This window comes from Strix uralensis, chromosome 9, assembly GCF_047716275.1.
Source record: "Strix uralensis isolate ZFMK-TIS-50842 chromosome 9, bStrUra1, whole genome shotgun sequence".
Lineage (NCBI taxonomy): Eukaryota > Metazoa > Chordata > Aves > Strigiformes > Strigidae > Strix > Strix uralensis.
In genome coordinates, this window is record NC_133980.1 from 20,056,299 (window position 1) to 20,344,656 (window position 288,358).

The 288,358-nt window shown below is 39.8% G+C and overlaps 1 protein-coding gene across 5 annotated transcripts; it reads right to left on the reverse strand.

Annotated features, from left to right (window-relative positions):
- Positions 1–92,796: 92,796 nt before the first annotated feature.
- Positions 92,797–237,621, reverse strand: NYAP2 (neuronal tyrosine-phosphorylated phosphoinositide-3-kinase adaptor 2). 5 transcript variants are annotated; one of them, XM_074877682.1, is made up of 8 exons: positions 236,838–237,620; positions 229,937–230,179; positions 172,455–172,753; positions 149,829–150,926; positions 130,833–131,045; positions 122,138–122,241; positions 96,601–96,874; positions 92,797–94,561 (listed from the first exon to the last, which is right to left on the reverse strand). In XM_074877682.1, exons 2-7 carry the CDS (start codon positions 230,140–230,142, stop codon positions 96,647–96,649), a joined length of 2,148 nt encoding a protein of 715 aa, XP_074733783.1. In that variant the 5' UTR covers positions 230,143–230,179; positions 236,838–237,620; the 3' UTR covers positions 92,797–94,561; positions 96,601–96,646. The 5 variants fall into 5 exon arrangements, with proteins under 5 accessions (XP_074733783.1, XP_074733782.1, XP_074733785.1 ...); XM_074877681.1 differs by having other exon boundaries at positions 92,797–96,874; XM_074877684.1 differs by having other exon boundaries at positions 92,797–96,874; positions 172,455–172,748; positions 236,838–236,857.
- Between the last annotated feature and the right edge of the window lie 50,737 nt (positions 237,622–288,358).

Genomic DNA, 288,358 nt, shown 5'->3' on the forward strand with positions numbered 1-288,358 from the left:
TCAGAGTGAGCAGCCAAAGCAAGGGCCAGCTCACAGCTGCCAGACATATGCCAAAATTGGACCCTGAGCCCTTGGGATGGGCACCCGCCTGTCTTGCCCTGCCTGCTGCATGTGCCCTAGTCGAGCACATGTACTCCAGGCAGGTGCATCAGCCTTTCCTTTTTTAAAACACAGGGCCTAGCTCAAAATTATTTTCTGTCACTAGGAAGTATTCAGCTCAGTTCTTACCATTAGTTACAAGTATTCATAAGGGCATCACTCAGCAAGCCAGAGGGGACATTTAAAGGACATATGGCTATCCTAGTTATGTATATCACTATTCCATTGCCTATTTTCATTGCTCTGTGGATGATTTGTATTTATTTGTTCAGGCTTCTACAGGCTGCAAAGGTGAAGGTAATGAGCTTGCCATAGGTAGGCACCACCTCTGTACACTGAACAATTCATGACCTGTCTCCCAGTTTTCTAGTATGTGATCTCACAGCCCCATCCACCAGATTTGATGCCTCCACATCTATCTAAGAGTTCATTAGGACAAGGCCAGTTCGATTCTTAAAAAAGGTACAGTGGATGGGGTCTCTGCTAGGGATCTGTACTTCTTGCATACACTGGGTTCACACTCTAGAGGGGTGAATCCTGAGAACATGCAGGCATCTCCCCTGGCAGAGCTCTCCCTGGCACAGGCCAGAGCCAGATCAGAGCCAACCACTATGGATTTAGGTTTCCATCTGAAAACATCTTATCTTCTCATTAACAGAGGCCAGAACAGCTCTTCAACCCACAGCATGGTCATTTTATTACTTCATTCCCTGTACATGTTAAAACATACTTTTATTCTTCCTAAAACACAGACTGGCTCACCATGAATATCCGCCCCTGGAGGATGAGTGGTCTCTGGGAGGATTGCCTGCCTTTCAGCTCAGGTTAGTCCCTGCCCTGCCTGTGTGCATCAGGCAGCTTGGAGACAGCGCTTACCAGCCAAATGGCAGCTGAGAGCAGAGGGGCAGCTTAGCAAGTGGCATGTGGCCAGTGCGTAGGAACCAAGATGGGCTTGAATGCAGAGGGAGAAGGAATTGTGGGCTCTCTATAGCAGTACAGGTACCATATGCTCAGGGTCAGCTCTGAATGGCATGGACAGTTAGATCCTTTATCACAGCCAATATTCTGTACTATTTACACCAAACAGATCTTGTTCTCCTGCAGCTCCTTTAGAAGGAAGCCCTGTCCTGACCCTCTTTATGTCAGGCACAAGATGATGCCCTTAAAGTAGGATGAGCATCTGCACAAATTATCTTCACCTTGATCTTGATGCTGTGAAGAACCTTTGGCAACAATGGGAGTGACCCAGCAAAGGGCATGATGAGGAATCCTATGATTCAGAGTTCTTGGTTATCATCTTCTGGGATCAGGGATCTGTAAGTACTACGGTCTTTCCACCAGCTTTCAGGCATGTCGGAGTGCAAAGACTTAGGTAAAACTTCTTGATAATCCTGTAGACATGAGGAGTAAACTGCACTAAATGACCATGAGGAAAACCACACTTGTTTATGCCATGCTTACACCTGGTGAAACTTCTTGGAGAAAATACTTTTTTTTCTTTTTGTTGCTTAAGAGTACAGTTTTTCTGCATAAAAGTAATTCTAGGCACAGTTTGTACCTTGGCAAGATAGAGTTTGATGTAATAGATTATTTTTTTTTTCTATTTGGTTGTTAATTTATTATTTGGGCAATACTGAAAACATGCTAAATGCTGTACCCATGCCCAAGGAAAAAAAAAAGGTAAATTGAATCATTTACAGAGAACAGGCTGGTGCAGAGTTTCTGCTGGGGTAATCAGGCAGGGGAGAAAGGATTAATGTCTCTGCATTATTAAGCTTTGGTGTGCTCGTCATAACCTTCCATCAGCTTTTGCGTTCACTCACTAAAACCTGGCTACCAGATGGCATTATTTGGCTTTGCCTGTGCTTCTGAGACACCCTAGTATCATCCTGTATTCCATCCAGAACCCCTTGGTGTGTTGTTATACAGCAAGAAGAGTGAGTCTGGCACCTTTCATTAGCAAACCATGCAATAAATAGCATGAGATCCCTAGGAACAAGCTGGTGCTGTTTTAATGCTCATTTAAGTCTAGCATTTTTCTGGCCAATCTTCTCTGGATTTTAATTTATATAATAATTTCATATTTCTATTTTCATTTCTGAAAACTTGTTTTCCTTTTACCTTCCTGCATCAGAAAAAGCAGGCATAAAAGCTTCAATCAATTCATTTCTCTCCCTTTAGTTTTCTGTCTTTATAATTCTAATGCCAGTATTGATTGGAGTTAACCCCTAAATTTGCTGGTATAAACAAAAAGCAAATTGGCCCAAATATATTTCCCATTATCTTCCAAGTATTTATTTGCTGCAGTGTTTTTTGGTACTCTGGCTCACCCCAGTGATGCCTCTCAATATTTTTGGCTTTTAACACACATTGTATGAAAGTATTCAGCAAAACTAATTTCTGAAAACAGAATTTTCCCCCCATTAAGTATTTATGAAGCAACTCGTGAGGTTAAGAAGTTATGGCATTTCATAATCAGTTGAGCAATCATCCTACCATACTACTGACAGCTAAATTTTAGTTCTATTTATATTCTTCTTATATTTTCTATTCTGTTAAGTTTGGGGCAGCTCTTTGTAGCACTGACTGCTGCTGTGAGCTATGTCTTTCATCTCCCAGCTAGCTGAAGTTCCTGTGGTGGCTACCTCCAGCCTTAGGCAACGCGGAACTGTGTTTTGTAGTCTACAGAGTTGTTTTTAACAGTTCTGGGGAACAATCACATTTATCAAAAGTTCCAGAAACTCTTTTAAAACAGGCAGCTAGTAAGCCCTTAACTATGAGGTTTTATCTGTCAAGATTGGGATAAAAAACCCTAGGTGAAAAAAGAAGTTTGGCCCTTCAGCCTCAGTTCTCTTAAGGAAACTGCTACAGACTGCCAGATATGTGGCTCAGTGTAAGATTAACTGAAGGACACCTTTAGACCTGATGTTCCCCAAGTGCTCAGACTAGGCAGGGAATCCTGAGCTGCTTTTGGCTGTGGCCATGTAGCCAGGCCCTGGGCTCCCATTGCCTCTCCCGTTCTTCTCCACAAAGGTCGCTTCTTTGGAGTCAGACCAGGACTTTTGCAAATATTGGCTGCACTGACAAAGCGTGTGCATAGGGCATGGACTCTGCATTAGGAAAATCCCTCAGTAGGATCTATTTAAGATTATTTCATGACTGCTTGTTATTACCTAATATTAAAGGTATAAAAGGAAAATTTGTAGTCGTTTGCCTGTATATGCGAGGGAGAATCTTGACACCTTGCTGCTATGAGTTGTGTTGTCTCTTGCAGTAGACCCCCTCAGACAGGGCTTGGTGCAAACTGCAGAGCCTATGCACTTCCACATAGATTTGCCTCTGAGCTGAATTCCATTTTCTGTAGCTAAAGCTCGAGGACCTCAAAGTATGTTTGCAAAACTTTAGGACTTCACAGTTCCCTTTGGCAATGCCTCCTAGTAATGGCTTTTGTTCTGTCAAGCTTGAAAAGGTCTTGCAGTTAAATTACATATAGATATCTGAACATGAAGCAGTATCTGTAGCCATTGAGCTACAGTATTTCCATAATGCAATTGCTTTTCCATTTAATTAATAATGTATCTAAGCAAAAATACATCTCTGCAGCAGTAACATATTCTACATATTAAACCATATTTGTCACCTACTTTTGAATTCTTTTAGTGATATTAGAGAAACTCCAGTGACATGAAGAGTAGGAATAAACATTTTTAACTTGATCACATGTTCCCAGTATTTCTATAAGACTAGGTTCTGGCACAAAGGCATCATCTCTGCTTGAACATTTGCTTACTTTTCCTCTCTTTGTAATCCAAAGTGGAACATAGGACAAAGGTAAATACCCTCCTGAAATATACCACACTACAAAGCCATTTCTTGTAAGGAGGAATCACAGATGTTGTAATCTATTTTCTCTCTCATCAGACAATTCAGTGCCATCTTTTCTTTTTTTCCCAGCGTTTATGTAATTTAGACCAACTTCTTATTTATACCATGTAGGGATAGCCCAATAATAAATAAGAAAGATGTCAGATATTTATGTTGATGCACTAGCCATATGAGAGGCTTCCTGCAACTTTTGTTTGTTAGCTTCTTCTCAAGTCTGCAAGGTAGGATCTGCAGTTACAGACCTGTTTACCACAGGTACCTTTGCTTAATCCCTTGTCTTACTTGCAGGGCTGTGTGTTTTAGGCAACAACAGGGCCTGGTGGGAAGACCAGTGTTTGCAGCTGAAACCAGAAGATGTATTTGTGGCATCTGAAGATCCTGCACTAGATAAGTGGCTTCTGGTTTGCACTATTCTCTGGGCAGCAGAGGAGAGGTTTACATTTGTTTACAGGGATTGTGCATTTGCACAATTAATATTGATCAGTAAATCTGCCATGTAGGATCTCTCAGGAAACCATCAGTGTTGCATTAACTTCATTCTCTGAAATCAGTGACCTTCGCAAAGACCAGCTAAGACACTCTGCTGTTGATGAACATCATTCACACAAATGGGGAGGAAGCTGTATGGTCAGGCCCTGGGCTGAACCCCATATGTGCTACAAACTTTAGCACAAAGACCTCATGCTTTGCCTCTCTTTAGAAGCTTATGTGCTATCACCTTTTAGTCCCCTTATATAATTTACAGTGGGTAGCATCTCTCATTGTGCTGTCTTTGCAACACAGCTCTCTTTAGAGATGCAAAAGCCTGCTTTGCTGAAAACACATATACAAACCTCTCATTTAGAGCTATATAAAGGGGCTAAGAAAATCTTCTCTTGGTGAATTTAATGGGGGTTTTGCCATTGACGTCAACGAGGCCAATTTCCCACCCCTTTTTCAAGCAAGACTAAAACACTGAGGTCAGGTGACTGGCAGAATTTATGCAAGAATTACAACCACCAAGACAGAAACACAGGAGGCTGCCGTGTAAATCTGTGGTGTAACAGGATCAATGAGCGTCAGTGCAGTTTTATGAGTATACATTTATTTATATGTTATGCGTATACATTTATTTATATGTCACCATTTTGAGGCAGAACTTATGTGTCCTAGGGAAGTGTTGCAAAGCTCCCACACCTCATTATATAGATGTATGTAAATTTGGCATACATAGTAAATGCAGTCAGAAAGATTTATTTTAAATGGTGCCATTCCAACCTCTTCTAATGCTAGCTCTAAGCAAACATGTAAACAAGAGCCTCACAACCACACGTGGAGAAACAAGTTGTGAGTAACATTTAAACCACCTGTCCAGGGAGCTACTTTGGGCCCCATGAGATGTGCCAGCAATGGAAAGGTCAGCATGAAGATGCTGGCAAATGGAAAGGCAGTGTCATATCTTAGCACGGAGTACAACTGTGCTAATATGTCGACCCTTTGGCTCCTGTCAGTCTGAGTCCTGGGAATGCTGCTTGGGTTGGGAATTGCAGACAGCAGCAGTACAGGTCCCTTCTGCAAGCTGACTTGTGTATGAGGGTCTGATTAGCCATTTGTGCTGCTGGGGGTGATTGGGGGGTGTCTGATGAAGGGGAAGAAGCAAGGTGTGCTCAGCTTTTGGAGCAGAAAACATGGGGGCAGAAATATCTGGTGGAGGACACCTACTCCAACAGATCTGGTGATATCACAAAGCCAGCAGCACTCAGATGCCCTCGGGGAGCGCACAGACCCCACACAGAGCCAGGAGTCTGCACAAGCAAGACGACCAAGTACGTGGCCTGGAGAGCTCACATTCAGGCAGCAAGCAGCAGAGAAATCACAGAATATTGTGAGTTCTGAGAAAGTTCTAATCTCATTTCTCATTTCTAATCTCATGAGGGGTGGTACATGCTAGCATACACCAGGACGAATAAACATAGACTAGTGCTTTCCCAGTTAACTTCTAGGGGAATGCTCTTCCTGAAGAGTCCTGGACTGCCTTAAATGGCACGATGACTGCAGTAAAAATTGATGAGTAAATCAGAGAGAGATATCACACTTGGCAGATGCATCAGCAAATATCAGAAGTCTTTCCCTAATGTTGCAACAAAATAAATGGCCAGAAGATTCTGGCTAAATATATTTCCGTGGATTAGTCTGCATTGTCAAAGCATAAACATTTCTGAAGAAGTACAGATTCAACAAGTTCTGAATGTGAATATTCCTTTGGTGCAGATCACTTCAAAGAGAGAAAAGAAGAAAACAGTGACTCAAAAAATGTGATTTTTTTTTTCAATTTAAAATAGACAAATGCAACTGTTCCTTTTTGTGGTATTTTCCAAATACCATATTTTGTGTGTTCCAGGATGGAATAAAAAGAGTTTGAGACCTTTAAAGTTATCATAGAATGGAACTGTTGTTCTCTGGCCAATTATATTAAGCAGGCTTGAAGTTACAAGACATTCCCTCAGAAATGAGAGATGTAAAGAAAAAAGGGGGGGGGGGGGATAGGGAGCTGAGAAACATTACTGTCTAATAGAGGAAAGCAGTGGTCTGCTGTCATCTCTCTGATTCCAGGACAGTAGTATCTTAAGGACAATACATAAGATCTTTGGAATGGAATAACCTTAGACAAGTGAGAACCCACCCACAGAGCATCTAATAATATCATAGCAGAGAGATAGGGCGTTTTTTTAAAAGTTGCCTTTATCTCTCTCCAAATAGCTGTGCAGATGCATAGCTCAACCTAGCAACTTTGCAAACATTGACACTTGTGAATAGTTGATAAATTCTGCAAAAGCCAATGTCTCTCCTAGCTCTGTGCTAAATGGAGACTGGAATTTATCAGATTAATAGTTACAGTTTGACTGTCTAATGCTTAAAGTCAGAGACTTTTTTTTAAATGGAAAAAATTGTAAGACGGTCCATTTTACACATTTTCATATATCTGAAAAGAACTTTCATGCTGTTTCTGCAGCTCATGAAATCATTATTTCTGGAGGAGTTATCATCACCTAGTTCACCAGCTGGCCAGTCCTTCAGTACTGGCTTGCCTTTAAAAGAAGGCATCAAAATCAGTGAAGAAAGTGGCAATGATTGTTAGTAGAATTTCCCAATTTAAATAGAAGGAATGAATCAGAATACAAAGTTCAAAAAAAACAGTGGTGATCAGGATAGATGACAGGCTGGCTGCCTTTCTTTTGATGCTTATCCTGAAGCTCCTATATCAGCTAGTGAAGCTGAAAGTCCTTTGGGACCCAGGATGCATCTTGGTAATGTCTGTAAAGTCCTTGCCACATTTTCAGCTCTGTGTTACTATTAAAGCCAAGTTGCAGATTCCAATGCTGTACAAAAAAATGAAATGCTTATTAAAAGGAACAGTACTGTGAAGCTCAAACAGAGTGCCTATCTGCTTCATCCCATTTAGACAGCGTGTCCTTGTGCCTTGTTTGTACAGTGTAAAGAATCCCTGATCTGCAGGTGAACAGTCCTTGCCGTTGCCCACACTGCAAATGAAAGCATTTTACTGCATATTCTTTGAAGCAAACAAGCAGGGAGGCCCTATAAATGTGTTATACTGTACTGAGAGATAGACAAAGATATGCAGTATGAATTTATTTTTGTTAACAGTCAGAGAAATAATGCTAGTTATTTTAACTCACCCTTGGAGTTACTGCTCTGAAGGAATGTGCTAAATGCTATGCATTTCTCATGTGTCTATTTGAATATGAAGATTCAACAGCATGAGGCTACATCTGTTCTAAAAAAAAAGATCAGTGCCTGGCATCTTGGTGTACGCTGTGCTACAATTCATCAAATTCCTTGCAATGTAGCTAAGATCTACATTTTTAATATTGGCTAGCAGTGCCTCCATTTTTGGGTTGTTAGCCTAAATTGCCTTACAGATGTTGGTTGTTCTAGGAGTGAGTACTCTGTGCTGCTTTGAAAAGCCTTAAATGAAAAATCCAATATTATTTTGGGAGGCACTCCAGAATTATCAATTGCCTAAATGCATGAATATTTCAAGTGCTCCTGAAGATAATAGTGCTTGAAAACCTCATGCAATAATATCCTGAGATGCTGCAGAGCTTACTTCACATTATATCTCTTTCAACATTGATTAAATATTATTCGCTATTCCTTCCAGAGCTCATGACAGGCTCTGTGAGACTTTAAAATATCTTGAATTTGGAGTTGCTCAGTCAAGTCAGAAGGCCTGTTGCTCAGTTTGAATATACAACAACTTCAGGTTTTTTTCAAAGGCAAAAAAAGCAGCACACTATATTTTCTGTGGGTTTAAATTTTGCAAGTCATTCCAGAACTTTTAGATAACGAGGCTGGCATAGTCTGAACAAGTGCAGTAAGCAGTGTTTAGCACCACACAGAATTAAATTAGAGAATACACAGAAATGGCTTCGTTTGAACTTGAAAACCTCAGTTAATAAATAAACTCCCTAAGAGCTCCAATTTAACACAAAAAAACAGAGCACCAGGTGCTGATAATTATATCTATGTCAAGCAATACTTTTCCTAACTGGCTTTACTTCTGGGTTGCAAGGGACGCAACAACCAGCCAGTGCAACATCTGAGACTTGCACTGTCCAGCCACATTCATTTCACCCAGCATTAGCTATCTAAAAATGGCATGTCTAAGCTGGTTGTCTGTGCTGCCTCACTACTCTGCAAAGAGACTGATACATCCAGAGATGTCTAAGAGAAGGTGCAATGAATAGCCCTTTGGAGGTGCTACAGTTATCTGGGATACATCTCTCCCTAGATTTGCTAAACAACGATATAATTCAGCTTCTAAACACAAGCAGCCACTTCGCAAGATATGCATTTCTATTAGTCTTGCTGTTTTATTAGGTCAGTCCTGCACATGGAAGTTTGCATCTGGTAGAATGTGTGTTGCTGAATTCACCCCCAAATGCACAATTCCTATCACTTTTAGAAATCATTTATGTTCAACTATTTTCAAAACAGAAGTTTCAAAGCTGCATCACAGAGAATTTGTGGAAGCAAAATTTTAAACCGGCACATGTGAGGATCTGCTTCATAAATGCTTGAATATGTAAAAAGTACTGTGTGGCTTCTCTGATGAGTAACAACTGAGCAGCACAGCTTGACTTTCAAATATTCATAATCAATTCATTAAATAAGGAATGAATGGAAGAAAATTATGATCACAGATATTCCACAAACAGAAGGGAAAGCTAAATGACAATTTTGATGTGTCCTCTGAATATTTTCATGAGAAAACTATATTAATATTTAATGCATGTATTACCTTTTTCAGTCAGCTCTAATTTAAGTGAATTTCATTCTCTGTGAAATGTCTGCTAATAGAATACTAATGGTTGCTTGCCATATTTGGGAAGGCAGGAGTTAATATTACTAACCTCTGCACCTAAAGATATTATTCTTAACACTGAATTAGAGAATGTTGTAACCATGTAAATTTATAAACTAGCACAATAGGAATGGAAGCAGCGTGTCAGAGTGAGCTATTTAATCTATCTACATAAATACGTAATCTCACAGATGGCAAACAGCCCCAGATTTGAGAAACAGACTGTGAGCAATACTGATACTAGAGAAAAGCATGTCCCTAAAATGGCAAAAGCTGGGGTGTCTAACAGCAAAGTCAGTACACCACGTTTCTAATTAGCCTGACTTGCCAAAGACCTGCCTTGAACTGCTAGCTAATTTTCCCAGGTCTGTGACCCACCCTGTGATGGAAGCGCTGTTCCCTCCCTTTGTGCACCCAAGGGGGTTTTCTCTGTGGGCTACTGAGTGATCCCTGCTGGGTCTCCAGCCGGGTGAGCAGGGGAATCTTCCCCAACATGGGCAGTTCCTGAAGACACTCGGCCTTCCAGGGCTGGCGCTCCTGAGCCTTTCTGACTTCCAGCCTTCTAGGACTGATAACAGAACTGCCCTTCAGGAGCTTCATTGCCTTCAGCCGTATGATTCAAGAGCAGATATTTGCCACCTTGAATTGTTTTAGCTCAATCCGATTCAACCCTACCTAATACTTAGGGAACACCCTAATAACTACACCTTTGGAAAACTAAAAGCAAACTACATGGAGGATTCAATGCAATCCCTTGATGTGAGGAGACATTTTGTTCTATTTAATACAGCTTCTCTGCAGATTACTATTTTCCTTCCAAGAGAAATGAGGAAATAAAAAACATTTACAGAGTTACCAAAAAGTTCATGAAGAAATGAAGGGCAAAGCCACACACTGACGTGCTAATATAATATATACAATTAAAGGAACTAAAGGCTTAATGAGTGCACTAAAGAAAGGTTATTTTAAGTGCCTGATGCTAATGGTTTCTCAGTCAGCTTTCTGATATCTGTGGAAATTACTGACTTTAAAAACCAGTGCTTCTATGCAAGTTTGTTTAAAGACATTTAAAAATAAACTTCTATACAATGTTATGAGTGATGGTCCTAGGACAATAAATCTATCAAGATATATCTAACTGAAGGAAGAAATGCCAGCCAAAAGGGAAAAAGAAAATAAAGAAACATACAACCAGGCTTGCTGCACCAGTGTACTCAAGACTTCATTGAACTGAAAGTGTTACGTTTTAGCCAAGTCTTTGCAAAATTTCTTTGCTAAATCTGGTTTACCAAACATGATAAACTGAACAAATTTCATGTAGATTAAAAAAAAAAAAAAGAATGGGATCTACTTTCTATTGGGGTTGAGATGAACCACCTCAATTAATTCCTTACTCATGGCGCCTCTGACTGATGCCAGCCAAGCCTTAGAGGGAGACAGGCCAATGTTTTAGCAGACAACAAAACCTCTTTTCTTAAGACATTTCTTCTCACACTAGCAAAAATGCTGCTAGTTTTTCTTTCATTGTATATTTAAAATCAACCTTTTGTGTTTTCTAGGACAACTCCTGCTTCCAAAGCTGTCTCCCTGGGAGTGAGATCAGGTGTTACTGCTGTGCGAGGGCAAGAAGGAAAGGCAGGCACCCTGGGAGCCAGGCAGGGCTCTGGCACAGGGCTCAGCAACGCCTGTCACAGGTGGCATGTGGCAAGGCTGGGAGCTGGGCATCCCCAGATGGGCACCCTGAGCCCGTGAGGGTGGGCAACTCCCTCCTTGTGGCAGCAGTGAGTGCCCACAAACCCACTGAGGAGCAGCATCTCCTAGCTCCCACTGGCAGGTTCAGTTCCTGAACTGGAAAGGAAAATCAGTCTGGCCAACCAGCACTGAAAACTCGCCAGAATCTGCTCTAAAGCACAGAAAGAAGGTTTTACTCTATGTGATCTACCATTCTCCAATCCTCATGCATTTCAGGGGATACGTGGATGCAGGATGGCGCTAAATTTGGACTCTTCCTGGGGGAGGATGTTCTGGGAAAGCAATAACCCCATCTCAGAGGCAGGCAGAAATGTTGCCTACAACCTGAATACTGGAGGATCTGGGCATTTTCTTACTTTTTACCTCTAATGCTATTCAAGCATAAGAGTGTAATAAACAATGAATGCAGCGAGGCTTAATCCTGGTGTCTGACTGACGGATTGACAGTGCTAAGCTTTCTTTTTAGCTCCTGTGTGCAACTGATCTTAAATCTGAAGAACTACTGAGTTATGGACTGAGCCACTTTTGTTTACATCAGGTTAGGTTTACAGGAGACACATGTACCAATTCTAGAGAATTTTAGGAGATCCTCAAGGTCTTCCCTCTCTTTGTCAACCTAAATGCCAGCAAATTCCTCTAGAATTGAGAGGCATTTTCATAGTGATGCCCTGTTTAAGTACACTCACCTTACCTAGATCAGGTCATATCCAGATATGAATAATGTACTGAGAAAATAGGTTGCTAAACAGGTGTTTTATTGTACCAAGATTTCGTATGGAACCATAACCTTTCCGCATGTCATACTGCTTGTGAGGGATTGATGGTAATGGCTGCCGTGAGATCTGAGGGCTTGTCATATTCATAGGTGTAGAAAAGGAGACTTTCTGCACAATGGTTTGGTGGATGACACTGAGCACTTTATTCATAGTGCTAGGACATTGCCCATAAGAGCTAAGCCTTTTTCTCCCCTCTTTCTAGAGCACATGAAGTACTCTGCTGAGAGCAAGAAAACAAATTAGGTCATTGACCTTTCCCATTACCTTGACACAAATTCCAGTTTGCATCAACCAGCAGAGCGCGTACTTGAATGGGACCTGTCCTGTCCTCTTTCTCACCATACCTCACCCATTTCAAAGTAACAGAAACAGAATTGAAAACCAAAGTTCAGATAAAAAGGAGAATGTTTTTAATAACAAAACCCTCTTGGGGCCTCCCTGCCTTCATAATTTAAGGAAACTAAATTATTTCTTTCTAATTCTGATATTTAGAAATGTTGACAGCTCTAATACATTGTAAATACTTCAGATCATATTGTTAAACCAAGTCACTTTTACAAATTAAGCTGAAAAAAGACAGATGCCATAACTTGTGAGGCTGATATGTAATGATAATAGTGCTTGCATTTAAACACAAAGTGCATTTCATTCCTTCTTGTGATGCATTCTCTAGTCAAAGTGCACCCAAACATTTTCACAAGAATTGTATCTTAAAGTTTGTTTTATGGGTCACCTTGTGTCATGGGAGACCAACACAGATCACTTCTCCCTGTTGGTTAACTACCAGTACTACAGAAACTATAGTTGTTTATATCAAGTTCCTTATAATCAAAAAAGTATTTAGGTGTATGTCTTCTAAAGTATATTGCTGTGTGTGTAAGCAAGAGTTCAATTATGGCCAGAGCTTTGTAATCATTTAGACTGGGGCGTGCGAGATCCAGGGCTTAGGCAGCTATGCAGGCAGCAGAAGGATTTGCTTTCCCTAGCTCTTTACAAACTGTAAGACTTCTGCAACTGGGAAATCTCCTACGTACTCCCTGACTAGCTCTAGTTGTAGGCTCAGAGTAAATAAATGTGTAGAGGGGTTTTCCCAGGAGTAGGTATTACACCAGTGCTAATGAGGGGACAAAACCCATTTAGCTCCACTTCTCCGCTACTGAATCCATGCTTTTGTAGGTTTGCCCAGACTTCATGCCAGTGATTTCTCCTTCACCAGGAAGGAAGCTTGAAAGGAACTGTGAGTGTGGTGTAGGGTCACTAACTGATGAGAAGAAAAATTTTGTAGCTAATCATAATGCAGTTTAATTGGCAGAACTGAAGAGGATGGTCCAGACCCATGTGTATAGCCACATCTTTCAACACACTTTAGGCTACTAGTTGGTTTTGGATCACAATTTGAATGTGTGTGATGACCAAGAAAAAAAAATGTTTTCCAAAGTATTCATCACAAGCCTAATTTGGTCTCCTGTAAGTCAATAACGAATTCTTGGATTTCTGTCAACTGAAGCAAAGTTAAGCCAATGCTAAACAGTTTTGAAAAACTCACCCAAAAAATCTTATCCAGCAATTCAATTCCCATTAAGGATCTGCCTGTATAAATTCACAAGCAATGCAGATACGCACTTCCAACATGCAATTGCTTTCTCCGCAAAAGACAGTGGTTTACATGCAGTTAGCAAAATGGACACATCCCTGATCCTTTTACAAATAGGCATTTGATTTCTTTGCACGAGGAATTCAAGTGCATGCTCAGCACATACATAAGCCGTTGCCCACGTATTTTTGCAGAGAGGAAGAGGGATATAATAAAGCATTTTCTGTTGTTAGGTGACTTTTCTTGTTTATGAAGACATCTTTCTTCTTCAGCTATGCAACCTTAAATATGAAAGAAGACTCTAGTCCACAGAAAAACTTTATGCTTTGTTTAAGATTATCTTGAAAGTTACTCAGTATTTTGTTGCTCTAAATAATTACACCAGCTGCAAAGCATAAAGATTAAATATATGATCCTAGCCTGAGCAGAAGGCTAATCTCCCACAAAGGGAGATGAGCCAAAGACTACATCAACTGAAGCAGGGATTTCACTATTGCTCCTCAATTTTATAAGGAAGGTATTCATATACAGTCCTGGCAGACAGACAGACAGACGAGGAAGGATGATACATGCATGCTCTGTCATGGGAATTTTGGGTGAACTGTATGATTTATCTTTTTTTTTTTTTTAAATAACAGGAAGAGAAAACCTGATTAGGAGGATGTTGGAAATCAGACAAGCAACTTTTTACAGAAGGTGTTGATGACTTTTTCAAATTACTCCAATAGAAATCATCACAGCTATTAATATTCAATAGCTAAGTAAGAGCTCTTTAGAAATAAATAGAGAAAACAGGAGGCAATTGTGTATTCAAAGTAGAAATTACTTATCTGTCTGTAAGGTGTCCCTGGACACCTGTGCACATCTCCTTGTTGACCAACATTCAATTTCTCATCTGTGAGTTTACCCTAACATTTTCACACCAGAGGGGAACTGCACTTCTTGCTCTGTGTTTGAGCGTCTGCTTCCTCCTCAGCCCCGAGCTGGGGCTGCTTCTCAGGAGAGCTCTACAAGCCAGCTGTGTCTCAGTGGCTCTCCGGACACACCAGGAGGAGAGCTCTGGTTTTCAGGTCCCAACCCATTTTTCAATATGCAGCAGGAGTTTGCTGCCATTCAACTACAGCACTTTCCTCAGCTTTCTTTGACTGCCACCCCTGTACCATGCATGCTTTGTAAACATTTTCAATCATCATAGCTATAAAAAAGTGAAGCTTTATAGTAACAAAATACTTATTTGTCTCCTTAAGTGCTTGTCTGTAATTCAGTTTAATGATGCTGCACTTTCTCGTAGTCTCTCATTGCCTAGCGGGCACTTTGTATTGATTAAGTCATTGTGTAGGTCTCGGTAACAAACAACCACATAAGACGTAGACTGGAAGAGGAAAAACCTTCCTCAGGTGGAAGAATGCATTTATCAGAGTAATGAACCTTTTGATTCAGGGAATCATTAAGAAGAAATACAAAAAGAAAGAAATTCAGTGCTTAAATAGAAATCTTCATGGAGAAGATAGGAAAATACTCAGTTTGTTATTCTCTGTCCTTTCCTAAACAAACTGACCAGTACCTTCACAGAATATGAAAAATTGCTCTATATGTACCGTGTCAACTCCCAGTGAGTATAATATATACAACACTTACCTAAATTCCAAAATCATGTTTTTGTCCCAGTTGTACTTATTAACAAATGTTTACTCAATTCATTTATTTTCAGAGAAATTTATAGGTAATTAATAATCAAATGTTATGTGATAAATGGCAAAAAGTGATCCAATCAAACTCAAACTGATATGTGTACATATTTAATCAGTGATCTGAGAAATAGGACCTATCATTTATATTGCCATGACTGAAAAGTAAAATAATCAGACACACCTTTGAATACTTTAAATGGGCAAGCATTAAGAAATTTCTTCCATTCCAGCTCCAATATAAAGAAAACTCTTAATCCTGTAGAATTTTTTTCCCAGAGAACAAATTTTCTAATGTGCTTAGGTCAGTCATGTAAGAAAAAGGTAATGAAGAAAATGTGTAAGGAGCCTCAGCAAAATATGTGGACACCATCACCAAAGAACCCTTCAAGGTTCCCTCCTCGCCACAGGGACCAAACCCCATGCCTGACTGCTGGGCTCCCCACAGCAAGCGTGGGAGCACTGGCATCTCTGACGGGATGCAGGATGCCAGGCAGGGAGCCGCCTTGCACAACCAGAAGGAAGCAGTATAGACAAAAAGCCTGGGGAAAAGTCTTATGTTACTGCCTTTTATGTACAAGTTTACAAGCCGGTGCACTCCACTAAAAAGTGGTGGCAATTTCAGCTTTGCCTTCTTTGATGACAATTTCTTGAAACCAGCTGTGACTGACAAATACAAATATTCCTTAGATCACATTGGTGTCCTCTTCTAGTATCATTGTCACCCTGTAAATTTCCAACTTTTGCAACTTAGTATAAAATATAAGCCAACAGACAATATTTTGAGTTCTTTTCACCCATGAGAGAAGATTATGACTGCCTTTTACTTGACAACATTAGCTTCTATGTATCTTTATTTTTTGCCCTTCAGAAGTAGAAATTGTGCTGGAAGACACTAAGCACTATGTAGACATTCAGGAACTGTGCAAATGTTCTGCTAAGAACTTCATCATGCATAATGGCACCATGTAGGTCTTAAACACACATTTAGTTTAGACCCAAATGTAAACCCCACTTTGGGGTCTCTTGATTGGAACCCCAATATAGAGCAACTCCCAACTGAGTGCTGACTCTCAAGAGAGAAGTAAAGCCTCCTTTTTTATTCTGTCTCCTTTTAGTTTGCCAGTGTTAGCACTCACTGGCGAGTAGCTCAAAGCAGTCATAACCAAGGGACTTTCTAAGTATTTCTCACTGGAAATAACGTTTTGTGCTGATTTCCAGCTCTCACACGATTAACCTCCTGATCAGCACAAACTGAAAAGTGGTATTTAGAATTACTTTTGGACGATGTCTAAGTTACCGATTTCTTATGCACTAATGAGATGGATGTGGGTTTTGTGCAGCACGGATCTACAGACAATCAAAGCTAATTTTTATGGCCATGCCATTTTCTTACTGACATTTATGTGCAACACTCTTATCATATGGTAATATTCATGAAGGACCACAGAACAAGCAAAATAAGACCTAAAATGTGAATGATGTTGGAAATAACTCTATAGATGGTTTCCCCAGAACAGCAATCTAGCACTAATTGCCTCATCCATACAAGAGGAAATATAGTCTTGATTTAAGGCCTGGAATTCTCTTTTTCAGAAGATGCATGGGCCTGGAAACATATTTGTGTTCCTAACTGTAAGCATGTGAATAATCCCATTACAGAGATTTTATGACTGGTTTTATGCTTTAAGTTAAAATCACAGTAAGTATTTAGAGGATCTGTGCCTAAGGCAGACGTCAATATTGAAAGAAAAAAGCAGGTTAACACACATAATTTATTTTTTTTTTAAGAATGATACCATTTTCTATCTTATCTTTAGCTGGAAATTGCAGGAACTGAAAATTCAATTTTGTTTTTAATAAATAATTCATTGCTCATCTGATGTTCTATTATACTTTTTCTGTGAAATCACTAGAACTGGGAATTTCTCCCCATGCATTTTATGTCTTTTTTTTTTTTTTCCACAGAGGCCTGATGAGGAGGAATAAATGCTGTAAAAAAAAAATTTGTTACTGGCCACTGCATTTAAAAATTGAATTTGTTAGCAGACATTGCCTTTTTGTTACTCATTTACAGACATCTAACTCATACTTAAATATATCTATAGGAAACACTTTAAATGAATCAGTTAAACAGATTCCTGAAATAAAAGCTACCTTTGTAAGAGTTCCAGAATTTTCGAATGCATTGCTTCTGTTCAAGCTGCTAGAAGTAAATATAATATCTATACAAAAATATTACATAGAACATTAATACTACAGTACTAAAGTGCTTGAAATAATTTATGGCAGATAAACAGCACTTCAGGCGTTTTCTTTGGCAATCTTTAATAAACCATGAACACCAGGATCACTACAAGTCCTCACAGCTGATGTACAATACTACATAGTGTTGTAGCTCATCCACAAGAGAATAAGAAGGTTTCCCCGTTCCATGTCTCTTGGGCTGAACATTTTACCACAGATGAGAGAGGAACAGTTTAAGTAAACAACTTTCAACTTACAGCTGTTCAGCAGTGCAATCCAGGGCATGTGGGTATGAATCATTGATGCTGACCCACATGGGTGCTATCTGGTGTAGGTTCAGTCTGGAGTCAACAGCCAGCAGCTTGCCTGTGACCATACATTCAATGTGTTTTCCAGATTTTAAGAATATAAACTCTATAATTTGAGGCTAAAAATCATAACCAAGATTAACACTTCACTCCAAATGATGTAGCATGGGTACATAAATTCAAGACACGCGCAGCTTCTCTGGTGATGTCTTCTGTTCGTACTTAAAATCTGGATACTGTGTAGTACAAGAAATGGCAGTGTCTTCACAGTATCTGAATTCTATCCTATGCAGGATTCACAGACTAGGTAATTACATTTTTCTACGCTGTTTCCTAAAGCCCAGAAGTATCTACATGTAGTGTCATTTGGAAAATTTTCTTCATTCAAATCTTTCAAAAGAGATAATCAGTGTGGTAGGTATAAAAGGAGGGTACTAACTTAGGTAACTTTGTAGTTTCAACAACCCTAGGAAAAGAAGCAACAATCCTATTGTAAATAAACGCCAAAAGAAGCTGCAAATTTGCATCTTTATCATGTAAAACCATGACCTTCCTGGGTTCTAGTTCTAAACAATCAAGGTTTCATTGCAAACAACCATTTCTCTCACGTCCACATAAAATAAGTCCAGCCTCTAGAATAAAATTACAAAGGAACACTGAGAATAATGTGATCAAAAGTCCCAGAGTGACTATGTTATATTGTGTGGTCTGTCTACATTACAAAACCTTACTTTCTGTCATGAATAAAATGCTACCAGTATCTGTTAAATACTCAGACCTCTCCCTTATGTTCACAGGCACTGATGAAAACTGGAAGTCAACCTACTCACAGAAATTAGTCTCTTTAGTCCTTGCAAAAGGATTTTGAAAGCTTCTATCAATTGCTGTATTGCCATCTGGGAATGACACAGCCCCGCCTCCTCAGCCTATATCCTACAGACTGTACTCATTTTTAAAGCAAGTTCTCCTGAACTGGCTGTAACTTGTGCAGGGGTGGGGTTGTAGCAGGTTGCAGCAGCACTGTGCCTACAGCCTGTTAATGATGTTTCCACTATAAGATGGCTTCTTACTTTTAATCAGTAGGAATAGCTGTGCTTTTTTCCTGCCAAGAGTAAGTCAAATGTGGGCTTCTGACACCGAGGAGCCATGGCTATTGGGGATGGTACCCCTGACCTTAGGCTGCTGCTCAGAGGCATTGTTTGGATGAGTCTCCTTTTCTCTACTGGGTGCATAGAAGTCCTCGAAGGACACCTTAATTTGAGGTGTTGCAAATCTCTCCACACCAGTCATGCTGGATGATTCCAACTTGCCTTTGACTGAGGGGAAAGCTGTCAAGAAAGGAAGGCCTAAAGCAGAAGACAGCTGATGGCACAGGACTGGGAGATACCATCCCTCCATTAACTGGGAACAACACTACTTAACTTTTACCAAGGCCCATTCAATAGTTTTATTGAGATCCACTAATTTTCAGAGAGATGTGCTCAGCTCTGGGCAGCGTGCCTGCCCCATTACAGCCATCCCAGCCCATTTCAGGATGCTGCTTCTATGCTGTGAACCATAACAACTTGTTGTCGCTACTCCCCAAGGGAAAGAGAAGAAGGGCAGCTCTTCTGCAGGAGCACTGGAAGCTCCTCCTGCCCAAGACCTTTGTGAACTACAGGCAAGATTTGCTCCTAGGCCAGGCATAGAGGAGAATACCGTTTGAGGATGCCTCCCTTCGAGACTAAAACTGCTCAACATCTTAAGAATGTGTCCTGGCACTTAATTTTGTAACCAGCTGTCTTTTATATATTTTCTTGTCTAGGTAGAGGCGATTGATTATGGTCAAAAGGCTGGGTTTACAGTGGTTATTCACAAGGAATCCTGCTGAAGAGACTCATCAGAGGCTGTAAGACTGACAAACAATATTAAAACACCTCTAGGAAGAGGTAGTTGCTGCTTATCCCCAGTTTCTCTGAGGTTTTCTAAGTTGTGAAACAGATGACAGCACCAATAACTTACTCTTTCATAAATAAGAAGTGCCCTAGTTTTACTTTAAGACATTTGTCTCCAGAATTTCTGGGGTGGATAAGTCCAAGAAAGAATTGCATTTGCTTCTCTTCAAGAATTTCCTAGGTAAATCTTTTCTTCCTTGGTACATACTATGCTTGCATCTGGTAAGCATTTCTAGAGGCCAGTATAATAGGAGACATGTGGGAAGGAAGACGAGCATGGCTGCTGAAGATACAGATGTGATTTTAAAAACCATGCGGAAGATGTCACAACTCCAATCATCCTCTAGTCTGAAGGGAACCCAATCCACGTGTGAAAAATTAGTATCTGCTTAAATGATCTTCACCACATAACTCCAGGAGAGTTAGTAGAGGAACCTGTGAATCTTGACATGCCTTCTGAGAGAGAGACAGGTCATCTTTTGCCTACTCAGAACACCAAAGCAGGTTCTTCAAACAATGGGTAATACCAGATACTTAAAGTTTAGAAGGATTCCGGTATAAGAACAATCCATCAGGGGCTGTAAAATGCGTTGGTGGTGCTTGTGGCTCAGAAAGTTCCTGATCTGCTTGTTTCTGGAGGCTGGAAGAGCGCATCATTGAAGTGTGCCTGCCCTGCTCTGTCTCAGTGAAGTTATTGACCACTGTCAGAAATAGAAAATGGGCTAGAGAGACTTTAGATCTGATTCAGTACAGGTATTCTGATGTCCTTATTAAAAACAAAAAGTTGGTCTGAACATGATTTTTAGAGCCACCAACAATCAAAACTGTCTGAAGTCAGTGGCAATTTTGGATGTTCAAATCAGACTTTAAATATTTTATTTATTGATACTAACAACCAATTTTGAAATGAACCACCAGTCTGAATATTACCACTGTAAATGGCACAGTATTCTGGCACAGTTCTCCTTTCCAGGAAAACCTTAGGAACATCCTGTCATTTGTGTTCATAGGAAAGCTGAGAAAATGTCGGCTTAAGCAGCACTGCCAACTCTTGTGATTTTATCATAAACCTGACAATATTTCATGTTTTCTTTAAAGTCTAAAATCCTGGATTTATGATGAAAATCTCAGATTACACATTTGAAAAGGTAAGCCTCTGGTTCTCATGGCTGCAGAGAAAGCTTGAAAATCTGAATTTTAGACTCCATAATCAGAACACAACCACCTCTACAATCTTTATGTTAAAAAAAAAAAAAGACTGTAAGCCAATCTCACACTTTTTGGTAACTTGACTCAGAATTTCAATGCTTTGATTTGGCATTAATACTTCAGCCTTGCAAAACAGTCTTCTTGTTAATGTCTAAGTCTTCACATTTTCCATATGATATTGGCAGCCTTACACATTTTTTAGGGGTGTAATTTTATGACTGGTCAATATGAGTTTGTGAAGACCATGAACACAAATCCTTTCTAATTATTATGAACAATTCCTTTTTCTCACACTATTTCGGGATCATGACCCACTTGTTGGATTTCCACATCTAAAGTGAAGGAGACAAATATTTATATTTAGAGCACATTCATATTCAAGGCATGTTGAAATTGATGAGCCTTTATCAGCACTGCTGGACTTTGGTATGAGCACTGTGCTGATTGTTCTTACATTGGGTTCAGAGCAACGTGCATCTTCAGCTTCTCTGACTCCCACCCAAGAGCAAATGTTTAGTTTCTTCCAGATTTAAACATAAACTGTATTTGATTCTTGCTGCTGGCAGAAGAAAAACAGTTTTGGAAAGGAGAATACAGATTTAAACCTCGCTGGGTAATGGCCATCTCAGGTCTTTTTGCAGCTGCTCTGACGTTTGCTGTCAGCTCTCACTACATGGCTCCCTTCTCAGCTGCCTGTGTACAAACATCCTCACAGTGCATCCCCCTTCCTGACAGCTCTCTGGCCTGGCTAGGAGGACAGGCAGAGCTGTGCGTTGGACACATCATGAGGCCCTGTCCCAGAGCAGGCTTGCCCAGTCCCCTGTGTTGGATTCACTCAGTCCTCCCTAAGTGTGCCTTCCTTGGCAGGTATAAAGAGACAAGTACTACCGTATCTGTCAAGATACCCACGTGAGTTCAGAGTTCGGTTGTTAGGACTGCAGCTAATAGATAGTTTGTTGGATCCCTTTATGATGATCTGCAAAGGGTTTCTCCTGCTTCTCCATCTGCAGAGCTTCTGCAGAAGCTTACTGTCCCCAGAGCTCCCCAGGTACACCCTGCTTTCTAGAGGATTTCTATGATGTTCATGATACTCATATTGCTGGGAGAGAAAGAGAGAAAGTTTCTGTACTGCTCCCTGCTCTCTTAAGATAGGAAATAAGTATAACCAAGCACTTTTTCTCTGACATTTGCTAAGGCTACATCAGAAGGGATGTCATGAACACAATCCTCTGAGGACAGGAGTGGAAGTGGAGCCTGGCGACCCTCAGGTACCTCACTTACCTGAAGAATTGTCTAGTAGAAACTGTGTGTTGCTATCTGTCTGATGAAAGCAAGTGACTTAGCAAGGTTGTATTGCAAGGTGAGTTGGTTGTAAAGAGTTCAACCAACTACATCCCTACCCTTTGCAAGTAACAGAAAGACAACCTCCAAAGAAAATAGAGGACTGAAAATAAGCCTGAGGGTTGCTTTGTGTTTCACAGCTTGCTTTGTGACCAGAAAGAGATACCTAGGCTTGGTGTTTCTCTTGGAAGCTTAGTAACAAGAGGCAGTCCCTGATCATCAGAATCTGCCATCCCCCTGTAGCACTGAGCCAAGAGAAGCTCCCCTGGAAGCCAGCCAGGCAGAGCTGGGACCTTGCTGCCCTTCCCTGTGTGCCCATGGGAGCACTGTCATGGCCACTAATATAGATCCTGGATATTTTTCATCCCAAATACAGATTCATTAAATAAACACCATACAAAATTATTCTCTCACCAACATGCAATTTTCTTCTGCCTTCTACCTCCATACGGGAAGATTTCAATAAGTACTGATGATGTTTTATGTCAGATTAAAAAAAGAGGAAACAATGCCAATCATATTGAAACTCATCTCCAGCATGACTGAATTTTAGAATATTTAGCTTTTGATAAATGCTTATTGGTACATAAAGAGTAGTTTTCATCTAAAATATAGCCCTGTGTTATCCCCAGTAGAAAGTTAATATCTCATTTGATATTTGCTTTTTTTTTCACAGAGCAAATGAATACTCTGTACTAAACTGTCCTGTTTTAGGGAAACTATAAGGTAAAAGAGTGAAGTCCACAACAAATATTTTTGGTGTTTGGTCACCAGAAATTTGAGGGGGTGGAGGAAAAGGAAAAGGGTGGAGGGACCTCCTGATCCCTGAGCACTCCTAGATATCCGTAGTTCCTGACAAAGCCTAAATGGATCTTGGTAGGGAAGAACACAAGTAGCCCTCTGTAAATAGATTAATTTAAATGTAATTCATATTAAAAAAAAAAAAAAATCAATCTAGTAACTTTAGAGTCATCTGTGCATAACACATAGTAACCAAAAGGTTGTATCTTTCCTGCACTCTAAGTAGCTAGAACTAAAATGAAGTGGTTCTGAAAAGAAAGATTATATAATAAAATAATTGAGAAATACCATTATAAACACCATGTGGCATTTGCATGCATTCAAGAACCTTTGATTTACCAGTCCCAGCTGTTAATGGTGAAGTAGGAATTTGCTCTGTCCTTAATCAATCTAAAGTTAATAAGGCCCCAATACTACTTCATGCCTGCCCATTCTTGAGTCTACATGGGGTTTACTTGTCTTTGGGATGAGGGGAGAAATTGCACAGCCTAACATGCAACTCTGCCAAAACCGTGTGATGAGCCCATTGCTATGAACCAGTTAATAAGGTAATTCTAGAAGCCCAAGTTTGTTTCCTAGCTACATAACATTACACAAACATTTTAGTTGTAATTTTGTGGCAATGGTTTCACAGTTATTTGATTAAAATGCAGTGCCATGCTGCTTGGAGCCTGGGAGTGTCTGATATCAGTGAAAGCTCTTTAGAAGTGCTACAATTTAAAATTACAGCTTACCCTGTTTGAAGGGATATTTTTAGGCTATTTATTCAGAGTATAAATATAGTTCTATACATCACTGGTTTAACGTCTCTCTTGAGCTGGTCAGAAAAACACTTTACCCAGCACCAGACAAAGGTCAACAAATGGGTATCTTTTATTTCTTTTTTTTTTTTTTCCTTTTTTTTTTTTTTTTGTAAAGCAGCATTAAGTGCTTTAGAAAGCAAAGTATCTTGTCAGCAAAGGCTGCACATCTAACCCCTTTACTGCAGTGACCTACTTATAGGAAATACTCCTGTTGAAAAGGGCTTTTTCCAAGATCTAGCATTTCAAACAAAAACGTATCTAAAATTAGGTGGAAAGTGTTTAAGGGATCCCCGAGCAAAGATAATCTAAAGAATAAAAGGCGAGAGAAGGGAAACGATGACAAATCACCATGCAGTCAGGAGGAGTGATGTAGTGCATATTTCTATGAATGACCATTCTCTGGCTTTAGTATCAACAGCTTCATGAGTTATTTATTTCTGATTATTTGTTTGGGTGTCAGAGGGATGTTTGTGCCTGCAAACCCCTGGAAACCAAAGTTTTATGTACATACAAAAGGCACAGTAGTGACAATGCAGGCAACCACATCTCTGCTCAGCTGTTGCCCTTGACCTAAAGAGACTCTCCCTTCCACATTACAACCTGACGGCACGTATTTGGTTTCTGTGTTAATGTAGCTCTGGGTTTTTCTTGAGCTGGGTTGGCTAGTTGTGCTGAACTGTGACAAATTCTTCAAGGAGCAATAGGATTGGGTTGATTTCAGGTATGATGTGTCCTGGGAGAATGGAGGAAGAGGTAGAATTTCTAATAAATAGCCTCTCTTAAACATGTTGCCCTTCTAGTTGGAGCCTATCTCAGTCCTACTGTAACTTACAGACCTGAGCAAGTAGAAAAGACCACAAATATTAAGTGGGCTCTGCAGTTCACATCTCAGTGGAGTTCCCACCAGAGCCACTTCTAGGTAGTGTTTCTCAGTATCTCATTTGGGAGGCACAAAAAATCTAGCATCTTTCATATCATGGACTGTGGACTAAAATGTGTGCATGGGAGGAAATGCATGCAATGTCCCTTTGAGATAGAGATGACACTTAAGTTTGAGGTGAATGTCAGTGGGTAGAGGAGCTTGGCAGTCCAGATTCTGGGGAAAGAAGGTGAGATTTCTACACGTGTGGAAAGAGGCTTGTGACCAGGAGGTACAACACAGGCACGCAGATATACATAATGGGACCACCCTGAGAAATTCATGTTGTTTCTAAGGACACACATTTATCAAAGTTCATAATAGCTATCCAGGCACAACCTCTGTTTAACATCTTTTTAAGACTTAATTTTGGAGATGATCTTTTTATTACTAGCCTACAACAGATAAGCAATTTGGCTGAGATGGAGGTTTCAGTGACAAATATTGTCCTGATTTTTTTCTCAGTTTTTACTATATATTAACAAAATTGTCCCCAAAAATCATGCACCAGAGAGGCAGAAGAGACTTTGCAAGACATTTCAGTCCTGTTCCCAGTTTGCTGTATGTCTGGGCATGTGTCATGATCTTTGTATGTCCCAGTTCTTCACTTAAAGTGTCTGGTGAATCTGTCTCATCTTTGCAATCTGAGGCTACGATCTTAACATTTAATGTATCACTCAAATGCTGGTCTGACTAAATAGTAGAATTGCAAAAAAAAAAAAAGATCAAATTAGTTTAATCCTTACTTCAATACCTGATCCTTCTTTTATTCCTTTATTTACCCTCTTCATTTCAGAAAATGGAGATTTCTAATTTCTCAGGACTATTAAAATGCAAGGAACTATCTGGAGAAATATTCTTCTCCTGAGGCTGCAACGCAGAAGCTGTCGATTGCCAGCTCTGCACTCGCCTGGTGTGTGGAATACATATCGACGTCAAGGGGAGTTCCTCCTGCAGAACAAAGGTGGAATGCGCAAGTGGGAATGGCGCGGGGCACCACCAAAAAAAAGGGGGCTGCTCCTGTTTGACAGATGAAGGGTAAATACAGTCTCCATTGCAATCAGAAGAATGGTGTGACATAAGCAGTTTTCCTGTTGATTTTTATCTCACCCTAAAGAAACCATTGAAAAAAAACCCCAAAATGCATAGCATAAAAAAAATATTGGCGAAGTTGTTTCACACTCCCATGAGGTACACAGGAGCCCCAATAACAGGACACTTATTTCTGTGTTGCTTGTATAGTTTTGTGTCCCCTGAGCACTCTAAATGGAATTCACAGTATCTGCAGACTGTGATGGGACTCCCTGAAACACTGCAGTTCTCACAACACAAAACCTGTGAGCTTCAGTGCACAGACAGCCCTTTCTGAATTCTGCTCATGGAATCTGAGTGGGTTTTATTGTGTTCTCAGCCTCCAGCTGTCCTTTTTCATTTCTCTGTAAATTATTACAGACATAAGAAATATATACTTTAACCTGGACTTTTACAAATCTGTGTGAACCATATTGCTTAGTGAGTAAAGTAGAACTTTTTAGCTCTTTTGTTAAGTACTTCTGTATTTTTTAATTGCTACTAGGTTAAACACAGATTATTTGTGATTATCTTTATATAATTGGAAGTTTTAGGATTACATACAGTAGTCTGCATCCTACTCCCCCAGAGTAGGCAGAATATAATAGACTGTAGGCAGAGGGCAGAAATATAATAGACAATGTGATCACTGCCTAAGATACCACCTACCCTACAGCAAGGATTGCACCTGGAGAGTGTTTATTACAACCAGAAAGACAGCTCTCCCTAAGATATTTTAGGATGTGACTCATGATAATAGAAAGTTACTTTACTCATAAATCTGCTCTGTCCCTAATCCATCTGTTATTCTTGTTCTTACAAAAGGCAAAACAATTTGGCAGAATGTTTTTACACAGTTATAATACATTTACATGATTGACTCTCCATTGCTGCTGGAAAAGCAAGCCATTATAACATCAGAATATACTGTAGGAATTCCTTTTTGGATAACATTTTTGCAATGGCAGTTCCAGGTGAGCCATCTAGAGGCAAAAATAAGATTTTCTCCACAGCAAGAATACTCCACACTAGTAGTGTAATGAATTCCTCTCAAATAAATGTCCTAAAAAACTTGTAGCATCATATGTACCAAGAGATGAGAGATTGCCATCTGTTAAATTCATAAACCTCTTACAAGCTTTAATTTCCTGTATGCTCACACTATGAGTTTGAATTTCCTCTGCTTTTAAAAATGATTTCTGAGTGGTTTGAATTGCTTTATGCTAATGTAGTATCAAGAAAAGCCTATATTAATTATAATAAATAATATGCCAATTAAAGGAGGGAGTGTAGAGTTAAAAAAGCTTGGAATCTCTTCCTGCTCTTGACTCTGTGTGACACTAGGAAATTCTTTTAACCAGAGTCAGTTTTACCACCCATAAAGTACACCTCATAATTTTACCATCTTTGTAAAGCACTTTATGATCTTTGGATGAAATACCAAAACATTACAATAAAGATACACACACAGTAAATACAGCGAATGGCCACATTTTGCCTTTACTTCCCCCTCTTGCTTAATCCTATTAAAACCAGAACTACACAGTGCATAAATCAGAGCAGAGCAAGCAGCCTTCTTTGCACTTAGCAGTAGCAGCATCACAACACAGTTTATGAAAGGAGGATAAAAGTCCCCAATCTAAAACACAGCTGGGGCCATCTTAGAACAAGGGTCCACCTGGTGCACCCTGTGGGAGAGTTTAGCAGGTAGTCATCAAATACTTTTTTACTATTAAAATTGCTCAATTCCTTTGAAAACATTTCTATTCACACAAAATTTCCCTGTGCCATCTAACCAAACCCTACTGAAATACAAAATTTTCTTCTCAACATGCTGACTAAAGTAATGCAGCCAAAATCCTGACCTCTATTGCAGGCCCAGCACTTGCAGCTGATTATAGGGTGCAATGTCAGCAGGGCTGCCTAGGCTGTGAAGTGGGAGGTGTAGCTTCAGCCCTGGGGACTCAGAGTCCCAAATCCAGCTGAGACTACCCTGATTTAGAAATTGCTGGTATCCAGTGCAGCCACAGCTACACCAGCTACTAAAAGTAGACACAGATGCTCTGCCTTCATACCAATTAGAGCAATTACAATGGGAAACAGAAGTGAAAAACCTCACTTAGCAGCATTGTTCCAAGCCCACACGTGGGCATCTTTGCTACACACAGTCACCCTTGGGAGCTAGAAGAGCCCTTCCAGGACTACCAACAAGGCCTGAATGACCATTTTAAAAAATATGTATGAAGCCTGGGCTGTAATCTGTCTGCCATTTAACTTTTCCCTGTACTATAAAACATGAAACCTACATCAGCATATGTCAGGCTGGACACACACTGTGTGTGAGTACTGATGTGCAATGCTGGTCTGCTGAGGGCAGAGGTTTGTCCACATGGAGGTCATCACGGTGGGGAGCTTTAGAAAGCAAGGAAGGATGGGGATAAAGAACAGGCTGGTGATCTTCTCTTCCTTCCCCAAGTTCACAGGGCATTTTGGGATAGCCACTTTGGGAAAACATTGTGTTCTTGTCAAAAAAATAAATTAAATGGACAAGAGCAAGGAGCCAACAGGGCAATGATTCCCACTGGGAGCTGATATGAATCAGAAAATGTCTTCTAGCCTGGAAACACAGGCTTTTCATGTGGCATGACACTGTACACAGAAGGGGGTGGTGAGGATGCATGGACAAAGGTGAAAGATGGGGGGCTGCCTGTATATCAGCCCATGAGTGGGTCACTACCCTGTGCTGTACAGTGCTAACAAAGCTGGGCTACAAGAGCACGTGGACTTCTGCTTCATCCCTTCCTGCAAGAGCTAGCATTTTACTGGGGCTCCTAGGGACAGGACTGACCGAGTTCACAAACTCGGTGTCTTGGCTACTGGGGTGTGATTTAGACAAGGAGATTTGACCCCACGTCTGTTCCTCTGTACCTCCAGCTTTGGTGAGCTGTGGGCAGCCCTCCGCCTGGCTCACAGCATGCTCCAGATGCACGCTGCTATCTTCTGTGGAAGGAGCCAGTTGGATTCCAGTCCCTATTTGCTTCAGACAGCTGTGGTCTCCTGTGGCTTCTCTCTCTGACCCAACATCATAAGTGTTTGATAATATATTTGAACCATTCTTTTACCCTTCTCTTCTGAGAATTACAGAGGATTTTTGTTAACCATTTAAATAGTGCCAGTAATTGCCCTCATGTGGTTAGAGATACCTGGTATCAACCTAATAAGAGCATTCACTGATTTTCCAGAGACACAAGCAGGATAAGCCTCATGTATATATCACAGACACTTATTCAGACAGTCTAGAATTCTGTCCTACAGCTGTTTCCTAGGTAACTGAACCAGGACCACAGAAACAGACTGTATGCAGCTTAAAAGAGTTGAAACAACAAAACTGCAGCATTTCTGTCTCCAAACTTTTGATTTTGTGGGGCTGCAAATATGATAGAAATGTTTCAAGAATGAAACAGGCAACTGAAAAACATGCACCTATTCTAACGTAGCCAAAACATGTGATCCTAAGAGTCCTGTGATTTGTCACTTCTACAAGCCACTCAGAACAACCTTGCCTATGCTTGATTTCTGCCAGTGCCCAAACCCCTGGAAAGCTGCAGAGAGCAGTCACCAAAAATTGTGTGCTTGCAGGTGTTTCTCAAATGTGAAATCTAGCCACCTTAGGCAAATAGACTTCATGTGTAAGCTGAGATGAAGTCAGCCCTGTACAAAGGACTGGTGAATTTCTGGTCTCTTCAGGCAATGCAAGGGCTCCCTATCATTAACAAGCTGGAAGGTCCCAGTGGATGGTACCACCTTGCATCAGCAAGGTGCAAACAAAATTCTTTCTTAGTGAAACTCTCTGCACCCACAATTCAGACACGCTGCAGAAAAAGGCAAGCAGATCCTTTAAAGCCCTGTTCTGCCTTATTTTGCCCATGACATAAACTGCTTGTCTAATTCCTTTCAGTTGTATAGTTCTTAACAGTGGATGTGACTATCCATGCTTTCAGCAAACTTCGGAGTCTGTTTCTGTGGGACATAACACCTTTTTACATATTTTTACATATTTGCATATGCATTGGATTAACTACACTTGCTGATGGCTGATTTTCTTGTGGGTCACTTCTTTTTGCCACCCAGAACAGCCTGGGCACCTTGCCACACTGGAACAGTTCCTGGGTCTGTGTGCTGACTGCCAATCTGAGGAGCTAGCAGCACCACCTGCCTTCCTTGGGGATGGAGGGAGATCCTTCAGCTGAGCACTCCCTTCCTATGCCCACCAAGAAGGGGCAACAGTTAGTGCAAAGGCTCTGCTACAGCACTGGTGAGTTAGAGGGGAAAAAAACCAACCCCCCCTACTCTTTGGCAGGGAAGTAGGCAGGTGCAACTTTGCACCTGCAACAACAACAAAGGAAGAGCAGTTGTGGAAAATCTATGTAGCTAGACAAAGATAAAATTATTTGGCTTCCTACAGTGCAGACGTCTGAAGTACTTTCTGTTAGGACCATGCATGCAGCTAGGTGAATTATAGAAAATAGATTAGATTATGATCCGTATACCCTCATTTAATCTATGGAAAGAGTAATATGCATGTAATCAGTTGCTAAGTGATGTTTGTTTGTGACATTGTAGTAATTGCTTCCAAATATATATTGTGCTGGTTGAAATAAATGTATTTGTTTTGTTGTGCAGAGCTATGGAACAGTATTTCTGCCTTATGAAGTAGCACCTTTTTGTGGATTAGAATCACTATAGATGTGTTACATTAATGACAAAAGCCTGATAAATAAATATTTAACTAAACTGATTTTTTAGCTGTAGGGCCATGGAAGGGAAAATATATTTGATCATCATTAGGACTGAGGTCATCTAGTTTTTATCTCCTAAGTATCAAACACACTCAAGAATCAACAAGCTTAATAATTTTAGTAACAAAAAAAGAATGCCTTTTTCAGTTGTGCTAATATATCTAGCTATTTTTTTAAAAGACGCAAAACATGCATACCAGTGTGAAGGAAAGTTTTTACGTAGTGACACTAATGCAAACTCATATTCCTATGTAAAAGGGTAAGAGGATCATAAATACTAATGGGGAAAAGAGGTCTTCTGTTTTCATGATGAATTACATGCAATTTTTAGAAAAGGAATTAGGATATGTGCCTATCCACCCAGAAACTAGAGTTCACAGACTGAATTTCAGGAAACGTGGTGCCAGTTTTTCATTGAGTAACATTTGTGTGGTCCTAGTGAGGGTAATGGGGTTCTATGAGGTGAAAGTCCATGCGAAAATGGGCTCAGGCTTTCTAGAGGTATGTAGAAACCATAGGGCCCAAGTCTGATATCTTTGGCAGTGATTTGAATTTAAATTATATTAAAGTCTATTGATTTCAGTGGATGAACCGTGAATGTATACCTATGTAAATGTAGCTAGAGTCAGATCACCCACAGCTACATCCAGCCCTGCAGCTGTGAAAGAGTCAAATTCTGATAATATGGGTTCAGTGCTTTTGGTCTGTTTCATTTCTATATGCAAATGCTCAGTCTGCAGGGAAACAAGCTCCCATCTTGTCTGCTTCCCGTTTCAACTCAACAACTCTTTGCAAATTGCTTATTCTGCCCTTTTGCAGTTCATCATCAAATGGGACACAATAGTAACTGTTCATGATCCCAGTAAAACAAGGAAAACAAGTCTTCACCTGAACTTCAACCAGAACAGACTTAGATGACTGGAAAAAAGCTTAGTTCTCCTATTAGTTGGCTGGTCAGAAGCAACAATTAAAACCAAAGAGCAAGAACGCTTTGTCACTGAAATTCAAAGCCACACACATTTGTCAAGCAAGAAAGCATTTAGTTGCTGTAGGCACTTGCCTGAACATACCCATTTTAAAATTTGATCACCTACATAAAATAAGAATAGGATCACATCATTTCATTGGCTGCAAGTCATAACCTTTCTTTAAAACTGTGCACTACCTTAAAGTCTTCTGAATACAGCAGGCAGTAAAATCCTGATGTTATTCATATATCACCTAGCTAGGAACAACAGACAGTCTCCTGGGGTGAAGCTCTTTGGTTAGCATGGCAGATCCAGGATTTTGCAGCCCAGCCAGTTCAATTTTCCCCTGGGTAACAGGGAAGTGCTTGAGGGCCAGGCTGGGCACCCAAATCACAGAAGTACACTGCCTTCTCTTCTGACATAGCTGGCTGGCACCTGTGGCTCTGGCATTTTAGATGCAAGGGTGCCTAAATTAGTCTGACTTGTTAAAAGGCTAGGGATGTTTCTCTCCTGAAGACAACATCCTATATCACAGAAAACATCTAACATGAACAGAAAGCTGCAGTCTGCCAGGGGAGTGCAGCTGATCTGCAGGTTGACTGCCTCACATGGGAAGCTGCCTCTGACTGCCATTTTGCTGTATGCTTCTTCCTACTGGATAGGCTTATTCCTTACAAACGCAATTCAAAAGCAACCTGCAGAATTACTAAACCAATGAATCACTAAGACTAGATGGTCTGAATGTGAAAATACAGAAGAGAATTTAAAAACAGGCAGGAAAGCCCTGAGGGGTCAGACTCAATGCCATGCTGATGATGGACTCCAGGAGAAGAATCTATTAATACTGCCTGATAAGCTTGCTCATCCAGTTTATTGTAACATACAGGTAAACATACAAGAAAACTGTACTACAGTAAGTTTTAGAACAGAGATAAGGCCACAATTATGAGTAAACCTATGCACACCCACTTAATTCTGTAATACAAGCTGTGTACAATTTACAGGGTATAAAATGAAGCATATCCATGACTTGGCTTATATTTTCCATTCAACCTTATTTCTTCCACACCTGTAATTAATGTTACACTGAAGCACAACCAACTGCCTCCAACATCTACCAGACTGCTCCTATCTCAGGATTCATACCAGGAGCTCCACTTGTTTGAAATATCCAAAACCAAAGAAGTTTGCTACTGTCCCAAAGAGCCAATGGAAAGATCATAGGGCAGCTTGAACCAACCTCTCCCTTTAACTAATAGACTATGGGGAAAAGAAGATTGTCCCATATTATAGATACTACTGGTTTGAGTACATCAGGATGTATTACCACATCAGGCTTAGTGCAGATTCTAAAGGACAGCATATAAGGAATTAAGGTTCATCCATCTTTTCTCTTCATCAGCTCTGTGAACCTGGCAGGATTTTTATCCTCTTGCTTTTTGTTGCTTGTTAATTTGTTTCAGTCATTCTCTTCTGGCTCTCTTCTAGCCTAGCAGACTTTTTAAAATACAAGTCTGAGAATGAATTAAAAATATAAATCAGAAGGAAGGAGTTTAGCTTTGTTAAGTTCACAAGCTGCACCATTTATGCACATACTGAGAGACTACAAAATGTATACCATTTGAAAGGAAGCAAGCCCCAAGTAATTAACCTCAAATACTGTAATTATCAGTGTTTTTTTCCCCAGACTATTAAGAAATCATTTCAATGACCATTTTGTTATTATGGAAACCCCTTAATATGAAACACTACAGGTTAGCAATGTTAATAGCAGATGAGCTTATGTGGTCACAGAAGGTCTTATAGTGATGGATCAATGGATCAGTGGTGTAACTGGCACACAGCCATCAGTTCAGGGCTTTTTTTAATTTTAGAGACATTTCTTGCAGAATCTGGCAAAGTTTTAAATTTCATTTTCATATAAAATTAAATGGAAAAACAGTGGTATGCTTTCCTTAGGTTTACTCAGTGCAGTATTTCCTGACTGAAGCAACAGTTGGTCTTGGTCACAAATACAGAAAGGCTCATAATTTCCCACTGCACAGCTGAAAATAAAGGTGCCCTCATTTCTCACTCCAGCATACACTTTAACTTTGTAAGAATGACAGGCAGTCTGTACACACCACTTAGGTTCGGTGACTGTGGTTCTCCTCTGCTCCTTTCCTCCTTTTCCTTGACCCCCTTCAGATCTCATTTTTAAGAAAACAAAGTTAAATTTAGTTTAAGTGACCAGTGATATTACCCAAATTGCCCTTACTTTGTTGAAAGGCCAGTGGACCATTCTGCTGGACTAGTCTTTCAAGTCTCTAAAGAAAACTAACGGGATTTAAATGCTACGAGCCCAGTGCCAACATTTTGCATGTACGTAACTATGAGACACTGTTCTCTGGCTCCATTTCCACATCAAGCCTTTTTGGCATTGATAGCTGAATGCACTGAGCTACATCAGTGCTTCAGGGACCACTTCAGAGCAGGTACTCTGCTTGACCTGCTGGTGTGTAGGCTTTCAAAGATAACAAATAGATGAAATGAAAAATTAGAAATAAATGTTGGAGTCTGCTAGAAATTCAGTTAGCTGATAACATGGAAGATTATGCAGATAGGACATGGTTGCTATACTCACATGAAAGTATAAACTCTTGTATCCTCATTTTAACTTTAAAGCATGAAAATAAGACAAAATGCACTCAGTGTTTGCCTCAAAATGATAAACCACACGTTTGTAGGACATGTATGATTTTTCCTAGGCCAAATTGTTTTTTATTATATTCACAAGTATTTGGAGGTTCTCAGTAAGAAGAGCAAATGTCCAGTACACCCTATAAGGTTGCCAAAACCTAATGGTCCCCCTTAATATTTGAAGATGGAGCAGAAGAGAATGTGTTGGCTCCATCTTACCATAACAGAGTCTTCAGCTACCACACCAGAACCACCTGTGTCCCTAGCTGTCTGTGCCCCAGGCTAAGAAATGCCTTTTTCCTTTGCATTATATAATCATTAATAGCAATAATTTAACTGATTTATTGTAATGACAAACCCGTCAGGGAACTACACAAGCAATTAAAAATACAATCCTGCAGAAGGCATCATGAAACTGATAACATAAAATGAACTAAGTTATTAAGTTTCCACTTTGAAGTCTTATGAACCTATAAATATATAGTGGTGAAATATATGAAGTTATTTTTCCCAAATGTAGATAGCTAGTGCTGGAATATGTTGAAAAATAAGGTATATATTGAGAAACAAGGGACACAGGCTTCACTCCATAGGTCTGAATAACGCTTTGCAAAATGGATTATGCAAAAATGTCTCTCATGCTAATAATAAGAAATTCTTTGCTCTCAGGGATGGTGTATTCCTGGGATTGAGGTCATGTGTCCATACTTGGATTTTTCCGGAACCAGAGAATTGCATTGTAGTTGCTGATTCTGCAATAAAAATGCTAGCAATATTGTTAACCGACTTCCTCTCCCAATTTCTGTTGGTAATACAGCAATTTTTCTACCTCCAGGATTATATTACCTGCCAACACAACCACAAATGGCCTGGAAAAGAAGGGAATTTTATTGCACTGCTTTAGGCCATGTCTACATTGGGTTTTGAACCACTTTAACTGTGGTTAGCTTGCATTAAAGTAGCTGGTGCGTACATCAGACTGGTTTTCAAAGTGATGTAGTACCTCAGGCTACACTAAGCATCCCTCCTTAGAGCAGACATTAATCCATTTTGCAGGGAGCCTGTTCCCTGTGGAGTTCATGTGGCCCTAGCTGCTCTGCTGCCACAAGCCCTTTACTCAGTAACTCACTCTGTACTAAGCTGCCTTGATATTTCTATGTCTCCAGTGTGTTGAGATTGCCTTGGCTAGATGCACTTTCTGTTTAATTTTCAGTAGCCCTACAGACATCAACATATCAAGTTTATATATCTGCTCTAGGACACATGTATCTCTCTGGGTTTCTTCATGGATCCATGCATAGTTAAACCTGACTGTGCTTGCCAGAGACACATATTCAGCCTCGCCACAGTAAGATATCCCACAGCGTAGATGCTTTCAGGGAATTGCTAGAGCAGAAGGGCAAAAGGCTGACCAAAGCTTGACTCAAGGCTGATTCAAAGCAAAGGACTCTGGCAAAAGTGCTGTAATACAAAAGGCCACAATGGAAACACAAGCAAAGATCCTAGACATGAGACGATGACTGTATTTTTGTACCCAAGACACAGAGAAAGCCAAAACTAACATGGTGCATATTGTCTGCAGCAGCACTGTGATAAGTACCCACAATGGAACTGGCAGGCTCTGGGAAACCACTGAGAGCACCAAGCACACCATGCATACATGAGTTCTGACCTGGAAGAGAATTACAGGGTGGCTGAGACTCTGCAGATGTGGTGGAGACACACAGAGCCCCAGAAGGACAGCCACACTGAAACATGAACTCAACAGCCAGCTAAAAACCACCACTGGGACTTGCCAACAAGTATGATGTGCTATATTGTTACACAAGTGCCCATGGGGATTTCAAAAAGTTTGTTTTTTTTGTTACAAGCTACATTGCAGGAGATAGCCTTTTCTACCTGCCTTTTAAGCCCACTCGCACAGACACCACCTTTGTCATTTTGTACATGATATTCATAGCTTTCTTCTCACTGTCTCTCCCCTGCTCCAAAGACTGGGTCCTTCCTCTACCTGAATCCTATCCCCACTTTTTATTTCTGATTTAGGGTACATTTTGCATTTAGGGCTTCTAAATGCTCTGAGAGGAGTGCAGCTGTGCAGAAACAAGAAGAGGGGGCAGGACTCAGCCCTTGAATCACAGCACCCTCATTCTGAGGAGCTGCTGGTGAAGCCCTTGCTCCTCACAGCAGCTATGGGGTGAGTGGCCACCCAGGGATGCTGCTGGATCAGGAGCAGCAAAGTATCCTGCCACAGAGGATGTTGGTTTGGGACAGGAGGGGGAAGAAAGGAGAACAAAGACAGAATCCTCCCTGCCCTCCTCCACACAGCAGAGTGAGGGTACAGAGGGGACATGCACCACACCAAATCCTGTCCTGAGGCCAACCACTTTGCTGTGGCCTCTGGCCACCAGATGAGGAACAACATAGTTCCCAAGAGATGCTGTCCTCACTACCTTAGAGCTCTTCAGAACTGGAAGAGTTTTTCAAGCTCTGAGGGTTTACTTCCTCTTTGCCACAGTACATTTTCACTGTGTCTTAATGATTCAGTTATGAAGCATTCTTTCTTACTCTTCACTGGGGACAAACAGGCCAAGCATAACAAGGGAGTTTTTGCACTTATAGCTGGAGTAAAGCACTGCCAAAGTTCCGACTGATGTTAAGTCTGCTGACACGCAACAGCTACATCCAGTTCTGCCTTCATTAAAATCAACTACAGGACCTGTTCTGCAAGCCCCTATATGTAAAGCCAGTGTGAGGGGTGTTCATCGCTTCCACGCAGTGACCCTGCAAGCTTGAATGGAAGACCAGGACCCCCCCACCCACCCCGTGTGTGTTTCTATGGCAGAGATTGAAGTTAGACAGGAAAATGGCCTGCAAAGCCAGGTGAGCTATCAGTAGCCCTTGATTAAAACTCTTGAATTTAGACTGCCTGGATATTCAAATTTCAGATAAAGAGGAGAGCTCTTGATTCTCACTCCAGTTCTTTTTCAAGAGAGAATACTCTTTTCCTTTCAAAATGCAACAAAAGATAGTAAATTTTATTTGTTCCAACCTTTTGTATGAATAAATGAGGGCTATAATTCCTGGGCAAATGAAAATAATATATCACAATGTTGCCTTTGTGTTTGTCTTTTATGCTGCAAGTTCTTTCCTTTACTCTTGAATTGGCTATGAGCAAAGGGAGTGAGGAGAGCTGCAAAGACAATCTTCAGGCCTCTGTATGCATAAGTATGAATCATTAGTAGTTACTGGTTTATTTGCCTGACAACAAGCATCTAGTGCCAGGTAGGTACCCAGAGTTGTCTGCCTGGGCTCCACGCCGCTGTTCCAGAAAGCTACCCGAGTAGTCTGCCTGAAGTCCTCCACTGCATCTCCTCTCTAACCCTCATTCTTGATACCCAAATATCTCAAACTGCACTGGGTGTTTTCCTTTGTTCAAGGTACCTAAATCCACTATTTTTAGTTTCTAAGCAACAATATATATCAGTATGCAACACGGTTTCACAGTTGAAAAACTTGTCCTGAATAAAGCCATTAGGTACATATAAATACAAAAATCCCTCTTAGTCCTAGAGGCTCCATCTTCTGCTATAGATTGTGGTCCCTGTTGTGAGGCAGCAGCAAACAATTCAGTCTCTGACCGCCCATCTCTAATACTGTCTTTGTGGACCTAAGAAAAGGCCAAGCACTGATTTTACATAAGAAATTAATTAAACTTTGAGCCAGCTAGTGTCGTGGTATTAAATATCTTGCACATCTTTCAATACCAAAGCACAGAACCATTCCAACTAAATATAGAGTTCTGCAACCAAATCTGGATCCCACTGAAACCAAATGGTAGGACTCCCACCAGACTTCAGTGGACCTGGGGCTTGCCCTATACAGATTGTTAGGAATGCAGTTTTTTATGGTTTGGTTTCCTAGGGGAATGGGATTTATGCAATCATGCTGTGTGTTTAAGCATGTCAGTCTACCCCAGTAACTTTGTACCCACTGGACAATTTCAAAAGAGAGCCCAAAGACATTGAATTTCTACGAATTCAGTAGAAACAAGAAGATGGGTGGCAGAGAGAGACCCTATCAGTGCCCGGTGAAGGCCATGTGGCAAACTGAGCTCACTCCTCATTACACATCAGATAATCCATGTGGGAGATGCAGGACACCAGATTTCTTTAGACCTGGAGCAGCTCGATTTTGTTGCTTTTTTGCTATTCTACACTTAAGATTCAAGAATAAAATCATCTTACCTGAAACAATTAAAGTGATTTGAAATAACATCTTGACTAGTAAGGTACTGCAAAAGCTGAATGATCCTCCCTCTTCTCATCTCTGATTCTTGGGCAGTCATTGATACACTCTATTAAATTATTCTTACACTTGCATCTCAGTGACTTTAACAGTTAAATCAAGAGGAATTTAGTTCCTAAATATTAATTTTTATTTTTTTTTATATAAACTTAGGAGCCAGTTTCAGCTTTGATCCAGTGATAAAGACATATTCCTAGGGGAAGATCTGAAATTTATAGCCATGACTGTACATTTTCTGAGCTTTTATATTGGACTAACACTGAGGTAAGTATGGGGCCTCTCTTGGTCTCCTTGGACAAAACTCACATTGGCTAGAAATGCCACATAATTTATGAATTCAGTGTCCAGAAAAATTTCAGCCTATTAGTTTTTAGATAGAGTAGAACTGTGTAAGACCCATATGAATTACAACTACTCTACAGCAAAGCCTGTTGCTTTTATTTTATTTTCTGCTATGCATCCTTCACACTTGAAGAGCCAATAACCTGTGGTCAGGCAAATGGCCTCTTTTGGGCTACACTTACAATTTTATTAGGAAAACACAATTATAAAAGTGTCCATTTAAATTCATAGACACAGGTCACTAAAAAGCCTATTTTACACTGGAAAATTACACTGCATATATTCTTCTGAATAAAGCAGATGATACTCTACAGACAAATGAATAATTTATTCTGAATTGTACCCCGACAGTAGTGCTTTCACAGCCATTTCTTTCTTTGTGTCAAAATTGTTGGCTATTTTTTTGGAACATACTATAGTTCTAGGACATCTGCATTCACAGAACCATCCTTTCTTACTGTGCACAATCCAATATGAGGAATATTCCTAAGATATAGCTCAGTGACAATTAAAGAATTAAAATCTTTAGTAATACTAAACAATTTTACAGATTTTTTTTGTACTTGCTATGACACACAGTTTGAGGACACTACCTAGTGTTGACAACTTCCACTGATTTTAGATGAATTTATGCATAAATTAACATAGACACACATGCATGTTTGTGTGCACACATGCACCCACACAACCTTGAAGTCTTTACTGCATTGCAATCTGCAGACAGTTTTGCATTATCTGCAGTTGCATCAAGATGTCTTTTTTAATGATTCACTTTTAAAACTAAAGGCATTTTCTTCATATTTATTTCTTCTAGGATTCAGTGCTCTGCTTCTGACAAAAATAAATCAGTTGCCAGTCTCAACAAGAGCTATATCCTTAATAACTATAAAGGTGCCTTCCCTATATTATAAAATGCTATCTGTTATTGTGAAGCAATCAGTTTTCTTAGTAGATTATACACAGTAATCTGGTACTTTGAAGTAATATTCTTTATAAAGTGGAACAGCTGTTTCCTGACAGATGTCAGGAAAAGCAAAACAAAAAGTGTTAAAGATTTATAAACAGAGTTTATCATAAAAAGATTTAAAATTAGAGTTTATCTTACTCTAGGAAGAACAATTGTGATTACAGCAATTATACAGTAACTGCAAACCATGTTATTTTAAAATTGTTATTGCCTGCCTTCAAGTGAGCTGCTGCTGACACCATGACATGATCAACGAGGCTTGTTAGGGAAAATTCTATATAACAAGTCACAATTTTACTCACAGAGCATCACTGTTTCACAGTGTTCCAGACACTATTTATACCACTTGCAACTACCAGTCCTTAAACACCTTCCATATTCACTGTGAGGAATAACCTTGAAACAGGAAAGATATGGGTGATTTGACAGCTGTAGCAAGACACAATGTGATCAAGATTCCCCAACAGTGAAGTTAAAATATTTTAATGGAACTACAATAGTTGATCAAGGAGACATGCAGTACTCATGGGTACAGAAAGAGGATATTCAGGGTCCTTATATCTGCCATAACACACTAACAGGGACCCATGAGTACACTACAGCCAATTTACCTCAGTTTAAGTGAATTACAGAACTTTAAATTATTAGAGACAACCAAGTTTCTTGCATCACCTAATGTCTTTCTTACCCTGATGGTTCTCCACTGTCACTTTTTTTATGAACTATGCAATTACTACTTGGTTTGGGCTCTATCTAGGGCTTTGTATCATATAGAACAGAAACGATAGAGAGATTTTCTTAGGAAAGCATGAGAAAAGTTGCAGCTTTCCTGCATGATGTCTTGGCACCATGATTCTGGGAGGATGACCCAAGCATAGTACGGCAGATGATCAGTACTTCCAAACCCTTATATTCAGTGAAAGAATCTGACAGTTGAGGGCTCCAACATGAGCTTATAAAAATATAAAATGCATCTTGTTTTTTTTTTCTATTGGAAAATAAGGTAATTTTTTTTTTTTTACAGGAAAATTACTATAGGAACTATTACATAAATGACATAATCATGTATATCCCACATGAGACTGGAAGATTAAAGTTTCAAAGAGCCAGAAGCCTTCAATGTCTAACTGTTACCGAGTTCCCTACGCCTCACTAAAAAAGCTCTGCCTTTATGAAGGCAGAGACTGTAATGTTATTTCTAAAGACTTGAGCAGGGTCAGGGTTCCACACTGGCTATTACTCTACAATAAATATGTAGTCTCAACCACAGGCGAGAAGAGTTGCAGCGATTTCTGTGAAGTTGTGTCACGTCTTATGTAAGAGGCTGGCCTAGATAGAGTGGACCCTTGTGGCCTTATGAAACAATCAAACTTCACATGCCAAAAATATTATCATTTGAAGAAAACAAAACTTTTGCAAAATCAAACCTTTTGGATTTATCCACATACCTATACATTCTGCCAAATCCAGCTTTTTTGCGTTATTATTTTAAAATCAGATATTTGTTGGCTAAAGTGCCTAGTAATTGTGGTTGTTTGCTTTATTACAGAAGTATATGACAGCTAACAATCAGGCATGTAACTTGAAGAACTCACTGTGCCAGTTATAAGAAGCATCCAAGTATTATTAAACTCTGCACAAGGGGATACTGGGACATCCCAAGGCTGCAGATTGTGAAGAGGGTCTCTCCTACCAATCTCTCACCCTCTTTTTTTTGTTTTTTATTCTTTTGCCTGATTTCATCTCACCACAGGCCAGGCCCTGTCCCAAGGGAGCATGACAAGCTGACAGGAGCTGTGACACAAAAGGGAGCTGGATCCTACTCCCTCACCCAAGGCCTCTGTGGCAGCAGAGCCCTGGGCTAGCTCTGTGGAGCTGTGATGTTGGAGATGCTTGTGTAGGAAGAAGACTTATAATAGAAATTGACTCAAAATGAGCTTTTAACTGTTCACGTCCATTGGCCAACAACAATTTTTTCCACCCCTTTATCAGCCAGCCATGAAGCAAGATATTTTGCAGAAAGGAGGTGACAGTACATTTCTGAAACTGCTCCAGCTGCCTCCCTGTTTCCCACCCTCAGATACCAGCTATGTAATGGGTCTTCAGCTCTGCCCTGCTTCTTGCATAGGTTTTTTTCTGCTGTAAACACAGCTCCTTGCTTAGAACAACTGGAGCTCTCTATCCATGGTAGGATTGAGAGCTATGGTCTCAGACATATAAATGTTATGATGAATGCTAATATGTTAAAAATTCAAAGGCAAAGTCTGCCATGTAACTGTATTGCACACAGTTAACTACTTGTGACTACATACAGAAGTCTCTAAGCTCCCCCCAACACCTTCACACATAATGTTTGCATCATGTGCCCAGGGAAACTTTGGCAATGGACAAATTGTGGTTGTGAGATGCCTGTTTAACTTTATTCTCTTAAGTAAATTTTTTATCAGTTTTCAGACCTTTGCCATTATTGCACAGTGCATTTGACATGGAAACATATGGCCATACTTCTGGGGATTTGAATTTGCATTACTCCAATTAAAAACCAGAACTCTTGCCTTGAGCATCACTCATGGTATGTTTTGGGCACTCTATCTTCATTGAGGAACACAAAACCATGTTCTGCTTTTCCTGCTGAAACACATGGGATTTGTACTTGCACAGCTAAAACACTGTTTAACTGGGAGCTTGCTGATTTGTGCAAATGATCTTGTCCCCACTTGCATCGCTCCACACTATTTTGTTTAATTCAGAGTTTTCTTTGCACACTGTGCTATAGGTAAGATGAATCTATGAATTTTAGATGAAATTATACTTCCAGTTATAAGGGAGGAAGGGGGCTCCCAGGCAATTTGTGATTTTCTAGTATAAAATTAGCCTTCAATCATGCAACTATTTGTAAGTGAAAGAGACCTAAGTATCATCCAGGTAGCATAGGATATTGTATGTGGGAGTGTGATTCAGACTGAAGTAAAATCTTTCACTTGTCATCAGAAGGGGAGAAAATAATCCTAATACAGCCACCATAAAAAAGGTTAATATTTTACCACAGTATAGTTTCTGCCCAGATACTCTATGATAGCTTGTTCACTCTCTTAGCCTCATACTATTTCCTGTGGGTGCCATCCCAAGAACTTGTAACATTTAAGAGCAGACCTAGCAGACAACTTTCTTATGCTAAGTGCTACTTTCAAAGCAATAGTTGCTGCTTTGAACTTGTAGATGATGTCTACAAAGAGCTAGAGACTTCATTCAGAAGAGCAGGGGGATAAGGTTGTGTATATATGAACAGCATGCAAGTATTTTACATCTCTGTGTACGTAAGAAATTTCCATTTGAATGACATTGCATGTCTTCAGCATGGCCATTTATATCTCAATACATTTCCTAATTAATTGGTTCTATTAAATATTAGAAATTGGAGCTTTATCTTAAGAAACAGAATGAAATGAATCTTTAAAAATCTCTGTTGTAGGTAGTTCGTGCATGTTCTGATGATTTAGTTCACAAGTTGCAAGTTAAAGTAAGTGGAGCTCAGCAAAAATCCCACTGGATCAAGTTGTACCTTCAACTGCACCCAATTAATTCAAAAGAGTGTGTTTATAGATTCTAGGTGGTCCAAGCAGTATCTCATGTTGACACCAAGACCACAAATGGAGTTTATCCCAAATAATTGATATATAAACATATATTAAGCAGTACAACTAAGCTCTGATTTATAAGACTGAAGAAGACAATGCTCCAAAATATTTCTTTTTTTCTGAGATAGAATGGATTTAGAAAGTAATGACCTAGGTGGCAGAGGTTAATTCTTCTATTTAGAGGCAGTATTTTCATCTTAGCATCTAAAAACTCACTTTGAACTTGCATAAGTTACAACCAACCGCTGACTGAGAATTGTACATATGTAAACATGGGCTGAACTGGAACAAATTTTTAAACACAGGTTGTTTGATAGTCAAATGGCAGTAATATGGCCAAAACGGACTATGGACTGAAAATATTGCTGCTGATTAGCTATAGGGTTTTTTTCTGAAATACTGTTCCCAATTGTTATTTGTGAAACATGCCTGATTAAAAAAAAAGAGAGGAAAAGGTACTTTGTTTATAATGTAGTTACCTAACAGTCTGCATACTAAAGAGCACTTTGGTTTTCCCAGCATCCTAGGCAGGAATTTTCACTTAACATCTGCTTGAACTTTTGCAACTTACATAAACAAAATTTTTTTTAAAAGTGAAATGCAAAATTCTCTCAGTTGCAGAAGTATAAAGCAAGAGTAGGGATTCTGGCTACACTGCATGAAGGTAGGTGTTTCCAAGTACATTAAAGGAAACATTATGCCTGATAAGCTTTGATTTTACCTTTGAATTCATTATGGGACCAAGTACAGCTCATAGAAGCTTAAGTGTTCAGGAGTGGAACTGCTAGAACTGAAGTGCCTTATTTCTGTAAAGAGCAGGCTTTCCCCTGGGACCTCGAGAAGGGGGTGTAAGGAAAATACCAACAGCTTTATGTTCTCTACTCTCACTACTTCAGAGTTTGAGGATAGAAGGGCAAGAGAAGGGCACTGTGTACCTTCTCTCCAGTTGAACGCTCAACTATAGACCTCAGCTGAGAAAGCTGGCTCAAACTTTTTTATTGAAAATAATTTAGTTCCCAAGTATCAACACATCAACCTTACAGGACAGGTTTCAGCTGGTACCTTATATATTTGAGCTATCATACTACCTTTTATTATTAACTATCAAAGCTTATCACATTGTCTTCCAGTTAGTTCTTCCATTATTTTAATTTCTAGAGAGGAGGGCTCATTTTTTGTATGCTTTATATTTACAGCTCCTCAAGTAGGTTTTTTTTTGGTTGTTTTTTTTTTGTTTTTTTTGTTTTTTTTGTTTTTTTTTACACACAAAACCCAACTATTAGCTATTCCTGTGAATATATACACCTTTGGCTAAGTATGCTGTATACATACCATGACATCATTTCTGCTCCTTCTTTGGATTACTCAAAACTTCTGAAGTGAGCAGCATCACTAGTACCAGTCAACAAGAACTGCTACAAACACTGTTTTCTAGTATTTGCATAGCTGTACAGATAAAAATCTAGTTTGGTTACTAGGTTAAGTATCTTGCTGAAGGATCTGGTGCAATACCATGAACATCCACAGAAGTTGCAGCAAAACAGACTTCACAGGTAATTAAGCAAGAGACAGTGCCAGTCTCAGCACCTTTGGAGCTGGGCAATCAGGAAGTTAAAGTTAACATAAGGCAACTGGGGTTTTTCAGCTTTTCTGAAAGGTTGGATCCACCATGTCTATGTGTTTCTTAAGCAAGTCTTCCAGAAGAGCTGCAGGCATTGTCACAGCTCCCCTCTCTGTTAAACATTATTTTTATTTTCCTAAATCTGAAGTCACTTGTAGCCATTTTGATGACCAAATTCAAGTAGATCAACCTACTCCCTTAAAGCAATATGCAAAAAGTCTCCTGGCCCATAGATTTTTCTTCCAACAGGGCTATGCTAGTAGGAAAAAACAAAGCAGGGAAGGTATCTCCCCCTTCATTTCTCAACTATATGTCTTTAAAAGCACATTCAGATTTAATAAGCCAAGAAAGAATTAAAGTCTATTATTAAAAGAAACTTACTTTCCTCTTCTTTTTTTTCCCCACCTAAAAAAGTGATTTCCTTCCACTTCTTAATATCTCTAAGTGGATTTTCCACAGAAACCCAATAATCAAATTTCCACTCTATACCATGGACTCTCACTAGGCATTCAGTGCCATGGCCTTTTGATTTTTACAGTGCACAGATCTTCACTGAGAGGTGAGAATTTAGCTGGGTGCCAGGGACATCCCAAAGGCACCCAGGGCTGGGTTTTTTCACAAGACATTTCATGCTCTGCATAAAAGCTTCCTCACATGGAGGCTAGCATGTGCCCAGGCACTGTTGTGGCTCACTTCTTTGGAGAGGCTAGCTGCTGCATCTCTCCTTGCTGCAACTCAGTAGACTGTGTGCCACCAGCCTTTGACCTCCTGACAAGTGCTAGTAGCTGAGAAAACAGAGATCAGCAAAGAAGGGAGGGTGTCTTTGGATAATACGTGTCAGGAGTTGCTGTCTGCAACCAGTCCTACAGCACTCCCGTGCCAGCCTGACAGCAAAGAGACATTGACTAATCTGAATTTGCAAATGCAACGATTTTCCTCCTGAGTTTAATTAGATTGAGTTACATCTGTTTTAGGGAGGCATCCTCCCCTGCCAAAAGCCGTAACTCAAAGCATGTTTTTCTCACTGCAAAATCTAGGATTAATACCAGATGCTGCTGAGTTTCCAGCTTCACGAATCATATTAAGACGATTGGTCTTTTTTTTCCTTCACTACCAAATGCCGTAAGATAGTTAGGAGAAAACACTAACACAGGTAAGACTTTTATTACTTGCTGATTAGTTTAACTGGTTGCATGTAGAAACCATGGAAAATTGACATTGGTCAATACAATGCAGATATTTATGCTGACAAATTAAAGAAGTTATACCTTTATAAAGGTGATGACTTTCTAATTTCAATTTTCATGGAGGTAACAAATATTAATGTTGCTCTATCTGCTGAAAATTCACTTACTCCTCAAGAGCAACAACTCAATGCTCACAGGCAAGGTATTATTCTGCTACTGGACATTTAACATAGTGGTAGAATGCAGCGATCTTTTTGGTGATCCTTTTTACTGTGCTTTGAAGCGACATCTGAGTTTGTCTGTAAGACTTCAACATTTGAAAACTTGTGTCAAGAAAGAAATAAAGCAGAGATATTTCTTAGCAAACCAGAGGAAGGGTTACTTAAAGGGTGAGCACAAGCAACTTTGAATGTGAAAGTGCTAAAAAAATCCAAGAACAACATAAATCATGTTCCCATGATTTACAAAAAAATGCGTGTGACCTATGCTTTAAGTTCTATAAGCAAGAAACTATAAATACATGTGCTGTCTGAAAGCATGAAAATTCATATTCAGGTGACTTATAGAAATAACCTTTCCCATACAAATAAAGTCAGCACTAGACTCCATGTCTCCATCCTTCCGATTTGTTCCTACTCTGAATATCAAGGCCTGCTGAGGCACTGCTTGTCTCTGTTGTCTGCACAGTATACTGGTTCTCAGACAGCCAGTGTCCTCCTGTATGGCTTGGAGGGGAGCCTTCAAAGTAGCAAAGCCCACCAGTGAATGGAGAGGGGCAACAAAAATAAGGTAAGAAGGCTAGAAATCCCAAAAGACTCTTAGTTTTCCCCCATTGCATTCTATCATGCAAAAGAAGCTTAAGTACCAATTCCTTTATGCTGAATTACTGAGGCAAGATCTAATGCTTAACTAATGTCAATGGTACATCGTCAATACCCTGTTGTTCCTCACCTAAATCCACACTACAACCAGAAACAATAGCCGGAGATCAGTTTTCAGGAAGCCTTCAGGCAGGATCCAGAAATATACAGAACAGGAAATCTAATGTTTTGCAAGTGTCCAAGTGGTTGAAACAATAATAAAGAATAAAATAGTTAACACGCTAATGTCATGGGTAAGAGCTGAGAATGCTTTTTACAAAGGGATACCATACTGCCCAAATCTAAGAAAGTTACCCGAAGATAGTATTGAGCAAGTGATATATCAAGGCATCATCTCACAGTACTCTTGAAACTGCAAGAAGCATCAAGGGCTCTAAAGGAAACTGAACTGCCAGAGGATCTATGCAAAATCCTCCCAGGTAAAAAACTGTTCAAGACTGAGAAAAGTTACTCTGCAAAATACTTGAGCAGGTATCAGAATGACTGAAAAATTGCAGAGGATTTCATATCAAACCAGCAATAGTCACAACTGAAATTCAAAGTAGAATTGCATATGTAAGGAAAATAACCCTAAATACATTAGAATTCATCACTGCTTAATTAGCTATAACATGGAAATTACATTGGATTCTATGTAGATAGTTGTGTGGAAAATGCATCTTGATGCTCAGCAGCACTTAAGAAGGCAAAAGGATGTGAAAGCATGATTAGAACTATAATGAACCTAGAGAAAATGCCATTGCATTGATATGCTAATCTATGGCACAGCCACTCCTTGATACTTTCGTAGTTATGGTCACCTCGCCACAGAAGCGGGAAGACTAGAAAAAAAGTGATGAGGATAATCCGAGAAATCCATAACAGCTTCCACATGAAGAGAGATTAAACAATTTAGAACTCTGGTGGAACAGCTGGAAGAGAGTGCCATGGATATAATGGGACTTTCAAATATCAAAGGGGTGGATAAGGTTAACACCTGACTACCAGGAGTTAACCATGCAAATACTGAGTGGTAAACTCAGAAATAAAAACAAAGGAAGCACCTTTTCCATATAATGCAGCTAAAGTTGCAAAACACCACTATCAGAAGCACTGAATGCCAACAGAGAAACAAACAAACATTACCTTCTACATCATTTATACAAGTTCATAGAAAAAAGTTTCAAAGTGCTATTAAAAACATTGGTGCAAATGAAGTCTTAGTCTTAAGACGACTACAGATGCCCAAAATTAGTAGTCTACACCAAGGATCATTATATGTTTGCGCTATTTTTATATTCCTTGCCTCAGCATGTGTTGCTGGCTGGTTGCTATCAAAGGTAAGATATTAGTTCAGAGGGACCATTAACCTAATTCAGTAGGACTGTTCTGGATTCAACCAGGTCAAAAAGACATATGAAGTAGGTACTGTAAGTTTTGAACATCCACACTTTATTTAAAATTATTCAAAATGCAATAAAGCAGATTCATGGAATATTTCTCTTGGTTTTAACCTTCAGTAATTTGAATTTCCTTCTCATTCAGGCAAATCCCTTAACCTCTTCAATTACACCTTCACTTTATGGAAAAGTTTCAGAACTCTGTGTCCCATAATGAAAAGATTATCATACAGTATTTAAAACACAAACAAACAAAACAACAAAAAAACCAACACAAACACATACCTACTGCATATTAATTTGTCCCTTTCTCTTTGATCCAGTCATTTTAATGGTTAGACACCTTTCCTCCATGAAATTGTCCAGCTAAACTGTTGCATATTAAAAAAAAACTAGCACCATCCCAGCCTCAAACAATAATTTTAGAAAATACATAATAGCTTTGAGAAGATTATAAGAAAACAGTTTGCAAAGGAGAGGCTTTTTGAATATTACTGAGTTTCTCCCAAGAGGCTGTGGGAGGCAGGTTCTTGGGGGGAAGCACAGGAACCTCTAAAGGTCTGTTATATGCCTCCATGTGACAAGAGGAATCTAAATTCAGGCTTTCAACTTCGTGTGTCCCTAAGCACAAGCATATTGTTTTTTCCCTAGACCAACCAGAGGTTGGTCCCCTGTGCTTACCAACAGCAAGGAGTTGAGTGTCACATGTGTCCTTCATGATGCACAAACGAATTTCCTGGTTAAGCAGCAAAGTAGTGGAATGCCTCGAAGTGCTCCATTTTCCCAAGGAACTGACTTTGAAGATAGCGAAGGGATAAACACTACTAGGACAAGGAATAGCTTTAACAGGTAGCAGACAAAATACAAATACAGGGACACAATAGCATGTTTTATTCCTGAGTAGTCAATGACTGTCAGAAAAAGGCAGGAGTTTGATACATGATCAGATATTGTCTAGACTTTCTTGGGATGCACTTCATCCCTGGCATAAGCCACATGGACACCAGCACAAGTTATCTGTGAAAATGTGTCTCTAGCACTCATTGTGTCAAAGCAGGAAAATAAAGTACGAAAATGTAACAAGGCAGGCAAGCAGAATTTCTTTTTACTTAAAGTTGCTGCTAGGCTTTAGGACAGATTTGTTGTGATATGTCCAAGTCCACTGGATGTGAGTGCAGCAGACCAACAGAATGCTTGCAAATTGCTCAAAATAAGACATTCCTGTATACTGAATAAGTTGGTCTAATAAGAGATGCTACTGCTCTGCACAAACCTTGCTTTGTACTGAATCAATGATAGTCAAGCTCTTCATATTTCCTTGTGGCTATTTTGCCTTCTTGGTTAAAAGCACAGAAAGAACAATCAAAACATATCTACCCTGATTTTCAGAAGGTTTTTGAACACAAGGAAGCCAATCAACAGTAAAAATCTTCCTTTTTGTCCTAAAGCACTGGCTACTACATTGTCTATGAAGGTGACCAAAAATAAGTTATTTGTGTGGCCCCATCGGTTGACAAAAATAGGGCATCTTCACACTAATCCTTTTCACTCCTGGGCTGCTCTTCCCTTTTTAGTATTGTCAGAATAATTAACCTCTCCTACAATCACTGTTCAAACCATTTTATATATACACTACCATCAGCCCACTGACTTCCTTTTCATCCTGCCCTCAAAATGTATAACAATTTGTAACAACACTCCTGTATTTTATTGCTGTTAAGCAATGAATGTCTGCTATTATGTCTGTGTAAGCCATTTACATATCAGACTTCTGTTTTCCATTTCCAATTTCTTCTTGGCTTCTTTCTCTCCTGTAGGCCTATTCTCACAGTGCACTTTACATCCTGGAATCTTGATATTTGAATCAGCTATACTGAATTGTAATAATGACATCACCCTCCTCCTGAAAATGTTTAAGGGTATATTATTTTTCCCCTGTGCTCACATTTCCTTTAAAAAACAGACTCAAGAAATAAATGCAAGAATTCAGGTTTTTTGTTCAAGCGCATTGTCTTCAACTTCATTCTCAATTTGTTTTACAGAATGTATTTGCCAGCTGTTTTTTTGTTATTTTCATATCTCTCTATATCCAATTTTCTAGTTAAATACTTACTATTTGGCCCAAATTCTGCTCCCTAATGTGCATGATCGGAAGTCACAAGCATATCCAAGGATTGGAATTCGCTCTAGTTATTCACCCACAGCCTGTCATATCTTTGGTTTTTTTGGACTACATCCGTTTCATTTTTCTTAAATTATCTAAGCCATTTTACTGAGGCAGGATTTAACAGACACGTGTATATAACTAGCAGCATCTTTACTGCATTTAACATTCCTCAGATTTGATGTTTTTAAACAGTGTGAAGCAGGTTATTTGGTAAAATTTTCTCGGTAGCTCAACAGAATCTAGTTCTTGCACACATCAGTGCAATTTTTAATATCACTTCAATTAGGAAGCCAAATTACATGAGTTATATAAGCTTTCTAGCAAATTTAATCCATAATACAATACCTGTTTGCCAAGTATAGGAGCATTTAGATGGCGTTATTGGATTCCCCTCCTCTTACAGCTCTGTAATATATTTCCAGGCACTTCTATCTCCTCACTGTGTATAAACCCATGGAAATCTTTTAGACAGGCATACAGAGTCAGCCTGTCTTTATATAACATAAGCTACAACTGTTAGTTTGTGGAATTCAATATTTTAAATCTAATAAAGTACGTTAACATGCGATACAACATTTATACTCTGCCTTCAATTCTTGCTGTTGTTTTCTCATTCAGAAAAAGCCTTTTATCTTGTGTTTTAGCATACTGGACTATTTTCTCTAAACTAAAAGTTAGGGGAGAAGAAAGCCCTAAAGAAACAGTCTTAGATCAGATTGTTTACTTGTGCAATTAAAAATTTGCAGTAGGCATTAGCAAAGCCTACTGTGCTGTAAATGGCTTTTACTGACACATTAAACTATTGCTGAAGTTTTTCTTCACACCTCCTAGTTGTAGCTAGTACCTGCAGCTTCAGAGGAAGGTTGAACTCTCCTCTTGGTGCCAGTAAGTTCAGGCCCTTGCATAAAGTTATACATGTGAAGTGGCTGTAAGGACTGCTTTGTCCTTAAGACTGTAGGGACTTTGCTTTTCTCTTAGTCTAGAGAAGAGGAGGCTGAGGGGAGATCTCATCGCCCTCTACAACTACCTGAAAGGAGGTTACAGAGAGGCAGGGATGAGTCTCTTTAACCAAGTAATAAACAATAGGACAAGAGGTAATGGCCTCAAGTTGCGCCAGGGAAGGTTTAGACAGGATATTAGGAAGTACTTCTTTACAGGGAAGTGGTGGAGTCCCCATCCCTGGAGGTGTTTGTCACATTGACATAGGACTTAGGGATATGGTGTAGTTGAGAACAGTCAGTGTTAGGTTAATGGTTGGACTAGATGATCTTCAAGGTGTTTTCCAACCTAGATGATTCTATGATTCTGTCCTTACAATGGAGACTAACTGTAAGTCAGTCAAGGAAGTGAATGCTGCTGTCAAAGACATCCATCACCATGTCTAAAGATTCATATCATGAGCTGTAAAACTTCTAGATACTTTCTAAAATGAATGCTTTTGCAACTGTACTCTGTTATATCAACAGATGTTTTAACAGAGACAGGATGCTGAAAGAAAATACACTAGCTTGCTTAACCTTCAATATCCAGCAAAATACTCAGACACTTTAGAAATACTTTAGAAGATAACATGGCAATTGACACATCCACATTGGACATAACCCTGTAATGGAATGAAACTGGATTGATTTGACATGATTTGTTTTAGATAACAGGTGCTATGGACAGAGGAGAAGCAGTAGATGTCATACCCTGAATTTAGTAAGGATTTTGAAGGTGGTTGGAAAATCATATCCAGAGAGCTGTCAGTTGTTCACTGTGAGGAAAGAAGGTATATCAAAGCAGAGTTCTGCAAGAATCCACACTGGCTCTGGTACTGCTCACTGCATTGGAAGTTGGATGGTCAAAATTAATTTGAATTTTAAACACACAAAAAAGTAAAACCATAGATGCAAGTCAATAGGTGAACAGACTGAGTATTCTTCTGAAGCAAAAAGAAATAACAATATAGGATTACACAAGCAGCCGATCTATAGAAAAGAATCAGGGAGTCATAACAGATTGCAAGCATGAATTGCATAAAATAGTCCCTTTGCTCTATTTATCATGCAGGTGCCACTAGCTCCACTGTGGCCACCAGACTATACAAGTTATCTAGGCCAAATAGAAGGAGCAGGGGGAAGCAATGAGAAATAATCAAGGCCTAGAAAAAACAGCATATGAGGAAAGAATGAGTGAACTGGAATTGTTTACTTAAAAGAAGATGCTGAAGGACAGACATGGTGAACTGTGGCAAGAAAAGAAATCTTTCCATTCCCATAGTAGATAGGTTTAGGGGCTAAAAGTCTTCAGCTGATGGAAATGACACCAAAGAACACAAGGAAAAGCTGTCCAAAGGCAGAGTTCAGAAGTGCAGGAGTGGGCAGACAGGAAGGACTGAAGTGGCCTTCACTGCAAGGTTTTATAGCAAAGAAACATGGGCAGAAACAGTGGAGACACAGCTAAGCCCACCTTGGGAAAGGACAGTGAACCTTATAGATCAGTAAACACGTGTGCTATAGAGAAGGTAAGTTTTTAATACTAGTCCTCTTGTGTTTCTGCTGTTGTTCTGAAAATTAGACCTCAGATAGATATTTACTGATATTTCCTCTCCAACCCTTTTGAAGACTTTCATTCCTTTACTGCTTGAACCCCAATTCCTTACATTTTCTACTTCACCTTACAGAATACACTGCGCAATTGCTCATTACTGGCCTGAAAACAACAGTATGTTTAGCTACAAGCTATTGATGTGGAGGATTACAAATAGTGACAAGCCACGAGAGAGATTTCTCTCTCCTCATGTCGACTTCTGTTTGGTCTAATTATACAAAACACTTCAGCTGTTGCCTTTTGAGCTATGTCAGAAGGAAAAGAACATAAATTCTGCCCTTCAGACCCGGAAAGTGGTTATAAAGTGATGAGAAACTCTGGCATGCATTGTTTTAATGGTTCTACCAGAACAGGTAATTTCATAGTAAATATTACCATATTAGACCATTCTAACAAATCAGACATAAAAGCTTTAAAATTAATCTTCAATAGATAAGCATGTAATGGAAGATAAATGCTGTTGTTTATACCTGATAAAGTATGCAGAATTTTTATAGTAATTTGTACTATAATTTGCTTACGTTCAGCAAAATAAATTTTAAAAAATTTTGATGGAATACTGGTATTCGCTTGCCTTTTTTTGTGTGAAACAAACCTGCACTCCACAAAGTATTTTGTATCCATTGACAGTATCCAGATTTCAGCCAAAGATTTTAAAATTATTTTTAAATGGCTGCAGTGTAATCTGGTTTATAGGATGGATCCCACTTGCCTCCATTTTGCAGGGAAATTACATCCCACATCACAGTAAGCCCAGAAAAGGGAACTTGAGAAGCCCATGTGACACCTCCCAGATGATCAATTCCTGGTTTTCAGGAAAGATTTACACCCCACCCCAAATAGTCAAAAGTTTTCCTTGGAAATTACCTCCATTACCCCCTTCACCTCTTTTCCCTTAGAACTTTCCATGGCAATTGTTTTTTTATTCATAGTGTATATTCCTGCAACCCTCAAATTTATCTGAAGAATAATTAGGAGACTAAGACTGCCAGGAGGTATTCTGGTAGAAATTATCTTTATATGAAAATTACTAACTATTAAGTAGAGGGATATCAGAGCTGGAAGACATGATTTATGGGACATATACACACATGATGTCCTGTCTGGACAAAGGAAGAAACCAACACTCCCCATATGTTAAAAAACTTAGTTTTAAAGATAACAATCATGCAAAGAATAATAAAAAAAACATTGTCTTTTAAGTGTCACAAGTAGAATTTGTAAATAATTCCCACATCATACCTATATCCTATTTTCAAACAGGACTTTAGCATTTAGAAGACAAAACCTAAGGAAACCAAATCATCCAAGCAAGACTTCAGTATTTTGAAGCATAAAGATGCACGTGTCTAGATGAAACAGCTTTTGAAAGTCCCTAATCAGATTACATAACTATTTGAGTTCAGAAACAAAATTCTCACTTGTGTATTTCTTTAAATGTGTATTTTTCATTTATAGAAAAAGACTATGTTCCTTGCTCTTATCACCCCTTTCTGAAAGTGCTAACCTGCAGTCTGGTGAAGTCCTTTAAAGAGAGACTTTCTTTGTCCTTACCACCACTCTAAAAGCTGTATAAGCAATTATCTTCTGCCCCAGTTACAGCCATACCACGTTCTGATTACACAATGCAGCCCAATTACTCAGGCTGTATAGGAACACCACAAGCTTCACTCTTGATGGCAAGAAAGTTTGAAGTGAAATAAAAGTAGATGTGGGTAATACTTCTTTTCTTCCTACTGCCCAGTTATGCAACACTGTGACTGAACATCAAAACATTTACTAAATAAGATACTTTTTTAATCATGACTTTTAGCTTAATTTACACTGAAGTTTTCAAATGAGAATATTCCTCCAAACATTAATCTAGAAATAAATTTTACACATGGGTATGGATGCTAAGTGGGAACTCTACTTCTCAGTCATCAGTGTTGAACTATTTAAAAAAGTTGTAAATAAAGTAACAATGACATCTTTTGGATATCTGCTCTGTTTAAGTTGGCAGCTTACTTTTAACTTATTCTCACCAAATTTCTACATAACCACAGTAATGCAAAATTAATCTTCTGCATCTAAAGACTAGCTGCCTGATCTTCCTTCTGCAGAGATAAAACCAATATGCTGCCCTTGGCTTCAGTGGCTATAAGTGTGTTTCTACAGATTGTTTCTAAACTAGATTGCATTACATTTCATTTCAGTCCTTATTTTGTCAAGGACTTTGTCTTTCAAGATGGTAAACTAACCCATGCATCTGGTTTGTTTCTTTAAAGTGGGCACTGAGCCCCATTACAGCAGAAGTTTGACAGTGGCAAGAGGCAGTATGATTATCTGCTCAACAACCACTTTGGAAGAGAAAATGTAACTGTTCCTCCCCTCCATCTCTCTGTAAAACAGGTAAGGAAGTGATCATGAACATAATTAAGCGTAGTACCGAGGATCATATACTCACTGATCAAGTAATTTTTTCTTTAATAATGTCTTTCACCTTCATTCACTTTAACATTGCAAACTTGCCCTGTCTTGCTGCACTAGATGTCGTAGAAACTCATTACAAAGGACCATTTGTCCTTCAAAAGTGTAATGCAATAATAAGCATTATTAAATACACTTGTAATATAATCTCTTCTGAGAATGATTATATGCTACGCAAAGATTTTTTGATCTATGAGTTTAATAAAAAGTTATTAGAAAAAGAGAGGCTGAATAATCACTTTTTTCTAGAAATAGCTCATTTATGCCAAATGTCATTCTGTTTACCTCAAATTCCACAATGATGCTTTGATTGCCTCAATCTGGTTTGCATGTCTGAACACTTAACACTATCTGCAGGTAACTATTTTAGTTACATGAAAAGATATCAAATCCACATTAGCCAGCTTTCCAAATACAATTTCAATCCTTTGTTACAATCCTTACAATGCTTAACCAGGATTTTTAAAAAATAAAAAAAGAGACTGTGTGTTGTTGAAAAAGTTTTCATTGAAAATTTCGAGAGTGCCATGACAGTGCTTTAAATACACTGGTTTTATTGACTTGAGACTTACTGATCATTTCCTTCCTACAGCAAAGGGGCTCATCCACAGTAAAACTAATTTTCGGACTGTTCCTATAGACAACTTTAGCATGCCAAAACTACACATTAGAGTGCTGCCACAAGCCATGACTAGGATCCTACTATAGGGTTCAGAGATGAGAGTTAATTAGGAAACCTGTCTTTTGCAGCACTGGTCTCCATTCTCAAGTGCCACGTTCCATCATGAAATAAATGAGCATGCCACAGTCCAGTCCAAGAACACACTGTGTTTTTCATTGGCCCTGGCCAACATTCTAACATCGCTGCAGGAACTAGTCTCTGTTCCTAAGGTTTTCAAGAACATTTGAACGCCATCTAGCAATGCAGTTATTGCTTTTAAATTAGTTACAGAAATTTTCACAATGGTTCTTGAATGAAGTGAAAGGTGTGCTAGGAATGCACTCAGAACTGGCCTTAAATAGATATAAATTGGTCTCAGCTTTGATTGAGTTGAGCTCCAGATTGCGTATCAGCCTGAAGAACCAGGATTTATTTAGGACTGAATAATTTTACCCTTGTTGATATAACCAAGTAGCAATGGGAACCATGTTAGAGGCTACTCACACCTGCACAGTCAAGACTGGCTCAAATGCACCCTTGAGTACCCATAGGCATGATGCAACACCCAGGCACTATCATACCTCATCCCACCTGTGATGTTACTGACACTGCCAAGGCAGTCCTTGAACACAAAGCAAGCCCTGCCCACCTCTGAATCTTGTTTCTCCCCAGCCATGCCCTGAGGTACCAAGGGGTACCAGAAGGGCTCCCAACGTGCCCTTGGGAATGGCAAATGTTGCCATCTCTGCTTTTGCAGGTGAGCATGGTAACCCCATTCATGCCTCCTCCACTGCCCAATGCAGGGTTCTGTCTTGCAGGCACCACAGAGAAAAGGGGGCAAACCCTGCAAGAGTCCACAGCACTCACTAACATCACCCTGCAGAGGAGGGACAGCTGGGACCACACCAGCTTTCTTAGGAAAGTTTGTTTAAATCCACCCTTAAAGAAACATACTCAACTAAGACTCTCCTGCAGCCTGTATGACCATCCTACATGTAGCTATCAAATACAGTTAAGTTAGTCACAAATTAAACCAGAGCATACTACTGCTGCTGGATAGACTATAATCATTTTAGAGAAATAAATACCTATTCTAAGTGGAATTTGACAATCAGGATGTGTTGGATTACTAGGATTTAATGGGTTTTCAGTGGGATCTAATAAGTTTTGAAATATGCTCTTAGATTTTGCTATAGAGACATTTCAACCTTGACAGATCCCAAGATAATGATCTTTTAAGGGCATTATGTACTTAGCTGACACAAATAACATTTTAATTAAAGCTAATAAGAGTCAGATTTTGTTTATAATTCCATGATGTCAAACCTGGCATGCTCCTTTAAGGAGTCTGTACAGAGAGCACAATAGGTTTTTTTCTGTAACTTATCTGGACATTTTTGCTCATGTCAGTTTGACCTTGAAGAGAACATGATGTCCTTTGAGATCCTTTTTTTAAAGAAGCCACACTCAAGGCCAACAATTCTTTCACTAGAGAGACCTCTGTATCTTTAGCTGAAATCTGTTGCTCTATCATGCATTAAGAGGCAGTATTCCTTATACTCCTCATTTACAATAGAACATACATACAATTGAGCTCTGATTTCAGAAGCATCACCACTAGTACTGGAAGTTTTTTTTTTTTTACCAGTGTTGGGAGTCTAATGAGATAGGCTGTTAAACATATGGCAAGGGGGCACAAATCTGTACAAGCTTATATAAGGTCTGACCTTTTAGTTATTTAGATAGGATAAGAAACAAGGCTCCTGGAAGTTACTAGGCAATGTGAATAGCCCAACTGATTTCAGTAAGGATATTTATGCATTACCCATTATTAAAGTATCTGCAAATTGGGACTATTACACTAACCATCAATTGTAACTGATGTCAGTTAATTCATTACATTTGCCTGCATATAACATCTGGTGTTTTTACCGATATCATAAACTGTCCTTCAGATTCCATCATCCTGCAATAGTTTAGCAGATAGCTGTAAATATGCCAGCAACCTCACTAGGATTTCACTAGATAGTTCAGTGGAATTAAACAAACAAGGCTGATAATAACAGAGATTTTCCTACTATTACTGTTCTAAGGAATTGGGGTTGACTACAGGAGGGGTTTAGAAAATCCACAAGACTAAGATTTTTCCTACATGCAGTGCTGGTCAAGTGCTTATGGACACTATTCTTTTTGCCTGATTCATAAAGCTTATATACAAAATTCATCAAGCTCAATAGGGATAGACATCTAAGACAGATTTATACCTCCACATAATCATGCCGGCAGCTATTTAGTCATAGATAGTAAGGCCAAAAGGGACCAGTCTGACCTCCTGCATAACACTGGCCAATGAACCTCACCCAATAATTTATGTTTCAAAACCATAATTTGTGTTTGAGTTATAGCATCTCTTTTAGAAAGATCTTCAGTCATACCTTAAATACACTAAGTGGAGGTGAAACCATTGCATGTCTAGGTAAATTATTCCAGTGATGAATAACCCATACTGATAAGACTGCCTTATCTCTAGTCTGAATTTACATAGCTTCACTTTTTCCCATTGGATTTCTCTATGCCTTTTCTAGCTGAATGTAGGAGCTACCTATTATTTTCCCTACAAAGACACTTGACTACTTTGTCACATCTTAATCTTCACTTGGAGAATTTAACAGACCAAGTAGACATCTTCTGACATACAGCATGTCCTTGTTACTCTAAATAATTTTGTATTTATCTGCACATGTTCTTATTTTTACAGCATCCTTTCTGTAATTTCATAACAAAAGGGGCCACATCAATTCTACACCTCCAAGACAACTGTTCCTTACTACATGGATGCTCATGCTTAGGGAACAAACCCTCACAACCCTGTGTCTTTGTAAAACTAGGGTTACTTAAATGTTACTTGAATAGCTTTATAACATTAGAGTAACAAAAAACATAAGCAATTAAAGGTGCGTATAGATATCCTGGTGCGCAGCGCCCACTGACAGGATGAAAAATACCTGATCCTGAGTTTAAAAACATTAGACATTAATAGTGCTTAACCTACTGCTTTCATCTATGGTGAAGCCTGATTTTTTTTTTTCAGTATCAATATAATCTTCTTTCTTTCACAACTCAGTACAGAAAAGTCTGCTGCATTTTTACTTTATCAGGATTAAGTGATGTTGCCCCCCATCTAATACTGGACACAACTGAAGGATTCAGTTTGTTATCAAACACAAGAATTTCTTGTAATTACCCTTTACTTAACAGAAGCGAGACCAGCTTCAAGTATTTTTAGAATGTCTGATTTTATCTAAACTTCATATTTGGGTGTGTCATTTTTAGCTTTAGGCTGCATTTCAGTTCCCAGAACCCTAAGAAAATCCCCCTAACAAAAAAACCACAAACTTTTGACATTTTTTACCCATGCTTACAAAGTCAGTTTTGAGAGGAAAGAAGTTGTTTGCCAGTGAGGCCTGTATTGTTGGAAAATAAATAAATAAACACAAGTAATTAGTTCTACTTGATGCTGTTTAGAAGTGGCAGACAGTTAAATAAGCCCCAAAACTTCTGAAAGTTTATGCGTGGGAACAAGCACTCCAAGCAGCACCCACTAACCCATTCCTTAGCTTGAGCCAGGATCTTTTCTGTTTCTATGTCAAGATGTCTCCCAGGAAACTGAAGAAAGCAGTTACTTCTCAACTCCCCACAGATTTTTGTACCCTACTTTCCACTTTTTCTTCTCTCTGGTTCTACTGGGGACCTCACTGATTTCTTCTGAACTAATTATGCTTTATGTGTGCATATACATGCATTTATTTATGTACACACATATGCATGTGTAAATCTATTCCAGATAAATTGGCTTTTTTTTTTTTAAATGGGGAGAACTGAATATGCACAAAGCCTTCCTTTGGCCTGTACACCAATTCTCTGCCTAGGCCAAGCCAATTACTATACAGCTACAGTGTGTGAGGCTCAATGACTGCTTCTGAAAAATTAGTTGTATGCATACGTCATGGACACAGGAGGCACTAGTCTTATACAAGCAGAGAGAAAAATTCAACTCAAAATTTATAAAACATTCATGCTACCTGATTAACAACAACTGTTTGATAAGTTTTTCTTCGTAGCTTAGACTTCAGGATCCAAGGCAACTGTATTGCATTTAGGAAAAAAAAAAAAAAAAAAAACCACACACACACACACTAGAGAATCACTAGGACAAACCAAATTTGACAGAGATGTCAAATACCACATTCCGGATTCATGGCCACCCAACATGGTTGCTGCTTTTATCAATAAGGTGACTAGTAGAACAAATGGGGTTAGGGGATTTCTGTTCTAAGACTGAAACAAACTAGATCAAGGTCCAGGACAACTAAGTTCAAGGCTCTCATTGAAAATCAGCGGACAATTACTAACATTAACAATTAGAAGCTAGGCACACTGTGAAGATGATATGTTTAAGAAATCCCATGCCTCAGGCACCAGAGTTGGCAAAGCATTTCTTCATATTTAATGCATTGCATAACTATCACAGATTTTGACTTTCTGCTAAAGAGTATTCCTGTGTCCAGGGAGGGTACTGGGAAACATAGGGCTAAGACTTGCTCTAGCAGGTGCCTCTGCCTTTCTGAAATACAGTTTCAGCAGTGCTACTGGCAGCCCGTTAGATATCTAGGTGAGACTGTAAGGGACCAGTACAAAAGAGACCTAGTCTTCCTGCCCTTCTCTGGCCCTCTCTGCTCCATGTGAAGAAACATAAGCATAAAGTTAATGTGGAGTTCAGCATAGCACTAGGAACTGTATTTACCAGCCAATGATTTAGCTGTTAGAGATCTCATTTGTATTATCTTTCTGCTATATGATTCATTTCTCTGCTGTAGTTTTCAGCTTGGCTTAACTGTCAAATTTCCTATTCTATTATTCATTCATGAACCAAAAATAACGTGGCCATGTCAAGCACAACATTTGGCAATCTTCATCTATATTTTAAAATAAAAGGGCCAAACATCAGTACAATCTTGGTTTTGTGACTGGAGGTAGCCTGCATTCATTAGCAAGAGCAAATTTGTTATCCAAGTACTTCCTTCAAAATGACCTAATAGAGTTCTCCATCCTACCTATTTGTTCTATTAATCTCTTTCAAGTCAGTTACTTTGTGCTCATAATATCTATCTTTGTCAATTCTGCAGCTCTAGGCTTCTTTCTTTTACTGTGGGGATCTCAATGAACTTGTGTCTTTTCCAGAATTACTGAGTTTTGAAATCGAAGATAATTTAGTCATCACTTCTTCAAAGTTGTGCAGAAGTTTTACCAGGTGACAGTAAAACATAAGAGCATGACTCTTGAATTTCCATATATTAACATCCTACATAATTCAGCTATTTTTACTACTAGTGGCTTGTTCTTATGCATATACATATGAAGCATTAGAACGTAATTTCAGCTCTTACAGAGACTTGCATTCAGATATCTGACAATATTTTACAAAGCAGGGCAAAGTGTCATTCTTACTGTTTTATTACACATGAGAAATTGAGAAGCAGAGGCAGCAGAGTGAGTCACTGGTGGAGACAGCAGGTGGGTTCATTTTTCCTGCCTGTTAGACTGAGATGCAGTCCCAGAACATAAACAAAGAGACTGAACCATGTCTTTATCTGAAAGTCTTTTAGTGCAACTTGCACTGATACTTATAGCATGAAAACTGCTAGATGCTCTGCCTTTGCAATGAGGACTTTTGTAAAGTTTAGTTACTTTAACATAAAGTTTAAAATGAGACCCATAGAAGTTACACCAGTGGTGATATGGAAAAAATACTTAAGTTCCATAACATTTAAATTTTTTAGACAAATTTAGACAAAACTTACAAAAGATTAAGGCCTTCTATAAAGCTAGAACAACAAAAAAATTTAATATAAAGCCTGACATGACAAAAAGATTCTTTCAAATTTCTGTATATTTTTTTTTTAACAAAAGAGTTTGCCTCATTAATACATACTGTGAGAAGTACATGGAAGCAACTAGATAGGCCCAGTCCTATACTAAACTGGATAAAATTATTAAGTCACTTTTAGGATTTACTAATGCTGTAAATAACTAAAGTTTTAGCTCACAAAACAATACTTCCTCCAGATGCGATCTGGAAACCACCAAAAGTCTGACTCATTACTATGAGCTATAAATCACAGATTAAGTCTTGATGAAAGGAGCCATGGAAGAACCCACACAGTTGAGAGATCACTGATGGTATAAAGCAGCTGTAAGATTAGTAATTCACTTCAACTACATAAAATTAATAAGAACACCAGTTTTCTGAATTATCATGTTATACTCACATGGTTAGACAATGAAGGTCCAATGAGAGACCTTACCTTTCAGAGCTTATTTCTGTTAATAACACATAAGCTTAAGGTTTAGAGATACTCTTATTTTTGAAGGACTATCAGTATGTTCCACAGAACAAATTTGGTTTTCACCACAACTTTTTCTTTTTTTTTTTCCCCCTTCTTTCAAGCACAGGAATTTCCAGAATTTTCTGTTAAATTTGTGATATGTATTGTATCACACCTGAACTGAAAACATATGGCCTCAGAGACCTTCACATTCTGAACCAAGTACAGAAGGGCCTAAGCCAAAATAAACCAGAAGCAACCAGAAAGGTGCAAGAAAAATAAAAATAGGCTGAGTCCTTCTGAGAAACACAGGCAATAATGATAAAAACTGTTTCCCTGTGAGATTTCAGATATATCACTGATATTCAGAGAAAAAGACATCAAGAGGATGATCACATATGGCCCCCAATGAACACCAAATCCAAAGTAAATTTATATATAATACTGGCTTTTGAGATAGGAATCTTGAGTGTCTGAAGTGAACCACTTTAAAAGATCTCTGACTTACCTTCACTCTCAGTTTCACAGGTAATCTGTGGCAAATCTCCCTTGCTCTGGAAAAAATTGCTTGATTCTCAGTCCACATTTGCTGCCTTCCCTAAAAGTGGAAGGAAAGCTGTTTTAGCAATGCAGCAGAAGATTTTTAGCTTACCACATTAAAGAGAAGCACCTCTGTAATATCACTCTGCCATTATACCGCAAACCTTTCCCAGACCTCCTCACCTCCAAGGCACCCACATTGGCTGTACTCTCATACCAAGCCAACAGCAGCCTCATGCACCCCACAGCTTCTTTGCACACATGACTGGGTGAGGGCAACACCCCCAGAACAGCTGAGCCTCATTGCCCTTAATGAGACTAGCTCCAAGTCTCAGAGGGAGACCCAGGTGCTGAGATTGGCACTTTTATCACACCTGGCTGTGGTTAATTGAGTGACAAGATGTGGATGCACTTAAATAAATGTTGCATATGATGTAAAGCTTTTCACCCCATCACAGACAAAGCTGAATTTGACACTGATACATTCAGTTATACTTGAGAGAATCTATCTTATCTAGCAGAACATTTTACAGGTGCATATACTGTAATTCAACAGAATTGCGTGACTCATTTGATAATTAGTGAAAGGCCTTTTAACAGACACAGACAAGAACCCAGGAAACTAGTACCTTCCATGAAACTACTTTCTCACCTCCTAAGGGTTATATACCAGAATGAGGAGTGGCTGACCATGCTGACTATGAGTAGAAACACCTGGCAACTGCCACGACAACGTTGCTGCAGAGCCAAACTGAAACATTAGCAATATAAGTTAACTTCATTATATTTTCTTGTTCAGAAAAAAAATCATATGGCAAAAAAAATTTAGAGTAAGAACAGGCAATAAAAATTATACCATCTGCACTTGCCAAGTATACTTTGGTTTTGATATTCATATACAGAAGTTAAGAAGTCATGGTAATATGCATATTATTGTTTCTAGTAGGTGTTGATTAAACTATTAGGACCTTTAAGAGAAGGATGCTCAAGTCTTTACTCCTGTAACACTCTTCATCATTGTTCAGCTACACTATGATTGAGCAAGGAATTGACTAAGGGAACTACTGTAAAACAATGCCCAGTGTCAAGGGGAAAAAATTGTGTAAAAATTATGCAGGCAGTTAAGGACTGTGTTAACAAACCTCTCTATGTTCATATTGCCTAATGACCTTGTTCTTTGAATTTCAGGTTCTGTTGCTCTGTAGGCTCATTGTCACAGGCAGAGCATACAGTGAGAAATAAATCCTGGACTTACTCAGGTGGGTAGAAACACACACTCACACCCATTGCAGTATGGGCCACCTCTGACTTGTTCCACCTCAGGTTTGTGATGAAGTTATCCAGACTGGCTTAGCTTCTGCCACCTGCTGAAGGCTCAACATTGTCTGATAATCAGGTCAACATTTGTAGAAAGAGGTAATAGCCTTGATTAGAAGAACAGAAAAAAAGCTGGAAAAAAGCAGAGTTGCTTTGCAGGCACTCAGCCCATCAGCCCGTGGCAGGCTGTGCAGAACACAATTTCAGACATGAAGGTGGGCTGAGTGCCTGAAAGCCTGTCTTTTTCCAAGAATATTGATCTAATAAAAAACATTAAATGTGCCCGCAGATTTTGCCTCCCTTATACTCTTAGGCTATCATGGCCTCAGAAATGATCTTACAAACATGTGGGAGCCACCGCTGGCGGCGACAGGAGAGTTCCAGCAATGCTGCTCCCTGCCAGGCCATCCCTCTCATTTCCCAGCCAGAAATAAAAAGATGTGCTCCCTGTAAGAGTACTTTGAAGGAAGGGTGGCCATCATCTTCACCACAATTAGAGAGAAGACTTGTAAAAAGTATGCTCTGGAATTATAAAAGAACAACCTTGCTACTTTTTATGTCTCTAGTTCAAAGACGCCAATCCTGCCTCTGTATGTTGGGATAAGGCTGATTTAGACCACAAGATACAGATTGTTACAGATAAATTGCCAACTTCAGGCCAAAGTAGTGACAAAATATAGCTTTTAAAGAGGCAGGTAGAGCTCAGAGAGAAATGAATCAACCTTTCCCATTCATCCCTGACCTCTTACAGTATGTGAAAACTCAGTCAATTAAAGAAAACAAAAACTAAAAAAACCAAACCAAAAACCCCAAACCAACCCCAAACCTCTTTTTTTTGCTAGACACCACAGCTGGATTTACTAAAATTATAGTTGAGACCACTGGAAAATTGCTAGGGTGATAAAACAGCTTGTATCATAACCACCACTTTCATTCTGCTATGTGGTTTAAAAACTCATCTGATTTACTCTCTAGCATTTTTCTTGTCTGAAAAAATGTTGCTACACAATCTTTAGTGGTTAAAACTATGGCTGAGTCATTCTACTTTGTCACAGTTGACTTATTCTTCAGAAAGCCTGCTCCCACCACACTGTTTGGAGAATGATTTCACATGCTTTGGCTTCTGCAGAGCCATGCCATGGAAGGAGACCGTGTATATCCCCACAGCTTGAAACAGGAATTTCTTTGGAAGCTAGGGACTAGCCAAGAAAATGCATGCGAGAAGAAGGGGCATCTAAACACAGTAGCAGTGAATGCAGTAAAGTATATTTCAGCAGTTGTTAGCCTCTTTCACATCTTGACCAGAGGGTATTCTGGACAATAGGTTGCTTCCTACACATCTCAGCTTCCCATTTCTAGGCTCTCATTTAGAGTTTGTGATCTGTCTACAGCAGATTATCCATTGGGATAATTGACTGATTATTCATATGGGAAGAAAGAATGGATGCAAGAGACCCAAGACTGGGAGAAATGAGAGACTAAGACAATGTTGAGGGAGAGTGGGAAATGGGTTGGAGAAAGGTGGAGAGGGAGAAAGTTTGCCAAATAAACTCACTGTAACAAGATCACTTTTCATTGTCTTCCACTTCTGCTCACCAATACTGCATGGACATCTGTAAGGAACTGAAGGAATTAATGCCTCAAACATTCATCAACATGAAAAGCCTCAAGGACAGATTGTAGCCTTTGTGATTAGTCTAAGGAAGGAATTATCTGCCTAGGGAAGCACAGAGTGTATCAAAGGGTGCAAGGCTCTGCTCCCTTGCAGTTGTATAGCCAAATTCCTTAGATAAGCCTTGAAGGGAGGAGACCTAGACTGAGTAAAACCATATGTTTGTGTTAATGCCTACACCTTACTTTCCAACTATAGCCTCGAAGAAGAGCTAAAAGATTGGTAAGAGAGATAAACAACTGACACCAGATGAAGCTAATGACTGGATAATTGCCCAAGAAACAAAAACTGAGGAAAAGGTAAAGGTGGTAAGGGGAGATTGTGATCACTGACTCAATTGGGCAAAAGGGTTAATGTATCCCATTTCTGCTCGATGCACATGCAGAACACATGCTCCACCTTTTCTCCATCTCTCATGGAAATGAGTTCATAGAGTACCTGCCTCTCTCTGTCTAGTATGCTAATTAGCAAATAAGATGAACTTAAAAGGCAAAAGAAAATTTTGCTGTGTGTGCACCCACCACCCAAGATTACCAGATCCAAGACAATGCTGGATCCAGGGGTGGTGACCGGATTTCTTTGACTCTCCTTCCCTTCTCTTCTCTTCTCTTCTCTTCTCTTCTCTTCTCTTCTCTTCTCTTCTCTTCTCTTCTCTTCTCTTCTCTTCTCTTCTCTTCTCTTCTCTTCTCTTCTCTTCTCTTCTCTTCTCTTCTCTTCTCTTCTCTTCTCTTCTCTTCTCTTCTCTTCTCTTCTCTTCTCTTCTCTTCTCTTCTCTTCTCTTCTCTTCTCTTCTCTTCTCTTCTCTTCTCTTCTCTTCTCTTCTCTCTTATAGATTTATAAGACACCACCTTGCTTATTATCTTTTTCCAAGTTTAAGCCGTTTCTACCACAAGTAAAATATTTTCACCGGTCATTTGGTGTCACTTCACCTTAATTTAACCCAAGGGGATCACAGAACTTTTACGATTTACTGGGTCATGACAAAAGCCCATACTGCTTGCAAATCCAGTAGACCCTGTTACTCCCCCTACTTCTGTCATCACATCCTATAAATATGCCTGCTCTGAACATCAGGGATGTGGCAAGCATGCACCTGTAGACTGGCCAGGTTTTCATTGCATGTGCCACCCATGAATTAAGACCCTGATTTTCTCATGAATGGCAATTTCTCCCTCCCCAGCAATAAATTTTTTAGCAGTCATTGACTGTGTTCTGTCCCAAAACAGCTTCCCCCTCATTTACTATTTGGCTCCAATTGGTTTACCATGGGAGAAGATGCTAAACTGTTGGTGAGATTAGTCAGGCAAAAGAAAACAGACACATCAAAACAATATTTATTTAAAACAACCCTACGATAAAAATTAGTCTTTGGCTCTCACATCCCTGGAGTAATAAAAGCAGATTTTACTGGAAGTGAAAGTTCAGGTATGATACAGTCTTAAATGATCAGAGACAAAAGCCCAGCAGACTGTGCTCTCAGTTCAAAAACACCACATTAAATTTCACATATTTACTGCAGCCCCCAAGGGTGCATAGTAAAAAGGTGTATTTTGTCCTGTGCAAGACGTATCCCAAGCCTATTTCATTTCACTTGGGAGTCTTGTTTTCACTGGTTTTAAGTGACTTCTGATCTGCACTCAGTAAGAGAGGGAGTTTGATACAGCCTATGTAAAAAAACAAGCTGGATTTATTTATTTAGTAGCTTGTTCTCACTGCATAGTGAGATTTTACTGTGAATATGGGTAGACTTTTTGTGGTTAAGTAAAGCTGCTCCAAGCAGGTAGATGTAGGTGCTTTCCAAGGGACTCCTGGCAGCTAACATACATGTAGCCACAGGAGAGGAAAGAAGCCCATGACTCTGTTCTGGAAGAGCAGTGTGGCAGCATTAATGGCCAGAGTTTAAATGTAATTTAAACACAGCATCTTTTCCTGGACCAAAATGGGGCAGGAGTGACTTAAAGAAATTTTTCACTCTATGGCTGCCCCTTGAAAGATATAAGAGAAAGAAAATATGACCACAAAGATCTGGCCCAGAATACTGATGATGACTTAAACATCTGTCATCTCTGAACACACAAAGCCCAAGCTTTATCACAACATAACTCTACAGATAGCATAAGAAACAGAAGATGAAGTAAAATTTATCATATATAAACTGTTACCAACCATTTATCACAGGTATCTTCATTTCCAAGTGCAGGCAGAAACCACAGTTATGACAGACATTTTGTGGCTAGCCTTGGCAAATACTGTAGTTATAATGGCAGATACCATATACAACACTGACAATTCTGAAAGATCATTCCTGAATATTTTTCTAACAGCACTTTTTTATTATCCTGAATTGCACAGGTGATTGCAACAATACTTTGTCTGAGATTTTTTAAGACCATGATGTGTTATCAACAGCTGAGATCTAAGGTGCCAGGGGATGCCCTCACTGCCAGATAACCAACCTTGCCAGGGAAGGGCTATTCTGTCACACTCATGTTTTTCATGTTTTCAAGATTTTTAAAATTCTCAGACTATTCAAGATGAAACATGAAAGTGACAGATTTTTTTTAAAAAAAAGATAGAATTGTTGTTTTCTGATTTAGATGTGTTTTATGCTGTCCATAAGGTATAACAACAGTACTAAATGCAGTCTGTTATTACAATCCAAAGATTGTATTGTCATGACAATACAAAGGTAGCACATTTAAAGTTAGACACAAAACCTTAATGCTATCATTTCCTGATTTTTGAGTGCATAACAATGCAGTGAAGTTGTCTTAATGAAGCATTTTTAGTTAGCATCTTTTTAATCCCAAGTATTCTGTGAATGTAAACCCATTCAAAACCTGAAACTGCCAATATTTTGATTCTATACATTTAGAAATATTTAGGCTTACATAGGGAAAAAAAAATAATACTAGGTCTGCACCTTCTTCTCTTCCCTCCAGTACCCCTCAAAACGATTTATTAACAACACATATAAGAATGGTAGTTTATAATAGAAAAAAACCCCAAGCTTGATAAAAGTATAGCACTCGAGGAAACATTCACTTAGTCCCTAAGGAACTGAATAGTTTTATCTATAATAAAGATTTGTTGAGGAAAAACCTAACTATATTTTCTTTGTTGTGCTTCATATTGAGTCTCATTCTTGTGAGCCAGGTGGTATATAAAGATGCAAAAATTAAGCCACAAAGCAATAGAAATTAAGGCTGTGGCAGATGGATTATCTCAAACTCAGGAAAAAGACTACTAAGAAAAAAATATAAAGAACTGAAGTGTTGATTATTTTTCTGATGTGATGCCAGAATGATATTGGTATGCAACTAACCCCTAGAGCTCAGGAATCCATCTGTACTGGGATCAGTTGGTTCTAATACAATGAAAAGCAAACTGTGGAAGACATCTGAGACAGACATCAGTTGCTATAGAGTTTGCTTTGACTATATTTCAGTAGTGTATCCATTGTCTTTACCCAGCTTCTATGAAAATTTGACTATGAGATCAAATCTATCCTAATATTTAATCTATGTGAAATGAGTTAATCCAAAAGCTGAAGCAAAGATATACAATGACACCATTTCCTAGAAATTGAGATGTTGGCTTTGTAACTCCGCTTTTGTAGAGCATGTTTAGCAAAACTGCTAAGAGGAAGGGTAAACAAAGGCAGTTCTTCACCATCTTTAAAAAGAAACCTACCTATCACAATCATATATACACCATCTTTAAAAAGAAACCTACCTATCACAATCATATATACATATATATATTGTCCTGGTTTAGCCAGGATAGGGTTAAGTTTCCCCATCAGTGCGGGGGGAGCTCTAGCCGGGTTATTCAGATACCATGCTGACTTCACATCCACGCCTAAGCGGACAGTCGGTCACCGCATGTACTGTGGGATTGGCTCTGTTCTCACTGCTGTATTGGTAGAGATTTTGCTCTGTTCATTGTTATTACTCTGTTATTGTTATTGTTGTGTTTGCTGCGTTGCTGTTGCACTTCTGTATTAAACCTCTCCTTATCTCAGTCTCGGGTCTTTGTATTTCACTCCCTTTGTGAGGGAGGGGCAGCGGCCGCGTGGTCTCAGACCCCGGCAGGGGCTAAACCACCACAATATATACAACTTTACGTCTGAGTCTGGGATCAGTTAAGAGCGCTTTAGCCTCTGAAATAAAGTTATTTTGCTGGTGGTGGTGATAGTTGTGCCCTAGCCATCCATAAATAGCAATGCAAAGTGTAGCATGGAAGTTGTCACACTGGTTTTAGCCTGCCTGGAAAAGCTTCTGGATTAGAGAACCCTTCCCTGCCCTCCTAAGGCACTTTTTCAATCATTCTTGAATTGCTGGGGTCAAGGCACTGATTCTGTTTCACCAACTAAGTCAATTTCTGTTGGTCAGGCTACCTATAGCTGAAGACTGAAATTAAAATAAGTTGTTCCCTAGTTTTTTCTGTTAACCACAACAAAATTTCACTAACATAGTTATCAGAAAGAAATTAACTTGACACCTATCTCATTTTCATCACTTCCATTAGTAGTTTTGACATTCCTGGTTATATCCCATTTTAATGGGTGTTAGACTTACAGTGATCTGGAAGACTTTGAGGAAACAAATTCTCCTATGGCCCATCAAGCACCTTGCATGATCAGGCCTGAGCAAAACCAAAACAGAATTTAAAATTTAGTTTTATACTCTATAAACATAGTCCAAATGGCAACATGTCTTGCATTTTCTTTCACTGGTCAGTACTAAACTTAAGCAGTAAACAATAGCATGGTGTCAAATTTCCAAACATGAACACTAAAAATATAATCTTGTTATTGGTACAGGATAGAGAAAAGCAGAGCTCTAAGGCAAATTAAGCTAAGCCTTTTTCACTTAGGCCCAGATCCAGAACTTCTCAATAGACACTTAACTCCCATTTGTTTCAATTTCCCTCAGAGAATTGGGCAAGTATGAGTTCTGTCTTTAAATACCCTTGTGAACCTGGGACTTAATTTACCAAGTGCTTAATGGAGGTTAAGGGTAATTTATTTATGAATATTCTCTTGTGTTTCCATTCCAGAAATTGAGGCTGGCATTAACTACTGGAAATTGCTTTGACAAGACATGGTCTCGTGAACTAGCAACAGTCAGATGCTTACAAAAAGTTTTTGAGCACATTTGAACTAGAAAAGGAGAAATACTTTTTATGTATAGCTGTGGTTTGATTTTAATGTTGGGGCTTCTGACAATTATTTAGAAAATCTTTTTTCTCAAAACTATTACTTTGTCACTTTTTCTTTTTTGTTTTTTTAATGAAGAAGTAAATATACTCCAAAATTGACTGGTTGATTATAAGTTCAATAACCTACAGAAAACTGGAATAAGTAGCAGTCAGACAGAAAATAATAAATCCGATTAATTGCTAATAATGGCTCCTTTACTCTAAATCACCCAAATGCCCATGTTTGCCTCTGACAAGCAAGATGAGATCTCCTGAAACAGGATGATTAAATCTTTGGAGTGAGGCCTATTCCCTCTGGCCATTCCCTTCTTTGAGCTTCTGTTCCCTGAGATGAGAGGCTCCTTAGTCAGACCTAACTCAGGTTTTTCAATAGTCAACCTAAAACTGGAAATTCTGCTTGTTACTCCAAAAGGCAGAAAGGCATTTCCACATGTCTATGGCACATAGCAGGTGCGCACACAGCCAGCATACTTCCTACTTCCTCATTAAAAAAGAAAATCAAAGCACAATAGCAATCACCAAAATAAGGTATGTGCATAAATGACAGCAAATCTGTCAAAACTGTTGTAATTCATGCCTATTTACAAATGTTCTTAACACATCAATGGCCTTCACCCATGAAACCTGGGACAGTCTGGAATTACAGAACCACAAAAAACAAGCAAAGAGCATGCTCTAGTGAGTTGATATGCATTTTCCCATTAAGATTGGAAGGAAAAAAAGAAGTGCAATCACACCTTTTCAGTCATAGACTAGGAGCTGCAGAAGTGGTGGGACCTGGATGGGACTGCATACATGAGCAAGAACTTGCTTTTTGGAAACAAAGGTGATATAGGCTGTCTTCTGATGTCACAGCCCAATCAATGCAGGAGATTGTTTCTTGCTAATTGTCAAGGTCTCCTGCACCCATTTAAGTTGTTTTCCTGACTGTGCTTAAGACCAGGTCTGATATGGGGTAGCTGTCACCCATATCAGACAGGTGACAAAAGACCTATGTGACAGCCAAGATGCTTTGCTGGGGGCCTTTTCCCCATTGCTCAAGCAGCTGCTTTTAATCTCAAACCCTCTCCTTTGTACCTGCCCGAGCTGCTTTGCATCTGTGCCTGGCCATTTACCTCTCTGATCTGGACCTCAACTTGCTGACTTGACTTACTGGCCCTGGTAGTAGTGAAAAAGGTGTTAAAATGCTTTGAATCTCTTTTTTTTTTTTTTTTTTAAGCTAATATTGCTCAACCAGTACCAGTAGTTGCAACAGGTCACACTGCAGTGCATTGGGACTGTTTAGATTCATGCTTGCTCTACTTCCCTCTGAAAGTTGCTTTATGACACCCACACTCACGGTAAATTTCACTGTATATAATTTTTCTTTTTTAAGTATTATGTTCCTCTTTAATAGACCAATAATGATACTCAAAGACTACCTATCCACTTTGAGAAGGCAGACAAAACTGATTACAAGTTTTAAAATCATTATGTGGCTATGCATTTTTCTTAAAATGTTTCTTCATTGAGTAATACCATCTATCTTGTAACCTTAAATTATTTTGGTGCTGATATATAACACATTTGGTATAAAAACATTGTTGTAACTACAGCCTTATATAGTTTCTGTAAAACTCAATGACCTTAAGGAAAGGGATTAATAGATTAATTTTTGCTTTTTTTTTTTTTTATTAAGCTGTTAAACTTTTTTCTTTTTACTGAGGACACACATAGTTCATCCAGCTTGCCTTAGTTTATGTCCATGCATGTCCTGGCATTTGCTCTGTTGCACAGAAAGAAGAATATATATATATATTTGTGTTGTTTAAAGTCCACAGAGAGAACACATTAATTTTGGCTGATTCTTGAATTTGGTCAGAGTAGTGTAATACTTTATTGCCTATTTGTATATTAGATGCTAAAAATCCATTATAAGATACAGAAAGAGCTATTATGCAATAGCGAATGAAATTTCCTCACCTTTTTCCTAAATAACTAACAGCTTGTAAAAAGTAGCAGAAAACTTTATATAAGCCATGCCTTAATTTGCAATTTTTCTTTAATTATATTTTTTATTATTTTATACTTCAGTATCTTAAGACTCAGTTCCTAGTCATTCAGAGGAGAATGTCCATTAGATCCAGTGCTGCATGAAAATTTTAAACCACAGTAGTATAGGTAAAATGAAATAATTTGGTGGCTGAACTGGTGTTTAAAACAGATTCATTCATTATTCTTTTTAATTGGAGATGAAAGTACTCCGCATTATAGAAATCAAATCCACTCTTGAAATCTCTGTCTCAGGAATTCAACTACTACCCCTCCTTTTCCCTTAGTATGTGGGAAAGAGAGAGGGGAGGTAAAATAACAAGTCTGAAAATAGGATAAAAAGGAAAAAATACCTATATGCTGAGGGAAGCATAAAAAAAGTGGGGGGAACACTTCTAGTCATGAATATTTCTCACTGCAGGGATTTAAAACCCCCTAACTGAATGAGAGAAGAACATGAAAGAAGGTTAATGCTGACGAGGAAAAGGTAGTGGTATTGTACCACATATTTTCTCCTTTCTGAAATACTGCCTTCAACAAATATTTTCAGAGAAGGCATTGATTGGTCATAGACTTAATCCAAGGTGAAGTTTTCCAGTTTCTGCAAGAACACTTGGAAATCATTTCTAATAAATACATAACCATGATTTATAGAAATTTGCTTCAGGCAGATTTTACTGTTTTCAGAGAAAATTGATACAAAATGCACTGTAAAATAACTGCTTGGCAGGAACCCCCAATCCAACTTCCACTCAACAAAAAAAAATCAAAACAAAACCAAGAGGGTTATTTTCTCATAAGTCCCTATGAAGTAAATAAGAGCTAGCTTTTGAGATCATTAATCATGACAGCTAATCCTTGCCTGTACAAAGAGGCTCACCAGCTTCAGCATGGCTTCTTACGTCCTTGCAGTGCTCCCCAGGGTGAAGAGCTCGATTGGCAGATAAGAGATAGAGACAAGAACAATATCTAGTTGCACCTTAGTCTCCATGAAATCAGGGAGACTTGTGTACCTATTGTAATTTCTGTTTTGAAGCATCAGCCCAAGTGTTGCTAATGAGAGAGTTTCAGAAGTGTTTTATCAGAACATACTCCCCATTACTCAAGCACAGGCTGTCCTGTAACCAGGCATGGACAACATGGTAACCAAGAGGATAGCAGAACTGTGTTGTTGTTGCATGTTTGTCTGCATGTGAAACATTTCAGAAAGAAAGACAAATTATATTATTAATATTATATTGATATTAATAATATATTAATATTATATACTAATATTATATTATTACTTGTGTGTATATATATATTATTATATATTGAAAGAAAGTTTTCCAGGTGCTGAATGAAAAAGTAGAATGTCATCTTGTTATATCTTTGTGACCAATGGATTGGACAAAACATTCTTCTAAATACTGTATTGTGATTTGACAGCAAGTATAAAGGGAGTAGAAGAGTTTTGATTTCAAACAATAGAGAGAATTTAAGCAAGCCCAAGCTTAAATGCCTCGCTGTTAATATTTGAAATTACTCAACCCGAAGTAATTTTAAATTTAGCAGATGGAACTCTTGCTCTAATGGCAAAAAACAACATGATTAATCTTGGATTTAAATACTATTTAACTCCAAAGTGTTCAAAAAGCTGAATCCAAATATTGTAACCATAGCTAATCTCAAAACAAATGAGAACATTGCAACACAATTCAAACCAAAAGATGGAAGCTGAATGCTAGACAACATCTGGGAGAAGAACAGTCATATAAACTGCCATTATTCTAGAAAAATTTGAAATGGACATAAAAAGCAATTTTGCTTCAGAGGACTAGTTAGAAAAGATAAACAAACACATTCTCCTGTAATAAAATAACTGAGTTCTACACAGTACCTGAAGTGTCAGCGTAACTGAGGGGAAGATACAAAAGCTCTTTCAGAATCGTGATCGATGCTCACACACAAGTGTTGCAATGAGAATTAATATTTCTTTGAAGCCCTTGAAGTCATTTTAGTGCATCATGGGCTACAGAAAACTGCAACTCTCTCACACTAGAAGTATCTGAAAGCAGAAGAAAGGATTGCCAAGTACACTAAATTTTTATTTATTTTCTCACACAGCCTGGTTGGAAATAGATGTGGTTACTTTTTTCTGATGGAAAAAAGTTACTATTACACAATACTAAGAAATTCTGCTGAAACAGAAATACTGCTCAGGAAATCATTATTTTACAGGCAATCACCAAAAATTTTCATTTAAAATTGCAGGCAGACTTAAAGCAAATGCATACCTGCTGAGCAAGAGTGCAGGCAGGCTTAGACAAATGTGTATGTGACATAATTCTTTCTGAATTTCTCAAGCGAAGTCTGATCTAGTCTGATCTAGTCTCATTTGAGGCCCAAGAACTTGTTAGTCATTTCAAAACTATTGGTTAGATATCAGTTAAAGGAATCAACACCGTTAATTCCAGAATAGTGAGCAAGTCAACAAGAACAAAAAGCACCAAGGCCCTTAAACCACAATATTTTAGATAAAGAAAAAAATACACATTTCACAGAATTGTGAAAAGAGAGGAGAATATTATTATTTAAACAGTGCATGCTGTTGTTATAATTATCCTTGGCATAAACATTCAGGTTGTGCCATTTCATTTCATTTTTTTAACTGTGCCAGAAGGACTAGTGGTGTCACTGCCTAGTTCTTTTCTTCTGTCATACCTTGAAAGTATCTTTAGATATCATGAAGGTTAATAATACGGTTATCAGGAGGAAACAGGATTGAATGCAACAGATTCCTTGTCCCGCACCCCCCAAGAAAATTGGGGGTGATACATAATGAGAAAGGTGACAGAAAGAAAGGAAAGATAAACTGGAGGAAAAGATAAGCAGGGGAGAACAGGTGGGGGAAAAAAAGGGGGAGAGGGGATTGGCTAGTAAAAGGAATTTTACCAGATAGCTTTCAAAATTTAACACAATACTGTTTGTGAAGCTCCACTGGAGATTACAGCCCTGGTAGACAGCCTCCTTCATTCTGAAATATCTTCAATCCTGTGGCCAGGACCACTGAAATGTCAGTGTCTCACCTGCACTAGACACAATGCTCCTCCTTCTTACCACATAGCACTCCCCGCATGTTGCCTATGTTAGACAAACATCCAGTGAATGTCTCAAGTGGACTAGTTGGGAAAGTCATATGCATTCCTTCAAAAGGTGATAAGAGTTTTGAAAGCTTTCTCCTAGGAGGTGGCAAAAACTTAGAAACTTTTTCTGCTCTATGGAAAGGGAATTTTAGGAAAAAAGTAACTGTTTTGGAAGAACCATAATGAATTTTCTCTTCCTGGTTTCTGCTGGAAAGGATCTTGGTAATTTCACAGGAATATAATTGACATGAACAGCCTAGGCTGATGGAGAGAAGCCAGGCTCCCAGATATTGCCTCCCTTGGCTGGCTGCTGAAGGGGCAGTGAGACTGCAGGGTGCTTAGCATCTTCATCTCCCAGTAAGATATTCAGAGGAAAAAAGCTTCTCAGTTTTATTTTCTCTCTTCAGGCAAAACTTCGCTGAGGGGAAAATATTTTCTTTCCTGTAAAATCATCATTTTCCCATGGAAAAAAAAAAGTTATTTCACCAAAAAGGCCATTTAATTTCAGAGAATATGCATGATGGAAGAGACCCATTTGATTTTATCATCTGATAAAATCGATTTCATAGTAATTTAGTTTTTTAAAATATTTGTTAAGAACAGATTATTAGCTCTTGAGAAATCACTCCACTGCCTTTCTATTTAGATCTTCATACTTTACATTTTTAATAAAAATGAACTGCTTCCAAAAGAATAACTCTTGAAAATAAGCTTTCTTTCTGACTGTTGGACTTACTGTTATTTCCCTGTCTCTGTTGCTCTTTCCAATACTCCGAGCCATTGGGATCTTCAAGAAGTTGTCAACCTTGTATGGTGAAATGCTCTCAGTGTCTTAAAGTATAGAGATGTTTAGACTGTCTGTTGTGCTTCCTGGGAAAGGTTCAAGTAATCAGCTGGGAGATTCAGTTACTGAGCATACAGAGTCAGTAAAATCTCACATCTCAGGCATGACACAAGGACTGGGAAGGACAAAGTAACTAAAGATTAAATAGGACCTCCACTCTTCAGAGGTTCATACTGTACAACAGCATAACCACATAATCCCCTTGTGCCCTCGCCTCATCACGTGGTGAATCAAGTTCAAGATCCTTTTAACTTTAATAACTCTGTATTCTTGCTCCATCTTACCAAACTGATCCTTTAATCTCCATGTGCCAAACCAAACGCTTTGTTCTCACACAGCACATCTCTTCCCAAAGCCTGGCTGGAACCTCAAGGGGCCCATACTCTTTGCTGAGACTCCCTGGTACTTACTGCAGTGATTTGCCTGGCACATTCAAGAACTATAAGGTCATAACCATTAACACCTAAACCAAACTTTGCATCAGTTTCAGTTTGGGCCATTATTATTCTTCCTTCATTCTCCCTTAGATCTGTCTTATTTCAGTATATTTTTTAAGAACGGTATTGAAAATGTTCCATAAAAGCCATGACATACAAACCAATCAGCTTCACCTCTCTATACAAATGTGCTTTTAAAGATGCAGTTGGAAAAATATTTGTGATTAGTTACAAGTATTCATTATGGGTCATCATTTTCTAGGTAAAGAACACAAAAATGCAAAATGTCTTTATTTCCCTTATTCCACAGTATATTACTATGTAATAGACACCCCTTTGTCCACTGCATCATTTGAAAACTCACCTGTCCTGGCTTTACCATATAGTTAATGCATAATAAATACTAGCAAGTCTATGTGAATTTAATTTGGCTAAGTAATGACAAAAAAACAAACAGATCAACCCCCGTAAAAAGTCTACCCTGCACCCAGTTTGCTATGTGCTTTGCTTGGAAATTATGGCTATCTTGTCTCATAAACACCTCTGGAAAGACTGCCCTAACAAGGAAGCTTTGCAGAAGTGCAAATGAGTTTATGAATTAGACTCAAACTAAGACATGGTACCACCTAGTCAATATGATATTTCATGGATCTGTGATCTTTTGAGAGCATTGTACACACTATTGCTTGTAGGAAATTTTTGCCATTCCTGTAGGAATCAATGAGAGCTACTAAAATCTGTTCTTGAAAAGGAAAAAGATGACCAAAGGAAGCACAATCCTGCCTTGTAAGAATTCTGGCAGAGACATCTGATGAGTTGGTCTTGATGATGTACTGGCAGCTAGAAACTCTCAGACCTACAATCATCCTCAGGGTACTTAATAGGCTTAACTAATAATGCCTTTAAGTATTGGCTTCATACAAACCATTAGTCGAATCATAGATCTTTGTATAAATGAGTACCTGGGATGTTTGAACAACTCTTGTATGACACATTCTGAAAGCTGAAATGTGCTTTATGGAGGATACTTCATTCCCTAATGTAAAAGATATTGCAGACCCATATCAGGTACTGCAGGCAGTACCAATTCAGCCTCTTGAAGTCAAAAAGAATTGCTCACGCAGTATGCTCAGGAATGATCTGAAATAGTCACCCAATAAACAGGGTGACCATGAATGTAGATCATCGAAATGTGATGCCAAGTGACTGTTGCTAGCTCTGGGACAATTTATGACCCACTTAAGCTGTTTGAGAACAGGAGACCTGCAAACTCTCTATGGTGCTGGTTTCGGCACAGCTCAGAGCTGCGTGTCTTTTTGTAATAGCACAGTAGATGACATGTATTTGTTTGTGCTTAGGGAGGGAGCTGCACCTCACTTCTTTCTCACATAGCACTTGGGCTAAACATACAGCATTCAACCTTGTATTCAAATACAGAGTTTTCCAGACTTAAGAACCAACAAATGAGTAAAGCATAAATAAACCAGGTAAGTGAATTTTGTTTCATTACAGACTTTACCACCTTTCAAATTTCAATTGCACTTGTTATTTCATTATTTTTTCTTGCCTTGAAACACCATTTTTTATGGTATTGATTTTTGGAGATACTGTCTGTATCTTTTAATTGCAGTTTCAAGGTACTTGTTAATCTACAATTAGCACAGTGTGAAGCTGAAGGAGAGCATCATTTGGGCCCAGAATAACCTTGTAATTTTCTCCTTATTCTCAGCTTTCTAAGCTCTAAAACTCCAGATTGTTTGATTTCCATTTGGATTTTTAGCCCATCGTGAACTTGACACAGTTGCTAAGATACGTATCAGTCTGCACCATGTTGATACAATATTATTTAAACACTTTAAAGGGCAGCCTAACAGTTCTCTGTAAACACACAACTCCGCCGTAAACTGTTCTCAGCAGAAACAAGCAGTCTGACACCAAAATTAAATCCAGGGTATTTCAAAGATTACTATGGAATGCTTCATGAGCATCCACCCACCACCAGCAAAGCACCTCACAGTTGTGTCGCCGCCCTGATCTAACCTCACTGTACACATACATCCTCTGGCTCAATGCCTGCAGCAGACCCTCTGCCTGCAGCTTCATATTGAGTGGGACTCCTTTCCTGCTATCACTGTCACAATTATGCAGGGAATTAGATTGGATGCTAGTAGCCCAGGGACAACAGTTGTTTCCAGGCCTGCTTCAGTGACCTGCCCAAAGCCTGTCTGACCAGGAGTCCTGCTCATGACCCAAGGTCTTGCTCCACTGCACACTGTTGAAATAAAAAAATTAAAAGTTCACCGGAGATAACACAGGCCAAGCTCAGGAGGCTTTTTGTGTAGTTGACGTTTGTCTTCCATGATACTTTGTTAGTTTGGACAACTTTATGGAAGAAGGTTTAAAGACTTGCTCAGATGATGCTAAGCAGTCATCACTGAAATACAAAGAAACTCTCACAGAGATAAGACTTCATGATAATGTTTTCTCAGTGGTCTCTGCTGCTCAGCCTTAGTCCATGGACTGGTGGGCCATACGTCACCTGATGCAATGACCACTGCTTCTAATGTGGTTTCTCTCCAACATGTGCACATGAAGGAAGTGTCTGACAGTGCCTTGCAAACAATTGATAAACCAGAGCAGCTCACTTACCACAGGACAACCTTACAACAACATTGTGATTTTAATAGCCAATACAAAAAAAACCCCAAACAACTCCCATGACCATTTACAACTTTCTGAAGCTAGCGAGGAACATCTTAAGGGCAAAAGATCCATAGCTGGGACCCAAGATCCAGGGATCGTGTCTCATGCTGGGTACTGACAGCATTGCCCTGGTGCACTCATCTCCTGTGCCAAACCAAACATTGACAATAATGAACCAAGTTTTCAAAAACAGAAAAAATTATCCCAAAACCATATATTGTTTTCAGAGTAAAAATATTTGCATCACAACATACCTTGATGAGTCCAGTATATCATAATATTAAGAGCTGTTTCACAAGGCCCAGGCATCAGTATAGGTGATGCAGGTGCTCAAAACACCTGAAAATCCTTCCCCATCTACTCAGTTAATGCCTGCAGGGTTTGTTTTTTTACTAATTATGCTAAATTTCATTGTGTCAGCCTTAAATTATAACAGTATCTTTGGCTGTTTTCCTGGTGTTATTTAACTGCATTAATTATGACATTGGTAAATGTTTGTTTTCTCCCTTTTAATTTTACTTCCTCCACTAGAGCACATTCAGTTTATTCTTCAACATTTCACATTTTTAGGTCAGGCTACAAATTTTTCAGTGTGTTATCTTCTGCCTTCTGTGGTTATTCAAATACTGTATTAACTTTTCTTCCACATGATTTTGTCTTTTTTCTATATAATCCTGATCATCCTTTGAAATAATCCTGTTCCAAATGATGAGATAAATGAAAGCAGGGCAGGCTGGGGTGCAGCCAACAACTCAGATTACCAGGCAAGTCCATAGCAGCAAGACAGGTCCAAGGCCCAGCCAGACAGGACATCAACCTCAAGGCTGAGGTCCAGATCAGCAGAACAGGACTGTAGCAGAGCTGAAGACCACTGCTACCATGTTGCTCAGGAAGGGACCAGTGCCCTTGGGCTGAGCTTAAATGGGGCTCCTGGACCCATGGGCAGGGGTGTGTGTGGAGCCTCCAGGTGAAGCTGATCAAGGCTAGTAAGGAAAATGTGTCCATAGGTCTCTGACACCACACACATATGTACAAACAAAACCATGGATGTTGTAATAGGCCAGGAATATTAGCAAAGGGCCATTGCCAGCCAGGATGCGCTGACAGCTATTTAGGAAAGGACAGCAATGTGGTCTACAGGTGTATGGCTTTTAAATTAATATGCTCACTTGGGTGATTCCTCTCCATGCATTTACGAGAATCCTCTCCAGAATGAACCCAACAAAATACTCTCAGTATCTATGACATATGAGGAACTTTTTTCCATGCAGATATTTTCAGCCTTCCTAACACATGGAAATAATTATGTATAGATTTCTTTTGGGTGCATTATCTAATCTACAGAGATCTCAGTTACTATATGGGCAAAGACTTTAATCAAACTCTTCCAATAACTGTCACAGCATGATGTCTGGATTAGTCATGTATCTGTAGCAACCACCTGCCTTCAAGATACCGTTAGATCAGAGTCAGAAATGCATCCTGAGTCAAAAGGTGGAAATAATACAGTGAAAGGAGCTAACTGAAATCAGCTCTCTGACAAAGATGGCCTCTGTCCTGTGTAAAAAGACTTTCTATCTTACAGAACAGGCCATGACACATGTTTTTGTTTCTGCATTGGTTTATAGAGTCACATCACTTTGTGTGCTTGCAGAGACAACTGCTTTTCATGAGTCTGAGGGTTTGTTTTAGGGTTTTCTTAATATTCATGTTGTCCATTGACACTATGTCCACAGCCAGCTCTTCTGAAAGACCACACTGTGGCCACTGACCTGGTGTTTATGTGTCAGTATGTCATGTTCTGATGATCTGAATTCTTATCTTACTTATTTGAATTACTTATTTTACTTATGTAAAAGCATACAATCCTTTTGAAACTTGTTTCCAAAAGGAAAAAGGTTTCTAGTTTTTCCTGCTCCCAAGTCCTAAACTTCAGGAACAGCACAAAAATACTGATTTTTACTTAAGTTTTTTATTAATATATAAAACCTACTTAATGTTAAAAATGTGTTTCAGAATGGAAAAAACATTCCACTTGCAAAATAAATCATAGGACACATCAGCATTCAAGAATTGATTCACATTTCTAAAAAAACACAGAATTTTATCATGCTTTGACATCAACCAAAAAAGGTTTCTAGACAAAAGTCTTCTGGCAAGAATTTTCTAATCAATTGTATTTTCTATTCTTTACATATATCTTCCTGATATATCCTAACATTTATAATATGCAAAGAAGTTTTTCTTGACCACATGGTATTTCATTCTGTAGTTAAAATTGTCCCTCTTTCCCCAATGAAAATGGAAAGCAATCCAATGAATACTTTCCTTAAAGCCAGGGCTGAGTGGTACAGTAATATCAGACCACAAAAGGCGTAAGCAATAAGCCTGACATTTGTCATTCTACTGCTAATGCTACCGGTGTGGAGCAGATGTGACTCTCCTTTCCTGCACAGCCACCAGTGATTACTCTACAAGCCTGACAGTCACCTCCAAGCACAAGGTGAGTGCTCTGGGCCATCAGAGGTGCAAGACATGGTATCGATTCCCTATCCACTGTACACACTTAGCTGGCTGTTTCTTCAAAACTGTTGTGAGCACCTCTCTGCTTGTAATCCGACTGTATTTTCAAAAGATCCTTTGCTTCAGTAAGTATGGCAGGAATAATCATCAGACATTAATTAACTATGTAGGCATTCTCTATCTTCGTTTCACTATGTAAGCTGCACGGTTAGGGAGATATGGAATACCTTAGTTTTTACAAAGTGCTAAAATGACATAGATATAATAATTTTTTGATGGTCACAAGGCATTTTTTATAATAGCAGGCTTTGGTGGCTGTGAGGCCTCTTGTTTCAGACATAGATGACCATGGAAAAGCCAGGAAAGATGATGGAGAGCATGACAGAGGCACATGGTCCCAACAGAGATAAGACCTGTGAGTATGAGGGCTTTTTTACAGGAGAAAGGAGAACATAAATTATTCTCTAGTCCTCTCTGATCCCATGAAACTGTGGAAATTCAGTAAATGAGAGGCTTGTGGAGACCCAAGATATTCCAGTTAGCACATTCTAGGATCTGTGTCACACTATTTCATATTTGTGAGTAAATATTTTCACCATTTCTTAAAGAAAATACACCCGGTTTAAGGTAGAATCATAGAATTGACTGTTTTAACATCCTGATGCTTGGATGAATATTGCACTAAATATACATTTTTCATTGTAAATTCAGCACTGATAAGTGTCCCGACATGTTTTTAGGCCACAATGACACTCTCTAGTTAGGAGTTATGAGGAGGGCTATAATGTAAGAAAAATCGATACTGTTATTTTAAAATGTTCAGCCATGAAAGAACAATCAACGGCTGAAAAGACCAGAAACAATCAATTTCAATGAGCAGTTAACATTAGGTAACAAGGCAGCACAGAGATAGATAAAGATTAAACTGATAAGAAAGAATATTTAAAGCATTAATTAGACACACTAGAGCTTAATGCCCCTCAGAAGAGTTTTTAAAAGAAGGCACTATCTTCAAGTTTCACATTCCATTGCAGAATTACATTAATCAAATAGCACGTGACAAATGTGACACTGAAAACTATTTTCTTTTAAAACAGTAATAATTTGTTAAACTAAAGCATATACTGCTGCCTGAATTCTGCGAGACCATGTAATGACATTTCTTTCCATCTCTGAAGGTAATGTTCTACTCTCCAGAGGAAAGTTACTCACATGCCTAAGTAAATAAGTGCCTAAATCTATGGCAAAGTAAATGACATCTTCAAATTAGGTTTTCAAGCTGGAACTGTCATAACATAGTATGAGACCTTCTTAATGTGAAGGACCTGAACACCAAAAAGGCAAATGACCCCATTTTCCTGTTCTTGCTCAGGAGCACTTGGAATCGGGTATCCATTTTGTTTTTAAGTTATACATACATACATGAATATGTGTTATGTATGTGATATATGTGATATGTCCATTCCTTGTCATGGCAAACTAATTTATTCCTTATTTCAAAGGTTTACAGGAGAGTATACAGGAGAAATAAAAACATATCACAAGACTTAAACCCACAAAACCCAAACCAAAAAACCCAGAGCAAACTAGCTCATAGCAGCCATCTGGAAAGCATCTGTAAGGCGCACATTGTGAAAATGGGACTAGATTTAGAAAGGGGGAGGATAGGTAAAAGGGAGTACTTGAGGCTAAACTTTTAAAATGTTCTCTGAAATACAGTGGGACAGGTTGACACGGGGCCCTCATTAAGACTTTGATTTACCTTTGACAGTATCAGACAGCCAATAACAGTCTACCCAAAGATAAATCAAAGGTGTATAAAATATTCTCAGTCCAGGATAAATCTAAAAGGGTATTTCTCTATGCTAGCACAGCAGTAAATGTACCATTAATTATACTTCTTGGTTGTATTATCTAGTGCTCTCCAGTGGAGATACAGTTTGAAGGACACAGGATACTTTGTCACAAACAAAAATCCCAAGTCAGCATTTTGTCTGATTTTCTATTAGTTTGTCATAGAAACAGTATAAAACTTTCTTAAGGCATGCCTTGAACTAGCAGAATATGTACATTAAGTGCTATATTTCACCACGCCAAGACACTAAACAATCCTTCCTTCCCCTAAACCCACTAACCTCACTTGACAGAGCATTCATTTATCTTGTGGACATACAGAGAAAGAAGAACCTGAGCAAAAAGCACTACATATTCATTCTTTCTTGGAGAGAGAAGGACAGAAAGGTGATTTATGTATGGTAAAAGTCTGTTAATATAAGCGATAGTATCTCTGTGGAAATGAAATAGGCAGTAAGAAAGCTTTTTTATGGAAGTACAGAAAGCCTGAGCTCACATTTGATTTCCTATGTTTCTGAAGGGGAGATTATGCTTAGATTATGTTCACTTGGATTAAAACCTGTCAAAATTTGAAATTTCTTTTTGGTACCAAGTCTCAAAATATCACGTGTGTTTGAATTCCCGAACCATATGGAAAGTAAAGGAATCTGAAACTTTTTGCAAAAAAAAAAAAAGAAATTCTGAAGTGTTACTTAGTTCATTTCAAAAAATGTTATTATGAAGGATTTTCAGCATTTCTCAGACATACGTTCAGAGTATTAATTCAGACAGTGTACTGGAGATTTGTACTTCTGTCTATGTCTACAAAAATAGACATAAGTGATGAAACAGAGAGGAGCTTCCTAGGATAAATGAAATACCAGCAAAAGTACAAGGAAAAACATGATAATTGGTCAAATTCACAGTCTGAGTCAGTCTATAGCACTAAATCCTTGGCACAACTGACGGCAAGATCATTCCAGCATTGACTGTGGTAACTACATGCATTACCTGCTTCTGAAGGGCTTACAGCAGTGTTCTGGTCACACATGAAGACACACACACACTCACAGGAGTGTGTACAGTGGCAGGGCAACCCCTGACCTGGTGTTTGGTTGAGATGCCTGTCTGGGCTTTCCCTCCCAGGACACCACCTTTCTGTTTCTCACAGTAATGCTGCAAACCCAAGAGTGCTGCAAGATGATCTACGTGGGGTATTCAGGGGCTTAGGTAAACTTAAATTACCCTGCTAGGTGTTGATTTTCAATCCTTTGATCCTGTGTACAGTACTGCAGGTTTTCCCTTGCTGACTGCTGCTGCCCAAGGAGTAGAAGAATAGTTTTTGTTGAGGCTCATGACATTGCTTGCAACCTTGAGTACCCTGAACAGGTTATATCTATTAGTTTGGAAATTTCCTCTCTTATTCTGTGGTACCACCAGATTAGATACCTTTTAGGAAGTGATACAGAGAAATGATTACTTGTTTTTAAGACTTATTTACTTATAGAAAACTGCTTAGCAACCTATTTCCTTACTTATAGCAAGTTATAGTATTATAGTAATTTTTAATATTGCTAAGAATCCTGCTTTCCCAGACTGTTCTGTGGAATTTTACCAAGGACTACTGTGTCCATCAAAACAAAGCAGTTTACTGTGAAAATCTACCAAGAACTGCAGTGTTCAGCAAAATAATCATGTTTTTGTCCTTGAAGAACAGGTGTAGTCTAACTAGTTGGGCCTCAGTAATGAGTAAAGATAGCCATATACGGATTGTAGAAGTTTCATTGGTTCCATTAAATAAGATAGGATGAGTAAACCGGCTGAAAAATATTTTTTGTTGTTCAAGAGATTGGTTTAAGAGAATCTGCGCATGCTCCGAGGGAAAAACAAGGTGAGAAAGACTATGAGCCTTCCTCCCAAAGACGCCCCCCAGGAGGCAATGCGCAGGTGCAAAGATAACATAAACTACTGACACCAGCCTTTCGAACTAACCCAGCCTTACTCATGCATATGTATGTTTGTGTTATGTAATCCAATGAATATGTATATCCACACTCTATTTATAGTTTTTGGTAAAAAGTGCTGTTGGTGTGCAAGCTTGGTGGAGAAATCCCCTTGCACCCCGGCGCCGGAGTAAACATACCTGCTTTATAACTCTATTCGAGTTGTAGAGTCTGTTTTCCGCAAATCAGAAGCTAGGCCAGATGTTCTGTCACCATGATTGGGGAGAGAGATGGCCAAAGCACGGCAAGGAAGTCTTACTGATGGTGAATGTGAAAATTGCAACTGAAACAGTTCAGAGGATGAAGCAACACTCCTGCATTTTAAGTGGTTATAACAGCTCAGCAACAATATATACTGGGAGGACCAAATGTTTTCCTCTGGTGCACTACTTATTCTTCTGAGTTTATTCCTGCTTTGACTTGCTTAAACTGCTTGGAAAATACACAAGAGAGGATTCATGTCTATACTGTTCTGAAAGCTCTTATCTTCATGTCAGTCTAGAACAGATCTGCTCCTGCCTGCCCCTGAAACCAGCATCCAGGGGGTGATGGCACAGACCTGGGCAGACAAAACCTTGCCATTAATTAATTGTGACAAAGTTTTGCATGGAGAGATCATCATGGCTTCACTACCCAATCCCATTGTTCCTAACAACACAGCATGTACCAGCACACTCCAGATTGCCACAGCCACCTGCAGTGGACACTAGGGTGCCACCATCCCTCCTGAAGATCACTACTGTACTACTCAACAAGCCAGGCAGTGCCCAGCCAGTCAAACACATACCACAGGGAGTAACTCATCCTGTCAGCTTATTCCACATACAACTTGTGTCACCACATCTCACACACAGGGTAAGAGCCAGGAAAAGAAAATACTGTTTCAGACTTCTAGGATAGGCCACATACTTCAGCAGAAATTGTGACAAAATTCTCAAACACCGATGGACCTAAAAGCCAGGCAGAAAGTGAATGCCTCCACCTGCTCAGACAAGGACATCTCAGCCTCTTTAAACTGGAAAAAATAAACACACTAGAGATTCAGTTGTTGTGTTTACAAGAACAGTAAAAAAAAAAACCCTGAAGAACTTGGGAAAGAAAAGAGCTCTTTGATGGGAGCCGGATTCCACAGGAGTTATTTTGAATTTCTCCAGCCAGCTGGAGCCAGGGAAAGGCTGTTTTTCCACTGCCCTGCACCTTGTAGAATCATTTATACTCCTCAAGTGGATGTAAAAACGTTAAGGACACTAACAGCACCATTTAACACCCACTTTGCAGAGGTGTTAATGTCTAAACAAAGTATAAGGTCATAGAGAGCAGACCCAGAGACATTCAATTAAGAGTGATTGCTGAGGAAGTGCAGGCTCCTCTCCTCCAGGGCACTGACAGCCCCAGTGCTTCCCACTGCTTTCCCAAACAGGAGCCTTTATGTGGGGACACGCTGTGATGGTTACCAAAAAACTGTTCAGAGGAGATTACCTTTTGGTGGGTGTGACTAGTGCTGCAGAGCTATGTCCCCACACCCTCCCCTCGTCCTGACAGTGCCTCTGAGATGACCCACAGTGCTCTGCCTGCTGCTGCCCTGGCCAGCCGTGGGCTCCATCCCCACAGGGCACCGCCATGTTGCTGTGCTGCTCTGAAATGAGAGAATGGGAGGGAGGTTACAGCAGGCATGGCACCCAACATGGAGCCTGCCAGCCCAAAGCCCACCAAGTGCACCTGAGCAAGAGGTGGCTCTGAAGCAGCCCAAGGAGCTCAGCCCGTGCCAAGCACTGGACTGGCCAAGCCAAGACCTGGCAAAGTACTGGTCTCACTAGCTGGAAGACCAGAGGTCTGGCTGCAGCCTCAGTGAGCTCCAGCAGTTTCTGGCCACCCCCACCATGCCAGAACACTCTCCAAAGGAATGGGGTGGCCCCTCAGATGCCAAACCCTGAGGGAGGCTCCCCCATGGTGGCTGGCCAGCGCAGCCATGCTCGATACACCTCCCTCAGGGGAGAGCCAGTTACTGAGGGGCACAGGGCGTCGGCTGCAAAAGTGGCGGGAAAGCCCAAGAGCGAGCAGGGGCCAGTGCAGCCAAGCTGCCACCACGCCTCGTTTGGGAAACCCCACCTGGAAAACGCAGAAATGACCTAGCACACTGCAGGGGCACTGCGGCCTGGCCTTGCTGCCTCAGGGGCTCCCTTGTACTGGAGACTGAAGTTTAGCATTTACCGCCAAGTTTCCAGTCATTTCTCTTTCCCCAACCCCGCTGCCATTCTCTCTTACCCCTGGGGCACGCAGCCCAACCCTCACCATGCAAGGTGGCACAGGGACCTGGGCCTGTGAGCTGCCCTTCCTCCTTTCTCCTGGTATGAAGGTCTAGTCAGGTATTGCTGGATTTTGATCAAGTGAGGCTGCTGAATTAAAGGCCCGGTCATGCGAGAAGCAGATGCAATGTTGCTGGCCTCCAAAAATGAAAAGCAATCCAGCTCCCTCAGCCATCAGGAGCCTGTCCTCTCCCCAAAACTTGGTCCATGATACTGCACTTTCAGCCTGTCTCTGGAGTCCTTCTCCCCCTGCTCCCTTTGCTCCCAGCTGAGACAGGGACATCACCTACTTTTCCATGCATGCTCAGGAAGGCTGGCTTGGCCCTTGGGTGTGACAGGAGTTTTCCGCTCCTCACATCAGCCCACTCCCTTCTGACAAGCTGCTTTCTCCCTCAGCAGCACAGTCAGACATTTTTCTGGATGATTTGCCCTCCACACCCTCCTCCCAGTGCCCCAGCACCCACGTGCCCCAGCTCCTTGGAGGCTGCTGTGAGCTCCCAACAGTTTTGCCACCACCATTCCCTCTCTCTGTTTCACTGCCCCAGCCTAGGGCCAAGGCAGGTTGCAGGAAGGGGGCAGGTTCGCACCAGTACCTTGCTGGGTGAAGCTCCTGGTCTCCTCCACCAGCTTCCTCAGGGGTTTGGGATGTAGGCAGAGCTTCTCCTGAGCTATTGTTGTGGGCTGCTTATAGTGCAGGAGATATGCAAGACAGATGTGAAAGCTGAGGGAGAAGATTTATGGAAGAATTTGTCCTTAGTTTTATTTAATTTCCTCCTGGTCCATACTGATGTTATCAGCTGCAGTCAGAGAACCTCTGCCCTAGTGCCACTCTTTCTATTCCTCCACTCAAAGCTGGTTTTGGGATGAGGAAGTTTGGGCCCAGGAGAAACGTGGGCATCAGCCCTGGCTTTGCTGCCCACCAACTGTAGCCATGGTCGGGCCTGCAGCTTCTCAGCGCCTCTGTGTTTTATCAACTCTTTTTTAGCCACTTCTGAATCCCTCCATGAAACTTGCTACGTATACACTGAGAACAGCATTGATAAATGCTGTTCTCTAAAATAAAATTGGGGGTGGTTCCTGCTCTCTTTGTATGTTTTTGTGAGGGTTAGGGAGCATAGAGCCAGGGGAGGGAGAGCACAACATTAACAGGAACAAAAGACGACGGGAGAACTCTCATTGTACCTACAAATATATTTCCCAAAGCACATCATGAAAGAAAGGATTGAGACAAAAGGAGAGAAGGGGACAGAGGGAGATGAAAATATGCCACAGGTGTGGAGAACACTAAAACCACCACCCACCCCAGTGCCAAAAATCTCAATTAAAAGGTGACAGGTGTGTAATTTTGTTTTAAAGGCAAAACCACACCATAAAAGAGATGTTGGCAGGTTTAGAAAATAAATGCCAAATGTGTTCAGTCTTGCCTTTGAGCAGTGTTTCTTTTCAGTTGTCTTTCGTTTTTGTAAATTTTATTTAGTTTCCTGCGGTTCCCTTGCCAGCTCTGTCAGCTCTGGCCATAGATCTGAGAGATGTTGGCCCATCTCTCCTCTAATGGCTGCTCAACTTCTCTGCTTTGCTCAGGGCAGGTTACTTGTTCCCAAGCAAGCCAGGCCCCTGTGTGCTTTAATTGCTTCGCAGCCACTCTGGCACCAGCTAAGGTCACTCTGAGTGACTGCAACAGAGAAACAGCAGTAACTCCAGCCAGTGTTATTGTGACGGTTTTTAAAATGCAAAAGAAGCAGAGACCCAAGATAAAGCACTTCAGGCACCTTTCCACTTTTAAATAAACAGAGCAAATACAAGAGTAAAACTCAACCATTGCTTTTTATGGTCTTGTCTCCTTTTCATTTAAACCTCTCCTGCTTAAGAAACAATGACACATAGAAAGTGTTTCTGCAGTGGCAAAGAAAGTGAATACATGTATTTCAAATAGGGAAAAATCTGAATTTGTCCCAAATTTATGCTCCCTGCTGCATTTGGCAATCCTCTCCTTTTGTTCTTTCTCTGGTTCAGGTGCTGCTGTCTCCATCAGCGGTCAGGCATGGCCTGGAGAGTGAAGTGGATGTTGGAAGTCATCCTGGAAAGTCTTTAGAAATGAGCTAGGACACAGGAACTTCATGAACTGTCCCACCGGAATACAGACAACAATCTGACTCTTAAACTGACAGAATCTCTTTCCTCTTTTAGGTCTGGAGGAATCCCTTTAAAACCTTGTTCGGTTCATTTCTAGTCTTCCGTATAGGTTTTCCCTATGAAACACGGAGCCTGGGACAAAAGGCTGAAGTTTGCTTTGAAAGACAACGAGCCACTCTGAACATCCATGCCAGGGGCTGGGGAGGAAGAGGAGCATAAAGAGGTAGTGAAGCTCTTCAGCCATTATATGGGCCCTGGCAATGGGCTTGCTGCTGAGGAGAGAGAGGCTGGGCCTTGTGGAAACCATGTGGCTCCTGGGGCAGAGAAGCACTTGGAAAGTGCTTTTTGGATCATCTACAACCTGGCCCAGAACCAGCTCCTGCAGAAGACAACCAAAAGATTCCTACTGGTTCGCTTCTGCATACAGATCTATACAAACATGGATAGTATCTTTTTTGAATATTAAAGGCAGCTTTTTCCATGAAGGGAGAGAAATCTGGTCTCAGAGCTACAGCAAGAACATTACTGTTTCTTACTGGGTTCTTTATTAACTACTTGCTTACTTGCTCTTGGAAAGCTTTTTAAATTACAAAATGTCTTCTTAAAAAAATATGAGTGGAGTTTCTCTCAGTCACACAATCCAGGCTACAAAAATTCAACAAAAAACAAGAAGTATTAAAAATTGAGAACTGGAAGATCAGTATTATTTGCAAGGTCGTACAGGTCCTTTTCTTCCCCCACAGCCCCTCTCCTATTCCCCTCCTCCCACTCTGGAATTCCTCTGTAAGGACTGGGGTTTACATCCTGATGGGAGTAAAGCTTCTGTCTGGAAACACCAAAGATTATACTGACTTTTAAGTAGATGTTTTTAGAGCTTTATGGAGAGCATGATGGGTCCCTCTCCCCTTCATGGATATTCTGCAAATGGAGATCTTTGAAGGGGTGTTTTTGAAGTGAGCATCTTCCATCCCAAACTGTGAAAGGTGCTTATAGAAAAATTTCTGTCTGCTCTTCGGAGAACTCTTATCCTAAGGATTTAGTTGAGGATGGCACTGATGGCATTAGATGCAACCAGGCATGACTTGCAAATATTAACCTATTAAAGCAATTCATTAATTTCCTCCAACAAATGATGTGATTAAAAATGTGCCTAGGGAATGTTATATATATACATCTATGACTTGAGTTTTCTTCCCAGGAATCTCTGGCTAATCCTTAGTGAATAACCCACCTCTAAGCTGAAACCATCAAATGAAAATGAATAGCCAAATATTTTAAACTATTGCTTTTTATTATAATTACACTGGAGCACAAATAAATAAGCACTAAATTATTGTAAAATATTGTCAATGCACTAAAGAAAGCAGAATTGATCTTCAAACAACATCTTATTACTTCAAAAGTATCAAAGTACATTTAATTACATCTTACCTAAAAAAATCAAGTACAAAAATGAAAAGAAAATTAATATGTATTTATACTGTGTATATAGAAACGGCTAATAATATATGATTACAGTTAGCCTCTAGCTACTCCTTACTCCTACACAATCTCAGGCACATACCTGACAATTTCTAATGAAATATGAAAAAAAGCAACATGACATTCAATTTCAAGATATTGGTAAATGTATTACATTGGAATGAACACAGAATGATTTAATTTTATTTAAAAACCCTGTCATTTAAAAACATAGTGCCATTGTCCACTTAAAAATAAACAACCCAAACCAAAAAACCCCATACCATTTTATACCATTTGCTTTAATTTGTCAAAAGGAGCAATAAAGTAGACATACATTGGCTAATATACGTAAACACATTTTTAGTGCAAGAATAACAAGACCTGTGACTTGACTGTGCTTTCTTGAAATCACAGTGCACTTTACACAAATTGCTACACTATAATGTTTAACTTTAGGAGTTTAAAGCAAAATAAGTGCATACCAAACAATTTCATATATACAGTCTTCGTAAGTGTGTGTATATATGTGATCTGTATGTATATACAGATTGCATATTTATACAGACTACAGCTTTAATGACCGTGTGTAACTAAGCACTGCCATTCACCCTGTGACACAGAAACTGCTGAGACAATAGGTATGTAGAAAATGTTTAACAGCGTTTTGATGGCACGCTCTCGGCAGGCAGTACCATGCGCCTTTTACTCGAGCGATGGGGTGGGCCAGCAGTCACAGGACAGGACAGTGGCATATGTCTTGCTCTGGCCCTGCCCATGACCTTTGGAAACTACTCCACCTGAGCCTCACTTCCCTCCTCTGTGAAATGATTCTTGCAAGTGTGAGGTTTAGTTCACATTTCTAAAGTGCTTTGAAGGTAAGTGCTAAGTTATATTTTACTTTTTCATGTACTGTCGCACTTTAAAACAAAAAGCCATTGTTTCCATGGGATACAATGGAGGTCTGGAAGCACATGGGCAGTTACTTAGGAAGGACAACATAAACAGTGTTGAGCAATAAAAGGAAAACAAGGAGTGGTTTTACGGTGGGCTAAGTGTACAAGCAAGTCTGCTTAGGACAAGAATGCTTCAATTCCCTGATCATTATTCCTATTATGTATCGATATGAAAAGGACACAATATGAACAAACACTATTAAACACGTAACTGTTTACATTAATGTTTGCCTTCCCCCAAAGGGTCTGGCACTGCAGCGCCCGTGTGTACCCACAGGTCTGGACTGCAAAATCGATGCTTCGGTAGTAGGGTTTTTAAAGTAATTGCTCCAGGAAGAGACCAGTGCAGAGCAGGAGTATCAAGACTGACTGAATGTCGGTTTTCATTTTGTCACCAGAGACTTGGTGCAGTTGGGGGAAAGGGTTGAGCTAAGTATTTCACACATGGTTATGAAAACTTCTTCTCTTGTCACATAACAAGGAAGACAAAGCATAAACATCTTCTGAATAATGAACCTGTTATCTCAACAGATTTCTCACAACCAACAAGTCGTCTTCTTTCCAGCAGATTCTGGAACTTTGCGAGATCCCTGGAGTTTTTCTTCTGCCATTTTCTTTCTTTAAAAAAAAGAGAATAAGCAGAATATACAGTTGGTGTCTTTTGGATGTAACATGTACTCAAAGATTCCTTCACAGCCTCTGGGTTTTTTCATGTCTTCTGTCATTTCGGCTGTGAGGGGCTCTTTAAATCTGCATTTCAATTGCGTACTCATTCCAGCCACTGTATATTCATAACACATATCAATATTTAATGTATGTGGGTATATACGTATGCACACATCTATGAGTAAGTATATAGAGATACATGCATATATACATATATATGTGTGTACACATATGCATATATACATATACAGTAATGCTAATATACATACACACATATAAACACACACTTTATCTTTTACAGAAATCTCAGTTTGGACATCAAAATATACATTAGTTAATTAGTTATAAAATATTTTAAAACTTTATTTCAGAGGCTGAAAAGAAACTACTACTGATAAAGCATTACTCAAACTCAAACTTTAGCAATATAGATTACAAAAACCTTCTAAAATTTGTTATTTTTGGTTTTTTTGATCAGCAATTACAGCTGTGGCAATGCTGTCAATATGATTTCAAAGAAAAGCCAATATAACAAGAAGTTTCAAACAACACACCTTTTCCTCTCGGTGAATATAATATTAAAATGATTGTTTTAAAGAGGGACTTTTGTGTTACGAAACTTCAGACACGTAGATAGAAATTTAAATATACAAAATATATGCCATAGATCTTTTTTTCCCTACTCCACAGCAGTACAAGTTTCCCTCGTTCTCAACAGATCCTTTTGGAAGATATTTCACCGCATGGATTTCACCCTCATAATCAGTATAAGCCATCTCTTTCTCCTGTTAAAACCAGGAGGTCATAATTCTTTGGTCATGACATAATATTCTGTTAAAATGGGTGTAATATAATACAGGATTGCAAGCCAATTACAGAAGCAGCCGGGAAGAAGAAACAGCATACCCGGGAGAACGTGTTACGTGGGCCTCTGCTTCAAAACTGCATGAAATCAAGAGGGATTTCCCTACTGGCTTTCAAGGGGTCTGAATTCCAACCTTTCTAAATAACACAAGGAAATCTAACACAGAGTAAAGTAAGGATGTGTTGCTGGATTTAAAAATAATAAACATGTAAACAGATTTTGTCGCCTTTAATTTCTGGACCAAAGACAAATGTGGACAGGAACCGCGGCTGCAGTGCCACTGCCTTAACCTGCTAAGTGACCGGGTCTCTCCATCACGGGCTGTACAATGCTTAGTCACAGTGAACCATGGTCTCTGCTAGTCAGCTGAATATAATGAAAGAAGAGTTTCTATTGCAGACTTTTCTGCAGAAAATTTAGTTTCTTGGCCAAATAATTTTAGTAACTGATTTGTAGAAAGCCAAGGGCAATGTATCTGATTAACTTTATGGGAAAACTGATGCAGAACAATTCATACTTTAAATGCAACTTGGGCATCCACATTAAGCACTTTTCTGTGCACTACTTGCAGTTTTGCTGTTTTCCACCAGAACTCTCTCCTTTGTCCAGCCCCCCTGCCCCCCCAAAGCTAAGGACATCTAATGAGTACAACTCTCGGTAACTTCTACAGCCCTAGCACCGAGTTGTTTTGTACGTTGTCCCGTTCAACAAAACGTACAACCACATGCTTTCGTACAGAGGCCAAATCTAGGCAGGTAAGAGAAATAAAATGGTCACGGCGGTGTGGGGAAACATTAGAATGCCACATAGAAAATAGGTAATAAAACAGTATAACAGTAACATTATATAGTAAAATTCTTCATAAATTTTTGAATTTTTATATATATATTTAAACAGTGTATCAGTTTGGGTGTTTTCAATATATTGGTGGAATATTTACATTTTGATATCTTCTGGATCCAAAAAAATCCTGGATAAATATGTATGCGTTAATCCAGTCGCAAACTTAAATCTCTCTCTTGATTGACAGGTGAGCACTGTATCAGTGTGGTTTTCTCCTAGGAAGTTCACCACCTGCAGGTAAGTCTTATGTTAGAGCCTTTGCCTTATTAAGAAAGCAGGCTACCTGTGCATGGTGCAACACAGTGGAGAGGGCATCCTCCACACGCCTGTCAAATTGCAGTGTCCCAGAAAACAGTTTGTTGTTTGGAATAAGGAGGAGGGCTGTATTTCTTGGTCCCGGTATTCTTCTTCCAACTCGGCAAAATAGGCATGCTGTCCTGTTTGCAGAGTCCTTTTTCTGATTTCTGTCGAGCTTTTATTTCTTTGCAGAGGCAACGCTTTTTCTCAATCATATCAAGCATTGTATGGTCCCCTTGCAACCACTGCATACATGTCACCTATGGCAGGGGGAAAGAAAGAAAAGAAGGAAAAAGAAAAGAAGAAAAAAAATGTACAAATAACTATTTGGTCATAGACTGAATATGTTGTTTCTTCGCAAGATTAACATTACTCTTATTTGAAACACTCTAATTTGTTTGATAAGCAAAAAAATCTCTATGCCAACAACAGAAACAGTCAGTCTTTACTTCTAACTACTACTTTAAGAAAAAAAATGGTAACAAACTGTCTCCTTTTCAATGTCTCCAGAGCACTGAAAGCTAATAAAGATAAATGTTTTTGTCAAACTAGCACTGGTTGGATTTTAAATGATGGAATAGATCTTAAAAAGGCACATGGATCTTAACAACGTCCTTAAGTTGTGGAAATAAAAAATTCTATACACTGAAACCCATGTTTTATATTGCTTTCCAAATGCAATCTGTCTCATTAAAAGCATGTTGTTAACACATCTGAGTATCAAGCTAAATATAACTCTGTGTTTAATTTTTTTTAAATGATTTAATGAACTCCATGCAAATTATATGGATTAACCTATCTTATTCTGTGACGATATTTCATTAACTGGAAGGCACTAAGAGTTTAGAAACTCCATGTTTTCATGAATGTAGGATATTTGAAAACACGATCCTGATCCAAAAAATGAGGTTAGCATATGTTTAGTTGTAAGTACATGCCACAGCCCCTCTGAAGCCTGAGAATGTGGCTTCATTTGAGTTCAGTAGGGTGCTCACATGATTGAAAATGTGTGTGTCTTCAAAGGCTTTTGATTGGAACCAAAATCGCTAATACTAAAATATCCTGGAAGGGCTCATTGTATTTGGATGACACACTGTATACCTGCAATTCAGAAAACTTCCTCTCAACACTTACTTTGCAAATTTGAAGTGATGTCTTGAGTCTCCCAACATTTATTTTCCACACTGGTCATATATTAAGGATTTGTGTGTGAGTAAACGCACGCCATACATTTGCAGGGGCTGTCCAAGTACATCTCTGATCTTGTCATGAAAATGCACATGTAGAATACTTTGGCAGTGTTTTATGGTTCATGAAGGATATCTATGTTTATTAAGACTATTTCAGTACATTTAATAATGCATATGCCTTTCGTTCACAAATCTTAGAGTGCCAAGTGTGGGCATACACCAGGTTCCTAGAACTGGGGACTGGTCTTCTTACAAGCCAGTATAGAAACTTTCATTTATCTCGGTAGTTTTTGTGGTCAGCTTGAAGCATATTTAGAATTTATTGATAAATAGATAGAGAAAATGTTCAGATTCATAGCAGAAAACAAAGCAAAAGGAATAAATGTGAGCAAGCCTACCAGAGAAAGTAATAATAAACTATGTACTCAAACAGAAAAATAAAGAGAATACAGAAATGTACATATTTTTTCAAATATCTTTGTAAAAAAAGTTAAGGAGTGACACAAGATAAAAGAATTTCAGATAGAATTACCTTACTTTATACTGAAACAAAACCACGCTTACCTTATACATTAGATAGCACTTTGAGTAGAACAAGTTTAAACCACAAGATGAATTTTTTTCTTGAATATTCTTATGAATTTAGAATGACGCAGGTAACATATCTGCAATGTGTCCTCCTGAATGACTGAGCTAAAAATCTTCTGGAAGCCTGCTGCACCTGCTCTTCCTAATTGAATACTTATTTTTCATTTCAGGTCCAAAACTCACCGACTGAACTGGAGATACTCCTTCCCGCCCCCCGGCTCGACTTCACAGGTCTTTGGACGAGGCTCTACCTGAGTCAGATTTCCTGCCACTCTACTCATCAGTGACGGGTTAGTACTTACGCAGTAGTCTTCATTTTGGCTGGGTCCTCCTATGTGGGGCAGGACAGGGGCACAGTCTGCACACAATTCATTACACAAAATATTCACAACACATAGCTGCACACCAGCTTCTGGGCTGGATTTGACAAGAACGGTGCTTGAGTGCAGATTTCCTCTTCTAGGCATCGGGAAATACCTTCTCTTTTATAACCCATCATGTAAGTAAATGGAGCACATGCTGATACCAAATCCTTATGGTATGCTTGTGCTCCAGTCACCAGGCACCACAAGCACCATCCGCAGCACGTACGACAGTCACTGTGAGGGTGTTACATCCACGTCACCCCCACTCTTGCCACAGTACTACACACAGTGCCGTTTCCAACACAGTCTCTTCTGGTAGCTGATCTCCTTCACGGGTTTCAAGAGGACTGAAGCAGGATTTTGACATGCTAAGCTCTAAAGTACCAGTTGCAACTTCCCAAAGATAGAAATGGTGTTGCAGAATGTATCAGTTACACAGACACTCTGCCACCCCCTGCAAAACAGCCCCTAAAATAAACCCGAGTGTAGGCAGCTCCAAAATCCTTTTTTATACTGGCCACCATATTGTGTTGCAGTTAGTGAATCATTTATTATGAAGAATTTGAGTTTTTCTGCTTTCCCAGACACAGATTTTCAAGACTACTTGTGATTTTTTTAATGTTATTTTTGTTTGATGGCTAAGTCCTTTACACCAGCATCTTCTCAGATATACTGTCCACATGGTACATTCCTCTCCTGTAACTGCATTCAGGTAATGGTATGTGCAGCATGAACGTGCAGAACTGATATGTGCAAAGTCATTTGCTAAAATAGACTAAGTGAACACATATGATGTTGAAAGACTTGGGAAAAAAAGCTTAGAAGTGAGAACAAATGTTGAAGGGTTTTATCTGATAGTTTTGCCCAGTTCTAGTGTTAATGTGCAACAAAATAAAAATGTACTGAACAAGGGTGCATGTCTCTTGAAGTTGCAAGACAGAGATAAGAGGAAATAACCAGTTTGTAGATCAATGAATTACAGGTATGTCAACAACCATGTTGCTAATACAAAATCCCAAAGAGCATTAACTAAACTTTCAGTGTGTCCTAGACAAACTACAGGTGCTAAATCTCACAAGCCAGCACAAGCCAGCACTCAACCCAGCTGTTTAATCATAGCAGTAGGGCTACTGAGGTGCTTAAAGCTAATGTGTTTAGCACTGCGGACTTAGGCCTAATCCTTCCTGTGATTGAACTGACAGCGCTCACGCTTAGTTCCAGTACTAATTTTTTTCATATCGTCCCTCCTTTCTGGCTTCAGCCTGCTCCTCTGGTCATGCACCAGGTTGTTAATACCCCTGATATAGCATAACAAGGGATTTTTTCAGTGTAAGAGGCACAAAAAGAATGTTACAACTTAAGTTATGGAAAAAAGAAGAGCATTCATAACATTATACAGCCATACAGCTCTCCTGTTCCTGAAAGATCCCATAGCACATGAGGAACAGTACATATCCTGCAGCATGTCAGAGCTTGGCTGCAGATGTGGGTGTAGGCAGACAGGCACAAAACACATAAGCACTGGAGGTAACAGCCAATGAGACACAGCGCAGGAGAAGCAAAGTTGGTTTTGACCAAGCAGTCTTGGCCCAAAGACTGTTCTTACTGAAAAGGGAAGAGTGAGCCAGCAGCTAATGTTAGGACTGTATGAAGGGATCTCCTGGAGACTCCAGGATGTGTATCAAGTACTATGTCACCATAATCTCCCTTGAATTATGAAATCTGCTGATTGTACATCAATTCTTGTTTTGATGGAATTTTTACTCATTAAATTATCCGGGGTCTAAGACACAATTTTTTTTCAAAATCAGACAGAGCAAGAGAGTGAAGGAAGACACAAAAGGCCTGGAAGTTTGAACATTTACCTAGGAGTTGTTGGAGGTAGGCTCAAATCCTTGCTCCTAAGCAGACTGTAAAAGCTGCATGATAACCTGGTATGTAGGAACCATACAGGAATGTAGAGTGGTGGCATAAATGCTCTCACCTGGATGTGACTGAGCGCAAGTGCAAATGAGGATGTCTCACGAGTTCTTGGGAAACACACTAAACCTTTGATTATTCATTATTCTCTAGTTTTTTTCAAAAATCTTCTTTAAAGCAAATGCTTGTTCCAGACTTGAACATCAACAACAAAAAGTAAGAAACTTCTTCCACTGAACAAAACTGAATTCTTCTATATAGTTTTAATCACCAGCTTTCTTGAAGGCCTTAGGAGAAACCAGTCTACATTGCCACCTTACTTTTACCATCTATCTGCCCTTATTTTTTCTGATATTTTTGTTCCCAAAACATTGGAAGTGAATTTTATTAAGATCTGTTACATAACCTCAGCTTTTATATTGGCAGTGCCATGGAACAAGAAGTAATATTATAAAACCATCTTTCAGCTAAGGAAAAAACAACAACTTTACACATCCTCAAAACAATACAAAATGTTTTGTCTAAGAAAACCTTTCTAAGTAAAAAAAGATCACTTCTGGTGAGTGTTTTAATGCTTTACAAAGATCTGAGAACCAAACTAGTTCCCTTTTCTGCAAAATGCAACCAGTATATTTTTGTGTGTAGGTGCCTCCACTAGCAGTGGGCCTGTCTTCATTTCTTCTTACCTCACAGGAATGAAATTTTTAATTATTCCAGAAAGATAAGTATCAGTCACAATGGTTTACAAATATATGTAGTGCTTAAATTAGATAGCCCTGAGCTAGATCACAGAACTGTCTTGGAGCAGAGGTTTGATGGCCAGAACATCTACAGTTCAATCACTTTTAGAGGACAGGACCTGGAGCCAGAGGTCAGTACATGCCGTAGCTCTCTGCCACATCAGAATTTACTGAGAAAATCTCATAATCCCAGGGAAAACTCAAAGCAGGCTTTGGGGAACAGACAATGACTCATGCTGCCAGGAACTCCCTGGTGTCACAGCAGACTATTTCTGTTTTCTATTGCCCTGGCATGGGCTCTGCCCTGGCCCCAGGCACCCCCACCGCTGCCTGCAGAATGATGCTGGCGCAGCTCTGCTGTGGCAGCCAGCACCAGCAGATTCACAAAAGTGCTCAAAATATGGGTGTTTAAATCAAGAAAAAGAAATGTAAATGAACATAGTTATTTCCCTGGTTTTAACTAAGCAGGATAGCTTGGTTTGGCAAAGAGAATAATAGTTACAGATGGAAAAAAATAGAAGAAAAAATTCTCCAATAATACAATCAAGCAGCTACCGATGGATACAACTTTGCACACTTGCTAGCTGTGTAGCAAACATCTTGTATCTTTTTGTTGGTGACTGTTCACAATATGAGGCAAGACTTTCTGGCCCTTCAGGAACTGGACTTTCACCCTAAGGAGCACCAGGCGAAGTGCATCAGTACAGTGCACAAGCACGTCTCTGTAAGTTACTGAACACATGTATGCTACTGAAAAAAATATGGCAGTACCTATAAGTTATATACAAACCAAATGATACCATGTAGCATAGTCTTTCCAAATGGAAAACATGAGGGGTGTGAAAAGAAAAATCTGGGAGCAGGACTTAAAATATAGAGTGAAAAATCCCCAGCACCAGGCCTGGGACTCTCTTTCTTAGGTGTGATAAATTTTACTTGCTCATGTGTGACATAAATAGCTACATAAACAGATAGATAATGCTCTCTCAGTAAAAAGACATATGTGCTACATAAGTCCCACTCACATCTTGTCTCAAATCGAGCCCCATGTAACTTTAATCATGAGCCCCGTACACTGGGCAGGCAGGCGCCCTGCACTCCTGCCTGCGCCTGGGCAAGTGCTGGGAGCGATTCTGCTCCTCCGAAGTCAGGCCACAGGATAAAGTCATGCTAATTCCCAGAGCTGAGAGGCATTTCAGGAAACCTAACACTGAAAGGTGCACTATGATTTTTCACATGAGTGCCTGTGAAAAAATGTGCTGCTAAAAATGCCATAGGGGAGAAGAAATATTTGAAATATTGTAGGCAGCTCTATTACACAAAGTTAGAAAATGCTGCCAGTTTTCATTCATTTTTGAGGAAGCTTTTCTAACATGCAAATTGACCACCTGATATTTCATGCTCTGGACACTTATATAAGTGTGGGGGTTTTTTTTGTGCTGTATGAACTTCTAATGATCTAAAAAAATATTTTTCACTATAGTTTACCTGAGGGCTTTAGATAAAACCATATCCCATTCAGTTGTTTCTCCTCATGACATCTTGGCTGGCAAGTTCTTGCTTTGCCTATTTTTAATGCTGCTGGTTTGTTTGAGGTGAAATCAGAAGCTCTGGGCAATAAGATCGCCCCATCATTCAGTGGTACTTCCATAATTTTTCCCTAGTATAATAGCTTCCCACTTACTGTGCTGAAATTGCAAAGGTTATGGAGCTGAGGAAGATGCTGTTCTCTTCTGGCCCTTGTGAGTGTCTCCCTGTCCTGCTGGATGGGCAGAGGGGCTGACTCTTCATTTACAGGAAGGATGAGGAAAACCACATCACACGTATGTGATCGTGTACACATACCCTTTTCTTTGTGACAACTGCATATCACAGATAAAATGAAAGCCCAAGAACTGATGAGAGGCTATAGCAAAGGGATCTTAAACCAACAAAAATTATAATGAAATAAAAAATATCAGCAACATTTGGAGGAGATTATTAGAAATATCTCCTGGATCTGTAAACAAAGCAATCTCTAACAGTGCAATCTGTGTGCAGTGCTACACATCATTCAGCAGAGCCAAGCATGCTGGTTTATTTCGGCAGGCTACAGTAACTGAAGAAAGGCTTTCTGAAAGCCACTTACCATCCTCCAGGAGGAAAAGGTACTCCCTCCCTCTTGCCTGTTCTCAGACAGGAGTTTCCAAACTCTCTTTCCCACCAAAACTCTTGACGGCACTTTCTCTGGTGCAGGTGAGGCCCAGCCATCTGGCTGGGTAAGGTATTTCCACTCGGGAGGGTGTGAAATCCCACTCCTAGAAGGCAGTCGTGTGCCATGGGTGCAAGTGGTGGAGGGCTATGTTGAGTAGCAGCAGTTACTTCACAAACTGCTATCTGATACTCTTAGCTTGACGTGGAGGTCCTCTTAGCACATGTTCGCAAAAGGGGAGTTGTCTGAGGCAGGAGTTCAGCCCGAACCAGGTTTCAGAAAAATCTGAGCAGTGAGATCCTCACCCACTTGAAGCCAACAGGAATGTACTGGCTGACTCCATGGGTCTAACAATTTGACTATAGTTTGTTCAAACAAATAGTAAAAAACCCTCAAATGATTAAAAAAGCCTTCAGAAGAGCTCTTGGAATATTATGTTGGACAAGATTTCTTTTGCTAACTGTTAGCTATAACCATTTCACTGCAGTTGAAGGTTGTTACTTCCAATGACTGCAAAAGTCAGTGAGAGTAGAGCTACAGGCTAAACCTGCAGCCAGTTCTTTCGCTCTGACAGAGGTACTCTGGAATGATATTGTCATGAAAGACAGTGTAATTTGGCTCAGGATAGGTAGTCATTCATATAGCTCTGCACTGCTAACCTGTTATCCTGTTACTGTTAAATTCAAAACAACAGTTGATTATCAACACAAAGGTGATTAAAGTAACAGCATGTTCAGGAATACACAGGATGTGCAAGGTGAGCTGTGAAAGCAGACACTCCATGCAATTTGTAGTGCATGGTAACACTCCCCAGGGACCCTGGACAATGTAACTGCAAATTCTTCTCTAGAAGTGTCTGAAGTGTTTTCTAGAAGGTGTCCTATGATGCCAGCAACCACATTAGAATAATCCCGTGCATTCACGTACTCGCAGCACAAGCACAAGCACACACGCGGTGCTAAGCGCTACACAAACTACCCTTTCCGGCCTTTCACAAATTCTTCTTTTTAAGGGACACAAGTAACATCACTATTTTCCCTCTAAGCACTTGGGAAAGAATTCCCCCAGCACACTAGTCTTAATTTTGACAAAATAGTTGGGCGAGAAGGAGCACTTTGTAACCTGCCCCTGTATGAATTCACTGACAACTGCTATTTCAACTTATGAAACTGTATGAAAGCCCCCACATTTTAGGACTATTGTAACATTTGAATTGCTGTGCTTAATGTTTTGATTTACATTATTCTAAATTTCTAAACTTCTGGAAATATGTTTTCTTACAAATGATACTACTACAGAAAAAATGAAAACTAGAGTCCCTGTAAAAACTGTTCTACCACTTAATGTAATTGTATGATGCAGTATCATAAGAAAACTCTGGACACCTTTTTTCAAACACAGGACTCACTAAAGGACTTATTATATTGTCTTGCGTTCTACAGCCTGACTAATTCACCACTTAAAAACAAATGACAAGAATCTTTGGAACTCCAGGAACCCCAGAAGATTCAAGATTATGAGCAGTTAATACTTATCCTAAAATTAAATTAGCAAATGGTTAGTAAACCTTCAGCACCTCTGATTCCAGACCTCCAGTTTCATGATTCATTGCTTCCAATTACTAAATGTCACAGTTACTTTATACAGAACCAGCCCTGCGCATACTCCTATGCCTCAAGTTTTCCGGTAACCCTTGGATTATTGCTGAGGCTATCAATAAAGCAAACTTTAAATGATAAATTCACCATCCTGCTTTCCATTTTTATACTGGCAATCAGTCTAGCTATAGATCTTCCTGACCTTGCATTATTATCTTATTTGGAAACATGTATTCTTCTCATCTAAGCTTTTTTTTTTCTTTTTAACCCTGAACAACTGTCTGAAATGTACTTCTTGATCTACTGTTAGTTAACACATCCTGTAAATGCTAGTATGTATAAAATAAGAGCCTGTAAAGTAACTCAGGGATATTGTGTAAAGCTGTCTCATGCATCTCATTTATGCAGTGGATCATCACAAAGTGCATTCCTATTGAGATCACTCATTAAAAATCAAAGCTTAGTCTATGCCTTTGTTAAGCAATAAATGCAGAACTCAAGCAACCCACTATGATACATCCTGTCGTTCACTGTAAAATAGAAAGGAAAATTCAATATTGTATTAGGTCAATCACAGGAGGGACAGAGGACAGAATACTTTGCTAGAGTTCAGTGATACTGAGATCTCATGTTAACTGCATTTTGCAGTACAGCACCTGCAGGTTAACAGTCTGATGTCCTAGATTTCCTTGAGAGGTTACTAACCCTGTCTCCCCATCTCTTCCTCTCACTGGAGGTTGCTGCTCCGTTGCATGTGTGCCTGAACTGCTCATGAACCAGCCTTAAAACAGCAGGATAATTTGAGCCAGAGACCTCAATGAGCATTACAGCTGGCCCTGCCTATGACTGAGTTGGGAATATAGAGGATCTGAAGCCCACTATACTCCAACTGAAAAAGAGATATTGGCAGCATATGAAGGAGCTTGAGCAGCTTCGTAAGTACTGAAGCACAGCTCCTCCTGGCACCTCGACTGCCAGTGCTGGGCTGGATGTACAAAGGAAGAGTCGTCCCCTCCACCATGCAACTGATGCCATGTGGAGTAAGTGGGTTGCACTGATCACGCAATGGGCTGTAATTAGTGTTTCTTACTCTAAACCATGGTAGTTTTGAAAAACTGCCAGACTGTAAATCTCATAGAGATGAACAGGACGTTCCTCTTTGCATTAAGAGGTGGCATAGAGCAGTGAGAGCTACTGGTGGGCAAAATCCTTTCCTCCTCCAGATCCTCCTCCAGATTGAGGCCAATCCTAAAGTTACAAAAATGTAACGTGTGGGGAAACCACAAATTCCATTAGTTTCCCCACTTTATTGGACCTCAGTTTTTCCAAGCTAAAAACATGTACATAAGCTTCAGCACTCTTCCTGTTGAAGTCAGTATGAGAACTCAACATTTAACTAACTTTTATTGCTGTGATAGCTGAAGAACATCACCACACCAGTTGGCCAGCAAAGCCCCGGAGTCTTTATATTTATCTAGCATTTTTAAGAAAATGGCCACAAGAATAATTTTAAAATTAAAAAAATATAAAATTATTAAAATAATATTCTGTAGTATGAGATACCACATCTGCTCTACCCTCACAGCAACTTCATGAAATTTCATTTGTATCAGAATTTGCTAAGCAATATAGTACCCAAATCTAATATAGACATGATTTCCTGACACACAAAATAGCTGAGATACCTGCAAGAAATGAAGACTGGCATCCTCATGCTTTAGAAAATGGGATTCATCGGGTGCAGCAGTTCCCTGTACTTTGTTTCTATTTTCCTGTTTAAAGCAGTCTCCAAAAAGATGGCACTGGCTGATACAGCGTGTGACACTGAGTCAGCACTAACTCACTGAGGAGACAACACACTACACCACGAGCACCGGTCTGCTGAACCAGGGCTTTGCTCGCAGGCTTCCACGCATGGAGTGACCAGGCAAACCAGACCTAGCCTACAACAGCAGCATAGGTTGAATTTGAGTTCAGATCTCCAGAACACAGAGGAAATTTAAATATCCCTCTTAAAAGGAATGGCTAACAACAGTGCATGGCAAACAAAACATTCAGCTTCATGTTAACCTATACACACGTATCAGCTGTAACATAAGCAAAGAAATTGTCAACCAGCAAAAATGTGGTTTTCTCTGATTGTGTTTTAAAGTTTGGTGCAGAAATCAAGCAAGAGCCATGATCTGACCAATATTAATTTTAAAAATGCATATTGCTGTTGGCTTTTCTCATTTTTATTCTCTTCTATTGTGAATTATACAATTGTGATTATAAACCCCAGATAGTAAACGGGTTTTTACAGACTCTAAAAAAAGAGATGGGCCAACCAAACCCGAGTCCACTAATTACCACTGACTTGTAGAGGCCACTGGCCCATAAACACTGAGCTCCATTAGTGGAATGTGTCCGTTCCCCAGCCTATTTTTTGTTGAGGAAAAGGATTCCTTGGACATCCAGTTATAGCTTACGAGTGCAATGGGAATTTGCTGTTGACGTGAGTGAGGTTGGAATTTAACCCTATAACTTTAAATTAAAAAATGAAAAGGATTTTCTATTACAAAATTTTACTTGGGGTGAAGGCTCTTCCTAGCAGTGGCTCTGTCATCCTACAAGTTCCTTAGGACTTCCTGCATAAAGATCTGTCTTCTGAGATTTTTCTAAGTAGCTGCTGCCACTCTGCTGCAGTAACTTACTATGCACTGAGATGGGTCCAGCTGGACAAGCTAATACAATGACAAAATTAACTGTAAAGGAAGCAAATTTATGACTCCTAGGTCTCACAGAGAAACACATGTGATTATCACTGAAGCTCCAATTCAGTGTATAACTTAAAAACATGCTCAACAGGAAAATATGTATCAGTCATCCCCTTGAGTTACAGGGATATTTTGCTATTTAAGATAAGCCAGTGCTTTGCTGCCTCAAGGCCAGATAACTGAGCCTACATACAGCTGTGTGGTGATTAAGAATAATTTTACAAAGGGCTAATAAGTGATTGTTAGCTGGTTTAATAAATGCCTAATCAATTGGCAATTATATGTTACTGTGGGCTGCAAAGACTAAGAGGTCTGACAAATACTGTCTGTAATGCTCTCATAAAATTGATTCATAAAGTATGGTATTTTTACCCATTTCCAAGGCTCACCTGCACTGGAAACTTTTCTTTCCAGCCTAAGGCCCTTCTATATCCAGCATTTATATGTGCAAGATGTTATAGACAGGGGTCACCCCCTAGATTTATTGCAAGTCCCTCATGTGAATAGAGTTGGGATTTGCAGCACAGGAGTCCAGATGGTTAAGGACATTTCTAAACCTAGGAGTACTTGACCAGCATAAGATACTGAGAACCAAAACTACACAGTATGGGCTGTTACCAAATATTTTTCAACCAGAGAAAACTGTCAAGAGAAACACAGATATCTTTGCAACTTTGGATCTGTTCAAATAGTTTTTCTGAACAAGTGGAAACCTTAAAATTAGTAAAAATAATAATCTTTTAAAGTTCTCATTTAAAATACATGACATTTTTATTTTCATTGTTTAACATGACAAAATGAGAATAAAAGTAGGTTATCAAAAGTGGGTGCTGGCATTCATACTTCTTTATAATTGGCACACACATAATGTATATGAATAGCCACGCATTTCTAGTGAAAGACTATGAACAAACACACATACATATACAGAGATAAATAAACATACTATACATACATACATGAGTGAATATACATATTTATGTGCATACAGTATACAGACAAGATACTATACAGGTACAGTAAGTGCAATATACTGTATAAGGCTATACAAACACCGAAAGATTCTGGTGAAAGGGTGACAACCATGAGAACAGAGCTTGGGTGATTTGTGACTTAATGCAGACGGTGGGGAAAACCTTGCTGCTCTGTGTTGTGTTTTATGCATCAGGCACACACAGTTCGAACAGAAACATGGTACAATACATTCAGTTCATATACAAAGAAGGTAAGACAAGTGGGAGTGCATGGCGGCAACTGAAATGCATATGAGCAGACAAATAAGGTTGTTCTACCTAGAATACAGAATGTTTGGTTCATTTACAGAGAATGCATATATATAAACCCATGCTTTCATGAATTCATGCCATTTTTATTTCTATTTTTTCCTTTAAGAATATTATAAAATTCTTGCCCTGAGTTAAACATAAATACACACAGAAAAGGGGGGGAAAAAAGGAAATTGCATGCTTCTGGGGTTTTTTAAAATATTTTTTTAACCAAGGCACAATGTCTTCAATAGTGGTTGCAAGACCATTTGAAATAAACTTAGCAATTGTTATTGTTCTGGTACTGCATCCTTCTTAATGTGACTAAACTAATTGTTTGCACACAAAAGTCTCAGAACAAGTTTTGAAGTGAATTTACAAGTTTTGGAAGATAATAAGTAAATTTATGAGAAACGCCTTAAAGAGAGACTCCCTGAAGAGGAAGGAATGCTACCAAATTAAATTCCTTCATAGGCAACTTACTGATGTTCAGACTGAAATGTTTTCACTTAAATTATGTTATATATTTGTTTGGTATTACTGTAAGTTGTTACTTATTTTTAGTAGAACCATGTACAATTCTGCAAAAGCAGCTGAAAATGAGATGAAAAACTTCCAAATAATATTTATTTTCTTGTTGTAGGCAGGACAGGAGTGATCTCACTGATTCAGTGTCTTATAAGCTGCAAGAGTTACAGCTTAGAAACATCTGTTCAATGACACTGTAAGACTTTCAAGGCGTGTATCTCCCCACCTCACTGACCTGCATAAATCTTTTATTGGAAATATTAGTTATTAGTTTCTATGTATGTCATATTACATTCTACATCCCTGTGTACAAGTCTGACTCTCAAAAGAAAGGTCTGGGTGCAAAGGCCATGCTTGGCTGTCTGAGCCCTCAGGTCCCAGAGGCACAGTCCTCACCAATTTCTCACCAACTTCCAGGGGCAGGAGGGTATATCACCTTCCAGGGAACAACCACCTACATTGTGCTGCATCAGCTGTAGCATCTGTCCCCATAAATTTCTCTGTTGAGATAAGACTATTTTTCTAACTACTGAAACACACCATACCAACTCTATCAAAAACATAACAACCCCCTGAAACCACAGGCCACACAGATGAGATCTTCCCATGCCTGTCCTATGCCTTTTAAAGAAATTGTAACTCCCAATCTGAGAAACAACTAGGTAAAACCAGTAAAAGAGTCTTGAGCAGGAAGTGAAAACCCTCATAAATGCTGTATTTCATTCTTTGTCAGAATACTGCTGTGTTTGAAAAGTTTCAACAACTTCTGTGAGGGAACAAGCCTCTTTCTGTACTCTGCTGGCAAGCTTACAAAGCCCATGCAAGAACAAGAAGAGATCAGAGTAAGGGAATAGAATATTCTTCCTCCCACTCTCTTCCATCACAGCTGAAATAGCGGCAGCCAAGCCAGCACTTGAGGGTGAGGAAAGGTATGGAGACAGACTCTAGGTCTGGTGCTCAGAGCCTGGTCACTCTGTTCCCACCTCTGATACCCTGTTTCTGTGGCACTACTGCTACAGCTGACCTGCTTTCACCCATCACTGCTTCTCCCCAACATGTCCTCTCTGTGCCTAAATCCCACGCTACTGAGCAGTACAGAGAAGGAGAGCCACCAGAGCCACGCTTGGGCCTTGGGACCTACCGCCACAGCAGTGTGTGCTCAGATCCACCTCTGCCTAGCTTCCCCCGCGCCGTTTGGCGGTGTGAGGGCCACCGAGCACGCACTCTCCCAGGCTCTGAGATCAGAGAGTCCTGGCAAAGCAGGGCCCAGCAATGCAGTGACCTGCTTCTGCTGCATGACCAGCCCAGCTGAATGCTGAAGAAAAGATGTTGGGACAGCAACAGCAGGGCTGTCTGCCAACAGAAGACAGCTTTGACACACTTGCTTCTAATGCCAGTCAGTCAGGCGTGCCTTGGAGGTGAGGGATGATGGATGTGGCAATTCCTCCATTTCAAGGTTTGAATTTTCTTTTCTTTCTTTCTTTTTTAATAAGCATTCTTTATTTGCAGTTTGTATATTTAGAAACAATTTGCACTGCTCTGGACCCATGCACTGATTATGTAAGACCAGATTCAAGCTAAAACTCAACACAATGCAATGTGGAGCCTTCCCTAAAGCATTAACATTCTTGTTGTTACTCTCATCCAAAATGTTGACAGCATATTTAGCTGGACTGAGGACAGCAGAATTTTGCCTTCGTGTGTGCAAGATACTCGTCCCTGCAGGGGAAAAAAAAAAAAAAAAAAAAAAAAGAACTGTGTAAAGTAATCCAAACGCTCCCTCTTGTGGGCACGGGGCTCTGCTGCACTTCGGAAAGGCACAAAAGCGTACTTGGAAACCCAAATTCTCACAGATTTTTAGCAGTGCAAATTCCCTAGAAGACTGTGTGACACTGCAGGGCACAGCTCATGCCCCCGCACTTCTTTGTAGGTGGTGGCAGGCAGTGGGATAACTCATCCCTGACAAGATCTTGTGAACATTCACCCTGAACAAGGCGGCAAAATTCTATGGCTCTGGAAGATTCAGATTTTCAAATAAACTCAGGCCACATGCTGGCCAAATCCATACGTCATCTTAGGTAAAAGTTGGCCTATGTCCCATCAGTGAAGTGCCTGTGCCAGGGATTTCTCTCTGTACCCTACCATGGGTTCTTCCATCCCTGTCCGTCCTCCCAGGTGGGACCTAGAGAAGTTTCCTCCTCCCAGCTATTTGCAAAACCAGCATTGACAAGACTCAGTCTATGTCTGCATTCATTTGTTTTCACCTACACAGACACTAAAGATTTCTCCACTGGAGGAGCAGGACTTCTCTATGAGAGGGACATTTGAGAGAGAGACATCATTTGTAAAATGTTCCTAGCAAAATTTACCTGCTTTTCTGGTTTTAGACATTCAAATGCATTTAATTGTATTGGTGGCATATAAAACTAATTAAAATCACTGTCAAAGATACAGTAGATTGCACCTCAAATAGTCTTTGCATTTTCTAATTTCACATAAATTGAAGCTTAGGCAATTCCTGACAGTCACATACTTCCCAGTCTACTCCCATCTGCAACTGCCTACTTTCTCATCTATTACATTGAGCTTACAAATCCTTGGGATAAGGACAGTCTTTGTTCTACACACATTGTCTACCAAACAAGGACCTTATTTATGACTATGACTCTTAGACACCACTGCAAATGTTATTGTGGTAGATCCTAGTGGCCAACATTAAGCAGGTTTTGGATCCAGCGACTATCCCAAGCCTTACTAAAGGTGATGGTTAAACATAAGGAGTAATTAAGTCCCTTTAAGGGAATAACTTCACAGGCAAAAATAGAAGCTACCATCCAAAGCAATAAATAGTGTATAGAAAGTCCAGACCAAAACCCCATGGGACTCTGATTACAGAGCAAGAGGGATGGGGCTGTTTCCACACTGTGGACATACATTTGAATGAAGAAAAAGATCAAGTATCAAAAAGGAACAACCATAATCTTGGCTCCAGGAGCACAGAGGCAGAGATCTCAGAGGCATTGCACTGGCTGAAGGGGAACACTTGGCATTTGCACTCAGGGAGAAGAAAAGATTGCCACCATCCCATGAATTGTTTCATATGTTTTGCTATTCTACATCCAAAATACACAATAGACTTTCAAAACTTTTGAAAATTAAAGGAAAAAAGAGGGACAGAGAAAGTCATACCAGAGTGGCAATTAGCACAGTAGGTAGATATCCCTTTTGAACAGGAATTCAGGACTGCATCTCCCCTGAGATCTTTAACCAGCAGCCCAGGGGGATCTTTTTTTCCCTTTGGCCCAGAGAAAGCAAGTATGGCAGAAGTTGGTTCTTTCACTGCAAATCCTTCTGCATTACTGAAACTACAAAAGCAGAATCACTAGAGTTTGATCCTAGTTTCAGATTGTGATTCATCAAGGAGTGCATCTAGCAAAGATTTACAGTACTGAGCGATGACAGGGGTTTATGCTATGTAGCAGATACAAATTCTCTTACCAGCACACTTTTTGGTGTTACCATTTCCCTAGTATCCAAATTGGATGAAAGAGTACTTCAGTCTACAGAGTTCTCCATCTACCTGCAATGGCTGTATTTCTTTCATGTGATGGAAGTTAAAGAAAGACTGCTGTGGTCAGACACAGAACAGCGGATCTTGATTTGTAGGTGCTCATTTTTTAGCAGCAGAATTCATTAAATGCAGCAGTCAGGAACTCAGACCTGCTACAACGCCCAACAACTGCAGGGTGTTTACTGACTGCTTTGAACTCTTGTACACTATTGCTGGGGAAAATGGCAACTTTAAACTGAGAATAACAGAAGAGCACAGATGCTTTGTTTATGCTCACAGAATAGCATAGAGCCATACGCTTTCAATGCACATTTGCCAACTAAAGCATGATAATGTCAATTCATTGGGGAAGTACTTTGTCTAGGTGCCTTCAAAAATAATTATAGCCGTAACAGTAACAATTCACCCTTCTTGTATTCATTAATTACAGGGAAAACACAATGCTTACAAGGCACACAAGGACTACAATATGCTTTGTATGCACAAGTAAGGCTGGAGATATTAAGAGCCGGGCTTGTGGTATTTAGTTGACACACTTTGGAGCAGGGTGAGACTCCCCATGAGTTATGAAATTAGGCATGAGACAAATACTTATCTGCATTGCTGAAGAGTACTCAGTACTTGTCAAAGTTCAGCTCTAAATTATTTCTCTAATGTTCTGTAAATTTCTTACAATAGGCTTATACTGCACTTGAAATATAGGGTATTGTTCTAAGAATGCCTGTGGAGAGCAGCTAAATGTATATTCAGCTTTTTCTTTGTTGTATTTCCCTTCCATCACTTTTTTGTTTTAAAATGAAACAATTAGAATATCTGTTTGGGATTTTTCGGCTAGAGTACAAAATTAAATAATAATTGCCCTGAAAATAAGGTCTTGCATCAGTTTTAATGCTAGAAATTTTTTTCACGATAAAACGTGCGTGTTTAGTTGCATTTTGGTTAGCACCGAAATATCGAGTCTTAAGCAAAACGTTACCTAAGGCGCTGTGTGGAAGACCCGGGGGTTAAGAGGTGCGGCTGGTGCAAGCCCCACGCCGCGGTGCGGTGCCGAGGTGGCGGCCGCGGGAGCGCCGAGCCCTCCTGCGGGCATGCAGGCACCGGCGAGGGACAGGGCTGACAGCGATTTCGGCACAAGGTTCTGGCGATTGTCTGATGCAACGCTTACGATTCCAGCCATCAGGGAAAGGAAAAGCCTGAGGGCGGGAAACACCCAACCATCGCAACCACTCCGCTTGAAATCAATAACTGATGGCCTAGAAAATTCGGGTGAAGACCCTCTAGGACCTGAGCAGGCTGTACCTTTGCCTCAGGTGCGCAGGGCTTTGTCACCGGCAGAAGGGCAGCGCCCCCGCTGCCGGGGAAACCCCCCGTTTCATTCCGTTCCGCCCCGCCGCGCCGCCCGGACACCCGCAGGCGGCCGCCAGGGGGCGCCATGGGCCGCGCCGTGAGCGGGGCCGCGCCGTGAGCGGGGCCGCGCCGTGGGCGGGGCCGCGCCGTGGGCGGGGCCTGGGACGGGGCGGGGCCCGGCCGCCTCCCGGCAGCGCTGTGACCCACCAGCGCGGGGCGGCGCCCGGTACGGGCCGCTCACAGCCCCCATTTTTCACGCAGAACCGAGCTGGCCGCGGGCTCCCGCCGCCTTCCCCACCTCGGCCCAGTCCCGCCGGTCACCGGGGCGGCTGCCAGCCCGCCGGAACGGCAGCGCTGCCCCTTGCGGGCACCCTGCTTCACGTGCCCAGCTGTGGGAAAAAGAAAGCTTTTCCTGTGCTTTTGGATTTTCCAAACTGTTCATTTTGAACTGTTATTAAAGTGCATTTTTATCCAGGACTTCTCCGGCACAAACCCAAACAACAAAGGGTATTTTCTTATGTTCTTGCTGAACATAAACCAGTGTGCATTATACCTATCTCAGACCCAACTGGAAATAAATACAACAACAAAACCCCTTCCAGTTGCATATTTAAAGTAGAAAAGCTGCTTTCTACTTCCCTACTTACATCAATACATGTATGGGGTTTGCGTGGCAAGGTTTTGGTGGCAGGGGGCTACAGGGGTGGCTTCTGTGAGAAGCTGCTGGAAGCTTCCCCCATGTCCCACAGAGCCAATGCCAGCCAGCTCCAGGACGGACCCGCCGCTGGCCCAGGCCGAGCCCATCAGCCACCATGGTAGTGCCTCTGGGATAATGTATTTGAGAGAAAAAAAACAACTGAGCAATTGCAGCCAGGAGAGAGGAGTCAGAATATGTGAGAAACAACTCTGCAGACCCCAAGGTCAGTGCAGCAGGAGGGGCAGGAGGTGCTCCAGGCGCCGGAGCAGAGATTCCCCCGCAGCCCGTGGTGCAGCCCATGGTGAGGCAGCTGTGCCCTGCACCCAGGGAGGTCCACGGGGGAGCAGAGACCCACCTGCAGCCCCTGGGGGACCCCACATCAGAGCAGGTGGGTGCCCAAAGGAGGCTGTGACCCTGTGGGAAGCCCACGTGGAGCAGGCTCCTGGCAGGACCTGTGGCCCCGTGGAGAGAGAAGCCCACGCTGGATCAGGTTTGCTGGCAGGACTGGTGACCCCAGGGGGGACCCACGCTGGAGCAGTCTGTGCCTGAAGGGCTGCACCCCATGGGAGGGACCCACGCTGGAGCAGTTCGTGGAGGACTGCAGCCCATGGGAAGGACTCACATTTGAGAAATTCCTGGAGAACTGTCTCCTGTGGGAGGGACCCCACACTGGAACAGGGGAAGGGTGTGAGGAGTCCTCCCCCTGAGGAGGAAGGAGCAGCAGAGACAACGTGTGATGAGCTGACCACAACCCCCATTCCCTGTCCCCCTGCGCCACTAAGTGGGAGGAGGTAGAGAAAATCATGAGTGAAGTTAAGCCTGAGAAGAAGGGAGGGATGGGGAGAAAGTGTTTTAAGATAATAGTTTTATTTCTTATTATCCTTCTCTGATTAGATCAGTAATAAATTAAACTGATTTCCCCAAATTGAGTCTATTTTGCCCATCACGGTAATTGGTGAGTGATCTCTCCCTGTCCTTATCTTGACCCACAAACCTGTTGTTATATTTTCTCTCCCCTGTCCAGCTGAGGAGGGGAGTGACAGAGCGGCTTTGGTGGGCACCTGACGTCCAGCTAGGATCAACCCACCACAATAGAAAACTATGCTGGAAAAATCCTGGTCTCTTGCTTTCAGGACTCTGCAAAGCTTGACTTTCCATTTCCTTAAAACAGCTCCCTTAGTGAGGTCAAACACAAGAGCAAGAGCCCGCCCACCCACCCCAACACCACTTCACGTTGCTGCTCTCCCCTGGGCACTGCTGTTGACTACAAAGCCCAGCAGGAGGGAAGATGCCAAAAGTGCGTCATTTTAAAGATTAACTGTAGGTAGGACCCAGCCGTATAATCCATATAGCTTCTCCCTAACACTCAGCACACGTGGATTAAGTCTAAAAAGGTATAAATGTCTATTAGCTAGCAATGGAAATTTTGATGACTGTTATCTGTTCAGTGGTAAATGTCCAGGAGCCTCTAACATGCACAGAGCAGGAATGATCCCAGCTAGCTTTCCACAACCGACAGAGGTGGTTAAATTAGGAGGATAAATTACCAGGTTATCCGAGGTAACAGCCATGCAGCTCTCCATGGTCACTGAGGGTTTAGCTAGGTGAATCCCCTCTGCAGGTGCCTCTCTTCACATAACCCATGGGGAATCTGCATTATACCCCTGATTTAGACATCTCAGGGGTAGGTAGGATAGATCTCAGCTAAAGAGTACACTCTTTACTCCTTCTACATGCATGTTTTATTATTTAGCTACCTAAATACGAATTTAAGGAGCCGACTTGTATCTAAAATTCTTGCCTATCAGATACATACTCAGATAAACTATTGATGGATTCACTTCATTTGGTGGAAGGCAATAATTACATGGTCAAGTTCATTCTGTGAATGGCAGGCCTTTCCACTTTGCTATATTATATTCAGATAAAACATAAAGTAAGTGAAAGCTCTCCTCAATTTTGGAAGGTAATGGTTAGTTTGTCCATCATGTGGGCATTCTGCATCATGTTCACTGATGGGGTTATATGGGGGAAGAAAAATGCCATCTCAACTTGCTGGGGGCTCAGGCAGATACCAGGCAAGCAATGAACTGAGCTACATTTTTTTTTGAAAAAATAAGCCACAAAAAATTTCAGTGTTGATTCTGATATATTTTCTAGCTATTTCTTCATGCCTTCAATGCAAGTTGAAACTCCTTCTTAATTCATAGCAGTTCACATATCTTCATTCCCTCCTCTGAGTTATTCCTTCTAATCTCAGCATGGCTTCTGGATTTTACTTTGATCACCACTGTAAAGTTTAAATCTTCTTTCCTTGCTTAAATTGGAGCTAGATATTACTGCCTGGCCCTCCCCACAAGAAGACACCAGACCTTAAGAGGCATGCAAACCTTCAGAATTAAGATAGCATACCTCAAGGAGGCAAGAGTAAAGGACAGTGCTGTCTTCCCACTGAAAAGTAACTAACAGGCAGCATGAAGAGAGGCTGCACATTTGCAGATAAGGTACTCAGTTTTGTGGATATCTGTCTGAAAATAGGCTCTGCTTTGCAGAAAAGCTGAAATACCACATCGTAACTATCAGGAGGTTTGTTTTCAAAGGGTGAATTTTCCTTCAGATCGTGGATCTTCGTTATAAACCTGCACTGCTGTGCTGCTATGCAGCTTAATACATGTGATTTTCCAATATCTGGCTACATCTTAATGAAAACAAACTTCAGTTTGCAAAACTCACTTGCAGCAAAAAAAAATCTAGAGATAGTTATATTGGCTCCTTTTTCTTAAAATGGAAATCAGTGGTTTTTTGGTGTGCCAAGACTGTTTCGGAGAAGCCTGGCAGTGACCTAGAGATGATTTTACGTACGTTAAAAATCTGGATGCAAGATTCTCTGCTCTCCAGCAGAGGGACTTCCACAGTGTAGGCTGCTTGAAATGTTTTCGTCTTTTGTGACAGCCATGCTCAGTGCACATGTATCCTGTATTCAGGGATTTTTGAGTCCATCAATGGAGCATAATCCTTTGTTACCCTGAGGTGAAGATGTGGAGAATGACAGGATGCAGGGAAGCATCCCTGTATCACAGTGACACCTGTGACTCCAAATCCTGCTTGCTTTACACAAATGAACAAGCTTGTTCAGTATGGGGTCCCCCTGATATGACTGAGAATTTACCACTGCAGGGTGAAGCACCTGACCATGCCTGCTACAGAAGTCTCAGGCACTAGCACAGAGGCTCCAGCAATATGGGTGATGAGTTACTTACTGGGGCAACCTTGGACCATGTTTATTCCACTTTATAAACCTCACATGGTGGTTAACTTCTACTGTTCTCTGTCCACTTGGATGGCTACAAACAGCTGGTACTTGCTTTAATTTCATATAAAGACTAAACTCCGATGGACTTTCACTATTTCTATTTTTATTCACACATTTCTTATCTCTAAGATATAATTTACTGTACTTTCTAGAACATTTTTCCATTCCCTGTAAGCTCTCTGCTAACATCAGAGAACCTTTACAAGGCATTGTGTTCTGTGACATCTAGAACACTTCTCTGCTACTTACACTCCTCTAGGACATTTATATAAAGATACGTATTTAGGAACTATAGCTATATGCCACTTCTGTAGCCCAAATATATTCCATGCTTTTGCCATATTACGGTTCCGAGCTCTCTCCTTGACTTCCTCTGCTACTTCCTTAATTTCTTAAACTTTGTCCTTACACAATCAATAACTTCAGTTCCAAGATAAACCTATGTTTATCTTTCAGTTTAAATTGAGTCAATTCACACCTTCATCCAAGGTTACTTCCTGCAACCAGCTCTTTCAATATGCCCTCACCATTTACCAGAACTAAGTACAGAACAGCATGCTCTCTGTCTGCCTCAGTGTGTTGGTAACTGCTGGCTGCTGCTGCACTACAGAATTTTAAAGTGTTCTCTGTCAGAGACCAGCCACATAATTCATCTCTGCTTGTAAGCTCTTTCTTTTTATTTGTAAGTGATCACCATAATGCTTACCATCAATACACCATAAATATGTTCTGTGAATATTACCTGGTTAATCCTCACAAGTCCTACACCAATAAACAAACAAGAAAATAAGGCATAGCGAAGTTAAATGTCAATAGGTACATCATTAGCCAATATTTGATTGGAATTATAATTTAAGTTTCCTTAGATCAGACCTATTTTTAATTACTAAGCATCCTCACCGCTTCCTTGAATGATTCTGTATTAAAAATGATGGGTCTTGAGAGCTCAGTTGCAAATCTGATTTTTTTTTGCCAAGTTAAACATTTTGAAAAACATCAGTTTGGGATCCATGAAGATTTGAGAAAACCGATTAACAGTAATCTGTCCTTTCCCAGATACTGTATCCCTGTATGAATGTTAGCTGTACCCATCTCATCAACAAAGAAGATGCGTCCTTGTAATCTTCTGGAAAGTCTAACTGCTGATTACGATGTGGTTAAGGAAACCAGTATCAATACAATCAATAGCCACAGCACATGAAAATAAATACCCTGTATGCCACAATCTGTCAGATTCAGAATGGGCTAACAACCCAGCCATTTCCAAACACATTTCACCTGCCATAGATTATTTGGACATTAAGATAGAATAGGTATATAAAGAACACAATCAAAGTAATGTTTGTATCTGCCATGGAGATAATAAGACTTTTGTCATTCCATTGCAGTCAGGGTCAAATCCACACCTTTAAAAAACTATGCCATCATAATAAATGACAACTTAATAGACAGACAGCTTGAAGGGAAGACTTACGGGGAGAGAAAGCTTTTACTACTTTTTCTTGTTATTCATGAAGCCATGTCCATACCATACATTATTCAATTAACAAGATCACCCTGTACAGTCACTTGAAAATTCCTCTTATCATCTTTGTTCCTTTCTTCTCTATGAAGTGAGGTGGATTTTTCCTCCACAGTTTCAGTGAACCCTGGCTGCAGCTTCTAAGATGCTCATTATCTCTTCTATCACATCAGCTTCTGCTTTCAAGGCTTATTGTTTAGTTCTTAATATAAATCGAGAGACTCAAATCCCTTCAAAACACTCAAGGTGCCTTTTCCACTGAATAACCAGCAAAGCATCATGTCTGCTGTAAGACCCATTTAATAAAAAAATCATATACTACATAATCACTGGGACACTTAAAACCTTTGGAAGTACAATTACCCTAATTTCTTCCTTAGATGAAGACACACTCCATGCGGTATTTAAATGGGCTATCATTTTGAATCTCTGTTATGGATTGGATTTTCTTATGTAAAATATGCTTTAGAAACGTTCAAGGTTCTGTTAGTCATTGTGTCCAGCAGGGCTCAGAAGTAATACGATAGCATCAGTTTTGCAGGTTAAAGAATTCTAACCTGTATGGACTAGGCGACCCAAATATAACCTTCCTAACAAGTTGTTGGCTGTCTGGATTGAGTAAATCAACCTTACTCTTCTGGAATTTACTTTGGTCAAGGCCTTCTAGAAGCAACTCACCAGGCTACAAACAACTGCATTATTGCAAAGCAGTCCTCAGGGAGTTTTCCACTCAAATCTCATTGAAATTCAAGAGGATTGTGGGGACTAATTGCCTGAAAGCCAACCAAAAATTCACCATCCAAATAAGGGTGTTTGTGTGGGTGTGTACATATATGTATGTGCACATATATACATATATGTTTATGTCTCTTTGTGCATATATGTGCCCACACACATACACAGCAATGTGTAAGCCCATACACATACACACAAGTGATACAATACTGGAGTGCTCTGAGCTTGACAGAAGGCATTCACGTTATGTTTAAGTGAAACCTCTTCTCTCAATTGCTACTCTCAGCAGTTAGCTCTGTCAAACTAATAATACAGGTCTGCGCAGCAAAATGATACAATATCAGCATTAGCATATAAAATAAAGGTAAGTATAGGTTTCCCATGTCTTTATTTCTTTTCCATTTTCTTGCTGTTGGAGAAATTTGCCAAACCCAAAGACTTTCATTTCTTTCTCAAGGGTGTATGTAGCATTTTGGTTTTGATGAAAAAAAATCTTTGTTTAAGATACAAGGAGATATTACCCCTTTGATTTGGTTTTTGATTCCTAATATACAATAAGTATAACTACAGCGGACTATTTAACAGTCCTGTAAGCATTACATGGCCTATAGCTGAAGAGAGTGTAGCTGCCTTAACTAAACAAAATAACTTGCTGTAAGAGCAGTTTTCAGGACAGTGATAAATCACAGTGTAATACAATCATGCATTAAGCTCAAAACAAATGTGAGACTGGCACAAATATTAAAGTACAACTGGGCAGAAGTCAGGTATGTACAAGTCATTGATAAACATTGGTGCAAGTGCTTTAGACAAGACATTTAAAAGAAATTTACATAAAAACATAGATTAAATTTATCAAAGCTTGATAAATTTTAAAGACAGTAAAAAAGTACAGAAAACATGAAAAAATAAAAAACCCAGTCAATTCATACAGTACAGTTTTACTACATTTATATTACAGAATGAAGACAGAAAAGGATACAAGGAATTAAGAGCAAAGAAAATTCTACTGGATGTGGCCAGTGGAATTTCATTGCCAATGAGAGATGTGCACACACAGATGCACGCACAGACACACAGAAAATAAAGACAAAAACCAAAAAAATCATTTACTGTAACAAATGACAGACACAGAGGTGAGAAACATTTGGCATGTTGCAGCACATGAAGTCATTCACGATTGGCTAACGATGGTACCTGGCTCGGCTGAAGATCACTGGCTTGCCTGAGCGGAGTAACGGATGGAGGAGGCACACCTGATGTGGACGCAGACCGACCTAACCTGCAACTTGCTTTAGGCTCTGCGAAGGAAGAGAGAAGAAAATACACCAGTGAACAGGAAGCGGGTTACTGCTGCAGTAAACTGAAACATGGTGGTCCCAGGATTCCCTTGAAATGGAGACTCCAGGCTTGGTTTCTAGTTAAAGTCTTGGGCTTCTGGCTGAATCATGAACAGAAATTGAGATCAGAAGGGGGATTAAGAAAGAACCCATCCCATGTCCTGGCCTCTTTCCTCTCCTCTAACATCTCTGAAGCTGAAGTATAGAGCGTGAAACAGCAGAAAGACAGGAAGCATATAAAGGAAACCTTCTTGTTGCCCCCCTGCCCTGGCACCTTTTTCTACTCCTCATAAAATACAGCTATGATTAAGGGAGTTACAGCAGCTTCTGGTTTCATCTCTCCATCCCAGAGCTGAGGGAGATGGTAGCCCAAAGACTGTGCTGAGGGAAAGCACGAAATGCCAGAAAACGGAGGGAGTGTATAAAAGTGATGAGGATACTGTTGCACTCGGGAATTTGTAATGATACTAAAAATACTTGGAAAACTGATGTTAATGGCAGTGAATTGAGAGACAGAAAGTAGGAAGAAAGGAGAAAAATCAGAACATTAACAGTGGCAAATTCTGAAGTCAGTTCCCCAGAATCAAGGCAATTACAGAAGCAAAGGTTGCCTTGAGAGAAAGCTCTATTCCAGAGAATAGCACAGAAATGACACCGTTATTTCATTTTCCTTCAGCTGTTGTACATGGATGCATTTTTTGGAAGGCTCCCCACTAATTTCTAGCGCAGGTTACTACTGTTAATGTACTGACACAAAGGTTCCCATGCAGCTCAGGAGTCCTGGATGAAGGTTTTTGTGTCTGAGCCATGCTGACACCAGTGTGCTACCCCAGTGTCCAACACCCCACATCTGGTCTAGAAGAAACTGTCTTTTCCTGAGAAAAGGGTCTGCTGTTTCTGCCCCCCAAAAATATTTGTTCCTACATTTCCTGTTTATGGCTAAGGAAACATCTCTCACCCCATGACTTTTGACTCAGATGAATGTGTTCATTCTCTTCATGTTTTATAAGCCTTCCTCCCAATCCTGCACCTATCTTTTTTATTTAGTGGGTAAACACTGAGACCAAGGACATGTGCACTCAGCAGACACACTTTGTACAATAATAGACTCTTAATTTTAGCACTGATAGTACTGCTTTACCATGAATAACAAGTGATTATAATAATACCATGCCTCCTTACAATGGGTTTAAAGAATTCCTTCTACTCAATCTCATGTTTTCAAGAAGAGAGGAAGGACCTATGCCTTGTGCAATCCTGGTTTAGCAAATTTGCCTTTGAAGCACATTTGCTCACATATCTTTGGCTTGTGTCTCTCTGAAATGTATTTTCTCATGCCTCATCTACACTGCTGCTTTGTCTGTGTTTGTTTTATACTAATATCTCTATTTCCTACATGTATCTCTGGTATCATCATTAGCCACTGGTTGGCCCATTGTTTGAAAGGAATAAGATGTCCATCACTAGCATGTCCTTAAGGTCGCTTGGCACATCTTAGAAACTTGAGGACAGCTGGCACATTACACCACCTACCAGCAACACGCTGAAATGTGTTCTTCCAATCTCACTGATGCTTTTTCATTGTCACCTTAAATGCTTATTTTCCTCAGATGTTTCAGAATTCAACAGGGTATGGAGAAGAGCTATCCACTTAAGCTGGAGCACTTAAACCAATGAAAGCATCTGTATGGGCGAATATTCATCAACTAAATATTAATAGGTTGGTTAACATCCAGCTGGCTGAGCAGCAAAAATATTTATGCTGTTTGACAAATGCATTATTCAATGCACTCATTCCTAGTCAGTCTGTAAACATACCACGAGTCAACACGGCAATAAGTATGCAGAAAGGAGCAGACTGATCTCCCCCATAACCTTGCATTTTGTATATAATCTGGTGTTTTGCTTTTTTTGGACTTGGGCAGTTATTCTGAAGGTTTGATTAGATTTGGTTTTGTTCTGATGTCACACTGTCTGTGTGCCAGATTTCTGACTGTTTCTTTCAATAATATAGATATAATAATGGAACTCATGTCTGTTCCCTCCTGGAATTTTGCTGGGGTTTCAGAAAGAACAAGAATTGGGTTTTCTTTTGTTGTTTTTCCCTACTGCTAAGTAGAGACTCTGTTTTTGCTGTGACAAGCAGAATCAGACACCCAACATGTAAAAAACTCCAAGGCACTGTCTGCCATTGCTTCTGAATTATTTTCTTTGCTTTGGGAAAGCAGAGAGAAGTGTCATAATTTCCAATTTGGATATATGTGCAACAACATGAGATTACCATTTCCTTGCCAAAGAGACTCCTTTCATCTGGCATCAAAGAAATAAAACCTATCACACACAGATGAAGTATTAGTTCCTTTATCACCCTGTAATATATGTTACAGTATTAAGGAAACTACTGCAATTTTCATGGTGATCCTCACCAAAAGAGGTTTTAGAGACAGCTCCATCTAGCTTTTTTTTAAGTTCAGGAAGTTGGGTTATGCAGTGAAAGGGAAATGGGTTTTTTTAATAGCCATTCCATTGGTCTCAGTGGGAATATTTTTAGACCAAATAAATACTCTATTCTACTGTAATTAGTGCTCTGAGTAACATCTTCACACTGCACACTACTGTGGGGAAAAAAAAAAAAATCCATAAATGGTCTGTTGCATAAGTGATGCCCAACTGACTGCTCTGTATTCTGCAGCATGTTATTTTTCAGCTGTGTACAGCTTATTCACTGTACTGAGGCAAAGTGGATTTTGATCACTTCAAAATAATAATGATCCCCTCAAATAATAACTTCTGCTTTGGGCTATCTAAAAAGGAGTAAGAGGTCTTCTTGCATAATTATGTCCACCATCCAGTCACTTTCAGGATCTTTAACTCTTGGTTTTTTAAATGGTCATTTCAGCTTGTCTGCAAGCCCTGCATATTGATATTGATTCCTGTTCTGGAATGAAAATGGGTTTTCATATTTACTGATGAGAATCTTGAAGGAAGAACAACAGCAAATCTCAGGGATGCTTTCTAGTCTTTAATTCATGTTTATCTCACGTGGACGATACTGAGACAGCTCAGTATTAACATCTGCAATGAGTAGTCTTGAGACTTCTTGAGATGTTCCCTTTGTGCAGTAATGCATGGTGTGGTGCAGAGTTTTATCAGCCAGCCTGATAAGCATATAGGTAAGGCTCTGTAGCTATCTGTCCTCTGAGAAGGACCCATTTTCTCAGGGTCCACGAAAACACAAGCTAAAATCCATCTAGCTCCATACTGATAAAGTTACCATGGCACCCCATATCTGCACTTTCACTTCACTGTGTGGGTGGGTGGGTTCTAAATCACACCTGCCTGAAAGAGGGTTCCAGAGACACGGCTCCAAACACAGGACCCTCTCTGCATCCACAGCTAGGGGCCTTCTGACACTGCTGTAAGCCACTCAACTGCTGACAAGGGCTAACAGCCTACTGCCAAGCTAGGGAACCCATATGTCTAAGTGCTTTACTGGACTGGGGCCAGGGGATGCAGTGCACTTGAGTAGCCATTAGAGATGCCCGGTGCAATCAATGGGCAGCATGAGGTTTGAATTCACCAGATTGTTTGGGATAGCTAGAGAGCTGCATAACAAATTTAGTTATGTTATGCACAAAAAATGTTCATAAAATTCAGTTGCTACATTTAACTGATGAAACTTTGGTGGTATCATTTTGCACAGCTTCAAATGACGTATCCCTCACACTGTGCCATATTATGAAAAACGCACTGCTCACTAAGTGCCTGAACCACCTCCAGGAGCAACGTGCTGATGCAGTCTAATGACAGTAGGGGATGGCGGGTCAGCTGTGTCTCCCTGTTATGTCACCCACAGCAACCACAACATTTCCAACAATGCTAGTGTCTGGGACCACAGCCACCTCATCCTGAAGTAAACCCACACACGTAGCCAGCTGCAATGAGACCAGCATTACTGGACTCTCAGGTTTAAGCTGAGTCCTGACAAGGCCAGTAGGATTACTCATGGACATAAGCAAGTGGACAGCCCCAAGGACAGCATTAAGGATGAGAATTTTAGGAGAGACTATCCAACACAGAAACACAGGCTTTCCAATCATGGATAGGATTGCCTTAAAATTGTGTACTTCATTATGTATTCAAGCACTCACATAAATGACCTGTTTTCCAAAAGTGCAAGTGCTGTCATTGTAACTAAACATGTAGAGGAGAGGCTTGGCTGGTTGCATTTGGGACAAGGGGTGTTGTTGGATTTTTCTCAGTAAAGCAGAGTGCTGAAATGTGACAAGATTTTATGGAAATATTTTTGATCAGTTTTATACCAATGTGCTATGGTTTTCTATATTCTCCAGAAATACAACAGTTCTGCATGTTTTTTTTTTATTTTTGGATCTTAACGGGAAGAGTTCTTTTATTCATCCAAGGAAGCCTGCATTCTGCCTATCCTAATCTTAATTCAAAAAAATACCCTGGCTGTCACTTACATTGGAGAAGCTTCTTATCCTGTCACAGTCTCTTCTTTGCACATGAAAAGAGAAATATTGCTTATTTGCTACAGCTGCCAAGAAGCACGTTTTGAATTAAACAAGGCAATGTGACAGGCTGAGAGCAATCACATGCAAAAAAGAGAAAAAAGAAGAAAAAGAAAACATGCATACTGGAAAAATGAATCACACCTATTACCATCATACTGGCCTGGCCATGTTGGTCTCCTAAAAAGAGATAAGTAAGCTGAAACATAACTTGAAATTATGAAACCTTAAGATGGAATAAACTCTATAGTATTCTGTCACTTAAAGTATTTAGGACTTCACCTGCAGAAGCCACTTAGTGCTGAAATAACACAGCAGCCTGTCAAACAACTGTTTCCACAAAGGGAGTACTGAACCTGTGGAACTCAGTGTTCCAAGATACCCATAGGTCAAAAGCAAGTCAGGTGATGAGAAAAACCATGTCTGTGTTAGATGGGGTATGTTTTAAACTAAGATTTGTTCTGAACTGTCATGTCTCAGGTCTGTGTCAATGGCTGAAGCAATGAGGTAAGGAATCATGTCCTACCAGCAGTGTCTTTTCCATAAAATTTCTTGCTATTTTTCTCTGAAGCTTCTGGCATGGGCTACTGTCAGTCTTGGGGCTCTAGATCAAAAGGACAATTGTGCATTGTTCCAAATAGCTGTAAATGCCACTGCTGCAGAGAGTGTGCACTTCTACAGCCAGGCTCTGTGACTGTGATCCTACACCCTGGAGATCACACACCTGGCTCACGGTGCACTGGCTTGATGCCCTTAGCATACAGCTCCCAGTACTACTCATTTTACTTTAGGTGACAGGCGCTGCTAGGGGACAGCTGTGCAGACAACATGGATGACTAGTGTAGGCAAGGTCTGGAAGCATTGCATCCTGGGCTGGACCTCACTGGGCAGGCTGCCCAGTAACATATACCTCCAGCATTAAATTGTCTTCACTTGAAGAATCTTCGAGGATTTAGTAGCACAGTGATATTCTGATACTGCCTGTGAGGAGAAAATTCAGAAGCTGGTGGGAGTACTCAGTCATCTTTGGGTGAAGCAGCCCTAGCTAGCATGAATTGGTAGTTTGCCATTACTTCCTTCTTGTACCAATGAACGCGTCTTGCACCTTGGAGTTTGCAGGCATCGCTCCATTCCCAAAGAGCTTGAACTTAACTATTCATTATTTTTGAAAATCCACAATGCTAGCCAGTAATTCCAATGAAGGGTGGGCTTTACTGCCTTCCTGATTATCTACAACGTTTTCAGCTAGAATACTAATGGGCTGGCTGAGTGACAAGCTGATGGTGATTCAAACACAGAGTATCTGAGATTTAAAAGGCAGCGCAGTGCCTGTCTCTAGCAGCAGGTGGCAATGCAAAATGCTTCATGGGTGCAGTTAGGAAAAAAGCAGCAACATTCCAGAAAATACTCTTCAAAGCTCCTGGAGTGATGTTATCACAGCCTTCTGTTTCACAGATCTCGTTTGGCTGTTCACTACAATTGCACTGACTTTCCTAAATGCCAGCATGCCCCCAAACCACTTAAACCGCTTTCCATAAGAAGTGATAGGATGCCAAGAAACAGAAAGTGGCCTTGAGAAATTACGTGACAGATGAGAGAACAATCAGGCATTAGAGACAGTGATACCCATGTGCACCTGACAGCCCGGGCTCATTTGAACAATGTAACCAGAAAGCTCAAGATTCTGTTTGGAGGTGGCTCATTCCCCCTCTGATCTTACTAGCAGGTGCAGAGATTGGGAGAACTCACAAAAAATCAGTACTCTCACTCAGGTATTTGCTCAGACCACTCCAGTTCCTAGTTAATCTGTGCCTCAGCAGAGCTGCCTGTTGAGCACACATGAGAAGCCCTTTCAGATCCTTTCTGTTTTCTAGCAGAGCAATTCTACTCCATTTTCTTTAAACTATTCCAACGCTGCCCTAATAAATGCCTGTACCAGTGTGAACTAGGAGGTAGGCAACAAACTGTGGTGTTTCAAGGACATGTCTGCACAAAAAAGTACCCTTTTTTCTCTTATCTATGATGTTGGAAAGAGAGCAACAGCAACGATGACTGTACTGGGGACTGCCCTGATTCTATTTGGTCCTGTGATAAATCTAAGTTCTCAATTCCTAGCACAAAATTACTTTATCTCCTTGACTCCAGAAAGCATTTGTATCCATACAGATTTATTAAATCCCTCTTCTTGCATTTTGTTACAGTTCTAATTTAATTGTGAAGAATGAACTGATACAGTTCATGTACAAGTTCATTGAGGAGAACTGTGTACAGCATTTTGAATGCAATGCCCCACCGATTAAAGGTAAAACACGTTGCTCAGGCAACAGCTAGAGACACAGGGGAAAAATATTCATGGCAGATGAGAGGCAATATTCATCAAATGAAATGTCATAAAAACTGTGGGGAAAGGAAAATCATAATCAGCTCTCAAATTTTAATCATAAAAAAGGAGTAAAAATTCAGCCAGTAAAATATTTCCATAATTTTTCTTTGACAGTCCTAGCTATGTAAGACAAAGTCACAGTTAACTAAATCAAGGCATGATTCAACAACTATTACAGATTGCTGATGCCAAATGAAGATTGAGGCCAACATGTTTTGTCTGCTTTTGGAGATCAACCAACTCTTTAAAATAAAACTGATGCAGGAAGGTTGGACAGAAGTGCTATATTTTGCTAAGAATTTATTCTTTAATTTTCATTTCTCTTCCATTCTGCTCTGTACTGTCATCTCACAGAACTGAAAATGTTGGTATACACCTCTGGTCTAATTATCAGATGTCCCAATACTTTGATGTGGTACCTTTAAACCCACCCTTTTACCTGCATTAGCACAGATGACACTAATACACTGGGAACAGAATTTTTAACAAAGCTGTGAGTTAATCTGGAAAATTCCTACCTACCAGGATGCTTTGTGAGAACAGACAGTAAGCAAAAGGCAGTAACGCCCAAATAACCTGTGCTAGAGTCACGAGATTTGCAGAGAAGTCGCTTATGCTGCCTCAGGAAGGACTATTTGGGGGGGTCTGTAGGAAGAAAAGCTGTACTACACGATTGCTGCAAATGATGTGTCACATCAGCAAAGCCTATTCAAGTTATGTACTGAGTTTCAGGTGTCATTTCCAGCAATGCAGGGAAAATGTGAGTCCCATTATCACACAGGGAGATGATGCCCTGGGTGAGGGGCAAGTGTCTCTGATAGCTTGGCACTGTAAAGACTCCTCTCTGCCACTGACTGCCCAGCAGATTTCTCATGCAGGAATAATTTATTGTTTGAGTAGCTCATTCATGGTCTTATGCTTACTGAACATTGACCATGAGGCTCCAGTACTATATATGCCAACTGTTTTTAAAGTGGGTATTTTTCACAATCCAACCAATAAGCAACTGAAGAGAACTGTGAAATCTCAAAAAGTAACAATGCAGTGCTTATGCTGGACCTATACATATCTGTTTACAGATGTTCATTCATGTATCAGTTCTGTTTGTCTTAATTTATAAACAAGGCTGCATTATTTTTCATGGTTTATGGCAATTCACTCTTTTTATATATATATATAATTTGATTAATAAAATGGATAGGTATGAACTTGAGACTTCTGAAATCCATAGTCACTTTTCTAGAAATTTATGTACAAACATAAAGCAAAGGCTGCCCATGTCCACTCACTGCGCATATCAATAAGACAGCCTTGTTTATGAACTTCTTCCTGAGGTGCCATCCTGGGGGTGCCTTTGCTATAGTGTCCCTTTTCAGTGTTAAGTGGAATTCCTTACTTCTTTTAAAACAGATGAACACCATGTTTACATGCTTATATTGCCTGCCACCATTCCAGTCCTGTTCCAGTCCAGAGCACAAGCAGACAGCACAATGCTTATTACTGTAGCAGTCAATGGGCAGGGCAGATTCTAGAAGATATTTGGAAGCCTAAAGAATCCAGATGCCTGCCTACATCTGTATATCATTCAGCTCACAAGGAGATTCATGAGATACTCCCTGCTCTGCTATTTGACGTACCTGAGCTGTTGCTTCCAGCCAACATGGTTGGACTGACAGAGGATCTCCCCAGCCTGCTAGACACCACAGGCGGGCCTGGCGTTCCATCCCATTCCTGAGCTTTCCCTGGCTCCCTGGAGGAAGCTGTTCCATGATGGCCTCCCCTCTCTTTGTTTTCCAGCTTTGGTAGTGGTTCAGTGCTGTGACTTCTGATCTTCAGTTCATCTAGTGGTTCTAAAAAATACACAAGTGCACATTTCGTTATAGAGTGTCTGCTAATTACCCACATCATATAACAATCTTTTGCTCAATATTCCATATATACCAATCATAAATCCTTTAAGGGCAGATTATATCATGGTTTTAGCATCTAGGCTTAAAACCTATAGTTTATGTAGGTTTCAATACACTTTTTAATTATTAAAACTATACACAGTGCAGCAGATGGATAAAACGTAACTTTTCTGTTACAACTTTTATATGCCAGGAAAATATTTTTGAAAATTATATCCTACTGAATTATGTTTTTATTAACAATTTATGGAAATACTTGAATTCTTTTCATCTATCATTTCATTGGGAACAAGTTCTTCTTCAGGCACTTTCTAAGGAAGCACTCTCCTAAGGCAATATTGTGCAAGCAACATATCTGTAACTCCTCATATGTTCCAATAAAAAGCACACCATCCACAAAACTGTCCAATGTTAATATTTTGGGTGTGCCCTGCACCATAATCTAGGGAATAAAATTTCACTTGGTTGGAAAATCCTTGGAGTCAGAAAATGGCTTTCTGCTTGCAACACCATGACTTAATATAAGGAGGAGAAATTTAAAAAAACAATTGAATGATTTTTCAAGTGAAGCAGGGATGTCTGCTTTCTTCATGGCTGGTGATTTTTTGTTCTTTTCTTGAGACCCTCATTTCTTTTCTTGCAGGTTGAGCAATGCATGGAGAAACAATTCATTCCTGATCTTTTCCATCTGTAGCTGTGAAAAATTCACATGAAAAACTAGATACAGAAGAAACATTAGATTGCTTTTAGTTGTAACAGCTAATTACTGTGCTAGTCAAGTTATTCAAAGTTTGCTGAACTGTTTGACTCATTTTAGAAAAAAAAAAAAATCCTTCTGACTGCAGAATTTTATACCTCATATTTAAGCCCAAAGACATCCCTATGTGATACCTTCAGTTCTAGTCATTCAGATTTATAAATCAAATGTCCGATGTACCTTAAATTTTGTAAGTATCTACAGTCTTGGAATTCACATTTGATAGAGAAGGGCAATCTTTCCTTGAGCCCTATCTCATAATCTTTTTGTGGCTACAAGGGATATTACAAGATTTGGGAGAGCCAAGCAAAGGGAAAATGCCAGGAGCCATTCGCAGGCAGGAGATGACAACAGTTTCCCAGGGGACCCATGCAGAATGGCAGTGGCCTGGCTGTGCAGGACTGCCAGAGATGCAACAGCAAAATTTGTCTCAGCAGCCACTTCCTCTCCCAATTATCCCCATGGACAGGAACTGGGACTACCCAACAGGAATTGCCACTCAGATGATACAGTCTCAGAAAAAGAACCACATTCAAACCACTTTAGTCCATCTGTGGCTCAAAACCCACACACTGTTTACCCTTGCTACAGCAAACAGCAGAAGATGCAATATTAGATATCTATATGGTATGGTAGAGACCCCACCTATGCCCAACTGGAACAAAATCTCATGTTGTTTTGAGTTCTTTGACATTCTAGTCTGCAAATGAACTTGATAAGCAATAACACAGTCAGCCTGAAGTTTTCTCAGTGAAATGTCATATAGGAAACATGTAAAAATATCTAACTGGATATGTAGTGCAATATGTAATCATTAGTGTATTTCATGAATTACTATCAGTTAATAGTAAAAATCAATGTTAAAGATATCATACTACAACCTTCAAGATTTTTTTTAATTACTCACAGTAGTAACACTCCATGAGAAAATGATAAAACTACCCCAGTTTAGCAGGTTTCATAAATAGGATTCAGTGACATTTTATGTGACAAAGACCTTAAAAAATCAAACTTTTTCCTTGAACATTTAGGTCACTTACCTACTTTAATGTATGCAAAAAGGCACTGCAATGAAAATCCAAACTGTTTGTTTTTCCTAGTTGGTAACCCCAGCAGGGTACAAGGTTGAATTCTGTATCAATATAACATGACATCTGCCTTTCAGGGACCTTTGCTACAAAATGTCGGTAACACAGCTCTGTCTGTGACTGCATAGAGAGACTTGCTAATACAAAGAGCTGTGCGAAGAGATGCAGAGCCCAAATTATAACTAGAGTTGAAACGCTTCGGTTATCAACAAAAATGCTCTTATATTTTTCTGAGAATTGATGTATCAAAAATAATGATGTACTTTTTCACATAACAGATACATGCAATCATATCTGAATTTTTCCTTTATACCAATACCATTCACTTCAAGATACTACTTATCTGGGAAAAGGAAAGATATGAACAAAGTTTCAAAATTCTTTGGAAATGCACACAATCCTCTTTCCCACAATACAGGATGCTGTCTAGATTGCAGCTCTTCCTTTCCAGCAAAATGAAGAGAAAGCCAAAGGAATAGAATATGCTTTAAAAAAGTCAGAATCTGGCTCTGCAAGTGCCCCACCAACTTAATGCATCGTTCAATAGATTTAATTTACGATGCCATTCAGCTGTTACTGGAAGTGCTATGATTATCTTAGTGAAAACCTTCGTTGTGTGTGCCTCATTGACACTACTTGAACACCACCCCTTAAAATTTCACACGGTCATGCAGTCAGCCCTTAGTTGTGGTGGAAACACCCTGGTTGAGTGTGGAGCTAAGGATTTATCCACTTCAGTTTACTTAACAGAGAAGCATTTGTACTTGTTGCCTGATAAAAATGATTTGTGCATTCTTAGTTTTATTATCAGCTGAATCAAAGCACAGCAGTTCTCTGTAACCAGCTGGAAACTATGGAAATATTCAGACTAAATAAAGATTTGGCTTATAGTCTACTTCTTTATAAGGTGTAGAAAATCTGTTTTCAGCTGGCTGTCTAGACTTCGTAAATTTACATTCCACTATCCTTTCTTAGGGATTTGCAGTTCTCAGTTTATCTGAAAAGTAATATATCCTAAAAATGAAAAGCAGATTGAATCAGATTATAATGTCATGCAACCCATCACAGAGGCTGAATCATTATTATTTGGTGATCACTATCAGTAACATTGATACACAGTCAGAAAAACAACACGTCAGTGTTTTATATAGTTTTCTGTAATATTACTTTCCTGCTCACTTGTAAATACATTAAAAAATGAAAAAAAAATTATTTAATGCATCACTTTTGCTCAGATATTTTAGGGAGGATTTTAGAATAATTTCAGCTTTCTTAATAAATGTCAATGAGAATCATACTTGAATTCAATTAATAAAAAATCACTGTGCTAGTTCTTGCTTGACTGAAAAAGTATCTCAGTTCTAACATGCCGTGACAGCTCCAGAAATGCAGAATGCTCCCCTCCCAGGTCATGCTGCATTACTGGGACCTTTTGTCGACTGTCTCAGTCACTTCGATGTTTTTATACTGTCAACTACTCCCTGCTGCAAATGCCGCTCCATGGAGTAAACTCAGTGGCACAAATTATTGCGTCTCATAAAAGCACGTTCATTGCTCCGCATTTTCGCTCCCACAGTCGGGCACGAGGCATTGGCAGAAAGCAGAACATGCGTGTAGCTGCTGGCTATGGTTACCTATGGGGTGGTGACCTTATCATCCACTGAAAATCAAACCAGTGTATTTTAAACAGGATAACCCTTTATAAAAGCTACAGCAGGATTTAAATGGCCACTTTATCCACACTGATCCCATACTGAAAGCATGAACTCTAACCAGTCATATATATATTCTGCTGAAAGGAAACAGTAACTGCTGCACAGCTTTTTTTTTTTATTATTTTTTATTTGAGAAGTGCAGAAACACAGATGGAATCTATGTTACCTCATGCTGTTAGAAACCTTAATTTGGAGTTAGGAGATATTGAAGCTCAGTATTACGCTGGGAGCTCACTCAATCATATGATGGCCACAGGCAAATCTTTTCACAGTCAAGTGCTGTATTTTGAAAGCTGAAATTATCATGGAAAGTACCTTTATTGTTCAATAATTCGTAAGTCAAAATAGTACATAAAAATGTAAATTTCAAGAAATAATTCACTGCTTTAAATATTTATGGATACAGTTGGTTGAACTGCCATAAAGGTGTTCAGATGTTTCAAGCACTTCCAGGTGTCATTGTATTTCAATATTTAAAGATATGCATTTTTCTTATTTATTTCACCTGAATCTCAGGCTTTTCCATTTCAAGAATAAGATGGCAGCTAAAATCTCTTAGAACATATTTTACAAATAATTGACATGTACAATTTCCCCTTTATGAAAGGCCCCTTAATATCTGCACACTAGGCAAGGCTGGCATGTGAGCTGTGGTACTGGAACACTCGTAAATGCTAAAGGAAGTGAGAAACAAACTGAGTTAGTAGGCTGTAACTTGGACCAAAGCAAACTGAAAAATACAGCTATGGAGAACATCTTACCTGAAAAACTGTCATTCAAATGAATCTATGGCCAGTCTGCCACTCTGCTGTTAAGCACAAATTAATTTCAGGTCCTGTTGGCTTCTTAGTGTAAATGCTAAGTGATGAACAGCAGAACCTTTATTACAGCTTGGGGGTTTGGGGGGAAGAAAGAAAAGCAATTGTCTTAAGGAACTTAAAATGAGGGTTGCTCTCTGTCATTTCTCTCAGCTGTGAGCTGAAATGTGTAAGTTAATCATCCATGAATTATTCATTTACTCTTTTTTTTTCTGTGTGTTTGTTATAAACCTAAATAAATAATACATCACTCTAGGCTGAACTTGCATCCTGTGGGAAGTAAATGGTACTACTCACAGGATCTAAAATTCAGCATACACATACAGGTGTAAAGCAAAGTCAGTCACTTGGGATGGGGTTTAGATGCGAATCAGAACTCCTGTTCTCCTCCAGCCTGGCATGTCGGACCTCACCTCATATGGCTGCAAGGCCACACAGGGAGCAGGAGGGAAGAGCATCCCCCAGGGCACAGCTGGCCATCAGGAGGGGTGGAGACACGGGCTCAGACTGCAGCCAGCATGGGTGTGTGATCACCAGAGCTACCAGACACGTCCCAGGCCCTCCCTTGGAGCTGGGGCAGAGCTGCAGAGCTGGCAGCAGCCCTGCTCAGCGAGCCGTGTCCAGCCCAGGGTCCTGACCAGGGCACAGGCCAGGCACAGCTCCACCAGTGTCCCATGTAACACTGCCAGCTTCACAGCAGCACGCCGGCCACTTCCACGGACATTGGATGTACAGAAATACTAAGACCTTGAGGGAATCCCACAGTTGCTTCTTTCTGAAATTTTTATTTCAGCTATTTTTATTTACCTTTATTACACATTTTAAAATTAGAGCTGCTTTTTAATGGCTTTCTTGATGTGTGGTGGTTTGTCTGAGCTGCACAGCTGTAAATTTATCCTAACCTCTCCCAAAGAAAATAGGCTATCAATACCACATGCAAGAAACATGGATAATGCTCAGTGCTTAAGCCATTTTTCCCCCAAAATAGGAGTATATTATACTGTCAGTGAAAGCTATTTCCTCATCTTTATTAACTATGGTGGTTTGTCTATTCTGACTTCATCTGCTTGCTAATTAAGCAGAAGTTTGCTTTGCATATCAATTTTTAATACTCCTTTTTTACAGTTAAGTGAGAGTTGCAGCAGCCAGCTTGTTCAATTAAAAGCAGCTCTGACCTAGTTCCATGCAAAATCAATAGAAATCCTGAAAGAGTCTCACAAACCATTTAACATTTAAGGAGACATGGCTGAAATGCTTCTCAGTGTTCACTGAGCACATGTTTCTGTGAGCAGTGCGGGGTTTTTTTTGTTTTGCTTTAGACGGTAAAATCCAGCGGAGATCGCATCTGCCTGCTACAGACTCCAAAGATCAGCTCTGCCTGCTGCAGACAGCAAAGGGAGGGGAAAGAGGGATTGCTGATGAAATGCATTTGGTTTATTTTCTGTGGCTATTCCAAAGCTGCTAAGTGGGCAATCCTGGCTAGGAAAAGAAGACAGGAAAAGAAAAAGCCCACGCTTCAGTTAATTGAAGACTAACAAAAGAAGGGATAGATTTATCATCCAAAGCTTTAGAATAAAAGGTATTCAATGAAAATTATGAGTGTTATAATCTGGTTGAAATAGAACAGAATAGAATTCTTTAAATTTCAATAAACTTCGGCTGGCATTATCAATCACTTAAAAGATGAAGTTTTAAAAATTCTGCATGGTAAGACATAGGTTTAACATTGTTTGAGGTCCTGGAGTAAGAGTAAAAATCTTCTTGTATATTGATGATTGATTGAAATGCAGGGAAACTTGTTTTTTGTCTTAAATAAGGAGATCCATTTGATCCAAGATGATTATATTTTGGCATACATTATAGAAGTGATGACAATATAATACATCCTGTTTCCAACAGGGCCATCATTATTTCTTAATAATTTCTCCCAAGACTGTGCTTGATCTTTCAAGTGTACCTGTTCTGCTGCAGATCACCTCACAGCCTGAACCTTTGACTGAAAAGACCATTATCTGGAAGATACGCATTGTACAGATGTATTACCAAAGCAAATAAAAAGCAATGTCCTGGGACTCTCACCATTATATCAAACAGCATTCTTGGAAAGGTTGTTCTTTTGGCACTCTATTAATAGGTTTGATATTTACCTTGGACCAGTCACAATTACATAATTAAGCAGAAAACAATTCTCTGATATTCACTACATATTCTTTTATTTTGCTTTCAGAGCTGGCCATGTTGGGACTTGGTGACCTGCACTTAGGAGAACCTCAACAGAAGCCTCTGCATTTCCCAGTGCCTTCCTGGGCAAACACCTAAGTACAGCAAGTCAAAGGGAATTCTGCCACTGACTTCAACAGAGCAAGGGTTTTCCATCCAGCAGTTATTATTTGGGGCTAGCCAGCTACGCTGATTCATATGAATGTATAGCATAGTTGACACTGGTGAGCTACAAATATTTTTTATGTAGTTTGTACACCCAGATCTCCTGCTGATAATCCAGGCTGACCTTTCAGTCAAACAACTAAATGTGTGCACATAAATTTCATACCTGTACATACATGGTCTATGTCTGTTTGCAGCAAATAGGATTTAAGTAGCAGAAAAAGGAAGGTGACTAGTTTAGAAAGTCTGAATGTGGCCATATTGTGAAACTTTCTTTGCTCCTCCGCCTTCCTCTGTTGGTATGGCTGACGCTAGCCTTGGACTACTTACCAACACACATATGCAACACAAGCATATACTGCCATCTCCACCCTAAACTCAACACTGATCAAAGAACACACAGTTAAACGAAACATGAAATTAAACTGTAGAAATCAGTGACTGTAAAAGGTTGCCCAACTGTTAACCAGCATTTGATTTGAAGAGAAGAGGGTGCCTACTCTTTCATAATTGTTTTCCTTCCCAATCCTGTTCATCTCACTGCATGTTCATTCTGTTATTCAGGTTCTTAAATATACAGCCTTCATGTTTGGATGTGGAAACGATGGTTTGATGGGCACTGCACATGTCCTAGCACTGTATGGCAAGAAATAAGAAGGCAAGGGTGAGCCAAAAAAGCTAAAATATACAGAGACTTTAAGAAAAATGCTTTTGTAGAAAGTTCATGACCTTAAGTTTCAAAGCTTCACTTCAAAAATATCAATCTTTCATAGAAGTGCTGACTATATGAAACTTGTCAACATTTTTTTGATCAAGTTTTCTGCTGAAAAACAGCCTTTGAACTCTATCAGCAGTTTGAATGCAGGGTTTTTCCATTGTTTGACCACCTTCATTTATTCTAACGTGTATGCCTTCATCCAGATTCAGTAGTAAATGAGAATCTGTTGTTAGTCAGAAAAATGCAAATAGTAATGGACACTGGTTGTGAAAACTGGGGACAGAAACCCTCACTCTCATATTTTCACATAAAAAAATCAATTAGAAAGTTGGAGTAAAAATACATTTTTTCCTGGCTTTTTTCATCTGTATTTTAACTACCTTTATGAAGAACATTTTTATTAAAGCTTTTCTCTTTATTGACTCCATTAAAGAATGAGAAAATTTGCCTTTCATTGTTAGAACAAGTGTCCCATTGGTACAGCTCCCCTTCTACCAGTACATTACCAGTAAAAGGGAATCCTGATGTTGTCTTAACATTGGCCCTACCTGAATTGTGCTCTCAGATTTACAAAGCCAGGAAGAAGTGTACAGGCTTTTCTATACAGCCTCTGTGTCAAGCCTAGCTGGGTCGGGGTCCCAAGCACTATTTGCTCTGCAGGTTAATGCTCAAGGTTTCTCCCGATTACAGCATGAAACCCACATGTCATTCTGTCTTTCTATGCCTTTTAAAAGTGTCAATCATTTTAGGCCCTCCCCACTTTCTAATTAGAGGTTTCATTTTGTGAACTGGTTTTACTCTTGCTAGCTAAGCAATTATTAAGCCATGACAGCACAGACTTGAGATTCTGAGGAAATAAGTAGAATTGCAGATGGCCTTATACAGCTCCGACCAATGCCTGTGCTTGTTAAGACTTTCCTATTATTGCTTTCACAAGCGTGCAGAGCAGCTAGCATGGCTGATACAAGTGTCTGTGTATGGATTACAGCACATATAAATTAAATATAAATTATGCAAACATTGCCTGAGCAGTGAAATAGCTATAGATTTCTTGGAAGAAGGTACTTTTTGAGTCATGAATTTAAATCACACACAAAAATAAAGTAATCTTCATCTCCAGCAAAATTAAACATGCAGCTTCTCTTTTTCAGGTGAGTAGTTAAAAGAACAGTAGTTCTCCTTACTCATTCTTAAATGCCAGGTGAAGTGGTAATTGCATGTTACTGTTTTAACAAAAAAATAATTATTAGGGATGGATAATTCTGTTCAGAGGAATAAAAGTAACCTGAACCTTCACATCAAATTGAATGTAAATGAACCTAATTTTTAATATGCATTATTAACCTGACAATTATTTCCTCAGTGTTCCTGTACTTCTCACCTTGTTTATACCTAGCATGTTTGTACACCCATAAAGTTTCATGGTTCAATATTTGAATCAGTGTTACATGTATAACCCAAATAAAGCTGTTTCGAACCCTTTGATGTCTCTTGTTACTGATAGACTCCTGGAAGGTCCGGAGAAAACTGAAGGAGAAGCATCTCCACATTTTCTCAGTTAAGAGTCTAAAATTTTTGATCAGAATATTATGTATAGATTAGATAATACACTGACAAAAATGTGTAGCATATCATGCAGTCATCCACTATTTTTTCTTAGTCTTCATAGTATTCACTGCTATATTCTGCATACCTAAGGGCCTTGGTTTGCAGAGTGGTTTTGCAAGGAACAACAGCCTAAGACAAGGGGAGGACCCCTCTTGTCATCATTTATAATGGGATCCCCCAAAGTATCTCTTATCTCAAGGACCTTTGGATTGGGTCTTTAACGACGGGGTTTAAGAATTGAGCTCACTCTGCCAGGAATCAAATCAGATATGCCAGAAAAAAAAAAAAAAAAAATAAAAAAGGATATATAAACCACTTATCCCAAGAAATTGTCAGTTTTTGTTACAGAGATCAGTAGGGTAAAGTAATTTTAAGAAATATCAAGAGAAATAGCAGTCAGAACTATTGGTGGATTTTAGAACTGAGGAAGGAAACCTTGTTCTTTCCTTTATTCCCCCCAAAGTTCCCACCATCTTGTCTTAAAATCGCATAGCTTCTACAGCTAGAGCTGTGTCACTGTATATACAGATAAGGTATTTAATTGGACTCCATCTCTTGTAAAGATGCAATGACAGCAGCTCAAGAGATCGTGAAACCAGGTTTCAGATCATAAGCCAGCATGCAAAAGACTTTCATTTAACAATGATCTCGAGAAGCTCCTCTGGCTATGATGTAGATATTCCAGATTCTGGGGAAAAAAAGCAGATTTTTGTTTGCAAAACTGTTTTTTTGCTCACAATAAATTTTGGGGAAACTGTTATGTTCTGCTGTCCTTGAAACTTGCACAGTATTTCACCTTCCTAAAGATCACAGTCCTTGGCTTGGTGGTGGTGGTGTGGTCTGGGGGACTTCGGTTATTTTTCCTAAACAAAACTGTGATCTCCTTCCCTGTGATTTAGTTTAAGCAAACAGACTTCAGTGCTGTCTCTATATACCTACCCATGGAACACGTTAAATCTTTTGAAACAGATATGCTTTATGAACATCATGCTTCTTAAAAACAAACACAATAAATGTAGGCCTTCCTCCTAATGATCTCTAGTTTTACTTTCAGGATCTAACAAACAAAAATGCACTTGAATCCTAATGCAAAGAAAATCTGATTGTTAACTTAATAAAAATGCAATTCAGGGTCCAGTGCTTGATTATAAAGACAAGTTCTGAAAGATCTATCAGCTGCCTTGAAAAAGGATCCCTGTACTGCCAAAGCCAGAGGCAGAAGCACCAGCTGGTCCCACCCTGAAAGTCATTGCTTCAGCCAGTCAGCCAAGCCAGCCCACCAAAAGATCCACTACAGTCCCCAGCTACTGGTTTGATCTTGCTTTCCCATGAACTTGCTTTCTGCCTTTTGTAAAGCTAACATGCACAGGTACCTTTCTCGCATCTGAACTGCAGTTCCTGCTTAAGACTGCTAACCCTCCAACTGCTGCAACACATGATACAATTTTAGTAAGATACTCTACAAAAGTCGTATAAACCAAAGCTGATGTCAGACATTTCCTTCAGCAAGAGGCTCCATGTTATTTTCAAATAAATTATCTCCAACTGACACCAGGTTAGAGATAACCAGACAGTCCCCTAACAGTTTCATAGCATATAAAGTTTAAACATGTCTGTGTTCAATACAACAAATAGAACCAATTCACTGTTCCAGCACACAGAAATAAAGCATGGCTCCCTATCAAATCCAGAAGCCCCAGGGAGGAGAACACAGATGAAAGCATGGGGTTGGGACAGCCACCCACCCCAGGTGCCACAGCTGCTGCCCTTTGGGCATGTCCTCTCAAACCTCTGGCATTGCCAGCCTGGCTGGCTTCATCCGATGTGGCTGCTCCAACTTCCTGAGTAGAGGCTACGTAAATAAAACTGCACTATTGCTTTAAATCAAAGTAGTTCGATTCCTATCCTCTTTTATTTTTTCCCCTTAGTTCTTTCACAAAAGGAGGACCCTCATACCCTACACTGATTCCACCTTCCCTAAGAAACACAGTAAGAAATTTTAAGAAATTGTATTTAGCAGTTTTGTTGAAGGTCATATATGCTTATGGAAAACTTCACCAGATTAAGCATTTCTTACCATTATTACTGAGCACCCATAAATTGGTCATAAATTGTGGTGCTGTTTGAAACAAAAAGACAATAAACTCTCTGATTCACCGTTCTGCTGTATGACTACACCATTTTGAATACAGGCTGTTCTGGTAACAAAGGACATTTATTTTCTTGAAGCCAGAGACACAGATGGTGTAAACTGGAATAGCTCTCCTGATTTCAAGTAAGAAGCGATGATTTATAAGTGCTGAGGATTTGGCCTAAAGGTCAAGATATTTCTCTGGTTTAGAAAGCTTTGTTTGGGGGCGGGGGAAGAAATCAATGGCACTTACAACTCAGAAACTATTATCATTATCCATGTCCTTAAGTGCAGCACGTGTTACTTTGCTTATTCACAACAAACTGAAGTAGGTGCCAGTAAGTGGATTTAAGGCTTTTTTTTTTCCTTTACAACTTTCAGACAACTCACATCTTCCTGTACATTAAACCTAAAGAGAAAATGTCTTTTTCAGTGCCTTTTACTTGAAATCTAACAAAAAGAGTTTTATCTCTATTTTCTTTTTTATCCCTTACAAGTTTATTTCTTCTTCATAAAAAGAAACATCGATTAAATTGCTAACCAGAAATTCTATCAATCAGTCAAGTAATATAAACAGAAGGAATAAATAAATCCATATACATCAATCAGAAACAGCAGCTGTTTCCAGAAAAACCTGAGCAATTATTTATGAAATTATGTCTTCTTCAATGCTTCTGTATACCGTCAAAATCCCAGGAGGACCTGATTTTCTGATGAGCCTAAATTGCTGAATTAGATGAGGAGACGATGTCATGGTACCAATTAGCAAAACCATTGCATATAATCTCAAAACGTGTGCTTTCTATTTTAATAACTGCATGTAACAAAGACATTCCTTCATCTTAAAAATGGAGGGGACATCCCACCCATTAGTGAATTGAACAACTAAATGCCCTTAAAATAGACATACTCACTTTGTGTGAAAGCAGCAAGACAACAAACAACATAGCGTGCATTTCAATCAAGGAATGGGTACCTACTGATTTATCCATTTGAAACAAGTGCTCAAACCTGGCATTATCCTTGGTGCCAAGATAGAACTGAATTACTGGCACGCAATGCAAAATGGGGCAGTGATGGCGTAGCTACGGTGGGGGATTAGCACTCAGGGACATGCAAGCTGCCCCAAGCTGCTGTGCATCCTTGCACACATTTCTTCTTTGTACCTTTGCTTCCCAGATCACTCTTTCCCATGTAGGGTAAACCTAGGTGAAACGTCGGTTTCCTGTCTTTTGCATGCTTAGCTGAATGACCTTACTGTCACATTATGATTTTTCTTTCCAGTTATTTCCTGTGATTGTTAATTGGGGAACACATGTCAGCTTCAACAATTAAGAGCCTCCAGCTGGCTGGGTTAGCTGATCTGGATCAAAATATTTAGTACAGTGCCCATCTCTTTTTACTAGAGGATCTAAGGATTACTGGTGAAGGACAACACCACGTATGGCTGAAACAGCACTTAAGACCATTCAACTGCAAAATGAATCTTGTTTTTTTCCCAAACACTTGGTTCCTGAACGGTGCTGACCACATCTGGTCATCCCCATGTTACACTTTTAAGTTTTAGAGACCTAACTGACAGCAGCAGACCAGACAGCTTGTGACCTTTGTGCATACAGGTGTACACAGCCCTTGCCCTGAATATGCACTCACAAGTGAATACTTGAAGAAAGTACTTCTGATGCTGCAATTACTTAACTTGCTTATATCTTGATAGATTGTAAAGGACAGAGCCTTCTTCAGGCTTTAACTAAAGGCAATTAACTGTGGTAAGACCATATCCTTCCAGTGCTGAACAAGTGTCATTCTCTTCAAAGCTGGTGTTCTCTTACCCTCTATTCCTTTTCCTCTGGCACCTCCCCTTGCTCCATCCTCTAAGTCTTTTCTTTCAGATCTAGTTTCAGGACTGTCAAACGAGACATGACTGCTGTGATCACCTCATCTAATCTCATATATATCATGGGTCATCAGACTAGAAAAGCTAACTTCTAGTGAAACAGCTGCTTCACCTGTGATGGTGAAGCCAATACACCTCTGACTTAAAGGTTCAGGAGTAACTTCAGTTATGCAACATTATTTCTGTAAAGCTGTAGCTGTCTCATTAAGACTGAACTTGCATTCATACTGCATGCAATCAATTGCTATAATGCAGAAAAAGGCTGGAGAATTAAGCTTTATATAAAACTACAGAAAATATATTAACCTAGAGGTTTGAAATGACGTAGGCTTCCAAATTTCAGTCTCTGATACTGACTCTCAGCTATGCAGTAGTTGAGCAATGGTATGTGGTAGAGTAGCTATAATACTTTTTATGGCCAGCCTAATCTTTGCAGGCAAGCTCTTCATCTTCAGAACACCAGAGGCTGAGCAGGTATCCAAATGAGAATGCATGCACAGTTCAATGGCATACCAAGTCCACTCTCCTTAGGCCAGCATTCTTCATCCTAACTCCATTAGAAATACCTAAGCTAAAATCCTGCCCTGTCTGTCTACGTCCCTCATCCTGTGTTTAATGGACAGAGGTGGAGGTTAACCAACTAAATAGACACACACAAGGTGAATTTTCACTTGACTCATTTCTCAAACTCTCTTTTCCAACATACTGTTGTATCTAACGGGGAACCCAAAGCTGCTTTCTAGCTCCCTGGAAAACACCAGCATAAAAAAAAAAAAAAAAAAAAAAAAGTAAAAATTTCTACTCTAAAATCAGCATGAGATTCTTTTTAACAAGTTAAGCCACTTCGGCACCCCCTCCCCACACTATTTGACAGCTTATAATAAAATGTTTTAGATTGCTAGTGCAGTGGGTACCAGCCAGGAACAGAAAATGTTAATAATTATCCCAATTTTCGATGACTTTAGCTGGTTTTTCAAAGTAGCACGTTCACAAATTTCCTCCCTATATGTGACTAGAAGCTGAAGAGTGAAACTCTCTGTAGGCAGAAGCCAAAGCAGCTACAAAGCCCTGCAGAGCAGCTAAGGAAAAGAGCAATGAGCTGCTGTGCATCATGTGTCCTGATCTCACACACAGAGTCAGGGCACATAGCAGAGGTAAGTATTCTGTTGTGCAGTTCATTAGGATGAATATTTGCAATACTTGCTCAACATAGGCACAAAGTTCCCAGGAAATTAGGAGGAAACTGAAGCCTAAACAAATGGAAACAACCAATACATAAACAGAAAGGGCTGGTCCTGGCAAAGGATGTAAAAAATGTACTGCCTTGAAGTAAGCGCAGTTCAGATGCACACCAGCAGCTTCTCTGTTTTGCTGTTTAGGATGTGGGTATGCCTACAGGCACATGACTTCAGTTCTATATTTTCACAGAGTACAGCATGTTTCTATGGTACAGAAAAGACAGAGATAGCAAATACAGTTCCAGAAAATCTGAAGACCGTTCCCTCCCTCTCTCTCTCTGTAATTCCCTCTTTACTGAAGGACACAGGTAACACAAACACTCAGGGCATATGCTAAAAGCAAAGGGAATGTGTCATTCAACACAGCTGGACTGAGCAGTCATACTTAAACACCTTCCAGCTGTATTAGAAAAGGACACATCGCAGCAGCCCAAGGATACCAGGCAGTGTTTGTACTCTTTAAATAGTTTCCCTCTAACCTCTAAGGACTGATGTTGTATTTCACAGGGCTCTGCTACCTGTTAGGGCATACTACCATGTTATCCCACACAAAAGGAGGAAGGGCTAAAGAACAATTAATGACAATAATATCTATCTTCTCCACTCTTCTATATTCTTCATGCTCTACATCTTTTTTCAGTTTTTGTAGGGGTTCTCTCCATCTTTCTACCTTTCTTTGTGATCATCTTCCACTAATTTTTTCATTTCTGATTTGGCCTCACAATTTATTTTGCTTTGTTCTTCGCTCCCCACCTTCATAACTGTGCTGTAATGCATATTTAAGATGCTAACAGCACACAAGAGGATTTTTAGAAGAATACAGAACAATAACTGAGCTGCTTATAAAATCCAGATACGCACATCACAGTTACAGTCAGTGGACGCTGACTGCATTCAGCAATATGTCTGGGGCTTCAACAGAACCTCATATCCTCAGAAAACATGGCCCTGAGGTGACAGTCTCCTTAGTACCACTGATTTATCCCAGTTTCCCACTAAGGCAATTCCAGTGAACTCTATAGGAATAAAATGGAGGGGGATAAAAAAGGAAATATGGCAGAAAAGTGAAGAAAATAATACAGAAAGGCTACAAGGGCAGCTTTGCTTGTCTATTAAAGCTGTTGTCTAGAAATAAGGCTTGTGCAGTCCCCCTCCTCTGAAAGAAACCCACTCAAAAATGCCACAAATTAAAAGCCAGCGAATATTTTCTGAGTTTGGACTCAAATGCCAAATTTCCACAGTCAGTTGCAGTAATAACAATAAAGATGAGAGAGAATTTTCTCTGTAACTGGTGCAATATTTTCCAAACACACTCAGCTGAATATAAAATTTAGTATTGTGCGCTTTTTTTGACTAGCATATGGCAGTGAGAGCTTCAGACAAGTCACAGAGGGCTGAGTCTTGGAGGATTCAATGAGAAAGTTGCTTGAGATGTGCTCAGAATAATTTTATATTTTAGAAGCAAATATTCTTAGTTTCCTAGCATGATTTCCTAAGATAGCTTCTTTTTTGGGTGTGTGTTTATTATCCTCTAGATTCTGGAAATCTTTCTATATGCTGAGAGCAAATTACACTGAAGTGACAACTATAAAACCGTGGCAGTCCCAGTTAGGCCTATGCTATGCATTTGCTCTCCCATAGCTTAAAAAAAAAAGAATCCAGAACTGTATGATTGCCTTAGGCTTCCAGTCTAATTTTGCAGGAGCAACATTTCTCTAACAGATCATATGATTAATCCAGTGTACACTATCTATCATATGTATAATCGTGGCATGTAAATATGACAGTCTGGTCAGATTTTACATTCAAATCCCACAGTTTAGATTCTTTATGGTGGATCATTTCAATGTAGAATAGAAAGACATAAAATGGTAGACCTGCATGTGTTTTCTATAAATCTTAGAGCGTTTTCGACTTCTGTAATATCTGAGCACAAACCTGGTTTTTGCTCAATGCAGTAATCCCACAGGATTAAGTCATACTGTAAATACCAGTCAAATTACAATCGGATTAGATGGGCAGTCTGTTCATTTACTCAACACAGCTGCACTCCAGAGTCTTTTCACCACTGGTGTCTATTTATCACATGAATGTTTTGTCCTTAAAGCAAATGAACACAGTTTCTATTTCATATCTCTCTTGTTTTACCATTCATGACTAATAAGGAGCACATTTCTACTTCCTAAGGAGCAAGCAGAATGCTCCTTGAGAGGCCAAGAAGAGGCCAAGAAGAGAGCTGTTCTTGGTACAGATCTGCACGATAGGATTTATTTTAAATTTATCAGTGAAAAGTCCCTTGAAAGGTCTGCATCCAACTTCAGTCAAGTGGAATATAGAGAATATCCTTCTGGATGTAGGTATGAGAGAGCAGCACAGAAATTTCTGAAATGCTGAAATTTCCCAGGACTTGCCACATTCACTGCAGGAATTTCTATAGGTTCCAAACCCAGTACTTCTGCCTACACATTGGTGAGCATAAAACCGTCCAGCTTACAAACCCCACCAGGTAGGTCTGGTGTAGCATGGGGTTTACAGGGGATTTCTGCTCACTTATGAATAAGAAGTATGTTTAATAATGTTCAATATTGTCTGCACTTTGCCAAAATCTCCCTACCACTTCACTGTAATTATTTATAAAGGTCACATCACATCTCTCATAATTGTTCCCCATTACAAGAATCATCTTGCCTTTTAGGTACAAACTTGCTTCCATCCAGCACACAAATCTGGCATTATTGTATTTTTATTACTGTAATCACTTAGTGAAACCCTACTGAATCATGGGGCTAAGACTTCCATAAAACAGTATTTATGACTGCAGGCCACAAAAATATTAAAGCCAAATTAAGCAAACTGCTGCACCAACTCATATGCTCAGTATCCTGCTAACTCCATTGTCACCTCCACTTCTGATTTCACAGTCATTATTCCTGATTTGCACAGAGATAAACAAGAATAAAACTACTGGGGTTGGGGCAGTGGAGTCCATGAATCAGGAGGAATGCTCTGTATGCCAACCTAAACCATTGCTACCAAGCTTCTCCATACTTACCTGTTTGCATCTACTCATTCAGTTGCAGAGGTGCAAGGCAAGCAACCTCTGCCCATGAAAACCCATAGGAGGTGTTCTTGTGAGCCCCCTGAGAGTGCCTCAAAATGGTGTGACCACATTGCAATGAGTGACGTAACAGAGCGGCACAAACACAAGCAGAAAGGCAGTGCAGGACTCGCTTCTCTTCTGTGGTGATATGGTAGCCTGGAAACCAGAACAGCTTTATCGGGTATAAACCAGCGTAGTTTTTCACATCATATTTAATATGTTACAGCTGCCAAATAGGTGTAATATAGGACTTACACAAACATAAAATCAGCTGTTCTCCAAAGAGAGCCCTTCCATTAGGCAGGTGTCGAGAATTCAAAGTCATAAACTGATTTTACTGAAGTTGGAGGAGAAAGCATACTGAGCTCACTCTGCACTCTGACAAAAGGTGTTACAGCTACCTTCCACTGCAAGACATTGTCTTTGGCACCACTGAACAGGAACGATTTTGCAACAGAAGTACTGGTGCCAGGCTCTGCTTTCACTCACACCTGTGACTCCTGCTGACTTCATTAGGAGTTTCCATATTTCACCAGCTCGGAATTAGGTGTACATTGTGTAAACCTGAATGCATATGGGACAATGATTTTATGGTACAGCATATGAAAAGTCAATATTGGCTTAAGGTTTTCCTGCACAACTTCCTTCCCTGCTTTTCTCTGTGTGTAGGTAATGCTTTATAGGTCATGTTGGTTTTCAGATCACAGTACAGCCTCCCAACCAGTCACACTAGCACAGCTGAAAGAGATACTCTGTGGCACAGTACGGAAGGAGGCAGTGGGAAGGAGAGGAACAGTTTAAACTGGTACGTCTGGTTACCATCATACACGCCACAATCACTGGCCAAGTTAATGGTGATCAGTGGATATTTGCCAAAAAACAACTACTGTTTGGTTGTTTTGCTATAAGCTTCTTGCACAATTACTATGTCTTAGCATCCATCAAGAAAGGGAGGATGTGACATGGTGGGAAGATCCCAACTCACATAGGATACTTGCAGCTGTGGAAAAGTTAATGAAAACTGACTCCTTTTGCAAGACCAAGCCATGAATTGTACTTCTGTAGTGCAGTATGCATACTTGAAAATCTTAAAAATATAACAATATGAAGCCTAAAGCAATCTTAACTATAATCACTTTTCTTCCAAGAAATTTATGAAAGGAATTCAGACTTTTGAGGTATTTGATTTTTGCAAGCATTTGATTTAGTAAAATATAATGAAAGATATTATTATGACAGATCGAGGAAAAATTACATCAAGAACTTACTTTCTGCAGGTTCCTTAGATCTTCTGCCACTGGAGGACTTCCTCAAGAGACTTCGTCCTGAGGTAAAGAGACTGGTTAGTTCCTCCAGAGGACTGGTGGGTGTCCGAGAACGGGAACCACTCTGAGACGATGACCCGTAGGTACTGACCGAGGCATTTACCATCTTTCCTCCTTCTTGCAATGTGTTTCTGGCTGTAGAATGAGGCACTGATGGAGAGCTTCTTGAGAGACTTCCTGAATGTACAGAGTCATAAGGAGGAGGTCTTTTGAGGCTTAAGGGGGTAAGAGACCTACCCATACTGACAGGAGAAGGTGAGGCAGAGTGACTTTTAGGATAACCATGTGGAGACTGTGTTCTGTATAAGGTAGAAGGATGAGGAGGTGAGGAGGTGTGCCCAGGGGTGCTAGTTCCATGAGATACTGTCTGGTCTTTCTCCAGCTTTTGATGGCCTGGTGTATGAGGTGGCAGTGAAGATGGAGAAGCTCCAGCTTGTTGTTTGATGTAAGACACATTTTCTAAAACGGGAAGCTTTGTGACCTCTAGCGGAGTTAAAGGAGACTCATCAGAATTCGGGGAACACTGCACTGGTGCTGGTGGGAACACCAGCAGTGGAGGTCTGTGAGAAAGCAGATTTGGAAATGGTGGGGGTATATCACAAAGCAAGCCCTTGGGAGTAGATGGCACTGAAGACTTGGTGAAATCTAGGTCAGGCACTGTGGGAGTAGCACACTGAGAAGAACAAGTGTGATGGTCATATTCACATTGACATTTTGAATCTTGGCCTACATCATCAAATATAGGATATTTCATCTCCTCATATACTGCTTCACTTTGGTCATCCTCGTCTTTTTTGAAGTCTCTGAGAATATTCCCAACCATTTCAATATAAACAGGCTCTTCTTCCTCTGTGTCTGGGGCAGGGCTGCTGACCTGCGATAAAGAGGCGTCCCTAGTGAGTGTTGTCTTCATAGGGCCATGCTTTTTGATATACGTTTCATCAAAAGATGTGCTTAGCTGAGTGTTTGGATTTCGTTTCGGCTTAGGAGGTGGAATCTTCTTTGTGTATTCATCACTGTGAGGTCTTGGTTTGGCTGACACTGAAAACAGAACAAAATATAAATTCGTGAGAAGTATGTAACACACTTTGCCAACTACAGGATCTCTGTTACAGTGTCACAATTCTGGAATGGATTTCCTGAGACCAGCCCATTGCTGGTTTTCTCTGGTATTACATCAGTAGAACACTATAAAAATAACACCCTATTCAAAACACTACTAATCTTCCCCCAGAATGTTCTGACACTCCAGTATTAAGTAGCTAGTGAGCACTTCCCTTCCTCCCAGACATCTGTTCTCTCCCAAACTCTTTGGACAGGGGACTTTCCATTTTTAAATATTGGGCTTTTCAAATATCACTGTGGGATTTTAAAGACCCAAAGAGTTACCAAAAAACTAAATATCCAAATGAACTCCTTATGGCTGCAAGAGAACAGTTAAGATCCCGGACATTCATGCTGGAATGACAGTGATGTAACTGCAGTGACACGGTGATGAATCAAGGCCTTTTTATTTATAGTAACTTCTTGCATAAAGCACAACAATTCTCTCAGCACTGACTGAGAAAGAAAACACTCTCATACAAATACTGCAAAATTTGCTGTTGGGATAATCCTAATCATTTATCAGGACTCTATCCTATGAATTAGCGAGACTTCAGTGAAGTCAAGGGGGAGCAAAGTATCTCACAGATTCAGATCCTTCCCAAACAGGTTATTTCTATAAACAGTAGACCATTTTGACTTTGAAGTTATAAATCAAAACATTGTGATGAAATTCATTTGAAATGAGAGGTCAAGGGTTTCTTAGAAATTATCCTTTATGAATTAAACAATAAAGAAACTCATGGAAATTGCATTTCATTCACTTTGCATAAATAGTTAATAAAACATCTCATTAAATGTTGGGGTTAATAAAATGCCTCATTAAATGGTTGGGTGAAGTCAGTTTTTATCCTAAGTGGACTCAACAAACTTATTCAGAAACAAAATTTACCACATACACTTAATCTAATTATATTCCTATAGGGTAAATAGTTCTTGCATTGAAAGCCTTGAGATCTCATTGGTAAGTTTTTAAAATTTAAAATTAAAAAAGATTCCTAAACTACAAGCCAGTTTATAATGGCAGCTTTCCTGTCTTTCCAAACCGTGCTGCTCGCAATTCACTGCAACAGATCTGCCACTGCAAACTCAGCACTCAGCGAAATTTCCAGACACCTCTGCTGACCCGTCAGAAAGCAGCCAGCAAATTTCTAACGTTAAACCAAGCAGGCAGCACTCATGGAGTTAAAATCCCTCTTTTAGAAACAGCCTCAGATGTATTACTAAAGCCAGCAAGCGAGGCACTGCTCTGCCAGCTGAAAGACCGTATTTTGACAGTCTGCGAGGATGCTGGCTCGGGGCTGGAAGAGGCCTGCTTTACAGCATCCTACTAACGTGATTTGGTCAGTATCAGAAGAGGATTCAAATATAGTGTTATCGCTTTGTCACATTTCTGCTCTGCTAAATAACCTCTCTTCAGTTTTCACAAGACATAGTAATAAAGGCAGATGTTAAACAAGATTCCAGTTTTGTTTAGGAATAAGGAGCTGTGAACGTATCTGTGCACATATATGAAGTAGTGAGACCACTCTTTATCAACATTTGTTTAAGCTTAATGTATAACTAAGGTACAACAAAGCAAGAAGAAAAAGAAACCTTGCCAGAATGAAAAAAAAAAAAAAAAAAAAAACAAACACCACAACATAACAACCTCAAAAAATGATATGCTTTCATGATGGTTCCAATTAATGTGTTCCACTTTGCAGCAGGCTAGGGACATGCAAAAGCTACCACAGATAAGAGTATTTGGTAGCTTGATAGTTTTTCACTATGTGGATATATTCTAATGCACTTTAAATTTGTCTTTTTAATTAACCCAAATTAATTTTCTTGAATGTATTAGGATAGACTTTTGGGAATAAGATGTAGGCTACCAGAATCATTTGGGCTTTGCAGAAAATATTACTCCTGATGTATTTGACAATACTAGCAGATTTTTCTTGCCGTGCTTCTAGCTAAATCACTATTTCCTTTTTGTTTAGTCCGTTATTTGTGTATTATGTTCATATACATTCTACTGACATAAAGTTGATCTCAGTCCATTCTCCACACCTCTGCTAATCTGATTTACAACCCTGGTAAAAGCAATCTTTTTCAGATTGGTGTCATTAAAATGAAGAGACAGTCAATGAGAGTGGCACAAACTGCCTGAGCATTTCTGAACATGTTGCCCAGGACCTGAACTCTGCTTTAGACTGGCTAAAGGGTTACAGACTTCACGACATTTGAAAAAGGTGTATTTTGTATACATAGGCTAATCACAGTTTTCAATTCCTTGTGCATCATGCTACCATCCTAGATGGATACCTGAGATACAAATGTTTACTGCTCCTCTGCCTTCCTCAGCCCCTGTTCCCTATGCCACGGGTGTCACACTGAGAACGTGCTCTGTCTCACAGCCGTATCACCACTCTGCCATCTCTTTATCTGGAGAGATGTCAACGATGGACAAAGTAATCAAAAGATGCTCTTGTGCTGGAGGGCATTCAAGGCTAGTGTTAACTGATACTTTTACCTAAAAATAGCTAAAAGTGGTTAAGAGTACTGTGTTTTCAAACAAATTGCTAGAAATAGCATATTTTACCTCTGTCCTCCTTTCATTTTCAGTTTTTATTCAACTGATGAGATTCTGCCATGTGGTCTAGACCTGTCCTTAGATGTTGGGGTTTGCATATACAATATTCACAAGTTATTACATTACAGACAAGGAAATGAGAAATGTCACGGAAAAATGACTGACATTCTGCCATCTAGTCTTAGAAAGTACTTTTGCATGGGTTGAAATTAAGTACCGCTATGACACACACAGCATTCTCATCTGCCATTGCATGATGTGTAGCATTAGCCTAAAATATCTTGGTGACATTATCAACAAAAAGGTCAAGTGACCCAGTCTTGCTGTACGATACACAGAGTAAAACGTGACAAGGTGAAAGATTTACTTTCCATTTTCTATTAAAAGCTTTTTTTCCTCTGCCACAGTTCATTTTATTAAAGCATCTATTTCCAGGATGTGGTGTACTACCGAGATCTTTTTCTCACCTTGACAGACTGGACTTTTCAAACTAAAATTGAAAACTAAATGCTTTAAGTATTTTATAAACCTTATAAAAGTATAAAGGTACCTCCTATATGCTACACAGAGCAGGAACATTTGGTGCTATGAGACTTCCTAGAGAAAATACACAGGTAAATGATGGGGTAAATATCGTGACTGGAAATGGAGGAACTGCTCAACACCTACTGGGAACTCTCCTCAGCTGCAGTGGGGCATTCAGGAGGCAAACTGAATTAGGTTTAAGAAGGCTATGATGCAAGACGCTTATCATGTTTATTTAACAAAGCTTCCTACTCTGAAACACGGGTCCACTGCAAGAGCTGAACTCTACAGCACACCTGATAATGGAATATGGATTATGAACTACCACTCCAGCCCAGAATAACAGAGAAATAAAACAGGAATCCTACAACTGAACAGAGCTGTGAAAAGCTAATGAAAGGAGCAGGGAGTATTTGTACAGTTCCTGTGTTACCAACATTTGGCAAGGATAAATGTGCATGAATGCAGAAGCCCTGGCAAGATCCCATAGCCAATGAAAGGAGATTATTTGGCAATCTCCAGAGAGGAACAGGCAAGATTGCTTTAAGTACCTGACATTTATCATGCAGAAAAAGCATTCGGTGCCTGCTGGGAACATAAACTCCTATGAAAAGCAAACCATGCTGACATATTGGTGATACACATACTGCCGTGTTGTCTGCTCTAAACATGGAGTAATTAAGTGCTTTTCAACATGGATTACTATGTCCTTGGTGCAACTGTTGTCTGTAACTTGTCTTGAGACTCTGCCACTCATACATCAGAGCACACAGGGCCCAATCCAAAGCTAAATGGAAGAAATGAAAGTAAGGACTATTTCTCTCCCTGCCAGGTCCAAGTTCCCTTAAACAGCCACGTTAAAGTGCACCACAAAGCTCTTGTGAGCGCTTCTATTACAGACACACACAAATCCAAGGGTGCCAGGTCTGTGAGGAGTTTGAGCAGACCTGAGGCAATCAGAAGATAGCTCAGCAACTGCTATGTGGTCCTCTGCCCTCACAGGAGCTGCTCCAGCTGTGGGAGCTCAGGGTGCTATACTAGCAGCTCCTTTTTTGCATCAGAACCACGCAAACTATCACAGTTGATAAACTGGAGGCATGATGATCCTTGCAAACAAAACTGAACTTCATGAAGTTTACACTGCTTGGGCAGAAACACTAGGTGTTTAATAGCATCCTACTACCAAGCAGTTATCTAGCTCTAATAAACTGCAAGTGAAACAAAAGATGCTGGCTGTAATAACTTCAGTTCTCATCTAAAAGTACGAAGCACAACGCTTAAAATAGCCTTACATGAGCCCTACTGAATAAGCAGAATATGACATTTTTGAAATGAGATATTTGTAGCGCAAAGGTTACACATAGCTTTCAGACATGCCCAGATTATCTGCCTTTCATAGTTAATTTTGGAAATACAGAATGCTTCTGGTCATCTTTTCCTTCTGAAGTGTTTTTTTACTCTTTAAGGAGAGACTGAAATATGAAAATGTGTTATCAGATTGTTTTTTATTATTTGCTCATTGTATAAGCAATGAGTGAAAATGTCTAAACACTAAAATGAATTTTATAATTTTATGTTGACCTTTGGGTGTTTACCAGCTTTTGCAGTTCAGAGACCAAGCCAATTTATTGTGCTGTTCACTGTAACAAACAGAACAAAAATACATGTAACGGGAAAATTCCTCCCTTTCAATTTCTACAAGAGGCTATAGTATTCAAATTTTTTCTAAATGAAGGAATGATTTGGGGCCTAAAAATTTTTAAAATTCTTAAAAATGTTACTTTAAATGCAAAAGGAATTAATCTTGCTGTATTTTGAGGGGTACCTCTATCAAAAAGAGCTTCCAGGAGTGAGAGGAAATAGAATTTCTTTAATTAAACCCTGAATGTGCTGGATACTGAATCAAAAATGCACAAATGCTGATTTACATCACATAATTCAACAGAGAAAATCCAGCTCCAGGGTAGCACAGACCTATATATATGTGCGTGTAAATTCAAGACTATGGGTAACCCCACTGGCTTTAATGAATTCACTCCTTGTTCAAAGTTGCACATGTTCTTAAGTTCATTTGTGCACCAGTGCTTATATTGGATTGGATTTCATTATCTCTGTAGATGAAGTTTGAATATTCTTAGTGAAACTGAATTAAAAAAGGCACAGTCCTCTGAACTGTGCAAAAGATTGGCACTCAGGAGACCTGAGTTTAATTCATCTCTTTGTCACAGGCCACAGGCCTGTCATTTTACCTCTTAATACCACTTGTTACCATCTATTTTTTGCCATTTTAGGTTCTAAGATATTTTATGCAAGGTTTTTATTTTAATTTATTTGTTTATATTAATCCTTGCACAGTGGTTCCCATCATTGGGAGCAACAGTAGGAAACAAGAACAAATTAAAATGTATCTACGAGAGACATGCAGTGTTGAACATGCATCTTTTCTTCTCTGATGAATTTTTGTAGGCAAATGTTTCTACACTGTGAACAGCCATAAAATATACACACAAAAATGCATCCTAGCAAATGACTATAGAAACATCATCCTAGATTGAAGTAACATCAGAGAACGTGTCTCTGTCATGAAAAAAACCTGGCTTTCAAAATAGTATTGTCCTCATGAACACAAGTCCTTTCCCTACAGGTTACCTTTTTCTTTTCTAAAAGATGCTAGTAGGAAAAAGCAAAGAGGGAAAGAACACGGAAGGAATAAAAGAACCATCTGATTCATTCAAACAGCTTTGCAAGCAATAGGTGGTTTTGGCACAATGATTTCATGCAGTACATATTTCTTCCCCCTCCTGAATCTATTAGCTCTTACTGGAAATTTTTGGGGCATTTAAAGAGGACAAAACTATACTGAAAATGAAATGACTAAAAGACAGTGTCATAAAGTAATACTGACATGCCACTCGGATGTCTCAAGGCTATGATTAAGGAGACTTCTTCAAAAGTATTCAAGTCCCTTTATTTTGGCTACAACTTCTTTCAGCTTTTAAAATGATTGATTTCTGCTCTAATTCAAAGTGGTGGAAACCTAGTGGCTTCAGTAGTGATATTCCAGAATTAAACACCAGTATAACAAAGAGCAGAATTGGGCCCTGCAGTTAAATTTAGTTCTGCATTAATCCAACAATACAACTACCACAACCGATAGGCACCATGGTTGAAGACATTCTCCTGGCAGATTCAGCTTAAGGCTGTGTATCTGGGCCACAAACCCGAATTCTCAGCCCCAACACCATGGCTCCTTACATGCTGTATATGCCAAGGTAGCCATACCTGCCTAGGATTCACAAAAGCCAGCCTACTGCACTAACTGCCCTGCCACCAGAGCCTCCTCCCAGGACAGCAGGGGCTGCAGGTCCTTTGCTCTGCATTATCAAGGTGAAAACAGAGCCAGAGATGCCAGGATATTTCAAAAACTTCAGAGTATCAGCATGCTGGAGAGAGTCCCTCCCCAAACTGCCACGCTTCAGAGCAGACTGACTTCCAGGTTTTCTCCTCCATAGCCCTCCACTTCTCTGCCCATCTGCCTGACACACAGAGCTCTGCTTATTACTTTTTCCCACAGTGAAAAGGTGTCCAAAATTACAAAGTGACTAAGTCTCTTACTGAATGCCCAGCCTCATGTTTTCATATATTTTGAACTTCACATCCTGGTTCTTTTAGAGAATGAGCAACTGATGTCCCTGATTTTTCCAGATAACATGGAATAGGCAAAGAAAAAAAGAAAAGCGAGTGTTTGAGAAATAATTACAAATTATTTGCAATTAAGTCTTTCTGTACTATTCACAGAAGCTAAAAGTTATTGTCAGTCAGCACAGCCCTGAAAAGGCAGAAAAAGCAAGATTTTGGATAAGAAAGAAAAGTCAGTTTGAACCATCTTTCTTTTACAGGAAAACAGATGAACTGAGTGCAAATGGAGGCAAACAAAAAATCTCACAGTAACTTCTCTTAGGTTGCAATTATTTCTGTGTCCATTTAGAAAAATATCCTTGAACTAATATGCCCAGACACAAGGGGCCAGGATCTATAGCATTATATGGGTGTAAGTTACAGCAGTTCCAGTGGAAGCTGGCTCTGAAGAGGGAGAGGTGGGAGGATTACTGGGAAAGTGGGAATCTGAGTAAAGGATCCTCACACTGCCCACACATGCAACCAATATTGCTGAAGTGCTGGTTTGTTCTGTTTCAGATAGCCTGAGGTGTGCATATGTGAAAGAGATTTTGTAGCCAGTGCCACAGTAGCAATAAAAAATTCTGTAACTGTATATAATCTGAAGGAATTCTAGCTATAGAAAGGCAATTGGCATGGGAAATTTATCAATCGCAAGCATCATTAGATGAATTACATGGAGAGTATGTAAATAGCACTACTGAATCATGCTCACAAAGAAATTAATTTACAAAGCGTATGTGCTTGTTTATTGGTGGCTCTAGTGCTCTCCTACAGAGTTGGAGCACCGAAGAGTTAAACATGGTCACAACAGAGTATGGAAAAACAGCCACAGATCAGCAGCATGAGTAAAGCCCTTCAGTTTTAAAGCAACATTTATGGTATCTTGACTGTCATCTTGTAGATGAAACCTGAACAGCTTTCACTGTTTTACTATAAATTAACTGTTATCACTCTATTCTTACAGTTACCCACAAACTGACTGCATTTCACGCTGAGAACGATGGGCGACATCAGCCCCCGCCACCCCCCACCCAGCATCTTCGTTGCAGTGCAGCTATTAGAGGCCAGTTCTCATATAGCTGTCATCCTGTGCTTCTGCCCCCTCTTCCTCTCTGTAGCTGCCCATCTCATTCCCTGAATATCACGTAGAAGATTCTGAGGCTCTGCATGTTGCTGACTGAGTTTCTACAGACTGTGCTGCGTGATGACTGCAAGTGCAGCAGCATTTCTGTTGACCTGAAGAAAGAAAAGATCTCACTTCTGCTCAGAAAGGGATGCTTCTGGGTATATGTGAAGAGCTAAGTCCCACTGATATGTGCCCTAGACATCTACGTCATATGAGCATGGTATGTAGTGGACACCACTATACCAGTAAGCCTTTGAGGGCTGAGCTGCATATTCATATATTATCTGCTGCCCAAAGGACGCTGAAGGCCTCTGGTATCACTTGGCAATGCTCATGTAAACAAAGGCATACTCCAGTCTGAATGCAACTCCTGGCTCCACAGGAACAACACTGCTATTTATTACTAGCTATCGTAGCTGAGGGAAATGATGTGGGAAATCATTTGCTGGACTTTCACAAACTTCTTAGAGAAGGGACAGTACAGAGGCTTTCTGACCCAGCACTCAGAGACACTGAATGAAACTGATCTCTGCAAGAGTTCCTTGCTCTGGGTGATTTCTAAATCCACTACCTGCACCCAAATAGTGGACTCTGAGATGATTTACAGGGAAAAAAGGGAAAGAAGAAAATCAAGCTAGAGAAACAGCAGATCTTAATGAAACAGTAAGTTTAGCTCACCTACTTCATTTATCTAGAAAAATAGTCTGGTTTTGCTCCCTTGATTTAATTGTTGCTTTGGTTCACAAACATCCTGTCCAGAACACTTGCAGTGACTATATGCAAAGACTTGAATAATTTGTTCAGCAATATGAGACTCTTCATTTTTTAGATCCACAGTAATGCCTATCTTCTACTTACAGATAAAATAAGTAGGTCAAATCCATTATTTGCTTACATAAGTAGCAATCTGTTTGCCAGGCTTCTAAAATAATTGCAGCCCATTAAATCAAGCCGGCAGACCTATCAAGGTGATATTGTGTATAATACTGACCTCTTGGGGACTCCAACATGAAATGTATTGTGTCCAACTATTCCACAAGCACAGCGGCCCCACAAATGCTGCTCTTCTTCCTCAGTGTCTCCCACCAGTGACAAGGAACCACCAGATTTCACTAACCTCCTCTCCCCCAGAAATTCTGTGGGCTTTGTGCAATTATTTTCCTTGAGGCCATTGTATAAAAAGCTTCTTGCTGCTGAAGAATGACACATCCATCAGGCCCTTCCACCACGGAGCTCACATTTCAAAACAAAGCACAAGGTTGATTGCAGGGGTCAAATGAGTCACTGCAGCAGGAGCATCGAGAAAGCAAATAAGCCCCAATGAACAAGAGTTCATCTAAAGGGGTAGTCTTGCCTCTACCAAAAGGACACAAGGTGATCCTGCAGAATCAGTTCCTGCAGGTCGTCACTGAACATCTTTTGGGTGAATAAGCTGATAGCTGCAGTGAACAGAGCATTGTCAGAGCAGCTTACAGGCAGGCAGGAGTGCATGGACATGTAACAGCTCTGTGGTCAGAGGCTGAGTGTTACTGAAATAGTGTAATCAGCTTTAGGAAAAGAGCCTCACAGCTATTCATTTTACTTCCATCTCCATAGGGGTGAGTCCTCTCTCCTCCTCAACTCTAAATAAAGTGTTGACAAAATTACAGACAAGCCACACGTTATCAGCTGCCTCCCACTCAGAGCTTCTCTGTGCGCCTGGCATCTATCATTTCATCTTGCATTTATTTGCAGAGTGGTGTAGTGAAACTAGTAGAGCCTATAATAGTGTTGATCTATAAGTGTCATGCAGCCGGGCCTAATCACCATAAATTCACCTGATATGGCTGCAGTGTGCAGCACCATTTTGACAGTGTTGTACGCAGTTCCAGACAAGCTTTGGGAGAGTCCCCTCCTGTTTCAAATGCCAGGCTTAACCTCATTTTGCCACCTGAGAAGTGAGATGAATGATGAAAAGACAAAGATGGAGCACAAAAAAGAACAGAGGAATTTCTGCCAGAAGCTGTTCCTACCTCACCCACGACTGCAGAACCTGGTTCAGTTCAACTCTCAGGCAGAACTATTGGGAACAAGAGACTTGATTAAAAACTAGCACCCTGCAAAAAAGGGAAAAAAGACCAAGAAGCAGAAGACAGAAGATGGAACAATGAGGAAAAGTAGAGCTCTCTAGCAAAAATGATTGGAAAGCTGAGATAAATGAAAGGCAAGTAAAGCAAGAGCAGTGTCACAGGCTAAAAGATCTTAGCCAATATCTAATGGAAGATGCAGGCATCAGCTACCAGAGTATGACCGAATTGAGAGAGCCAAGATCATCATTTGCTCCCAAAAGCTCTTTACATGAATGAACCGTATTGTTATTTCCCCTTGTCTCTTCCACTCCACACTGTGTTTGCAGTGAGCACATGCAGCACTCCCCTTCTCTTCCCCTTTTTCTCCTTTCCTTCCATTTTTCCCTTCTCCTTCCCATTTACTTACAATTTTGACCCACTCAACCTTACAGCACAGCCCCTAAGCCAGGCCTAATGTGTCAAATAAGTGCAGAACACAATGGTATGGGTGTAAGGACAAGCCAATGATGGTTTTGCCAGTGAAATGCCAGTGACTGCTGAGACCATTATCCCAGTCAGCTTTCTCAGGTAACATATCTTATCAAGCAACTTTCATTGCAAGAAATGTTCCTTTTAATCCTATCTTGCAGTTGTTGAAGTTCCCCATGAAGACTGAACTAGCTTCTACTCCCACTGTCACTAGGACATAGGGATGCACCCACACTTTGAGCCATTGCACAACCACAGGAAACCAGAAGCTATCACTATAACCCAGAGCTTACAGCCTGCTTCATTTTGCTGTTGCACAGAAGCAAAGCTTTTTGCAGGAATTCATCCACACGACTGAGGCACAGCCTCTGGTATAGGACAGCACCTAAAAGCCTAAACTCTGAGGGGGCTTGTTACCTACCATCTCCTGGGACTGTCAGTGCTGTAAACCGATGGCATTCAGCATTTCACAGAGCTGAACCATAATCCAGAATCCCTGATTTTGTCATCCTTATTCATGCACTGCAGCATCAGTGATACCAACAGGAGGTTAGGAAAGGGAACTTGAGCAGTTCCTATGCTGAGAAGCTGCTTGAAGTCCTTGTTTCCACAGTGACTGCCCTGAGTTCACAAATGAAACCCTGCCAGATGTGTGGAATTTCACATTAAACAAGGACAGTCTTTTTCATGTATTCCCTTCTCTGCTCAAAAGCCTCTTTCTACAGTTCTGTTCACAAAAGCACTCACACGTCTTGTTAGCCCAAGTTTTGACTGTGAGCAGAAATAGTCTGATCATAAGTTGATTGCAAACTATCTCATAAAACAAAGTCCTCATCACTCTCTCTTTTACAAAGGAGGAATCTAGGACACTGAGTGCCAAGTGAAATGCTCAGGGTCATCTGAGCCAGTGGCAGAGCTGTGAAGAGCCCTGTCCCTCCACTGACACCCCTGGGAGATGGTTAGTATTATTTACGAAAGTTTCCATTTGGCATAACACTCACATGCAAGCATGTATTTGCAGGACTGGGATCTTATGGTAATTAGTCACTGCAGATACGTAATCACAACAGCTGTAAAAGGTATCTCATCTTTATCAGAAAATAACAAATAATTCAGAACCATAGAATACCTTGAGCTTCCATGCTTTTGTTTGCAAAAACTCATAATTAAGAAAATAAACAGGCTGGACAGATTATCAAGTTTTTGAAACCTCACTAGTGGTATAGCTTCAAGCTTGTTCTTGGTGCACATTTGTGTATTTGCTTTTTTTTGGTTTCTTGGGGTTGTTTTTAGTTTAATCAAGGGGTTGTTTACCATCTTATTCACCAAAATCCAAGTATTAAGAGACTTCCATTGCCATAAGCAAAAACCTAGCCCCATTAAAACTTTCCCAATTGAGGAGACTTGTGGCATCATCACACTGATCCTGTGGCAAGATTTATAGCCAAGCCATCCTTCAGTATTCTACCAAGAAGAAATAGAAGACAGCTCCTTTTGCAATTGTGCATGAGGGGAAAATGTCAGGAATCTTCTTCATCCCACAAAGCACTGTTAGGGCCAACAACCCAAAGTTTATACTGCTCCCAACACAGACTTGAGTTTTTCCAGGTGTACTTATGCTCAACGAGTCCTGTACTTGCAGTACTGGTTTTGTTTTATTACTAAGCATAAGAGGAGCTAGAATTACTCAATCGTTACATGCAAGCTGGTTGTGAATTTGATGGCAGAGTATTATTCATGATTATCTCAGAGAAGCGGTGGAAACCATGGCAAATATACCACTGCACTGGATTGGATATTAAGCTATGCCTCTTGATGACGTCAAATACACCACGTTCCAGCTTTTTACCTCCCACATCTAAGCTTCTCCTCACCCTGAACCATCAGCCAGCTGCAAATCATGCTGGACTTTGTGGACATGTGCTTCTTGTTTGACATGCCAGCAGTACAAAGTTATGGTCACTAAAATTAGAACAAAAATTTGTGTGTGCTTATTGTGGTTTTTTTCCTCATGCATCTGTGAAAAGCCCAGGCTGGTACACTGTGGCCTCCAGGCAAGTTGATGGCACTGCAAAAAGGAAGCTGTGCTCTGTTGAGCTGTCACTGCTGCGCATGTTATCCCAACACAGCACTGTTTGCACACATACAAATTGAAAAGCATGAAGTGCCACGCACAGTTGTACCATGTCAGGCATATGTTGCTTGATGTCATCCAGGATTAAGCCAAGTGAAAGAGATGAAAGCAGCAAACCAGTACACCAACCAAGACTACTATATTCAAACAGTCATTAGAAAGAAACTGACAATGAAATAGAGGATAGCCACGACAGGATCTCACCTGGAGCCAGACTTAAATCTCTTGGGACGTGATTCTGCTAAGCACTGTGCGTTCCCAGTAAAGCCAACATGAGTGTAGGGTGCTTGGGCCCCCCAGTATCAACCTCTTGACAGGAAATGCTTTGAGAGCTCAGTCATGCTTCATGCCATAAGGATTTGTCTCATTTGGTTGTTTAAGCGAGAACAAAATTAGGGCACCAGTCAAAAATAAGGTAAAATGAAGAGATGGAAATCCAATGTATTTGCTGTGGAATAACAAGTGCAGCGGTTTTGTGCTTTTTCCTTTAATTCCAAATGAACTTTACCAGACATCTCTATTATCACTGACAAGCTCTGAGAGTAAACAGGAACTTCAGGATTTCAGACTGATCCCCCTCAAACCCTTACTCATTTGTCCACAATGTCTTTAACAGACAATGTCAAAGACAGTACAGAAAACAGAAGTGTAATACAAGTATTCCAAAATTGTTATTTTTGTAGTTTCACAGGCATTTCATTTTATTTAACAAATTCTGAAGGGCTGTCATAATGAGGCGAGATTTCTCCTACCCTCCTCTCTCCTGGCCCTGGTTTCAGAGACATTCAGTGATGCAAATTAATGCAAGAATCTAATGTTTCATAGTATTTCAGCTCACAGGTTGAAATGCTGAGAAGGCCCAGTATTATGGTCTCCTGAGGTATAAACAAAGTAAAATATGAAATACAGTCACAAATATGATGACATAGTTTTTTCTAAAAGTATTCCAGGCTTGACATACAGTGACCTAATGATTATGAATGGATTTATTGACACTATAACCTTCCAGTTACATAGGGGCTGTCTACCGAGGTCGCAAATTAACCATGCAGTGCACAAGAGCACCCACATGATAGCTTTCTTCAGAGATTCTGTCTTCGTTGTGGTCTTTCTGGTAAAGCTTATTGATTCAGACACCTCAAAAGTACAGCTGAAGTACTTCCAGGGCTGGGTTGGCTCCAAAAGCAGCCTGGTGACTTTCATATGATGTGAAACCTGTGCTAATACTCTCTCCTAGACCCCAGCTGTCTGCATGAATAGGTGGCTCACATTTCCTTGCCTTGTTGATGTGCCCAGGGACTACAGTGACCCTATACAGTCACCAGACCTCAGGGTTGCAGCAGCCTGGAGAAAGTCTCCTACTCAGCATGTCTGTGTTATACCCAACACTACTTCGAGTTCCTAGATGGTTTGTTAATTCCCGGGCAGAATGGTATGAATTCACAAGCTCAGTTTGGGCCTGGGCTTGCAACCAGGTTTATGAACTCTCCTGAGCCCTAGAGCTCTGGGGTACTCGGTGCAGAAAAGCCCACATGCTCAGCAGGAGTCACAAGCGTTTAGCAGGGCTTACTAGCCTCAACTTAGGGCAGGCAGCCTCCTCCTGGACTGGCTGCATTTGCAGTCAATCTGGTAAATCAGCACAACGCTCCCTGAACTCACGTAATTAAGGCTTTTCCATTATCAAGAACATCACAGCTTCCATCAACCTTGAGAGCAGAGAGATATTGGTACTGCAGGGGGGCTGAACATTTAATTTTGCACTTTTTTACACAGGTGCAGTGTCTTTCATCAAATGAGCAATATCCTAATGTGAAAAGAGAGATGAGGAATATAGAAGGCAACTTTGTTAAATTAAAAATTTTTAAAAAAGACACTAAGTACACAGGGTAGACTAGCACAACATAGCTAAAGTGCCAACTGCCAAGTCTTGGGCACAATGCGATTCCCAAGTGGGTAACTAGATCTTCATGTCTTTTACCACTGCATGGTCTATTTTCTGTTCAATGCTTGCAGCTGCCATTAACGTTAATGAGTATACATATGTGCCTTGAGGGTAAGAACATACTGCCTCTGTGGCTTCAAAACTTGTTTATAAATCCCTCCAAAAATCATATTGTGTTCATTGCTCTGCGCAGAAAGCTATTATAACAGCTATAAGAACTGCTGCTTTCATTCCTTCCTTTCCCCTTGCCCTCCCTTATCTGAGAGACCAGAAAACAGACCTGAAAAGATGAACGGCTGGAGGAGGTGGTACCCACAGGAAAGTAACTCAGCTCTGGGAGCTGCAATCTGAAAATTGACTCGCTGCAGGGAGGGGCAAACTGAAATCTCAGCAAAAGCACAGAAAACCAAGCCTCAAAACACTGAAAAACCACCACCCACCCACCCCCCTCAAAAGAAAAGCCTTTGAAAATATCTAAGCTATTAAATGCTAGAGAATAGACTGAAATCTTTTCTGTGCCCTTCCTGCTAGAGTGCAGGTCAGTGGGAACAAGCTGCTTCAGCAACCAAAGGGGCCAAACACAGAGCAGAGGCGCTGCTGGGCAGAGTCCCACAGCAACATCAGGCCAAGCGCTGCCCTCCAGCCTTTTAACCACTGCAGCAGCAAGGAGGCTGCCAAGATGCAGGGCTGAACAAAGGGAAAGAAGTGTTGGGTTTCTAGTAGAGATTGCATTGCTCTAGCACTGCTGAGGGCACCATATCCATCCCTGTGCCACCTGGACACACAGGGCAGTTCTCTGGAGTCGTGTACGGTAGTTAAGAGCCAACTCCACCTCACTCTACTGACAACAGGGCATGTGTTCTCTGATGCTGGATTTGACTTCTCCTCCTTCATTGCCAGCTGCTTTCTCCCAGTGTGCATAGTTTCAAGTTAAGCCCTCTCAAGCTCCACAGTCTGCAAGAGATGCATTACAGCATACAAAAAATTACGGGTAATGCAGCACTACATCAAGAATCAGATTAAGGTATGTGAAGGAAAACAGACTCTGCTTTACACATGGCTGAATACTGGCTTACATTATTCCTACATAACGAACGTGAACACTAGCTGCAGCTTTTCATGGGTCAAAATACAGAGTGTGCTTACAATACAGAGCAGACTGTAGGAAAGAGGAAAATGAGCTAAAAAACATAGTGCACACCATGCAAGCACTCAGGCCTCTCAGGCACAGCTGAGCAGCCCATGCCCTGGGAGGATGACTCGGAGGCCAGGCCTCAGGAGGCAGCACACCCCATCCTGCCCCACACCCCGGCATCGCAGCAGCATTGCAGGCCACAGTGATGACTGGCTCTTGCTAAGAGGGCATTGCAAGAGCCATCCGCACGAGTCTCGTGCTCACTGCACAGGGCTCTGGTAGACTTCACCGCAGGATGCTTCTCACCAGACCTGCCTGCCCCACTCCCCTGCCACAGCTCCTGCCCAGCAGCAGGGTGGTGCAGGAGCACCTGCGACTCAAATACGTGTCCCTAAAATATTGCGTTCTGCTAAGTCAGCACTGGGTTGTCATGTCTGGCAGGAGGCCAAGCAGACAGCACAGAAGCAGTAGCATCTTAAACTGCCCACAGCTATACGCACCAGAACTCATCTGTCAGTCCCTTTAGACTCGTTAAGTCTGAATAGGGCTCATTAGTGATATTTCTTCCCTTAGTAGCCATGGATGAAAAGACGTGGGAATAAGATCTGGCTATAAGGAAGGACATGACATGGTTACTGCAGAGGACACTATTTCAAAGTTCAGGTTAAATACATTATTCACTAAGGTAGGAAATAAAAGGAAACCAGCATCACGCAAAAACAGCAAAAGTGCTAAATCCCTTTAATCCAAGTTCTGTTTAATGAGAGTAGCAAAAGTTCAAGTTTACAATGCAGAGTCACCAGTCTAGTTGACAGAAAACTAGATTTATGAGAGAGACCAGCTGGACTGCAACCCTAGTTACAGTTACTATAATTGCTTTTCTCCGGAGGAAAATTTCCCTTACAAGTTGCCCACCTTTAGAGATTGCTGAGCAACAGAGGGAGGCTTCCACTGCATGGGGCTTAGAAAGCAGCAAGAAGGACATCTTCTTCCACACACAACACTTAGAAGGAAAACACCAAACCAATTGAGTGGGTTCCAGAGGTGGGGATCCCTGCACCATTATCATGTATCAGACCTAAACTTCCTGTGGGCTCTGGCAGGAGCAGAATCACAATTATGAACAGCATTTTGAAAACGCTACTCTGAGTTTTAATTTACATTTGTGTGCACATGTTTGTATGTATATGCAAGCACACAAAACTTGCATTTTCATTATACATAAATGTGTATATTATGTATACATAAATTAGTTTATATTATATATATTTTATGTGCCTATATTTATACAAAGTAGTCATCATTCATATTACTAAACAGAATTTTAACAAGAAGTTAACTTTCAAAATGCAATTCACTTACACCTCTTCATTTATGTTTGCACTGCAGTAGATCTGTAAACCTCTCCTATGGGCATTCAGTGATCATATCAAAAAACACTGCTGGAGGCTGGTTGCATTCACTGATTATACTGTTTTATTAATTCCTTTTTCTTTAAGATTGGGCACCGAAACCACATCAATTAATTAAACTCCTGCATTTTTGCAATAAAGAGCCTTTCAGGATCAAGATTAGATATGCCTTCCATGCTGAAATGTTATTTAAAATCACCCTTTTCAGTTCACTTCTCACTTCCAATGTGTGGGGCACAGCTACATTTGTTTGCTGTTCCTACCAGAGTTTGAAGACTCTGCAGAAAAGACAACCCACGTTTTTAAAAACAACTTTCTAGAAATCTGTCACGAAGGAGAAATGCATTGGGTGGAAAGCATTCAGTGGGCGCATATGAAAGGTAGCCAAAAGAGTAAAAAAGGAATATTGAAGCATAAGAGGGACACAAAAGTGTAGAAACACAGCAACAAAATTAAAGTTAAGTTAAGGAGAATGAGGCCTTCAGGCTGGAGAGTGATCTTTCAGGCAGAGCCAAGGTAGGCTGGGATGAAACACACAAACCAAAGTGTTATCACACTGCTGCACAATGAGACAGGGTTAATATGTGTCATTGCAACTTAAAAGAAGATCCTCACACTCCCTCAAATTTGGAAGCAAGAGCACTTATAAGAAAAGTGCGCAGAGACAGCGTGGCTGTTACTGATGCTATTTGTGCTTCAGGAGGAAAAGGTCTTTCAAGTTCATGGCCAAATTTCTCTGCCACTTACTTCTCCAGTTAAGTCAGGCTCATCCTCAGAACATAACATAATGTTATGGTAGGTATTATGATGGGATGGATTCAATATTTTGACTTTGCTATGATCAGAAAAAGAATAAAAGTTACCATCAGTAACTGCTTCTGTTTGTATAAACTAGATCATTAACAAAAAGCAAAAAGTAAACGTTTAATAAAAATGAGCACTGAGGCTGTCCCTGGTTGCCTAGGAAATGCCTTTTCAAAGTAGCCACAGGGTCAGACAATAAACATTATACTCTGAATTATTCTGCACTGCCATAAAAAAAAAATATGAGCTGAGAACAATTTTGTGGCAACTCCTTTGTAGAGATTCCACAATAGTTGATGGAGAAACAATAGGGTTTTTCAACATCGTTTTCCATAGTTCCTGGAAAAAGCTGTAGCCATTCAGCCTGCAAATACCACAAGTACATGCAAATGTGAGACACACGTGCATATACGAATATTTTGGTACAATATGGACAACACTGACTGAAAGGTAAACCTGTGTGTTGTTCTTGGACTTGAGCTTCCAGAGACCTCCTTCGGAGAATATAAATACTGTATCCTATGGACTATCTCACCCAAAATTGGAAAGATACAGATTTACAATTTCTTGAATTCAAAGACTGCTACTAGAATGAGAACTACTAGATATGGAAAAACTTAACCCCTTGCACATAAAAAACAGACTGGCAGAATCAGAGCTTCACAGGTGTCTCCGAGCTAGGCACAATTTCAGATACTATTAGAACAACAGTAATAATTTCATATTCTGGGACAAAGCTTGTTTAATATTTGTATCAAATCAATACTGCAGATAATGAACTTTGACTTTCTTCTGGTTCTGCTCATCTTTAGATGTCCTCATCCATGTATGACCACAGTTTTTATATAAACATTCCTTTCCCTAGCCAGATGATAACTGTGAAAATTCTTTCATCAAAACAAACATGTTACCTTGGAGTGCACAGGTGATAGCAAAGCCTCTCCTGGTGAGAGCAGAGCATTTTAGAAATCCAGCCTGTTCATCCAAGCACCATGTTGCATCACCCTTGAGTATATCTCAGGATTTAAAATTTGACTGCTTACTTAAAAAAACCCCTACAGGGCGATACTACCTTCTACCTACCAAACTCTTTGGTGAAAGCCCTATATGCCTGGCACATATAAAACAAGACACGTACAAATAGGGCAGATATTCTCAACACACAAAAGCAATGGTATGGTTAAAGGATTCTGTCAATTCAAAATCTCCAGGAGCTTCTTCATGATAGCCTAAAAATGCCCATTTCTGCACTACATATAAACCAACAGAATTAACATACGTTAAGTATCACAGAGAGTCTCAATATTCCATGAAGGCATTTAGTCACACTAAAAGGTAGCATTTAGGTATTACCTTTTATGCTAGTGATGGAGTATTACTCATTCACCAGTTCTTTACAGAGATCTTGCTATGAATATTCAGCTCTTGATTATAATAATAAATCTGAGGCGCTCTGCAATGCTTAGTACTACGGTGTAGTAGTACCATTGTCATACCAATTATCCAAAGTGAACACTGGTACAATACCACGCGTGCCCCTCATAACCATCATGTGATGGGATAGATCAAGCTCAACCTGCGCAGCGTGGGAGGAGGCAAAGTGGTACTTGGCTTTGGAAACAGAAACGTCAATCAATTTCAAACTTTGAAATCTGTAGTCATGTAGGGACATGACTACATATTATGTCCTTGGTGTCAAATATCAGATGTCAGGAGGAGAAGAGAGAAAGGAAGCAAAATTTTCAGAACCTTCCATAATAATAATGCTGAAGATGATCTAGTTTCATGAGGACACAGACTGCTTAAGGAATCTGCCATAACCTCTGTGAGATTGGTAAAATACTTGGATGTATTTCAATTATCACTATCATTATTATTATTGCTACTTTAAGGCTGTCAAAGTCTCTTGCTTCTCAGTAAATGAGGAAAAGGGCTGGGGGATAAATGTAAAACAGACCTCATTCCTAATCATCCTAGAGATAATGTCAAGGTCAGCTATAGCTAAGAGTACGACATACTGTGTGACTGAATGCACACTTGCAGGAATATTCATTAAACATGTTAGAAAACATTAAAGCCTGTCTTACTGCCCTGTCTGCAAAACAAACTTCACATAGCCTTGGTAATTCTGGATGTGCAGACTCAGGAAGAAGGAGTGCTAACATATGTTAAAGAATTATAAAAATATCTTAAAATATAATATTTTTTAAATGAACTTTTGAATAACTTAAGAGGTCCTGCCTTTCACCTCAGAGCATATCAGACTGCGAAGTTTGTGCCATGCGTTCTCTTTTTGTATTAAATGAAAGACTTGAAAGACTCTTTTATATGAGATTTTAAATCTCTGTGGCACAAATCTGAACAGTTTCTATGTAGGCTTTGGTCCGTAAAATAGTGGTAAACAGCTTTTATTAAGGGCAGCTACTTAATGCTTGGATATGTCACATTAGTCTGTCCAGTGCAGTTGATGTAATGGTCACTGTAGAAGACAAGCTATGGAAATAATGGTAAATGTCATATGCAAAGTAACTACCAACAGCAGCATAAATAAATCTACAGGTTTTTTCAGTGTTTGTGTTCAACCTTGCAATCGTAGACTTACGTGCCACCAGTTGAATTACACATTCCTTTGCATCTTTGTTATCACTGATGACTTTTTAAAATCGGATTTGCTTAAAAGGGGTTGTAGCATGAATGTAACTAACAAGTATTTCTGGCCACAACAACAAGCAAAAGGGATAAGAGCACAACATACTGCATGGGATGTCAAAACTGATATGTAACATAGCAGTGGGAAAGACCAGCACTGATCAAACCATTTGTCCCTAAGGGTTCCTCCTTACAGTTCCCACTGTGAAGCAGAGTCATCCTGATCTCTCTTAGCAGGGAGTACAGCTGGTCCTACTGCTGCACAAAATGCATTTCCAGCATGGAAGAAAAGGAGAAGATCCCTATAGTGTTAGCTCATCTTTAGTAGGTCAGAGTAAGGAAGCGATATCCTTATTCAACAAATTTGCTTATTTTCTTCTGAATGCCATATTGGCTGAAATGTAACTGGGAGAAATGAGAAGAGAAAATGTAGACTCCTATGCCAACAGAAGCTTTGGGCAATACACTATATCATCTCAGGTACAATTTTTACTGTTGGATGATATTTCCTTGCTTTGGAGTTTAGGGTCACACAGTATTCTTTTTAATAATTTCTGTTCTTCACTTTGTTGAGGAGGACCTTTTCCAAAGCTGTGGTTTGTACAGTGCTAGTGATATGGTGAGTGGTCCTTGACTGGCATGCAGATAGAATTGTCCTACATGCCATCTGACAGCAATCTCTTTTTCTCTTCACTTTGAATAAATTCAGCTCATTCCCCAGTATATAACCAGGCTGTATAAGTGGTACAGTTCTGTGAGAAATGTCAAAGGTTGGCAATTACCCGCTGGTCCACAATTTAGAGATGAGGGATCTATGATATCTGTGCTGGCACTGTTACACAGATGGGGAAACATACAGGTAATTCTTAAATGCAAGATTATCAACTGTATAATTTTAACACAGAGTCACAAAAAAACTTTTTTTGAAAGAATTATAGTGTTTACCTTCAGTCCTGTCCGGTAGTTTCCCACTTTTACTTGTTGTTCCAGTGTTGACTGTTTCAGATGAGGTGCTCAGTTTGGTGTTGGGGTCTCGCTTAGGTTTTGGAGGTGGCTGCTTACGAGAGCTGCTACTTTCATCATCGGTTCCTCCAACAGAATGAAGAGACTGGGATCTCACGGTAAAGCCACTGGAGCAAGGATGTGGCAGTCTGTCCTGAGGAGCAGGCATTGTCATAAATCCCATGCGGAAATGTTTCCCCACGTAGCTTCCTTCATTTCCTCTCACTACTTCTCCACCTATGCTGTAAGAGAAAATACACATATAAGTAAATGATCCACCTTTGCCTGAACTGTACCTGGAACCAGGGTCTCAGTTCTGCCCATGATGAGCAGATTGTAGTTTTGAATTTGGAAATAAGCAATGCTCTTTTCTTAAAACAAGATGAGTACTAGAATGGAGTAGTCTACTTTTCAAAATAAGTTGCCAACAACTGAAATGTAGATATACCACTATGCACTCACTCAAAATTTTACAAGAAGAAATTGAAAAAAGCTTTTGTTCAGCTTTCATAGCATCGTGACTACAAATTGTCTATAGAACAAATTTCAAACATTGGAAGTCAGAACTGAGTTTTTCAGGGAGACAAGAGACTGTGAGTAGGGCAAAGAATACTGCTTTAGAAATGCAACATCATGTATTGATCCACACTCCCCTGTACTCATCTTTGACTACAGACACTCATGTACCTTGGAAAACAAGGCTCTTGGAGTCCAATCAATCATTTCCCTTCAGATTAAAGAATGGTAGGAGAAAGAAGTGCTCTAAAAAATACTTGGATATAGGAAACTGAACATTAACATCTCATCAAGTACACATGAAGCTGCAACATGAGTAGCATCAGACTAGTAAAATACAAGTGTAGGAGATGAAAAGGCAATGGGCTGTGTGACCCCAGGAAGAAAATAACCTCCAACTATTCAGAAACACAGAAGGAAAGCTCAGCCGAAACAACCACTATCATACCAAGTACTACATTGTACTGTGGATGGCAGGACCGAGAACTCCTGCATGCTGATCAGTTCTGAAGAACTGTTCTTACTGATACTGTAAAACCAACAGGACGTTTCAGTTAAGGCAATTCAGTGACTCTACAAAGAAACTCAGCAACACACACAGGTGAACATGGGCCTGTTTGCAAGGAGTTTTGAAATGGTACCACTGTTGATACGTAGAAATGTCAGTATGTGAACTGTGAAGTCCCGGAAAGCCCTAATTACCTCCTGTTTCCCCTTCACACAGAGTGAAGCTCTAAGCAGGGTCAGTCTGCTCCTCTGTAAGTTTCCTATTTGATGTTGCCTTGGGCTGGTGCAGTTTATTGGATTTTGGAACACATTTCCTTCTTTAAAAGACAAGAACATTTCTCAACAGTTCATGTGAAGAGTGAGTAAGGTCACTTCATTCCCTGGTACCATTCTCATCTTCATTGCAGGTAATACACAAGATATATCTAGTTATCCTAAAAGCATCAGATTGGCACTGTGCAATGCACAACTTTGTACATGATAAAGCAGAACCTTTGTTTGCTTACTACTGTCTTTGCATTTTTATTTAATTTCCACCAGTGGAGAGGTCCACTTTCCAAATTGCTAACAGCTGAACAGGTCTAACTGAACATGTGCCACTCTCCGGGGGCACTGACACCTACCCTCACATGTACACACACACGTGCACACACGCATGCCACGCATATGCACACACTGGTCCATGCTCATAACCAAGTTATTACCAAATCCTAATTGGCATCAATTCTAGAGGGATTTGCAGCCAGAAAGATCAAAAGGTAGAACTCATTAATTTGAAGATTAATAAAAAACCTGTAGCTAATTTAAATGATTAACTATGTCTCTACTAATCTTTCATAAATTGTTCTGAAAATAATATAATCCTCTGACGCTGGACTACAAAAAGTGCCTGTCACATTATTTAAAGAAGATTACTATCCAAACATGCTGAAGAACGCAGGTGGGGAGTCTGCTTCCTTCCTTAAATCCATTGGATAAATCATGTTTAGCAAACAAAATTTCAGTTCATTGTGTGTCTGATGTTAAAATTCTTATCAGGTTACTAGTGCATTTACTTCACTGCTGCATGGAGTTGTTTAAACCACACACTATATGGCGGATTTTGTTCTGGATGGACTTGCACAAATTCCACTGAGATGGGAACAGACCTTGCTGTTCTGCTTCATGGCTGAAGTAGATCTGGTCTTGCTTTTCTACATCCTCTGCTCAAGTACTAGACAAAACCAGCAGGACACCATTTCCCTCTTTTCAGCCACGTTTAAAAGAGAGGCCATTTCTTTTTAAGCATAGGAGCCAACCTTCAGCCAATGGTTAGGCACTGTAAACCCCAAGCTGAAGAAGACTAGCCTCTAATTCTTGGTCCTCGACCCTGGTCATCAACCAGGATCACCAAAGGCTTAGGTTTGTTACTTATGCTGGTAGCAATTCCTGAGTGTTGGGCAGCAGGTGTTTCCTAGCACAGCTTGCCAAGTTCACACCTCAGTAATAGAGACTGAAATCCACCGTGGGGCAAAGAGAAAGGAGTCACTCCACACTCATACCCAGAGCACAGGCACAAAAGCAGGATGGCAGATTTCAAACGAGGCATCCCCTACCCTCACGCAGCAGCATACTAAAGCTCCATTTGGACTTGTGCAATGCAGCTTTGCAATGCACAGTGCTATTGATGTTACATCATGAAAGCAGACAGAATTAAAGGACTTATTTATATACTCCTCTTGCCTACAACCACGAGTGGGCTGGGACTGGTGTATGTCCCACTACAGCACAACAGGCTGAGAAAGATTTATATGCACCTTGCTGCATAAATGACTACAGAGACAGTGAAGGAAAATAATTGTGTAGATCTCACTCCATTATTTCTGACAGGAAAGAGCCTGTGCTCCTCATTGTACTGATAATGAGTTCTATCTAATTTCAAAACTGTATTATGTAAGTTGCTGCAAGTATTACACATTTTACTAATATATATGGAGATACAGATTTGGATTATTCCTCTGGGAGCTTTCAATTTGAACTTGACCAGGTTCAACTGCTTCTCTGACAAAGAATTATGTACAGCATTCAAATAACTGTTAAAAACGCAAGATATTTATCTACAAAGAGGGACATGAATTATATAATAACAAAATTAATCATATGATCATTCACGCTGCACACTCACAGCAAAGCTGACTTTGTGCTGAAAATGCACTTTGGCGTTTGCCTAGGTGTAGTGACAGATGCTGCAGTGGATGATAAAAAGAGCAGTGCAGTGAGGTTGGCTCCAGACACCCTTAAGAAGAGTGTTCTGAAGCAGCTCTCCTTTCAAAAACATTACTGGGTTTCTCCAAAGCCTACCTAACAAGCCCGATGTAGGCCATAGAGTGCTGCCAGATTACATGCTCCCTCCTTGGGTGCACTGGAAGGTAAGTGAGCTTCCCATCCTTCTCCCTCTTCCACACAGTTCTGGAATTGAATCATTACAACAAATACCAAAATGGTTTTATTTGCCTTAAATCAGCAATAGTGGATTTCACCTTTCATTTCTAAAATATGAACAAGAGCTCCAACTGATGGATCTGCTGAGTCTTGTTATACCTCCAATACAGGTTTTATCTGTCAGCTGAGACTTCTGAGGTCAGAATTGGACTAGCATAAAACCATACTGACCTTGCTGTTCCTACCTGCAGTATCAGCCTGCCTGCACATAAACTGTAATCTTTGCAGTCCTGGACACATTACAGCTCAGCTCATTGTGCTCTGCCTGCTCTATTCTATAAAGTAGATATTGGAGCATAGACCAAACTACAGCATGGAATAACTGAAACATTCACGTGTTTGAAGAACTACAGAGGGCAAAGTCTTTTATATTATTCATTTGATTACACTCTAAATGGCCAGAGCATGGGCAAGATACTTTCCACCTCGCTTTGCCATGAGTCATAATGTTCCTATTGACTAGGAATATATTTTCAAGTTGTTAAGTTAGAAAACTAAGAAAAAGAACTTCTCATCACATTGCTGAAAAATACATGGGAAAGAAAAAGTATCCAGAGTCTGCCTGCCTGAATGGGTCTGGTCTTTTAAATTTGCATTGTTCTTGCTTAGCATTGCAAATAACAATTTTAATTTGCTGTGAAGTTTCATTACTTAGTCCAGGCAGAAACTGAATTAATTCTTAGAAAACAAAACGAATTTGTGTGAAAACTTTTGTTTTACTTGGTGTTACTGCTTTAACTATAAATAATGTGGAATATTAAATCCCTCAGTGCAGTTGTAAAGAGTAGGAAAATTGTTGGGAAAATCTAAGTCCCATAAAGTCAGAATACCCTAGAGCTATATATTCTTCCCAGCCATCTATCTACCCTTGTTCCTGGTATTCATCCAGAAATTCTCTTACCAGTTCAAGCTTACAATGGATTAGTTTCATGCCTCAGGCACCAAGAACCACTTAGTAGTTCTCATCTTTGTACAGTTTATATTTTTCTTCCTGTGCTCCTTTACATGAGATCTTGTGACTTTCTATCCACAAGTTCAAAAGGGGAACTACACCTGATTATGAGACTTGACCTCCTAAGCAGGAGAAAGGGGAAAGTACTCTGCTGGTGATGTGGCATCTTTGAAGGTATTTTGCCATTTCTTTGCTGTGATACACCCCAGTCTGTGACCACAGCAGGTCACTGTCCTTCTCTAAGTGTTGGAACTCCAGACAACCAAGAGAAGCCATTTCAACAGCAGCTGCTCACTCCTCTTGTGCTTGAGGAAGACTTGGTCACAGATACTGGTTTGTTAGCTTGCAGAAACTGAGCTGGGAGTCTCTGCAGGCTCCTCTGCAGAAGTGGGGAGAACTATGAATTATAGGGCAAACAATGCATATGGATGGCCAGGCCTCTTCTCTCTGGGGAGCTGCAAGCCCACGCAGTGCCACCCCCCCACGACATGCATCTAATCCATCAGGGAAGCCGTCTGCATCAAAGATTGAGGAAAAGAGAAGTCACAAAAAATTAACTGTGATGATGTAGGAAGATTCTCATAAGTCCGTCATAAAAATGACTAACCACCAGCAAAAATACAAAAGGAATAAAACTACTTAAGGATTGTATATGAGCTGGTTTGACTGAGCAAACAGCAGTTCATCCCTTGGTGCATCTGCCTTTTTTCGGTTAAGAGAATAGCTACTGTTATTTTAACCACTTCCTTACAGCAGTGAACACCCAGTTTCTCTGCTCATATCAAATGTTCTGAGTATAAAGGGCTGAAATGGCTTTGAAATGTCTATTCCCCATCAGAATAAATTATACACACATATACTAAGGATGACACATTTTACTTTGTATCTGAGAAGCACTTTCAAGATTAGCATAAATTATATTTGTAAATTAGAGGTTGGATGCCAAAAAACAGAAGATATACTATTTTTATCCCCCTAAACATGATTTCAGCAGACCATGAAATGTAATACTAAAGAAAGAAGGGCAGGATCACAATCATGGATTCAGGAACTGCACTGTAAGTATGGTTTTACACAAATCTACACCATTTTTATTATAGAAATTAAACATACAAATTACACACATTTCTTTCTTCTTCTTTTTTTTTAAATTGCACTTCAGAAGTCCCCCTCCTTATTACCAAGGATATACATACAAGATTTTTTTCTGCATTACGTTTCTGAAAGACTGCAAATAACTCACAATGATCTTACATCCAGATTCAGAGGATAATACTACCATCCTTTAGGACACAGGCTAAAGTGTAAATGAATCATGACAAAGGTCAAATTTAGAGTCATTTTGTGCACCTGGAGGACTATCTAAAGTGAGCAACTGACATATCCGTGCACATCAAACATCTCTGCCATATGCCTCTGCTTTTGAGGTAGGAGATCAGGTGCTACTTGAGAAGTCAGGCCTCTCAGGACACAGCATACATTAGTGCTATAAAATAAAATTTATTCTTTTATCACATCTGTCAAACCCATAGGCCTAGGGTTTGATCCTGCAAACATGCAATGAGCTCATACTCTCTCTTTGTGTAGCTTCACTATCACACTGGAATAACTAGGAGGCCTTGCAGAAATTCCTTGTTGCTTGTGAATCTAAGCAATAACACTTGCAGAGGTGTGCCCACATAGTCTGACACTAGATTATTTCTAGGAAATCATTCTTCAAGCCAACCTATACATGTAACAGACCCCTAACAGCACTCTCTGCTGCTGTTGAGAGTCTGGCTCCTGCCATCCTTAACAGGACGGAATCTTGCACACAGAAGATTCTCCAGATCAAACTGAACCACCACGTGTTGTGGCTGCACTGTAAGATTAATCGAGTCCCTTGTGAACCAACAAAAGACAGCTGAATTCCTATGCAGTGCATAATGAATGACAAAAGCAAAACTAACCAAGACTCTTCACAGCAGGTTTTCCAAGGGATGCCAGATAACCTAATTTCAAATGGTGATCTGCTATGGTCCACAGTCAACTATTTTTATAATGCAAAAGGTTGAAAATGGTAGCAATAGTTGGGAGTTTGGAAAAAAAAAAAATCAAAATCAAAACTAACCCAAAACACTTTATAAGAAACACTGATAAATAAAAACTATGATTGCTATTTTTACAACAAATTAACATGCGCTAGACAGCTTAGAAAGCAGTAACTGAGGAGCAGGGACCCTTCTGATCCACAGAGAGCTTAACAACACTATTTCATGAGTTTGAACAGAAGTGCAAGTACTACTTCTTATTTTCACTGGCATTCTTTCTATCTTTAGTAGGCTGCCTCTTCAACCAGGGAATAACAACAAGTACATTGGACTGAACATCCGCAGTGGTCTGATGCTGCTTTCCTCCAAGGACCAACACTTACTACTGTATGCGGGGCACAGGGTCTGCAGTGCTCCAGCCCCACCTACGACTGGTGACTAACTGATGCATATAGAAATGTTTGTAAGTTGTGAATACAGAGGACACTTAACAGGCAGGAGTGAAAAGCACTCTGCTTTCATATGACTATAGATATTTTTAATTTTGCATGGGAGATGCACAGCTAAAAGCCAGTAAATGAAAGCTCATATGTTCAGAGTCACCTAGAATTAGACATCAACCATATGCAATGTTTAAACTGAGTGCAAATGCATGTTCGCGTTAATGGAGTGGGGTTTTGCATCCTGTCAAAAACGGGTGGAGCTAGAACAAGGCTGTGTTTTTGTCACATTCAGTGGAAAACCACATGGCGCAGACTCCACTCTGCCTGAGCAACTGTGGCTACGTAAATATTTCAATGAGATATGGGAATAAATTAACATATAAAATAATTTTTGTGCATTTTTGTAATAAAACGTTTCTTTGGTTTTGAGTCAAAGTGTTGTAATGGAAGGAAAATCTGTAAAAAGTAAAAAAACCTTTTTGTGGATCAGATGCTGGGAAAAGTTTAAATCTGGACAAATGAATGAAATGCGCCAACACTCTAAGAACGGCAATTTGTAAACCAAGTGCACTGTGCCTGCCGAGATATTACACTGTGTCTAACCTTTCCAGATTCAGGCTTATTTCAAACAGTGATTGTACAGATGCTCTTCTGAGTCCCTTGAGCAAACATGACTCTACTTTCCATTTAAAATCCAAGCTCAAATACAAGGAAATTAAGGTTTAAAATAAATGTTTCCTATAGCGTCCAGCCCCAAAGAGAAAAGAGTTCAATCCTAACCTGGCAGTGAACAGGAAGAACATTTTGTTTTGGAGGAAAACCCCTCACAAATTTCACTTCAGCATGGTCTGTAACAAAACATACAGATTTTTTTTGTTCAACTAGTGACCTGAAACTCCAGTTATTCACATAATTCTTCTGATAACACTGTCATTCATAACTCTCAGTTCAAGACATATTCCCTGGGCTGCTTGTCTCTCTGTTTTCTTTTATAAATATGCCATCTGAGTAGATAAGAAAGGGAGAGGCACTGCCTGGCATACAGAGCCTGGGAGAAGGTCTCAGTAGCATGGTCACAGTAGGGATGTGACAGGGATGTAGGCTCCACTGAAAGGACAGTTTTATGCAAATGCTTGTCTCTTGGCAGCTCACCACTCCAGATCTGTTATATTCATATAGGGCAATTTTGCTTCCAGACATCTCAGCACATAGCAAAACTCAGGGATTTGCATTCTCTTGAACAGGCATATATCCCAATTATTCCAGGTACAATTTTAGGTACTGCTTTCACAGATATTCAGGGTCAGTTCATAGTTACTAAAAAAGCATCTGCACATTAGCAATTTAAATGGGACTAAATCCATTGTAATCTACAAATTGTATTTTTAGATTTTTATTTAAGGGGAATGCACAATGCAGGTTTCTACAAAACAGTGCAAGGCTTACTTGGGTATTTTTCCCACACAATGTTTCTGTGTGCTGAACTGGTCTTTGCACAGGAAACAAACAAAAAAAAAATTACTGCAGCCTACGCCACCCTAACTACATAAATACATCACCTTACTGTCACAGGTGCTGAAACCCATAGAAACATGCACCAGAAGATCCTTTTTTGCACTGGAATAGCCCTGCCAGAGTCCATTGCCTCAACTTTACAGCTAGCATTAGTAGCCTTGTGCTATTAACTATCCGTATTACCATCTCTCTGTTTCTTCTGATTTCTGGAGGGAAGGTTTCACTCATTTGTTGATCATCACTTTGAGATTTAACTGGACAGCATGAGTATCTGTCTGTGCCTTGCAAAATGAAATGAGGACCCCAAAAACTAAGTGAAATGTTTTTCACAGGTGTGATAAACCCAGAAAGCAGGAAGGGGAATCACTCCACACAGATGTGTACACTGGTCTCTCTCTCTCCTTCTTCCCTGGACAGTCTCAATGTGGTAAATTAAAACTGTGAAATCCTGTACATCAGTATCAACAGCTCTCAGCATCAAAGCCTGGAGAGACTTGTTCACTAAGATACAAAGCTGCTTTGAAAATTTCTCTGCTTATATCACTTTTTTATAGATAGCAAAGTGACCATTATAGTCACAACAGAATATTAATGTGCTTCACACCTAAATTTAGAAATAATAATATAAAACAACTCTTTCCCTGTCTTGATGGATGTCAGTTTCTTAGCCAGGGTTGTCAGAAGCTGGTTATTTGTTCAGAGAAATAAATTAAAAAGGACATTACAGTTTCAGAAACACAGTTGATTTCATATTGCATGTCAGAGTATGTGAAAAGCAAGTGTAATGGGCATATAGGTGGTTAAGACTTAGTGATTTCAGTCAGGACACTGGCTAGCCAGCAAAAGTGTAGCTTGTCCCATGTATACATGTACCCAGAGTGCCCCTGAACCAATTCCATGCTTAGGTCTTCCAATACATCCATTGCCTGTCCATGCAATTCCATTTAGAAATCAAGGTGAATTGTCCAAATGCAAAGTACAGAAATTCTTTTCTCCTCTGTATCCATGCACACAGCTGATGGGCCAGATCTAGTAACTCTAGCAGACTCCTAAAAGGTCTCTACATATATGGGAATTTAACACCAGAGACAACCAGCTACACAAAAAAGCTAAAACTGCCAAATCTGCCAAAAATCAGCACACATTGATTAGAATTGCTTTTGCAAATGGATGTGTTCAGCTAATTATCTTTTTTTCATCACTGCCATGTTGTGGGTTTTTCTTTTTAATTGCAGGGGTAGTTTTTTGCCAAATAGTTGAGCAAAAACTACATCCAACAAGCTCTGACACTGAAGGAAGTGTCAGAGGAAGTGTAGTACTTAAATGCTCCTTTAGTGACATGGGAGCATTGCCCAAAGGATCATCACTGCAGCCTATGAAGCTGCAGTGAGACGAAATCTTGCTAAAGCAACAGTAGAAGGATGTTTTCCAAGCTGTGAAAATCTGTGTGAGGATTTTTTTAGAAAGTTAAAATATTAAAGAGCAAAGACTCTTGTAACCTCAATGAATAATGGTAAATTAAGTGGAGAATGTACTGGTTTAGTTCCCTGCATGAGAGGTGATCAGCTCAGTGCTGTTCATGCTAAAAGTGTGTAAATGCCCTTTATTCCTCAGGTAACTATTTGGAGCTGTCATTCACTGGAGTGGCATGTTCAAAGTATCTGAGCTTGCAAGAAATAGTGCTTTCTGTGCATTGAGGTGGTGAGCTGTGGCAGCCAGGATTACATGAACTCCGGACCTCAGATGACAATCCAAAAATACCGTGTTGCTGCTTTTCTTTGCACTAAGAATTACTATTAAAATCTGCAAAGCTGCTGGTAGTCAATTTTAGTGTATGTACACTTCTAGGTCACTTAAGGCCCTTTGAAAAGTCTTCTAGCTAGAAACCATAACCCTAACATAGTATGAACTGGTTTGCCATCTCCCAATGTTACACTGCAGGCAGTAGTCTACTTTAAAACAACTTAAACTACCAAGGAGCTCAGAGACACCTTGTATGCATGTACCAAGCACTTCAGTCCAAATCAGCTAGTCTGCAGACTAGACAGCACAAAGGGATATCTGTGTGTCTCTAGTAAGAGCAATTCAACTCTTTTTAAAAAAAAAAACAAAAACAAAACAACCAAACAAACAAGAATATACTGTTGTTCTCTGCTCCAGAATACATGATGCCCCTTTCCCTGCCCTGCTGCCCAGTGCCCACACAGAACACAGAAGCCTGCTGCAATGTGCTTACTGCACCTGCTACCCCAGGATTTCAAGATTTGTAATGCTAAGCCAAAAAATATTCCTTCAGGATGGTCTCACGATAAAAACCTCAAACTAGAGCAGGCTCGACTCAAACATTCTGGGCCATTATGCATAGTACTGGATCAGGCAGGCTTTCAAGTTCTACAGAGAGCTCATGGCAACATATCTTTTAACAGGCACTGTTACCCACTTACTGAAGGCAGTAAAGGGCTACTGAGTTCTAGGAAGGATGAACTGCACTGGACTTCACACACACGCACTTCTGTGAATTTGCTTGTGAAATGGTTTTCTAGGCTACCTAGAACAGCATGTAGAAATGTTTATATTTCTGGTGATGACCAGATCATTATTCTGGTCTCTAAAATCTCTTAGTATTTTATTTTTTACTCAGTAAGAAATGAAAGATGGCAATTGTTAAATAAACCCTACCAGCATCTAGTTATTTAGCCAGTGGATGCATTGTTTTACAACAAAAGCAGATGATCAGATGTAAGAAAAGATAGAAGCAGCACAGCTACATTACTGCAGCTCTAAAAAGTGCCTTCTAGAGTCCGTGTGGAGGTAAAGGGTCAACCCAGCATATTTCCCATTACAGGTTCTGAGTTATATGGTTACCTGTGGTCGTGTTTTTGTATTCTTGCTGTTGGATTCTTGAAAGGAAAACTAAACACGGTCTAAGGATTGTGAGACACTGGAGAAAAAACTTGGGAAATCAAAACTATGGAGTTTTGCAGTTGTTTGTGACTGATCTAAGATAAAGTTTTTAATCCACCCTCACATATTAAAAGAGGGTTCATTCTTCCAGTAAAATCTTTAGGATAGCTTTGATTCAGGACTCAGATCAACTTTAAGAGGGCTCATAAAAGAATAGTGTCAAGGAAAGAAAATATCTCCCAGGGAAAGAGTCCCTACTGTGAAAGTGACAAAACTGGGTTGTCTAATACATGCTAGCTTCTATAATTCTTGAAATGCAGATAAAAATAAGTGCAAATTATAATCTTTCATAGTATGAGTTATTTAGTTATTTATGCATATGCTTATTAATCTGTGTTTATTGCCCTTCAAGCTGAATAGAGAAACAATTAGATCTCTTTTTAGCAATAGTAGGGGCATGTAGATATATAACTTTGATTTACAGAGTATGACAGGCAATCAATGTGTGTCAGAGAAAGCCCATATCAGCAAAGAGATATGTTAAAGCTGCATTCGAATTTTCTTTTTTAGGACTGAACAGATGAGTGTTTCCTTCATGTTCTGAACACAATGAGATTGGGAAATAATCTGAATTTCAGGCTAGGAATTGCTTCAAATTATAGGAAAATGAACAGCACTAATTTTATTCCTGACTTTCAGCAGAATCGAGTAGTGCATACCAGAAAAGAAAGCCGGACATATGCCTAAATCTGTTATTAGATCTTTCCATTTGCACACACCACAGGTTATTACAGGACTGACAGCTAGAAAACTATTTTCCTATATTTTTCACTCTTATATAAACATTAAATTTGGCTGATGAATTGAAAATAAAAAAGAAAGTATATGGATTTTTTTTTTTTAAAGATTAAACAAAACAAGAATACAGCCAGGAAATGAAAGACTGAATGCCTGTATTAATACTGATGTACAATGACAGCAGTTAAAAATCCCATTTAAAAGACATCAATGGTACTTCCACAAAAGGTCTACTATTTCAGCTGGGAAGTGTCTGATTACAAGTCATGAAGCTATCAAAGAGGCAGGCTTGTAAGAAGCAAACACCTCACCTGATCAAATCAGTAGCATCTTGCTTTTGAGACCAGAGGGTCAAATTCAACATAACATCTCAAGTTTGGAAAAAACACTACAAAACTGAGAAACCTGAGCAGGACTACATTCCCCAGTGCCCTCTGTTCCATCATCACAGACAGTCACATCACATCCTTTGTCAAAACCAGGTTTGGCCTCTTCCAACTAAAACTTTATATGCTTTGTCAGGACTACAAGGTTAGGGCTGGGTTAGCAACAAACAGTTCTGTTTTCTATGGAAATAAACAAATGTCAACTTTTTTTTCTTACAAGTCAAGTCACTCAGTATGACTATAGTGTCCATGAATGGCTGGACAAATGACGGGCTGTCCCTGGAGAGGAGCACTTTGTGCCCTGCTGCATCTTGCAGCTCAGCAAGGAGGAGTGTGAGTCAGACGGGTCTCCCAAGTCATTTGGTCACCTCAGGGCTGTTCCTCTGTCCTGCCTTTTAACTGCAAAGTGCAAAGTAACTGAGAGATGAAACAGGGACTAAATGACCCACAAAACAAAGTTCTTGAGATTCAAGCTCCTGAAAATTTCCTTTAGAGACAGAGTTATACACATGCCTATACCTCCCACACGTACAATTTACACATCTTATACAGAAAGCTTCAGTCTCAGCAAGTGCCATTTTCCAATGACAATGCTCCAATATGTAATTCAATAATTCCATTGGTATTCTTTGGTAATAGTGACCATTGTTGATTCTTCTTGTTTTGCTGCATCTTCTATTTTGCTAGCTTCCATTCCTAATATGTTTTATTATTATTATGGTCCTTGCCAAGTCTGTCCATTGCCTGCTCATTAGAACTTCTGTGGCAGAAAATGTTCCTGCAAGAAACTAATTCTAGTACCTTTCAATTTATTTTCAGGCTGAGTGAGTCTATAAACTGAGATTATTATTAAGGTGATCTGCAGTGATGTGTTTGATAGACTCTGAATCTCATTGTATTAAGGCAAAGGGAAATTCATCAATATAATTTCAACTTTATTCTTGGAAGGCTGAACAACAAATAAGTAATTGTAGACCCTCAAAGAAGCTTGCCTCCACTGGCATTTAAAGTGACTAGTAGGTCAATGGGCAAAACAACTTAGAGAGTTTCTTTGTTAGACACATGATAGGGATATATGGCAATCAGCAATGCAGGCTCGTTCTGATGACTTTCACAATGGAAACCCACTTTGGAATTCTCCAAAGCAGCTTTAAAATTTCCAAGAGCAGGCATACACCTGCTCTTAGTTAATATGGCTAATAAAACCACTAAGCAGCTCAGTGAGTTGAACCTACAGCAAGCTCTAACAACACAGTTTTTATATGCAATTTGAGGGCTGAGTTCCCTACAGAATGATCGTAGAGTTCTTATTCCACTGCAGTTATGACTATAAAATACTAGCAATATTAAGTAAATTACAAGAGATTACATGAGAAAGGCCTTCCATCAGTTAACAGCTGGGCCAGCCTCCAAGCTATCCAAAACAGGCATTATTTGTCTTAATTTTTTCAAAAAATCATATTAAAGTTATTTATCAACACAAACTAAAAAAAAAGAAAAAAGAAACAAAACTGAGAGTTTAAATAATCATAGCTAAAAGGTTTACAGCATGCACATTTTCCCCAATTTATTATTAAAAACAGCAGCAAAAATTGACTGTGATTTTGCAAGAGCAGGAGAAAATTAAGTAATGTCTCATCTATGACTTCCAACTAAATTTTAAGCACTCTGGAGCTTTTAATATAAATAGCAATTTTATTGCCGGCATTAGAGACGTAGTCATCCTGATCTCCAAAAATGCTTACCACTTTCTGGGCAGTTCTGTGAAATATGTGTACGTAATTAACCTCAGGACAGGTCATCTCAGACACAGAGCAATTACATAACTGTTGCAGAACCATGCATTCTCTTTGGCTACCAAACTTTAAAGCCACAGGCCAACAGAGGCTGGGGACTGAGAGAAGCAGACTAAGCCAGCTACCCCTACTGCAACAAGGTGGCCTCAACATCCTCTTTCCCTTTCCCCTGCATTTATTTTATCTACACCATCGCCTGAGGCAGGAACAGTGGGCATGTGTCCAGCAGGCAGTACCATCACAGCCAGCCGTGTCCCCCAGAAGGGACTTGTCTCCCCAAGAGCCATAACAGCTCAGAAGCATCTTGTGAGACCTGCAAGCCTATGGAGAGGAAGCTGGCTCTACCCGAGTCATGCCTTAATAAGATGATCATCTGCCTTATGACAAAAGACACCAAATAAAACTGGGTATTTAGGACTCATACTGCCATCAGAGGGAAAACTGCTACTAAGTATTAGTTTATCACTAGGTATCCAACCAATTTCACAGAAGACTAGTAACATCTAGTTAGGTTTAGGAATATAAACTGTCATCTGTTCAGTCCATTTATAAAATGTGGGAAGGCAGCAGGAAACCTAAAGGTTCACAAGCACTTCCTGGAGAGAAACATCCACTGCTCTGTCTCTCATTTCCCTTAGCCTTTGATTTTAGCCTCATCTTTTCACAGTCCTTTCTTCTCCTTTGTATATGCTGCCTGTACTGCAAGACCACCAATCACCCTGTGCACTCCATGTTATGCACTGAGAGAATTTCTGTGCAAATGTCCAGCACCACCACAGCTGTAGCCAGCTGTATGGCCATTCTTCTGTTGTTTTACAACAGTTGATTTTAATCTAGGGGCAAGGGAAAGGAGAGCATGAGGAGCACTGGGGAAAGCAGGGGCCACCCTTGAGTCTACACGGATAGATGCAGTTTGTTTTGACAAAGAGGAGTTAGGCCTACAGATGGAGCTGCATGGCAGGATGATAGCAAGGACTTCAGAAGACCCACTGAGAAAGTGGGGTCCAGTCTTTACAGCTGTCTTGTATAGTTACAGCTGCTGAAGGAGCTGGCTGGGGTGCTCGCCAAACCGCTTTCCATCATTTACCAGCAGTCCTGGCTGACTGGGGAAGTCCTGACAGACTGGAAACTGGCCAATATGACGGCCATATGTAAGAAGGGTCAGAAGGATGATCTGGGAAATTACAGGCCTGTCAGCTTGCCTTCAGTGCCTGGGAGGTTGGTGGAGCAGATCATCCTGAGTACCGTCATACAACACATGCAGGACAACCAGATGATCAGGCCCAGTCAGCATGGGTTTGTGAAAGGCAGGTCCTGCTTGACAAACCTGATCTCCTTCTACGACAGGGCAACCTGCTTATTGGATGAGCGAAAGGCTGTGGATGTTGTTTACCTTGACTTCAGTAAGGCCTTTGACACCGTTTCCCACAGCATTCTCCTGGCAAAACTGACTGCGCGTGGCTTGGATGGGCACACGCTTTGCTAGGTAAAAAACTGGCTGGGTGGCCAGGCCTAAAGAGTTGTGGTGAATGGAGTTAAATCCAGTTGGAGGCCAGTCACGAGTGGTGTCCCCGAGGGCTTGGTTTTGGGGCCACTTCTGTTTAACATCTTTAGTGATGATCTAGATGAGGGGATCGAGTGCACCCTCAGTCAGTTTGCAGACAACACCAAGTTGGGTGGGAGCGTTGATCTGCTCAAAGGTAGGGAGACTCTGCAGAGAGACCTGGACAGGCTGGAGCAATGGGCTGAGGCCAACTGTAGGAGTTTCAATAAGGCCAAATGCCGGGTGCTGCACTTCGGGCACAACCACCCCCAGCCAGCGCTACAGGCTTGGGGAGCAGTGGCTGCAGAGCTGCCAGTCAGAGAGGGCAGAGAGGGACCTGGGGGTGTTGACTGACAGCCAGCTGAACATGAGCCAGCAGTGTGCCCAGGTGGCCAAGAAGGCCAATGTCATCCTGGCTTGTATCAGAAATAGCATGGCCAGCAGGGAAGTGATCTTGCCCCTGTACTCAGCACTGGTGAGGCCGCACCTCGATGACTGTGTTCAGTTTTGGGCCCCTCACTACAAAAAGGACATTGAATTACTTGAGCGTGTCCAAAGAAGGGCGATGAAGCTGGTGAAGGGTCTGGAGCACATGTCGTATGAGGAGCGGCTGAGGGAACTGGCGTTGTTTAGTCTGGAGAAGAGGAGGCTGAGGGGAGATCTCATCGCCCTCTACAACTACCTGAAAGGAGGTCACAGAGAGGTGGGGATGAGTCTCTTTAACCAAGTAACAAGAGATAGGACAAGAGGTAACGGCCTCAAGTTGTGTCAGGGAAGGTTTAGACTGCATATTAGGAAGCATTTCTTTACAGAACGGGTTGTTAGGCATTGGAATGGGCTGCCCAGAGAGGTGGTGGAGTCCCCATCCCTGGAGGTGTTTAAGAGTAGGGTCGATATAGTGCTGAGGGATATGGTGTAGTTGGGAACTGTCAGTGTTAGGTTAATGGTTGGACTAGATGATCTTCAAGGTCTTTTCCAACCTAGAGAATTCTGTGATTCTGTTATATAGTCTCTTAGCCTTACCTAAGCATCTCTTAATAATTTACTTATCTCTGTGGGATAACTGCTATTGGCCCATTTCAAAGACTGGCCAATGAACATACAGCAACAGAACATACAGCTGAGCAATCCCACATCCCATAATTCAATTCCCAGGCTGCAATCTCAAACCCAGAACCATCCTTTGCCTCTGTCACACTTCTGCTTTTCTCTATGTGATTAGAATTCCACCTCTGAAATACACACAAACACTGGTCTGAATGCAGTGTAGCATGCCAGAACACAGCCTCAGAGCTTTCAGAGAGCAGTGCATCACAAGCTATCATGGATCACTTTAATTCAGGAGGAGGCTGTTGACACTACGAAGACCCCCCAACTCACGCTTTTGACACAATTGACAATGGCAGTCTCTCAGGAGAAGGCCAAGCCTTTGGCCTGAGAGTACAGAAGGGGTTTGCAGTAAGGCCTCAGACCTGGAAAACAAAGGCAGAATGTGCTTTTGGCTTATCTACAGCTGTCATCTCATTCTTTCCAATGTTGCTTTCCAAAGTTCCCCAGCACAGTGGAAGGAGAAGCAAAAGTCTGATAATATATAAAATACAAGATATATACAAAAAGGATAAAATTCAATACCTCATGTTGACAATATGATACAGCCTTCAGCCAGAGACCTGTGAATGGATTTGACTATTTGGGCAATCTGCTCATAATAAAGGACATGAGAGACAGAAATGCAAGAGTGTGTTCAGTAAACGTGGTGAAGCACGAAGGCTGAGGGGACCAGTAACAACTGGAGAAAAACAGAGGCTAGTTATTTTGCCTTTCAGAAGGCAGATAAGCAGAAAGAAGAGGAAGATGAAAAAGAAAAGGGGAAGTCCTGCCTTCAGCATGCTAAGATGTTTCATGGATGGATGCGTATTTGCTGCACTGCAGATACACTTACACATAATAAACCTGAATTCATTAATACTAAATATTTACGCTCAGCTTGTAACTGGTCCAAAAAAGCAATTACGATACATCATGTTGACAGAGAGTATAAAGCCATTAAAACTTGGATCACTCACACAATATACTGTGTCAATGAATAGTTAACAACAACATCCCCAGTACAGTACATTTAAATGGGGACAGTCCAATGCTTTCTAATAAAGCAATGCAAAATCTATGTTTTGCTGTGACACCTACCCTGCAATGAGATCCCTTTAACTGAAAAGATGGCACAGTGAAAGCCATGAATACGATTTCAGTTGCCTATTAAATTTAGCATGGTTTATCTGGTAAATTCAGAGGGAGTTCTTGGGACTGTACTTTGGTTGTACTATTTTCCCAACATCCTAACATGTTATAGGTGTCATTCACTTATGTCAGAACTTAAAACCTAGAGATGAGCTGGTAGCAACAGCACCTTTAGCCTCACGATGGCTAGTGAAGAGAAGCCATACAAGGAGAGACTCTGCAGTGTCATCTTCAGCCTACTTCCAGTCCACCTGAATCTCTTTGGGAAACGAATAAACAACAGTGATTCCTTGGTTGGAAATGAAGAGTGGGGCTGTTAAAAGTCAGACCTCAGGATGTGACAGTCACATTCAGTTCTCTCTTTCATAAATAATAGTCTTAAGAGGTTAACCATGTGGCCTTTTAAAAAGCAATATGCTCCCTGCAGAAGTCATTACCCATAGAAGTGATACTGGATATGACTTCCAGCTCTTATAACAAACCATCCTTGGAATTAAAGTCTGCTGAAGTGGAGACAGTAAAAGGTTTTGACTTTACCAATAGCTACGTAAAAAATATGCAGCCTAAAATGTAGTCCAAATGCACTGCAGGGAAACTGAAACACAAACTGATGACACAGTTTTTAGGGGAAGTAGCTGTCCAGTTTGACACTGGGAATACATTACTACAACATGACCTACACAAGTCATGGGCATCCCCACGTTCTGTTTACTCTTCTCTTTGGACAACCCTGCATAGAAACACAGGGTGCCACTGGTAAAATATCAGCTGCCAAGATAAATAATAAAAGACATAGTATTAAATCAGCCATTTTCAGGGCCCAGATCCAAAGATACTAATCCTTTCATCAGGATTCAAACTGGCAATATTCCATATAGGAGGACATTTGTTCTCTCTCTAGGCTGGATATAAAACTCATCTGCTGAAGAGAGCAAACTCTCTTCTACCCTCAACTCCACTACTGAGTAAAGGCGTAAAACCATGTTTGCCTTCTGTGTGTCTCCATAATCACCAAAGTGACCATAAGTACAATGACAATCTGATGTACCTCTTTGGATAGATGTTGTAATGCTTAGGTCCAACTCAGACATAAGATTTTGCATTGTATTTTATAAAGCCCATTGATGGTACAGGAGCATGCAACATGTTTGATCTACACCAGAATCAAATATACTTACCTAATGTGTTTTGATACATGCCCACATTTGCACATGACTTGATGAGAGTCTTGAGTTTGCAAACAAACCCTAAGTATGGATTTAGATCTGCTGACATGGCTCTTATTGCTGGCACAGCAATGGTATACTTCAAAATTTCCCTTTGTTTGGAGTAAGGAAATCATGCCAGTGTTTTATATACCATATCATGTAACTGCTGACTTTTTTGTGGTGACCTTCATTCCCTCTCAAAACTCTCATTGACAGCAAGCAGCTCTCCAAAACAAAAACTGCCATTCTGATATAAAAAGATGATCTGATGATTTAAGTTGAATGACATGTAAAATGAGTTGGAAGTACTTCAGAAGATTCAGTCTACGATCATTTCCATGAATTCCAGTTTTGCCGTTTTGTTTATTCTTGAGGCTAAGCCTGAGCTTAGGTCAAATTGTATGTTGCTACTTTGGGCAGCCACACACTGTAAATGTCATTGTATGTATAAATCAATAAAGATGTCTTATGTATTTGCTCCATTCCTATGCACTACGTTGTTTACAAGATGGCCAAAGTCAAATAAGTCATTACTTTCTGTGGTAGGAATAGAAGTCTTATCATTAACTTGGACATTCTATTTCACACTAAAAACATGGGATAGGAATGTGATATTACCACTGAGAATAAAAAAGAAGTGGGAGTATTTCAACAATCCAAATAAAAATCCTAATTTCATTTTACTTAAATATAGAAGGCCCAGGGAAGTATTAAATGAAGCGTTAAAATTAACATCTACATTCTCTCCCAGATAATTTATTTAATTACTATAAAGAAATTCCTCCAATTCTGTTTTGGCCATCTTATGTAATAAATGAAGAACCTCATCCTGCAGATTCCTATGTGTATAAGCAGAGTATTTTCAAGGCCAAGTCTTTTCTACTAGCATGTGTTTATGCATCTTATAATGTGTGAAATATGGTTCAGGAAATTCTGTCTGAAAACCAGTTCATTTTTGCTATACACACTTGCCATGTTGAGATGGAAAGTTTTTGGATACCAACCATGTTTTAAACAGTTTTCTATAGCTTAAAAATAAAACCAAGGCTTGATAAGCTGTGTTTTAGCAACTACTACAGAGAAAATCACTTTCTAGAAGCATGATATAAAATATTACTTAGCAGAAATCATCAAGAAACTGTCTATTTTCCCAGTGCTTTATAAAGCACTTTTGTGCACAATACATAAAAAAAGTACTTAGTATTAACATCATACACTGGTAGAACTCATCGTCCTAAGTTATGGTGAAAAAAAGCATCAAAATCCACAATACTTAACTTTCTGATCATCAGTTTCAGCTCAGAGAAATATGTTACAAGAATGTTCTTTACTCCCTTTCAAAGTCAAGTAATCCCTGTCTTTTCAGTTTTTCCTCATGTTGCTGTCTAGATGGAGTTACCTTGTCAACAAAGTGTCATAATATTTCTTCAAAGTACTTAAAAATACATTCTAGATACGTTCTTTTAGGATAGATTAATGAACAATAAGCTATTCCAGTGCCTTGGAAAAATTGTAAGTAGCTTAAACCTGCCTAAATATTGATTTAGCTACTAGAACAAAAATAACTTTTGCGTAACCCTAATAAAGGATTTAAAACTAAACATGTATGACCTACTGAATAAACATGACTGTGAAGAAACCATTTCAGTCTCTCAAGCAACACTTCGCATATTTTAGAACTTTACAGGGAAAACTTTCAAAAGTTCAGTAGTTTATTATATATTTATTATTGAACTATACCTAGGGACCCAATTTAAGTTTACATCATGTGAGAAGGAACTGACGTTCCTTCCCAAGCCTGTACTGTGTTTGTCCTAGATCCGAGCACCATGAATGTGAGCACCTTGCACCAATGATGTATTTTACCTCCAAAGTTCAGCAGCATTAGGATTTTACTCTCTGAATTAAATTTGAATTTTGGCTTCCACTGGGGGCTTCTCTTGCTGCTATTGCTTAGGGTAGAGAGTTACCAGTGAAATATTTCCTCATCAGTGGAAAGAAACTGGGGAATAATAATGTTCCTGGTAATGTTGACTAAACAAGTATAAGTAGGGTGTGCGTTTGGATCAGCCCTGCCTGCAAGTGCAGGTCACCAGTAAGCTGCAAGCCTTCCTAGTGCTCCTGAACATACAGCACTTCAACTCTCTGTTTCAAGGTCAACCTGAAGAGCTGTTGGCCCAGGGATGGGCAGAAGCGGGGTGACCCTGGCTTGAAGGATCCGTATTACTGCTGGCCTGAGCTGGTCAGGAAAAAGACTACATTAGTACAGTATGATCCAAATACAAGACTACTCTGCTTCTATACTACATTGCTGAGCAAGCTTCACAGCACAAATTTAAGAAAAGCTCAGTGGGAGAAACAAACCCTCTTTAATAATTATTAATCACCTCACAATTCTCACAGTGGGTATTAACCATCATGAGGCCTTCCCATTGAAGGACTGATGCCAAATCAATGAAAGGCAGAGCTCTTGCCGCTCTCCATCCAGCTGGAACTCTGTTCCTCATCCCACTCCCTCAAGGCAAGTCGCTTCTGACTTGTGATGAAAGCCAAATTCAGCTGGCACTATGAAGTGACCATCCTCCTCACATTTGATCCCACAGCAGACAGATCAAGTAGTAGTCCAGCCATCTTTTGAAGCCCAGCATATCAATATGAGGCCTGATTGCATACTGCAGTGATTAGGGAGGGGATACATCTTATTTAGCCATCTCCAACAGCAAGGTAAGGAGGACAGCTGGGAGCAATAATTCACTCAAGCTTGCAAACACAAGCCACCGTCCTCATCTTGCTTTTGGACAAACAAGACCCCTTCCTTCTAGTCTGCACAACACAAGACCCAGGAGAACTAGCCAGCGAGCAATGTCAATGAGAAAAGCCAAACAGAGACAATGGGTCTCTAAGGAATGAGAAAAGTAGTTGCTCCATATGAGCAATTATGTTTTGCAAGTTAAAATGCTCTGAAAGAGTTGGGAGCTGGTCAGGGAGTATAGTTCAGTGCAGCTGGGGAAAGGCAGGGAAAGCGATGAAGCAAAAGGGGCTGCAGAACTGCTGCAGTAGTGCATGAAACTGTCTCTGAAGGGAAGGGCTGATAGCATCCTTATACTTTTTACTCACTAGACTAGAAAGGGAATTTTGCTTTATAACTAGAGGAAATACTTTTGGATCTATGAACAGCCACCAGCTTTCTTGGATGCAATACATGCTTTGAGCCTTGTCTTCTGCCCAGTCTGAAGTCCTCATGCAACCCAGCCACTTTTTGGGAAATTCTCATGAAATAGGAGTTCTTTGTGGTTCATCTCATGAAATAGGAGTTTCCTGTTAGGAGATCAGGACTTTCCTAGTTCCTTCGCCTCAAACCGATCTCCAGGGGAACGATGTGCCCAGTTACTGACTTTTCAAACACTAGAACAATTCCTCTGTCCTTCATGAAGTATCTCTTACTGACCAGCATATAACCTCAGGTAATTAGGTAGATTCCTAGATGGCAGATACCCAAGATTAGTCTTTAATCTCAAGGGAAAGAATAGCGACAGAGCTTTTAAAAGATTTTCAGGTAATTCACAGAGACATTACATCCCTCATTACAGTCATCTTAAATGCAGCAGATTTGACTGAGTTGGAGTTTCTGGAATGAAATGAGATATAACCTAAAACATGCTGAACAGCCGTTTCCAAAGCACCTCCCGTTTCCTGCTCAACCTCCTTGGACAGATGATAAATGCAATCTCTCCATTTATTGAATTGTATTTCATCAAACACAAATGTATGTGTCACTATACATCTGTGCACTTCCTAGCTGGCCTCTCCAGATTGTGCTAATGGGGCTGCAGCAGGACAGAATCAGGCTCAAGCCCCCATAAAGCAGAACTCAAGACAGCAAAGGAGGCTGGCAAGGGAGAGAGTTTCATCTGGGTATTCATTCAGGACCTATATGGAAAAGAAATTATCCATTTCTTCAGAAGACCTCTCTAATTTAATCCTCAGCTAAAAAGCAAAACAGTTTCTATTCTTACCTGACCTAAGAGAGCCTGGGGTGAGTAAATCCTAAAGTAAATGTCTGAGGTAATTCACCCAGATCTGGGATCTGTTCAGACCTGGCTTAGGTTAGGGTTAAACATAAGAGAATACTCCCAGACAGCAAGATTCAAAGTGGGGTGGTCATACCAGAAACCTAATATGCTGCACTGCTAAATCAGCCCACTTAAAGCCACTATTATTTCTTTTCTACTGCAATTGCCCTTAAAGGTCCCACACAGGGACCCAACACTCATCCTACAGACCATGAAAAAGTGAGAACCCGGAGTTAGTCATGAACCAAGGAAACTAGCTACTGGTAACCACTGAATTTTGAAGTAAAAATCCTCAAAATAAATTGCTTATAAACTATTTAACAGCTCAAGAATTAGCTACAGAATTATCTAAACAGTTACAATAAATTTATAGATATATGAATAAAATCATAAGCCCCCCCCTTAAGCAATTTATAAAGGAGAAAAATAACATGTCAATTATTTGCTGTAAAAAAAGTCTTCTACTTATGTAGCTGCAAAAATAAACAGTTTACAATTATGTTGCTTTGGCATAACTGCATTTGAATTTAACTCTTAACAAAAGCAGTTATGAATTTTGAAGTTCACTTCCATTTCAGAAAAACGAAGAACACACACTTTTTTTTGTCTTTACACTTATAAAGTGGAGGGCATGGACCCTAGAGAGACATAACACAAAGTCTGGACTGGAGGAATTGCAGAAGACCTTCTGGAGGTCCTGGCAGATCACCGAGAGTCAGTGAGAGACAACTCAGGATTCAAGAATTCCTGCTCATCAAGGATGAGATCCTGCAGGTTCACTAAATGTGACCTATCTTAAAGTTCAATGAGGTTCAGATACAAACCTAAACTTTGTCTCAGTTGTGAAGACACAGAGTAAAATACTAAATCCAAACCCATTTCACATCTGGTTAAATCTGGTTTTTGGTCCCAACCATCAAAAAGTTATTCTAGAAAACTCTTGGGACAGAAGCACAAAGCTGAGGAAATATTAGAGGATCGAGTGTTTTGATGAACTTGGAGATTGGGAAAATGGGTGGTGAACAGCTGAGGAATTACATCGAGAAGTAGCTGAGCTTCACTTAAGAATAAGACAGACAGATAATTGATTTCAAAGGGAAAGAGACAGAATGGTAAAATGAACTATGTGGGGAAACATCAGAGGACCTAAGAAACTTTTAACACATATGACTCAGTATCGCTTGTCAGGCAGATCAACTCTAATACTTTAGCCATACAAATTGAACAATTCCAGCTAATATAAAAAGAAGTCAGTTAATTATCTACACATATTTGTATGCTAAATAGAGTATATAGTCACTTTTCAGCGTATGGTCAGATCTATACTTCTTGAATTGTATAACTGCAAAAGTTTCTATGCTTTAAATATGCAGTAGGAAACATGTGGGCTGATTTTACTTAATTGAACAAGTTTGAACTGCTTTCTTATTTAGCTAACAGCATATAATAACCATAAGAACAAGCCATAAAGTTATCAGCTTATTTGCATGAATACTGTACTAGAGTCAATGAAAGCATTCCAGATTTACACAGTCATTGGGAGGAAGATCAAGTCCACAGTGTATAAACATTAAAAAGACCCTAATTAGGATCAAGTATTTTTGACAATTTTATTTCCAGCTAATTAGCACTGATGTTTTAGTACTAGGACCTGACTGCACTGTATTCTGCAATAAAGAATGATTCATATCTACATTCAAATAAATAATTCAGCAAAGAAAGATGCATAGAAGTGCTTTTGTTTCTAGTACTGTCAAAATGAAACACTTGGAAAAAAAAAAGTTAATCGTCATACACTTTTAACAGGTTGAGACCAGACTAAGTGCTATTTACAGGGAATCAGCAATCCACCCTGCAGACTCAGGATAATGAGTCACCAGAGCAGGTTTCATGGAATCTGACACGTAAGGGCCAATTTCTGGTGCATCTATACAGTCCCATGTCTGTAAGAGGAGGAATGGTTCTCCATGTGCAATGGGGAGAAGAATGGGGAGCTACAACAGTATCATTAAGTGACATCTTGGGTGACTCCTTTCTCTAGAACTCAAAGGGACTATATGGAGGCTGGGGGGATGCTGGCAGTGAGGGGGAGAGCTCTGCTCTACATCCTGCGGAGAAGCATGGTTATGTGCTTGCACAGCCCAGCACCCAAAACTATAGTCAAGTTCCAGGACCACCCTGGGTCTTCTGCCACACTCCTTTGCAGGGCAAATTGCTGCCAGAATACCACATACCTGCAGTATGAATGTAAAGGTACACCAAATCTGCAGGTACAAACTCAAGAAAATTGGATCACTGCACTTGGAAATGTGTATTGCCACATATAAAGTTTTCTGTACACGTGCAAAACTGTAAGGGGTGCACGTACAAGCCTCGGTATTTAATGCAGAATCTGTAGATTAAGCATCCTGGAAATACACTAACCACCAAGTGGGAGAGACGTAACATCCAAAACCAAGAAATATATTGACAGTAAGCAAAGAAACCTGAATCACTCTTGTGACTCTTGTGCATAAAACCAAAATCATCTTGGATAAAGTAATTAAGAAAGAAATGATCTCTAGGCACGGCTGCTATCAGAAACAGCAGAGAGAATAAGAGCAAAATATCAGAACAGCCTAAGATTGCTGCAAAGGAGAGGATACTCCTGAAGTCACAGGCAGTTCAAAATTTGGAAGACCTCCATTCATCTCTCTTGCTTCACCACACACTGCCTGAGCAGCCTGGCTCAATCATTCATATCATCATTCATGAAAGTATTCACTCTTTAGAGGCTCTTGTCCTTCCACAGCAGGTGCCCAAGAAGTTCAAACATAGTTCTGGTGATTCAGGCCGTGGGGCTAAAATGGAATGAATCTAGGTTTTTGCCCCATTTTACAACCACACAGTTGAGATCAGGTACACTGCGGATCAGAAGGTGCAGAGGTGCTACAACAACAAGCAACACATAGGTACTTAAGACATCCTGAGGAAAAGTGGTGCATTACAGCTATCATTTGTTTAGTACGTTAATAAAATCAGTTCAATATGTAAATAGCAGCAACTGAAAAATGGAACCATATTTTTTACTCCAAAGTTCTATCACTATGTATAAAACATTTCAATGAGTATAAATAATTTTAATGCCCTGTTTTGCTTCTCTCTAAGTGGCAAAGCATCGACTTCAGCCAGAGTAACAATCCTATACATGAATACCTTGGAGGTGATGTTTCTCTTCCCTTGTCTCAGCCCTGCTTTGTGCCACTTTCTCAGCTGGTGTAGGCTAGCAAAACTTCACAGGACTAAAGGAATTATACTGATTTACAGCAACTAAGGATCTCCACTTTATTAAGTATGAGGAGGAGGGAGAAGGGAAATTTATTAGTGTAGTTACTTTAAAAGGCCAATTACAATTTTATTGGAGGAAAAGCTTCAGCATTCAGTTATTTACAATTTAACAACCATTCTATGAATTAAATTTATACTTAAAAAAATAATTAACACTATAAACAATAAAAATGAATTGAGTGTTGATCAAGACAGTTCAAAGTAGACTGATGGTATTTTCCATTTGGTGAAGCCTTTATTATTACCACTTTAATGACCTGAGCTTAGACATTCTGCTTCCTTTTACCATATGTCACTTTTATTCTGCCCTTCTGGATACATGTGTGGGAAGGAGTGGGACTGATGTATATTGGGAAAGTTAACTCAGTCAATTAAAGCCTTTATTTTTACATAGCTAACATTCATGAAGTGGGAAAGAAATTAATTCTAAACCAATAATAAAGAAACAACACCATAAATTAAACATTTAATAATGAGTGACAGTAATACCTCCAGAGAATAAACTCCATTTTAACTCTGGTAAATAAAAGCTGATGCAATAGACTTGTGGTTTTGGTTCACTAGCAGACATTCATGTACCTCACCTGGTACTTCACCTGAGGACAGTGAAGTCCTTGCTGAAGTCTCAGACAAGGTACTGGATTTTCATGCAGTGACTTTTTCTGTTGGATGGAAGCATTCAGCTCCTTCCCTACTTCCAGGGAGCTGACATGAGTAGCTAGACTGATTTCACACCAGTTTAACACATCAGTAACATTTCAGTAGTATAAGTCAATCTCTGTAACTGTTCCTTGACTTACACTGATAACTGGGCAAGGTGAAAAAATCAGGCCAAAAGAACAATTCTAGAAGCAAGGTAGCTACTGCCTGGAGGCAGAAACGTACATACCTCCCACATACCCATTCTCCACAGAGAGAATCATTTCAGTCCATTCATCCAGAACAAGCAAACCCACAAATAGAAGAAATGAAGCATTCTCCTTTGTGCTTGGATCCACAGCATAATGAGCTAAGATCCATCCTCTCTGCCATGGGCATATTAGCAAGTGGCTCCTACTGCCTCAAGGGAAGAAGAAAAGGGGGGATAAAACAACTCCATCACGCCCACATCTACCTGCTGCACCAGCAGGACAGGAGCCAAGAAATGAACCGGTTCTTCACTACCCAGACAGCTACAACTACTCCTCTCTCCCTTCCTTATTTCTGTAGCTGTTATCCTAAGCTGCTAGTCTAGCCCTGTGCTTTTGATATCTGTATCATGGACTGGGAGGGAAGCAAAGGCTCCTCTGTCCTGTGGCTGCAGTTCCTCTCTCAAGCACAGCCCTTTCCCAAGCTTTTCCTGGCCTACACCAAGCAGCCTTTTCCCCTGGCAGTGCTGCCACAAAGCAGTCTAATCCCTGAAGGGAAGAAGAGTTTGCAATCCCTGGTTCTGAAGAGAAGGCATATTTATTTGAAGCAGCCTCCAAATACAGCAGAGCTGCATCCTTTTTCACAAGAACCAGTCAGTCATTAAAACTGACTGGGCCTGACCAACGGATTATGCTTGCTTGCATTTTACAAAGCAGCCATGGCAGCTCCTCATTTGCTCCTCTGTGCAAACGTTAGCAATTACAGCTCACACAGACATAAAATGTAGGTACGTGGGCTTAATTAGAGCTGAAAAGATTTAAAGACAAATATTTTCCTTAGAGAAAACTCATCTGAAACCATACTTCAGACACTAGCTTGGACAGGTTCTTTGTGCTAGTTACCCACATTGCACCGTGCTGGAAATCTTTAAGGAGAGCAAAGGACTCAAGAGCTCAGAGCAAGCTTTAATTCCAAATGCACCACTGATGTCTATATTCCTGTGATCCCTCGACACATTTCTTTAACCAGCCAGCTGGGATTGCAGTCACACCAGTAACATTTAGTTCCAGACTAGAGGAAAAGCTATTTGCACATTCAGCCCTCTACCATTGTTCAGCAACACTAATAGTTATCATTATGTTATATATAACAATGAATTAGAGCTCAAACAAACTAGCCTTTAGAAGATGCTTTCATTAAACCATACTGCAGTGAGTCTGAAACTGAGTAAAATGCTGTCACCCGTCTCATTTGAGTTGACTTTTACAGTTCTATACAGTCAGTCTACTGTCATTTATAGTAATAGTAGAGATGTTTTTAAACACCTTTGATGAGGCTTTTTTTTGTGGAAACAGCTGAAAACAAGGAGTCCCTGGTGCCATGTCATCCTGTCCCCTCTCCTACCACTCGCACTGACTGATTCCAGAGAAGCAAATTCCTTGCCTGATGGCAGAAATCCTGTAGCTTCAAAGTCAGTGGCACAATATGAGTTTGCATGCTTGAAAATTTGGCTCAGTAAGGATTTATCTACCATACCAAAATGTGGTCCTGGATAGCAACTTGCTTCCTCCAGCTAAATTAAAAATCCAAAGTTAAATTTGTTTAAAACACTAAAACAGAAATCTATTTTCTTCTTGAACAGACCCCATGTGGAAACTTTAGAAGTCTGAATCTTCATAAGCAGATTAACTTTGGCATCTCCCACCATGAAGCAGGAATATTTAAATCTAAAAATAGCATGCTAAAGCTGTTTTAAGTTGGATAATTCAGCCGGAGGTGGCTCTCATTTCATTTAGCTCTACCTAATTTGCTACAGCTAAAATCTATTTGAGACATGCTGAGCAAAAGGGACAAGCATCCCCTTGTCCATAGCCTAAAACTCCACATTATATCTTGCAAGTCATTCCACACATCCTATCCTATATATAAAAGGTCACATTTGACCAAGCTATCATTGATCACACATCTGCACAATTTTATCAATTGTTAGAGATTATATTAGTAGTTTCATATAGCAGCATGCAAATCTTTTTGCCCTAGTTCAGCTTCTTTCCAACAAAGCCAAACTAGTTTAGAGCAGAAAGGTGAAAAGATAACGCTCATCTGTTAGATGAGACAAACATAGGAGATGCCTCTTCTTTTTGTTTCCATACTTAAAGATCAAGGAGAATGTACATTGGTACGGAGAGGTTGTTTAATTATACAATAGCTACGGAGAGATAACAATCTCTTTCAAGTGCTTTAACTTCTGTGCCACTTTCTCAAGTGAAAAAGGAAGAAAGATACTCATCACTTTGAATGCTGCCAGCTTAGATCTGGGGGAGGAGACAAGGGGGAAGAATGTCACACTGAGGAAGATATATATTCAAATTGATTAATAAATGTAAACACATCATTAGATTAAATAGCAGGTTAGTTTCCTGACAGCTAGGTTGTCAGGAGTAAAGAAAAGAAAGAAAGAAAGATCACAAAAAAACCAAACAAACAGCAGTTAAAATGCTAGAGTTATTTGGAGCTTGGTGCTGCTTCTATTTGAGTGGGTGAGAACCCTTCCATCAACTGGATGCAGCAGGAGCTAGCCCTGGGTTGTTTTCTGCAAATTCTTTGTGTTGGTGTCAATTATCCAATTCCTACTTTATTCAGTTTATGCATAATTAGAATCTAATTTTTAGCCACATAGTGATTCCTTCTTCCCTCTCCAGGATTAGGACCCAGTGTTCTTTCATGAGGGATTTCTTGTTTTAAGAAGGTTATTCTGGGCTGGAGTAGGTAGGTATATCCTCCTGCTAGCTACAGAAATATTATCATTTTCAGCTATAGAAATATTTAGGAGTAGTCAGGGAGGAGGAAAGTTCTGCAAATGTCCTGAACTAATCAAATCTGGCAAAACAAAAAAGGATACATTTTAGATGGATATCTTCTTGAACAGGGAAGGCAGAGTACACTAACAGCATTTTTTGCTTCCACTGAAATCCTTTAGAAATGTGTATTCTCAGTAGGCAAACTATAAACTTTAAAACAAGTCTTTAGAAAAGAAAGAAAATCTAGAGCAAGAACATGAAGAAGTGAAAATAACTCCATTGTCTCTGTTATTTACCAAGTGATTGAAAATCTCCAGCTGTGAATGTCCATTCAAAAGCTCATATATTTTTTAGACATAAGGATGGCTGAATTTAGTAAAAAATATGGACTGATAACCTAAGCAATGGAAGTATTGCCAATTCAATTACACAGCTGATTAGCACCCAGTAAAGCAGAGGGAGAAGGAAAAGATCATTTAAGCACAATATGTGAGAGGGCATAAAAAGTGATCCCTTTTCTTGAGGTCTCCAGATCTGATCAAGCAATCTTCAGTTACTGCTTACAGAATTTTGGGCTTTTCCATGATGCATATATATATTCAATCTTATATACAAGATAAAGGCCTATACCTGTTTTTAAATGAAATGTTGCTTAATTAAAGGTTTTTTATTAAATAGTATATCATTTCTATGTGCCATATGACACACATGGTTTGATTATCACAGCAATAACTTACATTTATCTCTGTGTACTTGCAAATACTCCCTAGAGTCCCATGAAAGGGCATACGGCATAATGGCATCTCTTCAACATTATTAGTAGTAGTACATACTAAAGTATTGAAGGCGAACTGAGGGCTTGTGAAAGATGAGCCCTTTAATATAGATGCTTGCTTTTCCATTTCAAACATAAACAGTGATACAAAAGATGGTACATTATTCATCATTTTACAGTGAGGGTGAAGCTTTAGGAAGCACTAGTTTTGGCAGCAAAACTGGTTTAAGAAGTTCTACCTGCCCTTTTCTTCTTTCATACAACCCTTTTATTTGGAGGCACAACAGAAAATCCTTCTCAGTAAACATACTGCTCCAAGTGTGATGTGTTCCTACCTTGGAAGGCTTAATTCTAGACATGAGAAAATATTTCTCATAACTATCCAATCCCACTCCAGCAGAACAACTGGTTGCATCTTATTTGGAAAACACAGCTTCATTTCTGTGGCTCGGAGACTGGCAAAGCTTATGCGAGCACCTAATAGGCAGTGAAATCTGAATGCAGAATTAGATATTTCATTAAATTTTCCCAAATGTTTGAGACCTGTCTGGATTCAGGGAATTATGACTCAAGGCCAAACACCAAGGTTGAGTGCCTAAACTCACATATGGGATATGTTTCTAATCCAGAAACTGGGCTAATGTCCAATGATGGCAATGGGGATGTTCATTTATTTTCTCCTTCCCAGTGTAGAACCAGTGGATGTGAACAAGAGAACTATTTCCAAACACACCTGCAAAAATTGCTGTCTGATACAATGATGATAACAGGTCACCATGTTGTGTCTGACACCAAGTAGGTATGGTCGTCACAAAATTATACCTTTACCTGGTAACAGAAATCTCCAACTTTCATACTAGTAGGTCAGAGGCATCCAGGCCTCCTGAAGAAGTTATCCAGACTCTCCTCTTGACATTACAAATACTACATAGAAAGAGAGACACAGGCTGAGGAATGCAACTTGAACAATGTCACACATCTCACAGGACTTCTGGGCTGTATCCTTTCTCTCTGATTTAATTCTAGCATCCAAATATAAACTCAAATAGCCAGTGCCTCAGATTTTCTCCTGAGCCGTACTCAATGCCCAGGCCTTCAGAAGTGCCATTCTAGCGTGAAGCTTGTGACTGTTTTTAATCTTCCTTAGGTGATGGTGCAGTTGTATAAATACCAGACAACCTTAGTATTTATTGCTTTCCAAACAGGAATAATTAGGATGTGTGCAACTTTTTCTCATCAAGAATATGAATATTAGTAACTCCAGGACTCTACCTATGGGTGTATACACAAAAGATGGGGTTTGCTTATGTCTCCAAATGTCTGGTGCACAAGATATCTGATGCCTACAATAACAAAAAACCTGGGACATTGAACATACAGATATAACTAGCAGTTTTACAACATATTCTACTTCCCCTCACAATAAAACTCAGTATCACTTTGAAACAGACCAGGGTTAACAGTTTGTTAACCCAAACTACTGATAAAAAGGTCTGTTGCCTCAAAATTTACATCTCAACAGCTACTTAAGGAGTACCTTGTCAATCCCTTTTCATAACTCATCTACTCTCTATAATGAATAGAAAACTGAAAATTTGTCTCCAGTTGTTTTCCTACAGGCTAATGGAAATAATGGCATCTGAACTTTAGTCTCCCCCAGAATCCTCAATAAAGGAATGATACCTCCCTTTTATTTAGATGTTTTCCATTATTAAAAACAAGCCTGGCAAGACCTAAAGGAATTAAAACAGTTTGAGACTCCTAAAATGGTCAACGGCCTCTGAGCCAGCAGCTTTCAGCTTAAGATGATGAAGAAAAAAAAAAATAAAGGAGCATTACTCAGGAAGTACACAGGATACATCACACCACTGCCACATGGGCTGAGTGAAAGGACCCGTAGGCAGGACACTTGGTGCATCCCTCACATGCCACCATGGCCCCATCATATGTACAGCACAACCAGTCAGACATAGTCCCTTCTGCAAGTAGTTCATAGTTTGAATAGAGGAAGCAGGCAAAAAGGGAAGAAGGAAAGGAAAAGAGTTTTAATGATTTTAAAGTCATATTTTGTAACAGTGGCAGAGACAGAAGTAACTCCTTCTCTCCAAAGCCCTACTTTGGTAACTTTTTGCCTCCTAGAGTGCTGCTTATGGCAGGGGAGACCAAACAACAGTCTCTCCAACCTTGTTCCTCTGACTAACAGGATACTCCCCACACTTTAACCTCTTGTCTAACTTAAAAGGGGCTGAGGATTTCTTTACCATCAGCTCAAACCCTCATATTGATGACTTTTGAAACATAAATAATAATAAAAAAGATCTCCTGGAAATTATTTATCTCCCTGTACCATCTCCTACTCCTCACCCCTTTCCCCTTCCCCAACACCCTGCTCTCCTGGAAGCCAGGTGAATCACAGTTTTCATGAAGACGAAAACATCAAAGAAGCACATGCAAAAATTCTGTTGAACGGAATGGGAAAATAAAAAAGGAAGAAGAGAGGGCTAATTAGGAAGTAGGCATTAAAACATTTCCTGAGAAAAATGTGTGCAGAACTGGACAACACTAGGAGTTTGGACTTACAATTCTTAAGCAGAATAGTCCCAACTGAACCTCGTCTTTGTGGGCTTCTGCTTGAAGATATAAGCAGCTACAGACCCACCAATGCTTTTGTGTTAAAAGCAACATTGGCAAAGCAAGACATGAATACTCTTTGTCTCATACAGGAAAGGTATGCCATTTCTTTGCAAACTATTCAATGTTATCTACTACCATCCAACTTGCGTACAGTAAGAAAATAAAACCAAACACCATGATCACACACTAAGAATAACAAACACAAAACAACTCACAGGTACTCTATAGGCTGAAATTTGTTTGCACAAAGTATTCAGTGAGCACTTATGAATAATTAATGCATTGTGGAAGTCAGGATCAGCTTATGAATGATTTATGAACTGAAATATGGGCTGAATTTGTCAGATAACCTTATTTTCCACAAATCACTCAACCATCTCTTACATTAAATGGTACCAACTGGTTTCCAAATAGCCCTACCTGCAAAATATAATCTCTGCTTCTGTGGCACAAGAAAACCTTTTTAAACAAATTTCAGGAGACCTTCCATAATATCGTTTGTCAAAGCTTTGCTTGAAAAACAAGTAATTATCTAGAACCAATACTAATGCTGTGCTATATTTTAATTACCAAAGGCTATAACATGACAGTTTGGCACCTACCCTATCAATCCCAAGTCTGCAAAGAGAATATGGATGGAAATTACCTATCACATAATACTTTATAGACTAGGAATAGTCCTGACAATCACAGTGCCTTTAAAAGGAATCATTATTTTTGAGTGAGCTGTCTGAGAGAGAAAGAATAACTAAAACAACCACAGCAAGTGAATGACCATGATCAGAAATTGAAAATATTTCATTTTGAAGCATTGTTTAGGAAATTAACTCAAACTTGTCAGTTTATAACATAGCCTTATTTCTTCAAGATTTTGCTCTAGAGCCAGTTTAACCAAGGAATCTGAAAGTAATTTATCAGTACATACAAAAGACTTCCACATCGTAGGTAGTACTGGTACACAGAAACTGTCCTACTGGATCAGACCCAAAGTCTAGCTAGCCTGTTCTCTTTGATGACACCCAAGGTTTACAGAAAGCTGTAAAAAACCTGCAGTAAGAAGCAAGATCTCCATCATGCTCATAACAGCAGAAAGGCAAGTTGCTCCTCTTGGCCCAATTCCACCTTGGTGCCAAGAGGCATACGGAAGCTGTTGTCACTGCATTCCTCCAGATCTCAGGCTCTGCTTATCTCTTGATTCTTTCACAGCAGCCACAAGGCAGAATGAGATTCCTCTTAGTGCCCTCTTTTCCCAAACCACCCCACAAAGCCAGGAAAATTTGGCTGAGGGTGAATCAGGGAACATTCTTTCAAAAAGCATTATGATTTTATGAGTAATCCCTCTAACGTACAGACAGCAGCAGGTTTAACACACCATTACTGTCAAATGGCACACCGGGCCTACTGCCTTAATTTAATGCTCTTGATTTGCTGAGTGAACACCAGGATGCGCACAGCCTGATAGCCATCGCACGCGATGTCAGCAGCCACTTTGGTTGTTCCTTCACAGTCTGTCACACCTTCAAAGAAAAGAGACGTGAAACAGCTGGTGTATGCATCAGCCTAAGAAGGAACAACTTCTCAGGTGGGATTTCATCTCCCTTGGGTGGAACAACTCCACATGGTGGAAAGCCACTAATGATCACGAAGTGCTGAGATGAGAAAGGCAACTTGATTGTACTGTATTTGTTGCTTGCTTATGCAATTGTAAGGAAGGATTGCTGCAGTATTGCTAAAAGACCTGGAGTGCTCACGGCCTTTTGTTTTGCTTATTACAATCTCTGACAGTTTCAGCAGCATGATGGTCATAGCAAGCAGCAAGGACTGAACTATTTATTTGGAGTACAGATGAATAATGAAGCATTCTACGTCAGCATTCTTACTCTAATAGCACCAAAATGCAACAGGCTGCTCTCAAATAAACCATACAGAGATGAGAAAATAGCATTTTCCCAATAATTTATTACAAATAAAGTTCAGGAATGAGTTCATCCCAAATGTTACACTCCAGCAAATACAGGAAGCTGCATTAGATCTGGTGTTAGCCCTCGCTGCTTCAGGACAAATTGCAGGTTTGGGAAAAGTGGGAGAAGGTATTAAAGATTTTTGGAAACAGTTGGAATCAATTTTTGGCTTCTCATCTGGACAAATACAATGAAATCAAAGTGGAAGCGAATTTAACATATTCTGCAGAGGTGCTTCATTCTCTTTTTTTACAACTACCATCTCAAATTAACAGGTATTCTAACATGGTTGAGACATGATTATTGTAATAGGATGTATTATTAGCATGGTCAGGAAATGGTTCACTCGAGGCAATTAGAGGAACAGACCTACAAGCCTTCATTATAATTACAAAATTGTAAGGGTTTTTGACCATCTAGGCTTTTTTCCAGTGTGGGTATAGTATGACCTGACCACAGACCCATCACACATTCACATTAAAAAGCAACAAAAAGCATATCAAAAGCATCAGTCTGCAAGGAAGAGGATAAAGAATAAACTGTCTTAATTGTTTCCTTCATGAGTAGGCATAAAGGACCTAAATGAATACCAACACAGCTGTTAGAAGTGGAAACTCCATCTTACAAAAAATGGCCACAGATTGTGTCATGTTGAGAAGACCTCTGTCCTGTTGTTTTGAGGCACTTCATAAATAGAAAAGAAAAAAAAAAAAAAACCCAAAAACAAAACAAAACAACAAAGGAGATGCCAGAGACTGAGAACTCTACTCCAGAAACCTACTTGCTTTAGGCTGAAAACTACATTTTAAATCATCTATGCAATGAGGTTCTAAAACTCCAGTGGGAGAAAACTGGCTACTTTTAAGATTAAGCTCAATTCACTCCCAAATACTTCATCAGCTTATAAGAGACATTTGTTCGAAAGAATGCACAACTGGATTTCATGTTCCCCTTCTATGTTCAAATGAGTGGGCTCAGAGTGGGGTCTGAGTGCATGCCATAAAAGCCTTAGCCACCACAGGCTCAAAAATGCTCAGATTTGGATATGTTTCACTGTTTCCCATGCATACACAGAGAGAAAGATGAAAAGGACTGGGAAAAGTGATTTGCATCACTTTCAGCAGAAAGTATTGCAAAGAGACAAATGAGGACATAGCAGTGAAAGCAAAGCAACTACAAAGCTTTAGGTGAGGCAATCAGAGAGTATGAATCATCCAAGGAACTTTGCCACTGCTTGTCAAACAAATTACTCATCAAATTACTTCTGCTGGTATTTGACTGTTTCTAATAAATATCCCAAGCTTTAAAAAAAACACAGTGGTAAAACAGCAAGATTAGATATCTTTATATCCTGTAGTCTCATAACCACAATGAAGAAACTGAAAATTCTTGCAAATTGAAGACATCACTGAGGAGGGAAGGAATCAATTTTGATCAAATAACCTGAAATTTGGTTTAGTTCAAACTAAAAAGAGCTTAATGTTTTGACTTCCTGGAGAAAGAGAGAAAAATAGCAGGCAGTATATTTCTTTCTCAAGCTGTCATTTCATACTCACCCTTCTGAACAAGTTCCACTCACCTTAGCTATCCTAAGGCTACTGCAGCCTTTTAAACCAAAAGCTCTGGCAAGTCTGCACCATACTGAGACTTGCATCCCCTTGCAAATCCTAACACTAAGTTACTTACAGCCATACAGTAAATGTTCAGGCAATCCTGCACATCCAAGAACCTTCTGTTACAACTTTTAACATGTGGGTCATATAGGTGGAGGCATTTACATTGGGATATAGTGCAAAATTAAACCTGCAAATGGCTGAATCTAAGCACCATCTGCTCATGAATGCAGCTGTGGTTTGCAAAGCCAAGAGATGTCCAACTTCACAAACCAGAAGGTGACTTATATACTGTAAAACCTTGCACTCACCAAAACTGCAACTCTCATCACACACATAAAACTGTCAACACAACAATCAGTTCACTAAACATGAAATATTTGCCATGTTTTGACTTTTACAGGTGGAGTCTAAACTTTGTAGTCCAGGCTGCAGGTCTCAAAGTATTGGGATTGCCCAAAACCAACCTGTATAGGAAATGGCTACTGTTAGCAAACAAGCACCTCAGTTTTCATTATGTGTACATCTGCTCTCCTGCTTTGATCTACATGACCAAAAAATGGGAAAAATAAACCGTCATGTAAATAATAAGTCCAAGACTGTTAATATTGCTGTTAAGTGAGGAAAAAAGGCAAAGCATAGAAAATTAAATGTTTTAAGTGAAACAAAGTTCAATTTGCTCTTCCAATGAAATTAAAAGACCTTCTTTGATGCACAGCCTATCAATGAATTTGCTAGAGAAAGATTATATTGCAGAGTACACCTAAATTAATTTTTAGATGTTACTTTTACGTGGTCATTTTGTAGAGACCTTAGCTTCTCTTCTTTGCTGAAAGCTGATAGAAGGTTTCCATATACAACGGAGGACATAGGAGAAAGGACTTCCAGTTCCAAACCAAGAAACGGAAAGGGTGGGTTGTGGGACTGCGAATTGCCAACAGCACATAATTATATCTTACCACTCTGTTCCTTTTGTTTTGGCAGAAAACAGCTGAGAATTTCAGTTCCTCTGCTGGCTCTCTCTGTTCTATTTCTGCTCATTGACTCTGGTGGTGGAGAGTTTCTTCCACAAGGCTGACAAGTACTAAGAAACAAGTGGGACCTTGGATCATGAATATGAGTGATGGTTCATAAAGCACATTGAAATAAACATGGATCAACCACTGTTGGCCTTCACACAATCTTAGTCTATTAGATGTATACTAATTCAGGCCCCCTTTTACTGCCTCTAGACTTTTGTATTGGATTAATATAAGACATACTGCTCAGTTGCCCCCTATGCGCTTCACTGAAAGCCTACACGCTCACATTTTCCTGCTGTCACCAGTGTAGGAACCATAGCAAACCCACAGGACAGAACAAGCATCAAAGGGATATAGCAGATTAAAAGCTGTGCTGTCTTGCAGGGAGAACAGATACAGGTGATCATTTTAAACAAGCAGAATGAAGGGTTTTTTTGCATCTCCTAAGTATCACTCACACATTTATACCAGAGCTTGTCTAGAATCTTCTGACAGGGTACTTTATGTGAAAAAATTATGAAGGATTTTGCTGCAAGCAAGACTTTCTGCAGCCTATGCCAGTTTTAATAGTATTTTATGTTGAAAAACAAACATTTAAAAGCAATCATATCCACTGAATTAGTGTTCAGTGGTGACATTTGAAGTTTTTAACATGTAGATGTTCCAACATGAAGTGACCTTTAATTTCAGTATTTTAAAATTGCATATAGAAAAAAAAAAAAAAAAAAACACAAACTTAGACCTTGCCTTTTAAATTCATTTCACATGAGAAAAAAAAAAAACGCAAACCAAACAACTCTGGTTTTGGTTTTAGTTGGAAAGAAAAGTTTGGAAGATGTAGAATTTCCTACAGAACAGAATTTTGAAAGTCTACATAATGATTTTTCAGTTTATCACAATTCTTTTGTAGGAGGAAAACATGACTGTGAAGTTGAGAAAAAAATTTCTCATGACAGACTTAATTATTAACTAATGATCTGCAGAGTGAGAAAGCACAGAAAGACAATAGATGCTGGGTTATTATGTGCTACATTTGGTGATATTAGACCAGGAGAATTCTAAAACACTTGAAATATTTTTACTCTTGCGTGATTTATCTGATGCGTTTCTTTGCCTTGCTTTGATCTCACCTCCTTCTAACAACCCTTTTCTCACCATTCTTAAGCTCTGTTCAGTAAGAAGGGAAAGTTGCGGGAATCTGTACCTGCAGCTTTCAAAGCATGCAGCTCCTAACTATCAGCATGGTCTCACTGTGCTGTTCCAATTAGAAATGGAAAAAGCAACATTATGCAATATTTCTGCCATAGTTGACAAGAATACACATGGGCCTAATCCACTTTTCAGGCCTGATAAACAAGCAGCAGAGAGGCTGACAGAAGTTTCTAGTGGAGACAGTTTTTCACAGCCTTCACAGCCCTGTGTCTGCACTGCAACATACAGGCATACATCAGTTACCACTAACCTGATCTTTCCTTCTCTATCAACAGGAGAAAAGCAAATGGTCTCCAGATCATAACTTGGGCAGAGGGCTGGTCTAGCCATCTGTAATGATGCAGCCATGCTGCTGGTGAGTTTGGGCAAGCTTTAAGGCCTGGGAGTGAAGCAGGGAGGGTTTGTTAATAGGAACACTTCCTGTCATTGTCTTCAGAAGAGGCCGTGGTAAAGAAGCAGAGCTCAATCTGAGATTCTGCTACTTTGTTCACCATCTATTTTCTTGAGGCATTAGCTTCAAAATGGAATTGCCTTCACCTGCAATTTCCTGCTCCAGTATTTGGCTCTGCTTATGACTTGTTAAATCATTGGGCTAATTCAGACACTATAATAAGTGTTTCAAGCAGTATTTGTTTTTAAGAACTAAAATACTGCGTCTGTGCTGCATCACAGTACTGGAAAACTTAATCATCTTCCCTAAATTCTCTGATAACATTTGGGAAATACTATTGTTACTGTAGAAATCAAGGCCATGAATCCATTGCTTGGATATCAACACCAGCCAGAAAGACCAAATGGATCTGATGGAAAGGAAGTGGCACTTGCATTTTTTGCTCATCACCTAGCACTCCACTAGGTGAGCCCAAGAAGTATTTACCTGCCCTCAGTTGGATTCCTTTAATGTTCTCACCTTCAGTCTTCCATCAGGCATCAAAGGACAAAAGAGCAGAATTGGAACAAGCCGTCACCTTCTGTGAATACTAGGCCTTTATACCAACAAGCAGATCTGAGATTCTTTACCTTTTACATGGTAGCTGAATTCTCCAATGTATTCAAAGGCTAATACACTGAGAGCCATCATGTTAAACAAAGTAAAGACAACTGTGTAGGAACACTACTGTTAGTCGGCAGAGCTACGTTCCAACCACAAAAAACAACCCCAACTCCTGTAGCAGGTATTTTTACTTAGTTAAATAAAATAGAACCTAGTAGCCTCCAACAGACACCTGGACTTACACACAATGTCTGTTTTAAACACAGTTAATAAGCATCCAAAGAAAGCTCCTGAAGTTACATTCTTCTTTGTACAAATCCCCTTCCTCAGCAGCTGCAGGCCCATGCCAGATGACAGCAGCTCTCTTCTGGAGCTACACACAGTTGCACACAGGTACAAAATGTTGGCTATAGCTCTGAGAAAAACAGCTGTATCTTGTGCCCTGGGTCCGTGCTTAGATGGGACTTGCAGCTGCCACAAAGGAGCTGAGCTGTAGAGCTTGCCATCCAAGCCACCCCCGGTAACGTAACATTGACGTAATGTTGTTTCCCAGCCTCCTGCAGTTCCCCGGCCTCAGGGAGCAGGAGGCACTGCAACACTTACATACAAACCAGCTACTGCATAAGCAGTAAATCCAAGTACTGAGCAGCTGGTGTTTGCGCTGCCCAGTAAAACTTAATGTACTCAGAAGAATGAGCGTCAGATACAGTGAACATGAAGGCTTGAGCTCAGCAAAGTGCCTCTGCAGATCATGCAGAATTTGACCACAAGCCATAGAAACAATCAACACAGGTTAGTGCAACTTTGTGAAACCAAACTGATATAATTAAGTATCAAAGAAGTACAACAAATCTGTCAGGCATATTAAAGGCCATCAGGTATACTGACAGCTTTTTCCACCAAAAGCAAAAGCATTTTACTCTGTCTTAATACAAAATACCATGGTAGAAATGATACGGTATGGAAGGATAAAAGATTTTTTTTAATTATACAAAAAAGTAATTGCAAAATATTGTTTAACTAATAAAGAAGACCTTCTATACGCCATTTAAACATGGAATTGACCTTGGGGTAGGAGGTTAGTGTGACTATATACAGCACTAGAGGACACACTAGAATAAAACACTACTTAAATTATGCATTATCTCATGAACTAGACTACTGTAGTTAACACATATCTGTAAACTAACTGTTAATGTGCATTGAACAATTATTTACATTTCTTTAATTAAATAAAAATATAAACATCCATATATTCAATTAAAAAAATTAAGGTCTCCTTTGCAAATAACTATCAACTAAAATGGCTAGTCCTCATAATAAAATTATAAAAGGCATGATTATCACCAGTATCTCAAAACAGAAAACACACAAGGGAAAGACCCTTCTGCATAAGTCATTCCAAAAATTTCAGTATCAAAGACATTTGGTTCCTTTCTTAGATTTTAACTTACATTATCTCCATATTGCAACATGAGGGTGGAGAGCTGGTGATTACAGATAGCAAAATTGGAAACTGTGTAGGAAATGCTGTGTGCCAAAGAAACAGCAAAGTACACATAGCATCACCTTATTCTCAGTGTCAACATCATCACTACAGTGTTTATCCCAGTCTTTTAGAAAGTACATTACAATATGAGGTCTACAATAAATATGCAGTTCTGATGACCTTGCCATTAAAGAGAAAGACTGAAAAGAGCTTTTTCCTCCCCCTTATTTGCATGAAAGGTTGAAAATAACCAACCTCCCTTTCTGCTTTATGTCACTGCATTTCATTTGCTCTCAAAGAACACCCCAAAGTGATTCTGAAAAATGAAAAAGAGAAAAAAGTTAGGAGATTCAGATTGCTGTACAAAGAAGAGGAAAAGTTTCAGATTCAATTCTTCTTCATCTTGACAATTGTGCATCTAGAAGTTGAAATAGGTAAAGGAATATTATTTAAATGACACTATTTTTGTCCTGGTATGTTTAGTGGGGAGTAGGAAAGAAAATTATCACAAAAATAAAAAAGAACAAAAAAAAAAAGGAAAAGAAAGTTGCAGCAAACCCCTTCATGGAATGGCATCTCCTCACTCTTAGGGTTTTCTGCATCCAGACACAGCATGTGGGTGTTAGTGTTGCAGTCAAAATAGATCACCCAGCAACAAAGCTTTACCCTCCTAGACTTTGCTGGCAGAGACTCAGCTCCTTTTCTTAAGGCAGCATGCCATTTTGTTTACATTATACATGGGAGCCAACAGCAGATCATTGGGACCCTATGGAGAAAAGAAGCAACCACCAGAAAGCCCTTGCTGAGCTCCTTTGGCCTAGGAGACAGCTTTCCAGAGCAGTCAGCAGGTGTCGGGGCACAACTGGGACTTAAACCTTTGGCTACCCAATGCTGATTTCCACTGTTGGATTGCTACCAGTGGAAGTTAAAGAACGATCGTCTGTGAAACAGGCCAATGTGCCTGCAACTCTGTTGTTTCTGTGCAGTCTTCAAAAGATGTTTCATCAGAACTTAACAAAGACTCCTTCTGCAGCCACAAGGATCAGAGAATGAGCTAGGACATTGAGGGGCTGATACCATCTCCCTAAAAGTCTGGTGTGCTTCCCTGAAGAGATGGCTAGGAGGTGAGAGGTTACCTGCATCTATGTAAAAAGGGTTTGGCAGGTAGAGTTGTTCTGGGACAATTTTTCTGGGAAAGTGACCTGCAGTTTGGCTATGTTGAAGCTTGATGAAAACATCTACTTTCATCTGTCCTGATGAACTTCAGTGAACAGAAGGATTCACAATCCTCACTGGGGCAAGGTACATCGGCCAAACAGCACACTCCAGGACAACCCTCTGCCCCAACCTTCCCAGAGCAACATCCCACAAAACAGTAATGCACCTGTATGGACATATGTTAGCATGACGATGTCAGAGCTACTGACTGAGTACCAATTCAGATTTGAGTTTACTATTAAGCCAGTCAGAAGTGCTTATTCCTTTAGTACTGTGGTGAGTTCTTCAATTTTACAGCTAGTGTTTCACATTAGCTAAAAATGAATCTTTATTTCCATTAAAGAAAAAGCAATAGAAGATATTACCATTCCGAAAACAGAGGGAGAAACCTCTACTTTTCTCTTTTTACTGCCTGTACTTAATTTACCAGATGCACGCCCTTAAAACCAAGAAAATGAATAGCTTAGGATGGCATAAATCTTATACTGTCTACATAATAGTCACAGTGACACAGAGAAATGTAAACTTCATTGTGGCACAAACTTAGTTTGCACCCAAAATAAATTGTAGTACTTATCGCAAAGTGCAAGCACAACACAAAACATTTTGGAAAAAAGAAACATAAAATAAGTCAATGACTCAACGCTGGTCAACCTGAAATTAACATCAGCATACATCAATAAAGGAATCATAATGCAGGAACGCTGAACATTGCTACTATTAAAGTAAGAATGTGTCATTTTCAAGAAAGCATAGCTGTAAGTCTTTTACTAAAAAAATTGCATGTTTCTATACATTTCATTTTTTCACATTTTCTGAAATATCAGTTAAAATACATGCAATGTATGTAGATTTCAGGAGTGAAAGGGAAATGAAGATAACAGATTTTATACATTTAGAGAAAACCAGAGGTCAAACTTAAAGCTCTCAAGTAATTTTCATATGCTCTTTTTAAAACTGCATTTGACAACAAAATGCATTCAGTTTATTTTGTGCATAGCTTAGAATTCAGGGCAGTCCACAGCTCTCGCCCTTCTAAGTGTTTGGGAATGGTAAACAAATTGGCAGATAATTACATTCTGTCTCTTAGCAACCTTAACTGTCTTGCAATGAAGTTACTGGGCTTTTTTTTCTGATGTATTCTGGTAATGACATTATTTCCACAAATTTTAGACCCAGTCTGACAAACCCCCTTTGTATAGAACCTCCTGGATCAGCCCATCATTAAATGACAGCAAAGATCAGCTAGTGAAAGCTACCATCTTGTTTATAATCTCTTGGGAAGACAATTCACAATAAACATATACTGAGGACAAACAAATGACTAAGTAGGAAGAAGCTAGTCAAAATATTTTGTCATGAGCCTAAATAGCCTTTTCCACTGCCGTAACTGCAAACAAACACAATATAGAAACCTGTGGCTTAAATACAAACCTTTAGATAGCAAAACTCTTATTTAACTGAAGAAATGAAACTTGAAATTCTGGAATAGAGGAGAGGTTTGGGCCAGTTTTTCAGAAAGAATTTAATTTTGGTATTCTCTTTTGAAACTGCAATCCCACTTGTAGGCATGAAAGAATTCTGAAAAGCTGGTTCTTTGACTGCACACAAAAGAGGAAATATTGCTGCCACTACTGCACTTCGGCAAATCTAGCACAAGGGAGCCATAGCAGACTGCTAGGAGCAGTTGTCAAAATCTTCACTACATTTCAGTGGAGTGGGCAGGGCCTTTGTTCAGTGTCTTCCTAGGAAATAAATGATCCTTAAGTTCTCTTTCCCTCTTAATAATATCAGAGCAGATATTAATAAAAAAGTAGTTAAAGATGCTGAAAAAACAGTAGTGTTAAATACAATTAAACAGTAACCTAAAATACCTTACCCTGGCAAAAGAGTTTTTATTACACATCATCTTAAAATGTCTCCTACTCAATCACTGATTTTGCATTAGAATCCTTGTAAAATCACTGGCAGAGATGCATCAATACACACTTCAGAAGAAAGCACCATTCTTATCTGTGTCCCTAATAACAAACATAATACTGCTTCTATGTTTAATGGTCAATTTATGTACAAGTACCTCTCTAAATTAATTCCCAAAGCAGGTTATTGTTCCTTTACCACAGATCATCTCCAAAATGGTAACCAAACAATAAACTCATTTGAAACAGAACACCCGGAACCAGCAGTCTCTCAGTAAATAGTGTTAATTGTAAATATTTCCACCTTGACTGATTACTTGGGAAATGAAGATGAATATCTGACAGACTGGAACCGGACATTGAAAATAGATTTTCCTTAAGTTCAAAAGCAAGACCATAAATCACAAAAATTATTAATTTCAGCACATGGACCTGAGAGTTGGTGTCTCTATAACTCTTGGTAAATTGCATCTGCACAGCAGACAAAGGAGACTAAATAACTTAAGGGGTTTTTGAGGGCAATTACTAATTAAGACTAATACAGTCTTTTCACAATGTTTTGTTGCTCTGCAGTGTTGTTCTCCATTTTAGTCAGGCACCTGGCAATATATCTGGGCTCAAATGAAGTGCTTGCCACAAAACCCTCAGGTTCCAACTAGATGAGAAGGAAAACCCATGCTACTTCAGTCAGGCATCTGATAGAGGAAAGGCAAACAGGACAGGAAAGAGATTCCTTTCCATTGTGTGCCATTTTGGTAAAGAATCAGTTTTCCATCAGCTCCTCTTTGAGTGTGCTCTTCCTCAATAACAGTGCCAATGGGCAGCAGAGATGACACCAGCAGCAGCAGACACTGCTCCTGCCCTTTAGCAATGGAATGGGGGAAAGCCTGTATTTCTGCTCTTCTCCTTTCCTTCGGGGACAGTAAGGTGGAGACAGACATACTTGCTCAACTCTAGCCCCTCTTAACTTCTCTTTGCTCACCAGCACTCATTCTGTTGAGGTTGCAGCCCCTCAGATTTGCTAATCTAGTGCCATGCATAACTTCTCTTAAACAAGCAAAGTTAGGAAAAACTTGTATCAGGCTACATTTTGCTGGGTGAGGAGTTGGAGATCATTATCATTAGGTCTAAGAGGAAGTACATTAAGTAGCAAGGAGCAAAGGTGTTTTCAAGCAAATGTTTTGGGAATGCTTTGTTGATACTGTAATGGATGAGAGGTTTTTTGCTCTATCCTCATATACTCTCCTGAAAACTAGTAAAAGCCCACAGGATGTGAGAGCAGAAAATGTGCCCAGAAAAGCAATATGTTGTGCACTCAGCTGCACCAAAGACCCCCTTAATTTCTAATTAAAAAATGATAAACACTATTTATCTTCACACATAGATTTTTTTTTCCAAGTGAAAGAAGAAAACACTTATAAGCAGAGTCTTGTCAACCTTCATCCATTTTTTAAAAACTCAACACAGTATCTAAGAGGAGAGGAAGGAACTCAGGCAAGATGGTGCTGATGAAAACACTATGATGCTCAAATACAGTTTCCCTTTAAAAAGCTGCCAGAGCTAGAGCAGTCACATGGCAAAATGGTGTGTGTCTGGGTCTGTGCATGCCTGTTTAATAAGCCATGAAGCTCTTTGGCTGAACTAGTGTGTGTCATGTGATACAGGGGTTGCCATGGCAAGTACATATGCAGCTCTTGATCTGCTTCATCACAGACGTAGCAGAATTCAGATTAACAATGCAGGAATGTGATTTCCTAGGAAAAAAAGCTGCACTTTGCTTAGCCTAACAGTTCAGATGTAAAGCAGAAACAATTTAAATAAAGTCCTGAAATAATTTCTGATACTACAGAACAAACAACCTTCAAGCAAAAAATTAGAGGGAGCCTAGACATGAAGAGTGAGTACCCAAGCCTCAGCAATTACATAAAAGCAGGCAGACTTCAGTGCAATTGGAATTTTTATTAAAAGTTAGCCCTTTGTCTCCATGCTTTTTGTAGAAGTCCTTGAAAAGGGATAACCTGTATTGAAAAGACAATTGATTCTCTCAGTGTTTCCTTCCAGCAAGAAAACCAAATAAAAATTTAATTTGAGTTAAAGCCAAATGGATTCCCCCCACCACTACACACTGGCTTCCAAACTCTTCCCATCACTTACATGGGGCTGGTCTCAAAACCTACAGCACTGTTCATGCCTCTAATTACTACCAACTCAGGGCATCTGGAAGTGCAGAGCTCTCCCAGCACATAAAGAACAAGATGTTGCTTTTGTTCTTTCCCTCTACTAAAAGATACTGTGTTGGGGCTTCATGGGTTAATTTCAGATCCTTCTTTTTAACCTTATGCTTCTTACTCCACTTACATTCTCCATGCCCCCATACACAGCTCACTTCCACTGTACATCATAGGTTTTTCTCCAGTAGCAATACAAGGGAAAATCTCCATTGCAAATCACTTGCTGATTTAAAGGAATCGGAATAATAAAATACAAAGTGATGCTTCAGGATTTTCTCTCCATTGGAGTGGGCTGCATTTAGCATTGATTGTTATTATTTTTAATTGTATGTCCATAAAATTGAAGACCTGCATCACTATTGATCCAATCAAGATGCTTCTCCCATAACAGAATTGCATAACAAGGTTATATGGATTTTTACTGAAACTACCTTGAATCTCTCTGTTTATGGAAGATGAATATTGGATTCATCTAATATATTACTATTACTACACTAAAATATTGGATGCAGTTTCAAGACGCAAATAACTGATTTTTGTTGTGCTACTTGGTTTTGTTTATGACAAAATTGCTGACATCTCTCTCAAGTTCATCTGATTACCAAAAATTAGAAAAATTAGATCACTAGTCAGAGCTCCTACTAATACGATTTTGGTGTTAGCAGACTAATTTTTAATTAGCCTCTTTGTTTACTTATTCAGACTTGCACATGGTAGAGGGCTGCAGGATTGTCTCATGTTGAAGTTACAAAACTGAGCATAAGATAAATAACTTCTTGCATTCCCCGATACCTCTTTTCAGCCCTGAGCTTTCTGCAGACAGCAGGAATTTGCTTCTCCATAGCTGCATGCAGAGAAGCAAAACAAACTTTACGTTTAATTATAGAAGATTATTCTCTAGATGGGCTACATTTTTAAACAATCTCTTTTGCAATACTAAAGGACTCAGCAGTTTGCTTTTGTCTTTAAAGATTCAATTAAAAGTATGTTTCAGAAATTAAATTACAGCATGAAATTAGCTAAGGGTATGAAATACTGCATTTGCCCTAGCATTCAGGGAAAGGCTGTACAAAGCAATTCACTTAATGGCTCCTAACATGTGATCTCAACTTAATAACTAAAGTGCCCTCAGCTAGCAGAGGATCTACTGGTGAGATACACCCTATATAATCCACCAAAAGGAGAACGGATTAAACTCAGGTAAATTTTATTAATTTATGGTAAACCCTACAGTTACGCTCATTTTTGATCTTTTAAAATGTTACACTCTTGTCAAGTAACACGCTTTTTGGCAGGAATATTTCTGTGGGGTTTAGGTGGCTGTGGCCTTCTCAATCTTGACACGTTCCAGAAGCGTCTGCCAGTGTCTTTTGAAAACGTTTGTTTCTAGCTTCCAGAAAGTACTGCTGGATGTAATTCATCACAACCACTGGGGATATACTTCAGTTTATTCTTTGCTGTACTAATATGGGGAAGGAAACGAGCAGTCCCCTAGCTTTTCAGCTGTCCCTTTAGTCACCTGTTGGGTACAATTTCAGCTCATGCTGTGAGCTGTCTTTGTGCTGCATGCGTGTATTGGGTTAATGTTTCACAGGAATCTAATTTCTATTTGGGGTCCTTGGGCACTGTGCAATAAAAAATAAAATAAAAAACAATTGCACTTACGACTGCTTTCTGTGGAACCAAACCAGCTCACTTTACTCATTCCCAGGCTCCCAGCAGCCCGGACAGGGAGCTGCAGCATTCGCCCCATCGGTGCAGGGGCACTGTCAGCCCCCAGCTAAGCCGGGCTCTCCCCACGCCAGCTCCGCCGCAGCCTCCCAGCACAAGGGATGGCTGCTGGCTCTATATTGTTGATAAAGACCCTGTGCTGAGAACACGTTCCACACAGTGGGGGTTTTTTTGGTTGGTTGGTTTTGTGTTTTGGGGTTTTTTTTAATGTTTTTAGACTGACTTCACTTAGGATTACAAGTCAAATTAGAGTGGAAAGCCAGAAGGAAAAATAAAGGGAGTCTCAAATTAACTATAAAAGCTACAGCTAGTAATGTCTCTGCAATCCATTTTTCTCTAATCTCTCCTTACTCCCATTATAATCCAATCACATAAAAATGTAATCAGTGCACATGCACATTCCTGTTTTCATAAAAATTTTAGCCACTGATCTAGTGTAACTCGGCAACAAGATGCCCATCACCAGATTCTTTTGTGGCAGAAGTGGTCTGTGCTGACATTCTCTGCTTTCAGGGGTATACCCAAGAGCAGACTCTCCTCTTTGGGCTAAGAAAATAAATATCCCAATTAAATTACTGAGCATCATACTATGTTTGTGCTTTCCTGTGGAGGAAAATAAATAAAAGCATGCCTGTCAGAAGGGTGCTGAGAAAGAGAACATGCAAAGGGAACAAATGCCTGCCAGCTGGGTGGGGCATAAAATAATCTTTGCTATTATTAACAGCAGCCAAATACAGCTGTGATTTATTGCCCTGGAAAGTGCAATGCACTAAGCTGTTTCACTCAAAGAACATGTTTGTTTTTCTTTATGAACAGGTATTGTTAAATGATGGATTTTCCTGAAGGCACGGAAAGATTCACTCATATTATTCTAATGCCAGCAGAGACCTTCAGTTCTGCTTGGTTCTCAGACCAGTGCTGCATGTTCCCAGTGTTTATTTGAGATGGTTTTGGCAGAGTTTCCAAAGTGTATGTGGCTGAATGTGCATGCACATTGAGGAGTGTGGCTAGCTGCATTTTTGCCACTTGTGGGTCATGAGACTACTTTCTGCATGTCTTCTATACAAGTATATGTCCTTCAGGTTTTAATATGAATTCTTAATTCAGATCACAGGCAATTACAACATTTGTCAGGTGTCAGTGAACTTCAGTATGGAGCACTTTTTAGTTACTGGAAGCCTTGAACCAGAACAGATCAATGCTTCAATTTTGCCAGCAGTCCTGGGCTGGACTTTAATAATGTTACAAGGCATATTAATTGTGCTGTTTTACTGAATATATTTCTCCATTAATGAAGTCCATCCTAGATTAGTTAAAAAGACTATCTAGGCAAGCTTAAAAACCGTCTTCCTTTTCTTTAATCCAGTCTTCACAATAAGAGTGTTTGTTTATTTCTGCTCTACTCTATGCAATTTCATAATATACTTGACATTTTCCAAACAAATGCAAAGCTTTGACTATAAATAGCAGCACCACCAGAACGCTAGAGGGTTGTGCAAAATACCTACTTCCCCACAGGTCTACATGCATCTCTGTCTTGCTAAGAGGGGCTTTTTGGTTAGAGGCAATGCTGGATAATTGTAACTACCAGGTTAAAATTACAATCCCACATCCTATGGTTAAATAGTAATAAAGAAATAGTGAGAAAAAAAAAAAAAACTAGAAATAAAAGTTGAATGGGAATGAATGACTAAAAACTGGACATTAAGATCCATACGCCCCCCAGGATCTCTCAGCAATGGTATGCCAAGGACTTTCTCCCAGCAGTACAACAGACCTCCTCCAGAATGACTCAGGCTGCTGAGGAGGCACCAGCCTGTAGGTTGTATGCGAACACACGCCCAGATGGAACTGGAGCAAGGCCAGTTCACTCGCTTACACAGGTGGTCAGACAGCCTGCAAATACCAATAGCATGAAGCCACTCAAACTGGATTTTAATAAGAAAAGGGGTCTGTAACCCCTTCTGAAGTCCTCTGGGGTCTCTATGACCCCACACTTCTAATTATGCTTTTAAATATAGTCAAAGAATCTAAGCAAAAATGCATCCACTTACATAGTGGGCCAGTATACGTGTGAGCAATTTGTGAAGGGGAAGAGATCATATAATTTCCATGAAAAAGAGTAAAAGTTGTAGGCAGGAGCCCTAAAATCATGGAAGATTTATTGAAAAATAACATCAAGATTTAGATACCAAACTGATAATGATTTCTGCTTTATTTCCTTGGTACTTGAGACTACCAAGCAGGCTATCAGCCTCTATGGTAAATTTTAAATGACATTTGTTGCATGACTGTCCTAAAATAAAACTTCTTGGAATAACAGCAACATAATATAGTTTGCATTGTGTCTGTTGTTTATTTTGTGTGGCAATAATACAGGCGGCCATATGGATATGAGCATTTGGAAGGGAGGATTTGTTGGCTAGATCATCACATCTGTTTACTTATAAATGCAACAAAAATACGTTTGGAGGTCACTGACTGAACAACCATTTTACTTTTTCTTGATGAAAAAAAAGCTGTCAGTGCTACTCTTTCTACATCAACCCAACTTCAAACGAGACCCTTTGACATTTTCACAAGAAAAGGTTTTGAAATCATACTAAAATTAGTCTCTATCACACCTCGTCAGCCACTTCTACCATAAAGGTGATATCACAGCAATAATTTAATCTAGGATGAAATGAGTATGCAACATGTCCAGGAGGAAGATAAAGAAAACAACCAGTTAAGATTCCTCATAACACATACCCTTTTTGCTAAAGGAGCACATACCACTGACCTCATAACCAAACATCACATTCACTAAGTGAACTCAGATTTTAATTAAAAAAAAACCAAACAAAACAAACCCAAAATCACAAAAAACCCACATTGACACACCAAACCAATAACAACAGGTTCACAAGTTTGTAATTTATAACATCTCAATAATGTGCTTCCAGGTATTTCAATCAAGTCCCCTGCCATGATCCAAAATATTTATTGTATTTCTTTCACCTTTTTCTTGAGGTCTGGCTGTAAGCATGTAATCTAGCAAGCGTAAGTATTCCTGCAAATTCAGAAGTGTGTAGTTCACTACATAAAAATTCAACTACAGACAAATGAAGAAACAGAACTTTAAGCATTCTTTTACCTAAAGTATTTTTCTGATTTCAAGACATTATTATAAACAGTAAGTTCATAATGCAAGTATTTTACTTAGGTCATTTTTGATTCTGGTAGAAATCTTTTGGGAGAAACACCTCAGCATGTCCATATACTCTAAGACTGCACACATTTTCTCAGCTGAACAGAGCTTTTGGCAGTGAATAATCCCATGCATAGAAATATTTTTATATTTGCTTGCTGTTGCCCACACTTGATAACACTTAACTTTGAGCTGAAGGACACATAATTTATGTCTTGATCAGAAAGGAACCTAAGGACAGGAACTACAGAAAACTACAGACAGATAATACCTGAATTCAATTACTTCCACAACCTTAAAAAAAAAAAAAAAAATAGAGCAAGAGAAAAATATGATCTTACTTTTGCCAATGGGTTAGTCTTCAACATTTGATTCGCCAAAGGAAGGAGAGGTTAGGATGACAGCTGTTCATTACAATCCCTTCTTTATTACAAGAGCTTAACTCCGCGGCTGGCCCATTTCTGCTAGCTTTAGCACAGAACAGTCCTCCTAAAAGCTCCTCCTCTTGACAGCATCTGTCTGGACACTTCCCTCAACAAGCAGAAACAAGGCTTTCCACAGAGCCATTTAGGTGCTGGGAATGAGCTACAAGTAAGGGAAACCATTAGAAGTAGAAATAAATATTTTGATGGCTAAGTCCAGGATTTGTCAGATAGATAGAAATTCATGCCCACTAACACCATCAGCTTTATACCAAAGCAGTCACACCTTCATAGTGTTACAAATCAAAATGATGACTTCCCCAACAGAAACAGTAGCTTGAATGACACCTGAAAACTAGAAGCCAGAACTTTGAAAGCATTCATCTCCTATGAAAGTGTACAACCCCAGCCACTCCCTATCATTAATGCAACATGTCTCAGCCTTCAGAGGAGGAGGAGTGTTCATTAGTTGCTTCTTACCAAGATTTTTCATTTATACAATTTAAAAAAAGCACTGGTGAAGTACCCACACAAGACTATGTATAATAGATATAAAGTATCTAAATATATGTATTTCAATTATGGATGAGTCAGAAAGCAACTGCTCATTCTAACAGATGCCCTATGAAAACTCAAAATACTCACCTTTTCCCTGGCACCCGTAACAGCTGAGGCAAATCTACCTTCTGTTCCCAGAAACGCTGCCTAGGGCAGATATTGTATCATGGCAAATGTACATCTCGCAGTACTGCAACTTTATTGCCACTGAAAATGATACTGCTTCATAACTTTATTTGCAATTTATAAGCTCTGTGGGCAATATGCCAGTATGTTCTCTTGGTCTGGACACTGCTGCCTGAAGAGACAATGATCAGGTAATGAGACCAGATGAATAAAAGATGGAAGAAAAAAGGTCTGAAAATTAGGCCCAAAATATAAATACTCACATATTTATTGTTGCTTACTCTCAGCTACTCATCAGCACATTAACCTTATTTTCTCTGCATGATCGCTAAGTACCATACTAAAATTAGGTCAGAAATTCAGATCAGATCAGCTGACTCAGCCCAGCAAGATCAGACAAAGACTAGTTGCCTTTTTTTCCAGTCCAATATGATGTGCGTTATCCCCTGCAATGTACAATAGATCCATACATTTTCCCCACAGTTAACCTATCAGAACCACACATGATGAGATAGCAATTGCACTGAAGGTATATCAGTGCTTCTGAAGAAACACAACACAACATATCCTTAGGAAGGCAAAACATACAATCAAACGGCTTTTTTTTTTTTAGGTCATTTTTCAGATCTTGTTTCCCAACTGCTCAGACTAATGCATTTCAATGAACTTTTAAGTCATTCAGCATGGTTACGAGATGATTTAGGTAAATAACAGCTGCTTCCAAACAGTGCTGTATGTGAATACCACCCCTTTATTGGATAATAAATTACTCATCATTATGTTGTTAATGTACATGATCAGCCTTCTTCTAAAAGAGACCATCTGAACGCTAAAATTGAATAGCTTCTCAAAAATTCAATAATCAGACTATTAAGTAATGTTCAGTAGGTGCCAAAGACCTATAGCTGCTTTATTTTGATTCCCACAAGCAAAAGGAGAGTGTTTGCTGGAACCCCCTCTCCTGCTCAAAATCTACCTGCAGTTAATCACAGGGGATGGCTCCCTTGTTGCCAAGGAGATTGTTTTCAGCTGTTGGTAGTCTCCAGACTGGTAGCACTGTTCTCACTGCACATGTGCACCACTTGCTATCTAGGCCATACTATCAGGAATTAGGGATAATATAACTACCCACTAAGATAAGGTAAAGACATAAGGAAAATAGTACAAAGCAAAGAAGAAATCAATGATCCTACTTTACCTTTCCTAACTGCTGTGTTTCAACAGAAAACATGGTCTTGGATGAGTCTCTGGAGGTTACTACAGGGAGCAGACTCAATTGCAATCAGCCTAAGTCACTTCAGACACCATGGTTCCTTTAGTCAAATCACATGTTCTCCCTTGGTCTGCCACTGCTTTTAGTTTTCCTAATCAAGTGTTGATCATAAATATCTCATCTTTCCAAGTTTACAGAGGAAAAAGACAGACTCAAAGACAGCATTTTCCAAGATTTCCTAAGGTGTTTTTCCTACTTTGTTTCCTCAGACAGATATCATTTACTCCCTCAATGTTACTGAGATAAGCCAAGCGGGGAAGGAGTAGAGGGGACCGCCGCAAGCGTGGTTTCCCATAAAAGAGCACTATATTCAAGAAATGTTGATGCCTCCAATCCACACACGTATACATGCTGTTTCTCTGATAAACCCACTATATTGCTGCTAATCATCCTTGTGTCTTCTTACTGTATCTGGGGAGCAGAGCTCTGTTCTCAGTGATCTCAGTTTAGCACGAGCAAGCTAAATGCTTTGGTTCAGCCCTAAATCATCTGCACTTATCCAGAGCTCTTCATCAAATCACTTTGCCAAGATCAATAAATAAAACCACACAAACCAACCACAAGGTAGGAAATACTGTTACCACCATTCAAATTAGGCAGAGAACCTTGGCTAGAGGAGTATAAAGAACCAGGTAGGTCCACAGTTTACACTCTCATGCCCCAAGAAACTTATTCATAACAAAACCTGTTCTGGCACTTAGTGACCTTCATAGTCACACATACCAAGGTGCATGTAAACAGATTAGCCAGAGCACAGCCTAATTAGCTGTCAACTCTGAACACTATATTCTAAATACATCTGTATACATTGAGAGTTTAACATAGCTTATCATCAAATGAAGAAGTTGTCACAAGGACTGGGGAATTTATTTTTCCAGCCAATTCTAAATTAATGAAATAGTGAAGTTTCAATAATTTCAAAATAGCTGCAAATTTGATTTTTTTTTCCCCCTCAGTGGAGAAGAGCCTGCAATGTAAGATGAGAAAGTACTCTTCATTTCACTACTTTAAAACAGCAATTTATTGACTAGAACTTTTGTATGCGCTCACTTTGCAGGTGAGACAGATTCAAATTCTTCCTCTGCTTAATGTAACTAGAACTTAATTTCCCTCTTCATCATATTAAGAAATATTTTGAGGTGGGTCCCCCTACCCTTTCATCCTGGAAATGTTGCAGCTTATGTAGCTACTCAGTAATCAAGAGAGAGACATGAACACTAAACAAAGATGGCAAGAATGAAACCAAATGTATATCCAGCATAAATCAAAAACAAAACAAAAAAACCCTCCTGCATTAATCTAGTGCAAGAAAAAACATTTTCTCTCATGAAGTTCTGCATAGTATATAGCTCCTGCTACAAGCAACCTATGCCTTTGACTCCCAAATAGTTTGAATCCCCCTAAAGATCACCCAAAAGTTGAACTGACAAGAGAACAGTCCGGAAGGTAGCAAAATACACATTGCATGGGCTCCCATTATTCACCTTACTTTCACGTTATTCTTATCCTCCCAACCAAATTTGTGACAATTGAAAAAGTTCTACTTCCTTGAACATAAAGCAGACAGAAATTTGCTTTATGTTGCTGCTTCTCCTCCTCTGTCAAACTGTATGTGATGCTCTTTCCCTTTTAACATTCCATCAAAATTACCAGACTACCGAGGCATTGCTGGAACATTCACAGCACAGCATGTCTGTTATACGTAGATGTACAGTACCCAAGACATAACATAAAATTTAATCAGACTGAAATTCAGAAGATTCATGCTGGGGGGGAAAAATTCAAAGGACCTCCTATCAGTTTGTGCTCAAGCAATCCATTTGCATATAAAAGTTTAGCATTTGGACAGATGATTTACCTGTATTACACCATTTGTCCCTCTCCTCAAGAAAATGCAAATTTTTCATATGCAAATGTGCATGTAATAAATATTTATATCTATCACATTCAACCTTCTTTTCCTCTCCAAGAGGCTACAGAGATTTCATTGCTATCCATTGGCATAAGAGGCCAGGTCATGTGAGTGCTCCTCTCATTAACTGTCAATTAAAATCAATGGAATTGTTCAAGAAGAGCCATTATAGGGTTCTGCCCATCAGGGGCTTGATCCATTTTCCTTTAAAAAAATGACTGCAATATTTTTACTGACTTCAGAGCATGCAAAATGGTGAGAAAATAATAAATAACAGACATATTTTTTTGTAAAACCTCAGACAACAATTAAAGAGCTTTGAAAATTTACCAGATTTAAAACATCAACTCAAGGAGGGTCCACTTTGACCTGCGAGGCTGTCCCTGTCTTGCCAGAGCTCAACACACAAATATATCTTTCCACAAAGCACACACTGTCCATCTAAAAGCATCTAAAAGTGGATGAGGACCTATTTTCCACCAGATCTGCATCTCCTATTCCAAACACCTACACTTATTGTTACAAATCACAAATGCTCAAACTGAATACGTTTGGATGAGAATATTCTCTTCCATTGAGGGAGGTAGAACCATTCAGTATTATGTCTACATAATGCACATGCAATTGGCAGCCTGACATGGGCCAATGGTCTATACTGCTTTTACCAGCATGCTGCTTAGAAATCAACTGGTCTACACATATTTACCGTATCTGAGACCAAAGCCCTCACTGTTCATTCACTCTGCCAGACCACTCGTCTTTTTATCAAAATATTTACCGTTTTATTGCTTCTTCTTGTTTTCGGCGTTTTTCACTCTTTTCTTTCAAGTAAGCCAGGTTTGTTTCATTCCTCATGCGATCATTCTCTCGAGCAATGTCTGATGCATTCTGTATAACCAAGCCATCATAGGCCTTCATCCCCATATCTTCAATATACTGGAGAAAAGCGCCCAAAGTGACCTCCTCCTGATTAGAACTCATCATCTTGCAGGAGATAATGAACAAAGGAAAGCAACGTTTCCTGCAGGTTGAAAAACACATAATACCTTAATCAGTAGGAAAATAGCTTATGGTTTATGACAGCGAGATTGTGTCAATTGTAATTAACATCTCTGTAAGAGACAATTTTTTAGACTTTCTCCTGTCTAAAGGATAAACAAAGCAATTCAGAACACAGAACAACATTACTCGAGACAAGAGGAGATTAAAAACCAAGAGTGTCTTCTTCCAAGCAATGCAGATCTGTCCAGTTATACATTGTTCAAATCCCAAAAAGGTTTTCTCCCACCCCGTCCCTTTTCCTAATACCCTTCAGATGCAACAACACTGACGTCCCTGAATCTCAGTTTGAATTGGACTAAAAAGGCTTCCATCCCAGGACAACAGGTCCTTTTTGCAGTTTAGATAAAGCTGCACCAGAGAAGATCACCAGATAAAATTCCTATTCTGCAGGATATTCTAAAGTTCAGGTGAAAAATACTGTTCCATTTTTTGGTACAAAAAAGTTCAAAATATTCTTCAGGTTCAAAATCTGGAAAGAAATATTGTGAAATACTTTCCTATATTTCTTAGTACCATAGATATGAGCCCATAAGCCCTGGTCATCTCTTCCACAACAGCTTGTTAGCTTGAAGCTCCATGAACAGACAAGAAATTCCAGCTGAGCTGGGACCTTCAGAACTCAAAAGCCCTTGAATTCTCCAAGCTTCCATATTTCTTCCACAGGTAGGACAGACACCTGGGTTTACAGCACCTCCAGCTAAGCAGCATAGAGCACAGAGACACTTAGATCCCTAGGTCACTCCTGGCTCAATGGCAGGCAGCCTAAAAGCTCTCAGAAAGGCCCCAAAGGTTTTCCACTCAGCAGCAGACACCCTGGCAGTTGCAAGAACTCTGGTGTATACACACATCAGTAAATACTACAGTGACTGAAGGCAAGGTATAATTTCAAGAAACATACTGGCTATCTAAATTCTATACAACTGGATTAACTACTTATTAAACAAGTAAAATAGAACTTTAAGAAAACAGAATTGTGTCATCTTCTTACTTTAAATACTGATTACCTTTAAGACATTACCATCTTGAGTGGCATGATCCTCACACAGCCCTGTGAGGGGGGTCCTCATCTTACAAGTGAGGCATCGATGCAGAGAGTGACTGAGTGACATGCTGGCAGACCTGGCAGCTAGGCTCAGCTCTCTAAGGCATGTTTGCTTCTTCACTACTACAGCATTCCTCCCTTCCCCGAAGAAGGATGGTGTGACTTCTCGGAATCAGCCTGAGAACCATGCCAGCACTGCAACTAGAAGTGATCTTATCAAATAGGCAACGAGTATCCTGTCTGCACATAGATTTTAGGGGCAGAGTCCCTCTGTAATCAGCAACAAAAATCTTTCCTGCATTTCTTAATACACTGCCATATTTCTAATCTTTATTACACTGCCCGACAAGAAAAACCCTGATCAGGGTTGGCACTCATTCTAAAAAAGAAAAAAAAAAAAAAAAAAAAGAATAAATTAAAAGCTCTTATAGATTCTAGCAATCCACTCTGGGCCTTCAGGCACAGCCCTGAATATGAGAAAAAAATGCTTTTACATCCATGGAGTAAGTAATCTGCATGGCATGAAAAGAGAGATATTTTTCCACCCTTTAATTTTTTTTCCTGTTTTTGATCACTTGAAACAGTAATAGCAACAAGCAGTTGGTTTCAGGCAGTTAATACTTAAAAAGCACACCAATAATTTTTTTCCCTTGTTCTCTGTGTCTCTATATCAAAATTATCTGTACAATGGTAACCTGACTGTTAAAATCATGAAGATTCAGAGGATGCAAAGGGTCTGCTCCTATCACCTCATCCACCTCCCAAGATAACCTTTTCTATCAATTAAGCCTGAAACATGATCATAAGGCTGATGGTCAGGGTCACTAAATTGTTCTTAAAGTATTTTCAGGCATGGATATAGGTATTTCCTGCTAATCCCTACAGGGTAAAACCAGTGAAGGAGATCTTAGTGCAGCCCAATATGCATGCATGCATGCAATTTCACCCAGCTTCCATGTTGGAAGTGGCTACAACTCCACTGAGTTGGAATACGTGTTGAGCCGGTCTATATATTCAGTGTAAGTGTCACAGTATCTGCAAAGGAGTAAACTGCAAAGCTGACAATGAGCCAAACAGACTATCAGCGTTACTGATGCTTCAGTAAACATCATTTTAGACCATCTTCTAACCTTTCTGATTAAGAAGAGTAAGTCCAGATACCATAGCCCCTTTCTGGGAGTCTGTCTACAACATGAAGCCTACCTGATTAAAAACAATGCTAACAGCATAGACAGCTCTAAGTCCACTGTCTCTGAACTTCTCAAATAGTGTCTGCTTTTTCATGGTTAAAGTCTGGGCCATTTCACCAGTAGATAGCTATTTCACTGTATTTTCCATTTTGGACTTCTAGTGAAGCCTAGTTTCTCCATATGTTGAATTAAATTCAGATAAAACTGTACAACAGAGAAACCCCACCCTAGCAACCTTAATGGCAGTTTTGCCATTGATTTCTCCAGTGACCAGATTTTACTCCTGAAATACAATATGAAATTTTATACTGAAGATAACTTCAGCAGGCTTTCAATAAATGCAGTTCTGTTCCATTTTTCCCCGAGACACACAGAACTTGATCTGCTTTACACTCATTTATGACAACAATACTGCTTTTTTTTTTCCCCTCATTGTTTCCCTTTCTTTTTGGAGGTCAAAAATGAGCTGACGCTTAAGGATATGCTGAATCTCATTTTATTATGATATTTATTTTTCATACCAGAGGATAAAGTCACTCCAATTGAAAAAAAGACTAAAATAAAAAAGCCTTTGTTCTGCTGCCTGCACTGACCAGATGCTTCATATACTGGTTTATCACTGATGTTTTCTATTACTAAACTCATTCAGAATGACAAAAATTCACACAATAGTTAATAAATAGATCCAGATATATCCTTTGTACTAACAGGGGTCCAATCCTGCAACAGTACTGAGCAACTGTAGCTACTGAACTCCTCCTGTGACTGTTGATGCTTGCATGCTTGTGACACCAAATTCAGTTTGGGGTACTCCTGGAGGATGTTGGGGGACTCCCAGGTATTTCAAAACCTTGAAGCAGCTCTTATGGTGCTAACTCTGGAAAACATCTATGCAAGTAGCAAGCATCTTCTGCATCAAAACCTGTGTATCTCCCGCATGCATGGTATTTTACAGTTTCATTGCGTTTACTAATATTGGACAGTTGTGTATGCTACGCTTAAACAGGGAATAAAAATGCAAACAGCTGGGGCAAAAAGCTTAACTAATTGCTGTAAACATTTTTACACTATAAGTATTCCTTGCACAGCACACTAGGACCAATTTTTAGATACATGTAGTATTAATGCCACTTCAGAGATACTCTGTTACCTTAATAAATGGGCTTTATAACTGCAATAGGCTGCAACCAATATATGTGGGCCATTGAGTCCCATGCATTGCTTGCTTGTCACCCTCCTTGGAAAAATCAGTGGAGATCAATGGTCAACTTTTAATCAAAGGTTTTGCCAACTGGCAGTAAAAAAAAAAAAAAAAAAAACAAAAAACAAAAAAAAAAAAAGAAAAACAAAAAACCAACACAACAGTGAGCAATTCCTAGCCAGGGCAGATACAAGTACAAGCAAGTGTTCTGTTTGAGTACATTTATATTTGATTAAAAATATGTAAATGCAAGTTGTTAAATAAGTAATGTAAGCTGTAGGTGAGGCACCACCATTTCAGTACCCCTAACATGCACGCTGTGGTCAAGTATTTTGTCAGCTGGTAACAAGGACCATACAGATTCACTTGTGTATCTGCAATCAAATTGATTTTATTCAGTGCATTTTGTTTTCTGGACAATGGAAAATTGTAACTAGGAGTTGCTCTGTTTGGGAAATTCTTTTGACACTCCTTTCTCTTCCCCTTCTCATTGTGAAGGAGCAGGAGACAGCTGGGAGGAGGAAAAGCCCTGGATTTCAGCTATTGAAGTCAACATACTGAGAACTTACCAGAAATTGATTGGAGGAACTTTGTTGTGAGTGTTCAGTGAACAAAAACATCTTTGGAAATTCACTTGAGTGCAAGGACACAAAGGAGTTCAAGGTGTTCGCTTTGCCTCTTAAAGGTCAAACTAACACTAAGTGAAACGTCACTGAGAAAAAAAACCCAACGATCATGCTCACTGGCACCTGCCCCTCCAGGCATCCCCAAATCAGAGGGACATTGGCAAAGGAGCACAGAGCAGCTCACACTGTTGTGGTCCATGCAGTCAGCTGTCAGCATAGGAGGAGTAAAGCAAGCAAGATATTTTTCTTTTTTTCTTCCCTGCCAGTGCATCTGGTTTACTGGCAAGGGCAAGCAGTCCCCTTACTGGTTTCCCTAGAAATATTTATATAACTAATTCAAGATCTTTGTATTGATTCAGACACAATTTCTATGGGAGTATAACGCATTGGGCTTCACAAGATTGTTGCATACCTTACTTCGAATTTAAATATTTGCTCTGATGCCTAACATAGAGCATTCTTGGTCCAAATCACCTCCTTTTCATATGATCAGTATGCAAAAAATTGAATTCAGAATATGAAGAGTAATCGACCCGATATCACAGTATCAAGGCAGTGCTATATGTTAATATTCAGACATGCAGTTCTCCCTCTTATTCACATGAGGATCCCCAAAATACCAGTTGATTTTCAGTATGCTTGACAGCCATAAACTGCAGCTGTGCTGTATTGAAAATTGGCAACGCTGACATTAAACTGAAGGAGCTTTTTGAAGTAACGACAAAGGCACTGATTGCCTTCTTCCAAACCAGAGGGATTTTTTTTTTTTTTTTTTCAATTTTAACACAGCCTGGAAACACAAGAGTGGGGTTGCCCAAAGTCCTGAGTCCAACCTCTAATTTATAAAGGTCTACCCACCCCTTCAGTCCTGCCTGTCTCCCTTCCAGATACTGCCTCCTCTCTTTGAGGACACATCTGCTTTCACATTACCTGTCAACTCCCTCCACTAAATGCAGTGTGTCAGAAGGATTCTGCACACATCAAGGATGCCAATCAGCCATTCAACCTTAGAGTTTGAGCTGTTGCATTCTAGTTGCTTGTAAGGCAGCAAGAGCAAAGTAGACAGACTAGCCATACCCAATTTTCACAAACTGCTGACAACAGCAGCAGTAATCAAAAATACTTTCACTGCAATGAAGAAAAATTCAGTGATGGAAAAATATGGTAGAGACTACTTTGCAGAACTCTGTCTCTTATCATAACTGTGCTTTATACCAAGTGAGCTTTGAAATACCCAAACAGTTGAATGTGATGAGACAAATTGTTAAGACATGCTTTTTAGAGTTGCATTCCCTGCTCATTCTTAACAACAAGCTGGCATTATTGTTTTCACACACAATGATGTATTAAATTCTAATGTCAAAGGGGAAAGAGCTTCTGAAATATGTTGCAAGTTTCCTGCTATATATCCTTTGACAACTTTTTATGCAGATATTTAAAGAAAAAGAACCTCTATACTCATTTGGAAGTACAATATATACTTTGTATTTTGACTGGGATTACAGATTATATACCTTGTCCTCATTACACCGCACAGCATGAGCTCTAGCACCTGGGTGAAATCACTGAAGCTAAGTAGTGCTAAACCCTTCACTTAAAGAGGTTAAAAGTGGATCCTTCAGTAGAATGAGAATGCTACTGCATGGGTTTAAAGAAATAGTCCATTTCTATAGACATCCCACCCTTCATAAGGTAAAGCTATGCTCCCTGTAGTTTTTAAGAACTGAAAAAAATACCCCAATCCTCTAATTTTGGCTTCCTTGCTAGTGTCTTTTGAAAAGGGAAAAGGTCTTTGCTAACAATGACTCCTCTATGACTCCAGAATGTAAAGATCTGTTGTTTACTTTGCAATACAGCAACACTTTTATCACTTTTGCCCCTGAGGAAAATAATGCTTCCTCCTAACCACATGGACGTTGGACAATTACAAATCTAGATTCAGAATGGCCAGCACTTAAAATGTCATAATTGTAATTCTCATCCCAATATTATGCAGAAGACTTATGAACAACAAGAAGAAATGCAACCACACAACACACAGACATATACACACACATTCTGTATGCAAACAGGACTGAATCTGAACTCAGAAAAAAGAATAAGCTTCTTTCTGATGTATTTTTTTCCTCCTCCTCCTTAAGAAAATGAAATGGAGATTTCACTATCGCCAACATCATGTTAAGATGCTGTAAAATATTAATGGGGCAGCAGGTCTGATAAGTAACTAACATAGATGTTAGAAATTATTTCAATTAATTAATCAGAAAATAGCAAAGAATGTTTTCAATTATTCAACAGTGCTTTTTACAAACAAAAACAATCCAGCTGCAAAATGTCTCTATTACAAGCACAATCAACATGTGAAGTACACAAAAACAGTCAGATAGACTTCAGCTTTTAGTTTAGCAATGGCTTAATTAATACCTAAAAATGCATGCAACTTCATCATTATGCATTCTGACTACTCATTATTTCATTTTGCAATATTATTTTTTTCATTCTAATTATCACCATATTTTATTAGCATGCTCATATAATGTATTAAAATACATACGTACCAAGATTTAAGTCCACGGGGACTGCTAAGTGCAATAATCAAAGGTGACTTTTGCCTGTAAAAGCCCTTTCCTGTGGTTATCTCAGTGCAGTCGGAAGGGATATTTCAGCACCATAAGAAACAGATTTGCAGTTAGGCTCAGTTTTTTCTTCAGTTAAAGTGCATTAAATCTTGTTGGCAAAATTGCCCAGATTGTAGTATTCGGCATCACTAGAAGTCAGTGTGTTACGTTACAGATCTTCTTAACATACGATTAAAATGGCATGGAAAGTTTGGCTTTTAAAAAATGCAGTGGCAAGAGAAGACAGGTGCTTGCTTCTTTAAATCCACATTCAGAGAAGAGAGGGTACAGATAATGGGAGGGTATAAACAACACCCTGCTTTGAGGTCCAGCAGAGAAGAAACTGGATGATTTTTACCCACTTTACAACACAGAAGATTACAGCACCATCATATGCACTAACACAGAGATTTCTAAGGTGCCTCATTTGAATATGTTCTGTGGAGACAAAAAGAATGGAATATAAGGAATAGAAGACATCCTATCCAAATGGCTTCTTGCAGCAGGAAAGACGCTCGCTCTCGCATTGCCACTTAGATACAGAAGGTCTGAGGCAGTCTAGCTGGTGGCATCGTCTCTCTCTCTCCCCCGTGACTACAGGCAGGCTTGCTCTCTCCAGCTGCCTTAGTATGTTGATGCTGCTGCTGCTGCTGTCGATTAATCAGGGATTCTCAAACAAAGAGCAAGCCTACCTTCGGGTGCCAGCGGGACTGCGGGGCTCGGCTCCTGCTGCGCTCCGGCTGCCCCGGCCCCCCGCGCAGCCGGCATCCCAGCACCTCGGACAGCTCCCCCGCGCCGGGCCCATGGGAGGGGCGGGAGCGGCGGCGGGAGCGGCGGGGGCGCGCCGGGGGCGGCGGCGGGGGCGCGCCGGGGGCGGCGGGAGCGGCGGCGCCGCCTGGCCACGCACCGGCCTCGCTCTTACCGCCACTGCACGGAAGTCTGATTAGCAAGTGATCCAGTGGAAAAAAAAAAAAAAATCTGCATGAACAGCACCGTACATCACATTTAGTCTATAGGTAGGAAAGAATAGGAAACAACGCCCTTCCCCCCTCCCTCTCTCTTCCCAAGAAGGACATTGTTCTTCCACGGAGAATGTGTAAGTTGACCTTTAGCCCGTGTTATGGCTCAAGGAGATGAGCAGCCACTTAAAAGGAACATCTAAGCCTCAGTTTGATACCCCACATTGATGTATCTTTTGCACTCACCCTCACTGCAAAGCAGTGCAAGGCACACAATTACTGCTGACGCAGATGAGGCTGCTGCTGCTTGGGCGAAGCGGGGAGGAGCTTCTTAACCTCCTCAAAACAACCTCCCACCACCTGCTCCCATTGCACGGAACAAAACTGCTGCTCAGACAGAATGTGCCTGACACGCCAGCTTACTTATATTGGTATGTGCACTCTGGAAAGTGGCCTTCTGTCTGAAATGCATTCAGGGTGAAACTGCACAGTTTTATGCTCATACAGAATTTGTGAATGTAATGGTTTGGAAGAAGACATTTCCTTTCTTCTCAACTGGATCTATCTGTGTTATAGCTCCTCCTCGCAGAATATGTGTGGGTTTGCTTTCTCTCCCCCAAACCTGCAGCCTGGACACAAAGCAAAAGAATTCACTCCCTGCGCAAAAGCCAGTAAAAGGGGAAATGTCTCAATGGGCACAGAATGCGCTACCCCACCATTAAATGCCATTTCATTTTTCCCCTTAAGTTACAGGCATATTTTTCTCTTGCATAAATCTTGATTGATGTTACAAGAACAGCTGAATTTATTTCTCAAAGTAATAACAGAAATTATGGTCACAGAATAAAGTCCTTTCAAAGGATGTTCACGTGAAAAGCAGTGCTAGTACACTGATAAGACCTCATCTAAGGCACACAGGAGAACTTCCTGCAGATTTACTACTCCAACTGAAATATCAATATTACCTCACATTCAAGAGCACTCAAGGTTGCCACTGACACACATTGCAAAACATGGTGACCTCCTTCACACAGCAGTGGCCAATACTAACATTGGAACCCTAGCCTGAGAAAAGCCTGCTCCTGAAACTCTCTCACATTCACTAGTAACTCACTCACTGCTCACTGTAATTGTGTGTGCCCCAGCACACCTCTTGCAACCCTGGGAAATGGGGCAGTGAAGCTTCCACGTCACATCTCCAATAGACCATTTCAAAAGGATGCTTTAAGAAGGGTTACAAAGACAGAAGAACAGGGTTTGAAGATACAAAGGGGTTTTCTTTTTGTCAGGGAAAGAGATCTGGAAAGGAAGTACCAAGGGGGGGGGTAGAAGAACTGGAGGCAGCTCTGGAAGGAGAGAGTTCTTCCCCTAGCCCAGAGGCTAGCCTGCAGCTCTGCTTCTGATCTTTTCTTCCTTGAAGGATACCTTAAGAAGAGCTGTGACTGTGCAGTAATTGGGGAATTCTTTCATTTTCATCAGCTGGAGATTCCTGTCACATAATAGCCTCTTATTTCCAATACTCCTCCAGAATTTCAGACCTTCCCTATCTTTGCCCCAAGTCATGCACCAAAACCAGAGAAATTGCCCAGTCAGATTTCTTTCCATGTTACTTTAACAAAGATACCACTGTAAAGTCATTACAACTTCATAAGCAATTTGAAGAACTACAAATTTTAATCCACAAGCGTGAAACACTTGGCTATGTCTTCACCACATGGTTCATCTCAGTAATTGAACTAACCCAGATAGAATCATCTTCCGGACTACAGATATTATTGCAGCTTTTGGCATTTTCCACATCTCATTATTCATGCACCAAGGTTCCTGGGGGCCATATCTCCATCAGTTATGGAAGGAAATGTCCATTTTTCCTTCCAGTAGCACTGTGGGGAAGGACAGTGGGGGAATATCATGACCTCTGCAAGGCTGGCAGTTCCATTCCTGGTTAAAGCACAGAAAAGTCTCATCTGCCTCCACAGCCGGATAGCACCAACCCAGGAAAAAGCACCTACAGAATCAGTCATGGGACTGTCTGCGTGCATGGCAGAAGAACTGGATCAAAACTCAGGTCACCTCTTTTGTAGGTTTCTTCCAAGTTTCCTACAGAACAGTGCTATGATTATCTTTAAACATGTTTAATGACAACCTTAATGAAGCTGTAACTGGCTTTCACTCCTTAGTTATAAAAGAGGTCTAATCAGTACAAATATATGCACCCCCACAAATTACTAGCTGTGTTTTCATGTTGCAGAGGTCTGCACCTGGCTTCCTGGTTTCCAGACAGCTAGTGGTGGAGAGTCATTCCTCACAGTAGCTGCCAATTCGCTCTCCCCAACTCCTTTGCTCCACATCCTGCCTGGAGGTTATAACCACACAGAATTCTGCCACACGTAGATTATTTGTGTTCGCTTTGAATTTCTTTAAATAAAGTGCAAGGCTTCATTACATAGCACATGGATGAACAAATTTTGTTTATATATGTGTATGTACACATGCACACACATATACCAATGGAGACGGGGACATGTCACTTTGGCCTGTGGCTGCATTTGCACACTAAGAAAAGAGAAGATGAACAATTTGCTGTGGAAATGCACACTGGCAGCTAACTACTCGGCCTTACAATCCTTGCAGGATACAGCATGGCCAGATATGGGCTATGCTAAGTAGGCTGGAAGCACACACTATATACTAGGGAGAAGGCAGACCTCTGCAGGAGGCTTCTTCGCCAAGGGGATGACAAGCCTTTTCAGGCTCAGACACAAGTGGATTTCCAAGGCCTGAAGAGACAGGCAGGAGAGACAAAGGGCTTTCAAGAGGAAGAGAATATTCATTTAAGATGCTAACTGGCCACTTAGTGACTGAGAAAGACTGTCTGCGTTCCTGAAATAAGGGAAGCCTGAGGACAAATGCATTAGAGTTCAGTGCTACTGACTCCCTCTCTGCTTGGTTGGTGAACAGAGGAAGAAGGCTCTGCAAGGAAAGGAAACTCCCTTGTTTCCAGATCTGAACCTGGTAACACCTGACTTGATGCAGGGACCTTTATGTAATTATTTACATTTATGGGGGTCAAAAAGGACCGGTTTCTTCACTTTGAATGCACCACCCCCCAGGTCATCTGAAGCTTCTCCTGAGAAGGAATTCTGACAGATTTTTGTATCTGACCTCTAAGGCCATAGATGAAGAGTTCCATGAATTGAGACTCCATAAGAGCTAAAAAACCTGAAATTAAAACCAGAAATGGAGAAGTTTAAACCTGGAAATTCCTGATACCTAAGCAAGGGGAGTGTAATATGAACCTACATCCCTGTACTCAAACTCTGTATCCCAGTGAATGGGAAGAGGCTACTGAACAAGACCTGTCCATGCAGCAACCAAATGAGAGAGAGTTCCTATCAGTCCAAAGGGTAAGACCAAAGGCTTACCAAGCCAGACTCATCACAGGGGAAGCTAAGGGTTGACAATTTACCCACACTTACAAATACAAGGCCATCAAGGTGCTGACTTTGGTTGATTAACATGTCTCTTGGCTAAGCTAAGCTAGGTTTACTTCTTTTGCCTTCACCCTGACTTCTTCACTTCAGTTACTTTTTCCTGTCTCCCATGTACTTAGTCCTGATTGTTAGTTTCTATTGCTGCCAGCCTGCAATAGCTTGAGCCACTTCATGCCCCTTGCAGGATGGATTTGTTGCCTGATCTCTGGCCACATGTCCTAAACAAGGCTTTGCTACTATCCTTGACATTTCCAGCACTTGCACTTGGCTTTTCTTGACTCCAACACCTGGTAGCTGGTTCTAATCAGTCCCAACTGTTACAACCAAGCTAGGTGTCTTAATTTCATGATAAAACAATAGTTTCCTCACAGAGACTATCATCACTGTCATATATAAGGCAAATGAAACTTTCAGTGACAATCTTACCTGTGCTGCATCCTAAATCTTGGTTTAGCAATCACCATGATATTCGTTTAGCACTGAATTATAGAATCATCAAGGTTGGAAAAGACCTTGAAGATCACCTAGTCCAACCATTAACCTAACACTGACAGTTCTCAACTATACCATATCCCTGAGCACTATGTCAACCCGACTCTTAAACACCTCCAGGGATGGGGGTTCTACCACTTCCCTGGGCAGCTGTTCATTCATGAAAAGAGCTACTTAGATTAACCTGAGTTAATAAATATTTTTAAATGGCAGTGGGTTATTCAAGAAAATGCATATAAAACAAACTACATCCAAAAGTGCTTGCTATAACCTTGACCTTACACAACTTTCTCAGATTTGGTTTGTTCATGCTCTTAATATCCACCTAGGATCATGCTAAGCAAAGTGGAAACCTAATGATCTCGTTGCAATTAATTTTCAACATGATATGCTAAAACATCAATCAGAGCTTTGAGGCCACCTTTCCCAAATTATTTCAGTCCATGCCCCAGAGAAGCTTTAACATTCATGACTCTTCCCCTCAAGCATTCTTAAGACCCTGGAAGTTCTGCAGTTGCTCCTTCTCCTAACAGCGTTTGGCTCCTTTTGCTCCTCTCTCCCTCCTCACACATACAGTGCTGCCACAACAAGTACAACTACGCATACAGTAAGAGTAAAAGAAGCTCTAATTTCTCCACCTCCATCTTGGCATTTGCTTCAGCTATTTCACATCCCTCTGTAGCACCCTTTCACTTCCCTGGAGCACACTGGCTCTATCCCTCCCAGCAACTGACTATCCACAACCATTGCACACATTTATCTTTTCAGAGTACCAAGGAAGATTATTCTAAAAGTACAACAGTAGAGGGGTCCCCACTCATGTAAAAAGCCAATTAAAGTTAAATGCTTAACTGCCATCTGTGCCTTTAAGAAAAATCTCTTAATTTTCCCCAGTGATCAATTTTTTTCACATGGGACCAATTTTGCTGTTATTGCTTAGGCAAAATTCCCTTGAAGTCCACGGGGAACTTTGCCTGAATACAAAATGTGGAGCAAAACCCTGCGCTTATTTGCATAGACCACAAATCACAAAGATCATGTGCTGTTGCAAGTGATTTATCCTACATGACAGCTGGTGCAACTGGGCTATTTTTAACCATGATTTGTTGTAAAATATTTCATTATATTTACCATTCAAAAAAAGAGTCAATTGATTCCTTTTTCTTAAACTGGATTAGATTGAAAGATTCTGGCTGCTTTCCAAACCCATTAATTACTAAATGGTACATTTTCAACAGAAATGTTAAGCTGTAAGTAGTTCTTCTGGAGCCTGTTAGCTCCTAGCTAAAATCAATTAAAGCTGGTAAAGATACATTTCTATGGTCAGGTCCCCAGTTCAGACATCTGTATTTATAGCATAGTGGATGCTGGCAAAATCCTCCAACATAGATGCAGTTGTACCAGTAAAACTGTGCTTTCACTGTTTAGCTCATACAGGGGGTAGTAGGTGGGTTTATTGTTCCAGGATAAACCCAGCTGCGTCAGTATGGCTGCCCTTACACTATGCTCTATTTCTGCTATAGTAGCCTCAATTTTCTAGCTCCAAGGAAGCACTCTTTATCCTACGGAGTATAAAGACAAGGCGGTTTAAGCTTGCTTGTCACCCCACCACCCTGCTGCTCATTCCTGTTTGTGTGGCCTTGCAGGAAACTGGGTCATGGAAATAATCCAGAACAGAAATAATTTTGGGTGGGAATGAGGGGGAATCCAAAAAAAAAAAAAAAAAAAAAACACAGAGGATGTTCTTTTCAACCAAATCACTTCCTTGCACTACACAATGCAGAGGGCACTTCACAGCGTGAGAATGGTACCCCTGCCAAAGTGGTCGGTGACTTTTAAAGTGAAAAGTCCTTATGCTACAGACGCTACTAGTGCACTTAAGCTCCTATCTGAATGACTCCAGTGCCCAAGCAGCACACATGCCAAAGCTGTTGCACTGAGACTTGGCGTGCTGAAGCCTACAGGAGCAAAGAAAATCCTACAGGCAGTCAGGGAGCTGACAGGCAGTCCTCCCTGCCCTAGAAACTCCACAACTCTGACAAGCACATGCAAGCACTCAATTACTTTAAGACAGGCAGAGAGGGGTATGTACACAGTATATAAACAGGACCACGTATGTAAATTGCAAAGTGCTTTACTAGTACTTTACTTTTGACTCCAGGCATTTCAAATTTGTGTAAGCCAGCACTGCAGCTAAAAAAAACCAGAATCAAGAATGCAGCTCCACTTTCCTCCCACCCCCAGCTATTCCTCTGGACTTATGCTGGCACAAATGCTGCTTGGCCGTGTGGCGAAGCAGATTGGGAAACCGATCAAGCTGAGAACTAGCCTGGGATTTTGGCACCACATGGATGCTATTTGTGAGAGGACCACCCTGCCTATGTCATCAGTGGGCAGCAGAGACCCAGTGCAGCCCAGCAGATGGAAGGCAAGACAGTTGGGTCTCATTCAGGAGCAGCCAACTTCTTGCTTTTATCTGAGCTACTCAGAGACTCAGCTGTGAACAAGGAGCTCTAGTGAGCCCCACGGCATTTCTGAACTCTAAAAAAAAAAAAAAAAAAAAAAAAAAAGTGCCTGGAAGGCCACAGAGCACAAAATCTGTAAAAGCAACCCATGATGAAGTCTAGAGAAAGAGGTCTGGGAATGGGAGTTGAGAAACTCTTGGAACTTGAAGTCTCCTATCTGCACTCATTAATATAATCTGCAGTTTTTCTCCAGCACTAAAGGTAAGTCAGTCCCATTTAGTTAGGAAATGGGCAAAGATGGGGAAAATCAGAGTTGCTCACTTTCACCAAAAAAAAGCATCTGGACCACTAAATAAAGGCATGTTAAATATTGAAAGACTGGAAAGACTCAGAGAAGAAATTGGAGTTTGTACTTTAGGACTGACAAATTGGCAAATTCCTCTACTAAGTAATGTAGGTGTGCTATGTACATTGAGATGGTATTTAAGAGTAAATTGTTGCTGTTGGCTAAATTCTATAAGGCATAAGCTTTATAAAGAAACTAAAATATGCTATTTGTTCAGTAAAATATACTTAAGCTTTATAAACAACACAACTATATCATGTGTTTTTCAAATGTATTTCTTTTCAGTACTTAAAAGTCCACATGAAATATTTCTTGCTATACACTTCAGGATGGGCCAGGAAGGCAAGTGAAGTTTGGATGAAAAAGCTGTTAAACCCTTAGAGAGAGCATGCACAGGAACAAAATTTGAGAATGCAGGGACGGTGACCCCAAGCGAAAGAACAGATGGCCACTGCAGAAAAGAAGAAACTGAGGGCATGGATGTGCATTTGTTTGTTTGTTTGCTTTTCTTAATGAGACAAAGATTGTCTCGTTAACTCTAGAGTTGAAGAAACAGTGACCTTTGGCGGAAGAAGGCTTTATACATGGGACTTTAAGTGGCAAGGGAAGCTAGTTACCTTGTGTGGTTCACATCACCCGAATCAGCAAGTCACACTCAGAGAGGCAGTAACTATGTAAGGCACTGGGGAGGCTTGAAGCTCCCTTACAGTCCATAGGCAGCCAGCATTAGGAGACCACAAGCCCCTGGAGCCCAATCCAAGCATGGAGAGATATGGGAAGACAATGGAGACTGGCTGTCGTACAGTCAGAAGTCACTGCCGTCAGCTTGCCCTGGTGGCATGTGGCCAGGCTTCCCCAGCCCTCATTAGCTGCTCCTGACTTAAACCCTGTGCAATGATCCAAGGTCAAAAAGCATGAGGGGAAGGCCTTATTGACAGAACAGACAGGTGACAAGGCGGAAGAAACCTGGTAGCCTCAGTTGGTATCAGCTGACCAGTTCCTCTGGTCATGGACCAACTAAGCTCCTATGAGGGCAACAAGGAGCAGAAGCTCAATTTGTTCCCATCAGTTTATGGAGATACGCTTTATTTTAGGTGTCTGGGTGCTTAGATACAGGCTGTGTAAGCACTTCCCTCACCACCTCAGATTAAGCAAAAGGAAAGAGCAGTAGCTTCTCCCTTACAGTCAAAAGATCCTTATCTCCACAGAGAAAAGGGTTGAAGTCTGTAACAGCACCTAAGTCATGGCAAACACTTTGACCATGTGAGCTTTTTCCCATGCTCAGATATAAAGCAATTTAAAAAAAAAAAATCTTCTAATTACTATGGAAACAATAATCTCCTGCAGGCACTCCCTAAATAAAATTTTAGGAAAATCAGTTTTCTCCACAGCTATAGCTGGTTAATCATCGTATGTCAGTTAACATATTCCTGGTTTTCCCTCCTGCTTATTTTCTTGGAGAAAATATTGTGATCCTTTATATTCTCTCAGTATAATAGCCATTCCTATCAATGGATGAGCTCAAATTGCCCAACACTCAGGAAGAAAGGAATGCAAATGAGGAATACCAATTAACCCCTTTACAATTAAAAATATCTTTATCTATTATAGCACCCATTAGTGATACTCTAGTTAATGGTCTGTCAACATTTCCATTAGACCTTTTCCCCTTGCTCCCACACAGAACTAAATCCTAGCTAATCACCTTGAATATACCTCTACGGATTTACACAATACATATACACAGCTCAAATGAGGCAAAATATAGATTTCTCTGTTATCTTGAACCATTACATTCCCCTAAGTACCTGTTTTCTAATGTATCATTCTAAATACTCTGTACTCCAAATACACTGAATAATTTTGCAGGATAATTTTGTTTTCAGTGTTACAAATACTTAATGTACAAAAAAAACCCCAAGTACTTGCAAAGACCTGACCTAAATATACACTGTGAAAATTGTAGAGTGAAGCTCAGTTCACAGCAGATTCCTTTTGCCCAGTATACTTCACATTATACCATCCTTTCTTTACACTAGATGTGAGTCAGTGGGTTACATTTGGTGCCATGTACTGTAATACCAAGAAGTGACAGGGTGAATTAAGGACAAAGCTTCAGACTTAATAGCTTAAGGTCCCCTGGCATACTTATGGCCAAACCACATTCTCCACACTACTGTAATGGGGTTTTTGTGTGTGACAAATTCATTACAAATGTATCATATTCATATATATTGCATTTGTTAAATACACTTAAGCATTTTATAGTATTATCATCATCAACCATTCTCAGTTAAAGTGCTGGCATACTAGGGAGAATAAGAACTCTTTAACCAATGCCCAGATGGAAAAGGGGAGCGGTATATATCATGAATCCTTATTTTCACCACAAGATTTCTCAATAAATTTACAATGGTATTGTTTGGTATCTATATGCACCTTGGCACAATTTTGAGCCCTGAGCTTGCACACAGCAATTCAGCTGTGCCAGGTTTTCCTGGCTTGTTTATAATCCTCAAATAGAGGATCCATAGCTCTGATGAAAACTAATTAAATACATCTTGTACACAGACTACCCTTCAGAAATAAAAACTGCACTCTGCTCACCAGTGTTAAGTGTTTAATACAGCATGACTGGCTTTTGTTTGGAATTACTGTTTGCAAACTCTAATTAGACCAACTGAAAATGACTCACATTTTATATATTACAGCTGATAAAACACTGGTTGGAAAAGCTATGTTTTTCATACTCAGTCTATAGGCATACAAACCAATGCCACCACATACATAAGTGCTAGAAATACTGCTTTCTGGCAGCCCTACAAAGATGTCCTTAGTTTTAGGGACTGGTTGAGTTTACAGTTCCCTGAATTCATGAGGGTACTCCAGTTCATGAAGTCAAAACCAGACAGAACTGCTTGTAAAATCAGGCCTTTTATACATTTGTAATACTAACCTTGCTCAGTCTATATTTTAAAATTCCATTATTTGTGGCATATCTTCAACATTAAAGTGTTTTGCTTTATCATCTAAACTGAACCAAGTACTTGCTAAACTAATCCCATCCAGAAAATAATAAGCAACAGTGCAATGGAAGTTACAGTTCACATCTTCCAATGTAAAACTCCTGTAAAACTGAACGTCCTCGGTTTCCTGGAAAATGGGCCTGGCACCACTAAAGGCCAACCACAGAATTACATCTTTCTGTAAAACAATCATCTGTCTGTAGAATATCTCCAAACCACCAACTAGCTTTTTGCCCAGTCATGCCAATAAGAAAAAAAATTTTTTAAATACTCAGCATTACACATGATATCAATAATGGTGTGTCTAGCATTTTTTCAGAGTAAACACAAGAAATAATTTGGAATAACCTTGTCTGCATTGAGTTTACACATTAAAGGCCAGTTACTCTTATTTTCTGTAAATACTTCAAAGCAAAAATCTACCAAACAACTAAGACATAGGCTAGGGAAGGAGGAGGGGTGGATGGGAAACATAAAAAAAGGAAAATAAGATGTTTATCTTGGCTCCATCATGCATAGAGCCAACAATAAACTCTGAATGGGATTGAGACTTTCCCCCGCTATCAGTGGCATTTTATTTGTTGTGACTGTGGGACAAATAACATGCAGGTGGCATTAAGAATAAAAATTTGATGCAACTGCTGTTACCTCTATCCAGGTATGAAGAAACCACAATACAGCCTTATTTGTGAGTACAAGTCAAAGGAAAAATGAACATTAAGGGGGCACCAAACAGAACCAGATCAATGAGAGATTCCATGTGGGAAACTTAAGTGGGAAATGGTCCTGCCTTGCGCTTTTTTTCTAAGCTAAAAAAAAAGTATAAGAGAGAAGACGCCAACATTTCCGGAAGAAGTGTGCTAACAGGCAGGAAGTGAAATGCAGGGTTTATATTATTGCATGCTTGACTCAGTTTCCCCTCCTTTCTTGATATGCAACTTGTAAAAGGAAAGAAGGGATTAAGCTTCTGCCCTGGAAGGGGAAAGGAGAGGTCTGGGACAACACAATTTAGAGTATTTGTTGACATCAGACAGAACAGATGACCCCATAGCAAAATAGATCATGTCACCTACAGACAGCAGTGAGACATTTCAAAGACTAAATATTAACCTGAAATAATTAATCCTTTCTGTAATCCCTGGGAAAGAGGATCAAAAGGAAGCATGTGAAGTAAACTTGTGGTTTGCTTGTACTTATTTCTGGTTCCTAAGATCAAAATAGAACCTTTTGTTGAAAGCCAGACAGTCACCCTGATGAAAGAAATTACAAATCAGCACATTTCCCCAAAATGTTTTGGTTTCCATGAATCAACATTTTCCAACTGAAAAAGCATTTAATTAGAATTGCAATCAGATCCAACTTAAGTGAGGCACAGGAAGCCAGGAAAGTCTCTTGATCAGGGTAAAACCACGTCTGAGGAACAACTTCCACTTAAAGATGGTGACTGCAGAGGAGTGGGCAGAAATTACAGGCATTTCCGAGCTTTTTATTCTCAGGTGTCATTAACCATTTTGGACCACTAAGAGATCAAACCCAATGATTAAATAAGCAGCACAGCCCCCAAATTAGACAGCGATATTTAGCCCTTTTTTTATCTGAATTAAGCATTCAAAATTCTTTCAAAACAGATGCCATTGCATGCCTCTACCTACAGATCTACACAGATCAATTCTGATTGAACACTCAGACCATGCTTTTTTTAATGGAAATTTCATCCTAATTTACACATTTTGCAGGAATGTAATGACATCCTTTTTCCTCCATTATCAGGAAAATCTCATATTAGTAGTATTTCAAGGCTTTCTAGTGACCAAAGAGAAATTTAAACAAATGGATACTTTGCCAGAATTCTCTTCTAGACAAAAAAAAAAAAAAAAAAAAAAGGGGGGGGGGGGGGTGTCAGGTAAGATTTTGCTTTTATTCTAACCCAAGAACAGAAGCAATGGCATAGCTCTTAATGTTTCATTAACTAAGTCTCCTACATTCCAGTTACTCAAATTACAGCAAGCAGTCAAAATAAAAAATTCTTCCTGGGCATGGAAAATTCAAGAGTCATTGCCCTACTGTGAGCTGTGCAAACAAAGTGGTAGCGGGCACTGAATTTGTAATTTTCCTTTGGCTTTATTTATAAAGGTGAAAAAATGTTTATAGCACAATTCCTCTCTTTTACAGCCTTCTTGAACAATATTGTTCCTCCCTACCCATCATATCTATTCTCAGATTACTCACCATTTGCCTCTCCCTTTGGGGGAAATTGTCTCCTTTAGAGTTATTAGGAAAATGGGTGACTTGGACAAATAGAACTTAGTCCAGGGTGTATTGAATTCGAGGTACTGTCACTGAGACAGCTTTGCTGAGAACTGGATTAAACAGTTTTATCTAGGTGTGCGAGAGGAGCAGAATTGTAAGCAGCTTTCCTTTACATCTTCACAGCACAGTACTGCAAGCAGTTACAATCATGGGTCAGAGGAAAGTTTCCATAGTGTCTCCTGCAGTCCCTCTAGAGTGGGCTTCTAGATGTATCAAGTTCTTTTCTACTTTAATAGGAATAGTCAGATTATAGGTCTCCAACATACCATAGGTGGAGTCTGCTTTCCCTAGTGCAGTATAGAGAACGAATGTGAAGAGCTGATACTGTTTAAAGGCTACATAGAATACAAGTTGATTAAGCACACACAGAAGAGAAATATGATGAAATACAACCACAGATTAATTTTATTATCTAAGTTTCTTTTCAATTTTGAATACCTTAGTTAATGCTCACTACAAATCCTTTGGCAGACTGCTGTTGTGAACACTGCTGAAAATTGCTCAGAGGTGTTCTGACAAAGCATTCTTAAAATCTGAAAATGCCATCTCTGTTAAACTGAAGAGCTTCTGAGGCAATATGAAACTGCAGTAGAAACCTGCCAGGTTAGTGGCAAGCAACAGGGAAACTCAGATCTTTGAAAAAACAGCTTTAAGGTCCATAACAAGTTATCAGGCATACTACCACACAATTTAAGAGACTCTTTTAGGGATCCCATGTCTTCTATTACAAAAATCACCAGAAATGTTCTGGGCTGCTATATAGCCATACATAGTAAACACAGCACTTGGATCAAATTATGTGCTGATTATCTCCTCAATCCCACAGCATGCTGTAAAGAATAAAGACACACTGCTAATCCCACTCCACGCTTAACTGGTAGCAAGAGGATAGGATCGAGTTGCAGCACTCTGCATGATTGATCAGTGTTGTGCTACATCCTTCAAACACCCTGAGGAGCTTTTCAAACCATTACATTCTTCTCCGCATAAGACTACCCCGTTGCTTCTGGTCCTTCACATTATATCTTTAGATTGTTTTTCCTCCAGAAACTTTTGCTGAACATCTCTGCACTACCCCAATTGTCCATAGTGCTGAGAAGCCAGATCTAATGCCTCCACATTTCTCTCTCACTGTTTCTCTGTTCACATTGACTTATGTAAACTTGCCCCTTCAGCACACCATGCAGAAATATTCAATAGGATTTTTATTCCTGCTTTCCAGATTGTTAAAATCAAGGCTAAATACATAGCACAAAATTAGTAATTCCACATATTGATGTATAGACTATATATCAATGTATACACTATTTTGTACCCCAAAACAGTGGCTAGGATCTTTGTCATCCAGACAAAGTAAAGAATTTTGTGAGCCTTTATAAATTGCCAAACAACACAGGGCTCGAATTTCTCACAGCAGTGAAAATTATCAGCAAATTTCATTGAAAGCAAGAAGAGAAGCACCCCTATAAAACTTGTGTAAACAAGAAGAGAAAACAGATCCATGAGTTTTATAATGCCAACATGTTTTTCTCACATAGAAAAATAATACAAGAGATAAGAAAGCTGCATGGGAAGTCTCCAGATCCCCGTGATCTCATGCTCATTGTTCACTGAGCTTTGCTTTTATATTTATCACAAATGTACATTATCCATGAATACAGAACTGTCCCGGGCCAATATCTGGGAAGAAATAACAAGGAAGCAGCTTATGATGTTGTGTCAGCTCTACTCATACACTGCTTAAAATGGGCATATCCAAGAAAAATACAAGTCTCCTCCTTTTCTTCCTTTATCCACACAATTCTCTAAGTTAAAGTGCACTAGCAATCTCAGATAAATACTTCTTAATCTTTTGCTAAAGAGGCCTTGAATTTCCATAATTTAAACAAATCTGAAGACTGTTCTCTGGTGGGATTTTTTTTTTCTTAATCATTCCTGTGACTCATAAATAGGATATAGGATATGACATAGTAAAAGGTGATGTGAACTCTTTGCCAGAATAGGCACTCCAGAATGAAAGTGGCATTACTGCTTATCTTCTGCTTCTCATTATTCATCTGTCTCATGCCTCTTCATTGCCAAGATAGTTTAACATTTCTGATGCTTCATATTTTACTGAGGTTTAATTGCAAATAGCTTCAAGGGAGGAGAGAAAAGGCAATGCAGACAGACATGGGCTAAGAGATTTCTGTTTAAACAGTAAATGTTGTCACTGTACAATTTGAAACAAATTAACTGGGAGGGTGACACAAAGGATTGAGAACTGACTTGACTGTTTCCTGATCTCTAGATGATGAAGGTCAGCATGACAAAGGTTAACATAACCAGTGCAGATTTTGGGTCCATCTCCCAGTTTTTATGGTTACAAAGATCTCATTCTAAATAATAAGGGATACATGCTTTGAAATAGACTTTCACATTAAATAAGATAGAGTCACTGAATACATTTCCATCTGCTAAAGTGGAAGTGGTTTACAAATATAAATGAGAATATAAGAGGATTCCCCAACAGTGGTCACAACAAATGGAGGAATACAGCAAAAAACTCTGCATCTAGATTAGACCTGAGCCATGGGCATTAACTGAAAGTTACATGATGGATTCATGCAGAAATACTAACAGCCAACTCAAGAAAGCCCTTTTTTGTTACCACTGGTCAGTATGTACTCGAGTACTACTACTAGCCCCTTAAAAAGCAATACATGGGATGCTATACAGACACTGGTGTTTGATGGGCAGTTCCTACCATACTCTGCCCCATAAGCACAGTAAGCAGTCTCATGTGACTGGCCCAAATCAACTTGTATGGATCATGATAGTGCTGACTTACCTGAAGAGCACAGAAATCCTTTCCCTGCTATGGATTTCCCACTAAGTTTGCTTCCCTCTGAACAATAATGTATGATTTGAACATCTATTATAACATCTTAAACTCCCTTGTAGGCACACAGGCATATGAAAATCATCCTGCAGTCATCCTAATAGGGATGTGACACATGTCCCTCTGCACTTCAGCATGAAGCAAAATGTTTTCTATCATGTGTGAAATCCTGGGAGCCCCATCTTAAGCATTTTGTTTCTGAGTAGCCTGACCACCTTGCCCACCCCTCAAGGAGACCCACTCATTGGCTTAACTGCATATTCCATGAGGAGCAGAAGTGTGCAGATTGGAATGCAACTCTCCATATGACCCTCCATTGCTGATCTTGAAGATAACCTCTTGAGGTTCTCCTTCCCCTGTACAGTAAATCGAAACCTAAGGAACAGTGAGACATTCCTAACAACCACCAATTTCCTGGAGATTTCTCACTTCTTGCTGTGGAACAAATTGCAGAGGTTTAGAAGAAAGAAAGGCTACCAGTAGGAAAGTGAGGGGGTCTCTCTACTGGACCCAGGTTTTGCTCAGGTTTTTTGTGACAGGCTAGGTAGGAAGAACTACTTTTCCAGCGGATCCCTCAGGGAAACTCTTACATCAAAAGGATAAAGGATGAGGCTGCTAGCACAGACACTGTGCTATATACCTCATGCAGAGTACAAGCACTCATGATGAAGGGTAGTATGATCACTGCGAACATTAGGACTACAATGATTCCTACAGAAATTAGTCTACTCTGATTTGTCTCAGATCAGACAGCTGCTTTTACTGGATTCAGGCAAGGCCCTTCAGAACTGTAACTTGCTATTCCAGAAACAAGACCTTAACAGTGGGACAAAATTATCCCAAATCACTGCTTTAACCCAAAGGGCTTCAGATTCCTTGGACAAACAGGAGTTGTTTATTATTTGGAGTAGTGTTGTTCAGAAGGCACCTAACCTAATTATCTACAGAACTTCAATTACTGTTTTCCTAACCTGTGGTAACATCTGTAACAATAGCTTTTGTTTAAGTTATCCTCTGTTGTCCCAGCAGCAAAATCCAGTCTTTTTCATTTTATTTTTATATATTCAGGAATTGTACATGGCTTCTGCAGCTGGAGGTTTTGAGTAACCACAATAAATCAAAATGTCTAGTGGCTGAATTAAGTCACAGTTATTAAACACTACCAACATTTGAACACTCTTAAAATATTTTCTGTCTATTCATCTATAATTCTGCTATTCATTAATATTTCAAACTTGACTTAGAATTTCTGTCAGTTAGGTGTCAGATGCAAACTTACCCAGTAAATGAATGGGAAGTTCAGAGTCTAGGTGGCATTCATGACTACAGAACACTTCTGGGAATCTCTGCTGCCTACTGCTGCCGGGTGAGACAACTGGCAGCAGGTTAAGAACTAAGAGCTAGAGAAAACTGTGCTGATTTAAACGCAATTTCAAAACTGAACAATTTTTAATAACCCTTTATCTATTTGAAGCATAAATCTAAAGCTGTTAGATGGGCCTCTTTCTTTCCTAGTATTTTCTCACCAGAGTTGTGAATCATCCCTGTACTGAACAAGAATCAGATCTTGCATGTCTTCATACAGATTTAGCAATTTTACAATAAACCTTAATCCATTTTTCACTCTCCCAATCTTCCTTCAGACCTAAAGCAGCATCTGGCATTGCTGTAATATATAACCGCTCTAAAAATATATTGCTGTAGGCAGCAACTCTGACAGTGAAGACCTGATGGAAAGCCACCAGTCCAGCCCCCGCCACATCTCATTTCTGATCATGCCTTCTTTGCTCTCTACATCAACAGGAGCAAGGTATATAGAGCTGCACCCACTCACAGCCTTTCTTAGATACACAGTGACTTGTTAAAATGGTATTTACACTGTCTCACATGCCACAAAAGTTCATGGCACTCTTGAGCAGATGGGCCAAAAGGTGAGGGTGGTAAGAAAGCCTGAAAGAAACTGTGCAGAGGGACACACAACAGTAATTCACGCCAGTTTCAATTTACACTATATAGTTTTCTTCCCACATTTTGAATCTCAAGTGCCAACAGTTTGGTACTTTAAACTCACTTAACAGTCTTAAGACAGGAAGGAGTGATGAGTTTCTGACAGTAGCAAAATGACCCTGCAAGCAAGTCCAGGCTAGGACTACACAAAAAACAGAGCTCACAGCTTCATCTCCAAACTGAGACAGAGGTAGGAAAAAAGTAAACAGGACTGACTGGAATGAACTGTAATCTCTTCAGCTTTCTCACCCAACTCAAAAACATACACCAAGCACATTTCCCTCAAGGGTCTTTTGAACCAATACAGTACAAAGGAAATGGCAGGTTCTGTTTAGGCACCATTCACAACAGTGGATATCTGATGGACACATTTTCTAAAATTGCATTTTTGGTGGCAGCAATTGATGCTACCCTCATCTTCAGTCACACTCTTCAAATGTGTGTTCTCTATTGAAACAAGAAAGTACAGGAAATATTAAAAGGAATTTTTTCCACCAAAGCAGGAGGTTGGCAATGCAGTAATAATACAAAAGTTGCCTTTTTATATATCAGATGAACAATGCTGGATACCTGCAGGGAATTTCGCAGATTGCTCCAGGAGTTGGCTGGCTTCTATAGAAGAACTGTGTTTTCACATGTCTCCACTATGCTTTTTAGTTATTGGTGGTGTCTGCTTATCTACACACATGCTTTTGTCAACTGTTGCTCATTTTGCACAACATGGTTCCACGCAACAAGGACACCATTGCTACAAATGAAGTTGAAATATTTTCAGTATGAGCAAAACTACATGCAACAGTAGTGTTATCAGAAATGCTGAAACACATTCAAAAAGTTGCTAATGATATCCCTGTCCACATTCAGAGCTTTAAAAAAACCCAAAACCTGCCAGACTGAGGTAGTAATACAGAAACAAACTATTTTCCTCTTCTGTCCAAAATAACCCCCACCACTTCAGTTTATGATATCTAGCCAAAACCTGGCCTTGTATCTTCGATTTGGGCCTAGATGCAATAAGCACAAAAACTTCCTTAACCATACTTTTGCTCAACTTTGATCTACTGGAACACATGCAAAACAAGTGCAAAGTTACCATCGCAAAAGCAATACAGAAGAGTCTGGCTCATAAACAAAGGACTACAGCTAAGTGTATTTAAGGCACATATGTATGGCTGAATATTTTATTTTCATTTCAGATGCCAATATTCAGCCATCTGGCTTTCCTTGAGGCATTTCTTTTGTGGCTTTTTTTTTTTTTTTAATAGACACTCTTCAATAGCAAGGCATTAAAAATATAAAAGAAAAGAAAACCAAGTTCTTTAGTGTGAACCACCACAGGCTACCAACTACCACTCCATTGTTAAACCTACATGAAACATAACATCAAGAAAATTTCTGTTTTCTAAAACAGTTCTTTATTATCTAAAATATTCATTCCCTCTTTATCCTACTAAATATTAGTCTTAATGGCCATATGGCTGGACATTTATAATTAACAGCTTTTATCTAAATAAATACAGTCCTTTGAATTTTTAATAGGTCTGTCCATTAAGAACCCTCAATGAAAGGTGAAAAAAAGCTCTTTCTAAAAGAAAAACAGAGGGATATGAACTTTATGAGGTGCCTGCAGGCAGGAAGCAGTAGGCTGTATGCGATATTGACCATTCACACTGAACAAGTACTGCATACCTGCATGGAAACGTCAGCGTAGAGCAGATAAAATGTTGGATGAATGAAAAGGCATTCCAGGCAATGAACAAACCAAGACCTACTGCTTGTAGAGTGCAGGGGATCTGCTAGCTTGAATTAGCCTTGGAGACATCTGCACCCAAACATTAGTCTACAGCACAGCACCAAGAGACCTCAGTTTTTATGTGACTTTACAATCTAACCATGCTGATTATATGTGCTTTCTATTTTTGATATAATAAGTGTGAAAGGCAGAAAACTGCAGTCATTCCTCCAACCTTCTCACACTGGCAGTGTTGTGACCATTTCCAGTGGGGCACTGCACATTAGCACTGTCTCATTATGGCAGGGGCTCTCTGTTTTCTCTAGCCGTACTGCCACAATGTTTTGGGCTGTACTAACAACCAAATTCTTGTTAGATTTCCACATCCACTCATTATTTCCTCTCCTTGTTTATATAAATTACTATGGCTTGTTATTTGTCAGGATTCATATCTGTGAATTTAATGGAACTGCACTTCTCAAAATCACCCACGCTGTCAACAGCTCTAATTTGTTTATGTCAAATCAGTCTTTTTTTTCCCCCCCATTTACCCTTCTGTTTCATACCATTTATATTAGCTTGTCAGCTGGGATTTTATTTATTTATTTGCTTTGGAAGGTTTGCTTCTGTGAAACCCTGATGGCAGAACTGCACAACTCAAGGGACAAGTAATAAGATATAAATGCTTTCAACACCAAGCTGTTACTTCCAATTCCGTCTTGGTCAAAAGGAACAGAAGTTCTGGCCAGTTTTTACATTTATTAGAAAAACAGATGAGGTGGGTTTGTTGTTTGTTTGTTGCTTTTTTTTTTTTTTTAAATTCTGCAGATTGCTCTTTCATACTATTTTACTAGACACCACCCTAGAAAATGCTTAAGAAACACTAAGCTTGTACGTGGAAATGTAGGCACCTAGAGATTTTATAAACTCTTCCAAACACCAACACTCTAAGAACCTAAAAGTCTTGCTAGGCACCCAATCTCCCATAGCAATCTAGGCACTAGGACTGTACCTTTTCACTCAAAAAGGTATCAGGTGAGAGAACAAAGAAAATATAAATATTCTTTCAGTATTTCCATATGGAACCTTGCAAAGAGGTTACTACTAAGATATCAAAGCATGTATAATATTTAGTATGTACTGAGAAGAAATGAAAACCATTGCTCACACACATGCATAGTATTTGCTTTCCAGTGTCACCCAAGGTGTGATATGGTATACAGTGCCTGCTCTGTGCTTAGTGCTTTAGAAACCCAAACCAAAAAGACAGTCACAGCTTACACTGATCATTTAGGAAGGACTGAAATAAGCTGCAGCACAGCAAAGCAAAACTCACTCCATGAAAAACTAGATGAATACTTAAAAGGATGTATTTTTGTCCAGATTTAGCATGAGTTTCAGCAAACATTTAAGGCTCTAATGATTTATAAGGGATTGGGAGGCAAGGAAAAAACTCCAGTATTTTGCTCAACCAGTTCCCTGATCCTTAAAGACCGAATTATTGACTCAGAAGGTGGTTCTGGTGGTTGTGCAGTGCTCAGTATTTCCAAGAGAAAAATACATCCAACTCAAGCCATGCTTTTGAAGGGGCTTGGTCCGTAACACCTCCTCCTACTCCATGGAGCAGCAGCGGCTGCATTACTCCTTTCTAGCACTTCCCATTCTCTCACTCTGGCCTTCCCCAGCTCTGTCACCACCCCATACAACAGCGTGCTAACAGCCCTCTGCAACAAAGAGGGTGAGCATCTGGGCTCTGCGGGCAGACGCAGAAACCAGCTTTTTCTGTTCTCCACCCATTTTTGTGCTGTACCAATTTAATCAAGCAGCAAGATACTTTTGTCAGTGCTCTTAGGCAGCAGACTGGCACACCAGCTCATTTGTTGGCCAACCTGCTTTTTAGACCTTTGACAATAGCTCAGCAATTTGAATGCTCAACACATCACATATTGCTATTGCAGTGCTTCTGATTTCCATTTCATTTTGGGTACTAATTTTTTCCAGTCATGGCAAGATTTACATGCTGGCAAAGACTTAACAAAATGATTAATGGGAAGTATTTCTGGATATTATGGCAGAGTTCTGTTTAGAAAGAGAACAAAAGTCCTATATTTCAGTTATCACGCAGAAATTGACGAACTCTTATTTCTGTTAAAACGCTTACTAGAATTTGTGTATTTTTACTTTCTGTAAATCCTAGACTTCACAGAAGCAATATTAATGCAACTACCAGAAGTGCAACTATTAGTGCATCAGTACCAAAAGTTGCTATTTTTGGAGTTTATAGATCTTCCCAGCTTTAAAAAAATAAAACCACCTTGGGCTAAATTTAGCTCTCCAGATTTTAGCATTTATGTAGGGGACAAAGGGACTTTGAAATCCTGGTGCATCTGAAGTCAGTGTGCATACTTTCCAGATTTTAACAGGACAGGATTTACTCCATTCATATTTGCTGAGTTGAGAGGGAAAAAAATACACCACATAATAATAACAAATATGTAGGACCAAATCTTTTTGCTCATTCAAACAACATGCCTTCAGCTGCACAGAAGCATAACACGCACTAAATTTACAAACAATTTGAAACTAATTTAAGCTCTGAATGAGAAATATTCTGAGTACCTCAACAGAGAGTTGCAATTATCATTATTCTCCTTGCAGCATACTGAGATGGGACTGATCCCATCTGCTCAGTCAATGAAGCCAGAAATCAAAGTTGAGATAATGCAAAATCTGGACTGGTTTTTCCTGCTTGTGTCAAAGAGATCTAATCTTTGGGACAAAACCCAGGATGGTTCTTAATCTTGAAGTCTATTTTATTAAAGTTATAGCTAAGATTTGAAAACCTGCACAAACAATTCAGGTAGACATTGAGACCATCACTTTAAAAGATTCCACATGCTACATGATTCACAGAAAATAAGCCTAGAACAGCTGTGTCATCCATTGCCCTGCTCCAAGTCAATAGAGGGATACATAATCCAATTCACACAGGTGCCTTTAACCTATTATTAAAGGCTTCCAATGACAGAGGACAGACCATCTCCTTGTGAAACCTGCTTCAGTCTGAAAATTCAGCTAACAACTCCTTACTCTGCTCTCAGTGGAAGACAGAGAGTATCAGGTCATGTTTCTGTTTACAACCAACTTTCACATACTGTAAATTAATCACCTCAACTTCTCATAGCTTCTGTTATCTAAGAGAGAACAATGATAAAACAGAGAGCTAGAGATTTGTCTATATCCTTCTCAAAACACAGCTCCCAAAAAGAGAACTTCCAGCACTGTAATAGTGTCTTGCATAAGATGATCCTATTAATTTGCCCAAGAGTAGTATGTTTGCCTTTTTCAAGCAGCAGCATAGTACTGAAGCTTGATGTTCAGTTTGTGGTCTGTCAATGAGTCTTTTCAAGAGTACTGGTGCCTACCTGATTTCTCCTCATTTTATATTTGATCATTAATCTGCCTTATTTTTTGTATATGCAGCATCACCTGGGTGAGCTTGGATGCATCCGGCAGATGTGTCATCATTGCTCACTGGTTCCCTTTTAATGTTGTGGGGGAAATTACCATTCTTGTAAATAGGTCTTTTTATACAAATTGCCCACTTTATATCAGAAGCCAATGGTCCAGACAACCAAGTAAACAGTGGTAATAGCTGTTGCCACAATAGATTTACTACTAATTCACATCAGCCTTAGTAATGACTTTTCCTTCATTATTGCTGTTCAATTGATAATAAGCACCAGTTAGACTCAGTTCTTCACAAACAGGACCCTGAGCAGACGGTGAGGACACATGAAGTGATAAGGCCAGAGCTGGCAGTTGTAAGTTATAAACCATATCCTGGGATAATCACAAAAAGAAAATACTGCATTTATTTTCTATCACTTCTGTTCTTCAGAGGGGAGTAACTCTGGGTATACACTGTTCAAATTGAGATGAGCCCATTGGATTCAATTAATTATATTTGTATATATAAACAGACTAGTTAAGTCAACAAACTGGCATCCATGCAGAAGCCTCAAACATAAAAAAGGCTTTGATTTTTCTATTGGGCAAGAACCAGAAGTACTATACAAGATTTACAAGAGAACATACTTGGCTCATTCACACTGCCTAATCGCTTGATACTGCTGTGGTGGAGGCCTGAAGACCATGAATTGCAAGGGGGTGAAAGTACTGTACCAGGGAGATGCAAACTCAAACCTTGCACTGAAGACCTTACCCTTTCAACCCGGTTACAAGAGGTGTTTCAAGAGAGAAAATCAAAAGTGACTGGAAATGTTGTTAACTACTGCACTTCTGAGGCTTCTGCCAATTACAGACCTTGCCCAGCTTTAACCAAGAAAAGGTGCAGGACCCTACCTGACTAGGGCACAACATCAGCCTCTTTTGACCGAAGCCTAAAGCAGTGCAGTTTCCTCCTTCTCCCTTCCCCCCAAATACAAAAAAATAAATCACTGTTCTAGAGTCTCATTTAGATCTCAAGTAGATTGATGCTGACTGCTGACACAGGTGTTGAAATTTGGAAGCTTCATTGAGTCCTTTAAAAAAAAGACACCAGGAGGGAGTTCAAGCATAGTCAAATCAGGGAACATGATTTAGACCTATATGAACAGACTAGGAAAGGATGCATTTTACACTTCACTGCACCCACTAAGTTATACATCCCCACAGCATCATTAGAGATTTTGAGAAGACTCAGTCTATTACATTTCAGATTATATTGTTAGCTTACATAGAGTCAAATAGGACCATAAAACAGGATGATCTGGCTCCTTATTGCAGAGATGACACAGTAGAGGTCCAAATATTTGCTTTGCTGCCAGTAATACAGCACTTCAGTAAACAGTTGAAGGTATGCAGCACAGTTGGCAGTGAACATTTGTGTCCAATAGCCCATGCTGGTTACATATCCCTGTATCTGTAGCAAAGGCTGCTTCTGAACTTTGGGGAAGGGCAGGGGAAGTGAGTGGGGAGGAGGATTGTCTGTTTTACAAGAACACATTCACCCACATCACCTCTGTTCACTTACATTCTCACAAAGACCACGAGAATAGCAGCCTGGTTATCTGTCTATCTTGCTGCTCTGTGAACTTTTATAGCTAGATCTATGCTCATGCTTTGGATTCAAACATCCACAATTATCCCAGGACCTTTGCCAGTTTGTGGGGTAAGAGAATTGAGCAGGGGGGTATTTCAGATAGTCTAGTAATCAAAAAAAATCATGACAGAACAGTAATCCTGTGTATTTTCTTTTAAAGTAAGAAGTTGTAAACTGTAACTAGTTGTATAGTTTGTAGTACTATTTCTTACTGGCTTCATTTAACAGACAAAGCACTCAATGAAACATCTAAGGCTTACATCTTGGTCCCAGCTGGGACCGTTGCTTTCACTTACTAAACATATGCAATGTATTCCATTAGGCAATTGCTTGCCTGTCAGTGTACAATCTGGGCTAATACACAGCCCCTTGAAAACATATTTGATAACAATCCTAAGGATTGATTAAATTGCTTCATACGAGTATCTGCTTCCATGAGGTTAGCTAGTTATGCCAACACCCTGTGGCCACAGTTATGAAGTGGATGAATTTGCCATTATATCCACAAAATTTCTGTAGAAATTTTCACAATCTTGTGTTGGCTCTTGAGATTAAACACAATTCCCCCCAACTGCTGAAAAGCATAGATTTATAAATACATTAATGCCAACAATTTCTAGCTCCCCTTTTTATTGAAAACTTACTTAATCAAGGCATTTAGATTTTTGCAAATTGCTGCAAAGTGATTGACCTAGAGGTTGCTCTGAACTTTACAGATGAAAGAATTTACATGAACTTCTCAGCAGCTTTTTTCCAAGTTCATTTGGTTTAAAAATCTTTTCAAAATTCTTCTTTTGATCATTATCACTAAATGAAACTTCTTTCATTGGCCAGAACAGGAAAATATTTTACTATCTCACCATGAATCTGTTCCTTAAAGCTGAATATGTCCTACTTCATAACAGCTCTAAGTATTCCATTATCAGCAGTGACTCCCAAATAACCATGCTGGACACTTACAGTGAAGCAAAATTTACTTTAAAGCAAACAATTGCAAATTCAGCATGCTTCAGATGTCCTAATGTCATCTTAAGTATTATTGCCTATTGGGAACAACAACAGCACAGCTGAAGCGGTTAATAGAAATGAACACAAGCCACAGTTTTAATTGCAGCCTTAGAGCCATATTCATTAGAAATTAACATAGCCCCTTCACATTGCAAGTAGGATGCCTGCATACGTGATTTCAAAAGTGATATACATCTGAGCAGAATATGACTCCCATCTTCCCACACCTATATGATGTCTCTGATGTGGACAGGAATGCTTCTCCCCTAAACTTACCAGCTGTGTAATGTAAAGAGTGCACACTTAACAAAGAAAAAATTACACTTCGATATGTCTTTAAATAGGGCTTTAGAACAACATGTAATTTAAAGTAACATACACGGATACAGGGAAATGTACTGACTTGCTATTCTTGCTATATCTGTCCCATTGTAAGAAACCATATATTTCCAGTGCCAGATTTAAGAAAACTCTACCTGCCAAGCAAAAACCCCCTCAAACTCTCAGTATTATCCCTTGGAAACACGAAAAGATGTTACATGATGTTATTTCCTCTGCTGGTAGAGGTCAACTATTGCACAGGGGTCATTTACATCTCTGGAGGAAAAACAGTGCTTGTAGAGCTCATAACACCACCCTGTGTATGTCAGTTCATGCAGCCTTCAAGGATACAACATCTTGTATGTTTCCTCAGAAGTCCCAAAGCAGAGTTCTGGAACTACAGCTGGTAAAAGAGAGACTTAACTGGGCAGCAAATAATCCAGGGAAGACTGCATAAGCTTGAAAAGAATCCAGCAAAGGATCAGAATGAATGAAGTGGGAAACACAAGTATTTGGCTGTTCCGAAACTAAATGTCAGTACATGACATCTGTCTAAAAAGGAAAAAGTTCAAAATGCAGATCTGGAATGCAGCACTTCTTACTGTTAGCTGCTAGCTGTCTGTAAGCAATTTCCAACCTTCCAGTCATTGGACTTTAGGGAGGATAACTCACAGTGGATGCAGGAAAAATAACAGACTGGCAAACTCTTCAAATGAGAAGAGATGAAACTTTGAGGATGCCAACTCACAAGCAGAGTGAAAGATTGAAAGCAGCACAGGGCAGACATTCATTTCACCCCTCCAGGCTTTAAAAAGCTGGGAAGAAACTCCAGTGACCAAGGGATTCCTGAGTTTCACTTTCCACTTATCTGCCAGTTGGAAAAGCATAAGCGTGTTACTCTGCAAAGGTCAAGTATTTCACATACTCAGAGCGCCACAAGAGTTCAACAGAAAACATTTACACTGCATGTGTTAATATTATATTCCTGCATTCCTGAAACTTGTTTAAGAGGAAGTATTATATAAACAAAGAAAAAGCAATTAAGCTTTTTCATAAATATATATATCTCTACAGAATATTCTGCACTTGAACTCTGAAAAAGTGTTCCTCTTGCATGATTTAGTTTTCATTTTCTACTGATAGACATGGCTAGATAGCTTGTAAGGGTCCGTATAGTCTGATGAATCCATATATTACCAATTACAGTACACTGCATTAGCATGTCATCCACATAAAGTATGCTTTAAGGTTAATACAGTATGGTTAGTCATTTATTAATTAGAAGGTATGTTGAATAATTTTATTCCTTCAGAATGAACGCTAGTTTTCTCGTTTGAAACTCAGTACAAACATGAAAGGAAAATACCAACTGAAGAAGAAATATGCAACATATGCTGAAAATAAATTTGGCTGCACTACCAAAACACTTCAATGACTTGCAATTTACTGGAGAGAACAACTGCCAACTTCAGCTAGTGAAATTAATTCTCTTACTGTTACTACTTCAGTTGACAGCTGTATTGGCTTTACAGGTCCTATGGTTTCAACCTCATCAACCTTAAAGGGTGGTCTCTGAGGAAACAAAGGTCTTTTTAATTCTTAACTCCAGCTCTTCATCTTCATTTATCCATAATGCATCTCGACCAGAGTTGCTGAACAGGGAAATTATGCCAACAGTAACAGCAGCACACATAAAATGGCAGAAATGCAGCCCAACAGCCCAAGCTTTGTTCCTAAGTCCTTTGCCTTTCTATCATTGTGTTGCAGTTCCTAAAACAAAATGTTTAACTCTGGCTACCAAGACTCTCCTTGAAACTCTGACTTGAATTTTAGGCTTTCTTTCTAGCCCATTCAAACCCATCAACCTCATCTTTAAATATCCAGCTTCAGTGCACACATTTCTTCTGTTTATGATTTATACAGCCAGTTCACACTCTGAATTGAAGACCTCACACACCTCACCCTCCCCTGTTTCTTGTCACCATTCCTCCTGAACCAGGAAAAAAAAGTAATGTAAAAAACCCACCTTAAACTACTCTGGTGAATTGTCCTCCAGTGGCATGGATTGTACCCTGAGAGCACTAATCCATAGATCCGCTTTAATGAAATTTAATATTCAGGAAAGCCACAGAACAACACTGCCAACCAGTCTCTTTTTCTCTTGATATTTTTCCAATAATAAACGGTGTCCAGCTTATTCATATTTTATATTTTTTTTTGAGGCACAATTACAACTGATTCAGGAGCAACAAGAATTGAGAAGGTTCCTGATGTTCAGCTCCAGAAAGTAGATCATAGACAGTTTGGAAATAGCCTCCTCTGAGAAGTCAAATTTCCTCCTTTTCACTGCAAAATTTCAGTCTTGCTTGCTCCCACATGAAACTTGCCCACCTCCTGCAACAGATTTAAAGAAACAGTATGGGTGTGTTCATAAATACAAAGACAACACAGCTGAACCACAGAAAGCACCTCCTATGTTCTCACCCTCCCCAGCCTTTCACCTTATTTTCACACCTGTTTTTGATGGTAGCTTCCCAAGACTGATAATTTGGCCTTGACATGAAGCACCAGACACTGAGTCTATGACACAGCATGAAAAGCAATAAAAGAAATTTCCAAATAGTGAAGTCAGAGAAAAGGCAGGAAAAAGGAATTCACACAGTTAAGATCTGCTCTCCAAGATGCTCCCTCATCAGCTTCCAGAGGGAGCTCTGCATCCGGAGAGATGGGAGAGCTGGGCCCCCTGCTGCTCCCCGAATAGTTCATTTTGGCAATTCCCTCCTGCTCCCATTTAAATGTAATGCACAGATGCATGTTCACCAGCATGTCACCCTCCAGATGGTACAGTTCTGCTCTATCTTTTTGTATTGGAGGGACAATTTCCTCATTAAACCTCCATGACCTACAGCAAACTGATTTGGTATCTTACTCCAGTCTGGATAACTGGTCCCTTTTCATCAAAGTTTACCTGGTATTTCAGCCAGCAACCACTGCTGCTGTTTTTTATAAAATGCAGTAACACATAGCAGCACAGTCTTTGAGAAATACTGGAAAGAAGGAGGGCAGGGCACCAGAGGGAGAAAAAATGGACAAAAAAATGGTGTTTACAATGAGTAATTTACAGACCTGAGGCAAGAGTCACACAGCATGATGTTCAGAACTACTGAAAAAGAAGCACAGTGTAGAAAACTGGCAAATGTTTGCACTAAGCATCTCCATGAAGGCTTCAGGTCAATATGATAAATACAGGATTAGTAACAGTTTAGGTGCTTATCTGAATTAAAGCATAGGAATAGCTATCCTGGATCCATCCCAGGCAAGTCACCATCAGGGCTGTGGACACAGTGCAAAAGTTTGGACTTGTAAAAGGCTTAGGAGACATGTTTGCTTACAGAGACCTTTATATAAGGAAATTACTTCAACCCAAGAAATGAAGGTGCTGTGGTCTTCCTTTATGTTTTCTCAAAGAAGGTCAAATCCCTAATTCTAGTCCAAACTCACGTTAAAGCTTGATTATCTGGCTTCATCCCACAGGATGAAGCAAATTCCTTTTGTAGTCAATAGCCATTTTCCTGCCCATCAGAATCAGAAAGGAGGGAAAAAAAGCCCTAGACATAACCCACTCTCCCTTACAAGATTTTTTTTAAAATTTTTTTTAAACTCATTAGATGTCATGTCCTTCCTGTCAAAAACAGAGATGTGTGTATCAAGGACATATGAAGAACAAGTTGAAAGGACAATAGTATCACAGACTTTTCACTGCTTCTCAAGACACTGGAGGGAGAGCAGTAAGCAGTGAGGTTGTCCAGACCCCCCAGGTACTCTGTAGTCTTACAACAAAAACTAACAAATTACAAAAACCACAGTTAAAGCTATCTGAGATGCTCTTTCACAAAAGCTGCTAACACCTTATTCAAGGGCCCCCTGCTGAAAGCCACTGCCAGCTAAGGAGAAGAGGCTGTTCCTCAGAGCAGAGCTCCCGCTCTGGGTGGTGTGCCTCAGCCTTCACCCTCTGCTGCTTGCTGCTCACCAGACATACTGAAAGGCAGAGGGAGTAACAATGTGCTGTGAGGAAAGAAGTAAAAGGCAGAACAGCACACACGCAAAAAAGGTGGTAATGTTGACAGTACATTCATCCCCGAGTGCTCATCAAGCACAAAATGTTTTCTCCTGAAAAAGGGCGGAGTCTCTTCCAACAAAAAGAAATTGCTACCACCTAAACCAAGTCTTTTGATTCTAAAAGCTACCAAAAAAACACAGTCCAGAAAAACAGGTTAGAGTTTGGACCATCAAAAGTACTTCTTGTAAGGTGGCAACTTTTAGTTGTGGAAGTGCAAATACACTTCCACACATGACGCTACCCCAGGCACCAGTGCTATGCTGCTGCTCTGGGTACAGAGATTTTTTAATTGCAAGTCTCTCCCGCTCCCCCCCCCAGACATACTACTTTTCTGAGTGTAAGGTATACCAGATAGGACAGAGTACAGTAGTAGGCACGCAGTAATGCCGCCACACACCACACCAGCCCCAGCTAACACTGGCCAGAGGAGCCAACCACCCGGCCGCGCTCCCTCAGAGAGGCGCCCATGGCAGCACCTGCCCTGGGCAGGGTTTCCCTCACTGCCTCAGGCAGTATCGAACAGCCCCGCCCCGCTGGCTACCCCCTCTCCCACCATACCTCTGCAGGTTCCAAAGGAAATGGAGAAGCTTTTAGGTACGTGCATTGTTACTTCCACTTCAGTGTGGCTGCCGCTATGTCGTGTGTGAGGAACAGGGTAGAAACAGGAGGCCTGGAAGCAGAGGTGTTTCCTGGTGCTGAGCAGGCCCTGGGAAACAAGGAAAGCGGTTGGTAAAAAACACCTGGAAGCAGGGGTTTTTGTTTGGTGATGTGCAGTTAGCTGGGTTCACAGGCAGCTGTGTCATCACATCTCTTTCCCTCTGAAAAACACCATGGGATAGCTGAGGCCTGCTTGTGAGGAGTCTGTGCATTTGTCTGTGCCCGTTAGCCATGGCTCCCTGTGCACGCTTGGTAATGGCTGCACAAAAGAGACGTTAGTCCCAGCTTAGGTACTGGCTTGTAATTTCCGATGTTGTGAGGGCAGTTGGGAGTGTTCACAGGTACCCAGAGCCCAGGCCTGGCTGTTGTGCACCTCTTCCGCAGCACCTCAGCTGGCTGCACAGTGAGCATCGCCTGCTGCTGCTGCTGAGGGACTTCCCTTGCCATGGTCTGCCCCGGTAGTGACCTGGCCTCACCCTGTGCAGTTTACGGGGTCACAGCTTGAGGTTGTATGGCTGCAGGCTGTAATACCAGTAGGCTGCTGCTTTTATAGTGACTCCAAGCCTTCCTCTGTCTTAAAGAAGGAGGAAATGAACAGGTAGTAAGTGACCCAAGAGTGAATACAAAGAACAAATTACTTGTCATAGGCCCTCACTTGCTACTGAAATGGAGTTGCTTAATGAGTGTTATATTCCTCTAAGGGTTTTTTCTGCTTAATTTCTTGGGACTATTTAAGGATATTCATTGACAAAGGAATACCAGCTAGGGCTGTGCAATTGTTTTCATGGTTCCCTCCTCCCGTGTTACAGTAACTGTTCTTTTATGTATTTTAATACTATTTTTTGGTGGCATAACAGATGATTCTGACCACCTTTTTTTGAGAAACTTCCTTGCTTCTGGCTTTGCTATAGAGGTTAAGGTGAAGAAGATTAGCCTTGTTTTCTGCTTCAGATGTAATGCTCCTTTCCTGTAAGCAGCTGTGGGCTGGACTGCGGAGTCAGTATTTCAATGTGTTTAAAAGTGCAGAAGCTGCAATAAATGCAATTGAAAGGTTTGGTAATCATGAATGAAAGGGAACAAACTTGTTACTTTGTCCTGCTTCTTTAAAGACATCGAAAATGTGGAGCACTAGTTTAAGTAAAAATGCACAGTGTTTTTTGGCTCTGTAGCACATATTTTTAAGCATCTGTAACAGAAATGATTAGGTATAAATGACAAAGATAGCATAAGGGGAACCCCAGGAATAATACGTTTTCCATGTGCTAATAAAATTAAAATATTGTTGTGGACAACAGGAATTATTGCTGATTGAAAGGGGTTTGGACAGCCTGAGATGCGATGGTCAGGACTCTCACTATAGGGTTAAACTGGGCAAGTACACTTCCTTTCCATTGAGAAAGGGTGAGTTTCTTTGCATAGAGTTATGAAGAGTGTAAACTTACTATTCCTCTGATGACAGGAGAAATAGGCTTGTCAAAGTGTTTGACACATAGTAAGTTACCTGAAGATTCTGGCTATTCATGTAGTCAGTTCATGTAGTCACCTTTTACGAGTATATAACCACAAAACACTTAGAGGGAATGTTTCCAGTTGTTATTTATTTATGCAGGAAGGTCTCTTGGAGGAAACATGACCAAAGAGAATCCCCTCATGCTCCATACAGACAGAATAAATTATTGTATTAGACTTGGAATTCATTCTCTTAAATGGTGGCTTTACTTTTGCAAAAAGACAAAAAGATCATGGGTATCACAATGTGGAAAATATCTTCCTCTGAATCCTATTCAGTGCTCTTGCTGTAAGGCAGATTGTCAGAAAAAGACTTTTTTTGTGTGAAGGGGTCTTGGGGATGAGGAATTTCTCTGAGAGAAATGTGGAACTGCAGTAGAACATTTTAATCAGGCATTTTGAGTCATACCTGTCCATGCTGTTTAAAAACCGACTGATCAGTTTTTATATGTGGGACATACTGCTGCCTGTTTTGTGACTACATTCTTTATAATATTTATTTTTATAGTGAATTTAGTGCTTATGAAAGGTGACAGATTTACAGCTGTAAACACAGTGGGATTTTCAAGGCACTTGGGGGGAAATCAAGCAGCCAAAAATTCATGAGGCAGAGCTGAAGATCTTAGTCTTATAGAGGGCTGAGGATAACAATTGTGTATTCTTTAGAGTACTTCTGATTTTTTCAATATCCATTTATTTTACTTTGAAATAAACAGAGACTGTTAAAACATTGTTTTGGTGGTATGATTTCAAAAAATCTGTTTAGTCAAGGTCTTTTTTGACTTGGAGGTGCATAGAAGATTGCGCTCTGTGTGATTCCTAATAATTGGGGCCCAAAAGGGACTTAAAGCCCTACATCTACTCTCCAAAAGGCTGTTATATGTGAAAATTTTTCTCTTTCACAACAGCCTTCTGAACAGCATGGCTTGAAAAGAGCAGTACGTTCTGACCTGCTCTAGTCTGCAGCAACTTCACCATACTTTCCCTGTCTATGCTTTCCTTACAATTGACAATGATAATTTTCATTCCTCTTCAGTCTTTGGCCTTTTTGTTGTGGCTAGCAGTAGGAGCACTGCTTGTGCATAGTGCGTCTTTGTTTTACTACAGGCCTGCTCAAATACTCTCAGGAAGTCATTTTATGCCTCTAGCTCTGTTTCCTGCTCTACAAAAGGGAGAAAATGTTATTGCATTGTAAAAATTGGTGCAATCTACTTATAAGAAGCCAGTACTAATAACTGCCTTTTGATTTCTGAAGAATCACCACTGTGATACCACCAACTTACACTGCAGATTGCAGGTCACCTGTTTCTTGTAGTGGTAAACTTATTGTTAATTAGATTTCCTGCAGATTTTCACAATATATAATATTTTTGACAATATAATAACATGACATGCTTATATATAGTACTTAATATATAAGCATATATAGAGAGATTTAATTTCTTAAAAGAAATTGAGACACTGTATTCCTCTTTATAAATAGGGTGTATTAGTAGCTACAGCTGTTTGCTGTTGTGACCTGAGACTGTATTGGGAAAGAGCACTACCAAATCCTCCTTCAGTGACTGGGTACATAAGAAATAATTGGATTTTTTTCCAGCTTCATTCATATCTATATTTACTAACTTTAAACACGATGCAAATCATCAGCAAATGGATGTGTAGTCTTAAGAGTACCTTATTTATGCTACATACTGATGAAATGACATTGTTAAAAGAAACATAAAAGACAATTTATTTTTAAACCACCTGAAATTATGTACCAAGAATTGGCAGTCCGATTTTAAAGTGATTACTTTTCTTGTCTGTGTTGCTAGGTTTTGAGGTTGGGGGTTTTTATAATTCTTTTTCATGAATGTGAAGAGTCACAGACTATAGGGTGTTAAAGGTAGGAAAGATCTGGTATATCCAGTAAGAAAATTAGTTTATCAGCATGTGTTTCCAAGATTTTTTTCTTAGTCTCAGTTCAGTAAGACCAAAGTGAATGTGTTTCAGCTGCTTCCCCAAAACCCATATTTTTATTGCTTTCAAAATTTTACCTGCTATTTCAAATATGTATTCTCATTCCATTAGCGCTATTTATATTCAAATAATTTTCTTCTCCATGGTGGTGTTTATTCTATTGTAAATAATTTATGCAGTCTTGTTTTGTTGCTTTTCAGCCTTCGCCTGGTCAAGCTGTATGTATTTAGTGCACTTAATCTTCCTTCATTGCAACTGAGGTATGATATACACAGGGAAATGTACATGTCTTTCACTTGCCTGTCAGCATTCTCCTAGTGCAGTATAAACCTGCCGAGTTCTTTCAGAGACTGAGCCTTTAAGTTTAGCAGAGCTGAGCTGCTTTATGCCTGCTTAATACATTTGCATTATTTGGTGTTAATTCCTGATGTGTGTCTTTTCATGTTCCAGTCAAAGAGAAATTAACCCCTCACTCATTTCTGTTGTTAATTTAGGAAACCTTTCTGCGTCTCACTGTTGTGGCTATGATGATGTGATAATGTCAGTCTTGTCAGATCTGGGTCATGTGGAGCAGGAGTCATGCGTCTGCCCGTGGTAGTGGTTTTTGCCTCCGCAGCCCAGAAGCATGGCTGTCTTTGCTTGTGTGAATATTGCTGCATACTCTTGATTAGCTTATAGTCTGTGTTCGCCCTCAGCTCTTGTTCAGTTTTATTATTGATAAATACCCTAAATCCTTGTACCACTTACATACTGACAGACACCTTTTCAAGTGGAATAGTAGGGTTTTGTCCCAGTAAATCCAAACAATATTTTTCCGCCTGCTTAACTTTTACCTTTGTGCCCCCTGTAAACTCGTCCCTTCACTTCACAGAGGAGTGATTTTCAGCTCTTCTATATTCAAGCACAACTTTTAGTTATTTTTTCAAAGTGTCTCAGTAGCTGAAAAAAGAACAATGAGTTCTTTACAGATCTGTGTTATTCCCGGCAGATAGTCTTTAAACAGTGGATTCAAGATAAAGCAGTAACTGTTGCAACATGTAGATTGGAATGGGCAATGTAGATAGGCATTGTCATGTAAGGCAGAAGTAAAGGGGGGGAGGAGGAAGGTGCCCCATTAACCACTTTTTGTATCACATCCCTGTTTGTGTGACCAGTGTTCAGCAAGGATTGCATCTCTTTCATACTGAATACCAACTATTTTTAAAAAATTCTCGTCTTCTATATTTTTTTGGCTTTGGTATCTTATTTTGTTTCTGTGCAATAAGCTCTTTTCTTAAGGTAGGCATTAAGAATTTACCTGTCAAAAAAAACCAGTTAAACTTGCAAAAAGACTTGGGCATAATAGCTCCACTGCAGCTTATTAAAACACAGTCCCCTCTGAGTATCATCTACTGTTTTTCTTAGGATTTTAAAGCTTTTGAAGCTAGTGATTTTGGAAAAGCTGCCCAGGTTATGGAGCTAAAGGAACTGTATATTTCATAGAATTTTTTAGTTCAGTTATTTCCACTGCTCTGGTCTTTCCAGTAACTGGAGCATAAAGAATCATACTCTACCTTAATGCATCAGAGGGAATACTTTTAATTTGCCTTTAGTTTGACAAAAGGCAGCAAAGAAAAATTGAAAGCCATGACTTTATCTGGGGATAAATCCTCAAAAAATATTGTGAACAATTAATTTGGGTTTTAGCTAGTCAAAATATTCTTGAATGCAGGCAGAACACCCTTCATCCAGAAACCTATTTCTGGTTGAGAAATGTGTACTCCCTTTTCATGTATTTTTTAAGATTCTTAACCAGCTTGTACTCAGAAGTCCTCATGATCACAAAGTCTGTTTCCATACAACTGTGAATGGAATGTCATGGCTACTCATGCTGTAGTAACAGCAAAATGTGATCAATAGAATTTTTTCCTTCAGCTAGTGATTTTTAAGTTGCACTTTCTTCCCTTCAGACAACAAAAACCAAAAGAACAGTGATCACTAAGTGATTTTTAGAGATATTTAAATTTCAGGACAGAGATATATTCTAATTAAAAGATCTTGGGGCTTGTTCTGATCTTTGTCCTGTGGTTGTAGTATATGTGTATGAGTCACAATTAATGCTGTCAGAGGCATGCAGTTTCCTAGAAGCCATGGCAAAAAGAGACAAGAAATCCTTCCCCAGTTTCAGTATCATCACAGCAATCCCCAGCATGGCAAATATTCATGCCGTGAAGATTTGGGATGTACTCTTCCTTGGATTTCACTGTACCCTGCTGAATTCAGGGTTTAGAGCATCTTTTGGATAGTATGTTCCTGGTGAATGGAGGCTTCTGTCCAGCTGAAATTAGTCCACTGGAAGGCTTCAAATTGTGCAGAACCAGCTAGAATGCAAAGCTGCCTTTGGAGCTCAGTTTTGCATAGTTTTGTACATTCAGACATCCCTGGAATTACAGAATTTACCACCAAATTTACAGGTTGGGACGTGTCATTGGCTTGATGGCTTGCTGATCTCCAGGAAACAGGAGAGTTAGTTGTCTATAACCCTTTGCAGACTGTCTGGGCAGCAGAAAACTACCTGTATCCCAAACAATTGTCCACCTGGGGCATTAAGATGAGTCACAGGTTTCCAGAAAGTTTTGCCTTTGAAATGCCTTTATGGCTATTAAGAAGGTTAGGTTTTAGTTGGAAGACAGAGCATTGCTGTTACAGTGTTTCTAAAGCATGACTGTGTGTGCTTGTGGAGCATTCATGATCCATCCTGATGAAGAGGTAGTTTGGGGACAATGATTAATGATCTGCTGGGATGAAATTGGAAGGAAAGATTAAGCATGTATAAAACAACTAAGTAGTGACAAAGGAAAGGCTCTGACTGTTGTCTAAGGGTATTTGAAAGCTGAGTAGGGCATAAAGGGAAATTAATTGTTTAAAATACCAAGACGTTTTATTGTGTGTTGGGAAGAGGACTGGAAAGAGAATCAGACTTCTATGAACCCTTATGCAGAGACAAAAAATATTTTTCTCTTAGTGTGTATTGTGGTCAGCAGAAATGCTGCAGTCCTTCATGGAAACTTCTTTCCTTCCACGTTTTTTCATGTAAAATAAGCCATTTTGCAGTTTCATCTTTGTGCATGTAGAATGTAACACTTCTACCTTTGCCCTTCTGCCTCCTGAGGCTGGAACAGAGACAGACCGGAATTAGCAGCAATGTACTATGATGGTAATCTTTGTCACACTACTCTTTTTTTTCCTTCTATAGATGAGAGGAAGGGGGATATATCATGGGTGTTGGTATATTGCAAAAAATAGAACCTGTGCAGAGAGCCCAGTGTGCCAAGAAAGGGAGCAATTCTGCTGATTTCTGCAAAGTTCTATGATGTCTTTTTGAATCAAAGTCATGCAGTGATTGAGCAACTGATATTTCAACAAAATGTTGAAATTTTATGAGAATACCAGACCAAAATTCATCAGTCAAGAATAATAATTTTTAATTTAAAGACTTTTTTTGAAATTTTTAATGTTTTCAAGGTGAAACATTTATGATTGACAAAAATGGAACTCTCCCCTCCTTATCTACACTATTGCTGTCCCAGTAGAAGGCTTATGTCTTTTAGGCCTCTCTGTAAATTGGTGTTTGAGCAGTTAAAACTCATAAAGCAGTAACTGGTAAAATCTCTGATTTGTCTGCTCACATTTTTAGCTATTTATGATTTTATAAAGCATCTAGAGTGTTTCATGCAGCACTATATACAACTGCAGTTATCCCTCCCTGGTCGCTTGTGACATCCTCCCAAGGATGACAGAAAGCAGGAGAGGAGGGATAGGAATCCCCCATTTTGCCTAGAGAGGCGGAACTAGTTTATGTGGTGAAAAGCAGGAAGGCAAAAAGAACGAACTCTCCTTCTCTGCCAAACTTGAAGCCATACAAAACAAAGAGTGGCATCAACAGATAGAGGAAAGGTGGTTTCTTTCGTTTCGTAGTGTGAAGGTGTCCAGATAAAAACATACGTTTCCTGACTTCCTCACCATCTGTTCTAACCTTCATGTGTACTTCTTGTGTCTGTAGGGAGTAAAAGTGCTAACTTCCAATCTAGGTACCTAGCAGCTTTGCATATGGTGTCAAACTGACACCTTTTAACTTGAAACCTGGTTAGAGGAAATGAGGAGCCTTGGTGACAAATGTTCCACTGTATTATAAGGGAAATGCTTTTGTTTTCATGACTGGGAAATTTTCCAGGCCTTCATGATGAGCTTTTGGCAGAGTAGACCATGAGTAATTACTTACTGATTTCCTGCAGTAAACTGCTGAGCTCATAAGAAAAATAATACGGTTTTGAGGATTTGAAGCAGGTACACTGCACTGCAGTGTAACAGTTGGGACATCAGGTTGTGTTGTGTAACAGTGATCCTGAAAGATCTGAGACCAGGGACTAAATTTCTTGGATTAGCAAAACTGGCACAAATGTGAAAGTTCTTTCCGGACAGAAAGAGAGAGCATTTTGCATTGTCTTCAAGTTATGTTTAGATTCAGCAACTGCGCATAAGCTCCAAAGAGCTGATGTTTTCAAAACCGAAGGATAGGAGGGGAAAATGGGTGAATTGTAAGTGACTAGAACTAACTCAGGGGGTCAGAGTGAAGCATTTGGGTAATTTAAAGGGCCCAAAGTCTCATCTAATTCTGTTATCTCAAAGGTAGAACAGAACATTTTTCCTGCTAGCTTGGTGCATTGAGACCTACAGGAGGACTTGAAGATTTGTTTGGTTTTGGTAGAAGATAGGAAATTCCTTTTTTAATCATGAAGATTGATTGCTTTGCACATGGGACATCAGACATGATGGATAGCAAGTCCAACCTGACATAGTGGTCTTTGCTCCACCCCCTTCAATAATCTGATTATTAAATATGAGAAAGACTAGATGCAGTTTATCAATACTTCTTATAAAATGAGATTCTTTTTTTCATTACTCTGAGAAATTATGACATTTTCCTTTTTTTCCATAGCTGCACCACTGGCATACTAAACCTATATGGTCAAAATAATTTTTATGTACTTTATAGAAATAAATCATTTGTAAATGAAATTATGACTATATCTGTCTCCTATGACAACTGAGACATTTGCAGCTCTGCAAAATGAGAATTGACACTAAAAGCTGGGGATGATTTAAGGGAAATTAAAAACTCACACTCGTGATAATAAAGTACTATGTATTTTAAGATGGGAGGAACCTAGACAAGTGCATAGCTGCACATTTCTAATTTATTATGAGGAACTTAAGGGCATCTGTATAAAGTCATATGTACCTAACAGAACAGTACCCAAGAGTAGGTTTTTTGTATCTTGAATGTGAACAGCACTCACTTTTGTATTTCCTACAAATATTCATGTTTTGTATGAATATGAAATATCCATAATCAATACAGAAATTTGTGAACACACAAGAGCAGAGCAAATGAGTCTGAGAATGGAGTTTGAGCCCAGGACTGCTGGTCCTGTGCCTGCAGCAATAGCCCACAATGGTGGGAAGGAAGGAGTCAACATCTGAGGATTCAGACTGGTTGGTCTCCAGGTTTTCAGATAGTGAATTCTTCTCCTCAATGTGTCTGGCTTCTGGAAAACACCTTCTTGGTAATGCTGGCACATGGAGAATAGAACATGTAACTTTGTTCTATAAACAAGCAGTGAATTGGAATTGCTTACTGTCCTGGTTTGAGACCAGAGGGCAACTGAGCACCACACAGCCATTCGCTCACTCCTTCGCCCCCAGCGATGGGGAGGAGAAAATACAACAAAAGGCTCAGAAATTGAGATAATGACAAGGAGGGATGTCTCACCTGTTGTGGTCACAGGCAAAAGGCAGATAGACAGACTCGTTAGGAGACAAAAAATAACAACAATTTTTTATTAATACTATCACCAATTAATTTACCAATCAGAGTAGGACAGTGAGAAATACAACCACATCTTAAAAATACCTTCCCCCCACTCCTCCCTTCTACCCAGGCTTAACCTTACTCCTGATTTTCTCCACCTCCTCCCCCCGCAGTGCTTCAGTGGGACAAGGAATGAGAGTTGTGGTCAGTTCATCACCTGGTGTCTCTGCCACTCCTTCCTCCTCAGGGGGAGAACTCCTCACACTCTTCCCCTGTTCCAGCATAGGGTTCTTCTTACGGAGGACAGTCCTCCACAAACTTTCTCTGAAGTGAGTACTTCCCATGGGCTGCAGCTCTTCCCAAACTGCTCTAGTGTGGGTCCCTCCCATGGGTTGCAATCATCCCAGCAACAAACTGCTCCAGTGGGGGCTTCTCACAGAGTCCTGGCCTTCTTCAGGCACAGCCACCTGCTTCCGCATGGGGTCCTCCACAGGCTGCAGGTCAGCATCTGCTCCTCCAGTGGCCCCCCATGGGTGGCAGGGTGGCAGCCCTGCCATCTCATCACAGGCTGCAGGGGGGTCTCAGCTCCGGCACACACACACACCCCCTCCTCCTTTCTTCCACTGACCTCAGTGTTCACATAGGTATGTCCCTCACAACTCCTACTCCTCTCAAGTTCCCCTTCTTCAATATGTTAGGGCAGAGGTGCAGCTAATTGGCCTGGTCTTGGCTGGAGGAGGATCTGACTTGGAGCCAGGGAAGCTTTGAGAAACTTCTCACAGGAGCCACTGCTCTAGCCCCCTCCCCACCCCACCACACAAATACAAACCCAACACACTAACCTCTATATTTTTGTGGATGTTTATTTTCTGGAGCTTGTAATCTGTTTATCAGGTGAATTCAGGTATTCTTTTGGGTTCCTCACCCTTTGATCTTGCGTCATCTTACCAGATTGGCTACGTCACTTCCTCTGAAGTAGGCTCAAGCTTCAAGTGGAAATCCAGCCTCTCTGCTAGCTTTTGTTTTCTCCCTTTCTTCCCTACCTTTGCGATTTTTGTGTATTAAAGGCAGCACAATTGGTGTTCCTCATCAGGTTGCTTGGATACTGTACACAGAAAATGCTGTTGCTTCTGAGTACCTCATCTATCTTTGCTTATTGGAACTTGGGAGTGCTAAAGGATCTAATTCTTTTTTACACAAGTGTAAATCAAGGGTAACTCCTCTGAGGACATGGGTGTTACCTGCTAAGAAAATCAAGACCAAGGTGCCCTGCTGCATTCACAGCTCCCATCTCTCCTTTTGCAGCTTCTCCCATCCACTGCCCAGCCAACCTCTCTGTGTATTGCTGTCTGCAATCTCAAGGCCTGTCTCTATCTCACAACAAGGTACTTCATTGTTGTGAACTCAATCCTGATTTTTTGTTTTGTTTTCAAGTTGTCACTCATTTGTGCACTGCTTACAGAGTAAGATCTAACCTTGAGAAATGATAGAGGAGGGACAGCAGTAACGAATCAATGAGCCTTAGAAGATAGGGACCAGAGGAAGCTCTTCAACCTAATCACTACAGTAAGAGACTTGAGGATGGGGTACCAAGGAATACTGAGGAAGGGTCTGGTTTCTCAGCTTTGTAGCTCACAAGAGATTGAAGTTATGGGTAAAATACAGTTTCTGAGCCTGAAAATGGGGAAGCCAAGGGTAGATTCACCTTCTATTTCCCTGTAGTTTAGAGTGAGAATGCGTAACCTACAGTCTGTGGGCCAAAATTGGCCACCATACTAATTAATCTGGCTGGATTTTTGCCACCCTCTTTCCCATAGTTTTTTTTAGATGTGAACTTGGGATAAATTAGATAAATTGTTTCAGGAGCTTGATTCCTTCTGCCTTCTTTCTTGAGCCTTTCTGGCACCTCCTCCTGCCTTCTTTCTTGAGTGTTTCTGGCCCCTTCCTTATTGCTTGACTCCAAGAGCTCTTGGGATGACTTGACCATTAATCTACAATTCTTGCAGATTTTTCCATGCTTCGGCCCTGGAAAAAGTGTGTCTCTGGAGTATAACTTCACTTTTTCTTCCTTAATTTTTGACATAGGTGATGGCATTATGACAAATTACCTGCACTATTGAAGTTGCTATTTGTTATGTAAAGATTATACCCATACATGGCATTTGTTTGAATTCTCATTTTATTTCTGGTTACAGTGTGAATGACAGCCTAATTAAATGCTATTTTCCTGCTGGAATGTTACATCATTTCAGCCAAATAATTAGATTGGCTGACGATCTGTGACATACAATTTCTTTGTCTTTGCATTTGTAGCTTGCTTTTGGGGAGCACCACTTCATTCCAGGTCTGTCAGCAGACAAAAGCTTGAATGCAGTCAGTGACAAATATTGCATGTCTGTGGGAGACAGTGGGCATGACTGGCAATAGTCTGGAGCTCCCTGTGGGGTGGGGCTTTGAAAAATGTTGAGTTGCTATTGTGTGTTTGAATTTACCTTTGCAAAAACGGCTGGTGTTTCTTTCTTTCCATATTTCTTTTCTTTCCCCTTCAAAATCAAGCTGTAAACGTTTTAATAAATGAAATCTAATTACTCTGGCTGAATGCATATCCTTTATGTTATTGAAAAGAAGAAAAACTATGAAAGAAAAGTAATTATGTGAAGAAAATTTGCTCTACCTCATGAGTGGTGTGGCTTCTTTCAAAACCTGAGTGTTCTTTCTATTGCATTTCTTCTCTCTGCCTGAGCTGGACTTGAGACAGGGCTGAAGGTAATGGGAAAAGTTTGTGCAGATTCTGGGTCTTGGTTCTCATAAAAACCCAGCACAACTCAAAGCTTCCTGTAAACCAGAGGAGGAAGTCTAAAGAGCTCAAGTGCACTGAACTCAGCCATACTGTATGTATGCTGCAAAGCAGATGCTCTGGCCCATCTGCTGTGCTTTTCTAGTGGCATAACACATTTGGCACAGGCTACCTTGCACCATGTGAAATGTTCTCTCATGTCCAGCCTGGGAGTGAACCAGCTGCAGTGTAGGGAGGAAATCATCGATCACTATGTCACTTGACACTGCGTGTCTATGCCATGTTGGGCAGTGCCAACAGGAGGGAAAGTGGGTTAGAGCCCTGCCCTCCCAGAAGATTTGCTGTGGGCCAAATACTGGTATTTCTTTCGACCTTCTGCTTTCTCCATTAGCTGGCATCTGGGTCTTGCTATCCTATAAACAAGGCCCAGAGTTTTCACATCAAGTGCAATCTCCAGAGGTGCTAGGCAGGTTTTGTGCATGGTGTGCATGGCTATTTCCTTTCTTGAAAGATCTGTAAAAGGATAGACTGAAGGAAAGCAGACTTCCCCTGATGAATGTGTGCCTACATACATTCTGAGGAGTGGTTGTTAGCAAACAATTTTGGCAACATGTTTTACTTTTTAGTCCATCCATCTTAATCTCAAATTCCTTTTCAAACTGGGAGAAAGGCTGCACCATTGGTTTCAGTGAGACATTTTGTAGCAGAAAGACGTGGTTAGTGGAGCATCCTGTTTGGTAGGAGCTTCAGTCTGAGAACAATTAGAGATCAGTTTCAGTATACAAGTTTATTTTGTTATACACTTTTATTTTTAAATGAGGATGTCTTGCATAAAAATGAATGTCTCGTATGTAGGCTTCCTCCCTCCTGTTTTCAGTAGCATTAAAATGATGCAAGTTGATAGCCTAGCTTGTGTAGAAATACTGTTCAGCAAGGGAATTATTCATGTTTGATGCTGGCACCAAGGTCTCAGTACATGTAGCAGTGTCAGGATTTTTACCTGTCTTACAGAGTATTCTCACCGTAACAGAGATACCTGATACTGCACTGGAAGGCTCCAGGCTTAAAATATTTAAAATTGATGAATCTTTTCACTGCTTTTTAAGAGGATTCAGATTAGATCCTAACTTCATTGGCTGCAGGTGCAATATCTTAACAGAGGGGAAGATGAAACCACTTCCCAGTCCATCAGTTTATGCCTTATAATTGAAAATGGATCAAAGGAAATGTCTAGGCTTACAGTGCATGATGAACAGTCCTATACAGCTACATAATTTACTAAGTCTTTTATATACTGTTGTATAACTAGGGAAGTCAAGAATATACAAGAGAAAAAAAAATATTTTTCCAAATAGCTTCACTTAGATTTCTTATTTCCTGTTTGTCTTCATTACCATTAAACAATATGCAGCTATATTATTGTTATTGTTAAGGACATTCCTTTTAGAAAACTTGGCAATGCTGATTTGAATTTTTATGCTACCTAACATTATTTGTAGACTCTTAATAAGCTTTATCCAAACTTTTCCTTCAGTTGATAAGTGGCCACTTCAGATAAAGCAAAGAAATGGGTTAGAAAATAGAAAAGAAATAGGACATTTTTTTTAAATACCATTTTAAAAAAAAAATACATACCCAAAAGCTTTCTAAGAATCATTAAATATTTAAAGTTAGTTCATTAGGAATAAAAAAAAAAATTAAGAATTTAAGCCTTTAAATCCTTTCATCTGCTCTGACGTGAACTCGAGTGTTTAATCATAGAAAACCTTGCATGGTTGCTGATGATGCACCTGTCATCTTTCCTTAACAGTGTAGAAAGCACAGTACGTAAGGCTAATTTTTCAAACTGACAGTCACTTTTGAAATCAGTTCTAGTGTGTTGGAATGAATGTACAAAATTTAAACAACATTATTTTAAAGGAATGTGAAAAAAATAAGCTGGTTGGTATTAAGAAAGCACTTTCACTAGGAAAATTTCTTAAGCATATAATCTGTGACATTCTTTCTATGTTCTAGGTAAAAAGTAAAACAGAAGAGTGGAGTAGAAGAAATGAGGGGAGGGCCAGCTCCACAAGGAACTTAGTTTTGTAAAACAGAGGGCTTGAAAATGGCAAGAAGAGAAGTGATAGCTTTTATTTATTGTGAACAGGCTGGGCAAATGGGAGTCAAATACTGAATGATATTTTGATATGACACTCCTAAAGGTTTCAAGGCTTTGTTGTAGTGAAGCTGAAATTCTTTTAAAGGCCTGCTGATCTGTAATCCCATACATACATAGCTCCTACTGACTTCAGCAAGTCAAAGATGCCTGTCAGTCCCAAGTTCTATGGCTGCAGCGGCCTAGAAATCCTCTTGGAATGTCTGGGTGTGCCTTCCATTTATTTGCTTGCTTTGTTTCAGACTTGCAGCTCACCTTCTCAGCAGGACCTGCTTTATGCTGTACTGTGCTGTATTGCGCTAGGGTGGTGATTAACTTGCTTACTTCAGAGTTTCACGGTATATAGTTTTCCAATTAAGAACTGACTGTTAAACAGTAAGTTAAATTGCTGCTCTGACCTTGCTGTGAAAAGCCACAGGGTAGCCCTGACACAGCTTTGTGTGTCAGGATTTGTCTCTTCACAGTGAAAGTTTAGGTATCAATGCAAGATAGTCTGTCACAAGTGTGGAAACCAGGACCAACTATACAGAATCCCCTTACCTTTTTTCCTGGAAGAATCCTAGTTTCTCCCCAACATGCTGGGGAGGGTGAAAAGCAAATTTAGCAGGCAGGTGAAATAGTTGCTACCCTAGATACCTGTTTTCTCCTTCTCTCCACTCTATCAGGACAGCTGAGTGGACTGTGTGTGTATTTGCTTGCAAGCCTCCACAGAAGTATATGTATGTATTTTCTTCAGCCTTCTCTATTATGGGGTCAGTAAACTTCAAGAGGGGTGACAATCTGTTTGGGCCAAGTATCTATCTTAGTAATTATCTGTCAGCTAAAAAATACCCACTTGTGAATGTGAGACAGGACTTTCCTAATCTTGGGACTATTTTACAGCCCATCTATTTTCCCAGGGACCACAGAGAAAATGCATGGAAGGCTTGGGGAGAAAACTATTTTACAGTAGCACTTCTCATCCTTTTACTGAGGGCATTTAGCCAAATATGACTGCAAAAGAGCACTATGCAAAGGTTGCCTGTGGTTATGAAAGTGGAAATGTGTATGAAGTGATTACAGAATCAGAATGCACTGAATCATAGAATCGTAGAACGGTTTGGGTTGGAAGGGACCTTAAAGATCCTCTAGTTCCAACCCCCCTGCCATGGGCAGGGACACCTTCCACTAGACCCAGTTGCTCAAAACCCCGTCCAACTTGGCCTTACATACATCTTTATTTTTTTATTGTTAGGTATCATGTATAAACCAGAACAGAAGGTAGAATACTGCAGAGGCAATGGATCTACAACTCCCATCACTATAGAGCAAACTCTCACAGAAATATCTCCCTCCTTCTCTCCCTCCCAATAGTAACTTCTTGAAAACAGAGGTTGCCAAGATCAGCATTATAAACTCATAAATACTTTTAGCTCTACTTTTTTGGAAGACTTTTTTTTAAAGTTTTCCCAAATTTGTTTCTTTTGTACAAGTGGTTTCCATTCTGGCAGCTTTTTGGCATAGAGGAAAAAAGTTTAACAGGAAAGTTTTGGCAAACTAATCCATTACTAATGAAAAGCCTGGGAAGATAATTTGGATATAAAGTCCCCCACTAGTCTGGGACAGAAATTAGACATGCAAGTCTCTTAATGTGGTGGTTGGAATTCTTTGTCTTAATAATGAGTAAATACAAACTATTTTGTCATGTGTATTCCATGTTTAACATCCTCATGATGGTCAGACTTAGCACATCTTTTCAATTGCATCTTGTACTCAAGTGTCTCCTTTCTGTAAAGTGTTGCTCCTGTGCCTATTAACTATAACCAAAGATTTCATGTGGGACTCCTACTTCCCTTGTTTGAATTAGGCTCTTGAACGTGGTTCATACAGACACATCTGTGGTCCTGGAGGTCCCTAAATTTGTCCTTAGCAAGTGGTGATGGGCTGTAAATTTCACTGGTGCTGTTTAACTTTTGCTACATCCTGAAAAACTGAGAGATCACTCACATCTTTTGCTTTTAATACATAGATTATTTTCAGTGGCTCTGGTTAGATCAAATGGAAATACTTTTCATGCTTTTGTGCTGGCTTTCTGAATTTTTATATAAGCCATGATTAGTAGCATAATCTGTTATCGGCAATGAGAACTTTTAAAGACAAAACTTTAAATTTATTTCCCCACAAATCATTCCTATCACGAACTAAAGCATTGCACAGAGGATTCAGTTCTGGAGCTGTATGGTTCAGATGTTAACCTACCTAAAAAAAGATTTTTTTTTTTTTAATTATTTTAACTATGGAATTGTTTAGTTTAAAAATAGTGGTTAGATAACTTCCTATGGCACATATACAAAGGATCACAGTCTGCTTTGCAAAAGGAATTAAATTCAGCAAATGAATGTTTCATCAGAAATATTTCTCTTCCATTTTTGGATAAGACTGTATAGATATATAGCTATATGATGTGTAAAATACACTCAAATTATAATGACAGCTAAGAGAAACAGGATCCTAGAGGTTTTTATTAGGTACACAAGTAGCATATCCAGATATCCACAAGCAGGATAAAATGGTAGGTGAGCCTTCAAGTGAAAGCTGACATAGGAGGGCGGCAGACACAGGAACTGCAGTAAGAAAACTGAAAATTTTGATTCAGAAAATTGAAAATTTGAAAAACTTCCAAATGAAAAATGTTTCAGATAGAGAAGAATGCTGTCTGTGTAAGTTCCTGCAGCAGAGCCACAGGCCAGTGGCTAGAAAGGTATGTAATATCTATAGAGAAATTTACAGAATAATTCTGCCAGTCAGACAACCTGACTTCTATAGAGACTTCCAGGAATCCTGGGTACAATTACCTTTCACTTTCAGGAGATAACACTCTTTCACGCTGATCCTTGGAGCAGTCATTTCAGGCGGAGTCCTGCCAGACTTAACACTGACAGTTGGCTTTCCTGAAACAGGAGTTCAGAGTCATGTGTCTTTAAACTTTGCTGCTCAGAGCACCTTGCTGTGTGTGGTACAGGATGGGGGAAGGGCAATAAATAACAGTGCCTTTGACTACAGAAACTGCAGGAGAAAGGCTGGCATGTGAAAATATTTCCCCATTACTGCTTGCTGAAGTAAATGAGAGTACTGGTGACAGAAACTGTATAGATTTGTGTTCTTTCCTCATTATCTGCTCCTATTTCTGATGAGAACATCCCCAAACTGCATAGTAGGCAAAACTCCTGTTGTGTGGCAGGCACTTGGAGCTGCTAATGAATGCTGATATAGGAGAAGTGATCCAGTAATTTTTTCATGTAAATGGAATTGACAATAGGTCAGAGATAAACATGAAAAGGAATGCAGACATTTAAAGAGAATGATTTAGTGAGATAATTTGTATGATATTTTATTCCCTTCATACACTAAAAGAAAAGCCTCTGGAAAATATAAATGAGAGAGGAGACTGCAACAGTCTGTGTCTGGGAAGCTGCAAGGCTCTGTATAGGAAGGTGACGTTTGAATCAATTAGATAACTGTCACATAAGATAGCTAGCCTTTCAGCTGAGTTTCAGGGGGCAAGAGCACTGCTTTTTTCCCCCCCCCCTTTCCTTCCTCTGCCCTCCAACTTAATATATGAAAGAGGGAAAAATAAGGTTCGGGGCATGTCATTCTCACTGAAGCCTGCCACAGTAAAGTGATACTAATTGCATACTGTGAGCCCTGTCTTAAGTCAATAACTAGCCAGATCCTCATATGGTACAGATTACTTAACCCGATGGAGGTCATCATAACAGGACATCAACATGAGTGGGCAGCTTTGTCCTGTGTTATGTCCCCTGATGGGTAGATCAGATTTTTAACCTCTGATTTGTCATTCAGTAGATAGATGGTTTCTGAGATCATCTGCACTGTAGCTATGTTCCCCAGTGTGCAGCAGCTGCAGGTATTTGGTCTAAAGCAACCCAAAGGTGGACCACAGTACCAAAGGAAGGATGTAGTTGGGTAAATCACTTTCATAATTAAAGATATTTATAAAAGGCAACCTGAAAAGGAGTATGTTTAAAGCAGAGTTTCTAATTTGCCTTCCTCTCTAATACTGTTTATGCTGAAAATGGGTGGCTGTTTTTATGAGAAATTTCCCTAGCCTTATAGAGAAGGCAATGTCATTGCAATACTGCTTTAACATTTTGCAAGGTTTCCTATTTGTATGTGTAATCAAACCATTTTTTTCTAAACAAAACCTGTGTGCTTTAAGGATTGCACAGAGTAGCTGAAGGTTAGTATTTAGTGCTTCAAAATATACAGATCTCCTTGAAAATGAGAAGGTGACTAGTTCTGTGATTGTGTCTCTCTTGTATCTGTAGCATAATACAAAATTCAAAGTTATTCTGATTAGAATTTGTAATGATCAGAATAATTGCCTTTAGCTGCCTTATACTTAATGTCTATGTTCTGCATCAATATGCAGGTGAACTAAGTACATAACTTCCTCACGCTCTGAAGTGATTGCGACCCTTAACGTATAAGAGCCTGTTCCTGAGAGATATTGAGTGCCTTTGCTTTTGTTGACTGCAGTGTGTGTTCAAAGAGCTTAGAGCTTCTCAAGGAACTGCCTCTGAATCTCACTTGATTAGGACCTGAAAACGTTCAGAATAAGCCACAGAAGAAAGTAGTCTTTGGACGTGACCTCTGTGAGCCCTGAAGGGGTCAGTTCATTATGGATCTATTACATGAAGAGCCTGCTTCAGTGGACAGAAAGTTGAAATCAGTCTGTGAACATTTGATTTCAAATTCCAGTGCCCCCAAGGAACACAGTGTTTCCCCTAGGAGAAGGCTCTTTCCTCCCTTCTTCACAAACTTCTTATCTCATTAATTGTTTCCCAATTTCAGTTCCTTTTTTACCTTTATCCTGCCTCAGTGTCTAGGGAGACAGCTCTGAGGGACTGGTCAGTCCCTTGGGATCAGAGAGGCTGCACTCTAAACCCTTGTTCTGCCTGGTTTGCACTGACGGTTTGACCCTGGGTAGCCAGAGTTCAAGATGAGGGCTGTGTTCCCAACATTCTTTCAGCTATCGTGTGGATGGATGTCTTGTTGGGTTTCCTAGTGGATACAAATGAGCATCCACTGAGTATGGAGCTGAACCTCAGTGTCCCATCTTCAACTGCATCTGGAGCTGTGCGCTCTTTTTCTCTAGGTTAATATTTATTTGTGTAAAGTAGTAGAGTTCTGACAGAAGAGAGAAAAACCATGAAAGAGTAGTTAATAGGATAAGTGGATATTTACTGAGATAAGCAAAAACCGGTCTAGATTCCCAGTCAGACTCAGCCAGAGCAATGTGGGTTAATTAGAAACTAGATGATTCTCTAGTGGTCAGAGGTATTGGTGGTCCTGGATTTAATATCCCATCAGGACTAAGGACCCATTTCCCCTAAAAATGTTATTAAAATCAATACTTCCATGCAATGTTTTCATTTCAACTCATCAGCTTTTTCTCGTGGCAAAAAAATGCTTTGTTGGAATATTCACCAGTAGTTCTGCTCATCAAGCTGAATTTGTAAGCCTTGTTCAGGGTTTGGAGCATGATGAAGGTGATAGCTAGGTTGCTTAGATTTTCATAAGGCCAGGAGATCTTTTTCTCATACTGATGGCTCTGATGCTGAAATCATCAGGGCCCTGTAATAAATCAGTGCTTTTTTTTCCATTCGATGCAACTCATGCTTCCTTTCCTCTTATCCAAATAAAAAACTTAGGTCTTTTCATAGGTTCTATTGTGTGACCAGTCAAAGTGACATTCACAATGGAGTGTGAATCCCATTCTCTTCTCTTATCTGTATCAGTAAAAAACCTTCATTATGCTGGTATAAATGTGTGCAGACTGAATAGCTGCATTGACCACAAAGCTGAAGGCTATGTCTGAGCTCAGGAAGCCTGCTGAGTCTCAAAATGATTGAAAGTTGGGAGAACACTTATGGTAAACATTCCATATATATTTGGTGTTTGCATCATGTTCACTTTTGGCCACTGCTAGACAGGACCTTGGACCTAGGTGGTCTGATACGGGCAGTCTTACATTCTTACAGTCTGCGGGTGCCCACATAATCAGTTCTTAGGAACAAAGTCAGGGAGGTCAGCTGTGGGATGGACATTTACTGAGATGCTGAAAAAAGAAACTCATCACATTTATGGAGACCTAGATATTGCAGACTCCCCTTTGTAGCATGAGCAGGATTATCTAACCATGCATTTCTCAGTTCCTCAGTGCACATGCTGGAGAGGACCTAAAATCAGCCATCTTCAT

What these genes read in the sequence shown, in the direction of transcription:
- NYAP2 (XM_074877682.1), bottom strand. Translation starts at nt 230,142, where the DNA reads ATGATGAGTTCTAATCAGGAGGAGGTCACTTTGGGCGCTTTTCTCCAG. An exon ending in ACTACCGGACAGGACTGAAG is followed by an intron (nt 150,927 to 172,454) that starts GTAAACACTATA and finishes TTCTGTTTTCAG; the next exon opens with TGTCAGCCAAACCAAGACCT. An exon ending in GGCTGGAAGCAACAGCTCAG is followed by an intron (nt 122,242 to 130,832) that starts GTACGTCAAATA and finishes CTTCCTTCGCAG; the next exon opens with AGCCTAAAGCAAGTTGCAGG.